Source organism: Meriones unguiculatus, chromosome 6, assembly GCF_030254825.1.
Source record: "Meriones unguiculatus strain TT.TT164.6M chromosome 6, Bangor_MerUng_6.1, whole genome shotgun sequence".
In the NCBI taxonomy this organism is placed as follows: Eukaryota; Metazoa; Chordata; class Mammalia; order Rodentia; family Muridae; genus Meriones; species Meriones unguiculatus.
In genome coordinates, this window is record NC_083354.1 from 18,247,337 (window position 1) to 18,499,840 (window position 252,504).

The 252,504-nt window shown below is 46.5% G+C and overlaps 1 protein-coding gene, 1 long non-coding RNA gene, 1 other non-coding gene and 1 pseudogene across 3 annotated transcripts; 3 read left to right on the plus strand and 1 right to left on the minus strand.

Annotated features, from left to right (window-relative positions):
• Positions 1–7,080: 7,080 nt before the first annotated feature.
• On the minus strand, positions 7,081–189,965 carry Myo1e (myosin IE). The gene is made up of 28 exons (XM_060384821.1): positions 189,610–189,965; positions 112,133–112,276; positions 103,556–103,645; positions 99,012–99,106; positions 82,562–82,649; positions 79,207–79,296; positions 76,909–77,040; positions 74,194–74,328; positions 71,568–71,700; positions 63,925–64,121; positions 59,271–59,351; positions 58,226–58,312; positions 56,212–56,298; positions 55,255–55,422; positions 54,311–54,396; positions 50,757–50,838; positions 44,903–45,009; positions 40,167–40,269; positions 36,687–36,827; positions 32,046–32,160; positions 31,407–31,576; positions 30,214–30,359; positions 23,335–23,481; positions 22,407–22,564; positions 21,810–21,902; positions 17,038–17,239; positions 10,185–10,354; positions 7,081–8,106 (listed from the first exon to the last, which is right to left on the minus strand). The coding sequence occupies exons 1-28, from the start codon at positions 189,610–189,612 to the stop codon at positions 8,030–8,032; spliced, it is 3,327 nt and encodes a 1,108-aa protein (XP_060240804.1). The 5' UTR covers positions 189,613–189,965; the 3' UTR covers positions 7,081–8,029.
• Positions 189,966–190,034: 69 nt separating this feature from the next.
• Positions 190,035–196,887, plus strand: LOC132654599 (uncharacterized). Its single transcript, XR_009592230.1, has 3 exons — positions 190,035–190,857; positions 194,565–194,728; positions 196,334–196,887. It is a non-coding gene; the product is annotated as an uncharacterized LOC132654599 (long non-coding RNA).
• A 21,893-nt stretch (positions 196,888–218,780) lies between these two features.
• On the plus strand, positions 218,781–219,667 carry LOC110547097 (small ribosomal subunit protein uS2-like; annotated as a pseudogene).
• Positions 219,668–246,884: 27,217 nt separating this feature from the next.
• On the plus strand, positions 246,885–247,016 carry LOC132654970 (small nucleolar RNA SNORA17). Its single transcript, XR_009592570.1, has one exon. It is a non-coding gene; the product is annotated as a small nucleolar RNA SNORA17 (small nucleolar RNA).
• The last annotated feature ends 5,488 nt before the right edge of the window (positions 247,017–252,504 follow it).

The window sequence follows — 252,504 nt, forward strand, 5'->3', positions numbered from 1 at the left end:
GACGGTAGATCCCCAACATGGAGAGTCTGCAGTCATCTCTGATATCAGGTGATCTGTTTAGGAAGGAAAGTTATCAGAGTCCCTACCTCCAAGGACACTTGTCAACTAGGATAATAGTATGCTCTGAGCTCAGAGGATGCCCTGGCCATAGGGACCAGGTGAGGGGCAGGCTGAGGGTCTCCAATCTGAGTTGGAAAACAACGGTATCCAGAGCCACAAAAAAAGTGGATATTTTTTAACTCTAGGAAGCGAGAGCCAGGTGATGGTGGCACACACCTTTAATCTCAGCATTCGGGAGGCAGAGGCAGTCAAAATTCCAATTCAAGGCCAGCCTGGTCTACAGATCCAGTTCCAGGATAGTCAGGGCTACACAGAGAAACCCTGTCTCAAAAAACAAACAACCCCACAAAAACAATAACACCAAAATAACAGGGGAATCCAGGACCTAGAATGAGAACCATCCCGGGTGCTCAGCAGGCAGCAGGCTGACCTGGAAGCCCCAGCTGATTAACTGCTTCTTGTTCTCCTGACCCTACAGCAGTGAGGGAGTTGGCACCTAATGTGGCCCCCTGTTGCCTCGGGGGTCTGCCCTGAAAGTGCTGCCTATACTGATGACACCTGGCAGAAACTGTGAAGCACTTAGGAAACACAGACTGCAGCGGCCTCTCAGGCTTCACCCAGCAAGGAACTGGTCCGTTTAACTCTTAGCCCATGCCAGGATCTGCTCACAAGCCTCTGAGACTTTGTGCCTCGTTGGTTTACTCACTAAGTAGTTACATACGCTGATAGGGACCATTTTCTTATCCTCCTGCTTATATTTAGGCCAGGCCCATGTGCAGAAAATACTGGATGTTCCTCCCCCTCCTTCATTAATTTATTTACTTTACATCCCGATTGCAGCTTTCACAACCTCCTCCCAGTCCCTTCCTCGCCCTTCCCCTCCCCTACTTCCCCTTCCCTTTACTCTCAGAAAAGGGTTAGGTCTCCCTTGGATACCAGCCTGCCTTGGCATATTGGGTCGAGGCTAGTCTAAGGCACCCAGTTTGGGGAAAGGGATCCAAAGGCAGGCAACAGAGTCAGAGACAGGCCGTGCTCCTGCTCTTAGGAGACCCCCATGAAAACCAATCCACACATCTGCTACATATGTGAAGGGGGCCTAGGTCGGTCCCAAGCATGCTCTTTGGTTGGTGGTTCAGTTTCTTTGAGGCCCCACGGGCCCAGGTTAGTTGATTTTGTAGGTTTCCAATGGTGTCCATAACCTCTCTGGCTTCTTCAATCCTTCATCCTCTTCCATAAGATTCCCTGAGCTCCACCTAATGTTTGGCTGTGGGTCTCTGCATCTGTTTCCATCAGCTGCTGGGGGAGCCTCTCAGATAACAATTATGCTAGGCTCCTGTCTGTAAGTACAGCAGAATACCATTAACAGTGTCAGGGGTTGGCTCTCTACCATGGGGTGGGTCTCAGGCTGGGTTTGTCAATGATTGGCCAATTCCTGCTCCATCTTTATCCCTGCACATCTTGTAGGCAGGGCAAATTTTGGGTCAAAGGTTTTGCAGATGAGTTATTATCTCGATCCCTCCACCGGAAGTCTCACCTCGTTATAAGGGGTGGCCATTTCAGGTTCTGTATCCCCTGTTACTAGGATGGAAGTAGCCCAATAGAAAATTAGCTTAAAAAAAAAATCAGTAGCCCTTCTGTATACAATCAATGGGCTAAGAAAGAAATTAGGGAAACAAAAACCTTCACAATAGCCACAAATAATATAAACTATCTTGGTGCATCTCTAACCAAGCAAGCAAATAAATACCTGCAGGACAAAATCTGCAAGTCTTTGAGGAAAGAGACTAAAGATTATCAGAAGATGGAGAGTAAAAATGGCCATCTTACCGAAAGTAATCTGCAGATTCAATGCAATCCCCATGAAAACTCCAGCACAATTATTTACAGACCTTGAGAGAACAATATTCAACGTCACATGCCAGTGGCGAAGGGCGCAGTCAAGGGGAGGCTTAACTGATGACTACCCATCTATAAGACAAAAGATAATGTTGGAGCATTCTCCAGATCATGTCTCCCTCTCTAGAGCATCTTCTGAAAACTTCACACACACACACACACACACACACACACACACACACACACACACACTACGGAAGGGGTGGAGCCTGTTTGCAATATCCTATTTGATTCTTCAATACCCTCTGACCTTAATGAACTCTTGATCTTATCCTGCGTGTGCAAGATCTACTTCAAAAATACCTCCTGGAGTAAACATTCCTTTTGCCCCCCCTTTCTCTAATTTATAATCAGTGAGCAATCATGGGAAGCACTCAGATCAGTGTGAGTAATCTACTTCCAATCTAAGTGATATGGAATGCCCTTCACCCGTCGGCTGTTAATGTCAAGACAACTGGAGAGTGAAAACAAAGTGGGGCTGCTGGTGCTATGGGGCAGAAACAAAAGCAGTCAGCAAAGAGAAAAAAGAGAGAGAGAGATGATGGGCAGGAAGAGAGGGCACTAAGAGCCGGCAGAACACAGCTTCCTCCCCAAGCAAGTTAGTCCCTTTTGCCCCTACCTGTTTCTGGCACCTGGGAAACTGATACTGAGGTGGACAGTTCTCTCTTTTTCTTCATGGATTGACTGTTGCAGTCCTGAGGGTGGAAGCCAGGCCCTGGTGAGTGTTTAGGCAACAACCTCCCAGCCAGCACTGACCCCGGCCCCCTCCAACCCAGAGAACTGCAGGTTCAGTTCTCTGTCTCCTGCAAGGCCGGGGGTACCTGGGTGGAGTAGTGTGTTTGGAGGGGGCACTTGTAGGGTCAGAGCTGTCCAGCTGTGAGGAGACCCTGTTCCCACCACCCGACCCTTCCCTTGAGTTCACATATGGCGATGGAGCTTTTTTGAGACAGAACATCACTGCCTCTCTTGAGAGTTCCAGGGAAGAGTAAGGACAAATTTCCAGCAGCCATGTAGGTTCCAGGTTCTGCAGATCCTAGACAAACAGCTAACGCCCTTCAGGGGCGCCAGCATGCTGACAGGACTTCCCTCTGAGCCAACCCCATTCAATTTCAGGCACTCCCCATCTCGAACTCACAGGAAGCTTGAGATATCAACTCACAGGTATCACTCCTTTCTGCACATCTGGGAACTGAAGATTACGGAATAGCTTAAGAAACAAAAAGTTGAGCAAACTTTTGGGTCCTCCCTTCCCCCAGACTACCAAATCCCAGGTGCCCGCTCTTAGCTATTTATGGCGCAAGAGCCAGGTGTAAAGACAGGAAACCATCAAGTAGAGGCATGAGCATCGCTGCCCACCCTTTCCAGGTGTTTTCAGTGTGGTGTGCCCTCTTCCTCCTTCCCCCACAGAAAAATGGTCAAGTCCTCAGGGACGGGGTCCCTGTCTCTTGGCTTAGGAGTGGTAGCCTGCCTCCACCCTGTACTCCACCTGTACTCCCTACTCCCAGTAGAGGTGGCGGCTAACAGGGATGTTCCTTCAGTCGGAAGGGGCCTTCGGAGTTCTAGTTGGGTCACAGCCACTTCCCAGTCCTTTGCTAAGATTTTCAATCAGGCCTATGACCTTGAGTGGAGATCTTCTCAAATCCTGGACAAGAGATTTGGGAATCTCTCGTTGTCGTTGCCTAGGGTTTGCTGGACTCATTTCCTGGCACGGACAGAAGACCTGAACGCTGGGAAAGCTAGACCAGGCAGCAGTGAAACAGGATGCAACGGCTTTACCCTTTCTTCCTTCCCGAGAGGTCTGGCAGTCCCTTAGCGGAAGCTGGCTTGGTATTTTATAGAGAATCTGTGTCTTCCCATCTCCCTCATTGGTCCTGTTTAGATATCCCGCCCCATGTCAACCACCAATGCCTTCCTGCAATTTCCTCTCACAAGGCAGTGTCTTTCGGGAACAAGAATGCTTCCCCTTGACCCCCCCAACCCCAATCAGGGAGTCTGCTTCCCTTTTGCTCTCCTTCCTACATCCCTTCAGCTCTCCTTCAGGCAAGCTGTTCCCACTAAGAGACCCTGACCCATCCACGAACACACACGTACAGGCAGTTTAAAACCAGCGGCTAATGATGAGTGGCCTCACCTGTTCCCTCACCCCTGCATAGAAACAGCTGGCTCCCTAGGGGGAGGCCCATCACAGGGAGCCTCATGATGGGCGAGACAAGGATGAGCAGCTGAGTTAGGGTGACCACTGAGTGCAAGCCAGCAGGGGCTGTTGGGCTTTTCCTGGTGTGCTGTATTGGCAACAAGCGGTTTACACGCTTCATCATGTCTCACACCTTCTTCATTGCTGAAGATGGAAGCTCAGGTGTGGAATATGTTCAGCGAGAGTGCGCTACCACTAACCTACACCCTGCTGTGTGTGGGGTGCGTGTGTGTGTGTGTGTGTGGAACGTCCTCAGTTTCCAAGCACCGATGTGAAATAAAAATTATAATGAGTGATTGCCTGCATGTGTGTATGTGCCCGCTGCTGCCCTTGAAGGCCAGGAGAGGGCATTGGATCCCCTGGAATTGGAGTTACAGACACCTGTGAGATGCTGTGAAGGTGCTGGGAACTGTTCCCTGAAGACCAGCCAGTGCTCTTAACCACTGAGCCACCTCTCCACCCTCAGCGCCTCTTAAGAGCAACTGCCTCCTAACACCTTAATGTGAGAAGACTGGTGTTTTGAGGAAAGGGGTCAAACCCATAAAACGCTGCCATTTTACAAATGCTCTGAGCCTCACATTAGTATTTAACTCTGTGTGGTAGTTTGAGTGAAAATGGTCCCCACCGGCTCACAGGGAATGGCACTATTTGAAAGGATTAGGAGGTGTGGCCTTGTTGAAGTAGCTGTGGCCTTATTGAAGGAAGTGTGTCACTGGGGGTGGGCTTTGAGGTTTCAGAAGCTCAAGCCAGGCCCAGAGGCTCCCTCTCTCTTCCTGCTGCCTGAAGATGGAGAGACCCAGCTGTGGAACTCCTGGCTCTTTCTCCAGCGCCATGCCTGCTTTTGTGCCACCATGCTTCACACATGCTGTAAGCCAGACCCAATTAAACGCTGTGGCTCACGGTGTCTCTTCACAGCAATAGAAACCCAAAGGAAGACACTCAACACTGCCTCCGTTGAGTACATGGTGAAAGCTGCCTTCTGCTCAATAGCAGATCCCGCTGTCTGGTCTCCTATGATCTGCTGTGCAGGCCCAAGAGGAAGAGCTGCTTCTAGTGATGGCTGGCTTCTCCCCTTCCTGGAGCAGGTCAGATGCCTGATGAGGATTTCTGCAACTCTCAAGCATTTTGTGGCATTAAACACCTTTATGGTCTGAAATCCCATTACAGAGTTTTATAAATAGCCCCTGCTAAGTTAGTTGAAGCTCGTTCCCATGGCAGCCTTGGACCAGCTTCCTTCGGAATGAATAGTGAGGAAGTGAAACCAGGGAACAGTTTTGCTAGCACCAAAAGTCTGCGACTTTTTAAGGATGCCTGAGCTCAGCCTCTCTCCAAGAGAGGACAGACTGTGTGTGCACACGCATGCGTGCTCATGTAGAAGCCAGAGGACAACCCTGGCTGTCACGAGAGGATGGATTGTGTGTGCACAGGCACATGTGTGCGTGTGGAAACCACAGGGCACCCTCTGATGTCGTAAGAGGAAAGATTTTTGTGGACATATTCCAAAGATGGTTTAAAATGTCCTTATGTGTTAGGATTCTCGAGAGGAACAGAATTGATAGTGTATATGTGTGTGTGTGTGTGTGTGTGTGTGTGTGTGTGTGTGTGTGTGTGATTTACAGACTTATGGGCTGTGATACCGCTAGTCCAACAATGGCTGTCTATGAACACAAAGTCTAAGAATCCAGCAGTTCAGTCCATGAGGCTGGATGTCTATGTCAGAATTTTGAGGTCGGCTTTGATGTTAGTGAGGGGTGGAGTTGCCAGTGAAGAGTGACAGCAAGCAGGCAGGAAGAGAAAGTTTCCTTCTTCCATGTCCTTTAGAAGATGTGGCCCAGATTAGAGATAGGTCTTCCCACTTCAAATGAATTAAAACAAAACAAAACAAAACAAAACAAAAAACAACAACAACAACAAAATAGACAAACAACTCACAGGTGTGCCAAGCACGTTGAGTTGTATTAATTCCAGATGTAGTCAAGTTGACAACCAAGAAGAATCAACACACCTTGCTACATTTTTCTTAAACATTAAATGCCCTGACTCAGAAACTTCTAGGGTGTTAAGAAAGCACTTTTAAGATGCTTATACTGAACAATCAATGGAGGATGGGATGGCTTTAGCACGTTATGAGGGAGCAATCGCTCACAGATGGTGACCTCCATTTGACGCTAGTTCGCTGACAGACTGCTGCATGCCGATGAGGACTGAGTTTTCCCTCATAGGGCTGGAGTAGACCAAGCCAGCATGAAGCCCAGTCCCTGGGATGAAGGGGGTAGCTTAGGAACTCATTCCGAAGCATTGGTTGGTTAGTTGGTAGGTTGGTAGATGGGATCTCAGGTGTCCCAGGCTGGCTATATAGCTGAGGATGAATTCAAACTCCTGACCCTCCAACTCATACTTCCCAAGTGCTGGGATGACAGGCCTCCATCACCCTGCTGAGTTTAGGTAGTTGCATGCTCCTTCTTAATCATTTACAAGTATTACTATTATGTGTGACGTGTGCTTTGTTTGCAGGTAGAGCTGCACATCATTTGGTATGCCTGGTTCCTGTGGAGGCCTGAAGAGGGTTTCGGACCCCTTGGCTCTGGAGTCACAGATGGCGGTGAGCCATCATGTGGGTTCTGAGTGTTGAACCAGGGTCTTCTGGGAGTGCTTTTAGCTGCTGAGCCATCACCTCTCTCTAATGATGTAATTCTCTAATGATCTCTCTTTAATGATGTAATTCTCCTGTTATATTTCAAGAGTAGGGAACAAGGACAGGGACTTCCTGAAGCATACACTGGTGTTAACCTTCCCTGCTCACAAGCTGCTCCCCCCCATATCTGTTACAGCCACAGAAAGTAGAGAAACAATAGTGGGTGTGACGGTATCATCCTCTTTAGGGGGAGAAGATTATAACCCGCCACAAATGTCATGAAAGAACAACATGATTCACCGACTCCTTTATGTTTATTTAGGAGGTAGGGGAGGGTGGAGGGGGGTCACGGGAGAATTACCTACAGGGCAAGGGTATGCGGGAATGCCGTGACTGTTTCTCGGGGCGATAGAGGAGAGGGCGCGTTTGTAAGTACCTGCTGCGGGTCCTGTAATCAAACCTACTTTCATGAATGGATACAGTAGAACACTACCTGCTGCATTCACACGTGCTTCTAGAGTTTTCTATATACAGTATATGATCACTTTATATAAATGTACAGCTTGGGAAAGAAAAAAAAAAGATCTTTCTTATTATAAGCACAGCATTAAACATAAAACCAACATGGGCCAGCCACATTACAACCGAAGACCAAGAGAAAGCGAGACCAACAGCCTGGTACGCAGCATCTTCCCCGACAGCAGTCTTAGTGGCCCTGGTTCCTGTGGGCTCTGAGGAAGGAATGGCTTGCCTTTGGCATTGACAGGTGAGGTCTGCTCCCACCTAGTCCAGCCTCCAGAGGGTGGGTCCTCCCTGAAGGGGGTTAGCAGAGAGGAATGTGTATGGAAGAAAGGAATGAATGAAATGTGCTCTTCAACTAAAGGCACTTGTCATAGAGTTGTCCCCTGCTGTTCCCTGGGCCTGGCGAGTGAGCACGCGGCTGTGGCATAGACCCCTAGCCGGCCCCCGCTGCTTTCACCAGATTTAAATACAATAAATAAATCTTAGTGGGTGGTTGTTTCTGAGCTCCTGGAAATTAGACTACTTTTTAGGATCACTGATAGAGTGACACTCCTCGTTCCTAACCCCAGCTTTTCTGGGTCTTCCTCGGGGGAAGGTACCAGAATGGCTTCGGGCCTTGGAGTAGCAGTTGCTCACTGCAGATCAGAAGGGGAGTCCCCAGGAAGCCCCCTCCCCAGTCCACGCCTGGAGCTCCTCTGCCTGCACGTCAGTCTCTGGGTGCCTCAGATCTTGGTGACGTAGTTGTTGGGGAACAGGCCCTGCTTGCCCCGTAGTCTGCCCGTCCACCAGCCAGAAGGATCTGTGGAGGCAAAAGTACAGGTGAGTATGGGCCACATGCCTGCGCTCATGGGCTCAAGTGACTTGGTTCCGTTCATGTTTTCTTCCTTCTGTGTTTTATTTTGTTGGGGAAAAGTTTCTTGTACAGATTGGCCAGGGCTTGGCTCCCTTGATAAGTGCTTGGCCTAGCATGCATGAAGCCTTGGGCCCATACCAGCACTGCATAAACCACTGTGCTGCCAAATGCTTGTAGTTCTAGCTCTCAGGAGACACAAGTAGGAGGAGCAAAAGTTTAAGGCCACTCTCAGCTACAAAACAGGTTTGAGGCCAGCCTGGGCTCCATGAAAAAGAAAGAAAAGAGGCTGGGTGGTGGTGGTACATGCCTTTAATCCCTGTACTAGGAGGCAGAGGCAGGCAGAACTCTTGAGTTTGAGGCCAGCCTGGTCTACAGATGACCTTGAATTTCTGCTTCTCCTTCCTCCATCCTGAGTTCTGGGATCTCAGGCATGTACCAACATATCTGGTTTGATGCAGTGCAGGAAATCAAACTCAGGGCCCTGAGCTGGACATGTACTCTAGAAGCTGAGCTATGTCCTTGTCCAACATCTATGATTTCCTGGATGCTCAGGTTTCTACAATTTTGGGAGATCCTTCTCACGATGACTGGGAACAAAATTCTGTCATATACTTCTATGACATTTAAAAAATACATGTAAATATATATTTGGGTTTTTATCTTGGTTTGGTGGAATGAAGAACAAATCTGAAGTGAGGAGTGAAGAATTACAATAATAGCTGCCAAATGTCTCCACCTATTTCCTCTGAAAGAAGAATCTTTCTGGGTTCTACAGAGGGGAGGGTACTTATTTCCCCAGCATGTGGATGTGAGCGTCTCCTCTCTCACCGCAGTGATAAACTCAGAAAGCTCTGAAAATTAAGCTTTTGGTTGCTCATTTGGAAGTGGGGGGGACCTGACCCGACCTTCTGTGGCTTTGTCTGGGAAGTTCCAACCAACAGGCGTGAACACTCAATGTACCACGTCACAGCTGCCTGTGTGTGTGCTCGCAGGATGTCTGTGGTATGCTGTATGACATCTGGGATGTCACAAGTACACCCTTGGACACAACCCCACCCCTTGCTTAAAAGGGCATTAAAAAACATGTCTTCGATGGGTCTGATAGACCAGGCCTGTATACTCAACTACTTGGGAGGCTGAAGCAGGAGGATCACAATTCTGAACTTGTGCCTGGGCAGTGGGGTGAATTCAAGACCAGCCTGGAAAGCTTAGTGAGACCCCACACTAAAACACAAAGGCAAAGGCTGAGAGCACAGCCTAGAGGCGGACTGCCTTGCCAGCACGCACTTAATCCCTGTGTGTTTAATCCCTGGCAGAGTGAAAGGTTTTGACCAAATAGCTTGGGGCTTACCTCACCTCTGTCTACACCTGTGGTTCTCCACCTTCCTAATGCTATGACCCTCTAATATAGTTCCTCTTTCTGTGGTGACCACCAACCACGAGATTACTTTCATTGCTACTTTACAACTATAATTTTGTTGTTGTTATGAATTGTAATGTAAATATCTGATATGCAAGCCCTGGGAAAGGGTTGTTTGACCCCCAAAGGGGTCATGTGGTGGTTTGAATAGGTATGACCCCATAGATGCTTGGCCCATAGGGAGTGCACTGTTGGAGTAGGTGTGGCCTTGTTGGAGGAAGCATGTCACTTTGGGGATGGGCTTTGAGGTCTCCTATGCTCTGTCTATGCCCAGTGCGGCACACAGTCTCTTTCGGCTGCCCTGCAGATCAAGAGGTAGAACTCTGGGCTCCTCCAGCACCATGTCTGCACCTCCATGCCACCATGCTTCCCCCCCAGTGATGATAATGGACCACACCTCTGAAACGGTAAGCCAGCCCCAGTTAAATGTTTTCCTTTATAAGAGCTGCCTCGGTCATGGTGTCTCCTCACAGCAGTGAAAGCCTAACTAAGACTGGTCGAGACCCACAGGTTGAGAACCACTGGTCTACACACTTATGAGAAGCGAGCCCGTGAACCCCCAGCATGCGCCTTGGCAGGCGAGTGCAGCCAGCCACGCACTCACCTTCTTTAATAATGTCAATAACATCGTTGGCGTTGAAGCTGAGTTCGTCCGTGTCCTGAGCATCATAGGCATACAGAGCCTTGCACTGTGGCACCTGAGGCTTGGGCTTAGGTTGTGGCTTCGGTCTGCCCCCTGCTGGGGGAGGCCTGCTGGTGGTTTGCCTTCGGACTCTGTGGAGAGAGAGACACACACATACACGTGAGAGACAGGGACACCAGGAGGATTGCTCAAACATCTGCCTCTATACTTGAATCCAGTGTTCAGCTCAGGAACAAGGAAGTCCCTGCAGATGAAGAGCTGACTGACACTTGGGTTTAGCAGACTGGGACCTGGAAGCAACACAGAGCAAGGCCGGTCACAGCTGCCATTCCCCGGGCTAGGTTAGAAGCCCGACAGCCTCCGAAACCCAGACAATCTCTTTTGTGTCACTAGGTGGCGATCCTGTGTAATAAATGTGGAGGAGTAATGGCTTTCAACACACTGCCAGAAATTGATTAATGAGGTCTCTTAGGTACCAGGAGCTGGCCACTCCCAGCCAGGGTGACTGCCAACTCAATGTAGAAGGGCCTCTGAGCAGAGCTGGCTCAGTCCTCATCAGAGCTAATGACTCCAACTTCCAGGAATTGTAACTACTTGTAAAACACGGTCATTAAAAATTAAACCTTCCAGACTTACAATTAAATTAGCAAGGAAAAGAAATACGCAGGCTTCGTCCCTTCAGAACAATTTCTTTCTGTCTGGAGGTTATGAGAGCTGTTATGACGTGAGGTGGGAACACTGTAACACACACACACCTCAGTGTAGCCATGCTGGCGGCCCAATGCCTGGCCACGGCGTGTGCATTTTCTACATGTCTTAGTTTGCTTCCTATTGCTGCCATAAAGCACCGACCCAAACCAGGGTGGGTTTATTTGGCTTACGTGCTCTGGTTCCAGTTCGAGGGAAGTCAGGGCAGGAACTCAAGGCAGAGACGGAAGCGAAGACCCCGGAAGAACATTGCTTACTAGCTTGCTTGCTTTCTCTTACAACCCGGGACCACCTGCCTAGGGGCAGCACTGCCAACATCAACCATTAAACAAGAAAATGCTCCATAGACCTGCCTGCTGGCAAATCCCATGGAAGCAATTAGTCAACTGAGGTCTGTCTTCCCAGATAACCCTAGCTTGTGTCAAGCTGACTAAAACTAAGCCATATACCCCCTGGAACTGGCAACGGTTGCAATTCCGGCATCCTAGCTTAGTTCCGTTGCTCACCCATAAGCCACTGACCGGGAGACCCTTCCAATAATAACCCAGACTTACCCTGATCTAAAATGGTTTCCTAGGGGCTGGAGATGGCTTAGCAGTTAAGAGCAGTTGCTGTTCTCCCAAAGAACCCTGGTTTGGCTCCTAGCACCCAAATGTCACAACTGTCTGTAACTCTAGTTACTGGGGATCGGATGCTCTCTTCTATGCACCCAAAAGGATACTAATTATTGTGTCTTTTGTTCTTTAACATAACAAACATATGAAGAAGCTCCTATCTCCTTCTCTCACTCTGGCTTTTTGAGACATGTTTCTGTGTAGCCCTGGCTGTCCTAGTCGTCACTCTGTGCTCTGTAGACTAGGCTGGCCTCAAACTCTGAGATCCACCTGCCTCCGCCTCCCTAGTGCTGGGATTAAACGTGTGTACCCTCACCACCCAGCTAACCTCTCTCTCTTGGGGTAGGGTATGATACTCAAGTATAAGCACACTATAACCCAGAATGCAATTCACTTTCCTGAGGAAACATGCCCAGCACATCTGGGTGGCATGATGAGAATGTTCCCTGCAAGGTGAACCTGGCATTATTGGCTGGAGACCACGGTGCAGACACCGAGCCTCATAGAGCATCGGGGGATTCTCCCAAGATACGAAAACCTAACTGGCATCAGACCTCTCCAAGCTGGAGATTGGTTGATGCCCCTGCTCTGGTCCGTAGGACGTGGGTGTGCTGCCGATCAGACGTGAGGCTGTTTCACGAGGCACAGAGTGAGAAGGGATTGACGACTTTAAGTTGTCTAGATGGAGCCCAGCGTCCAGCGACAGCGACAACGCCCCGGCACCGCTGTGCCCTGCCTCTGCTCTCTACCACGAAATGTACAGCTCCTCCTCGTGTGCGCTGCGCACTGTTCCCTTACCTGGCGCCCTAGGAACTGATGCAAAAGAGTTTTCCAGCCATGTATGCAGTTACGTGGTGGAAAATTTGCTCCAAATGTGTGAGATTCTAGGCTGGATTCCTAGAACCTCAGAAAAACAGCTCCCCCAACTCAAGTTGCACTGTGCTTTGTTATATATTCAGTCCTTCTGTAATCTGTATGGAAACCCAGAAAGGTGGGCTTTTCATCTATTTTCCATTTTGAAAGTTTAATTAATTAATTTTGCTGGGGCGTGTGTAATGCTTGCCAGAGGATACCTTTGTTGAGTGTGTGTGTGTCTTCTTTCCTACCTCATGGGTCCTTAAGGATCAAACACAGGTTGTCAGGTTTGGTAACGAACTCCCTGACCTGCTGAGTCATCTTGACAGCTCCCAGTCTATTCTCCCCGTTATACATAGGAAGGCGTCAAAGCGCACAAGTTTAAGTGACAGGCATGAGCTGTCCAGTAAGCATGGTGCGGTAGATGTTTGATGAGTGAAAGCAAAAGGAGCTAAGAGATGAGCCAGACTCGGCCCCAGTTCTTCCAACTGCTCTACACTGCCTTCTGTGAACTTTCTAAGCAGTTCCCATCGTTGCCAAGGTGGGTGCGCCAGGGAGAGCTGGGGAGTAAACTTTTGAATATCACTACTTTTGTTCTGGAGATGTGAAATTTGGGTCTTGAATTTCCAAGAAGGAAAAGAATGGAGTCTCATTGTATTGGCTTTTAAAATCATGTTCTGCTCCAAAGGCTGAAATCGTAGATATTACTGGAAATATGGAAGTGGGTGCCAGGAATTCCTAAGACCTGGAGTCGGCCTGGGCCAGGTTCTGGCTGCTCCCGTAGACTGTGGGTTGAGAATATTGCTATTGGACACTTGTTGGAAATTTAAAGCCTTTTGAAAATATGACTCCATTAGGAGAGTCCTGTCTGACCAGAGACACCCAGCCAGCCCTTAAAGCTTCCTAACTACTATCCCTCCTTTGCTGCATGTCTGCAAGTCTTGCTACCAGTACCTGCTCCTGTTTTTATGTTTCCCCAACTCCTAATTGGCTTAACCTTTGGAGAATCTTGAAAGCTCCTACAGCCATCCTCTCAACACAAGATTAAAAATGGCAACAGGCATGTCCAGTCTTGGCTTCAATTCTTTCACAACACACTACAGGTAAATCACATTGCAGTGACCAGAACACAGTCCAACATACTTGATGGCCATATGCCATATCAAGAGTTGCTATGAATCGGGGTGAAGATGGGAGAGTGGGTGCGTCTGTGATTATTGCAGCATCTGCCTTCTTCATTGAGAATCAGGGCAGATCTTTTGAGATAGGTTCTTACTATGTAGTTCTGGTGGCCTGGAACTCACTATGTAGACCAGGCTAGGCTAAATCTCAGAGACCACCTGCCTCTGCCTTCTGAGTGCTGGGATGAAGGGTGTGCACTGCCGTGACTGGAAAGAAAACCATGGCAGATCTTTACTACGAAAAGCCACTAAAGGACTAAGGCCGCAATTCCTTCTGCATGGCTTAGTGTCTTTTGGAGAATGATGATGGCAACAATGGTGGCAATCGCTTGCAGGAATGCTACAACACGAGCAGGGCCGAGGATGTAGCTCAGTGGTAAAGCACTTGCTTGGCATGTGTAAGGCCTGGCCTCCATTCCCACAATCACAGAAAAAGAAAAAGAGGAGGAGAGGGAGGGGAGCAGACAGGCACACAGGAATGGTAACTAATTTAGTGAACTTCCCGCTTTCTCCAAAACCAACTGGCTAAATGGAAACTACATGATACACCCATGAACAAACTTGAGGTGCTGATGACACCATTTGATATTAGCCATGGTACGAGATCCAAGAGAAACAGCGGCTGCGGGAAATGGGTCTGTCAGGAAAAGGACCTCTGACGGATGGGAGAGGAAAAGGCGAGAGAAAGGCCAGGATGTGAAGGACCAGCAAGGAGGCTGTGGTGGGCTGGTAGATTCAAGGTAAGCCTTTGGCACTGCGATCTCAATAGCAATCCTCGTGTTCATGGAGAAAGTACAAGTTTGGGGTTCTCTTTGAGCTCCAACACAGTTTGGTTTTTGGCAAAGAGAAACTGTTAAATTTAGGTAACCACGAGGCTCCTAGAAAATGCTACAGCCAAGTTCTCTGCCACATTAGAAACTGAATTTTCAAACTGTGTTGTCAGTTTCTATTTCCTTACCCCCCCATTTTTTAAAGAAAAACATTTATTTTTCTGTTATGCGAATGTGTGCTTTACGTACGTACACTACCTTGAGTGTAGTACTTCAGAAGCTGAGAGTGTCTAATCCCCTGTAGAACCAGAGTTAAGAGGGTTGTGAACCACCATGTGTGTGCTGGGAACAGAGCTCAGGTCCGCTGTGAGAGCAGCCAGGGCTCTTAACCACTGAACCATCTCTCCAGGTTCCCTTTTCCCACCTCCTGTGTTTTTCTTTCTTTAGACACGTGGGCCTGGGTGTGTAACGAGGAGACTGGCTGGAATTCTTGAGTCTTTTGGACTTAGAGTGCTAATGTCAGAGTTACACACAGAGCAGATAGGAACACCCTCTGCTCACTGGACAGTCCCTCCTCATGGCTAGTCTCCGAGACAGCAGCCTATGCACATGGATGGCAACAGGACCCGAAGGCAGAGAAGGGTGCCATAAGACTTAAACAAGGCTGGAAGGGAGCAGCCTTGGTGAAGACCCAAGACCAAGCCTTCCTACATTGCCTACTTTTGGCTCACAGATGCTCCCAGCTGGCCCACATGCAAGCCTGCGACTTGCAAGGCAGGCTGAAAAGATGGGGTTGCTTGCCAAAACCAAAGCAAATAGGAAGCCAGCAGACAGAATGAAGAGGCTTGGAGTGGTGATCGCTTACACTCCCCCAGCCTACTCTGGAACACAAAACGAGGCCCAGAGGCGAACTCGTGACTCTTTCAGACTATTTCAGTGATGCTCATGCATGTGATAGCATCTGAGTTGTCCAGTGAAAAGCCCACTCCCTTAACAGTACCTTCCCGACCCACTGTTCCATGAAGCTCACCAATCAGACACCAGTTGCCCTTTAGACTTCTGGTCACGCTGTGGTCTTTCCTTGGTAGAAGTATAGCTAGGAAGACAGCCGGGTTGGTACTTGGCTCGATATGCGAGCATGAGGACCTGAGCTCAGATAACCGGCGCCCACACTGAAAGCTGGATGTGGCAGCCTGTGCCTGTAAACCCAGAGCTTACAGGGCGAGGGGGGCGAGGGGAATTGCTGAGGCTGACTAGCCAGGTTGTTTAGCCAACCAGTGAGCTCTAAGGCTCAGTGAGAGACCGTGTCTCAAATAATAAGGTGGTAGGAAAAAAGATGGTACCCGAAACCCACAAGTGTGTGACATGCACACACACACACACACACACACACACACACACACACACCCCATGCATGCATTGCCACACTCAAATTTTGAAAGGGGGCGGGGAGATGGTCCAGCAAGCCTGCAGCAGGAGAACCCTAGCTGGAAGCTGAGCCAGTCAGCTCAAGTGGGCCATGGCAGCTAATGGGATGCAGCTATTTACATAAGAGAAGGTAGCATCCACCGACCAATGCAGCCCAGAGGAGAGGGTGGGTTAGGACTTGACAGGGAAAAGGAACTCTTGCAAAGAGCACAAAGTCCATGCGGACTTTAGGAAGAGGTGGTTGAGGCAGAAGAAACCCGAGACATAGGGCACGGAGGTGCCCGGGGGCTGCACCGGGAGAAGGAGCTGGGTTTTCCCTCCCAGCACAGGTCTCTTTTGCACACTCTTCTCCCAGTTCTGCTTTAAAATCTCTCCACCGTTTTTGAGACAACAGAAAGAAAGAAAACGGGAAATGGGCATGAGGAATGGAAGAGGGGGAGAGGGGGCCTGAAGCGGGTCCTTGGCTGGATTCAGCAGATAGAGCTACTCACTCCATGACTGAGAACCAGAGGGTTGGAAGACACCCTAAAAGTTACTAGGTGGTTGGGCCTGCGATATGGTTCAGTGGGTAAAGGTGCTTGCTGCCAAACCTGAGGACTCGAGTTCAATTCCTGGAACACATATTGTGGAAGGAGAGGAATGACTCCAGAAAATTGACCTCTGACTTCCACGTGTGTGCCACTGCATGATGTGGGCCCCCCAACTTCTCCACAAATGCACACTCTATAAATGAATGAATGAATGAGTGAATGAAGGAATGAATGTTAAAAGGTCACTAGAGCAACCATAATCTCATGATCATTTTCATTGCCATCACCATTATCACCACCACCACTACTGCACCGCCACTATAAAGGTCATTGTCATCATCATCATCATCATCATCATCATCATCATCATCATGGTGAAGCAACTGCTGAGCTGTCCTCTACATACCAAGTATAATGCTAAGCATATAATGTATAATTACTTCTCTTTTTCCCATCATGCCTCCCTTCCCTCTCCTCCCCCCTCCCCTTCTCCTCAGCAAAGGGGAGCTCCCTTTCCCATCCACCCCAGCTCATCAAATTGTATCAGGGCTGGGCATGTCCTCTTTCCCTGTGGCCTGGCAAGGCACTTCCACCAGAGGAAAGTGATTAACAAGCTGGCAAGTGAGTCTATGTCCGATGCAGCCCCCACTTCCCTTACTAGAGGACCCACATGAGGCCTAAGATGCCCATCTGCTAAATCTCTGTAGGGGGAACATGGGAAATCTTACCCAGCAGCACCCTGGTCCGGAACCTTGAGGAAATCCAGGCTCTCTGGTGTCTGTGACAACCGGTCTGAGCCTGTGGACTGCTGCCGTGGCAAGGGTGGGCGGGCCATAGAGGTATAGAGGCTTTTCTGATTGGACCTCTGGTTTCCAAGAGCATGGGGAGGAGGCGCAAACTGGTTTCGGATGACTCCATTTTGATGGCACCCTGGGGAGGAAGGAGAAGAAACGAGGTCGACTTCTGCTGCTCTGCCAAAAGCTCCTCCATACTTACTTCATTCACTAGCTGAAGGCAAGAGATTTGGCTCCTTTGGTCCTCAGTCTCCCCCTCTGAAAGGATTACTATCAGTAATATTTTGCAAGAACGTCAATACACCATTTTTCTCCCGACTTTACTGGGGTGTGACTGATGAATCAGATTGGATTTGGGAACTACAGCCTGATAGCACCAATGCCGCCTGCCTATGAAGTACGACAGGCAAGCTTGTTGATGTGGTAGTAGAACTTCGAGCTATCGCCGGGCGGTGGTGGCACACGCCTTTAATCCCAGTACTCGGGAGGCAGAGGCAGAGGCAGGCGGATCTCAGTGAGCTGGAGGCCAGCCTGGTCTACAGAGCGTGTTCCAGTACAGCCAGGGCTGTTAACACGGAGAAAACCCTTCTCAACAAACAAAACAAAACAAACAAACAAAAAACCCACCTACCCACACCCCCACAAACTTTTAGATATCTGGATTTCAAAGCTCAGAGTCAGAGCAAGCTGAGCTTGCAGCTGGCTGGCAGGCAGCTTTTGGATCTGTAATGTCATGACTCAGGAGGGCAGTGGGTAGTGAGTTAAAGAGTTGGACATTCATTTCCAAGGACCCCCAAGACCAGGTTCCCAGCACAAAGGAGATTTATTTGCCCCAGAGAGACAGAGGGCAGGGAACAAGAGACAAAGACAGAAGATAGAGGATGAGGGGAGTGGAGAAGGGAACCGAGGAGGAAGGGTAAGGGACAAAGGACTGCCTCTGGAGAGAGAGGAGACAGGTGTAACACAGGAAACCGTTAGTTTATAAAGGTACAGGGGGAAAGTCCATGTTAGGATGAGGTGTTTGATTTTATTTACTTATTTTTAATTTATTTAATTTTATGTGCATTAGTGCGAAGGTATCAGATCCCTTGGAACTGGCATTACAGACAGTTGTGAGCTGCCACGGGGGGTGCTGGGAATTGAACCTGGATCCTTTGGAAGAGCAGACAGTACTCTTAACCACTGAGCCATCTCCCCAGTCCAGGGTGTTTAATTTTAGTTGGACATAGTAATTAGGTGAGCGAAAGGGGGATTTGATCGCTGGACTTAGGACTTTGATGGCTAGACTTTGGTAGTCAGCCTCAGGAGGAGGAAGTGGCCGAATAAGGGAATGGCCCTTTAGGAATGTAATCACGGAGAAGGGCAAGGCCTGGCTGAGATGGCTAGAGTCCCTTCAGTCAGTCTCTGGTGTCCTTAGCGGAAGACTGCTGTGTGAAGTGGAAGAAACCCTCCACACAGGTGAGGAAAACGCTGCCATCCAGGCAGAATGGACAAAGAAAGTTCTGTGCACCAAACAGAGGTTTTGAGTTAAGATCTCAAAAAGTTGCATTAGTTATTGAGTCATGGGTGGACGGTGGGGTGGGCTCTCATTCAGGGGCCATCATCACCCCTGCCACATACGAAGTGGTCCCGTGTCTCCTCCTGCTCACACATCAGGCAGTGCTGGGGACAACAGTCTTCCTTCTGCTTCGGTCAGGCACACCAGAAAACTGCAGAATTCTCTTGTAGCATGGAGTGGCCAAGCATGGGGCTCAAGTTCTGGCTCTGGCTCAGACAGCCACATTGTAATCTGAGAAGGTCAGCATCTTCTTAAAGGACAAGGGGACTGGTCCAGCGTTTCCCTGCTCCCTTCCAGCTCTCAGATGCATTTCCTGTTACCCAGACACCCTTCTAGAGGTACAAGCGAGCTTTCGCCTCCCTGCAACAATGGAGCAAGCTCCTGTTCTGAATTGCAGTGTTCTAGGGCAGAGGGAGCATTTGGCTTTTCATTCAGCCGGTTCTCTTGCCATTTCCTCCCACACGCTCCAGGCTGGATGGAAACTAGACATTTGAGACAAATAAGACTCTCTCCTCATCTGACCCAGTGAATAACAATTTGAGGGGCTCCCCACAGCATCTGGGAGTGGGGAGGACACGAGGCCCCACCTCCTGCCAAGAGGGCTTAGGAAGGGAAAGGAGTGTGTTAGGGTGGGGCGTTTCTTAGGGCACAGAGAGTTGGGGAGTGTCCACATGTCACCAGAGACCCATTGGCCCACACCGAGTTCAGAGACTGAGAATAAGCGCTCAGCAGACATATTTTATGCCTGTTGAAATTAGTAATAAAAAATTGGCTTATATTTTAGGTGCTTTTCAAATTTCATTGTTCTACGAGTTCATTTTATTACATTTTACAAAAGTATGGTTTGCAATGAGCTGGGAAACTTTTTAAAATCCTAAGGAACTGAGGGCTGAGGATAATTCCTCAGTTGCCTTGCAAGCATGAGGACGTGAGTTCAAACCCCAGGATGCACACTAAGAGCCAGGGCTGGCGGTTCATGTTTACGCTATCGGCTCTGGAGAAGTAGAGACAGGAGGATCCTTGGCTGCCTAATTGGCAAAGCTCAGGTCCTAGTAAGAGACTTTGTATCAAAAAAAGCATGACATATCCAGGCGTGCTGGCCCATCCCTTTAATCCCAGCACTCAGAGGAGAGGCAGAGGCAGGCAGACCTCTGTGACTTTGAGGCCAGCCTGATCTTCAAAGTGGGTTCAGGACAGCCAAGGCTACACAGAGAAATCCTGCCTCAGGGAATACAGAACAAAACAAGGTGCAGGCCAGCGTGGTGGTGCACACCTTAAATCCCAGGCAGGACTCGGGGGGCAGAGACAGGCAGAGACAGGCAGATCTCTGTGAGGCCAGTCTGGTCTACACAGTGAATCCCGGGACAGCCAGGGCTGTTCTATTTAAAGAGATCCCGTCTCAAAACCAAACCAGAACAACCAAGGTATCTGCCTCCCAAGGGTCAACATTTGAAGCTGTCCTCTGACCCCTACATGGGTGTGTACAACACGAACCTACACCCCTTCTCCATTTTCATGTGCACACATACTGCCAACAAGCATATGGACCCGCACACACACTCACACCTCCCCCAATAAACAAACAAATGTGAGGAATTTAAAGTTCTGGTCTTCACTCAACTTTTATTAATCTTTTGAGAAGTGCTGCTTTAACGGTCTTGGTTTAATTCCTCATTTGACTGATGAGGAAACTGTAATTTAGAAGTCAGGGTCTAGGTTTAAGGTCAGGTGCAACGTGGGCTGATCTGGCTGGAGGATGCTCTGGCCAGAGCTGAGCCAAAGGGGCTTCCAGGCGGTCCTGGCACCCATCACTGTACAGTCATGCGATAGGTGCAAACCCTACTTCTTTTGGGTCCCTTTGAGTTTGGATGCTCCTCCTCGAGGATTCAAAAAGAAAAGGAGGAAAAAACTCTCGGCTAAGGGGCGATGGAGACTCCAAAAGAGAGGAGAGGGAGTTTCTCCCTTCCCATCAGTGTTCACACTTAGAATACAAGAGAGAGATCCCAGAACGGGGGACAAGAGGGTCCTCGGTAGTCCTTACCTTGGGCACTGGGACAAAGAGGATTCTCCTGTCTGCTCTGACTTGGCTCAAATATGGCCCCCAAATAGCCTGTTGGGTTCTATCCTAAAATGACTGATACCCTACTGTGGGGACATTTTCTTATGGCCTGAGTTTTGCAAGTGAAAAGAAAAACAAAAACAAAAGACAGGTGCTGGTGGCACACACCTTTAATCCCAGCGCTCGGGAGGCAGGGCAGGTGGATCTGACTTCGAGGCCAGCCTGGTCTACAGAGTGAGTTCCAGGACAGCCAGGGCTATAGAGAGAAACCCTGTCTCAAAAAGAAATAAAACAAAAGAGAAAACCCCAAAAGCTGAAAAATATGAAAGAAGGGCCAAACAGGCTTTTGGTAACATTTTCTAATTCTCTCAGATATTACTTTCCTTTAGGAATGTCTCCTGGGTTGCATTTCACTAAGAACAGATGTTTTTCTGTTAAATCGTCAGGCTGCTAACTACTTACGGACCATCGCTGCAGTGTGTGGATAGAGGCTGGCACTGGCCGGCTGATACCCAGCAAGCTCCGGGGGCCACCAGGGCAGCATTCGACATAGAAAACGATGCTCTGGTGGACAGGAACTCATTCCTCTCTCTGAACTAGGGAGTGACAGAACTGGGTAAGGAAACCCAGATTGTCTCCTCTGCTGCAGCGTGGGCTCACTGACTTGGTTTCCTGGATTTTACAGTTACACACATGGCTGCTGGGTATTCATTAGCTGACGGGTTTCTCCTCAAACACACTTTACTTCTTATTTCCTTGTGTGTGTGTGTGTGTGTGTGTGTGTGTGTACACGCATGTGTGCATTTGTGCATTTGTGCACAGGGAGGTCAGAGGTCAACCTCATGAGTTGTTCCTCAGGAGCACCTTAGTTTTTGACACAGAGTCTGTCACTAGTGCCGAAGTCTCGCTGACTAGGTAAGGCAGCAAACAGACATTTTCTTGTCGCCACCTCCTCAGCCCTGGGATTGCGAGTGCAGGCCACAGTGCCCAGCATTCTATGCGGGTGTTGGAACATGAGGCATACTGAAACAGCTCTCTAGTTCTCCACACATCCCCTGTAAGTTATGGGTCCAGTCTCAGTGGTCTTACCTGGGGGAGCGGGGGCAGCTCTCATTGGGTAGTTGGCATTCCTAGTTCCACCGGAATGCCCTCTGCTTTGGATGGTGTTTCTTCTGGTCGGGCCTGAAATAAAGAAGCAGCCAGGGGCTGAACTCAAGTCTTGGTGGGAAGCACCTATGCCCACTGAGCCATCTCATTAGCTCCAAATTCAGGTTCTTGTCTTTACACCAGCCAAACTAACAGTTTTAAACACAACTAGGACACATTTGGGGCTGGAGAGATGGCTCAGCGGTTCAGGGCACTGTCTGCCCTTCTAGAGGTCCTGAGTTCAATTCCCAGCAACCCCATGGTGGCTCCCAGCCATCTATAGTGAGACCTGATGCTCTCTTCTGGTGTGCATGCGTACATGGAGACAGAGCACTAATATACACAAAACAAAAAAATGAATAAATCCTATTAAAAAAAGAACACACCCGCTTAGCATGCCTAAGCCCGTCCATTCTTGATGTTGCAGTGTCCTGTCTCTTAAGAACCTGTCCACAGCCAGCAGCAGAACCACAAAGTCCTCGCCCCCAGATATGCACAGAAGAGTTGGGTCCGGCAGAGGCGAGGCGAGGGAGCACTTACGGGAGTTCCTGGGCAGCCCGGGTCCAATGCTGACCTGCAGCACCTTGTTGCTGGGCTTGAGGATGGCCAGGTCGCCGAAGCCTTGGTGGAACTGCACTTGCCGGGAGCCCCCTGCACTCCAGGGGCCCCAGTTCTCCTTCTTCAACTTCAGTTCAAGGCTGTGGCAAGCACATGGATTGAAATTACGAGCCAGAAGAAGCGTGTAAGGAGTCAGTGCTCGGAAGCAGTGCTCACGAACAAGCGGCTGCTGGGAAGCTGACAGCCACAGGACGGGATCAAGCCCAAACCATCTAACCCTCTCATCAGGGATGGTACAGGTCAGCACGGCACAGCTGCCAGGCAGTTGCCATGCCAGCAGCATGGGCATTTGGAGTTCAGCCTTGGTGAGAATCCTGTTGGTGAGCAGATTTCCTCATTTCTACCACAGGTTCACTCTCAGATGGTCAGGGATGAGATGAACAACTCTCACTCAGCGAATGTGAGAGGAGAAGCTCGGCAGTACACAATGTCCTGCCCATTAGAACATCTCACTAAAACAGGGGAAGGCGAGTCAAGTCATGAGACAGTGCCCCTGTACCCCAAGTCCTAGGGAGTCAGAACCCCTACTGCAGTCACTCTTCCCTGCTTCCAGCCTGACTGTACAGTTCACTCTGCTGACACCTGCTTTCCCTTGTCTTACTTGAGTGATCTTTGCATAAGTGATTTTAAAAATGTTCTTTTTTGATTGGATTATTTCACAGAAACACAAATGCGGCCCTAGCATGACCCTAGCATGACCCTAGCCCATGACCACCCAGGCTACCTTCAGCAGGGCCTGCTGTCCCTGGAAGTTCTGAGGCACCCAGGGTGGGGCTTGCGGAAGTGAGGGAACCATTGAGAACACACAGGTCTCCCCCACCTCCCAGTCCGGGCGCCAGCCTCCACTCACGTATTGCTGAATTTCAGAGGTAGCTGCTTCTGGGTTTTTTCCTCGTATCGCTTTGCCAAGAGGCTCAGGAACTCTGTTTTGAAGACGGATTCAAGCAAACTGTCATACTCTTGCTCATGGAGAATGAAGATGTCATCCTGCATGGTACTGAGAGAGGTGAGGCAGAGTTAGCCTGGGCTGCATTTCTACTCAGCCACGGTCATTGTCGTTTGGAGGCAGGAAGGGTATGCATGCTAAAGACATGTCATTGTACTGCTGTGCGTGTATACACTGAGCCTGTTCCGAACACGGCTGAGCTGTATACGAGGCCCTCCGTTATAACTTTTATTTCGTTAAAAACATCCTGTAACATTATTAAGCTCTTTTTCCTACCTTCTTTCCCTTGTTCCAGTTCTTTCCCTCCTTTTCTCCTCTTTCTCTCTCTCTCATAATATTTAAAACAGGAGCAGGAGCTGGCTCAGCAGGTAAAGGCCCCTGCTGACCAGCGCAATGACCTGAGTTTGCTTCCGGGGTACCCACAGCTCCAGCAAGCTATCCTCTGATGTCCAGAGACATGCTGTGTGATGTGTCTGCTGCTCTTCCCCCAATAAATAAAAGATAACAACAAGAAATAAGTAAACAGCTCCCAGACTAAGAACTACATAATCAAATTGATGAAATCTGTTTTCAAAGGGGAGTTGAGGGCTTGAGGAAATGGCTCAGTGGTTAGAGGCCTTGAGTTTAATTTCCAGCACCCATGTTGGGCCACTCACAACTGTCTGTAAATCTAGTTCCTCTGGCCCCCAAGGACACCTGCACACGGGCAACATATACACACATGATTTCAGACGAGTCTTTAAAAAATAAAAAAGGAAGTTGTTAGCTAACCACTAGGTAATTAAACACTTCCATGTGGTTTCAAAATCAAGAACAGATAGTCTATATTTTAAAATGTATTTTAAGGTCTAAAGAAATGTCCCAGGGTGTTTTTTAAGAGCACCAGTTGCTCTCCCAGAAGACCAGGGTTCAATTCCCAGCACTCACATGGTTATTCACAATCGTTTGTGACGTCAGTCTCAGGGGACATGACGCCTCCTAATGACCATTGTTTGTACTACACATGTACACTAGTACACAGACACACATTCAGGCAAACACTCACACCCCTAAAATAAACACAGAGGGAACAATTAACAATACACCTTAAATTTTACTTCTGCTCTTAAAATTGTAGATAGATTTATTTATTTATTAGATTTTTTTTTTAATTTGGGGATTATAGTTACAATGAACTTCATGGTGACCTCATGATAGCTAGGAGGGACTGTGCTAGGGAGCAGGAATTCTGGGAAGGAAGAGTATGGTGTCCTATTAAAGGAATAATTGTTTCCACTTATCTCTTCAATGGTTTAAGGGGGCCCGCCTTCCTAGGGGTGGCCCCTTGGTCAGGTGTTGGGCCTACCCAACTGGAATGTTAGGTTTCTACCCAGGGAAGAGATTCTAGACTCTTGACCAGTTTTCCCATACTGGGCCTTTACTGCGCTCTAGCTCTGATATTTCTGGACAAGCCTGCTTCCCTGGTAGTACTTTCTGGAAGACTATTCATTATTCAACAGGATGAAGGGAGCAAGACCTTGAGAAGTTTAATGTGCTTAGACTTGAGTGTCATTATCATTCATGTGTGTGTGTGTGTGTGTGTGTGTGTAAGGAGACTCAAAACTTATGCCAGTTAGCAGCATGGATCTAAACATGAGATACATTTGGACACTTCAGCTATGAACCATCAAACTCAAAAGCCCCTCCCTTAGGTGGAAATTAGTCAAACTTCCTTTATTCAGCCCAGAGTCCTGGGCTTAGATACAAAGCTTTTAGGTTTATTTACCCTTAAAAAAAAGAAAAGAAAAGAAAAAAGCCAGACCTGTTTTTAAAGGCTTTCCCTCTGTCTTTTTTATACACACAGGGACAGTTCCTTACGGCTGTCTGTGGCCTGCTGTGCTCAAAGGTCTTGCCGGCTCCGATTTGGCTCTGATTTGCTCTTCATTCCCCTCCACTATGGCTTACTGTATTACTGACAACACTTGAAAAAGACTTTTTTTTTTTTCACTCTCTTAACCAACAGGTCATCTTTATAAAAGTGTTACAAAATGGACTAAAGCCCTAAATTAGGTTTTATTTTTTAAGCTCAAAAGGTGATTTCCAAATACAGCATCTCTTTGTTTAAGTCTTTTTAACATTTTTTTTTTCCTGGCCATGAAATAAAGTCTCCTTTTAATAAACTGTAAGAGAAAGAGGCCGATGAATTCTTTAAAAGCTTTTCCAGAATTCTGTCCCCCCAAGAGGAGCGAGAACAGCGATTCTCAACCTGTGGGTCTCAACCCATTTGGTGTAGAATGCTCTCCTCACAGGGTCGCCTAAGATCATCAGAAAATACACAGTATTTACAGTGATTCACAACAGTAGCAAAATCACAGTTACGAAATAGCACTGAAGATAGTTTTGTGTTGTGGGAGGGGGTCAGCACAACATGAAGAACTGTATTAAAAGGTCGCAGGGTCGGGAAGGTTGAGAACCTCTGTAGAAGCATCAGACTGAGAGCCTCCCTACCCGGAGTGCTGGCCTATTTCCAGAAGATGCCCCTGACTGTCAAGGTAAGCGCGAGTCTCCCTCCTTCCCCAGCCTCCCGGAAGCTCCTGTGCAAGCTCCTGTTCATTGGAGTTCATTGGAGTGTCTGTTTCCTAGCCCATAAGGGGAGGGAGCCTAGAGGCAGGAACTGGAGCTCACCCATCTTGAATCACCGACAGCAAGTTCAGATTTCAATACCATTCATGTCAGTAAAATAGGCAGTAGGAGGGCTGTGTGTGTAAGCACTCGTGTACACACACACACACACACACACACACACACACACACACACACGTTAAAGGCTCACATCCAGTGCCTTTCTCAAAGACTCTCTACCTAACTTCACTGAGATAGGTCTCTCACTGAACCTGGACCTCAGTCCCAGGGGTCCTCCTGTCTCTGCCTCTTTAATCCTGGGCTTCCTCGGAAGCATGCCACTGCGCTTGGCTTGGCTTTTTTCCGTGGGTGCTCAGATCCTCATTACCAGCTGGGCCATCTCCCCATTCCTCTCCCTCCCAACTTTAAGATAGAGACTCATGTAGCCTAGGCTGGCTGCAAACTCATGTGGTTGAGGAAGACAGAGAACTTACCCTCTTGCCTTCAACTGGGACTACAAGCGTTAGATACTGAGCCCTGCTTACATGCTAGGGGAGCCAGGACCTCTGTCTAAGGCTCTCTCTTTAGAGATCATTTTCTAGTAACATCAAGTACGGGGAACTCTATTGACATAGACAGCCACCCCCACCACTGCCCCGTACCCCTTCCCATCCCCATCCCGGAGCTCACAGAACAGAGGGATTGAAAGCCTCGTCAGATAAGAGTCCACAGCATCTATTACAGTAAGGCCGCCCTGATAGTGCATTCCATTCTCCTAATAGGAGCTTAAAACGGGGTGCCTGTCCTGCATGGGTGGGCAGTGCCTGCTCCCAGAAGCAGTAAGTGCTAAAGGAAAATCTCAGTGTCCGACACAGGTAGCCTGTTTACAAGTTATTGGTCAGGGAGGTTCCAGAGGCACCCCAAAACAGCACAGGCTGCCCATGCTCTTGGTTGTCAGCTGTAACGAGCCAGAAGGCCCTAATGCTGAAGACGCCACACACTTTGGCTGAAGGACATAGAGAAATCGATCTCAAAATGACTAGGGAAGTTCTTTTCCAGCTTTCATGGTACGGGGAGGGGCTACACAGGCTGCTGGCAGAGAAAGGACATCAGTGGTCTTGCCTGCCACAGTCCCGACCTGTCAGGCAAATGTGCCCACCAGTGGAACAGTGACAGGACTGACTACTCATGAGTCACCGCCTGCTCTAGGCATTGGATTTGAGGCCTGTTCCACAGAAGGAAGTTCATCTCCTGGTACTGTAAACCTGGCCGAGAGCTATGGCTAGGATTATAGGCCCACGGCGGGGCAGGAGGAGAACTCACTACTGTGGTGGTGTTTCTGATGTCAGATTTTATTGTTTTGAAACGATGCCTTATGCCTGTGTATGTATGTGCACACAGGTGCCCGCTGAAGCACGGAGACTCGAGTTTGAGTCCTGGTCCTCCTGGCCGCTTTTCTGTGGTTTCTGGGTTGCTGGTGCTTGCTGCCAAACCTAATGACCCAAGTTCGATCCCTGGCACCCACACGGGTGGAAGGAAAGGACAGCTGTATTTATCCACACTACAGACCCTTCTTCTACACACAAACTAGGTTATTTTAAAGCAAAGACTACATCTTTCTTCTCAGGCTTATGGCTAAGAACCAGTATACAGCAAAGTATAAATATTATATTATTTTATGCTTAATATTTCAGTATGTGCCATTAAAAGGTAAAATTTCTTTATATATGAAAGGAACCACAAGGCCATTATCATACCTAAAGAAATGAGCATTAAACCCTCCGTATCAAATATTTACTACTGAGTATACTTCCCAGACTGCTTAATTGCTTTCGGATGGTTGGACTGTCTGAAGAGAGGGCTGGAAGCCACTTCCTCCTGACACTCAGGTCAGAAAAGTTAGTAGTGGCCTCAGAGATTAAGCTTGGGGGATACTTGATAGTTTAAACCAGAGAAACACACCCGGAGATAAGTCAGTTCAGCCAAAAACCAAGTAATAAGTCTCATAGATTCTTGAAAACACATACAGATGTTGTAACATTTTTTTTTCTCTCTGAAGCGCAAGGCAGCTATTCTCTGCTTTCTTTACACCACGTGGAGGTGTTCTGAGACACGCCCACACATACACCAAACCTACACCACCACTCAGGGATCAGGTACTATGATTAGTTTCAACCTGGGGCTCAGTTTTGCATAGCCTACCATCCTCCTAGTCCCATACTGTGGAGGGGGTGGAGGAAAAGCTGGTCTTGCTAGGACATATTCTAGCCCCAGAGGCTGTGGGAGGAGGGGTTGGTAAACCAGAAGGAAGTAAACAATCACAGTGGATAATCCTTAAAGATACAGCTACAGGACAGGAGGTGCTTGGTGAGAGGGTGGCTAGTTTCTTGAGGATGTAGTCAGATAGTAAAGTCGGATGGACCAAAGACAGGCCTGGGCAGTAAGGGCAGAAAAAAACAATCCCGGCTTCCATAAACCAGCCTCCAGGTGTGATTTCCCAGCTTTTAGCCACAGCTTCAGGTGTGTGCCAGACAGTTCAGTCGCCTGGTTATGACCTGGTCCAGTGTCTTCTCAGGAACGGAAAAAAGAAAACATCTTCCCGCTGGGTTCCTTTGAACTCCGAGGGTGGCCAGGAAGGGTGTGGCCAGCAGGGTGTAACACAGCCAGTGAACCAGAGCTTACAGATGACTTAGGCAGCAGCCAGAGCCTGTCCTGGGGACCCTGGGGCTCTTCTTGAGGTAGCATTGAGGAGGGACACTGTATGTCTATTTCTTGGCTTAGAAATGTTATTCCATCCTGAATTAGTGTTTTAAACATTTAATTTCATCATCCCACCTGGCCCTTTATTCAGGAAAACTGGGAATACATGAAGGAAAACCCACAGAGACCCAGGCAAGGATGGACATACTACAGGTGTGTTTTGGATTTCTCCACTGCTGATGCACATGTGAGGACCCTGCTTTCCCGTGAGCCCAGCAGTTTCATTTAGAGAGGGACATCCCATTTCCTCGTAGCTGTGGTCACCAGTGATCACTGTGTTCACTTTCTTCTTGAGTCAGGGTCTCATGCAGCCCAGGAAGGCCTGGTATTGGCTATGTAGGATGACTTTGAACTTACGACCCTCCTGCCTTTACTTTCCTTTACTGGGATTACCCGTGAGCCACCATGCCTGCTTCATTTGCTGCTGGGGAATGAGCCCAGGATGTCATGAATGCCAGGCAAGCGCTCTACCAACTGAGCTCTGTCCCCAGTCCTAGCCCTGCTTTAACAAGCCTCCTCCAACAGTGGCGGAACAGCTCTGCGTGGCCCATCCATCCCCTGTTCTTCCTCTGGTTAGGAAAGTTCCTTTTCATTGGAAGAAATCTAGCCCAGGTGCTTTGGTCCTAAAGGAGGTAAAGGGGTTTTCTCAGGCATAAAAATCCATTTCAAAAGCTAGAGTGCAATTACAAGAGAAAGGGCCCCTGCTGAGGACTTGCACAGACAATTACGGCTTCCAAATGCGACTCAACTTTTGCAGGTGATGGGAGCACAAGGTGGTGATGTTAGGGCTATAGATTATGTGAACCCGTCTATCAAAGGCACAAAGAGAATTTCCTTCTACATGGCTTTGGATGGTTAAATAGGCTAGTTTTTTTGTTGTCGTTGTTTTGTTTTTGTTTTTGTTTTTTTTTTTTTTTTTAACGAGTAGGGAAGCTGTGAACAGAGCCCTGAACCTCAGTTCCACTTCAGTATGAGCAATTACTCTGATTTGTCACATACATGAGTTTTATTACTGAAATGTTAAAAGGACACTGGCTCGGAGCGTTCCTTGATCGGGAGAGCTGACGAGAGGTGGCAACTTCTTTTTGGAACCTTATTCCTATCCTGTTAAGACCCCCTGAGACTATGATGTACAGAGCTTCAGGAGATATCATAAATATTTTATTCAAAAGTTTAGAATCGGGGCATGGCGGTGCACACTTGTCACCCCGACACTAGGGAGGCAGAGGCATCTAAGAGCATCCTGGTCTACACAGCGAGTGCAAGGCTGGCCAGGGCTCCATAGCAAGATCCTGTCTCAAAATTATCGTGTGCATGCGTGAATGCGTGTGTGTGTCCATTGTGGGCCCAGTGGAACAGCAGGTGGCAGGCGATGTGGAGGAGCGCCTGAAAAAAGCCCTGCCCCAGCCATTCCCCACTCACCTGAGGGACACCGACAGGATCCTTTCCATCTCGATCCTCCGCTTCAGGACTTCCTTCACGAGACCTTTGTCTGGGCCCTGCTTCACCTTTTCTCTTCCAATTAAGTATAAGCACTTTGGGGTTAGCAGCAGGTCTCGCTTGACACCCTGTGGAGAGAGGGACTTTCAGAAAGCAGCTAGGCAGGGTCGGAGTGACAACTGTGACAAGGGACCACTGTTCCTGGGCTAGAGGGCAGCTCTCCTGGGTGGTGTCTTCACTTTCCCCAGGATGCCTACTGTGTGACTACCGATTCAGGCCCCTTGACGGAGAAGAGGCTGACTTACATGATGATGACACTTGACTCTCTTCCACTTACAAGATGGCATGCGCATAGAGTTCTATAATAAGGTGGAAGGATGACAGGTGTAAAGGGGCAGTGTCAGGTCAACGCACAAACATGGTGACCTTACAAAGGGTTGTTAGGACATGGTTTTCAAACAGGCCTCCCTTCGGTCTCTGCAGGTACTTTCTTGGGAATCCATAAGATTATAAAGATAGTCATTACTAAACAAATAATACACCTTAGCATATATGGCTGACCACCTTATGACAGGACAGTGCAGGAGCCCTGAAAACATACCCTACAGGAGCTGGTCCATTTTCAGGGCACAAGGAATGACTACTAAAGTCTACTAAATAGAATCCTATACAGGTACATAAAATGAATTACACTAAGATAGTAGCATGGGAAGTTCTTCCTGACATAAACAAACAGAACATAGAAGAACATTTAATGCACATCTGATTTTGCAAAACTAAATATACAAATATGTCTGCATGAAAAGGTTCTGAAGGACACCCACAAAATGCCAATGGGCATGCAGTCATGCCTGTGTTTATCGTTGGCTTCTCTGGGTTTTTGCAATTTTCTTCGATGAACACAATCAGTAAAATCACAAGCTATTAGGTGGATCTCCAAGTTCGAGGCCAGCTTGAGCTACATAGTGAGATCAGGACAGCCACAGCCACACAAAGAAACAAAATAAAAATTTGAGCTGGAAATGTTGGTAACATCACACAAATAGAAATCTTTCTTTAGGATTACCATATAACACAAGCCAATAAAAAAAAAAGATTTAAAAAAAAATCACAAGCTATAATTCTTGTAAATGAGAACTCTGTTGTCACTCTGAGAGGTGGGTAGCCGCGCTCACCTTGAACCTCCTGTCATACTTGGTGACTGTGTCAGCAAAGTCAATCTTCTCCCTCTTGCCTACAAACTGCTGCAGTTCTGGGTGATCCTCCATCCCGATGTAGTCCCCGATGAAGTTCCGGTTGATGCTGTTTCTCCTTCTCTCCTTCTTATTCAACAACAGGTCTGAGGCTATGAAAGCCCAGGAGAGCAGAGAAGGAACACAGATGAGTGAGGCAGGAAGAGAAGGAGGATACTTACAGAGCGAAATACACAAAGATTCTAAATGATGCAAGGTTAGTCAACACATGCTTTAGGCAGAATAAGAAGCATTTTATCATTTTACTTAAGCTCAAACTACTTTAATTTTTGGGAGTGTTTCACTATGTTGGCTTCAAATTCACAGAGCTCTACCTGCCTCTGCAACTTGAGTGCTGGACTAAGGTGGGTGCTAGCACTCCTGGTCCCCACATTTACTCTTAAGCTTTATTTAGTGGGGGCCAGGGAGAAGGCTCTCCAGGAAAAGATGCTTGCTACTAAGCCTGATGACCCACAGGGTGGAATGAAAGATCTGACTCTTCAAGTATGCACACACACACACAAATATAGTTTAAAATTTTTTAAAAATGTTAAATGGATGAAATAAAAACCATGAAAATACCTTCTTCTCTCATTTGGACGTATTTCTTCCGGGCCACAAACTTTCTCCATGTTTTCTGTATCACTCGGGCATACCCATCATACTTTCTCTCTCTCATCTCTTCTAGAAGAAATAGCTGGAACAGCACAGAAACACACATTTGAGCCAATCCACAGGATCTGAACAAACTTTTATATTAATTAAAAAAATATTTATTTTACAAATTTTTATATTAATTAAGAAAAATAGGTATGAGTGTTTTGTCTGTGTGTGAGTCTGTGTTCCATGTGTATCCAGTGCCTTTGGAAGAGGGCACGACATCCTCCAAAAGTAGAGTTAAGGATGGTTGTGAGCCAGTGTGTGGGAACCCAGGTCCCCTGCAGGAACAGCAAGTGCTTTTCACTGCTGAGCCATCTCCCCAGGCCCCTGAGCATCAAGTTTTAGTCTTCCAAGGAGGCTCAGTGTACTGAAGAGACACATAAGAATCAGCTCCTATCGGGGACGATTGTAAAATGATTACTGTGGGATGTTGGTTAGGAGCCCTATCCACATTTAATGTATGTTCCTTCCCTCAGTGGGAGGGAAATGGAAATGGCTGAGTCTGTGTATGCTAGAGTAGTCTCTGCCCTCCACTGCACACAGTCTCTGGGACTTGTTCCTTTTCCTGGTCCAAGGACGAAGCAGGTAGCCAGATCAAATGAGCGGATGTAGCCTGCTGCAAACAGCCTCAGAATAGAACCTTCCAGTTTCTGCCAGAGCTGAGTCTGTGTTGCTGTGGGAAGAGGGCTGCCCTACTTTTGGTTGCATAGAAGTCTAGACTTTCTGCCTCATGCATCTCCAAGGAGTGACTAGGGCACGGGGCAGAACCCACAGTGGCCATAGCCAGGCTGCAGTAGTTACTCTTGGACGCTCTGGAGAGCTGGCCCAGCAAATGGCCCAAATCAGACTCTGGAGAGCCAAGCCATCAGAACAACTCATACCAATCAGTTTCACATGCAGCTATGCTTTGGGATCATGAAGTCTAATGGGGCTACAGCGGGCCGAGTGACGACCATAGTCAGGAATCCTTCCACTCCACACACACCTGTCCACTTCACAGCTGAGGAGGATGGACCTGGATTGGGCAGGGATGAACAGAGAACCCAAGTTTTCTAGGCATTGACAGGCTCCTCATCACCAGAACATACAAACCTTTCTCTAGGTCTGCACTTTACCAGCTTGTAAAACTGTAGGGAAAATCCTCATCCACTTCCAGGTAGTGCCTTACTAGCCACTGATGGCAAAACAAACATACACACAAACAAACAAACAAACAAACAAACAAAAAACAGACCAATACAAACTCAAAGTAAAGATGATGTATAGTCACTGCTAAAAATGTTCCAAAAAGGGGCCAGAAAGAAGGCTCAGCAGGTAAGAGAGCTTTTTGCTCTTACGGAAGACCTGACTATGGTTCCCAGCATCCATGTCAGGAAACTCGAAACCGCCTTTAGCTCCAGGGACTCTTTGACATACTCTTCTAGGTTCTGCAGGCACCTGTCCTCAGGTGCACATATGCCCACCCAGACATAAATATACACATACGTAAAAATTAACACAAATAGAGAATTTAAAAAATCTCCAGAGGTAAAAAGAGAACCTAAGGAAAGGGAATTTTGTTTGAAGGAAGCTGAGGCTGTTGCCTGTGTTTATCTGAGCACATACACACGGAGGAGCCACCTTCTTACCAGCCAATGTCTCCCAGTCACAACCCTGGTGGCCTAGAAACAGCCGGAAGAGCAAATTCCAGCAGGAGGTGTGTGTTCAACAATCACTGTAAGAGATGGGGCAAACCCCACCAGATAGCTTCGCTGCTGTGAAGACATTTTTATTTATGTGTATGTGTTGGTGTGGGTTCCGCGGGAGGGCAAAAGAGGACACCGGATCCTCCAGACTTGGGAGTTACAGGCAGCTGTGAGCTCCCAGTGCTGGTGCTGGGAACTGAACCTGGGTCCCTAGAACTGTAGGAAGCTCTCTCAACCACTGAGCATCTCTCCAGTTTTGTAAGGCAGGCTTTAAAAACTAAACTTTGAGAGAAGCACTTCCAAGTCCAGGCTAGATATGGACAGAAGGGAAGGTGATGGTGCTTCCGAGTTCGCCAAGTTCAGAAACAGAGGAAAGATAATTGAGAGATGGCTAACAGCTGTTGGGAGAAAGGCAAGCTAAAAGAAAGACCAAAATAAAAGCGGGTTTTGGATATAAATTCCAAAGCTCAATTAAATCAGAATAAAAAATCAGGGGAAACGATTGAGGCCATCTTAATTATACATGAAGATTTTCTAAGTTGGAAAGTGGGCCTTAGGATCTCTGTGTTGCATTGACTAATCACTCCAGACACTTTAGATAGAACAGGAGCCGTTCTGTGGGCTGCCTAATGGCGCTATGACACAACATTTTCATTTTATATTTGGAAATGAAATTGCTGTGAGACTACAAATAACTCAGTGTGGAAAAGTTGTACCACAACCTTATAGACGGGGTCTGCTGGCGGGTGCCATTTCGTTCTTTAATAATTCCCATGGTTTGCCACGCCATTCAGCTACTGTCTCCATCACTTTTGGGTGTAGGGCTCATCGCACAGATGGAAGAGGAATCAGGAAGAGGAAATTGCTGTGAGGCCAGAATTTGCCAATTTCTTTCTTTTTTTCTTTCTTTCTCTCTCTCTTTCTTTCCTTTTGGTTTTTCAAGACAGGGTCTCTCTGTGTAGCCCTGGCTGTCCTGGAACTAGCTTTGTAGATCAGGCTGCCCTTGAACTCACTGATATCTGTCTACCTCTGCCTCGTTAGTGCTGAGATTAAAAGTGTGCACCCCACCACCTGGCCAGAATTTGCCTATTTCTTGTAATACTGTTCATGCCCATGCTATTTCCTCTTGGGCTGATGAGTAAATCTGCCAACTTCATCATCAATGATTATATTCTTTTTAAAACAAAACAAAGCAAAACAAAAAAACCCAAGAGGGTCTCCTATAGCTCAGCCTAAGCTGCCCTCAAACTGGCTTAGCTGAGGCTGACCTTGAAGTTCTGATTTTCCTGCCTCTACCACTCAGTTATTAGGATTACACGCTTGTGCCCCAACACTCATTTTATGTGGTGCTGGGAATGGAACTCAGAACTTGTGCAGGCTAAACCAGGACTCTGTCAACTGAGCCACATCCCCCGGCTCTTTCAGCACTAACCCTTGAAACGGAGTTTGGTGATGGTTATGGGAACCTCAAGAAATGATGATGCCTATGATGGCTAGTTTTATCTGTCAACAGGACCCAGTCTGGAGTTGCCTGGGAAGGGAGTCTAGATCAGGTTGTCCTGTGAGCGTACCTGGGGCAGGCGTGCCTTGGTTATGCTAAATGAAGTGGGGAGACCTGCCTACTATGGTGTCGCCATTCCCTGGGCAGGAGCTCCTGCATTCTCTAAGAGTAGAAAAAGCAAGCTTACTACAGGCATGCACGCATTAATCCTCTGGCCTCTGCTGTTGCCTTTGTTTGTGCTGTGACCAGCAGCTGCTTTCAGCTCCTGCTGCCTTGGCTTCCTAGCAATGACGGACTGTGAGCTCAGTGAGCCCTTTCTCACTTCAGTCACTTTTGCTAGCATATTTTATCAGAGCAACGGGAAGGAAAACTACGGTGATGCCGAACTTCAGTTCCAGTCGCTTCTCCAACTTACAAAGCAATGTCCCTACTCTATAGCCCCGGAGCTTAACGGTAGAAATCCTCAGGGCTTTGTTGGGCTCCCACTCACATGAAAACGTTCTCTAGGACCCAGTGCCCACATCTCCGTCAGGCTAGATTCCCACCTGGGTGCAGCTCCACCCTGAGCCCATGTGTGACTGGCCCACTTGGTGTAACCTAGCTGAGGACACAGTTGCCCGAACTTCCCTTATAACACACAAACGAGTCCCTTCGCAGCGCGCACTCTTCCTAACTGAGATGATCATTAACCTTGTTGCCGTGATGGGATTCACAGTAGCCATGGAAACAAGTCTCAGTGGATTTGGGCCAGTCCCAGTGGGATTATCTAGAACAGGTTAATAGAGATGTCTCTACATGTGCGTGACGTCATTCGTCATTTCATGGGTTCAAGCGTCAGATGACATAAAAAAAAAAAAAAGCAAGCTATGCCCTAGCATGCATTTCTACCTGCCTTTTGACTGTGGACACAGTGGGCCTTGCTGTCTCAGGTTCCTGCCACATATGGTCCCTCCCACAGTGGACCATATCCCCAGGAACTCTGAGCCAAACTAACCCTTCCCTTCCTTAGGGTGCTGGCATCAGATATTTTGTTGCAGTGATGACACAAATAACTAATACAGTGACCTGCCCGCAGTTCCTGTCAGGGGCTTTTGTTACATAAAAGCAACCTAACCGCTCTGAGCCCTTGACCTTGACCTTCTTGAGGGGGAAAGCAGAGGAGGGGAAGCCATTCCACAGGGTGATGTTTTTATCAAATAACTGAATGCTGTGAAACAAGTGACTCTTGTTGGTGGAGAAGGCAGGGAGACATGGAGGGGTCGGGCTTCCTCAAGCTGTGAAAAGCGCGAGGCGGGAGCACCAGAATCCAGCTGTGTGGTGGGGCAGCCTGCGGAGGCGGGGCGGGAGGAAAGGGGTGGGGCTGCAGCTGGTACTCACAGACTCTGGGGCTTTGATGAACACTTTGCTCTTCCCTAGCTGGAACTGGTCGCTGTCCATGTTGACGGACTGCAGCAGATGGAGGACGCCTTGTTTCTCGTCCCCTCTCCACACAGGCCAGGTAGCTTTGGTCAGAATGGCGTACCTATGAAGGCGAGAGGAGAGAGAGGTCATGCTTAGGGTGGAGACTGGGCTCCTGGTGGGGGAAAGGGGGTCTTAAAGGCAAATGCTGTCACTGTGCGCCTGGGTCCCCTCCATGACAGGCAATAGATCTTGATGACTAGAAAGGCCTTCCACATCTGGGATAGCCGGCACAGTACTTCTGCGCCTCCCTTCCTATCCTGGTGTTTCTAGTGTAAACCCACTTTCCTGAAGGGGTAGATAGAAAGACTGGGAAGGGTCTTCCTTGTTCCATAAGGAGAGCAACAGGACCAAAATATCTGGGCCCAGTGATCTTTTCTGAAACTGATAATTCAGCTAAGGACCATGCATGGAGATAAGCTAGAACCCTGCACAGATGTAGCCCATGGCAGCTCAGTGACCAAGAGGGATCCCTGGTAATGGGAACAGGGACTGTTTCTGACATGAACTCAGTGGCGGGCTCTTTGATCATTTCCCCCTGAGGGGTGGTGCAGCCTTACCAGGCCACAGAGGAAGACAATGCAGACAGTCCTGATGAGACCCGATAGGCTAGGAGAGGAAGACCTCTCCTATGAGTGGACCTGGGGAAGGGGCATGGGAGGAGATGAGGGAGGAAGGGAGGGCAGGATTGGGAGGGGACAAGGGTGGGGACTACAGCTGGGATACAAAGTGAATGAATTGTAATAAATAAAAAATTATATTAAAAAAGGAAAAAAACCTCACAGCTTGGAAAGAAAGAAAGAAAGAAAGAAAGAAAGAAAGAAAGAAAGAAAGAAAGAAAGAAAAGAGAACCTACTTTTCTTTCCCCTTGCTGTCTAAAGGTTCCCATGACATACTTCAGGCAAAGTAAAATGTTATTGTTTTTCTCCTTAATCCTAATCTATTCAGATTTCAGTGCAATTAACAGCACAATAAATTTTACAAAGCTGGGTTAGGGAGATGGCTCAGTTGGTAAAATGCTTGTCACTCGAAGCCGTGAAAAAGCCAGGTGTGCTGTTGCAGGCTGATGATCCTAATGCAGGGAGGAGGGGGCCGGAGGGTCCTGGGAGTTGTTGGCTGGGGCAGCTTACTCGGGGAGCTGCAGGGCAGCCAGAGATCCCGCTTTATAAAGCAGCATGGTGGACAGGGTGGCTGGACAGATGACCAGCACCCACATCAGGACGCTTGCCTACATCCGAGTCCGAGTCCTCGGGGCTAAAGCCACAGCGTTTGTGAGCCGGGTTCTGGGATCTGAACTCTGGTCCTCTGGTAGAACAGTGAGTGCTGCGCTTAACCTCTGAGACATCTCCACAGCCCCAGCCTTTGCATACAGAGGTTTTTATTTCTTTTAAATTTTTTTTTTTTTTTTGTAGTGCTGGGGACTGAACCCAGGAAGGTCTTGGCACAGGCAGCCAGCTCTACTGAAACATATCCCTACTCGTGGTTTTGTTTTTATTTTGTCTTTCCTTTTCTTTCTTTGTAATCAATTATATGTTTAAAAAGATTTTATTATTGTTATTGTTTAACAGATTTTTAAAATATGCATAAGTAATTTTCTTGCACATATGTACGTATGCCACGTGTGTGCCTGGTATCCTAGAAGGCCAGAAAGGGGCACTGGATCCCCTAGAACAGGAGTTACAGTTAACTATGAGATGCTACTATGCATTCTGGGAGTTGAACCTGGGTCCTCTGCAAGAGCAGCAAGTGCTGTTCCTAACTGTTGAGCCATCTCGGGTCTTCACCGAGCCTGGAGACTGAACCCCAGGCTTCCTGTAGGCTAGGCTTCTGAGCTATTTGCCCAGCACTCCCAATACTATAGTTCTTAAAGGAAATAAAATAAACAGAACCACTCTTTAGAATGACTTCATACTTTAAGAACACTGAGTTTATCCTTCTCAGAACACACAACACAGAGTGAGACCACTTAAACATGGTTCTGTTAAACACACTTTCTTTTTCTGTTTTTTTTTTTTTTTTTTTGAGACAGGGTTTTTCTGTGTGGCTCTGGCTGTACTGGAGCTCACTCTGTAGACCAGGCTGGCGAAGATCTCCTCCCTGCCTCCGCCTCCCAAATGCTGGGATCAAAGGTGTGCGTTGCCACCACCCACCTGCTGTTCAAACACACTTTCAAGGGAATACAAAAATCAGTTTAAGTTTAAACGTGAGCTGGACACAGTGACGAATGCTTTTAAATCTAGCGCTCCCGAGGCAGAGGCAGGTGGGTCTCTGCATTTGAGGCCAGCCTGGTCTATGTACAAGTTGCAGGACAGCCAGGACAGCACGGAAAGCCTCTGAACATGGATTCTACAGAGTATTTGACATTAAATGCCCTAGATTTTTTTTTTCTTTAGGTAGGCTAAACATTTTCTTGCAATTCTTTTCAGACTACTAATCCACCCTGGTCAGGTCCAGCCCCACCCCTCCCATGTCATGATTATCATAAATTCTTGAACCTGGTGATTCAGTCCACAGATGGCTTACTAACTGTGATATATTCTATAACATATCTTTCATAAAAGACAAAAATACCTTAAAAGGGGGGGGAGGTTGCCAAGAACCTGAACATTTCTCTAAAGAGGAAGTACAAATGGCCAATAAGCTCAGGAAGGGTTTTGCATATCCTCTGCCATCTGGGAAATGCAAATCAGAACCAGAGTGAGCTGCCACTTCTCGCCCACTAGCAAGGCTAGTCAGATATTAGCGCATGCTGGCACAGGCTGGGATAAAATGGAAGCCTCGGGTCCCGTGGGCGCGGATGTGACACGGTGTGCCCACTTGGCGGTAACTCTGAGAGTTAAACAGATGACTCAGCGATCCCACCTCTAGGTTTACATCCGAGCCACCCGGAGCGCAAACCCTCCCCAAAGCCTGCGCAAGAACTGTCACGGCAGCGTCAGCCATAGCAGCTCCTAAATGGAAGCCACTGATATTCACCAGCTGGGCAGGTGAGATGTGGTAGGTTCATACAATAGAATAATATCTACCAATGAAGAGACATGAGGTGTAGACGCACTATACCGCTGAGGACTCTTGGAAACACCACAGTGTGAAAGCAGCCAGCCATGGAGGACATGTATGTGACACAGGCAAGTTGACAGTGACAGAAAGCAGATGGCCGACTGCCTCTCGGGGGTGGGGGATGACAGAGGAGAGATGGCCTTGTGGCAACAACCACAGGAGGCGGGGCTTTTCAGAGCAGTAAAAGAGTCTAAAAGTAGTTGTGGGAATGGATGCCTGACTCCGCTGTTGCGCCGAAAGCTGTTTGATATGTGCTTTAAATGGATAAATAAGCTCATTTGGACACACACACACACACACACACACACACACACACAGAGTCTGGCAGCAACCGGTTAGGTACCTCTGTAGAAACTTCTGGAAGACACGCCGATAGGCATAACCAGCTCTTCTCACTCGGATGTTTTCTTTGAGTCCTAGGTACTCTACTTGATGCTTTACTCTGAAAAAAGAAGACGGAACAGGGAGGTTACTCGATAATTCTGTTACCCTACCACCTAGTCAGCTTTCTCTTCTAACTACCCTCCCCTCCCCCTGCGCCCACCCCCACCACAGCTGCTACTAGCAAGCTGCAGGGGGCATCTTTACAAGACTGTAATAGTGTCCAAGATGAACTCTTGAACCTCATATGAACTGAAAAATATCATCTCCTGTAATCATACAAGAAGACATTACACATCTGTTTTACAGCACTACAGCAAAAGAAAAACCCGAAGTCAGGCATAAAGGCCTGTGCCTTTAATCTTAGCTACTTGAGAGGCAGAGGCAGGAGGATCCAATCCACTGTGTATAGACATTCAAGGCCATCCTGGACTTTTCAGTGAGATCCCATCTCAAATAAGAATCAGGGCTTGGCTGAAGAGAGAGCTCAGAGGTTAAGAGCACTGGCTGCTCTTCCACAGGTCCTGAGTTCAATTCCCAGGAAGCGCATGGTGCCTCAGAACCATCTATAATGAGATCTGGTACCTTCTGCTGGTGTGCAGAGAGAACACCGTATACATAAATAGACAAATAATTATTAAAAAAAAAAAAAAGGAATCAGGGCTCAGCGGGTAAAGACGTTTGCCCCCAAACTTGATAATCTGAGTTCCATCTCTGGAACCCACGAGTTAGAGAAAAAACACTCACAGGTTATCCTTTGCCCTCCATCCATGTAGTGTACCTCTCTTTGAATAAACAAGTAAACGTGGACACTAAAAACCTGTTGATAAAAATAAAGCTCCATACACTGGACCTTTGGATCACAGATAAAATTAACTGTTTTTTCCAACAAAATTAAGAACTTGCTGAATCAGGTGCTATTGGGGCCGTTTTTAATCATTCAACTCTAGTGTCAATCCTAGACTCAATGAGACCGTACTTCTAGGATTTTTCCAAATGACTAAGTTAAGAATGGCCTAAAATATGTATCAATTATACGTCTTTCTATATATCTGTCTCTGTCTCTTTGCTGCTACTAGTTTTTTGTTTCTCCAAATACAAACTCACTATTGCCCTTTTATCTAATAAGAAAAAAAAATGCACAAGTGCCCATTTATCTCTCTCTTTAAAAAAAAATTTAATTGAAAAATGTATGGCTGAGTATTTGCTAGTGTGTATGAGCATTTTGGGAGGGAGTGGGCATCGGAGCCCCTGTAACTGGGTATTGGTGATTGAACCTGGGTCCTCCGCAAGAGCAGCAAGAGCTCATAGCTGCGGAACCCTCCCCCAGCCTGGAGGTGCCTACTTCCGCCTACTTCTGGTGTCTGTGGCTTTCAATGCGCTATTCCCAAACAATGGCTTTTCTCCGAGCCTCAGGCAGGGAACACGTCACACGCCAGTTCTCTGCACATAGGCCACAAACCACACAGGAAAGAATATTCCCTCTGTGAAGACACAGCCTCACAGGATGGTGGATGGCCAACACCTGCTCCAGAGCCCAGTGACCTGAGGTCAGTTCCTGAGACCACACAACAGAAGGTAAAAACCGGACTCCCATACATTGTCTTTGGACCCTGACACACGTGATGCTGCATGTGAGTACCGCACACAATATACCTGTCCATATCGGTGATGAAGAGACCAGGGGTTAATAGTGGGATGTCTTCCTCAATCCCACTATTATCACCTTGGTTTTTGAGACAGGGTCTCTTGCTGAATCTGGAGCTTGCTATTTATCGGTCCCTCTGGAGCGGTTGTGAGCTGTGGCGTGGATGCTAGGAACTGAACTCTGGTCCTCCTGAAGAGCAGCGAGTGGCCCATCTCCCCAGCCCAGAGCTTGCCGTTCCAGTTAGGCTGGCTGGCCGGCGAGGCCCCAGAGGCTGTCTTTCTCGGCACTGTCATGCTAGGATTAGAGGCAGACACCAACAGGCCAGCCCTCGTGTGGATGTAGGGATCTAAAGTTAGATCCTAAAGTCAGGCCGCGCAAGCGGTCTACACTGAGCTCTCTCTCCAGCCTACATCAAGTGAGATTTTGTTGAAGTGGCATCAAGGTTCAGGAAATTTCTTACATAAGATTTTCTGCTGCATGACAGTCTAGCAAATCCTGGAATGTGTCAAAGAACTTCCAGGCAACAAAGGACCCACGTTGCTTTTTCTGGAGTATCGCTACTGGCAGGCCTCGCCTTGTCAAAGTCCAACTGTCCCCTAGGTCACCATTTCTACCCTGTGGAAGGAGTCACCCTCAGGACTGTCTTCACTCTCTCACTCACTCACACTCTCTCTCACTCTCTCACTCAGGCAAACCACAGCCTGAGAACAGTCATTCAGAATCCAAGGCCAGCCACTTTGCCAGAAGCCAAACAAAAACACATTTCGACAGGAAAAGGAAAAACCCCATACCTCATAAACTCCTGGAATGAGTAACCCTCTCCACCAAGAACTTCAATTGAGCGTGATAATTCCCACCAGCGACTCCAGCCCCTCACACTCACAAGGGAGGGGAAGCCTTCTGTGATTAAACCCGAGGGGGAGCCATCCGGCTGGAAATGTGCACTAGCGCTCGTCAGCTCTCACCCTGAGCTTTCTTAAAATACTGAGTGTGGCTGCTTACTGTGTTCTTGCTGGAATTCAGCTAAGAGTGGTCAAGAGGGGTGTATGTGGGGGGAAACAAGAGGGAGGAGTGGAGGGAGGGGAGGAAAAGGAGGAGGACACAGCAAGAAAAGCACCTCTGCAAAATCCTATCCAGATTACAGCATCTATTTTTATTTTCTGATATTCCAGTGCATTGTGTTGGGGAGAGTAGGGGAGGAGATGGGGAGGGAGTGGGCGGGATCCTGAAGCTCATGGATTATGCTAGATGGCTTGGCCAGCAAGCCCCAAGGATCTACCTGTCTGCCTCCTCCAGCTCTGGCATTACAAGCACAGGCCAACATACTCAGGATTTTTACATAGGAAAAATCAAACTCAGGTTTGGTTTACATGAGACCTTTACAGACAGAGCCATCACGTCAGTCCATGTCAGCATCAGCGTGGGGGAAGGTCCAAATAGAATCTACTGTGCCATTTCTTTACAAGAAAACCTTTTAGTGGGGCTCTTGGCTTGAGGCTGGGGAGTGGGACTTTATTTGTAAGACAAGTAGGTTTTATTTTTTCTTGATTTACTTTTATTATTTTTAATTTTGTGTACCTGTGTGTGTCTGTAAGTGGGCATGTGCAAGGGACTGCAGGTGCCTGACGAGGCCAAAGACATGATGTGGGTGCCGGGAACCAAACTTGGGTCCTGTGTGAGGGCAGTGCGTGCTCGTGACCGCTGAGCCACCTCTAGCCTCAAGAAAAATGCTTTCATTTAAGGTTATTTACTGGAGACAGGTGGAGAAGCAAGGTGGAAGGGCTTGAAATGGAGAAACAGTGGATGCAGGTACCTCGTGGTAGTACTTTTGTTGCCAGCTTTTTCTGAGGTCGCCCCTGACACCACCCTTCTGTGTGCAGGAGCGCATGTATTTGTACATGTGAGTGAAGAGGCTGTGCACACATGTTAGAGATAGAGCAGACCATGGAGAACAGATCTCACTGAGAGTCACGGTGTCCTAGGCCCTCATTCGGAAGACACTGTGTCCCACACAAATCAGTTACTCTGGGTAGCTGCAAGGCATAGTCCTAAATCCCAGTCTAGTTCCAGATTTGATGCCATTGTGGTACTTTGGGTCTAAAGAAATAGCTTATCTGGTAAAATGCTTGCCTTAAGAACATGAGAGCCGGAGTCTGATCCCCAAAAGCCTTGTTTAAAATAAGCTAGGCTGGGCATGGTTGCATGTCCTTTTAATCCCTGCACTCAGGAACTCAGTAGGCAGAGGCAGGTGAGTCTCCATGAGTTCGAGGCCAGCCTGGTTTACACAGTGAGTCCAGGCAATTCAGGGCTACAGAATAAGACCCTGTATCAAAGAAAGTAAAAGCAGCAGCCGCTACAAGCATGGTAGAACGCCTGCTCCACCATGCCAGGTGCTGGGGATCAAAACATTGCCAAGGCTTTATGCATTTTAGACAGCCATTTTACCAACTCAGCCACATCACTTCACCTTGCATGGATCACTTTCCAAATGCCGCCTGCAGGAGGAAGAATGCCACAGGCTTCTTCAGGCACCCAGATACCTGAGCACTCATGGTCCATCCACTTCCTTTGGCCTCATCCCTCCTTCACGCTGCTCTTCCATGGGTTGCTTGGGACCTCTAACCAGTCTGAGGATCTTCCCAGACTACACTCTCTCGAGCCAATCACTCTTGCCTGACCCCCCAGGTCTTCTCTGAGCTGAGCCTCCTACGCAGGCCAGACGCTGTACATCTAAACATGTACATCTAAACAGACCCTCAAAAGAATTTTAAAACCACAGTGACTCTAAGTACTCAGGTTTGTTTTAACACCTGCCTCCAGACTAGCCAAGAACAACACTGTGAATTAATTCTGGATGGCATGATACTGCTAAGCCGTTAAGGAAAGACAAGACAAGGTGAAATATCACACAGATGTGAAGAAAAAAACCAAAGAGACGTGTATGCCTCCTTCTATGACACAGGTTGGCATGACACCTGAGGCGGAGGTCAAGCGTGCCAGCCCACCTCAGCTGGCCTCACCCCTCCTCTTGCTCCCTGAAACATACCTGCTCTCCTCCCAGTCTTTGGGCTTCTTTGTTTCGTTTGGTTTTATGCAGCGGATGTAGTGGGGCGTACATTTCATTAGGGTGCTCACGAGGTCATTGGCTTGTTTCTAGTGGGAAGAACAAGAGCAGCTGAGATAAGGAACTCTCTATCTATGGCAGACACGTTTCCAAACACAACCTGCAGAACTCTAGCTTGGAGATCATGGCTAGTAACAAATCGTCTGTTATTGTGCCCGAGCCAGGTGTCCACAACAGCTTTAAAGTGCTGTTGACTTTTATGGTGATTTTTATCACACTTAGGAGCAAGAAATTTGAACACCGAAAGCAATTAGGCACTTTCAGTACAGTTAACAAATAAGAGTTAAATACAGAAAGAAAACCAAGCAAATCTTCACATGTGATTTTTTTTTCCATCGGGAATGATGCCATTGCCAACAAATTAAATTCAATTTGTACAGGCTTCGGTCACTATAAATAAATTTGCATTAATGTGCCTTTGTGTGTGTGTGTGTGTGTGTGTGTTTGAGACAGAGTCCTGGGCATCCTAGGCTATTCTCTAACCTAGCCAAGGGTGACCTTGAACTCTTGATTCTCCTGCCTCAGTATCCCAAGTGTTGGGTTTATAGCCACACATACCCATGCCTGGTTCTTGATAATTTTTTGTTTGTCTAAAATTATAAACAGGAACAAACTTTCAAATCCTTTTCCTGTTCATGTCATCGGTGAAGAATCTCTTAAGTAAAATGAGAAAGAGGTCGAAAAAAATGGCTTTGTAGTTAAGAGATCTTGCTGTTTTTCCAGAGGACCTTAATTCGGTTCCTAGCACCTAAGTAGGGTGGCTCGAAATTGCCTATAACTCCAGTTCCAAGGAATCTGTGGGTACCCACATACACATAGCATACACACACACACACACACACACACACACACACACAAAATAAATAATAAGAAAAAATGATGAAAACAAAGTGAAATTCATAAAAGACATCTCATTCAGGAATGTCCTACATGCCATTTTATCCAGCATCCCCCTTGATTTGTCCCTTTAAAAAATCTGCAATTTCACATCCTTGCCAGGCCACAGAGGAAGACAATGCAGCCAGTCCTGGTGGTGAGACCTAATAAGCTAGGGTCAGATGGAAGGGGAGGAGGACCTATCAGTGAACTTGGAGAGCATGGGAAGAGAAAAAGGAGGGAGGGTGGGATTAGGAGGGAATGTGGGAGGGGGCTACAGCTGGGATACAATGCGAATAAATTGTAATTAATATAAAAAGTCTGCAATCTCTCTGTAGTTTCCTTGTGGGATATAAGTTATATCTTTACAATTTTATATGGAGCAAAATGACTCCATATAAAATTCTCTATCCAGAACAGGGCTGAACTCAAGCAGAAAAAGCCACATAAAGAAGGCTGGGCTTGCTTAGGATTATTTCAGATCATGAAAATCGCACATGTGGAAGAAACGGAAGGAGAGCTCACATCAGCAGCCCCACCGCACAGCTGAGCACACCCCGGGGGGCCTCGATGCTCCACTTAGGCAAAGTCAGCAGGCAGAGAGAAAACCTCTCAAGGAAAACAGTGGGAAGGCCTTACAGGAAACCAGAGTGCTCCCAGTCAGCAGAAGGGCTCTGCTGTCAAGAGACAGCCAGCTCTCGACTAGGGCTCCTCTGTGGTCATGCACTTAGGGAATCTGAAACCCCTAGAAAGCTGATGGGCAGAGTCAAAGCAAAATGTTCCTCGGTGAATGGAGCGCTTGTGTAAACATGCACAAAACAGCTTTTTTTTTTTGCACTGCCTGAAATTGAGGCCAGAGGTATAGGGGTTACCCCACCACAGCCAGGACTCGGACCGCAAAGGGAACTGCCCCTTATCTTCTTTGCTGATGGGAAACAAACATGGTGATCTTTGCTCCATGTCAGGGGAGGTGAGAGAGGGGCTGACAAGTCCCAGCTGTCTCGGAACTTACCATGTAGACCAGGCTGCCCTCAGACATCACAGAGATCTACCTGCCTCTGCTTCCACTCCCAGCTCTCCATTCTGAAGACTCTGCATCTCTCACTCACTTCCAGCTTTGGCAGTGGTTTTTATTTCCCGCTGTTCAGTCCTAAGCAGGTGGCAGCGTGCCTCCTTTGCACTGCAGCATAACGGAAGCCCCCAGGGGCCGGGGGGCACTTCCTGTGGCCCCTAATATAGCTCTCCTTGTAATAGTCATGGGTAATCCTGGGTAATCCTAGGAAGTCCTGACAGTTACTGCTTTTGCTTTTTCAAATGACAACATCAAGCCTCGCAGGAAGAAGGATTTCTCGGGATGTTGGACAACACAATTTGTAAGCAACGAAGCTCAGGCTTGACACCAAGTCCACGTTTTTTTAACCACAGTGCTCTCATATGGGATAGTGGTATGGAATAGTTTAGTGTGGCAGGAAAGGCATTAACTGGGTAAACTTGGACAAGACAGAACTGCCAGGTTGTGGAATAGCTAAAACAAATAGGAATACACATTAGTTGCAGTATGGGTCACACTCCATGTCCCCTGAGGTGACTAGGAATCTAACTGGATTAGTTCGGACGGACTCCAGCCAAGAAAGCATTGGTTAAAGAGAAAGGGACCAGCATTATTCACCAGAAGTGGGAGTCAAAATGCAAAACCAAGAGGCTCATGATATGGCCTGGTTAACCCTTAGCCCCAGGGGTGCTCTTGGCTCCTCTATCTGAAAGATGCTCAGTGAGTCTGTTTCTGAGCTTTGGTTCTTCCAGCTTCGACCTCCACACGGGTGGATAAAACTAGAAAATCTCTGATGTCTTCCTGAGGCAGGAACAGACGCCCCAGTAAATGGAGCTGTATGTAGTTCACCATCCTCCATTCCTAGCTGCAGGTACTCTGGTAACGCCAGGTGTGCCCACCTTGGCTGACTCGGAGCTTGAGTCTGCTCTGTCTAGCATGAAACCATCACTGTAATCTCTGTGCTAGCCTCTTCCAATTACAATGCAAAAACTGAATGAAGCCTCAGAACCAAGCATTCTTAAACGTAATATACGTTTATTTACAGGTTTATTTTAATTTTATGCAAAAGAATGTTTTGCCTGCATGTAAGTGCTCTTGGTGGCCAGAAGAGGGAGTTGAATTCCCGTGGGACTGGAGTTATAGATGGTTGTGAGTCACCGTGTGGGTGCTGGGAACCAACCCTGCCCTGCTGAGACATCAGCAGTAAATGCAGAATATTTTTCACTGTAGTAAGTTGATGCAAGTGTCCATCAAATGACAAGTTCTAATCAAATCCAATAGATCAGTTTTATGTTTTAAAATAATTAAACCACTAAAATATGCAACATTAAAACTACCTTGAATGTAGAATTTTCTCTCCAGAAACCTGCAGTCCCTTTCAATATACTCTTTGGATATCTGCCAAATAGTAGATATGGGAGGGACGAGGGACTGGGCCATGGCTTTATATCCCTCAGAGATGTTTCAGGAGGGCATATAAAATAAGGAGACATTCACTGCTGTGGGGCCTCAGGCAGACTTAGGTCACAGGATTCATCAGGGAGGGAGGGATTTGGGTGAGAGTACAAGTAGACATTCCTTTAGATATTAAACTTCAGGTTGACCTCCTTAAGCAAAGGCCCCAAATGTGCTGTTCTAAACATTCTGTATACAGTCCAGAAAGGCAGTAACTTTATAAACTAGAAACAAATATGAAGGAAGGGAAGGAAACTGTCTCCAAAGGAGCATGAAGAGGCCCCCACCCCCACTCGTGAGGAATATTCCAGACCACTTGGAAATGACTCACTACAACCTTGGGGGATCTGAGCCCTTGGATCTGAACGTGACAGTCTCATGACTAGAGTTTCCAGCCCAGAGCTTGTCCTCATCCAGGTCCTTCAGGCTAAGGCGTGAGTCAGCCTCTCATGCAGATGTTAGTCTCTGAGCCTCCAGAAAATCACTTCTGTTCTCTGCCTTCAACACTCCGTCTTGGGGACCCGAACCCAGTTAATGTCTTGGAATGGCTCTTAAGGACATGATGTCCTTACCACCCAGAGGGCTCTGCCCACCAGCTCAAAACTCTGCTGCATCAGTGGACATGGGAGCATTGTTAGTGATGTCTTCTGTTGAGAAGGCTGATGCAGGAGGATGGCTGGCACCCGAGGGCTTGCTGAGCATGACAGGATTCCGTCTTTGTTTCTTTGAGATACTCTCATTTTGTAAGCCAGACTGGCCTGGAACTCAGGAGCCTCTTGCCTCAGCCTTCCCAGTGCTAGACTATAAGGCAAGTACCACAAACCTGGGAGGACCATACCACCCATCACTGCCTCCCACCTTCCTGTGACTCAGACTTGTAAAGCCCCGGTTCTACTCCCTCCGTGCTGGCATCTTGGCTGTGTGTTACCACACCTGGCCCGAAAGCATCTTAGAACTAGTTGGGTTTGGTTATGGTGCTGGGAACCAAATACCATTTATTGATCCATCTGGACATTCCAGACATTCTGACCTCAAAGCAACAGCAAATAAGCAAGCAAGCAAACGAACACAAACACTCCCACCTTATGCCTGACTTCATCCACAAAACCTAAAAGGTACTCTTCCGGAACCATGCCCTTTATAGGAGCCAGTGTTCCTTTCCCAGGGAAGGTTATTGGGCACCGGGGAGGCAGGCTTCGTTCATGAAAGTCGGACATGCAAGAGCAGAGGGCAGTAACCATGGTGACAACCATGGTGTCTGTGGTGCTGGTGCCAATCAGGAAGGCACAGACTGAATCAGGAAGGCACAGTCTAGGGCAAGGAATAAGCATGTGCAAAAGAAAAACAAAAAACAAAAAACAAAAAACAAAAACAAAAAAACAAACAAACAAAAAAACCCCAAACAAACAACAAACAAAAACCAAAAAACCGATAACTTAGATAGTGAAGCACCAGGCAACTGAAATGTGAAATATTAATCCCTTGATCTCTTTGATTATACAACTAGAGACATATTTAACTGGTACAATTTATGTACATATGTGTGTATATATATATATTTATTTTTAAGATAGGGTCATATATCCCAGACTTACCTTGAATTTACTATATAGCCAAGAGATGACCCTGAACTGCTGCTGATCCTGCCTCTACCTGTCCAGGGCTGGGATTACAGACAAGCACCACCACGCCCCGTTTTATGGATTGAATAGGGATAGAACCCAGGGATCTGTGCACTCCAGACAAGCCCTCTACCAATCATGACCAGCCCCAGCCCTAAAGAGTTCTTTGAATGGGTATTATCTTTAGCAAGTTCATCAAGTAGTCAAAGTTACAGGATAAAGTGTTCTTGATTCAAACTCCTCACCACCCACAGCACTTTTGATTTGCTAACATCCTTTGGCCAGATGTATTTGCACTTCACAGCAAGGAGGAGACTAAAAGGCCCAGGGAGGAGGGATGTGTCAGTCGCACCTAAGGGTGAATTGGGGTTTCTGGCATGCTTCATACTTGGCATGCCCTGAGGGCCTGGACTGGAAACATATCATCAATGTCCAGAACTTGACTCTGAACCACAAAATTCCTGATAGTTTAACATAAACCCCCCAGGTTCACTTTAATGCTATTTCCTCTTTAAAAGAACTGATTATTACGTGCTGGCCATTAAGCCATGAGGTACTTAATATCTGTCTGGGGGATCAGTGCAGCCAAGTCAAATTCAGCCACATCCTGCGACTTTTTTTTTTCTTTTCTTCAAGTAGCCTAACTTCTGGGCATTTCTGTGACCATACTCCTTATGACCAAGCTGACCTTCTGGCCCTGGGTCACAGTTCCTGACTGTTAGAGAACTCCAGCTCTTATAGAGATCTGAAAACTTCCCAGAATAGAACCAACCTTTATTTTGCTTCCTGCGGTCGTTGGGCGCCCTTTTTTGTCGGCTTGCAGGTTTTCAGGAAATAAAGACTTTATAAAAGGCCTGGAAAGGGAGAAAGAGGATGGATCAGCAATCTCTCAGTTCTGTGAGGGCTGGATGTGCTGTCCAGAAGCATCTAACACCGGCCACAGAAATGTCATGTGACTTATGGTACAAGCCCGCAGGATGTAATGTGGGCAAATGAACACCAGACAGAAGACAGAGAAGAAAAGAATTGTAAGATGCAATGCTTCAGGGCCTCAACCCAGGAAATAAGTTTGGGACACCCCAGCAGCTGGAACTGAAGGCTGGAGGACAGGACACTGCAGAGTGGGATGGAAGACAGGGTGGGTTTGTGAAGCCAAGCTAGCTAGGTTGGAGCCTTGAGTGGTGTGAGATGGGGCAGCGAAGTTTGCGTGCTCTGCTTCCGAGCACCTATTTCTAAGTCTGATCATCACTGATTGTTATACCTGGGTAATTCTTTGATGGGGCTTAAGGAAGAGTGTCCTACACATCTTAGGATCTTTGTTTTTGTTTGTTTGTTTGTTTGTTTGTTTGTTTTGAGGCATGGTCTACATATTCTAGGCTGATCTCAAACTTCCCATGTCGCCCATGATGACCCTGCATCCCTGATCCTCCTGTCTCCATTCCAAGTGCTGGGATTAGTCATTTGCCCCATGCCAGGTATTACGAGATACTAGGGAACAAACCCAGGGATTGTGTCTGCTAAGCACGCCCGAACCATAGCCTCAGTCCCACGTGGCGGGATATTTAGCAGCATGAATGGCCTCTGCTTGCTAGAGGCTAGTATGCAGTCCTGCCCCACAGCCCCTTGACAGAGTGCGACCAGCTCTAAGTACAGCAGGCCACAGTTGCTGAGACTTTGTTTGCGGAATATAGTCCCTCAGTAACTCAAACCGAGCACCCGAGTAGCACACAGGTGGAGGACATGTCTGGTTATGTTGCTGTCCCTGTGTGTGTCTGAACCATAGCATAAAAATCTAACTGACTCAGTGAATGAAGTGGCCCACGTAAGTTGACAACTGGATATGCCAAACTAAACTCCCTCCTCTCTGAGTGACTCTTTGGCGTTTAGAAATTTCCAGGAAGTTTCCCTATCTGTCTACTTCTAACCTGACCAGACATATCCATAGATTTTTTTTTTTTACAGCAATCATATTACCAAACAGTATGCTGAATCTAGACGACAGGAGTTTATGTGGGCCCATCAATCACTCTTGAACTTGGCAGGAGTTTTAATAATTAAAAACCATCTCTGAAAGTGAGTCTTTACCTGGCCGCCAAGAAACCCTGCAAGCCAGGACTCACAGCCTCCCTGACCTTCTTGGAGGAGAGCGAGCATTATGCATTTTGAATAGAAAGAAATCTGACATTTCAAAAGTGAGTGTGAAGAAGTTTGGGCAAAGGACAGTGGTGGAGTGTCAGCATGGAGGAGGGGAGGGTGGGGGGAGCACCTCCCATGGAAGAGAACGATCATAGAGCACCAGTATGGGGAGAATAGTGGTGGAGCAGAAGCAAGGGGGAGCATGAGAGGGGGCTTTGCGGGTAGCCATTAAATAAAGCAAGAATAGCTCTTCACCAGGGCTAGGAAAGGAAGGCCTGTCTTGCTTTCATTGCAGTTAGGATTTTATTGGAAAGTTGCTACAATTGTTGCTGGTCCTTAAGTACTTATCCCTGGCTGGGGATGCAGTTCAGTCAGTAGACTGCTTGCCTAGCATGTAGGAAACCCTGGAGTCAATCCCGGCATCACATACAGAAGTGTATAATCCCAGCGCTTGGGAGGTGAAGGCAGGAGGCCGGCCTGGGAGACACCACCTCAAAAATAAATAAACAACAATGAATGTTTGCATGCATCCTGCTACAGAGGCTCCTCCCAGGGTTGGCTTTCTGTTTCTTTTCTTTCTTAAGAAACTTTATTTTCTATCCACTTTTTCATTTTGCTCAAGTGTCTTGTAGACTAGCTTGTTACCCCTCAGTGGCTGAGCAATACAGACCAGTCCTCAGTGGTCCATAGGGGACTGCTGGACAGGCACAGACAGCACCTGTACACCCTCAGACTAGTGACTCGGGAGCTGGCAATGTCCGTTCAACCTGCAATTCCTCCCTGGTCAAATCCTTTTCAGCAAGCACCTTCTCCATCTCCTGGGGTCTCTGTAGAAGCAGAGCTTAGGTGTGACCTTCCACAGGCGCTCACGGGAGATGGAGCTATACACACTCAGACTCTTCCAGGTCAGTCTCTACATCAGACCCACTGGGTGAGCTCCCTGTTGCTGCACAGGATGGCAATGTTTCTGTAGTGCAGAGTAGAATGTGTTACACAGAGCGATGGCAGACAGGTTGACATAAGATGCCAGGTGGTGGTGGTGGTGCTGCTGCTGCTGCTGCTCCTGCTGCTGTTTCTTCTCCTTCTTTTCCTTCTCCTTCTTCTTCTTCTTCTCCTCCTCCTCCTCCTCTTTCTCGAGAGGGTTTGAGATAGGTTTTTTTTTTTTTTTGTGTGTGTGTGTGTGTGTAGCTCTGGCTGTCCTGGAATTTGATCTGTAGACCAAGCTGGCCTTGAACTCACAGAGATCTGCCTGCCTCTGCCTTCCAAGTGCTGGGATTAAAGTGTGCACCACCCCGCCTGCCCCTCTCCAGGTTCTTGATGCAGATGCTGTCACTGTTCCTCCTGTAGATGTGCTCTACCATCTGGAGGTCAAGGGAGGTGCCACTGAAGTGTGTCCCAGTGGCAAGGAACGTGAAGACACCCTTCTTCGTCTGCTTCAAGGGATCCAGACACTGTGTGAGATTTTCCTTTTATATTACAATAGGAATCAAGAACAGAGCCACAGGGATCCCTCTCTGAACAGCAGCGGAAAAATTCCTTCTAGATTTCTAGATGTCTCAGTCTCCAATTGCTTCAGCCATTTAGGCTAATTCAGGTCTTACAAAGCCATTAGCCACCTTCAAAAACGGAGTGACCATGGAAACTCCTTTTGGCTTTGTCCCAAGGGCAAAGTAGAGAGCTAGATTTTCTACTCTTGATGGTCAGAAATAGCTATTCTATGCCAGTGTCAATATGCTGATTCTCCCTCCTAACAGTATCGAAGATGATGGAAACAGGCACACAGATGGCTGTTGGGAGGAGGAAACATTGGGGACCAAAGGAGGAGACAAGTACTGGAAGGAGAGAAGCTCTTTTGAGAAAAGCAAAGAGTCAAATTATAAGCCAGACTCAGTAGTTCTAAAGGAGCCAGATGCTAATCACTCTGGTTTGTAGGTTGAAACAATATCATCACTGGTTTGTGATGACACAGGGCTGGAGAAGTTGAGAGCACTGGCTGCTCTTGTAGAGGACCTGGGTTCAATTCCTAGCACCCACATGATGGCTTACAATGATCTATAACTCCAGTTCTGAGGCTCTCTTCTGGCCTCTCTGAGTACTAGGCACACACACGGCACACAGACATACATGCAGGAAAAATATCCATACACATTAAAAAAAAAATCCAAAGCTGTACGGATAAAGGGCACTTACAGCTCACTGCTCTGCATGAGTTCAATCAGGTCCATGAAAAGCACATCCCGGTTCCTTTCACAGAAGCCATCCATGTCATAGGAAACCTGGCCAAGAATGAAAAGAAATCAAAGTTTATCCTATGTAGTTCTCCAGCTAAAAATATCCTAAGTGGGTAGTATGGCTATCCTCATCAGAAGATGGACATTTTTAGCTATACCCTTTGAGGTTTCACACTTTGTACTGTCTCACAAAGGCTATCAGACCATGATCTACAAATGGTCATGAAGCATGGACAATGAAGACCTTCCTCGCCTGATGATCTGTGAGAAGACTGCCGTCTGTGCATCCACAAGCATATCTGGGAAATACGTTAAAGTTTTAGCTCAGGGAAGAACAAGGGAGCCCTTGCACTCACTCATCAAGTACATCAACTGAGGCTTGGCGGTTGTTCTTAGAATGGCACCAGAGCTGGGCCCATCTGTCCTAAAACCCACGCTCAGGGATCTTGGTTGACTATGACCAGCTGGGAGGAAAGAGTATATCTGTGAATTTCCGTAGGACCAGGAAACGTCCGAGAGCCATGACCCCAAATTCCATGGTTGGGTACCATAGGCACCTAGTTGCCCAAACTCCTTTTAAGGGAAAAGTGTAAAGTGTGCACTTTCTCCTGCTTCATAGTCCCAGTGCCCATGGGAAAGTGAAGGAATGTAAGTTTGTGATTGCAGCTGTCAAGACGAGAATCTACTGCTTCAGTGTTTGCGAGATACACCAGGGAGATTCACACTTTAAAAATAAGCAGCCCTGTGGGCGGTACTTTAAGTCTTCAAATTCTTTAAAAGTCCTATTTGTTGGATGAACAAACAACATGGATGTCTATTGGTTCATGGGAAAACAAATCCCACCCCTAAAGGCTCAAAATGAGCCTCGATGCTGGCCTGCTGAACCTCGGCCTCGGGCCTCACCTTCCCAGCATAGTGGTGGATAATGAAGCCTTGGTTCCAGCTGTTGAAGTGCTCGTGGCTCCCGATCTGCATCTGGAGCTTCTGGAGTAGGGTCTGGTCGGCACCCTCTCCCACAGCATGCATGGTGGCACACACGTCATCCAGGATGCTCATAATTCCAGGAGGGTTCTAGTGGGACCGGGAAGGCAAGGCTCTGGTCACTGAGCCATCTAAATACACAACGGCTATAGGGTCACTTCTTCTTTTTCCTTTTTTTTTTTTTTTAAAGATATATTTATTTATTTTACATATGAGTGCTCTATCTGCATGCCAGAAGAAGGCATCAGATCCCAGGATAGATGGTTCTGGGCCACCCTTTGGTTGCTGGGATTTGAACTCAGGACCTCTGAAAGAGCAGACAGTGCTCTTAACTGCCGAGCCATGTCTCCAGCCCACAGGGTCACTTCTTAAGCCACGCTGCTCCAAGACTCAGATGCCATCTCGGTCATTAGTCGTTCCTCCAGGAAAAATGCACTTAACATTCCCAAAGGAGGTTTTATCATTCAGACCTAAAGATGGAGGAAACTCCATTTCCAAGAAGCTAGGTAGCTCCTTAGAGCGCTTTACTTTTATTTTTGGTGTGTATGTATTGTATACATGTTCCTGCTATGTGGGTGCGTGATAGGACTGGAAGCTGTGGCCCTCTTTATGAATGCTCATTTGCTTTGTCCTACAGCCAAGAGCTACCTTCTAGAATTCAGGAACAAACATTTGCAACTTGTACACATTCTTATGTGTAATAAAATTCTTATGTGGCAATAAAAGCCTACTATTTTATTTTCACACGTACCAACGTTACTGCTAAAATTCTGTGCAAGAGTTATTTCCTTATCAGTTGTAAAGCAATGACCCGGGGCACGGAGAATGAAAGTTCACTGAAGGGTAGACCAGTAAAGGGAACCGCAGGCTAGTACTTACGACTTTGCTCTCTATGAGGTCACACACGATTTTATTATTGAAATATTCAATGGGCGTCCATCTAATTCCCTCCTGAACATATTCTTCCTGGATAACAGAAATTAAAAGCTTGCATAAACCACCATGAAAGTGAAAACTTGAATCCCTTTCACATACACTAAGAGGTTGATAGGAAAGAAACATCTCATAACTTAATGGTTTTCATGTTTTGCTTGAGACATTAAAATTGATATCATATAATTGTTTGAGACAGTGTCTCATGTGTCCCAGGCTGGTCTTGAACTCATTATGTATCCAAGAATGACCTTGAACTCCTGATCCTTCTGAATCCATGTGTTTGTTTGAATGACAATGGCCCCCATAGACTCGTTTATTTGAATACTCAGTTGGTGGAACTGTTTGGGAAGGATTAGGAGATGTGACTTTGTTGGAAGAGGTGTGTCACTGGAGTTGAGCTTTGAGGTCTCAAAAGCCTCCTTCAGTCTCCCGTGTGCTCTCCTCCTTCTGATAGTGGCTTGAGATGTGAGCTCTCCGCTGTTCATGCTGCCATTCTTTCACTCTGCCATCATGGACTCTAAACCTCTGGAGCCATAAGCCCAATTAAACACTTTCTTTTATAAGTTGCTTTGGCCATGGTGTTTTATCACAGCAAGAGAAGAAGAAGGAGGAGAAGAAGGAGGAGAAGAAGAAGAAGAAGAAGGAGAAGGAGAAGGAGAAGGAGAAGGAGAAGGAGGAGAAGAAGAAGATCTTTCTAGGACTTTGTATGTGACAGGCAGCTTGGAGACTACTTCCGTCCTTCTTGTTCATTCAGCTCTCCTATTAGTGGTTTCAGTCGATCTCCACATGAGAATCTCCAAGTAGATGTACAGTGAGCCTCTCACACATACTACATGCACCAGTCTTAACCCTTCTAATTTTAGCTTTCAATAATCAATAACAACCTTGCCATTGCCCAATTCTTCAAGATATAGAGCCAGGTCTGGAGAGATGGCGCAGAGGTTAAAAACACCAGATGCTCTTGCAGAGGATCCAGGTTCAGTTCTAAGCTCTCATATGATAGCTCGCAAATACCTGCAACCCTAGTTCTTGAAGATCCGATGCCCTCTTCTGGCCTCCATGATTACCCAGAATGCCCGTGGTAGTCCCTAGACAGCATTTGATATGTGTAGCATGTGTACAGAACCTCAGGATTCGAGCTTTAGAAATAAGGTCTTTGTAGATAATTAGTTAAGGATCTCACGACTAAATCACTCTAGACATAGGGCAAGCCCTGAACTCAAAGACTAGTGTCTCAGTGAGAAAAAGGAGGAGGCTAGAGCATGGAGCAACAGAAGGTAAGGTAGGAAGGAGAGTTTAACCAGCACAGGCACAGAAGGCCAAGAGCCAGCAGGATTTGGCAGAGAAAGAATCCTAGGGAAAGAATCCTAGGATTTTTGGGAGTCTCCCTTCGGCTTCTGGAGGAGCTGCAAGGCTGGATTTTAGACTCTTGTCACCTGATGATAAGAGAAGAAATTTCTGCTACCTCAAACCCCCGGTTTTGATGTATGATGGTGACTCTGGAAATCTGAAACAACATAGCACCAGGAATCTCAGAGAACCTACAAGGCACTTTTAGAACAAAGTGTAAGCAAGCCATAACTCAAGAAAGAACTCAAATGCCAGTGTTGCTAAAAATATGAATACTTTAAGGGGAAGATTGGGGGTGTTTCCCTGACAATGGAGGTCAGAGTGAGGGCTCCCATTTCACCTTGGTCAATGGGACAGAGAGTTGCAGAAACAGCTCACTCTCAGTCCAGCCTCTTAGCTTCACTTGCTGACAGAGAAAGAAACACACAGCAGATGGCATTTGCATTTCAAAGACTAAAATACTGCAAAGGCATATGGCTTTCCTGCTGATTTTGGTGGGTACATTTCCTAATACAAGACAGAAACCCAAATCGATCATCAAAAGAGAAATCTATATTTTTGAAGCAAATCAGACAGAGAACAGGATGAAGGATGAGGGACTGCTTACCTGTTCTGCCTTTAGCGTCAGCTCAATAAAAATCTGCTGTAATTTTTCATTAACAAAATTGATGCAGAACTGTTCAAAGCCGTTTTTCTGGGGGGAAAAAAAGAAGGTCCTTTCCTGTAATCATTTCACAAAATCATTTAAAAAGTCACTTACTTCGTGGTGATGTACTGAAATGTCTGTGAAAGCTGTTTCAGAAACCCTGGCTACGTCAATAGAGGAAGCTTGGTTTATATTTAGGAGAAACTAATTTGGTAAAGGTACATGGAGAACTCACAAAGGCAAAGATGAGCTGGAGCCTGCTGCATCTTCATTGCCTAGAATTATTGCTTGTAGGCCAGAGGAAACATCACCTTCCCTTCCAAGCTCTGATGGTTCAACCTGGCCTTACCTGGAATCAATGGTTTTCCTTCCTTCCTTCCTTTCTTCCTTCTTTCCTTTCTCCCACCCATCATCCCTACTCCCCTTCCCTCCTTGCTTCCTTCCTATTTATTACTTTTATTTATGTAGTGTGTGTGTGTGTGTGTGCCACACAGCCCCACAGAGGACAGAAGAGGGCATCAGAGCCCCTGGAGCTGGAGTCACAGTGGTTGTAAACTGACTGATGTAGACATAAGGAGCTGACTCCAGGTTCTCTAGAAGGGCAGCAAAGGCTTTTAACCTCTGAGCCATCTCTTCAGCTCCCTCTCTTTCTCTCTTTCTGTTTGTATTTCTTAGCTTCTCACCTCCCTCCTCTCCTTTATTTTTTTTGTGTGTGTGTATTCATGAGTGTGTATGCAGGACCCCTCACTGTGAATGCTGAGATGAGAGAGGATATGGGGGTCATCACTCCTTGCCTTATTCCCCTAAGACAAAGTCTCCTACTAAACCTAGGGAGTGAGGCTAGTGGGCAGCAAACCCCAGTGAGCATTTGTCTCTATCTCCACAGCATTGGGATTACAGGTATACACAGCCATTTTATCTGAACTCAAGTCTTCATTCATGCCTGCATGGCAAGTACTCATACCCACTGAGCCATTCCCGGCCCCTCCCTCCACTGCTTCCTTACCTGAAATATTTCAAAGCCATAGATGTCCAGGACACCAATGTTGTATTCCTCGTGGTCCTTCTCCATGGCTTTATTGATGGACTAGGAGAAAACAAACAGAGTACAGATAACTCCTTTCATTCTTACTGGTCAGACATAGGGGAGGGTCAGGGTCAGGGAGCACTGCACAGCAACCACCCTGACCCCTGGAGACAGGACAGCTTCAAGACAGGGGTGTTATGCTTTAAAAAGGTCTCAGGATGCCTGGCAATGGCAGCACATGCCTTTAATCCCAGCACTTGGAAGGCAGAGGCAGGCTGAGTTCGATGACAGCCTGGTCTACAGAGCAAGTTCCAAGATAGGCGGGGCTACACAGAGAAACCCTGAATAAAACAAACAAACAAACAAACAAACAACCAAACCAAACAAACTAATAAAAAGGATCTCAGTACGATCCGAACAACAACTGTAGCATGTGTGTGGTATATGGGGTTGAGGGGATAAGAGGAGGTAGAGGCAGGGTGTGTGTTTGTACAGTGATGGCAGAGCTGGTACTCTTTAAGAAGTCCAGAGGCCTGGAAGAAGCTGTCATCTCAGGTGATGCAAGGGAGATCATGCCCTGAACCAGGGATGCTCCACTCTTGCAAAACCTGCAATTGCCAGTCACATGTCCCCAAGTCAGAAGCTGCTTAACCCTAAAGAACACAACATGTCGCTGATGCTGAAGATAAAGTGGTCCCAGTTCCCAGAAGCCCATGCAGAAAGAGAACAATCTACAGATAACATAAATTATTACGTGTGTGTGCATGCGCATGTGTGTAGGGGCATGTGGAGGTCAGCTGTCTTGTCAGGTGTCCTCTTCCTTTGCTCTCTGCTTTAGTGTTTGCAGGTTTCTCAGTGAGCCTGCAGCTCAGTGTTTCACCTACAGTGGCTGGCCAGCAAGCTCCTGGGATCTGCCTGTCTCTGCTTCCCAATCCTGGGGTTATGGGCATGAGCAGCCATGCCTGGCTTTTGTGGGGATAGCAGAGATTTGAACTCAGGTCTTCTTGCTTTCCTTCTTGTTTACCAAGGGCTCTTACCCACTGAGCCATCTCCTGGATGTCTGGCCAGCAAGCCCTAGTGTCCTCCTGTCCCTGGCTCCCTGGCACTGGGATGACAGGGATGAAGTACTAAGCCTGGCTTCTTACATGGGCACTGAACTCAGGTCTTCATGACTCTTCAGCATGAATTTTACCAGCTGGATCTTTTCCCAGCTACAAAAGCAATTGCTTATTTCAAAACATTTTTCATATTTATTTCCTTTATGGATTTCTGGCGCTGTGTATGTGAGTATGCATGTATGAGCCATAGCCTGTGGAGGAAAGAGGATCAGTTGTGGGAACTGGTTCTCCACGCGGGTCCTGGGGATGGGTGGAAAGGACCTTTACTGGCTGAGCCATCTTGCTAGGCCTTGCAATTATTTTTAGCTCAAGAGGGGAGCAGCGTTCCAATGGGGACGAGTTCTGCTTAGCACGGCTCTCACAGCGGCGGTCAGACCACCATGCCCCCACTTCCCAGACGGAGGCCTGAGATCATACAGGATAAGAGACAAGGCTCAGGTTCAAACCGAAGCCACACAATGCCCAAGACTGTGCTCTAGGCCGCATGATCCGACGGAAGAGACTCACACCCAGCAGGGCAGGGGCGGCATGTGGTGGGGACGCAAATAACAAAGGAAAACAAAACAGAAAAACATATTCCCGGAGTTGGTGAACGCTGTGTTTTGGTGGACATGGGGCATTTCCTGGGCAAGAAAATGACGGCTTCTTATGCGCTAGTGAGTAAAGACATATAGCACGGCATACAAAAATACAGATATACAGCATGTATACATACATATACACATACATGCAGGAAGCATGCACACATACTCCATATATACATACATACAGCATAGCACACAAACACACAGCTCATTATACATATATATACAGCATACATATATACATATAGCATACACACATGTATGCATACATGCATACAGCACACATACATACACACACATATATGCATACATACCTATGGTACAGCACACATACATACAGGGTGCATATATACATACATACATACATACAGTAGAACCTAGTTAATATCAGGTCAAAGTTATGTCAGTTACATGGCAACCACCACCATGGCAATCACCACATTGCCGCATACCCTGAACTGACACACAGCTGTGGGCCCCAGGCCCCCTTCCGCATAGTCTCCTGCCCCCAGCCTTGTTCATCTATCAGCATCGCCGCCTGAGATCCCTTTTAGTAAATGGGGGGTCTGGATAACACCTGGCCCTGAACTTCCCAAACAATCGAGGCCTTCCAACAATCACAAGCAGCGTGGGAAGCAGGGTCCTATCCTGTCCAGCTCCCCAGCCCTGCCCGAGATTTGTGGGTAGAGTGGCTACATTTGGGCACAGATTCCTGGGATCCAGTGGCTGCTGTTCCTGGCTAGGATATGCTTTGGGTTTCCTGTTTGAACACAGAGAAGCAAAAAAGCAGAACAGCCAGGAATCTAAGTCTCTCTAGCATAGCCAACAGGAGCCAGGAGAGCTCTGGCCATTTTCTTTCTTTCTTTGTTTCTTTCTTTGTTTCTTTCTTTGTTTCTTTGTTTGTTTGTTTGTTTGTTTCTTTCTTTCTTTCTTTCTTTCTTTCTTTCTTTCTTTCTTTCTTTCTTTCTTTCTCTATCGGCAGGGTTTCTCTAGCCACTTTCTTTCTTTTTATTTGTTTATTTATAGACAGGGTTTCTCTGTGTAGCCTTGTCTTTCCTGACTTGCTTTGTAGACCAGGCTGGCCTCAAGCTCATATAGATCCACCTGCCTCTGCCTCCCCACGTGGTGGAATTACAGGCGTGCACCACCATGCCTGGCTCCAGCCAGTTTCTTAAGCTCTCTGTGCCTTGTTCTGTTCATCATGTAAACCAACATAATATCTGAGCTTCAGGACTGTTGGAGAAATTAAACGATGACCCTTTCCTCTGAAACACTGAAGTAGTACGTGGAAGAGAGTGAAAACTAGCGTCTGTTAGTCTAACATCAATGGTGGCCCTGGTTAGCCCAGATTTACACTCTTGGCTTTCCCTATGGAATATAAATTATACCTCTCTACACCAGAGGCAGGGCCAGTAAGGGGGCTCAGCGGGCATAGGTGCTTGCCACCAAGCCTCATGACCCGAGTTCAATCCCTGTATACTACATAATGGAAGGCGAGAACCAATTCCTGCAAGCTATCTCCTAACCTCCTGCCACACACACACACACACACACACACACAACTAAAAATAAAATCTAAAAATTATAAGTATATTCACATATAAACATGTGTATGATTACACTGTGTCCAAAAGTATCAGTTGATTTAAAAGTACATCCAGCGTCAAGCTGGGTTTGTAGCCCAGCTGGTACAATGCTTGCCTAACATGCACAAAGCCCAGGTTCATATCCCAGCACTGCATAAAGTAGCCATGCTAGTACATGACTATAGCAACACCCAGGAGGTAGAAGCAAGAAGATCAAAGGCTGAAAGTCCTCCTCAAGCAGGGTGATGGTTGTGCATGCCGTTAATCCCAGCACTCGGGAGTTCGAGGCCAGCCTGCTCTATAGAGTGAGTTCCAGGACAGCCAAGGCTACACAGAGAAACCCTGTCTCAAAATAGATAGATAGATAGATAGATAGATAGATAGATAGATAGATGAGTAAGTAAGTAAGTAAGTAAATAAATAAATAAATAAATAAATGGGGGCATCTTTAGCTATAGATTGAGTTTGTGGCTAGCCTGGAGTACATAAGACACTATCTCAAAACAAAACAAAACAAAAATCCCAATGGAACAAAAAAACCTCTCAATAATAGAGAGCTATCTAAAACCTTCAATATTTCCCCCTTTGAAAGGTACAGCCCAGTTCCCATGCCATGTGAACTACTCTTGGTGGCTTGCTCAGAACAGACTGAGTGTGTCAAAGTGATAATAATTAAGTCCAAGATCAGGACATAAAAAACTAATGGCCCGTTGCTCACACGTCCTGTCTTAGATCACTGGCACAGGAAAATCAGCTGTGAGGACATCAGGCTGCCCTAAGAGGTGCACATAGCTATGAACAGAGACCTCACCCAACAGCACATAAAGCCTTCTATCCAACACCACAGCCGCAGCCCCAGGCCAGCCTGGAGAACTGCCCTCCTTCAGTATTGAACTTTAACTGTGTTGGAATCAGAACTGTTGAGCTGATCTTGAATCCCTGCCCCACAGAAACGCAAGGACAGACCTGTGCTTATCACATCATGTTTGAAATGACTTGCTACAAATTAACCGGGTTATTACCAAACACAACATTCCTGAGCCTTTCCACTCAGAAATCAAGGATGGCCCTGGTCTGCAGGCTTCCTCCAGTCCAGTCCTGGCTTTCACTGAATATCTTGTGCTACTGTAATGGTTTTAAGTACTCCGTCTTGCTGTGACTATCTAGGAGTTGGATTCAAGATTCACCAGAAGCAGAGAGAGAGGGAGGGAGGGGATACACAGGGCAGAGGGGGACAAGGTAATGATGCAAAGGAATGAGGCCAACATGAGAACAGACTCTTGGTCATTGTATTTCTCACGTCTAAAATTCGAAACTTTGCCCACGTCCACGCGTGCTTACTTACATCTACCAAGAAGTCGAAGACCCGAGCATGCAGGGCCTTGGCGAGAGCGTCCCTGGTGTAGCAGGCCTGCTCCACATTGAGGGTCACGTGGATGGACTCCGACTTTCCTCCCCATTTACTATCCATCTGCCGGCTCGTTAGCTTCTCTTTCAAACGGTCTTGGTTTATACCCAGCAGATAGGCAGGAAAAGCCAAAACTGTAGAACAGAAAACATGGTTGTCTTTCAGAATTGTAACTCACATCTCATAAGCACATGAAAGCCCTGTGCGGACGTGGGCAGATAACGAGCACCAAAGTTAACTTCTAAAACTTTCACTCTTCCGGAGATGACGTCCAGCCAGGCGGTGGTGCTGGTGCGCGCCTTTAATCCCAGCACTTGGTAGGCTGAGGCAGGCAGATCTCTGTGAGAAGACTGACCATCAGCGCCATGCACATCTCCATTTGCTGTTCCCGGTTGTTCTTTTATGTAAACCAACCCCTATGGTTACTGAGACTTCCAATCATTCAAATCAGTGGCTCGAGAATGATGAGGCCGGTCCTTTCCCTGAACCCCCACCACCATTGACACCACACAGAGACATTGAAAATGGACATTTCTCTGTGATTAAGGCAAAGACACCCACAGGAACTCAATCAACAAACCTTTCTTTGGCTTTGAATGTTTTTCTTCCTTTGGTGTAATGTCTCCTTGGCCTCATGTACAGAGAACTTGTAATACCCGTTATAGACCTACTAAACCCTGCAATCCCCTACTGATCGAACGTTTACACGGAGAGGGATTACAGAACATAGAGAATAAAGAGGAAAAGATTGTAAATATGTATTAAACCTTGAAGACAATCTAGGAATGTTATTAAATAAAGACCCCTCCTGAGAAGCATACTGTATCTGAATAGACTATAAAATTCCGAAAGAATTTAGGACAGGAAGCTCTTAATGCCTTTTGGTGTAATCAAGGAAGTGGCTGCACCCGGCCTAGGCAGACAAGGAAGGGTGGGATTTGTACAGATGTGGAGAGAGCAACGGTATGTGGTAATGGGAATGAGCTGGGAGGCAGAGGCATGGCTGGGATGTGGCCTGTGTCGAGCAGATAAGTATCCACGACAGCTGAAAGCTAAGATTAAAAGACTGGGATAGATTTTGATGCATTGGGGGAAGGGTGCCCTGGGATGGGGAGCAGAAGAAAAAGGGGCTCGGAAGTCAAGTATATATGTGTTTATGTGTTTATATGGGTGTGCACTCGTGCACAAGTCCAGAGGTCAATGGCACATGTCTTCCGTGGCCACTCTCCACCTCATTTTTTGAGACAAGAACTCTTACTGAACCTGGAGCTCACTGATTTGGCCATGCTGGTTGACCAGCAAACCCTAGGGATCCTCCTGTCTCTGACTCTCCAGGGCTGGGATGACATATCACTAAATCTGACTTCAGAAGATAGGTTCTGGGGATTGAACTCAGGTCCTCATGCTTGCATGGCGAGTACTTCCCAGCCCAGAAGGCTTTTAATAGACCCATCCCATGGCACTGGAGGTGGCTTGTGGATGGAGGGGATTATGCCATTGGTATCACAGTATACTTGTACTGTCTCACAACACATACTGAGGGAATTTGGGGTCTTCAAATAGAAAACCGAAGGCTCTTGAGGGTGTTGTTTCAGGCCACAGGACTTGCCAAGAGATGGGAGTCCCTTGATCTCTAGTCAGAATGTTCATATCTGGATAAAGGATACCATTCTTGGGCATGAAAGTGTGCTCAGATTGCCTCCTAATGCAAATGAAGGATTTTGTAGATACAAATAAAAAATCTGAACTTTGATAGTTGTGTCTCTCACATTACTGATAAAAGGAGTGTGTTAAGATCTGGTGGTTGGTGTCACCTTTGTGGCACACACCAATCACCCCAATACTTAAGAAGGTAGGTGGAGGCAGGAGGTTTACAAGTTCCAGGTCAACCTGAGCTAAACCAAACAAGATCCCCACAGGATCCTTTAACAGTGGGGATACACCATCAGCCTCCCCATCCAAGTGAGTCTACTTGGATCTCACAATGAGTGTTGGGATGTAACTGACTGACCCTTCTCAGCACTTAATTTTTTAAGAGTCAGTCTGTGTCTTTTGGGGGGGGGAGCCAGTACCACAACAAGGCTTTTCTCATGCTCATGAAGGTCTCACAAAGAGCCCGAGGCACTGTTTCCTTTAAACCAAAAACCTATCTCTCAGGCATTGATTTTTTTCCCCCCAGTGGTTAACTCCTAGAAGCTAATTCTTCCTCTATACAAAGTAAGGACAGAGGACATTCCCGAATCACACTGGACTTGTACAGTTGTGGGGACCAGGAAAGCATTCACCAAGTAGCAGACATCGAATAAGCCTTTCCAACAGGCATCCAGGAGGGCATGTCCCACTAGATGCCATGGGCCTTCTCATCAACACCTTAGAGAAGGGATGGGGAGAAGCTGAGGTGCTGAAGTTCTTGCTATGCAAACGTGGGGACCCCAGGAGAGTTTAGTCCCCAGAACTCACATAGAAAAGCCAGGGGTGGTGGTGCACATCCATAATCCCCTGAGACAAGCAGTTGTCTGGGGTTCTCTGCCCAGCCAGCCTAGCCTAAGTGGGGAGTCCCAGGTCCTAGCGAGAGCCCAACAAATCGATTGGTCCTGAGGAACAACACCTGAGGCTGACCTCTGGCCTCCACATGTGCGCTTGTGTCCATTCACATGCACACACAATTATAGGAGCTGAGCACGGTAGTGCGCTCCCGTGGTTCCAGTTACTCATGAGGCTGAGGTGGGGCCCTTCTGGGTCAAACCCATCCTGAGTTTCCTATTAAGATTCCATTTAAAAAAAAAAAAAAAAAGATCATATCCACTAGGGCTTTTCTCATCATTCATGGGAACTACACAGTGAGCGGCTTTATACAACCCAACGTGTTTGTTTTGTAAACATGCGATTCCCCCTAAGCCTTAACCATGACAAAAGTGGGGAAGAGTTGAGCTGTCTGATAAACAGTTCCAGCTGCTATCTTTACGGCCTTAGCTGAGGAAACTAAATAAGGCCGAGATGAGAACCTCTGAGACAAAACAGAAGGGAGTGACCGGACCTGTGTTCTCCTTCCATGTCTCTCCAGTAGAAGAGGGTGGATCTGAGGGCTGCAGGCTCTCCAGAAACAAGGCATGGAGCGTGGCTGAGAGCCAGAGCCACAAGCTTAGCGAGAGAGCTAAGTAGGCTAGAGAGGAAATACAGCACTTGGTTTGGACAAAATCCATGCCATGTTTTTTCAAACACAGGGTTTTACGGCCTCATATTTTCTTCTGCGGCTGCCTGGGTGCTGAAATGATAGTTTTGCTTAGCTTGACTTCCTCCAGGCTGTGAATTTCCATGAGGGTGTGTGAGTGGGGCGGGGGCCAGGGAGGAACTTCAACACAGAGGCCCACAGGCTTGGGGAAGGAGAGGCAAGGAGCAAGGATTAATCGTAGAAGGTTGGGGTAGGACCAGCGGAGTTCAGTCATAGACACCAGGAGGAACGTGGTAGGAGATTATTTCAACAGGTAAAGTCAATGAAGGAAGCTTAATGTGCAAAGTGAGGTTCAACCTAGGCATCCCACTTAAATCTGAACTACAAGGAGGACAGAAAAGTCAAAAGGATGTTGCAAAATAAAATTCCTTCTTCATACGGTTAAAGAGGTGTCAGGTTTGCGGATGTAACTCAGTTAGGAGAAAGCTTGCCTCAGCATGCACAAAGCCTGGGTTCCACCCCCAGGCTCCAGGAAACCAGGTGTGGCGGTTTAACGTCAAATAAAATTGACGTTATAAAGGGCTCACTAATATATTTGCTTAGGGGACGTGAAGTCACACAAATGGAACTTAGTTAAAGGAGCACTGCCTCCAAAAGCCCCTAAAGATAAGCAGTCTGCGAGGCAGGCCAGTTAGAGATAGGGGATTCTTAAGATGCTAAGGTGCAAATGTTTATTCACCGGGGTTGACCTGTGTTAGGCTCCATTCCCTTGACAAAGGGGACTGTCAACCAGCCATCAGGCCCTGATTCCCATTCCCCAAAGACCTACCACTCAAGGCGGGCAACAAGGTGACAATCATCATCAAGTCTTGGTCTGCCAGTAAATCCCCTGTGCTCTTATCAGGAAAAACGTAATTCTGCCAGGTGGGCAAGATGACCCTGGGTAACAACCATTCGAAATAGAACAACCCTGGTTTTACTGGAAATAATTCTGGCCATATGCAATTTCTTTGCTGGGTAATCTCCTATCTGTCTTAGTGGCCAAACGTGAAGTTTCCTGTCTGTGTTCAAACTGAAGTGTAACCTGGTCTGGACGGGAAAGAAATTTAAGGATGACAGCGTTTGTCAAATGCATAAGCCTAAGGTGTATACAAGTCAATAAAATCTTCTCTTCAAGGGTGACTGCTATTTGCACCATTAGCCTTAGTTGGCTAGGCACTAAAGAGCCTTCCTTCCTCTCAAATATGTGGAGTGATTGCTCACTGAGAAGCCATATTTTTTTTTTCTATCACAGTGGTGCACAATTGTAATCTTGCCACTTAGGACATAGACAAAGAAAGAGCAGAAGTTCAATGTCATCTTTGCAACATACCAAGTTTGAGGCAGCTTGGGCTACACGGGGAAGGCCAAGATAAAATAAACATGATTTCATCAGGTTTTGATGACGCTTTCTAATTTATTTATCAATGGGTGGGATGACAGATGTACTTGAACTCCTCAGTGGTTTCATATTTTTGGTTGTGAGCCTAGCCTTTAACAGCTGAACCATTTCTGCAGGCCTCCTCAGTGGTTTTAAAGCAGTATTTTTTTCTTCAACAAAAGTTCTTAAGTTAATTTGATATTCAATCAAATTCAAGTAATACTTGTTGATCCAAAGTACACAGTTTTACTATGATATGGAAAAGTACACAAGCGTCTCAGTTAAGGTTTGATTATTGGCTTCTCAGAAACATAAAGGAAATGCTGTGTCCCCATCAGTCCAAGGTCAAATAGATGGTTAGCTTGCTTTAGAGGGCCAATTTGAAAGGGATTTTAGCCCTTTCCTTCAAATAGCCTGGAAAAGCTGCTATCTTTAATTACAGAAGGCATGGATAGCTTTTATAAAGCTTCTTTCTCTCAATTTTTGAGACAGGGTTTCTCTGTATAGCCTTGGCTGTTCTGGACTCACTTTGTAGGCTAGGCTGACCTCAAACTCACAGAGATCTGTCTACCTCTGCCTCCCAGAGTGCTGGGATCACAGGAGTGCACTAGCCACGACATCCAGATCCTATAAAGCTTCTCTTGATATATTTATTTCAAAGTTATTCTCAGACATGAGAAAGATGGAAGGAACCAAGGTTATTCACTCTGCTGATGCCACCTGAATGCTAGAGTTACAGGGATGCTCCACCCTGCTCTGCTTAGATGGTGAAGGGGATCAATCCCAAGGCCTTATGAATGTCAGGTACCAGCTGAGCTACATGCCCCAGAAACAATCTTAATGCTTAGTAACAGATGGTGGACAAATAACCCAAAGACTAGCCAAGCAGCTGTTAAAAAAGAAATGGATACAGAGTAGTCTCCCAGATACCTGGAAAAGCAACTGTAGAGCATGGCCATAGAAACTCTCATTATAGCCTGAAAGGAGAAAGAATATACGTATGGCTAATCTGCAACTCCCATCATTTGGGAGTCCTGGTGACCACTGGGGAGGGGAGGCAGCTGTTGGCAAAGGCATCAATAGGCACCCAGTTGACCATGTTACTAGATGGCCAAATGAACAGCCCAGGACTGAGAGAAGACATGATGGCTGTGTACTCTCTCGGGCTGTGTACTTCTCTGCTAAACTGACTTGGTCATAGCTCAGCCTTCTCTGACTTCCACTGAACCATCACCGCTCCTCAGGGAATTTCACAAGCAGTTTCTGGTTTCACAAGCCTACCACATGTGCCAGGGGAGGCTGCTGACCTCAGAGGCCATCGCTGAGCAGCGGACTCCTTGTTGATTGGAGGACCCGGGGTCAAGCTTACTGGCTCAGGGTCTTGAATTGATACTCAAGTATAAGCAGGCAGGGAGGATTTTACTTCTCAGGGGGCCAGAGAAATACAGTTTCCTGATAATGCTAGATAGCATTATCATACCAGAACTACTGATGTGATGCAGCTAGGTACCCATGACCCTTCTGGGCACATTGGCTGCATTTGTTTTCCTGTCAAGAGTGAAGTCCAAGCAGTCTACAAGCAGAGGTATTGTTAGGACACCTTCCTAAGCTTCATGCACACTCTGCATTTTTTTTCTGGACCCTCCCTTGTTAAATATAATTTGTCTTTATCAGATAAAGATAGACATCAGACGTTCGCAGAACTTCCCTCTTTTATGAGAAAAGAAAAATGAAAACATAAAAAAGGATCCTTTTTTGGAATGGAAATCTCCCCACTGCACTGTCAGCAATGAGTGGGATACTATTTATTACCAAGCATCTAAATTTATCCCAAAAGAATGCTGAGAAGGAAGAAATGCCTTCCTGGGTGGCTAGAGTGGGTGTGAGTTCTGAGAACGGTCTGGAGTGCCACTGATGTCTGAAAGATTGGGGTCACATGCCATAGGGTTTGTGGTAGATCAGAGGCATAGGGGACCAGTGGAACTTTCCGTATGAAGGACCCTAGTTCTCTCTGAAAGAGTAAAAACAGGACCATTTGGGTCTCAAGGATGTGGCTGAGATAGATGTGATCACCAGAAATATCAGCCCAGTGGTCAAAGTTCATCTCTCTGTGTCCAGAAATCTAATCTAAATCAGATTCATGGGAGAAACTGCAAACCCTCTAGGTTTCACATCCTGTCACTCGCTGGTCAGGGCATTCATGTACCTATTTATCATAAGGGCCAGGTACAGGAAAGGTTTCTACCAAGCGACTCATCTGAGTCACTAATCAACTATCTCTGTCATCATTAGAGTGTGACATCATCTTTGACACTAGATGAAGAGCTAGCGTGATGACTTGTTAGGTTCTGATGCCCCGATTTCCATTCTCAGGACACACGTGGTAGGAGAGAAAGGATTCCCACAAGCTGTCCTCTGACCTCCATACACAATGCCACGGCACCTGTGCACACTCCCACACTAAATAATAACAATAAACTAGATGCTTATTATTCTCCCAGGTTTAATTCAAGGTTAAATTCTGCCAGGTTTCTCCAAGATTAGTAGTGAATAGAAATATTTTTTTTAAATCATCTACAGTCTAGGACATTGAGGTGAGGGAGGAAAGAGGCACATAGAGAAAAAAAGAGGAGGAGAGAGGGAGAGGAGGAGAGAGAAAACCACATAGGAGAGGAGAGGAAGAGGGAAAGGGGTGAAGAGAAAGGAAGAGGGAGAGGAGAAGAAATGAGACAGCACAGGAGAGGAAAGGGGAGGGGAGGGGAGGGGAGGGAAGAGGAAGAGAAGAAAGGAAAGGGGAGGGAAGGACAGGTGCATGAAAGAGATCTAGTCTGTCCTGAGGCCATTTTGTTCTTTAGGACACATGACTTCTCCTTTCTTACCAATGTACCTCACTAGTAATCTAGGCCAAGCCAAGGGGTAGGTAGGTCATGTACGATTGGAGGTGACCACTCACTCCCCTCACTCTCCACCCCAGGCAGAGCTACGTACATTCTTCACTCTCCACGGCGGCATAGTTGCCCACTTCTTTGAAGCTGATGTTTCCCAGGTGGAGAATTCCAGCCACAATCTGCAGCACCAGAGTCTGCTCCTCTGAGAAGATCCCAATAACGTTCATGGCGTGCTGGAAGAGAGCAAGACGTTAGCCCGGCAGGCTGGCTAGCCCGCAGTGATGACGGGAAGTCTTCATCAAACAACGTGATCAGTGAGCTGGGCACTCACTCTCCTTCCTTAGTGTGTGTGTGCACAAGGATGTGTCCTCGGTCAGACGTATGCAGGTGCACATGTGTGTGGAGGTCAGAGGGTAATGTTAGGTGTGTCTTCCTCATTTTATACATTTGAGACAGGATATCTCATTAAATGTGGAGCTCACTGATTTGTCTAGATTAGATGATCAAACAAAGCCCTAGGGATCTTCCTGGCTCTGCTTCCCTAGAGCTGGGATTACAGTGTATGCTGCCACCCTTTTCTTTCTTCCTTCCCTCCTTCCCTCCTTCCCTCCCTCCCTCCCTTCCTCCCTCCTTCCTTCCTTCCCTTCTTCTTCCTCCTCTCCTCCCTCTCTTCCTTCCTTCCTTCTTTCCTTCCTTTCTTCCCTTCTTCCTCCTCCTCTTCCTTCCTTTTTCCTCTTGACCCTCCCCTTCTTCCTCTCATGGGTTTCAGGACTCTAACTCAGGGCCTCAAGCTTATGTGGCAAGCAGTTTGCTGACCAAACCATCTCCCTAGCCTTCGCAGGCTCTTAGAAGTTCTGCTGGAAGGACAAGTCTGTTTTTAAACACAACATGCTCTCTAGGAACACCCTAGACCACAGAGGAGGGACACTCAGGGGACAGGAGTCTGGGCACAAGCTTCCATGTCTGTCCTGTCCCAAGTGTGTTCTGGTTGCCAGCCCTCTCCAAGAAACTACCATCCAATTCCCAGCCACCCGAAGAGGTCACAAGTGATCTCCTTTGTGGGGAGGTAGGGGGATAGCTTTCATCAGCAGAAACATCTTTCAAAATCTCCAGAAGGAGCTGGATAGATGATTCGGCGATTAAGAACACCGGCTGCTCTTCCAAAGGCCCCAGGTTGGATTGCTAGCACCCATATGACAGCTCACAACTGTCTGTAACTCCACTTCCAGGGGCTCCAACACCTCCATACAGACACACATGCAGGCAAAACACCAATGCACAGGAAATAAACGTAAATAAATCACTTTAAAAAAAATCTCCAGAACCTATAGACCACTAAGACACCAAGTTTCTGAGTCCATTAAATGAAAATGGCTGAGTCTTGGATTTCTGTAACTTAGAACTATTCCCTGGGTTAGTGTTGAGCCCTCATCCTTCCTTAAGGCTGTGGCTGGGTGGCCTCAAGACCTGGGACTCCTCTGTCTTAATGTCTTGTCACTGAGCTACACACCAGCTCCCCTCACAATGGCCCTCTCCTGCTCATTCTAGGTCCCTTTCAGTTGTCAATGAATGAACAGGCCTGAGCTTGTTGACTCGAAGGACAGTGTCAGTGTGGTTCTTGAAGGATAGATGGATGACAGGCCTCCCTCCAGGACAACCTAGACTGGATGATTTAGGTAATTTCATGCAGGTCACAAACTCTCAAAAATCTGGTGTGGTAACCTAGACTGTAACACGTGACATGTACAGTGTGAAACAGCTCACAGCGCGGCTGCTGTCCTTTGACCTCCAAACTCAGAAGCAGAGAAGAGGTTACAACCAACTGAACCTAAAAGCATTTTAAATTTTTTGTTTTGTTTTCAGGGTTTTATTTATTTGTTTGATTTTTTTTTTCTTTTCTTTTTTCTTTTTTGAGACAGGATTTCTCTGTGTAACATCCCCAGGCTGTCCTGGAGCTCACTCTGTAGACCAGGCTGGCCTGAGACTCATAGAGATCCCCTTGTCTCTGCGTCCTGAGCACTAGGATTAAAGGTGTGTGCCACCACTGCCTGGGGCTTTGTTGTTTGTTTGTTTGTTTGTTTTAAGGCAAGGTCTCACTGTGTAGCCCTGGCTGCCCTGGAAGGGATTAAAGGTATATGCGCCATTATGCCTGATCAAAAACTTTACATATATATTTTGAAATGTTTACCTTTGTGTGTCTGTGTGAGTGTATGTTACATGTGTGTAAGTGTCCACAAATGCACCTGAATGTATTAGATTCCTTGGAGGTGTGAGCTGCCAGATGTGGGTGCTGGAAACAGAAAGAGAATCCACTGCAAGAACAGCAAGTACTCTTAACTGCTGAGCCATCTCTCCAGCCCTGAGTACTTTCAACATTCAATTAAGACCATAGACGGGCTTACAGGAACAGTTCTCTAAGTATTGGCTGCTCAGCAAAGAAGCACGCTAAACTCATCCCCTCGCTTGTCTTAGTCTGTTTATCAGAACACTCTTGTGTGAGGATAATAATGAATTTGCTCTTTACTCATCTCGAACCACGATGCGGTCCTCGGGCAGTTGGGGGGTAAAAACAGCTCTCCAAGGTGCTGAACACGGGCTTTCAGAAGTGCTCCCAGGGGCTGAGGGGGCAGGTCCCACCCTTGTCTGCTCTTTGCTGTCCTCTACCTCAGCTGATGCTCAGGCAGGAGTGCTGAGACAGCCCAGCCCAGCCCGGTACCCACACTTACCAGGGTTTCCTGGAACTCTCGCTTGTCATCAATGTCATCAACCTTGTAGGACCCTGAGAGGCTCAGGTAGTAGTAGTAGTCCATGCTGGTGATGCCGAGGCTCTGCTTCTGCTCTGGAGAGGCACCCTCGATGAGCTGCCGTGAGAGCACACAGGATGTGTCGGGACATGGTCTACAAAGCGCCCACAGCTACCTTGCGGTTCTGGGGACCACCATCCCTGAGCCCAGGCGGGGAAAACTCTTCTAAGCTCATACTTAAAAATTCTTAGGGGGGTCCAGCCTCCAGAATCTGAGGCTCTGTAAGAATCACTCAGGGCTGTAGCTGTCTCAGCCCCGGTCTAGTCTGCAAGCTCTAGTTTTGGTTGTTTTGATGTGTATGGCTGTTGTCTGTATGTGTGTATATGTACCACGCGCACACCTAGTGCCCGTGGAGGCCAGAAGAGGGTGTCAGACCCCCTGGAAATGAATTGTAGATGGTTGTGAGTACCAGGGAAGGTTCTGGGAACTGAACCAGGTCTTCTGGAAGAGCAGTCTTAACCACCAAGCCATCTCCCCACCCCAACTTCCGGTTCTTAACTCTGATAAGGCCTAAGAGAGGGCAGGCTTTCTTAGATGTACTGATTGCTTCATGCTCCTGATTCAAGATGGCTGATCTTTGCTGCCTGTTCCTGTACCATGCCTGCCACCTGTTGCCACGCTGTCCCCACCATGGACCCTAACCCTCTGAACTGTAAACCCTGGAGAGTCTCATCAGGTCTATAACTTTAATCTTGACCTTCATATGAGACTCTTGAATCTTTGAGCCCAACAGTTTCTATCCCTTATTTGGTGTGTGAGTGTGTGTGTGTGTGTGTGTGTGTGTGTAGGGTGTTTTGTCTACATGCATGACTGTAGACCACATGTATGCCTGGTGCTTGCAGAGACCAGAAGAGACATTCTATTCCCTGGAATTGGAGTTAGAGATTTTTGTTAGCTAACCACATAGGTGTTAAGAATCGAATCCGGGTCTTCTGCAAGAGCACTGAGTACTCTCAACTGCTAAACCATTTTTCTAGACAGTACTCTGGTGGTTTCTGACCTCCACTTAGGGGATCTCGGGAGGGAAGTGGGACGTGTAATTAATCATCCATCGCTCTTTCTGTCTGGTGGGCGATCCTAACAGAGACCCGGGGTACACAGTCACAGTTCTCTCATCCCTCCCTGCAGCTTTGATGACTAGAGCTGTCACTAATCTCCCATAAGCTTTTTGTCATCTGTGAACTTTTTCAACAAATAGATACTAAAAGGAACTGGTCGCTATCCTGGAAGAGGCCTGGGCAGCTGACAAATCAACCGTGAGCTTCTTTCTAACCTAGGGATCTTAGGAAAAAAAACAAAAACAAAAAACAATCTAAAGAAACACCCTTTTTGGGTGTTTCTTATTGTGGATTCCTAATGTAGAAATAATTCTTAGGCTAGCTGGAATATTCCAGTTTTGAGTATGGCATGATTACATTTCTAGCTACATGAACATTTTTCTAAATAGCCAAATTGGCACTGTCTAGAGGAACATGCCTCTGATCTCAGCTACTTGAGCTTAGGCAGGGAGGACCACAAGTGTGAGGCCTGCCTGGGCTACCAGGTGAGTTCAAAATCAGCCTGGTAACTTAGAGAGACTCTGTCTCAAAATCAAAGGAGTAAAAAGAGGGTTGAGGAACTAGCTCTGGGGTGGAGTGCTTGCCTGGTATATGGAAGGTATGGGTTAACTCTCCAGCACTGAATAACACCACCACCACCAAACACAATAAAAAATAACAACTGACCACGGTGATCGCTAAAGTCTGAACCACAACTTAAAAGCATCTAGGGGCTGGAGAGATGACTTAGTGGTTAAGAGTACTTACTGCTCTTGCAGAACTCCTGGGATCAGATCCTAGCCCCTACATGGTGGTTCACAACCATCTAGGGGATCCGACCACTCTTATGAGATCCCCTGACATTAGGCATGCATGTGGTATACAGACATACATGCACATAAAACACTTACACACATAAAGTAAATGCATCTTAAAAAACACACACTTTTTTTTTTAAGCATCTTGCTGCAAGGGTCTGCGGGTCTGAGGAGGGGCTGTCTGGTCTTGCTCTGGAGATCGAGCCTACTGCATCACTCACTTCATAGTGTGGTAGCTGGAGGTACCTGCCCTGGACACTTTGTTCCCATCACCTGACTTTCTTGCTCAGCACCTCCATCCTTCTTTGCCTAGGGTGCTCCCTTCTCCGTCTTCCCTGACTTCCACACCTCCAACTCTTCCCACACAGATTCCTATCTGGCAAATGATCAAACAAACACTCCTACTTCTGTTTTGAAGTTTGTCAACAATTTAATGTTTTACCCTTGGGGGGAATTTGCCTCGTTACCCTAATTAGACCTCAACATTCCTTGGGGACGTGCCCCTTTGACACACTTGTACAAACCACAGGGGCATCTTTCTGAACTTGTTACACTACCGCCTAAACCTGAGGGTTGAGAGGGGGAAAATTATCCGTACACTTGGGGACCAGAAGGCAACCTGGGGGAGTTGGCTCTCTTTTCACCATGTGGTCCTAGGAATTGAACTCAGTGTTGGCTTCAGGTGTCTCTTTCCTCTGAACCATCCCACTGGCCTCCCCAGTTTTGTTTTTTGATATGGAAGAGGAATAGAAACATGGGAAAGAAAAGTTATGTAGGCAAACCTGGTAGAAAATGTGAAAGCTCCTCTCTCCAGGGTTCCTCATCACCACTCTGGACTTTTCCAGAAGGAAGTTGGAGATCTTGCCACCATCTGGTTCCCCACCTGGACTGAACTGGATTTCAAAGTATTTTCCCTACAAGAAAATTAGTAATTTCCTTTAATACTCGGTAAACAAAAACACAGTGCTCCAAAAGACTCTGAAAACAGGGTATAATTCAAGGAAATTCATTAATGGAAGACATTCTAGATTATCCCCAGCCATGACTAGACTTCCTTACTTTTTTTTTCATAGCAAACAATGCCCCTGAGCTTGCCAGTCACACAGTTCTGCATTCAGAGCATCAATCCCATGGCCAGACTAAATAAGGAGACTACATCCCTTGCTCACTTTCTTCTCCCCATCTGTGCTTGTCTGAAGAATGGGACGGAAAACCACATAACGCCAAGGTTGCCACATTGTTCTTCTAGAAGAAGGTATTAATCATCTTCAACCAATGGCATCTTGTTGATTATCACTCTCTACAATGCTTGCCTAAGATACAGAAAATGGCATATGGCTTTAAACTTACATTTCTTAATAATTACTGAGAGTAGCATCTGATACCATCAGGCATGACATGCAGACACAGAGAAACAGAGTTAGACAGACAAACATATACACACTCAGAGAGAGAGAGAGACTTTTCCCTTCTTTGATGTCATTAAGCATGACACAAAGAAAACTGACTTGATACTCCCTCCTCGCTCTATTAAGGTTACAAGGCTATAAAATGCTAGGCCCTTGCTGTTTCTAAAGATTGACTGAGTTAGCCTCTCAGAATAAAACAACAACAAAATAAAAACAGCTTATAACAGGAAAAGTCAAGGGAAGTCATAAGGATGTTTTTTCCTGCTCTTTAAGGAGAGAGGGTGTGGGTGGGCAGCTAAAGGGTTAACATTGACAGTATCTATTATTTTTTTTTTTGCAAGGCAGGTTATGAATGATAATTAGAGGCAGAAAGGTCATGTGGAAAATTCAATCACAGCGTCTTTCTTCTGTCATTACCTAGAAAGGTCAGAATAAAACATCCCAAGTATTGAGCTGAAAAAACACGAAAAGATGAACAAGCAGGAAAACAGACCAGACACCAGACAATGAGGAACATGAAGCAGAACTCCCAGATGCCCATCAGTGACAATGGCTGCCTGAGACCACAGGGGCACTTCTCTTAGAAATAAAACCTCCCTTTCTGAACAAAGGCTGAAGCCAACGTGGTGGAATATATCAGTAATCTTAGCACATGGGATGCAGAGACAGGCCATCCTAGGCTACATAGAGAATTTAAGTCTAGCCTGGGCTATAGGAGACTATCTCAAAAGAAAAAGGACTAAATGAAAAAAAAATAAGTAAATGCTTTTTCTGTTTTTGTCTGTTTGTTTAAGCAGTTTCTCCCTTTAGTGCTGGCTGTCCTGAACTCTCTCTGTAGTCCAGGCTGGCCTCCAGCTCACATAGAGCTGACTGCCTCTTCCAACCAAGTGCTGGAACTGAAGGTACATGCTACCACCACCTGGCATAAATGAATTTTTTTTCCCTAAGTGAAAAAGAAACTGGTTTTCTTTGAAAGTCCCACCCACTATTTATTGTGAAATATCCCACTAACGAGCCTCACAGACGGCTCTTGCCTGAGTGCTACACAGTTTGTATGGTTGAAATAGGATTCTGAATCTATGGGCATTTGTTTCTTTGTTTGTATTTTTGTTTGTTTGTAATACACCTTTGGCCTTTTGGAATGGTCACATTTCAATACTCCACCGCCAAGACTTCCAGTCAGAAACATTTAAGAAAGTCATTCATAGAAAGGCAAGGGTGACCCTGTCCTAACCCTGGGTACATGGAGTTAGGAGGTACCAGGACCTCTTCATTCTGTGAGCAGACAGCAAGCAAATTCAGCAGTCCAGAAGGGGAGGCAGGCAGAGGGGAGGAAGCTCTGTCCTAGTTGCTCCCTCAGCCCAAGTGTCTGCTCCCTTCAGACCCAGCTCGGAGGAGCAAGTCTAGTCCTGAGGCTTTCTCTAGTCTGATCATTTTTTTCCTCCAGACAGCCCTGCAAACTTCTCTAGGACCAGGGCTCTCCTGCTCATCAACTGTTAATTTCCTTACTAAAGCAACTCAAGGAGCGAGCCATTTCTAAAATGATCTTGTCTGTGTCCAAAAGCTCAAAAATACTTTCTCTCAAAGGGTACGTTGCTTAGAAGACAATAGAGCTAGAAAAGCTCTTCAGGACACGGGAAGTGCTCCCTCGACTGGAATCGGGACACTTACAAATCGGCTGGAGTTGTTGTTGCGCACTGTCTTGGCGTTTCCGAAGGCCTCCAGGAGCGGGTTGGACTGAAGGATGATGTCCTTGACATGCTGTTGCAGCAGACAAGAAGGGTCAGAAAAATAATGGTGCTCATCATACCATGTCAAAGTCAACGTTCCCCCAAGTTTCTGCTTTCTGAATATTATAAAGTAAGAGGCCCCAATCCACGTGTCCTATGGTATCTCTGGAGAATTCATTTTGATTTTGTCTTGTTTTGTAGAGTCGTGATTTTACTGTGTAGCCCTGGTTGGCTTGGATCTCCCTACGTAGATCAGGCTGGCCTTAAACTCAGAGATAGAGCTGCCTGTCTCCTGAGTGCTGGGATATATAGCTTAGGCTAGTGTCAAACCTGGTATGTAGTTGAAGGTAACCTTGAACTCCAGATTCTCCTGCCTCTACTTCCCAAGTGCTGACACTATAGGGACGTGCCAGTCCAAGAGGTTTACACAGTGCTGGGGATCAAACCCAGGGCTTTCTGCCTGCTAACTGAGTGCATACCAACTGAGCTACTCCTCCTGCATGGCTACAGACCCAAGCCTACTTGTACGACCAGGCTTCCCAACCCCCCTTGATTTGAAACCGGATCCCAAAACTGGGATGCCACCAGGAACCCAGAATCCACACAGTCTGGGACTGGTTTCCATTCTGCGTGCCGTGACTCCCTCCTGCACACCTGGGTATTTTGGTGATGACAATGGGGAGTAAAGAGAGGCATGAAGAAGTCTCCTCGCCATTGGCTCTTCCTCAGCTGTTCCACTTGCGGCACTAGAGGCTTATCTAGATGGTAACACGTCATTTCTCCTTCCCAAACGTCTACAGAAACATAATCTTGTGTGTCTCAAACTAACTGTGCACCAATCAGAGGAGGGAAGGGCAAAGTCTTGCTAAAATGCAGGGGTAAATTTAGTAGGTCTGGGGCAGGGCCCAGGACTCTGCATTTCAAAGTAACCTGGGCTCCCCGGGATCTTGCTGACAGGGCTGAGTCTGATCTTCAGGACCTACATGGTGGAAGAGGTGAACTGACTCCCTTAAAGCAGCCCGGGCATTACTGCTTCTTCTAGCATGGACTCACACCCAGGGCAGCCAGGAGCAACACGAGATCATGTGACACAGCTACTGGCCAAGAACGGGAGGAGAATTTAGTGTGGACACTGCAGTCCTATGCCAGAGTTAAAAGTGTGCAAAAAACACATCACAGACACGAGGCCTCTCAGCTGATAGAACCTGGTGCTGGAGAGGGCTTTTGACAGTGACTCACTCCTTGTACGTCTAATTATTCACATGCTATGGTTAAGTGTGTTCCAGAAATAACAAGCCTTCTGGCTTGTGCTCTTGAGCTACTGACTAATTTGAAGCCAAGAGTTCTGGATCAATGTCGTCAAAGGAAAACAGGAAGAGAAAAATCAACATTCACCGTCTGCAGCTTGGCCACTGGGTCATAAGACATAGCAAACTGGACTAGATGAGGATACTAACACTGACTATGAGACAAGCCAATATGCTTCTATGGTACCCTCAAACGCCCCAGAAGACAGAATGCCACAAGGCTGGAGGGGGCATTCCATTTCCCACAGGGGGTGATGGTCACTAGCACAGAGGCAAACTGCCGGTGGTTCCCCTCCCCGACTCCCTCCCAGTCAGACTTAGCTCCACACCTAAGCCGCCTCTCAGCTTTACAACGCAGGGCTGTATATAAACTTTATATTCCTTTGTAAAGTAAATTTGGAATTTGTGAAACTTCACTATTCCTTTTAATCTGTTGTTTGCAGGCTAGATGTGCTATACCACTTAATGATGCTTAGTTTCTCTCAGGGAGACACAGAAGGAAAAGATCTTGAAGCTTTTCCCTTAAAAAATAGCCTTAATGTTGTTGTTATCCGAAGTGCCGGGATTAAAGGAACTCAACAACTGATTCAGGCATGCTAAACATGCATTCTTCCTCTCCTTCGTTTTATTAAAAGACGGTCTCATCTCTCCCAGGCTGGCCTCAGCCACGCTACCCTGAACTCTCCGCTTGTCTGCCTGCATTTCCCCAGTGCTAGGATACACGTGTGAAGCCACCACACTTGGCTCATGATGGGGTTGAAACCTGGGGCTCTGTGTGTGCTAGGGAAGAGCCCTTGTCCAGCCACACGAGCTTCCTGACACTGAGCTGCATGCCCAGCTCAAGAGATCAGCTTAACCCGTTAGTGAGGCTCAGGCCATAGCTCAGCTGCTTACCTGCTTACCTCGTACGCTGTAGTTAGGATGGGTTCCATCCCAGCACCAAGTAACCTGAGCATGGTGACACATCCTTGTAACCCCAGAGGTAGACTCGGGAAGTTCAGATCCCATCTCAAGAAGAGGAGGAGGAGGAAGAGGAGGAGGAGGAGGAGGAGGAGGAGGAGGAGGAGGAGGAAGAGGAGGGGGAGGAGGAGGAGGAGGAGGGGAAGGGGGAGGAGGAGAAGGGGGAGGAGGGGAAGGGGAGGAGGGGAGGGGGAGGAGGAGGAGGAGGAGGGAGAGGAGGAGGAGGAGGAGGAGGAGGGGGAGGAGGAGGAGGAGGAGGAGGAGGGGGAGGAGGGGAAGGGGAGGAGGGGAGGAGGAGGGAGAGGAGGAGGAGGAGGAGGAGGAGGAGGAGGAGGAGGAGGAGGGCTGCTGTGTGAAGTAGTGCCCACATGTAATTTTACTGAGATAGCCTCTACAGACTTGTGCTCCTTCATGCCCCTATCAGTCACAGAAGCAACTGTGTCTCAACATTTTCCCAATTTTTAAAGAATTACAGGAGTTCTGACTGGGGGGGGGAGGAGAGAAAGGAAGAAAGGGAGAGAAAGCACTTGATGCCTGTAGCCCAGGCTAACCTCACTAGCCTTGAACTTGCCGTATATTCAAGAATGGCCTTGAACTTCTGAGCTCCCTGTCTCTCCCTCTGAGTGCTGGGATTACAGGCATGCACCTTCATGCCCGATGTTTGTGGTGCTGGGCATGGAACTTGGGCTTTGTTCATTCGGGTGAGCATTCCACCAGCTGAGCTAGGTTCCCCAGTCCCAGTTTTAATAAAAATTTTTTTTTCATGTTTGATGAATAACTTATATGTCCTTTCATCTGAGCTATCTTTCATGTTTTATTCTCCTTTTGAACCATGGCCCGTTTGATTGATTTGTGGAAGACATGTCAATACAAAAACATACAATTTCTTTGCACATTTCATGTTTCTCAGTTTCACAACCTTTTCTGTGCAAAATAAATTCTCTTCAAAGCTACAGACAGACCAAAGGCATGTGCCACCAGGCCCAGTGAAAGCTACAAATGGGGCTCCTGATGGCACCACAGACTCACCTGCACCTTGGGGCCTCCTCCAGACACTCTGGAGACATAGCTCATGATGTACTTGGCAGCTACTGTCTTTCCAGCACCGCTTTCACCACTGAGGAAAGAAAGACAAACACCCATCTGTGAAGGGGTCCCTGCCAGCTCCTTCATCCGCTGTCTCCAAATGAACAAATCTTGGAGAAACCAGGAAGAGCTTTCAACTCAGGAGGGGTGGAGATCAGCATGATGCTAGTTGAGAAAGGTGGACCAGAGTGGGGCCAGCTCATGCCTCCCTCTGACCCACGTAAGCATGGCATAGACTGAATATTTATCACTGCCATTGTGCAAAGGACAGACAGTTGAGTTTTCTAATTGTCCAACCACAGAAAGCAAGATTAGGATACTATAAATATCAGAAGGATGGGTTTATCCAGAAATTACAAGTGACAGCCACATATTTTTATAGATGGAAAAAAAAAAGGAGACTATGAAGTAATTTCACCTGACACATTCTGCTCTAATTATAGACAAAACATAGTTATAATTTGATTTTTATTGTTGAGATGGGGGTCTCATTACATAGTTAAGGCTGGCCTTGAGCTCAAAATCCCACTGCCTCAGTGCTGGGATTATAGGCATGCATGAGCCACCACCTTTAGCCAGTGTGGTTTTGAAGGACTTGGGGTATAGCTCAGAGATAAGGTGCTTCCTGAGATGCAGGAGGCCTGGAGGTCAATTCCAAGGACAGAAAGCTCCATTTTTCAAAATATTAGTAGAGATCTTGGTTAAGGTAAGGCAACAACTAGAGAGCTATTCATTTCAGATAATTATTTTCTATCCTTTTTGTCATAATGTGTTACTTTTTCTATATGTGTATATATACATATATAAATATACATATACATATATATATACACAAATATACATATGGAAAAATGCACTCTGAGGCTTTAGACTCTGCCTTGATGTGATGCAAGTTTTCTTATTTTAGAAATGCTAAAATTAAATGATGAGGCAATATTAATCACATCCTGAAAAACAAAGACTACCTTCCGCTGGGTAGCCTGACTGCACAGCAACAGCCTTTTGTTAACAGTCTGCTCTCCAAAATCCCCATTCCTCCCTCACCCCCCCCCCCCCAGTTCATAATGACCTCAATTCCAAACATGCCCGGTTCTATCTGAAGTCTCATCTTTCTGTGGATAGCCTTGGTGTCGGCAGAACAGAGGTTGGTGAAGAAACCCACATCTATAAGAGGATCTAGCGTGTAAATGGCAGGATGCCATGAGTTCGTAGCTGCACGCTTGTTCTCGGCAGTCAAGAAATTGGAGGTGCACACCTTATGCTCTATGACCCTCGGCCTAGTGGACATCAAAAAATGTTGTCAATTGCAGAATGCTATCCCCCTGGCATAAGAGCCACCATCATCAGAGCAGCTGTGGCTACATGCAAGTAGCCTTCAGGAGTCAGCCTGTTAAGTGTGGCTCCTTCCTGCACAGAAGGAGCGGGTGGGAGGGTGCTTAAACCCTCACGTGGATCCCAGGGCCCCCTCTAGCAACTATCTCCTTCCCAGCTGTATGTGATTTTGCCCCAGCCGCAGCTGGCCTCACAGACGCTATTTTATGACTTGCTTTATACGTTGTAACAATGTAAACACTGAAGAACTTTAGAAAAAGAAAGTGTAACGTTTACAACCAGCTAGTTTAACATCCCAGAAACAGTTCAAATAATTAGGAGACTGCACAAACCAGGCATCTAGGGCTCGGCAGCAACAATGTATCTACAAAAGATTGATAAGGATGTCAAAACAAGTACAAGAAAAAGGAAGAACAGGACTAGAAAAGATATTATTTGATCCTAGTTTGCTTATTTGGTCCTGTTGCTGTGATAAAACATCTCGACAAAAAGCAACTTAGGGAGGATAAAGTTTATTTGGTTGTTACAGCAAGTCGTTATCTAGAGATGCCAAAGCATGAGCCTTCAGGCAGGAGCTGAAGCAGAGACCACAGAGGAGTGCTGCTTATTGGCCTGTTCTCCACAGCTTGCTCAGTGTGCTTTCTTATATACCTCAGAACCAGCCGCCCAGGGGTGCAGCACTCTGTGAGCTGGAACCTTCCCAGACCAATCATCAATAGTCATATTAATATTAATAATTATATATACATATATTAATAATAATAAAATGCCCCATAGATATGTGCAGCCGGCATTTGCTACTTTGTGGGTTCTTTCTTACACCCCTTTAACTCTTTAACTCTAGATAGGAGAGGAAAAAAGGATATCAGGGGTCTGTACTGGGATGTTATCCTTAAACTACTTCCTGCTGATTAGGAGTGCTATACTTCTTAGAGCAAGTTTGATCTTGCAGACAGAATATCTGGTTTCTTTCTTTTCTTTTCTTTTCTTTCTTTCTTTCTTTCTTTCTTTCTTTCTTTCTTCCTTCCTTTCTTTCTAACTTCCTTCCTGCCACACAACTAGTTAACAAACCTCAACCAACTGCAACCAATAGCAACCAACAACTAACCAACAACCTACACCCCCTCTCGGGGACCTAGCATTTATATACGCCCAGAATTCCAAATGTCACACAATCTCAGGAACTCTCTGCAGTTGGCAAAATCACATCTCTGCCAGAGCACGAGGCAAATCATAGTCAGCTGCTGCAAAGTAGCCCCATATCCTCACACCTTGGGAGTAAAATGAAAACATATTCCCATAACAGTTCTGTGGTTTTTAAAAAGACACCAAAAATATAAAATTCTCACTATAGACATGCCTACAGACAATGTGAGGACGGCATCTCTAAGTTGAGGTTGCTCTTTGCAGATGATTCTGGCTTGTGCCAGTGGACAAAATAACTGCCGCAGACCTGCTAGGAGGCCGCTACATAAAGATTCTTTTCTCTCTTGCTGGGATTTCTCATTAAACTTTTTATGGTGCTAAGCCTTGAACCCTGAGTTTCACACATGCTAAAAATTGCTCTGCTGATGAGCTACAAACCCAGTGCTGGTCCTGATGGGATTTCCTTTTTTTTTAAAGAAATTTTTTACTTTTAATTATGTGTATGTGTGGTGTGGTTGTATGTGTGTATGTGCATGTGAGTGCAGTGTCAATGGTGGCCAGAAGAGGGCATTAGATTCTCCTAGAGCTGGAGTCAACAGGAAATTAAGAGTCACCCAATACAAGTGCTGGGAACTGAACATGGGTCTATGAGAACAGTACAGGCTCTTAAACATGGGGCTTTCTCTCGAGCTCCTATGATCTCTTGATGCTTAATTTTATTCAACGGTTCACATGCACATGTGTGTAGGAGCCAGAGGATGGCGCCAGAATGCTTTTCAATTACTTTCCACCTTATTTTTTTGAGACCGGGACTCTCACTGAACCCTACAAATGATTGTCTAGGCCGGCTGGCTACTGAGCTCCAGGGATCTGACTCTCCCCTGCCCAGTCTACAGAGCAGGTCTACAGATAGCTTACCACCATGCCTGGCCCTTACATTTTTGTTTTTGAGACAGGCAATTAACTATCATTTTATGCTTTTTAAAACATTACCCCCCCTTCCCAAAAGAGAAGGATCACATCACAATGATAATGAATATTCATCACTTTCATTACAATACTATTCAACTTTTTATGCATCACCATGACTAATCAGATTTCTGTAAGCTTATACTTTTGTGTTTGGAATTACTTAGAATAAGCTGCAAGAGAGAAAAACACAGCAAACCTAGCAGAACTCTAAAATAAAAGCCTAACGATGGTGCCCTTGTTTAACAGTGTGACCAGACACAAAATACTGTGTCTCCTAAAAGATTTTTTTTTTTTAATCTTGGGGGCTTTTATCTTGGTGTACATGTGGAACTCAGGAGTCAGAGGAGACAATTTGAGGAAAATGTTCTCTCTTTCAACCCTGTGGGTTCTGGGGATTGAACTCAGGTCACTGGGCAAGAAGCATCTTTGAGGACTGATCTGTCTCCCAGATCTGATCAAGCATTGTATCTCATTGTTTGAATCAAAAGAGCAGAATTATACTGGAGACTAAGGAGCTGTTTTTCATATATTAAAATAAGTATGTCAGATCCAAAAATAGGGCATCTACATTCTCAGTAGCTGTGATTTTTTTTTTCTTCTAGGCAATTTAAAATAATTAGTTTTGGCTAAACATTGATCTGAATGTTCGTTTCTTGGTTTCAGTTCATAGGCACTTAAAGGGATGTTTTATTGATCACAGCCGGTAATTTGCTCAAAATAATGGCACAATAATGGAATAGTCCATAATTATTGAAGCGGACAGTATTTATAACCATAATTACACTGTCCTGCTTGGGAGGGGAAAGCACTGTCTAAAGTGAGAAGAGTAGGAAGACACCAGACATTCTACAGCACATCCCAAACCACTCACTCTGCAGGCCCAGGGATTGACTTTGCCTGTGCTTATAATTCCATTGCTTTGCTTGACCTTTGGGGAGAGAGGGCAGAAAACAAAAGCTCAGCCAGCAATGGTGGTGCATGCCTGTAATCTCAGCCCTGAGCCAGCCGCAGGAGGATCAAATTCCGTCACAGTTTGGGATACATATGGAGACTTTGTCTCAAAGAAACAGGGGCTAGGAATGTAGTCAGGTAGGAAAGTGTTCACCTTACATTCTGTCCTAGTTGGGGTTGCTATTGCTAGAATGAAACACCAGGACCAAAAGCAACGTGGAGAGGAAAGGGTTTATTTGGCTTATGATTGCACATCATTGATCATCATTGAAGGAAGTCAGGACAGAAGCTGAAACTGGACAGGAACCTGGAGGCAGGAGCTGATACAGAGGCCATGGAGGGGGGCTGCTTACTGGCTTGCTCCCTATGACTTGCTCAGCCTGCTTTCTTATAGAGCCCAGGACCACTAGCCCAGGGATGGCACCACCCACAATGGGCTGGTCCCTCCCATCAATCATTAATCAAGAAAATGCCCTACAGGCTTACTTATAGCCTGATCTTATTATGGAGGCATTTTCTCAACTGAGGTTTCTTTTCCTCAGATGGCTCTAGCTTGTGTCAAATTGACATAAAACTAGCCAAAGGCCCTGAGTTGATTCCCAATGCTAAAACAAAAACAAACAAACAAACAAACAAAAAACCAAAACCAGAAACTCCTTAATAAATTAGGAACACGGAGGCTGGCAAGAAGGCTCAGCAGGTAAAAGCATTTGTTGCCAAGCTTGGTGACCTGAGTTCAGTGCATGGGATGCACAGCAGAAGGAGAAAGCTGAGCCATGCATACACATAGGCGCAGGATAGATGAATAAAAATGTAAAAAAAAAAAGAAAGAAAGAAAGAAAAAAAGAAAAGTAAGAAATAAAGAAAACCCATCCATGGTTCTCAGAGTATTGAGCTATCATGCTCCAGATTCTTCTCTGACCCTCAGGACTCTAGTCTCCAAGGGCAGTTCCTAGACTAGAACTCTTAATTGGTACCCCAGTTTGTTCCCAGCTCACTGGAGATCAGCCTGGCAATTCAAAATCAAAATCAAGACAGACATTACAGGAAATACCAATCCAAACAGGAAACAATAGACTGCTTGTGTGCTAGCTTTAAGAATGGAAACTGCAGCCGTTTATACCGCTGTGGTGATGATTGGATTCAAGGGGACCGTGGCTGCTTTTGTGAGTCAGGCTGTTCTTTGCTTAGGAGGCAGCCATGCTCCCAGTCCCCTCAAGTTACTCTAGCAAGCGTCAAAGCATTTCGGCCTTCATGCTGCTGACTCAGCCATCCTGACTGCTGGAAGACTCTCCCCATCTCCAAAATCTCTCCGTACTGTTTCTCCATGGCTGCTGCTCCCCGGCAGCTGACCGGATGAGTGTGTGTGAGATGTGTTTGTATCTGTTTGTGTTTTAGGAAAGATAAGGCGAGGTGGTGACCACACATGCGCCTTTGTTTCCAACACTCAGGGTCGAAGCCCCTCTTCTTGCTTATGTGATGAGAAGGGCTGTTTCTAGAGCTTAGCATGAGATTATGGCCTCCTGAGGAATCTTTTTTAAAAAATATAGATTAAGAAACATTTGTTTTTATTTTTATTTACTTGTGAATATATATATTACTTGTGTATAGGGGCTCTTGGAGGCCAGCAGGGGGCATCAGATCCCCTGAGCTGCAGTCACAGGTAGCTGTGAGCCTCTTGAAGTGGGTCCTGGGAACTGAAGCCAGGTCCTCTGCAGGAGCAGCAAGTGTTTTTGACAGGTGTTCTCTCCAGCCCCCACCTGAGGTATCAAAGCATGCAAGTTGTATTGACAATGGTGAGATGAGGGTATCAAGCGCTTTAGGGACTGTGGGTGTCACTGAACGGGGTATGTGTTAGAAAAAAAGATTCCAAAACCAAATAACAAATATTTAAGTCTCACTGCGACAGGAAAAGTTAGCCAGGAGTGTGGTGTGTACATGTGTGTATAGATGCGTATGTGTGTATATGTGGAAGGCAGAAGTTGGCATCAGTGTCTTCTTCTCTTGCTTCTTCCTTGTTTTCTGAATGTGGTGCTCACTGACTCACTAGTCTAATGACTCACTGGGCTCCGGGGTCTGCCTGTTCCCCATGCTCCACGCTAAGGTTATAGAGGCATGTGACGGTGCACATCTTTCTATGTGGTTGCTGGGGATCCCAGCTCAGGTCCCTGTTTGCGGCACAGGCACTTCACCAGCTAAGTCACCTCCTCACTTCCAGATGGTCAAATTTTTAACAGTCTTGAGTCTTTACTGATATGTACCCATTTAAACAGATCTGCCAGAAATATTATCTTACCCACAGTTGGAACAAACAAGGAGCAGCCTGCATTACTGTGATCAGAAGCCCAGATAGCTCTGCAAGAATGGAAACCCACATCAAAGAAGGTTCTGGACAGCCCTCTCCAATGGCTCTGTTCAGACTCCTTTCCTGAAGGCCCTGGGGCCGGAGACTGGCATTAGTCAGATGTGACATGCCTCTCTGTTGGCCACCTGGGAAGTTCTGGGACTGAGGCGAGAAGGATCCTCTCTGACACTAGATTATAACCCCCCAATATGTTCTACTGCATTAACGGGTTAAAACATAGCCCACTATCACCCTGAGCAGATGATGTGGAAAATGTGCCCAAGACAATAGCTGCTGCTTTCCCCCAGTCCCAAACACCCAGTGAACTAATGCCGTCAGACATACACCATTTTCAAGTCTGCCAAGAAAGGGGCTCCATGGCAAGGCTCACCTTGATCAGCCCAATAAACAGGAAGGGCCCGATGTTTAGTCTGAAGATCAAGTTCAAATCCAAAGTTGACTCCTTGCTATGTATAAAATTCCCTTTGGTGTTACGAAAGGATAGTTCACATCATTCTTGAACAGCTTAAAAAGGTATTTAATTCCTTATTAGCCTTTAGGAGTTCTAATTTATTAGTTCCTGCTTTTAAAATATATATATGTATGTATATGAGCATTTGCCTGCACTTATGTACCACATGTGTGCCTGCTGCTCTCATAGGCCGGAAGAGGTCATTAGATGCCCCAGAACTGGAGTTACAGATGGTGAGCTGTCATGTGAGTTCTGGGAATCGAACCCGGGTCCTCTAGAAGAGCAGCCACTGCTCTAGCTGCTGAGCTGCCTTTCTAGCTCCCAGAAGTCTCTGATTTTCAAATCCAAAACTAAGGCATGCATAAGGCATGCACCGGAGACAGAACAAAACAGTACGCTTTCACCATCATCCCAAAGATCTTTTCAAGCCACGCTTGGATGCGATAGTTATTTACCAACTAAACTAACGCAGTCTAGCTCAGAGCAGTAGAGAAACAGTGGACTTCTGGGGTCAGGCAGCGCTGGCTCGGATCACAGCGTGGCTATACTCCAAATGCAAGATGCTTCATCTGTTTCTTTATCTGACACCCAGTTTCTTGATTTGTCGAAGATATAGTTACTAGTCAGCCCCGTTGTTAAAAGGATTATGAATTCTATCATTAGGACTGGGAGGATGGCTCAAGCAGTAAAGTGTGTGCCTGGCAAGCCTAAGGACCATCTCCAGAACCCGCAGAAAAAAGCCAAAGCAAGACAAAATAAAAAGCTGGGCATGTGCTTATGGCCCCAGGACTGGGAAGATGGAAACAGGCTCACTGGCCAGACAGCCTAACTGACTTGTTGAGTTGCAGACCAGTGAGAGACCTTGTTTCAAAAGGACAAGGTGAATGGCACCTGAGGAATGATGCTTGGCCTCTGGCTTCCACGTTCACACCTACACATTCAGGTACGCTCACACACGTCAAAGGTGTTGGTGTGACCGAGATGAGGTTAAGTCACTGACCCTTCCTGACTAAAGGAGTCCTTCGGAAGCTGCCTAGATGGAGGTTTTGACTCTTCCTATCCACAGACGACGACCATTCTCAACCATCGCTCTTAGAGGAAGAAGCTGACAAGGCTCCACCAGAGAGACGGTGTACCTCAAATGTTGCTGGAATAAACAAACATAGCGTGGGCCCTCAGAGACCCAGGGGAGCCTTGAAAAGGGTCCAAGTATTAATACTAAAAGGATCTTGAAATACATCAAAGACGGGAAGGCAGCTTGAGAACCCAGGAGATGAGATATTTGCTGACATGGAAGCCAAGAGTGAAGAAGGCACAGCCATGGATTAGATGCACTCTCACTGTTTTCTTTTACTCTTTACCACTGCAAATGTTAGGGAAGCTCAAATACAAAACGTCTTTTCAAACAGGTAGTTCAGCAAACCCTGGTCCAGTATTGGAAGCTAGCTCCCACTCTGCTTCTCACGGTTAGCAAATCTCTTCAAAATATGCCTTTGTTTTTTTTTTTTTTTTTTATTTTTTTTAACAGTTACATTTTATTAACTCTGTATCCCAGCCGTGTCCTGATCCCTCATTCCCTCCCAGTCCCTCCCTCCCTCATCTCCACCGTGCCCCTTTCCAAGTCCACTGATGGGGGGGACCTCCTCCCCATTCATCTGATCCTGTTTTATCAGGTATCTTCAGGACTGGCTGCAAAGCCCTCCTCTGTGGCCTAACAGGACTGCTCCTCCCTTCGGGGGTGGGGAGACCAAAGAGCCAGTCATCGAGTTCCTGTTAGAAATAGTCCCTGTTCCCCTCACTTTGGGAAACCAATTGGTTACTGAGCTACCACAGGCTACATCTGAGTGGAGGTTCTAGGTTATATCCATACATGGTCCTTGGTTGAATGTCAGTCTCAGAAAAGACCCTGTGCCCAGATATATTTGGTCCTTGTGGAGCTCCTATCCTTTCCCCATCAGACTAACTCCCCTTCTTTCTTATGATTTCCTGTACTCTGCCAAAGGTTTGGTCATGAGTCTTTGCTTTGAAAACACTGCTAGTTAGAGTCTTTCAGATGCGCTCAGTAGACTCCTGTCATACGTTCAATGCACATCCCATCTGTCTTTCTAAACGAGGATTGATCATCTTACCCCATGTCCGCTCAATTGATTATCTTTTTTAGGTGTATAGATTTCATTATGTTTATCATATCTTATAGGTCTATATAAGTGAGTATATCCCATGTTTGTCTTTCTCCTTCTGGGATATTTCACTCAGAATGATCTTTTCTAGATCCCACCATTTGCCTGCAAATTTCATGATTTCCTCCTTTTTGATTGCTGAGTAGTATTCCATTGTATAAAAATACCACAATTTCTGTACCCAGTCTACCGTTGATGGACATCTGGGTTGTTTCCAGGTTCTGGCTATTACAAATAGAGCTGCTATAAACATGGTTGAGCAAGTGTCCTTTTTGTGTACTTGAACAAACTTTGGGTATATACCTAGCAGTGGTATAGCTGCAAAATATGCCTTTGTTAACTCCTCTTTTTTTGTTTTGGAAATAGTCTCATCCCACAGCCCAGCTTGACCTGATGCTAGCTACGCAGACCATGCTGGCCTCAGGCAGACAAAGATCTGACTGCCTCTGCCTCTGGAGGGTTGGAATTAAAGGCATGTGTAACCATGCCTGCCCTGTCTGTATTAATTATTTTTGAGGGGAGGGAGAAGTAGGGCTGGTGGCGTGGCTTAGTGGGATAAATACACTTGATGCCAATCCCGAAGACCAGAGTTTGTCCTTTACGGTGGAAGGACAGAACTGATTCCTGAAAATTTCCTCCGTACAAGGGCATGCAAACATGCCCCTTCTCCACTGACACGTACACAAAACAAATAAATTTAAAATGTGTGTGTGTGTGTGGGTGCTGGGAATATAACACAGGTGGTAAAAAAGCTCTCCCAGAATGTACAATGTCCTGGGTTTGTTGCCAGCACCACGTAAGTCAGGCAAGATGAAGGCACACGCTCGGAACCTAAGCACTTGGGTGGTGGAGGCAGAAGCCTGGAGTTCAAGGTCATCTTCGGCCAGACTGGGGTACATGAGACCTAATGTCAAACAAACGAACAAATGGATGGACAAATCAGGGCATACACAGATTACCACGTAAGAAAATTTTGCCAACTGTTATTGGATTGACTAAAGACAGACACTCGGCTTTTCAGAAAGCAAATACTTCAGGATATTCTTGAAACCTGAAACTATAACAACTGTGATGTACGCTCTCCAACTGCCATCTCAATTCTTAAATACGCTAAGGTTACACGGGCTCGTGAGGCCCGAAGGGACAGCAACCATGTTTGTTGTTGTCCATAGTAAATGTGTCACAGATATGTCCCCACAGAGGCCAGGGGGCAAAGCCTTCAGAACCTTATGTGGACACAGTGCTGAGACCATGTCTCGTGACGCAGAGATGACAGGGAATATGCCAGAAACTTCCTGGTTCTTCTTCCCCTTCTTAAAACCACACCACACACACACAAATGACTAAAAAGATTTTCATAACCATCTCTGACATCCGAAGATGTCTCAGATGAGGTTCTAATGCACAAATCCAGACACAGATTCTGAAGAACGGACAGTGACCGAACTAAGTAGTCATGGGCTGCTTGAGGATGACTCCTAGGCCTTCAGTTCTTGTGACTCTCAGTGACATGGAGCTGCCTGGAGCCCATACCCAGCTTCCTGGTTCCTGTGCTCCTTCTCAGGCTTATTGGATGTCATGCACCTGCCATCCCAGTTCACCTCTGCCCCTCATCCCAGTCCTAGATTTCTGGGTCCCTCAAGATCTCATCTTCTTTCTACCAATAAAGGGTTGTTATTTTAGGGAATGGCCTTTTGTGATTTCACAGCCCTGTGCAGACACTTGCAGGACATTACCCGAAGTCTTCCCAGCCTTTCACCTCCAGAGGGATCTACCATCTAATCAACCAATTTTACGCTCTTGGACAAAGGCCATGTGGTTAGAATGTAGAAACAGACCACAGGGAAATAAAAAGAGAACTGGACGGCAGAGCTCTGGGCTGCACACAAACCCAGGGACCACAAGGCAAAGAGGACACAGAATGGTCCAGATGCACTTCCCCTTTGGAAATCAAGATCAGAACTGGAGGTTTGGTCAGTGCAATTGGGAGGCTGCTAGCCTAGCATGCATGACTTGGAGTAAGGAATTTTAAAGTCAGGAAATCTTAGAACTTATTGGCTCCATCACTGTCAGGAGAAGAAACTGAAGCCCGGAGAGGTATCTGGTGAGCTGTTGAGGTTAAGGGAGTTGCTGAGCCTGCCAGGCTGAAGACCTGTCTCAAGGCAAAGGAACCTGTATCCTGAAGAATAAACTCAAGAGAGGTTGGGCATTTGGCCTCTGCAACTGGGGAATGAAGTAAAGGCTCCTGCAACAGCCTTAGGTCTGTCTTTGATTGCCTGGGGGCCAAGGCCACCAAACTGTCTAATGTTGTGATTTATGGCAGCCACTTGGAAACACACAGTAGGACCTCTGGCTTGCAGAGGAAGTAGAAGTTAAAAGCACCGACTGAGCCTCCACTAAGAGCCTGAAATCAAAAGTCAGCCTTGTAGCCATATGGGATGAAGGCTGGATTTAAAAGCCTAGACCTAAGAGACTCAAGCAAATATCCCCGATTGTTCATCAACAGCTGTCACACATCCCCTCTGGAGGGGATCTCACCATCCCTGCCCCTGGGAGGATGCCTCCCATGACCGGAAGCCTCACATCTGGATGCTCCCTGACCTCATTTGATATGATGACTCTCTCATGCAGTTGTGCTTTGTAGTCTGTCACTACAATAAAACTAATCACAGATACCAAGAGTGGTTCTCACAGACGTCCAAGCCTGACATCTAGGGAGGACTGACCGCAGCCAGATAGAAGGGAGGGCCACGTTGTCAGCCAACCAGATCGGTGACCTCAATTTTGCCTCCTTATTCTACCAGCCCCTAAATCAAAGGGTACCTCATCTGAATGGCTGCAAAGATGGATCTTAGAAGCGGTCCGTGGTTCTGCATCGGGGCATGTGAATCAAGATGGCGTGCAACCTGAGTGTGGAAGAGGCACGGGCTGGTGCAACCACAAGATCTTGAGTAACAAACCCAATCCCTTCCTTCCCAGGAAACACCCAGAAGAGGGGCAGACTGAGAAAGGAGAAGGAGCCCGGGGACCTGCCAGACAAGTCATACTGAACTCTCTCATTAAATGCAGTAAAGGAAGTCCCCCCCACCCCCTCTCCAGTGACCTCAGATAGGTGTCACACAAGCATTCCTGTTGTGAAAGCAAAATCATCATTCCCTATGCGCCCCACCGAAACAGTTCAACCTGCATCTAATCTACCATCTACATCTAACCTCCAGCCTCCAGAAGAATCAGTTGAAGGGATGAGAACAGTAAGAACATTAAGACAAACCTAGAAGACGAGCCCCCAGGAGAACTGGTGTGGTCTCTCAAAAGAACCTGTGGCTTGGGGGTCTGGAGGCAGAAGACGGGGAAAACGCATGCTTGGCATATGCAAAGCTCCGTGGCCAGCAGCCAGCAGGAGCAAAATGAACCAGAAAGTCAATGTCATGGAGGGAAAAAAAAAAAAGGAATAAAAGCTGGCCAGAGGGGAACTGTGGCAAGATAAAAATAAATTCGGGATTCATAACAAATACAGACATCCTCCCTCAATTTGCATAAACCACCAGGAAAGAGCAAGTTGGCAACCACTGAGAGATTGAACACAGACTGCTGGGCTCCAGAGACACTGGAGAATGGAAAAGGATTGCTAGCTCTCTGGCTGGGATAATGGTCCCAGAGACATGTAATACAAAGATTTTATTTTTCCTCCAGACACATAGTGTAAGATGCCATTGAAACCAGAGGGACCTGCATTTACCTCAAAATGCTTTTCTTATCTTACTTTACTGTTCTGTTTTTGTTTGTTTGTTTTTCGAGACAGGGTTTCTTAGTATAGATTTGGCTGTGCCGGACTCGCTTTGTAACCAGGCTGGACTCAAACTCACAGAGATCCACCTGCCTCTGCTTCCTCCAGTGCTGGGATTACAGGCGTGGGCCACTGTGCCTGGATGGCTTTACTGTTTTCTTTTCTTTTTTTAGTTTTTTGAGATAGGGTTTATCTGTATAGTCTTGGCCCTCCTGGACTCACTGTGTAGACCAGGCTGGCCTCGAACTCACAAAGATCCATCTGCCCCTCCCTCCCCAAGTGCTAGGATTATGGGCATGGACAACCACACCTGGATGCTTAATGTTTTCATTCTGCCACCATCTAAGTGTTCTAGAGGGTGGTATGAGAGAACCAAATTCTCAGATCTTAAGGCAGGTGGGATACATGCAACTGCAAGCTCAGCACTCAGGAGCAGAGGTGGCAGGACCCTGAGGTTGGAGCCAACATAGACTACACAGCAAGACCCTGTCTCAGAAAAACAAAGTAAGTCAATAATAAGTGCAATATTTACGATCTTAAACCCTAATGGTAGACCGCTATCACACATTAAGGGCACAAAAATATTAAATTAGATGATTTTTAAAATCCAATGTTTGGGGGCTAAGAAGATGACTTGGCAGTTAAGAGTGCTGGTTGCTCTTGCAGAGGACCCGACTTCTACTCCCAGCACCCATATGGCTTCTCACAACCATCTATAACTCCAGTCCCATGGGCTAATACTCTCTTCTGGCCCCCATGGGCACTAGACATACATACGGTACACAGACATGCATGTAGGCAAAACACACACACATAAAAATGAACAAATCTTTAAAAGCTAATATTTTTTGCTATAAAGATTGGATATAAAGACCAAAAATAACAGGAAGAAATTTTAAAATAAATTCACTATTGCTACCAATTGGCATTATTATTGTTGGTGTTATAATAATATTGATATTATTTTAAATACATATATAATACATGAAGTATAAAGTAAATAATTATGTCCGTGTCATCAGGAACCAATATTTTTTAGTACAAGAGAGACAAGTTATAAATATAAAAATCAAAGATATTTTAAAAGTTCTACAATTTGCACACATGGAGCATATATATATTTATATATATATTTCAAACAAAATACTCATATTCATATAATAATAATAATAAATTGAAAGAAACAATTCTCTATAAACAAAAACAAGCTAGAACTAGCAGAGTGAACTCATGCCTCATTGTTTTCTTTAAAAATTCAATTCCTCAGCTTTGTCCGCCACAGACTAGAAACACTGAGAACAGGTGTCTAGATCAGTGGTGTCTAAATATTGTGTTCTATTCCCTGGAACAAAGACTCCTTGGAGAAGGGGCCAGCTCCAGGTCTCAGGAGGACACAAGCAACACGGACTTTGGCCGTCTGCAACAAGGAAGCAATCCGAGAGGACTCGAGATGTGTCAGGGACATGAAGACCAAGACGAAGGGCCCTCGCTAGCAGAAGGGTGATCATCTAAGACAGTAAAGGGGTAAGTGCAATGTAAACAGGTAAGCTATTTTAAACCCACTAGTCAGAAGTGATACTGAAAATAAATACACGCTACCTTCGGAGGTTGCCAGGGTAACAACTCATTACTTTAAAAAGTGAGAAGAAATGACAATGAGTAGGCATTTTATCTAGCTTTCCCATAAAGGTTATATTTTAAGATGAAATTAAAAAAAAAATGTCCAACTACCACATGTAGAAGAAATAACAGAATGAGAAAATAACTTTAATTAACGAACGGCAGCGAGAACGGGAATCAAGAACGGATGGGTCTTTTGACATACTGAGCGCCACACAGAGGGACATCAACAGGAATGAAGTTCATTATTGCATAACAGATGTTTCTGCAAAAAACGGAATCTGCATCTGGCCATGATCCAAGACATACGCGTGGCCATTAACATCAACTTGGCAGAGTAGAATCACCTGGGAGGGAAGCTCTGGCCATGCCTTGAGGAGGCTCCTAGATTGAGTTAATCGAGGCAGGAAGACCCACCCTGCATGTGGGTGCACCATCCCGTGGGGCTGGGGTCTTGGACTGAATAAGGAGAAGGTAAGCTAGGTACCAACATTCGCCAAACTCCACTGGAGATGCAATGTGACCAGCTGCCTCACGTTCTTGAGTCCAGGAGGGACTGTAATCCTAAAACTGTGAGCCACAGTAGACCCTCAGATAAAAACAGACACGTGACCATCATGCTTACAATGTAAATGACCTCCAAATTACAACCTGTAAATTGCTATGGTCAGGTACTCTGTCACAGCAGGGAGACAAGTAACTATGACAACGGGAAATAAAGAGCGTGGTGGGAGGGGTCGGCACCAACACAGCACACGGTCAGCCTGAGCATGGAAAGGCCTACACTGTCCTCTTTAATTAATGAATGCCAAGGAAAACAGAATGAAGGAGATTGCTTAGCAACTTGGAGACTTGAGAGACACAGCAACCAGGGGTGATGTGTGGGCTTTGTTTGGATTCGAAATGCTAACAAACCAGCTGCAGAAAAGAATGTGTAACTCAGGCTTTGGCACTGGAATAAGAACAGACCAGATAATACAAGCATTCTTTTTTTTTTATTTGTGCAGCAGTTCTGGGAGCCAAACCTAGAGTCTTGGACATGCTAAGCACAGGCCCCCAAACCAGAAACGATTCACTTTTAAGGTGTGATAAGAATTCTCTTGAGCTGGGAAGAGGGCTCACTGAAGTACGTACAACAAGGGCCCGTGTCCCATCTCCAGAACCCTTATGAAGTTTGTCAAATTGATACAAACTAGCCAGCACACTTTTGATGATGTCACTTCTGTCCCCAAGAGTTTCCCTTCTGTTTTCATGTCATTTATTTGTTTGTTTGTTTTTAGTGACTGGGTGAGTTCTATTACTATTGTAGATTTGCAGGAACATTGGGCCACTTAGCAGCAGCTTCCCCATTGACGTGCCTCCCCTCCCCCAACAACCATTAACTGACTCAGGGAGGGGTGGGGCCTCATAAGCTCCTCCCCTATTATTTTTATTTATTATGATCTGGCATTAGAAAAGGGACAGTTATAAAGTAAACCAAACAACGCCCCATTGCTTTCTGGTTCCTCGGGCGTGCTGAGGGGCCTCGGACATCAGGGCTGCTTGGCCAGCTCGGGGTGGAGGCTTGCTGGCCCGGGGTCTTCTCCTACCTGATGATGACACACTGGTTCTCCCTGTCGATGATCATGTTTCGGTACATACTGTCAGCAAGGGCATAGATATGAGGCGGGTTCTCATACTGTGCCTAGAAAAGCAAAAACAGAAACCAAAACCACAGTAAGTTTCTTTGCGTGGACTGATCCATGACCCCGTGGCGCACAGCTCCGGTGTGTGTCTAGTGTTGACAGGCAAAGGTTTCATGATTCATAAAAACGCCCTTCATTATGGCCTGTTACACCCTCGGAAGCGAAGGTGGAGCTTGGAAGGACTTTTCCATAGGCATGCCTGTGACTCAGCCCTCAGACATGACCTGGGTACACCACCCTTCTGCCCAGGCGTGCCTCTGCAAGGACATCCTGCTTGCAAATTGGGTAGACATGTGGCAACTGTCAGAAAAGGGTCTCACTTGGACCAGAACTCTTAACTGTCCACAGGATTTTCCTTCTCTAAGAAGCAAAAGCTGCTGTCCTTGGATCTCACTGGGGACAGAGCGGTGTATTTATGGAGGAGGAGGAAAAGTTTTCCACAAGAAGATGGCAAGAAACTTGGTTGCTCCCAAGGACAAGCAGGTTTGGCTGGTTTCTTTCTCTCCTAAAAGGGGAGAGCTGGAGCTGACACACTGCAGTAAGAATCCCCTAGGTGTGTAAAAAAAAAAAAAAGTCTTCTGCTATGTACAGATTTAAACTAGGGACTGGAAAGACGGCTTGGTGGTTAAGAACACTGGTTACTCTTCTAGAGGACCCAGGTTCGATTCCCAGCATCCGCATGGCAGTTCACAACCGTCGGTAATGCTAGTTCCAGGGTCTCTGATGCCCTCCTCTGGCCTCTTCAGGCACTGCATGCACATGGGTGCCCAGACACACATGCAGGCAGATGCTCACACACACAAAACAACATTAAGCTGAAGAGAAAAAGTCCCGACCATGAAATCATGCCCCCATGCCTAACAGAGTCATTCTGCCGGCTGTCATCTATTCGGTTGCGAGGCACCCGCTTTCACCACTCCCCCAAAAATTAACAAGAGCCGGCAGAGTGGCACGCACATACCTGCAATCCCAGAATTTAGGTGGTAACGCAGGAAGATGGGGGCTCGCAGTCATTTTCCACTATAGAGTGGGTTTAAGGCCTAGGCTACGGGAGACTGGGTCTCAAAAACAAACAGCAGGGACAGTGAATGAAGGCGCTTGCCACCTAGCCGGCTGACCTGCGTCTGGATCCACGTGGAAGAGAGAGAGGACTGACTCCTGCGTGTTGTTCTCTGCCGTCCGCATGGTGTACACAAATAAACAGATAAAATATAAGAAAACAGTTCTTAAAAGAAACCAAAAAAAATTAAAAAATGCCTCATGTGGTGCTGGAGTGGGGAGAAAAAGGCTTGTTAGGCTTGAGGCCGTCAAACCGAGTACAGGGTGATGCACCGCCCTCACAAGGTAAGTGAAAACTTGGACAGGGCCGGCATTTTAAAGGATGAAGTATACAAAAATGTACAAAATAACTTGCGTAAGCCATCCTTAAGTTTTCTTACGCAGTGATGGACTGAAGAAAAGGGGGCTAGCTGAGAACTGGCTACTTACAGCCAAGCTTTACAGAGCAGACTTCAACGGTGAAAGGGAACGAAGGGGAGAGGGTGAGAGCAAAGTGTATATGCAAAGTGCTCATGAGTCCCAGACCCACTGTCCTCCACCGTGGGTGATCCCACATGGGTAGGGACCCTAGTAAGAGTGGGAGGGAAGGCAGAATTCCTCCAGGGGTCAAGGTATATGTTAGGCCTGCCTTCAGGGTGAGGCCTGCTGGGACCTCAGGATACAGTCTTAGATGGGCTTCTTTTACACAGGTCACTGGGTCAGGGCTATGTTTACTGCCCCTTTGAAAGCAGGGTAAGCAGAACATTGTAAGGAAGAAGAGAAGGCGAAGATTAAAAGGAGGTGGAATGGAGAGGAGGCTGAGTCGTGGAGGGGCATGAGTAGACAAACTGTGCTGGCTAGTTTTACATCACCTTGACACAGGCTAGAGTCATCGGAGAGGAGGGAACCGCAATTGAGAAAACGCCTCCGTAAGACTGGACTACAGGCAAACCTGTGGTGATGGATGGGGAGGGCCCAGCCCATGGCGAACGGGGTCATCCCTGGGCTGGTGGTTCCCAGGTTCCATAAGAGAGCAGGCTGAGCACATCAGGGGGAGCAAGCCAGTGAGCAGCATCCCTCCATGGCTTCTGCATCAGCTCCTGCCTCCAGGTTCTAAGCCTGCTTGAGTTCCTGTCCTGACTTACTTCAGTGACTACAAAGTGGAAGTGCAAGCCACATAAACCTCTTCCTCTCCAGCTTGCTTTGGTCATGGTGTTTAACAATAGAAACCCTGATTAGGACACATACCTCTCCCACTAGGGCTCCAAAACTGCCTAATGAAAGCTATACCTTTGGCCCTTGAGGGCTACTTAGACTTTTTATGCCCTCTCCCTCCAACCCCCAAGCAGGGTCTCACGAATCTCAGGCCTGGTGTATTTAGTGTTGGGTGTGAAATCCAGCACTTTGTGCCTAACAGGCAACTACTGACTTAGCGACAGCCCCGTCTTTGGAGTCCTGCATGTTCAGCTGTATTTCCCACCTGCCCTTTCTCCAAGCCTCTGAGCTGGGTGTCTATGAACTATTGAGTAGCTACCCCTTTGCTTCTCCTATGTCTCAATCAAGACCCCCAAGGTTATCAAGACAGGAGCTTTACTCCTCGCTCAGTGGATTCTGGCACTGCTGCCTGGGCAGCAGGTCCTCTCTGTAAAACAGGGAAGATGGTGTGACACCATGTTCATATGGCCTGTTTTAGTGCTGCTGCGAGCACACAGAGAACCTAATACTCAGTAAAAACCAATTGTGTAACAGTGTTACCATGAGCAATGAAAAGAAATTTTTTTGTTTGTTTTTGAGACAGAGTCTCTCTGTGTAGCCCTGGCTGTCCTGGAACTCACTCTGTAGGCCAGGCTGGCCTCGAACTCTCAGAGGTGGGCCTGCCTCTCCCTCCCAAGTGCTGGGATTAAAGGCGTGCACCACCACTTCCTGGCTGAAAGTAAGGCTGTTTAAAAACAAACAAACAAAACTATATTTCTATACAGAGAACTCTTAAAAAAGATAAACAGAACAAGGGGTGAAGGCACACAGTGATGCTTCAGAGAACTAGAAAGAAACACGGGTGTGTGCTCACGTGTGTGTGTGTGTGTGTGTGTGTGTGTGTGTGTGTGTGTGTGTGTATGTGTGTGTGTGTGAATGTGTGTCTGTGAGCTCTCAGGTGTGTCTCAGTTCTTCATACTGGAGCCTTGCTGGTACTGGGAGTGTCCAGCCAGCTCCATGCCAGCTGCCCCAGGACGGTGGCCTGGGGTACCAGGGCAGGGCCCAGAACTCTGCTGCCAGTGTGTCCTTGTGCCAGCCCCCAATAAAAGCAGCATTATCAAAGACCTCTCTCGTGGCAGCCTCCTCAGGCTCTGGCTACCAGCAGCATTCATTCGGCTACAATGGGGTGCACACTTGCTCTGGGTAAACTGCCTTCCATTTCAACTGATGGATTTGTATGAGCTTTTGTTTTGCTTCCAGGAGCTAGGATTAAAAAAAAGGTCCCTGTGCTATAAGGAGGGGAGGGGAAGAAGATGCAGAGGTCCAGGGCCAAGGGCTGTGATGAACTGTGGAATAAGACCCCTTAGGAAGGACTGCTGGTTTTGCTTCTGATCCACAGATTCAAGGACGCCTATGGAGCGTGTTTGAAAAGAGAGCAGTCACATTAGTAAATGAGGTAATGAAAGATTCATTTTCAAGGCACAGCCAAAGCTTACGGGGGGGTTCTAATTCTCAAAGTTTCTAGCATCTCACTTCTTTTTACCTATGACTGTTGTCTTTTTTTAAGTGTGTGTATGCACACGTGAATACAAGTGTGCTCATGCTTACTTTCACATGGAGGACAGAGGACTGTGCACCAGAATACAAGTGTGTATGCTCACGCTTGCTTTCCTGTGGAGGACAGAAGATAACTTTGGGCGTTACTCTCAGGAATGGAGTTCAAGTCCTTTGGGACAGGGGCTCTCATTGGCCTGGGGCTCACCACTAGGCTAGACTAGTGAATCAGGGACCCTCCTGTGTGCACCTCCTCAGTGCTGAGATTTCACACCGGTGGGTACTGCATTCTCACCTGGGTTCTGGAACATGAACTCCGGTCCTCATGCTTCTGACACATCTCCCCAGCTCCCATTGTGCTTCTCATGGTTACATGTGGGAGCCAGAAGACCACCCCAGACTCTGGGTTCTACAGGCCACTTAACTAATTCTGCATGTAGATTGACCCAAACATTAGGTAGCCTATACTCTTTTGAGCTACGTGTGAAAGGTCAGCATTCAGTTTAAACAAACAAACAAAAAATCAAACAATGTCACTTACTTGACCTTCCCCACAAAGCAATTCATAAGAAAATAGAAATGTGTTGCTAACTTCGAGAAGAACTGCTTACAAAGGACAAAACCCCTGAACGCCAGAGTAACTTACTGAGCGCATAACTTACCGCTCCTTGGTACATTTCAATCTCCTTCTCTCCAAAATACGGCATCTGCTTGAAAGGGTTGACGGAGATTAACACGGACCCGATATACGTCTGAATTTCAACCTGGTTAAGGTCCATCGCTCATCTTCATAGAAACATGTTTTTCAATGGCAGTAAACCGATGGTACAGAGCACATAACGAGCGGCCGGGTGAAAGGGGCCCGCACACACTTTGCAAACGCCACAAAAGTAAAAGGAGCCATTCAATTAGCTCAGGTCTCACTTCTCCCCAGGAACAGTAAAGAGGTTCATTATCAAGGTGCAAAAAAAAAGAATCATTATTCTATGTAAACTGACATACATTCTTTTCCAACCAGCAACACGGAGAGCTAGGATCCAATAATGCAGAGAATTGAACCTCTTATGGCACAACCCAGGCACGTAGCATCACTCTCCTGAAATGGGGTGTATTGTTTCCCTTGGATAGATGACCCACATGACCCATATGTGTCCCCATTTAACAAACAGAGGCACACTGAAGCTTAGGGGAAATGAGAGCAACCATAATTTTACCAAGGGTTCTAATTCTTAAAATTCTCATTATCTAATTTATTTGTATCCATTCACCTTCTGAGGCGAAAAATAACAATCCCATATAAGTGAGATGTAGAAGAGAAAGGTATTATTTGGGGACCCAGGAAAGCTTCTCTGAGAGAGGAAGTGTACACTGAATTTAAAGCTTTTCTTTATATTTAAAAAAAAATTTGTTAAAATTGTTTTCTGTGGAGTGGGATGGGTCCACAGTACTTGTGTGGAGCCAGAGGATAACTTTCTGGAGTTGGCCCCCCGCCCCCACCTTGTTGAGGCAGGGTCTCTCCTGTGGTCTCTGCTGTGCTGGCGTTTCGTATCTACATTCAGATGTTTTGTTTTTTCGAGATAGAGTTTCTTCGTGTAGCTCTGGCTGTCCTGGAACTAGCTTTGGGACCTCGAACTCACAGAGATCCTCCTAAACATCTGCCTCCTGAGTACCGGATTAAAGGTGTGCCCCATCACCGTCTGGACACATTTAGCTTTTTATGTAGGTTCCATGAACCAAACTCAGGTCACCAAACTTTGCAAATGCTTTTACCCACTGAGCCATCTGCTCAGCCTCCCTAAAAGTCTCACTTTGTATATGTGTGTTTGAAGTGGTTTTTAATAAAGAAAATTGTGTGTGTGTGTGTGTGTGTGTGTGTGTGTGTGTGTGTGTGTCTGGAAGGTGTTTGATGCATGTGTGTAATATTTGCATATGGCTGCATATGTGAGGGTATGTGTACCTGTTCCCTGTGCATGGGAGGAAGCCAGAAGACTATCTCATTATATTTGAACATCAGGGAAGCAATGAAAATGTTTAAACTATAAATATGCCTACAGTAACATTGGGACACACTTGTGCTAAAAGGTTACATGTTTGGCTGAGATTGATGTGTACCTGGGCTCTCCCTGTTTTGTTTACATATCAATCTTACATCAGTGGGACAAGGATTCATGCAGGGAGGGTTGGAATGCCCTGCAGCCTGTTCTGACTTACAACTACCAGGAGGCTTTGTCTATTCCAAAATCCACCTTAAGAGGCTGGAGAGATGACCTAGCACTGGCTGCTCTTCCAGAGGACCTGGGTTCAATTCCCAGTACTCACACTGCAGTTCACAACTACCTGTAACTCCAGTTCCTGGGATCCAAGCCCCTGCTCAGGCACCAGGCATGCAAGTGGTGCACATACATGCAGGTAAACTGCCCATACACATAAATTAAAATATAAACATTAGTAGTAGTTGTTGTTTTAAAATTTGCTATGGCTCTAATAATCAAAACTGAAGGGAAAAGCTTTGTCTCTCTTCTGGACTCTCCTGCTCAATGTCTATAACAACGCTATAAAATATAAGAGCGTTTTGAAGGCTGTAAGATGTCCACTCTGAGAAAAAACAAACCAGGGAACATGCACCTCATCCTTCCACAGAGGACAGTGCCTCTTCCCATCACAGTAAAGGAAATGCTGTCACCGCCACTTCCTCCTGGACAAAGTGGTCACTGCCACAGGAGAACAGAGGGGACCCACAGGCACCATCTCTCCCACCCCCCAGGCCCTCAGCTACCTAATAAATAGAACACAGGTGAGTATGGATGGAAAATGGAGTCACTGTTGTTTTAGTGTGTTCTACAAACAACCTCTTTTAGATTGTCCTAGGAACTGGCCTAGAACAGTGACTCAGGTAAGAATGAAGGGGACTCTGTAGCTTCTCCCCCAAATTGCCCAGCAGGGCATCCTTATTTGACAAGACTGAAATTGTCAGTGTGTCCTGATTCCACACTAAGAACCTACAAATTTACTGCATCAGAACGGACAGGAAATAGTTATTCCAAGGAAACAAATTCACTTAATTCCAACTGGAGTCTGACTTTATTGTGTTATCAAAACAATTTCCCCTTTTCTATCTGGCTAGGTCTTTAGAGACCTGAGCTTATATTCAGAGGGCTCAGGGACCTGGTGGAGTGGAGATCCAGAAGTCCCTCCTCCCTCCCTCCCACATCTAATACATAATTCAGGCGTGCCTCTCGGGACACTGTCAGGGCCATTATCTCTACACACACAATCTTCTACCATGAAGGTGTGGCTTAAGGATAATTTTCAAACTGCAGGTAGATATGAAACTATGATACCAAATAAAAGGAGGATGAGGGAGGGGTGTTTCATGTAAGGAGAGACAGTGAGAGGCAAGGGGAACCAGGCATTGGTTAACCCATTGGTTCTAAGGTGTTTGCCCAAACTTCTGTGAGTGCTCATTAACCTGCAGCACAAATGACAAGGGAGATTAAAAAAAACAACAACACCACATTGAATTTTTCATGAGGCTCAATTCGGGCTGGTGAGGTGACTCAGAGGGTCCAAATACTTGCCATCATGCCTAATGACCTGGCTTTCACCCCAGGAACCCACACAGGAGGGAACTCCTGAAAGTTGTCCTGAGACTTCCTGAACCTTTGCGCCCCTCTCCCAATAATAATAATGAATTTAACAAGCCAAGTTCAATTCATCTGGTATAAAGGACTATGCTTCAGAATTTAGTCCATTTCCTTTTGATAGCCTTTTCTGAAATGTAGAGGTAAAGCAGTTCTGCCTGTTTGTCTTATTTTTTAACTGTAAATATAATTTATTCCTTACTTTTAAAGATGTTTTCACTTATGTATATGTGTGCTTGTATGCATGTTAGGGCCAGGAAGGCCAGAGAGTATTAGATTCCCAGGAGCTGGAGTTTTGGGCTCTTGTGAGTGAGCCCCTAAAATGGGCTCTAGACACTGTGGTCTTCTGGAAGAGTAGCAAGCATTCTGAACTGCAGAGCCACCTCTCCGGCCCGTATTTAGTATTATCTGTGACAGGTTCTTCTATATCCCTGGCTGACCTAACAGCCAGGGATAGTTACAGTGTATCTGCGGATGACCTCGAAGGGCTGACCTTTCTGCTTCCGCCGTCTCTTGGGAGAACACTGTCTGGTTTATGTGGTGGTGGGGATCGAACCCAGGGCTTCACGCACACTAGGGACATGCCCAGCCCTCCATGTTTGTTTTGAATATTAGGCAAAGCTAAGAGCATTGTACCACTGAGCATGATGACAGCCTGCAGTGATAAGCCAACCTCACTGCCTACATTACTGGAAAGTGAAAAAAGGGGAGGGCCACTGTCCAAAGTCATATATTTAGAGAAGGTCCAAGCCAGAACCCGAGCCCTCGGCTCCACTCACAAAACTAATGTCTCACTCAGCATGCTGGCCCCTCTGTGTGAAGCATCTGCCAAGGGCCAAGCCGTCACTCTGAATGACTAAGGGTACACTGCCTCTTGCAATCCTTGATCTGGCGGGAGAGCCTGAGCTCCTCATGGAGGGATTAAAGATGCCAAGCACGTTTGAGCATGGCCTTTGAGGGGAAAAAAAAAAGTTTAGAGACAGTTGGAGCTGGTGAGTGTGAAATGCTTCACACGGGAATTCTCCTCAGCCAAGCGGCCGGAACGGACAGACAACCGAGTGCTGCTGTGACTCTTTTCTTTCTAAATTCCAGAACTTTCTTCCCTCACGCACTTTAGAAAATCATTGTAAGCAGTGGGGCAGCCGTCTCTATGAATGGATGGTAAACTCAGCCTTCCTTTCTTGGGGATAAACAGCTCAAAAATGCAGGGCTTTATTGGTCAGACAATGTCAGCGTGTGCTAAGTGGATTTTGTTTCCTAGTGGAGAACAAAGCAACTGCGCTGGGCCTGCATGCATTAGCCACGGATTATCCTTCATGCTGACCTACAAAACAGCGCTGGCATTATGGGCATGAGAGGTAAAAGATTTATATATATGTATGTATGTATGTATATATATATATACACATATATATACATATATATGTATATACAAATCGTTTAAATATAAGTAAATGAAGAAATTTTATATAGAAATAGAATATTAATTTTTATATATTAAAGATTATATATATATAAATATCTTTTGCTTTAACAAACAGGAGAAAGAAATCACCTTGAACTTACAGAAATGCTCTGCTGTGGGTTACCTCTGACGACTAAGTGGTAAAGGAGGCTGTGACTAGGGAGAAAGATGGGGAGGCAGATGCAGCGGCTCCACACATCCACCAGCCAGGCGTCCCCAGAGCTGGCAGGGACTCCCTCCCACCTGCCGAAAGAAAGCACATTTGTGTCGAGTGGGTAGAGATGTCTATATCATAAAGCCATGAGTGGTCACGTAGCTCGTTTCCTTGGGGGACACACCATTAGTCAGTTATTGACTCAAAGGCATTCACTACCCCCACTCTGTCCTGTTGAGTCATTAAAAAATTCTGCTGTCTGAATTTAAAGAGTCTTGAGAGTCAACACATTTTCAGCAAACACTTACTATGGTGCATCCCGTGCCAACAACTGTGCGGGAAAGCCAAAATACGAGATGGGCTGGTGCATTATTGTTAAAGAGCAAGCAGACTCCCGTGTGTGTGTGTGTGTGTGTGTGTGTGTGTGTGTGTGTGTGTGTGTGCTTGAGGGATAGTGCTACATGCTGAGAGGTGCACAGGAAGTCACCCTGGGGGCAGGTTTGAGTGTCTTTCCCTTTGCTAGGCTGTGCTGTAGAAGTCATGTTCAATGATACTGCTTAGAAAGGCTTCTACAACTTTCCGCCTGTATAAAGGTCATGGTGTCCATCCACAAGAAAGAAGCTTCTGGGGTCTTATAAGCAGCAATCCAGTGAGGAGCACACTGTCTGAAGTGAAGTTAGACTAATTTCAGGCAACCACCACTGCCATCATTAACTTTGTCTTTTCTTATCCAGTTTATCAAAAAAAAAAAAAACCACATTTTTCCTGGGTAGGTAAATGGCTCAGTGGATACTAATGCTTGTCATGAAAACAAGATGACCTGAGTTCAAATCCCCAGTCCACACACTAAAGCCAGGCATGGCTGCATATGCCTGTGGCCCCAGTGCAGGCAAAGTATTGACAGGGGCATGACCGGAGCTCCCTGGCTAACCAGCCTGGCCAAATAGGTGAGTTTCAGGTTCAGTGAGTTTCAGGTTCAGTGAGAGACACTGTCAAAAAAAAGAAAAAAAAGATGAAGAGCAACAGAGGAAGACACGACACGACACGACACCCAGGTCCTCCTCTGGCCTCCACACGCTCATGTATGGGTGTATGCATATAATATACATACAGCAAAGGGGCAAACAAAAAAGATCCCATTTCCCTGTCAATAATGTAAAAACAGAGCCTTCATTTTGATCTTCCACTTGGAAGCAGTTTGTTGAGCTGGGACGTAGCTCGGCGGGTAGAAGCCGGGCGGGCGTTCCCAATCCACAGTTCCACCTGCTTCTTCCCAATCTTCTCTGCGAGCCTCCGTGTGCCACGTGGTCTTGCACATCACACTGGCTGGTGGCACCACATCCAGGTGAAATAAAGAAATTCCAGCTTGTGTGACCAGAGGAGGAACGGGAAGTGCACACAACTGCTTCAGTACAGTTACAGTAAGGGAAACGGGGGCAGGAAGTACCTCAAGGGTCCCCAGGAAAACTGCAGCTTAAAGACGGTGGTGGGCGGGGTCTGTCTGTAAGCTGAGCCAGCGCTCACGGAGAGGATGCTGTTCGCCCTAACTTCACAACAATGCAATACTGTAGTGTGCGTTACATTGCCAAATTGCCATGCGCTGTTTGAGCTGAGAGGCCCCGCCCCACCCCCGACCCAGGCATGCTTTTGTCAAGCATGTTCTAACACAGCCTGTTTGGGGTCGGGTGGACGCTTGACTCTGTCAGGGGCTTGGTGGGACTTGGTGGGGGTGGGGGAGGGGGAGTCAGCAAGCAGCTAAGGGTATTAAAAACGCTGTACCCTTGAGAGTAGCTAGAAAGCAAACTATTTCCAACCCTATTATTGTTTATCCCATGATGTAAAAATATCTGCAGCAGAAACCCAGGCCGGGAGCTCAGCCGTGAGAAATCCAATCATGGAGAGAAAACTCAATCAGGAACTCCAGGCTGACGGCCTCAGCTTCCCTGGTTGGTTTCTGCTGGAGGTTTGTAAGCCCCACAATTTGACATTATCTACCTGTAACTATTGTTTTGTTTTGTTTTTAACTTGGGCGTCTCACCCTAGGGGACAACCTGTTCCACGTGCCTCTCTCAATCTGGAACTCCAGGAGACCGCCCCGATGTGAGCTCCCTAGTCAGTTTCTGCGGGATGTTGTTAACTCTGAGCTTGATGACGCTGCTTTTGCTCTCAGTCAGGTCACTCCAGTTGTCTCTGGTGGGCGGCACGAGAGCCTGACCTAATGACGCTTTGCTAATGATGCATCCGCTGCTACTCTTGCTTACTACGTGTTTAATAAACTAACTCGTTCAAACACCAAAAACAGAGCTAGCACAGATAGTTCTCTGAACTGTACAGAACAAATTGTCAAGATTGATCAGAGATTTTTAAAATGGTTATAACACATATCCGAGTATAGGAGGTGACAGACATGTCAATTAGCCTTATTTAATTGTTCTATTGTGTCCAAATGCATTAAACCATCATATCTTATCCCCAAGTTAGCATTGGTTAAAAGCTTGTACTACTCTTGAAGAGGACCAGAGTTCTGACACTCTTATGGTCCCTGTGGACAGTGCACTCATGTGCATGCACACATACACACACACACACACACACACCTGGCTTTAGCATGGTGGTGCACACCTTTAATGTCAGCACTTGGGAGGCAGAAGCATCCGATCTCTATATTCAAAGCCAGCCTGGGCTACATAGTGAGTTCCAGCCCATCCTGGGATAAAGAATGAAACCCTGAAAACCAAAACAAAAGCCTTTTAAAATATATGAACAACTGTTAAAAGTTTAAATTTAAAAGTTAAATTTAAAAGTTAAACTGTTAAAAATTTAAATAATGCTATTATAATGTTCAACAAATCCATATATATATCCTTAAAATAATATATAATATGCTACATATTATATATTATAATGTTCAACAAATCCATATATATATATACATATATATATATATATATATATCCTTAAAAGGAGAGCTTTAGGGATTTAACTGCACAAATACTTGGAAGAGATTCCTTTTGTGGTAAATAAAAAAACAGCACAGAACTGATTGTAATGGTTCAAACGCCTTGAAATAATGGACATTGCTCCCTGAGTATCTAGTAAGTTCAACACCTAAACGCACGAGTGATGAGCGGGCAGCCTGCAAAAGTGTGGCTGTCTAGGTTTTGGTGAAAAAGAAGCCCCCGGTGAGAAAACTTTCCCAGGCTCTCTGGGTGAAATCCAAGATGCACATCATATTGTAGAGCAGCCTGTTTCCTAGATGCTGCACCGTCAGAAGTGACCCCAGCATCAGCATGAAGCACCCTGGTGCCGCTGTCCGGGTAACACAAACCTTTGCTGTGACTAATTCAGGTGACAATTTCACCAATGTGCCAGTTGCCCCAAAGAGACAGTCCTGACTGCTGACGGAATAGCCCCCACTACCACAGTTCTCTTTCACCACGAAGTCGGCGCACATTTCCATGAGGTTTGCTTTCTATGTTTTCAGGCCCTATTATAAACCGCCATCTGGCAAGCGGAAACACACCAGGCATTTTCAATAGCCGATCACCCCTTCTCCTGTTTCCTCCAGTAAATAGAAAGGCTCGGGAAAACTGGGAGGTGCCTTCCTACCCATGAGGTGATCTTTTTCAACCTTTGCAGTCTGGACCGAAGAGTCTCCACCATGTCATCGGGATGACACCCACACAGAACACAGGGCAGGACTTTGCTCAGTACAGGCGGAGGTCTCAGACACTCAGAAGGCTGCTGTAACTCAAAGGAACACTAGGAGGGAGCTGCACTTTGATTCCATGGAACACAGGGTAAACACCTGAGTCTCATCTGTGCCCTTGGAAGCCCAGCCTTTGGCTCTGAAAGTGAGAATACTGAGAGCCAATGGCATCAGCTCTGATGGTCAGAAGGTATGGCTCACGGCCAGAGAGCCATAGGACTGTGGAACAGTCGGACTCTGGAGGTGTGCACAGGACAGGGCAAAGGATACAAAGATATAGTCGTCCATGTATCTCTTCTTCAGGTTCTCTACGATGGAGCCCTCCGTGATCTTGGATAGCAGCACCATGTCGTCCACACCGCTGTGCTTGACATTGTGACTCTGCCAGTGGTACCGGTAGGCGCCTTTGCTGCCCTGCAGACAAAAGCACACGATGGGTTAGGATGCTCATGTTCTCCTGCAGTTTCCTAACACACACACACACACACACACACACACACACACACACACACACACGTATATACATATATATTTCATATATGTATTTCACAAATAAACCGTGTCGTAAAGCACAGCTAAGATTCTGAGTCCCAGCCTTGCCACCTACAGATAAGTGGGGGGAAAGTCACCCTGCTCCAGTGTCCTGCTGACGCGGTACATTTTGTTTACTTGTTAATTGGAGTCGAGTCGGGGTCTCACATAGCCCAGGGTAATGTGAACTCGGTTTGTAGCCAAGGATGACTTTGAGCATCTGATCCTCCTGTCTCCACCTTGAGGGTGTTGAGACTATAGCCCCAGCATACCTGGCTTATGCATATGATGAGGATCAAACCCAGGGCTTTAGGCATGCTAGGCAAGTACTCTACCAACTGAGCCGCACCCTAGATCTCTTTTCTCATTTGTAAGCTCAGAGAACTGAGACCCACTTCACAGAGTGACTGTGAGAATTACACGAAACAGCACATTCCCACAAAGCATTGAAGAGATCAGGATTACAGTGCCCAACATGGAGGAACATCTGCGGAGCCCAACAGGAAGGACCAAGTCTTACACTACCTGAAATCTGTTTCTTCAGTTTGTCAGTAAAATCAAAATTAAACTTAAGGTTACAAAGTATAGAACTGAACCCCAAAGTGAGAAGAACGTGAATTACCTACAGTTAGGTCACGCGGCCACCTTCTCAAGTGATCCAAACTAGTTCTCCTTCAGAAACTTCTCGACGGCCTCTCACGCTGGCCATCCGCATGCATAAGATAGGCCAAGCTGGATGCCTGTCACCACTACACTAGCCAGGAAGTTCTACACCATCACAGAACATGCTGTGTCTGGTGGAGTCTCCTTCCTTGAACCAGTGAGGCCTTGGCCTTGGCCTACATTGAGGGCATTTAGCTTTGCAGTAGGGGAGGCCTCTGAAAGCTCTGGGCTGCAGGGCTACCTCTGATGCGGCATTCCCATAGTGGGATGCCCATGCAAGGTTGAGGGGAGGAAGCACCTTGGGTGGCTGCATTTGGGGGCTCACAGTCCATTGAAGGATACCCAGCAGTGATGGGCAGTGACTCTCATACAAGTTAACAGTCAACACACAAACATACATGAAGTTCAGCGTTGTGGTCCAAGAACCCAAGAGGCTGAGGGAGGAAGACTGTGAGGTCTAAGCATGTCTAGGATATATAGCAAGGCTCTGTGTCAAATAACAATAAAAAATAATAGACAGAATAAACATACAAAAACATTTGAAGGGTGGGGCATGGGCCCTTTACGCTATGGCATACTAAAGTGATGACTTCTGAGGTAGATCTCAAACATTTGAATTTTTCAGAGAAATTTGAAGAAAAACATTTGTTCTCATATATACTCATCAGGGCCAAAAAGAGCTACCAACAAACAGAAAAAATTAAATGAAAGAAAAGAAGCTTGAATACATGCCTAGTTCTGACAGGAGACACGATCCTGGAGTATTGTGGTTTGCTCTTAACACTTGCCATGTTCTCACAGAGGTGCCATGTTCTAGGCTAGTGCAACGGAGCAAGTATCACTCAGTCCTGTCCCCACTGTGTTAGCTCATGACTTGGGGAAGTTTCCACAAAGCAGGGAACGTTTACAGACCAGGGTATCCAGAAAGGCTGGCTGCTCAGACAGCAAAATTAGCATGAGAAAACAAAAGGAGCCGCTCTGTGAGAGACAGCAGAGGTGGAAAGAAACAAGACCGAAGCCGTATTAACTTTCACAGGGAAAATACATGAAGTTGCTTTGTTCTGTGTGAGGAGGACACAGACTCCCTTGCTAAAAGTCAAGTCCAAAAGCAATCCTCAAAACCCAGCCAAGAGGAGAGCCACCACCAGGAAAAGCGTATCACACGCCAGGGGTTCAAGCTGTGGAAAAAGGTTCTAGGAGGTTTACCACCCATGCTGCCTAGTGGAGGGAAACTGTCCATACGATATATTTGGCTTTCCCAGAACCACAGACAACAGCAATTCTGCACAATTACCTCAGACGTCACCACTCCCCCTTCCTCTGTGGCCAGCAGAGAAGAGAGGAAAGGCGCTGCCCGCAGCTTGACTCACAGGGCTCCCTTCTTATGCCCATGGCCTACTTCCAACCAGACAGGGCCCATGGTGTTCCTCCCCGGCTCTCTGGCTACCACCCCCCACACACAAAAGGCCAGAAATGTTATTTTCCTTTTGAAAAGATATAACTGAGGAAAACAGAAAGCCATCGATAACTGGTTATTTACTGCCTACAAAGAACAAGGGGCCGGGGAGGATGTCCCCTTACGAGGATCCTCACGGTAACCTATGTTCTATGGACAGTCACAGGGTCCACTGGCTCCTTTCCATCTCACGGTCCTGCCTGCTGTCTCAGAGGCTGATTTCTCCTCCTGATGTCAATCATTCTCCAGAGAAATAGTGCTTCCTGCTGAGGCTACTGCGCATTTTTGTTCCAGATATTAATATTAAAAGTTGTCATCCCAGCCTCAAACTCACTATGTAGCTGAGGATGACCTTGAACTTCTGACCCTCCTGCCTCCACCTCATGAGTGCTGGGATGGCAGGCAAAAGCCACCACGCCTTCTTTCTGCAGAGCTTGGGATGGAACCCAGAGGCCCCTGCATACTAAGCAAGCACCCCACCAACCAAGCTCCAAGCCCTTGTAGCTTGTGGCTCCCTTTTCTCACTTCCTAGGCTTTTGTCTGGAACACGAACCGAGAGTTGACTGAGTGGTTGCCACAAGCAAGCCTGGCTTACAGTGTTTGTTATATGACATTTGTTTTACTTCACAGTGGTACTGCAGTGATGCACATTCAGAAAAAAAAATAATTCTTCCAACTCCTGTCTTTTCCCAGATTTTGCCAGTAATATGCAAAGAGCCACAGCTCTGAGCATTCCCGTCCTCAGAAGGGCAAACATTCCACCTCACCTCTCCTTCCCCCGTGGCCCAGCAGAGCAACGCTGTGCCTTGAATGTATTCAAGCATTTCAATTTTTGAGATTTTTTTCAGCTTTTGGCTTTTCAGAATATCACGCCATCGTAGGTCATGTCCCTGTGGAGTCTCCTCACTCACAGTAACCAGTCTGTTTACCATTCCCAGCAGCCTCACAAGACAGGGGCTCACATTGCCATGCTCCCTCCAGTGAGCAAGCGGTGAAGCCAACAGTGCAGCCGGCTTCAGACCCACCCAAAGATGGCTTCTTCCCATCGCCTTCCCAGGGCCCCACCCAGCTTACTCCTGTCTATCAATACTGAAATGGCAACAGGAGACCAGAGTATATCTGGGCAGAATTCCTCATGAAAAAGAAACATCATCAGGCCTAAGATGGTAGCTCAGCAGTTAGGAGTACTTGCTGCTCTTGCAGGGATTCTGGGTTCCATTCCCAGCATCCACAGGGCAGAGAGCTCACAGTCATTTTTAATTCCAGTTCTAGGGAATCTGGCACCCTCCTTTAGTCTTCATAAATGTACATATATACTTTGGGCACATACATACAGACAGACAAAAGACTCATACACATAAAATACGATTTTAAAATCCTTTTAAAAGAAGACACACTATCTTTGCTAATGACTCAGCATCAAAGGCTGAAACACTGAGTTGCTTTTAATTACACAACTTTTCTATACCTAGTTGGTAATGAATCTGTGTGTGTGTGTGCGAGATCACATGTGTGTGCTCATGTGTGTGCACATGTGTGTAATGACTTCCTTTTTCTTTCCCTTACCTCCCAGGCAACAATGGCTGCATATATGAACTCTGTCTTTACAACCCACCCCCAACATTGTGAATTATCCTGTAAAATTTCAAGGTGCTTTCTCAGCTTCTCACCTTGCTCTTCCCCTCCTTCCCAACCCACCACAAAAAGACAACAATCGGGTATGTAGATGAGACAGAGAAAAAAAAAATGTTTTCAGGAGAGGAAATTTCAAAAGAATGATTAGAATACAATGTGTATGACAAAGCCACAAAGGAACCTGCTACTTTGTATGCTAACCTAAAAAAATTCATTTATAGAAATAAAAATTTTTATTTGCAATTTTAAAAAATCAGATGAGATAAAGCTGGAGAGGGGAGAAAGGAAGGATAAGAACCCTGAGGAGGGGGAGGCCACCCCAGCCAGACTGGAGGAGGAATCAGAACCCAGAAGGTAGAAGCAGGGCTGAGCAGGGAAGACAAACAGAGATGAAAACATGCCCAGGGAATCATGGAGCTCAGGGCTCTCAGCCAAGCACTCAGCGGAGTTAAAGGTGAGCAATGTATTATATAGGAGGCAACTGAGTTTAATGACAAAGGCCTTTAGAGTCAGGGAGCACACACACACACACACACACACACACACACACACACGCAGAGTTAAAATTTATAGCCTTCTAAGGAGGGCTCTCAGTTGCCCTAGGACACCAGCTACTTTCTCAGAAGCGTGAGGATGTGTCACAGTTCCAGGGAAATCCCCTTGACCATACACTCATGTTTCCGCTTTATTTGTTCTGCCTATTCCTGGCTGGGCGGAGCAGCCTGGCACGACTGGGTGGGATGCAGGGGCAAAACTTCTCCATGGTGTCACCCATCCTATCCTCTAAGAGCTGTTCCTTTTCACCTCTCTGCTTGCTCTTGAGTTTCTCCTTTTGTCCCCTTCTCCCTAAAAGCAGTAGGTTTTTACTCAGAAAGGATACAAGGTGGGGGGTGGGGGTGGGAGTGGACGAAGCACAGAGAACTCTTGGATCAAAAATGAAGACATACTTGTCTGTAGCCCTGAAAATCAGCAGTTACAAGGATTCAACTGTCCTCATACTGCACCCAGGTTAGTTTCTAATGACCATGTAGTTTAAGGAGAGGCTGTTAATTCATACATAGGTTCTGGAAAGCAGAGTATCTCTACACCCATCTCCTAGCCTAGTTTAGGAGTATGAACGCACCCAGACATGGGTCTTCTTCACCAGGAGGAAGGAAGGGCCACAGGGCAGGAGCTTCAGGATTGTGATGATTCTGCCTGGTTTTAAAAGGTGGAGATTCCCCCCACCCCATCTCTGTCTGTCTCTCTGTCTCTCCCCATACCCCACTCTGTGTGTGTGTGTGTGTGTGTGTGTGTGTGTGTGTTTACTAGGGTGGGACTAGGAGAGCAAAGGTGAGTCAGCAGGCACACACAGGCAGCATTGTGCTCTCTGGTGGCCCACGCCTCGTGGCTCTGCAAACTCTGGTTTACCCACTTCATCCAGAGGAGAAGGAGCCCTTCACGGGCAATGCCCTTCACTGGCCAGGAACAGGGAGACTGTTAAACGTACCAAGAAATACAACAGGCCCAGTGTTGGGAGAGATGGGAGGCTAAAAATACCCTTCAGACTCCTAAACAATATTTTTAGGGCACAAGCTAAAAATGGGCATCAAAATTTAGAAACTAGTCAACTAAATAAAAACAAAATCCACATCCTATTTGATCTGCCCATTTTATTTTGGGAAGTTTACTTTAAGATACATATCTGCAAGCTGGGAATGGTGGCACTCGCCTTGAATCCCAGCACTCCAGAGGCAGAGGCAGGAGCATCTCGTTGAGTTCAAGGCCAGGCTGGTCTATAGAGCAAGTTCCAGGACAGCCAGGGCTACACAGAGAAAAACAAACAAGAAAAAAAAAATGGAGCTAGAGAGATGGCTCAGCAGTTAGGAGCACTTGCTGCTCTTACAGAGGACCTGAGTTTAGTTCTCAGCTCTCATGTAGCAGCTCATAATCTTCTGCCATTGTAGCTCCAGGGAATCTGATGCCCTCTTCTGGTCTCTGGCCTACTGCACTTACTTACCATGCAGCCAAAACACATGTACACATAAAATAAAAGTAAACTTCTTTCAAAAAGCCTTATTTTGGTGATTCCCTTAATGCCTCACTATGTAAAAAGATCTTAAAACATTTTAAAAAATAAATAACTAAGCCAAGGTTTGAAAATATGCATGAAGGCTGGGGAGACAGCTCAGCGGTGAAAGCATTTGTCACAAGTATATGAGGATCTAAGTTTGGCTTCCCAGAAACCATTAAAAAGTCGGGTGTAGCAGCACAGATATGTCAGTAATCCTAGAATTCCTATGGAGAAAAAGGAGTCAGAAAAAGCAGGATTTCCAGAAGCTGGTGGGCCAGCGAGGCTGAGGTACAGAGAATGACACTGCCTCACACGAGGAGGGAGGCGAGTTGGACACCTACATACAGTGGCATGTGTGAAACACACACACACACACACACACACACACACACAGCCCACACCGTGCACATCCATCTTGCTCGCTGTAGTGTCCACACAGACACTTGCTGCAGTCCTCTATTGGGTCAGTCCCCACCTGTTTCTGACAGTTGTGGGGAGTGTTGGTGGCTTATACTCTATGTCCCACAAGTCTTTTCCTTTCTGTGGACTCTCAAGACCAGGGCAAGACCAGGCCCCCTTCAGTTGGTAAATAGGAGTTATTCTGGTCATCTCTCAATTCTCAGGGGTCCCAAGGCCATGCTCTAACCCTCTCACCTCAGAGAAGTCTCCAAGCCAGCCACACTAGGATGCCTTGCAGAGGCTCCGGAGTGGGCTGGACTTGAAGCTGAGGGGACAGTCTCTTTTAAGCAATGGTCTCTTCCTTTCTCCTGGGAAGAGCTTCCTTCAAGAATAGCCAGCATGGTTCTTTCTCAACGTCTAGAAAAAAGGATAGCTCCTGCCATTCTGGTCCTCATCAAAAGTCCCCTTTGCCCTCTTTGCTCCTTCTCTAGAACACTTTTAAACAAACCCACACACATCCTGGGTACTCAGGGCCACAGGTTCCCAGAAAGCAGCTCAGGAGGCCTGGGCTCCCAGAAGCCCCCAGCGTGTAAGCCCCAAGCTGAGAGGCTCTGCTAGAGGCCCCCTTAGGAGTGGGACAGGAGATCAGGGAACAGTCTATCCTTTCAGACCTAGTCTAGACCCAGGAAGTCACCCACGTGGTGGCTGGCCTCGCATCTAACGTGCAAGCCCCAGCAAGGCTCCCCTTTCTAATTGCTTTCCCCTCGCTCTGTCTCCATGCACGGATCTGTGCGTGTATGGTGGGAAAACTGAGTCACGCTGTCCCCTGCTTGGATGCAATATTCTCTGGCAGGCTCCTCCCTACTCTACCTCCTACGCCTACTACCCATAAAGCACTGTTCCATCAGCCCAGGCTGCCCTCTCTGGGAACCCCACCCCACCCCATGCAACAGCAGCCTGGCACCTGGCTCCCAGAGCTATGCCTCATTCAGCACCTGTCCAAGACCCAATACAATGGCCAGTGCATTTGTGGGTGCCTCACACTCACTTGCTGAATAAATGATACTGGATATAATTAGAATTTATTATAGACTAGCTAAATGTCATTCTATTTTAAACCCTAACATATAACATGTTTAATTCTAACAGTCTCACCAGGCAGGACACTGCTGCACAGAAAGGCTAAGTTGCTCAGCACCTCGAGCGCACATGCGCACACACACACACACACACACACACACACACACGCGCGCACGCACGCACGCGCGCACGCACGTGCGCACGCACACACACACCCCCCCTGTGCTTTAAACCCAGGCCTTCTGCTGTCAGGGGGGTCATACTTACTGCAGGTTCTGCCTGTCATAACGAAGTGAATGGCGCTGCAACTGTGATCTTTCTAAAGCTCACTACTTCGCTGCCTGTAAACTGTGTCCTTTCGTTCGTCTAAAAACGCCATGAGACATTTCTCCTTGGAGAGAAGCAGGTACAGTGTAGAGAGCATCGGTGGAAAGCCCCAAAGCTCAGAACTCACAGACCAGAACCTTCGACGTGGCCTCCGATGAGACCAAGCTCCATAAAATGGAGTCAGTCTCCAGGGGACACCTGCAGGACGCAGGCTGTGTTTGACATGTAGCAGTTAGTGTGAGCCAGTGCAAGCTGAGTGAATACACAATAGGACAATGAAATAGGATGTGTTGTTTCACACCTGCAATCCCGGGACTCAGGAAGATCACTGCACATTTGAGGCCAACCTGGGCTCCTTGTGAGACCTGCCTCTTTGGCTAACCTCAGGATATCTTAGCTACATAATTACCACAGTGTGGCAGCGACTGTCAGGATGAACGGGGACCCTGGGCCCAGAAGGTGCACTGAGAAATTTCTAAGTAGCTTTCTAGACCTACCTGTCTCCAACTTCAGGAAGTCAAAATGGAGGAATCAAATCCCCTTAAAGACATCCCTTCTCTCCGGCTTTTCCAAGCAGGGTCTCATGTAGCCAGGGCTGCCCTTGAACTCCTGATCTTTAGCTGTGTACCACTCCATCCAGCTTGGCGTCCTTCTCTTAACTCTACAGCCCAGCTAAGGGTAATACTCAGGCCTTAGCGAGGAAAGTGCATTTCCAGCTACAGAGCAATGTGAACTGAGGGGCTGAGATCTTCTCACTTGGCAAATGTCTTTTAATCAGGCGAGTGATGTACCAAACACCCAAAGGCAGGCTAAGGAACTAGCTGGGGCTCTAGTGTGGTGCTCCTCAGGGAGCCCTTTAAGAAAGTACCCCACCCTTCCTGCAGTCAAGTATAACGTTCTCAGGTGAGTGGCGCACAGCTGGGCCAGTCTGCAGGCCTGAGCGCAGGCTCTCGCTCTCTCATGCCTCAGGCAAGGCCAGTTTCACAGAATTTTATTCTTCACAATGAAGAAACTATGCATATTCAAACATGACTTGGGAACCTCCCTGACAAGACTGTCACTCATAAGGGTCAAAAAGCAGAGCCCCACTTCACCCTGTGACCTAATCTCTGGTTAGAAGTGGATCCTCTCTTGGGCGACCATGGCCGAGTAGTAAGTTTCTCTAACTGCCTGAAGAGACTGAAGTCACCAGGCCAGCAAGCTGACTAGGAGGACCAGCTTCCGTGGCTCTTGTTCACGCCACTGACTGAAACAGAAGCGAAGCTAGAAGGTAACTGAACAATTTCTAGGTGAACTCTGAACTCTTGCAGTTTCTACATTTAATGCTATTCTGAGAGAAAGGACCTCTCAGGAGAGTGCATTATCAGCCTGACCAAAAGTCTCTCTAGGCTGGGGCTTAGCTGGGAGAGTGCCTGTCTAGCATGCACACAGCCCTGGTTTCGACCCCAAGCGCCACATAAACCAGGTGTGGCATGTGTGGTACCTGGTATGGACTGCACGGGTACATCCCTGTACTAGGGAGATGAAGGCGGGAGGACCAGAAGCTCAAGGTCATTCTCAGCTACACAGCAAGTCTGAGGCTATCCTGGGTTATCTGAAATCCTGTAGCCTACTCTCTCTCTCTCTCTCTCTCTCCTCACTTTTTCTCCTCTCTGCTGACTGAAAAAAAAAAGCTTTACTTATGCAAAACAGGAGTAGAGATGTGACAACCAACTCCAACTGAAAAGAGCTTTTAGAAGTGTGGAGGGATTTTTGTTCTTGCCTGTGCTTTGAGTACACACACACACACACACACACACACACACACACACGGGGGAGGGGTTCAGATATATGTGTGTGTGGCGGTTGATGTCAGGTGACTTCTTGACTACTCTCCACCTTCTTCTCTGGGGCTTGCAGAATGGTTAGACTAGCTGACCAACAATCGTGGCTCAGGGACACCCCTCCCCCTTTATCTCCCCAGTGCTGGGCTCTCAGGGGGTACAGCATACTGACTTCACGTAGATGCTGGGGACCCGGACTGCGGTCCTTGTGTTTTCACAGCAAGCATTTTGCCTGCCGAACCATCTTTCCAACCCCACCCTATGGTTTTTACAAGCGAACATGGAACACTTAAAGAACACAAAACACAGGGTGCCTGGGCCCAACTACTACATCTACTACACACCCAATGCTCACAAAATACCTCCAAAGAGGGGGCGGGATACTGGTAAGATCCCGCAGATCAGGACGCCTGCCGAGGCACAGCAGGGGAATTGTGCCCATGAATCTCACCAGGAAGGTTTGCCTAAACAAGAACCCAGCGCTGCCAGAATTCAAGGCTACTGAGAGAGGGAGAATACGTTTTCTCCAAGGATGAGCACGCCTCCTGATGAGTTATCCAATCCCAAGAGGCCAGCCCTAAATACATATACACATAAGCAACACTAAATGGACTCAGTAGGTTTTTAATATATGGATATAAATGTGTGTGTGTGTGTGTGTGTCTTCGTACACACGTGGAAGAATAGTAATTAAAAAGGAAGTTTTTAATTTGCGGGGGAGTGGGTGAGGGTATGGGAGGAGTTGGGTTAAAGGGAGAGACGGGGTAGAAATGGTGTGAGTATGTATTCATGTAGGAAATGCTAACAAAAAGTAATAAAAGGAAAACAATTTAAATGGTGAGGTGTTGGCATATCACGGGCCGCTTGGGGGTGCTGTGTCAGGATGTGCCAGTTGAGCAAGGGTCTAACTGATCAACAGCCTCCGGGGGTGAAGGCAGCCTTTGCAGAGGCACACTGAGCTATGGGGCAGTGAGTCCAGGAGAAAGGCTGTGCTGAAGGGCAAGGCTATCTGGGCATCACTGAGTCACGCATGCTGAATCAAACCCAGGAGCGAGCAGTCCCTGTTTCTGACAGGAACATAGAGGTCTCCTCAGGCCTTTTTGAAGCCTGACCTATATTTAGAAAACACATTCCTTTAGAGAAATAAAACCATAAAGGCCTCATTCTCAGAGCACTTCAGGTACTTCGGGAAAGTGTTTACCAGATCAGGGATCCTGAACCATGGAGGTGAGGGCTGATGGGGCCACCGAAATGAAGAAAGCCACCAGAGTAGCCAGGAAGTCAACAGCACACATTAATGTCATAAGGAGTCTCTCCTTTCACTACCTGGTGGGAGAGTTCAGGACCTTTCCTGCCCTTTGCACTCATGACTCACACACCCTGGACATGAGGAGTGGAATAAAACCAGGGCTTGGGGCTCAAGGAATTCTGAAGAGGTATTGGGGGAAAGAGAAGCACAGAAATGCCAAAGATGAGCTTGCTGATGGAGTTAAAGGGTGGACCAGAAGGCAGATGGCTATCTTCTGATGCCTCTGTGAAGGGCTATCTCACAGAGGCCACACCCAAGCTGTCAGTCCAGTCTGCCAGCGGCAGCACGCAGCGGCCTGAGGGTGGAGAGGGTAGCCGGGCCTGTGGAGCAACAAGCAGAGACCTGTCCCTCCTTGATGGACTCTGAAGGGGTTCTTACTAAGCACACACACCCCAATCCAATGTCCAGAATGCTAACCACCACAGGGCAGAGCAACAGACACACTCCCAGTTGAGCAAGCAAGTTCTGGTGGTGGCTTTACAAGGACACCGACTGGGATGATCCGGCCCGGTGAGCTAATCCTGAGGGAGCTAATCACGGCGTGAGCCTGCGGTGGCCACATACAGGGACCAAGGTCTGAGTGTAGGCAAGTACACGTTTTCAAATCTGAACTGGAAAGGAAGGTATGAGCTGTTAGGCAGAGAGAAAAAAAAAAACACCCTCTCTGAGGAAAAAGGCTCAGACCGCAGAGAGGCTTGAGGAGCCCTACAACCAGACACCCAAGAAACTAAATGTTTCAAAATCTCAAGTAAACAAAACAAAACACCAGCCCCAGGCAGGTTACTTAACCTCTCCTGTCTGCACCTTACAGAGAGCTTGCCTGGTTTTTGTCATGCCTGGGATGGAATCCAGGGCTTCGAGCATGCTAACCGTGTTTTCTCAGAACCCAGCTGCACCACCAGCCTGGGGCAGAACACCCCGTGTGCACCTATTCGGGTCACATTTGGCCGGTGTGAGCAGGTGCTCACAAAGGCCATGGGTCAACCTCTTGTGCCATTCCTTGGGAGCTATTTGCCTCGGGTTTTTTTTTTTTCAGGGTCTATCTTGCTGTGGCCAGGGCCTCAATAGGTTAGAATGCCTGGCGAGCAAGCCCCAGGGTCCCTCTTGTCCTGCCTCATTATCGCTGAGATCACAGTTGGCTCCCACATACCTGGCTTTTCATGAGTGGGCTAAGGATCAAACTCAGGCTCTCCTGCTTGGTTGGCAATCAAGTCACCAATTAAGCCGTTTTCTAAAACCCCCAGAATATTTACGTATTCGTATTCAAAACCCTACAGTTTCCACTCCACTTAGAAAGTGCCTTCTCCATCCATCAGCCAACTAGTCCAAAGCTCTTCGCAGATGAGGAATCTGGAGCCTCGGAGATGACCCATCAGGTCCACAGAACCATTTTTGGAGGAAGCAGGATCAGAACTTGGGTCTTCTAACTCTCAACCGCTCCCTGGGTGGCTCTCTGTCCTTAAGTCTTCCCTAACAAACCTGGGGTATGGATGGCTCTTAATTAATTTTTTTTTTAAAGTTTTGATTTTATAATTATCCCAAAGGTCCCAGAGAAAAGTATTTACTACTTTGGCCATTTACCATAACCAACTAAGTCTGTGCATTTAGACATTTTTAGCCTCTCCTATAATAAACATCAGTATTTATTTGTGTGCATACGTATGCATGTGCCACACACATGTGTGGAGGCCAGAGGACAACTGTGAGACTCTGTTCTCCGTTTCCACCATGTGGGTCCTGAGATCCCAAGTCAGACTCTCAGGTTTGGCATAAGGATCTTTCTTTACCTGCTGAGTCATCTTACTAGCCCACTATTTGTGAATCTTTTCTTTTTTTTCTTTTAAGATTTATTTATTTATTTATACAGCATTCTGCCCACCAGAAGAGGGCACCAGATCTCATTATAGATGGTTGTGAGCCACCATGTGCTTGCTGGGAACTGAACTCAGGGCCTTTGGAAGAACAGCCAGTGTTCTTAACCTCTGAGCCATCTCTCCAGTCCTTATTTTTGAATCTTGACTCCGTGGCAGACTTGGAGAGATCTTCCTGTCTCTGCCTCCTGTTTAAAGGCAGGAATAAGCACAACCAGCCTCTTCTTAGGTTTTATTGTTGTTGTTTGTTTGTTTTTAAAAGTATCATAGAATGCCACAGACCTGTCAATCATATCTACCCAGCTCCTCCCACCTACATTCTTCCTACTCTCTTAATGTGAACACGGATAATGCATCCAGCTACATCCTTTCAGTGGGTGACCTCGCACACACAGCAGCACCACTTTGAGGAATGCCTTCTGTCTACCTTGAGACCTCTGGCTATGGAATTTCACAAGGATCCTTCTGCTATTTACTTTCTCCTGCTGGAATCACTAAAACTGAAAACGAAATGGGACCTGGCCGTGTCTGATGTGATTACAGGCATGGATGAGTCACACCAAGAAACTCTCCCGACTGGGTAGAAACCTCCATGCAGGCAAACCTGTTATTTCCTACTGTATTCTGTGACACATCAAGAAGGTGATCAGCGTCACCTCCAAGTGTGCAACTTCTCAAGAGCCCCGTCTTTGTACTAAGAACTAAGTTAGGGTGTCACACTGCTTTCGTTTTATTTATTAAAGATTAATTTGTGTGTGTGCATGTGTGTGTGTGTGTGAGAGAGAGAGAGAGAGAGAGAGAGAGAGCGAGAATACTTGCACTTAGGTCTCATATTGGTGGAAGAGAGGACAGGTTACCTTGGCTCTTGCCACTCTATAAGCAAAGGGATGTTTCCAGCCCACCCCAATGTCTAGCAATTACCAGTCACTGGGAATCCAGAGCTCTGGAGCCTCTCTTCTTGCAGCACCCTCCTTGGTGGAGACTGGCTGTGTGTGCAATCCTGAAGTAGCCACTTGCTTTGTACTGAGAAGGAAAATGCATTTCTTTTTTTTTTTTTTTTTTTTTTTTTTTTTTTTTGGAAAATGCATTTCAACATATCATTTTAAAAATCGTCTCAGGAAAGTCTCAGCCTTGTTTGTTTCTCTGGTTTTTAGGCTTCTTACCCAAACTTTGTGTGTGTGTCCGGGCTGGAGCACTAGATTTTGACTTTTTTTTTGAGGCAAAGGTGCATAAGTCCCACCAGAGGAGTTGAATATAACAACCCCAGAGAAATCTGCACTCAAACAAAATAGACAAACAAGAACTCTGTTGAAGGAAATAAGTGTGAGGGGTATGCAGACATGCTCAAATACGTGTGCACATGATGGGGAAGCCAGAGGCCCAGGAGGCCCAGAGACCCATCTATGCCTGCCTCCCCCAAGCTGGGATTCCAAGTGGTTGACAACACCAAGCTTTTTCCTTGAGTTCTGGGACTAGAGCACGGGCTCTCATGCTTGTAAGTATTTTACCCAATGAGCCATCTCTCCAGCCTCTCAAGTTTCCAGGCACCCCTCTGCTCTCTAAACCCAGCCTCCCTTGTTTGACCATGCATGATACCATGGAGCAGAACTTGATACCTGCTCTCTTCCAGTTAGATGGAAAAGAATGTGTCAACCCTTTCATGCAGACGACACTGCTCCATTCTGAGTGGGACAGTGAATTAAAAACAAAAAACAAAAAACAGAAGACACCATCATAACAAGTCTAAGTTGTGCTTAGAAATGCCCAGCCAGGCTGGGAGGTGGTGGCACATGCCTTTAAACCCAGCATTTGGGAGGCAGGGGCAGGTGGATCTCTGTGAGTTCAAGGCCAGCCTAGTCTATAGTCCAGACAGCCAGGGCTACACAGAGAAACCCTGTCTCAAAACAAATAACAAACAAAAACAAATATATAAACAAAAACAAAACAAAAGAAAGAAGAACAGAAATGACCAGTCAGACCACAAACACATTTGTATAGTTTCTGCCTTGCAAAAAAAAAAAAAAAAAAAAAAAGTGCTGGAAGTATTGATACTGTATATTCTGTCTCCACATGTACAAATGCCCCTTTCTGTCCCTATCCCAAAATACCAGAAAAGAAGCACCAGGTTTTCTAACCTTCTCCCTGGCCTATGACCCTTTCCCTTCCTGGGAGTTAGGCCAAAAGCACAGGATTACTTATTAATCCATATCCCACACCCCAAGATCACACGGGGGCCAAAAGGGAAGGTCTGCAGTCCTTTGTTTGGTGCAGGCTGGCTGTGTGTGCAAACCTGAAGTAGCCACTCACTTCCAACTTGGAAATAAAATGCATTTCAGCTTATTGTTTTTAAATTCCATGCAGCAAGAAGGAGAACAAAGGTTAGAAGAGAACAAAATAGCTGGAGATGCTGAGAAAGATAAAAGGCAAATGATTTAAATTAAACATGAGGAAAACATTAGGGAAGCGAGGAAATAAAACAACCCTGGAGATCTAAACACACAACAAAGAAAAGATGTTTGATCCCAGAGTGAGTCATGTGAAAAAATAAAATAAAATAAAATAAAATAAAATAAAATAAAATAAAATACCATACATGTTCTAAAGGAAAAAAGAAATGGGGGAAAAGTCTCCTTCCAGTCTCCATCGCGAGGCAATCACAGCCCATTTTGCTTGGTATAACTACAAGCGGTAAATTAGGCTTTCTCTAAGAGTGGGTGTGGTGCTTACATCTGTAACCCCGGAACTCAGAGACTGAGTCAGACGGCTGGAGAGTTCAAGCCCAGCTGGGCTTAGTAAGGGAAAGAGAGAAGGGAGGGGGTGGAGATAGAGACAGAGACGGCTGGCGGGGGGACTGTGTTGGAAGTATTCACGCAGGGCTGGAGAGGTGGCTCGTCAGTTAAGAGCACACCCAGCTTTTTACATAGGTGCTGGGGGTGGGACTCAGGTCCTCATGTTTACACGGCCAACACTACCAGCTATGCCATCTCCCCAGACTCTCATGTTTTACAGAAAAAAAAAATGTTGGTTTTTAAGAGTGACTTAAATATGCCTTTAAATACACCCAATTGAGGGGGCTGGAAAGGTGGCTCAGTGGTCAAGAGTTCTGGCTGTCTTGCAGAGGACTCATCTGCAGCACCCAGCACCCGCATGGATGTTCATAAATGTTTGTAAGAGTCCTGGAGGATCCCATGCCCTCCTCTGGCTTCCCAGGGCACCAGGCAATCACACACACACAATAAAAGTAATAATAAAAAAATACCCAGCTGATGTTTTCCTGCCTCCAAGTCAAAGCCTGTTTTGTTTTATTTCATGGTGAGGCATGGTTTGTTTTTAAGGCAGGGTCTCTTGATAGTAGCTGAGGATGACCTTCAACTTTTGATTCTCCTGTCTCCACCTCCTAAGTGCAGGAATTATGGGTACCACCATGCCCAGTTAAACCGAAGTTTAATCATCTTTTCTTTCTTTCTTTTTTTTAAAGATTTATTTATTTATACATGTGAGTGTTCTATTTGCATGTGTGCCTGTATGACAGAAGAGGGCACCAGATCTCATAGATGGTTGTGAGCCACCATGTGGTTGCTGGGAATTGAACTCAGAACCTCTGGAAGAGCAGCCAGTGCTCTTTACCTCTTAGCCATCTCTCCAGGCCCTAACCACCTTTTCTTGAGAGTGCTTCTGAGAACCTGCTGGCTGTGGGTTTGCACACCAATAGATCTTGTACTATTTAAGTGTCTGTGAAATGTTGTTACCAGGCAAGCAGGTATGCTGTGAAATGAAAAGTGAGCCACCAGAGAAACACAAGTAATGCTGGGCACGGGAATGCTACAGATGGCAGAGGGACAGAAAACAATGTGCAGTTCCTTTCTATTCTGTGTCGCCCCATTGTGTTTTGAATAGACTGAATCACTGCCAGCTCTGGGCCGGGCTCTCAAAGGCCCCATTGTAAGGGCTGAGCTTTCTCCGGGCACAGTGAGGGTCCTGTAGTAACCCTCCCATGAGCTTCCTGACTGGTATGATGAAAATCTTAACGGAATTGTAATATTGCTCCAGCAACTAAGCAAGACTGCAAAATGACCACAGCCTGGCCATTATGGGCATCAGGGTGGGGTTCCTTATCTGAACACCCCGCTCTCTGCTGCCTACATCATTCACACTGTCAAAGAAAGGGCAGACTTTCGAGGACTCTAGACACTGGAAAAGAGAACTTGGACAGAGTGTCTGGGTGGGAGGCAGTGGGTACAGAGGGTTGGCAGAGAGGGGGGCTCTCACGTAGCAGCTTGGAAATGGTGTTCGGGGGTCGAGTAGCAAGGGCCAAATGCCCCAGGTAAGGAATACGTCTATACTTGTTGGTGTTAAAGGGAGAAAAGAATTCAGGATTCAGCCCACATCCTTCTTTATTTTTCCATGAAAAAGAAAAAAGGCAGAGAGCATGCACTCCAGCCTACCAGACAGAAGGAGTACAGGGCTAGTGTGAATCACTGTCCACCCCAGTTCTCTTCATCGAGAACTCACCGTGAGGCCTTGGGAGAAGCTTCAGGTGATAAGGCACCTGCAGGCATAAGGACTTGAGCTCAAATCCCTAGAACCTTTCTAAAAAGTTAGATATGGTGTCATGCTCTGGTCATTCCAGCGATGTGAGATGGAAGATGCTACAGAGCAGCTAGCCTCACCTATGTGAAGAAGTTCCAGGCCAATGGGACACCCTGGCTGAGACAAAAAATAAAGGTACCCAAGGACCGACAGACATCTGAGGACATCCTCTGTCCTCCACATTAAGTACTGTGCATGTGCCATCATCCCCAGTCATATGACAGACACACACACACACACACACACACACACATACACACATACACATACATGAACTCATCATGGTAAGCACTGCTCTGAGCACTTTAGACATGGAGGCTCATTTAATTGTCTCAACAAGGCTGTAAGGCTGGCATTATTAATCTGCCTCTAAGATGCAAAGCCATGGCACACCATGTCTCACGTCAGCATGGTGGAAGCAAACTTTCTCTACTCCTCTCCAGCGTTTTCACAAGGTTAGGCATTGGGTGCTCGGAGCTACACCCCAGAAGTAAGAACACCTATTTGAGAGTTCTCTACGAACTTCAAAAAAATTTTTTCCATGGGCCTAGGAGTGTTTGTGTAGAACAGGAAGGAAATGGAAGACCAAAAGCCAAGAATGTGTGCTGGGGATGCAGCTCCAGGGATAGAGAGCTTGCTTAGCAAGTACAAAGTCCCAGCACTTGGCATAATGGTGCACTGAAATCTTAGCACTGGGGAAGCAGAGGCAGGACCATCAAAAGTTCAAAGTCATCCTTAGCTATACAGCAAGTTGGAAGCCAACCTGAGATAAACAAGACCCTGACTTAAGAAAGACTCAATCAAATAATATTAAAAAGTCAAGTCAAACTGATTCGCTCATTTATTCATTCCTGCATTCATTCATTCAGGCACCATAGCAGGAATTAAGCACTGTTCTAGGTACTGACTAATGGATACACTAAAAACTAAAACGTGTCATATTAGATACTGACAAATGCTATGGAGGAAAGATAGGATGGTGTGATGGAATCGGAAGTTAGGGATTCTTTGAAGAACTGATTTCATCAGGGACACAATTAAAAAAAAATGAGAAGGACTCCAGGGGGACAAAGAAAGCCACGAGGGGGCAGCAAGACGGGGCTTCTCCTGAGAGCTCAGCTGGGAAAGCTGGGCCAACTTTTGTGGGCGGAGGCAAAGCCGGTGTAGTCATTCTCTTAGCACGCCCGTCCCAGAGCTTTGTCAACACCCAGGTCACAGACTCTAGTGTCAAGTGCTTATCAAATCCTGAGCAGAGCAAAGTCAACACTATCATGTCCACTTAACCACAATGACCAAAATGGGCCACACCCACTCCACCCCCACAATGCCAGTCCAGGCCTTTAGAAGGACAAATGTCTAAGATCTGGCCAGTGAGCCCTCTCCATGCTCTAGACCTGCCAGGTAAAGTGCTTGGCTTATAACTTTTAGGACCAGAGATCAATGTCCAGAACCTACGTTTGGAAAAAAAAAAAAAAAAGCTGGGCACAGTAGTGTGTGCTTGTAATCCAAGCCCTGGGGAGGTAGGGACATGAGGATTGACAGGGTCTAACTGGCCACCTGTCTCACCACTCGAGCCCAGGGAGAGACTCTACCCCAAACAAGAAGGTGGAAGGCTGGTGAGATGGCTCACTGGGTAAAAGTGCTTCCTGCCAATTCTAATGACCTTAGTGCAACCCCCTGAACTTGCAAAGCAGAAAGAGAATTCTCCTCTGACCTCCACAAATTCACTTGTACATAGGCTAATAAATAAATGTAAATTTTCTTTCTTTTTGCCAGGAATGGTGGTACATGCCTGTAATCCCAACACTCTGGGAGGCAGAGGCAGAGGCAGGTGGACTGCTGTGAGTTTTAGACCAGCCTGGTCTACTAAGTTAGTCCAGGACAGCCAAGGTTACATAGAGAAACCCTGTCTCAAACAAAAACAAAAATAACAAAAATTTAATTTTTTCTAAGAGTTAAAAACCAGGTGCATGGCTCTTGAGGTTGACACCTGAGACTGACTCTGGCTTTCACATGCATTTACCCCACACACAAAGAAACTCATGCAGCTAGGTGGTGGGGGCTCACGCCTTTAATCCCACCACTTGGGAGACAGACGCAGGTGGGTTCCTGAGTCTGAGGCCAGCCTGGTCCACAGATTGAGTTCCAGAATAGCCAGGGCCACACAGAGAAACTCTGTCTCAAAAACAAAACAAAACAAAACAAAAAAACCAAAACAAACAAAACAAACAACAACCAAGTTGAATGAAAAAAAAAAAATACAAACAAACAATAACAAAGTAAGACTGAAAACCAGCAGGTGATAAAGGAGATGGGAAGCAGAGGTGAGTTAAAAGGCAGATATTGGACTTCCAGCAGAACCCTCTTCCTCCCTACACAGAGCACAGACTACAGCTCCTCACTGCTGAAACTGAAAGTCTGTAGTAACACACAAATGATTCAAACCTTCAAACCGTACAGCCTCTCATGCCATCTTTGGTCTATCAAAGAAGCAGAGGCAGACATAGGCAGAAGCAGGTGGATCTCTGAGTTTGAGGCCAGCCTAGTCTACAGAGTAAATTTCAGGACAGTCAAGGCTACACAGAGAAACCCTGTCTTGAAACACCCTTCACCACCACCACCACCACCACCACACACACACACACACACACACACACACACACACACACACACACACAAAGTAAGGAGGAGGAGGAAGCCTCATGGCTGGCTGCATCTGACATAGCAGGATGTGATGTGTCTACAGAGCCTCAGACCATCATTCCTTTTCACTGGTCAGTCATGCACCTGCTAATTATGTCCAGATTTTATAAATTACCCCTGATTATGTCAAACAACCGACAACCATAATGACGTTTGAGATGGTATAAATTCTATAGAATGACTGTGCCTCTTTGGGGATTACTTAGATGCTTGGATCTGCTGGATCAAATACAGGTACCTCTCCCTGCCTGCGTGGGATGGATCTGTATACAGAGTCCGTTAGATCTCCTCCTCTCCAGACTCTCCCTGCTTCTTGTTCTAGATATGAAAAGCATATGGACAGAGTGGCATTGCTTGCGCTACTGAAACACTTGCTAAGTGAACTTGGGAATTAATTCCTTTGGCTAGTGAAATGCTCCCATCCTGGGAATGCTAGCATGTTTTGCCCCTCCAACTTTTCAAGTTCAGAGAGGCACAAGGACTTTCTCAGGCCCCAGGTCCTGTCTTTCCTAGCACCATACAGTGGTACCTTGGGCCCTTTCATATTCACTGCGTCTTTCCTGCCTCTAAGAAAAGAAGTTCCTCATGATTAGGCAGTGACGTTCACTTTCAAAGCCCAGCTCCATTGCCAGCACTCCAGTTTCTTGCCACTGACCTTGCTGACACTCAGGACCCACTGGTCATACCAATACTGCCATCAGGACTGAGCGTTCTGGGTGTGGAAATCTCATCTGTGAGGACCTAATGCGAATGCTGCCTCTTCAAGAGACACAGACCCCAAGGAATCTTCTCCTTTTTATTTCCACCCTATAGTCAGTTTATTCAAACGTTTCCCTCTTCTCTCCTTCTACAACCAGAACTGGGCTGAATCTGCCTCAACCCTGTGCCTGGCTTGTTCTAACAAGGAGCTAAGCACATAAATAGCTTTGTAAATATGTGTCCAATGAATTCATAACATTGCTGAGAGGGGAAACAAAGAGAAGAAAGCACTAAAGGGAAAAGTTTGATTGAACTCATCTTCTGAGAACCCCCTAACCAGAACAGCTAGGCCAGGAGATGGGATTTGTGTGAAAGAAATCAGAGCCGGAGTTAAATAGGAAAAATAAGAGGCATCAAGGAGGGCCAGGAAGGCATGGCTGAGTGCTTGGCACAGGAGACAGGAAGCAGGCAGCCAAGATGGAATCTCCATCAGAGGGTGCAGCCCAGGTCACGCAGAAAAACCACCCTCCTTCCAAAGGGAAGAAAGGCTCAAGCTACTGCAGTCAGAGCCACACTCAGCGAGCAACCCCACCATGGTCCCCTGCGTGGTGTTATCACTGGCTTAGGGGGACGTACCTCTGTTTAGCTGCCTAGCCTGATAATAGCCATGTTGCTTAGTACGAGGTTATTATTAGGCTGGCTGTAAGTCTCTGTGTGAGCTCAGCCTCGCCTACTAGAAATCAAGAGAGGGCAGGAGCGAGGAACCCAAGCTAGCAGAGCTGCTAGGCTGTTTTTCATCTCAGAGGGGAGAAAACAAACAGCCTTGTAAGATCCCAATTTCTAAGCACACTTAAAGGTAGCAATTCCAGCCTAAAAGCCTCTGGGCTTGGTAACCCTCCACCCCAGTGAAAGGGCAGAATCATCAAGGCATAGAAAGACAAGAGGCATCCTGCTGTGGATGAAGGGTCCATGCCAGCTTCTAAGTAAAATGAGGGATTACTGTAATTCAGCCCAAAGCGATTTCCCGTTTTTAACTGCTGTTTCCTGTTTTCCACACCAGGCCTCACATGGATATTTAGAACCAAATGCAGGGTTCCCAGGCCATCCCTTCACTGGGAGACATTCTTCTCTGTTCACTCATCGCAGCGTGCAACATGGCAAATGGACTGTTTTCCTCCTGACCTCAATTTGCAGCTACCACTACTGCTGCAGAGAGAATTCTCGGCTGGTCTCGGGAACCATGCACTTCTTTCCCTGGACCCACTGTCCTCCAAATGGGTCAGCAACCACCACAGCTGGGTTGACGGGACTTGGGAGTAGGGGTGTGGGCAAAAGGGGGATAGGGTGTTGCGTGTGTGTGTGTATGCATGTGTTTCTACTTTCAGTTTGGTTGCTGGTGCATTTCAGGGCCTTGAAGATAATTGGCCAGTTCTCCCTCCCATCCTTCTTTTTCTCCCTTGTTTGTTTTTGTAGGAAGGCTAAAGAAGGTATAGGAGTTTTATAACCTTTGATTTTGATACATTTCCTAGCTACAAAAAGATAGGAAGATTTTTTTTTTTTAAACTCTACCAGTTTGCAGCACTTGTTTCCTTTTCCCCTTTGTCATCTCTCATCCTCCTCCAGGATTCCTCTAGAAACACTTAAAAAGAGGATCGGGGCTGGAGAGATGGCTCTGCTGTTAGAGGCTAGGCCTACACCCAAACATAGAAAAAGAGAATGGATACATAATGACACTTGTTCCTTAACTACAATATATATTTCCTAAAGAGGGAGTTTTCTCCTAACTGTAGGTCAGGAAGAAACACTGATGTAATTTCTTCTGTGTCTCTCCAATGACCCTAACGGTGTCTGTAGCAGCCATCTCCCGCCTGCCCACCTCAGGATTATTTATGTGTTACATTTGGTTGTCAGACCTCTTTCATCTCCTCTCATTTGTAACAGTTTTTCCTTTGTCTTTTATGATTGCTGACATTTTTTTAAAGAATTCAGGCCAGTTATAATAGAGAATTTCCCTCCCGGATTGGTTGGTCAGACGTTTGCTCATAATCAGATTCAGCTCTTGTGAATGGGGCTGGCATTCTAGACAAGCATGTGGGTGTCCTTCTTGGTGTCACGGGACATCCAGGGGGTCCTGATGGTGTTCCTTCTTAGGACCTGGTTATGCCCTAGCCAGTTTTCCTGAGGAATAATAATTTTGGCTTTTTTTTTTCTGTTGTAACTGCCAAGTGATGTGTGGGGAGATACTTGGAGGCTACATTAACTTCCTATACTTCCCTTACTGAATTTTGATAAAATTAAACCTTAGAGCCAGTTGGTTCCCATTCTTCCTGGCCCCAGAAAATTTTCCAGAAAGGCAAGGGCTAAATGACATCTATCCGGGCTACACAGAGACACAGCAGTTGATTTCCTCATAGACTGTTGGATCCCAGGGAGGGCAAAGATGCTGGACAGATAGGCCGCTCGTCTGCAAGGCTGTCTTCCACCTCCACAGGGTGGGGACAAGGCACTCTAGAAGCTGAAAACCAGAACTATGAGTCAAGCTGCATCTTAATGCCAGACAGCATTAAGTCAAAGAGAAGACTGAGAGGAAACCGGCTCAGACCATATGCAAAGCTATTACATGCATGAGAGTGGATGGTCTGGAGTTCCACCCTGCCCTCCACCTCCTTCCCCTCCACCAAGCCTTTCGACAGACCTGTTTAAAATGTGGAGGTGGGAGAAGCCATGTGGGGATCAGCGAATGTGAATAAAGCAGAGGTGGAGGAGTGGGTGAACAGGCCCCCTAAGCCGTACCAGAAAGTCCCCCCTCTGGGTATGAGCTCCAGCCATTCGTGTTCCATAGGGAACCGCTACCCCCAAACTCCTCAGGACTCACAAACACAAATACTAGAAATCCAGCGATGGCAGGGATTTAATGAAGGTTGTGCGTACTCTTTCCATCTTTTCCCATTAACCACAGCCTCTGTTTTTCTTACTCATTCACGAACTCAGTCCTTTAACCCAGGCATCAGACTTGTGCTGGTTACTCTAATACGCCCTGGGGATATAAGATTTTTTTTTTTTTAAGACACAGAGGTTCACAAATTAATTACTCAAATCCGCATTTACAGTCCCATTGTGGCTTGTTAACATGAGACTCAGTTCTTTCACAATATCAAAACACTGAAGGAGCTGTAGACTTAACCAGGGAGAAGAATACAGATGTAATTCACACCAAGCTGGGAAATATTACCCCAGGTCGCTAGGTAAGCGGAGAAGACACCAGTCTACACACATCACTGATCTTCCCAAGCAAGTAAACCCTAACCCGGTGACCCTGTTTAGAGAGTGTTCTCCTTAATTTTATCTAGAAATGTCCAGGAGTTCTCTGGCTCTTCTCTTCATTCATTCCATTTAAATTAAACTGATTAATTTTTTCCTAGCAAACTCTTTTTTTCTTACTCTAAGTTTTTTTTCCCCTCCCCAAACCTCAATGCCCAGCTGCAAAATGCAGACATTTGCTGTGAGAAAAAACATCTTTCTTTGACCCACAAGGGGTTTTAAATATCCTGCCTGGAACCTGGAAAGCTTTAATGTAATATAAGATCTTTGTATTGAACACTAGAACAGTAGTTTTCTAGTGACCAGTTAGCCAGTTGGTAAGGCAACATCGGGAGGGGAAGAGTGACCAGTGTTGAATATCCTGGCCTCTTGGGTCCTCCTGAATGCCTTCTAGGCAAATCAACCGGTGTGTCCGGCAAAACCAGTCCCTGGACAAAGGCTGTGGGTGGAGGGGGGGGGTCTGATCCCTAGGCACGGGCCTGCCTGGTGCTCACTGAAGGCCACAGCTGCCTATTCCAACAAGGATCCTAGCACAAGCATTCCACATTCATCACCAACTCCTCCAGCACCCAGTCTACCCACCCCCCAGCCTGCTCTCCCACTCTCAGGATTAGTCACAGGAGGAAGTGGCTCTGAAGTCCCCATGCTGTCACACTTTGAAATCTGGAAGTGGCCCAAATGCTAGAAGGAAGAGCAGTAGGAAGGCTGGAGACCACGAGCTGGTCTACTGAAACAACCCCAGCCCACCTTCCAGAGAGCAGTGTTCCGATGTTTTAATTTTAAAAGAAATCCCCAGGGGGCTCCGAGGTTAGGGGCACTTGCTACCCTTCCCAAAGGACCTCAGTGTGGTTCTTGGGTGGCTCACAACGATCTATAACTTCAGCTCCAGGGGATCTGACACCTTCTTCTGACCTCCAAGGGCACGTACAGTTATGTGGTACATGTACACATGCCTCCCCCACACAAACGTGCACACGCACACATATACACATACAATAAAAATAAATCCTTAAAAACAAAAACCCCAAAATTCCCAAACTGCCCCTCTCAAGCTGAAAAATGGATTTTGGGGAATTCTGGCAGACATTTCTAATGGGCTCCTGGGTGGTCTCTAAGAAGGTACCTCAGTAATGAAGTCAGCTTCATAAGGAGAGAGACTCCTCTTTTAGGAAAGGTGTTATCTACTTTTTTTTTCATATCAAATTTAAGCAAGAGCAGCTTGTCAATCCTCAGAATTTTATCTGAAATTCTCCCTTAGCTAACGCTGCAATTGAGCTCATGTTTGCTTAGCCTAGAAGTATCTATTCTCTTGGGTGTGTGGGATGGAGAGAGATTCAGACACTGGAATTTCTATCTACACCTAACACCTGTAAATAGATTGACTTTCCCAACTATGATACAGCAATTTATGGCCACCAGTTAACTTTCTCAGCTCTGCCTGCCCAGGGAAAGGTTGCCTGCCCCAACCTTCCGGGAACACGTAGCATCACCCTATTCCTGGCAATACTGAAAGCCAGCCGTCTCGGAGTGGACTTCTTTCCCTGGTTGGCTGAGCTTGTATCTTATCACTGGAAACTCTAGGTGAGAGCATGTAGCCCTCCCTCTCCTCCCCCAGCTGCGACTCCTGGACTGTGACAGGAAATTGAGATGGCTTCTCTTGGGTGCTTGGTTATCCAGTCAGTAACAGACACTTTGCTCAGTATTTGAAGCAGCTTTGTTTTGGCTAATCTCTCAATTCTTCCAAGACCTGGCAAAAAACAAGAGGCTTAAACTGGAGCCTGGATTTGAACTAGAATTTGCGCTTCCCAGCTGGGCAGCTAGAGGAGTTACTGGACTCCTCTGCTTTGGGCCATCTCTTTCCACCTCCCCACGACACTAGAGGGAAGGTAATGATGGGAATAACCAGGGCTGAACAATGCCTTGGTTCTAGCATTTCCCTTCAGAACTCTGCAGCCCAGTGGAACCTTTAGAGGGGCCGGTAAGGTAAACGGCTCTCTTCTATTTAGATGGCACAAAATCAACCAGCAGTGACACTTCCCTCCGTCTAGATGGAGGTGACCCTGGCTTTTAGAGCAACTTTCTTTTCAATGGGTTCTGTTGAGACTGCCCTCTGCCCTCTGTGGCTTCCTTAGCAGATATACCCAAGGATGAGCCTCTAGGCTCACAGCATTTTCCCTTAGGTAAGGGAGGATTAAGAAGGGGGTGCAGGGGTTGGCAAGAAGGCTCAGAGGGCAAGAACTTGCTCCATAGCCCAGGGATGCAAGCTCTATCCCCAGAACCAAACAAAGTCAGCCACAGTGGTACACATCTGTCATCCCGGTGCTCCCATGATAAAATGGGAGGAGAATGACCAGAAGCTGTGGGACAGCTAGGCTGGAGCCTGGAACAAGAGAGACCTGCCTCAACAAGGGGAAAGGAGAGACCCAGGGTCTTGAAAGTTGTCCTTAGCTCCACACACACACTGTGGGATACATGCCTGCATGTGTGCTCCTGCACACCTGCACACACACACACACACACACACACACATATACACTCACATACACTCTCACACACTCATATACATATAGTCATATGCAAAAATATCAATAATTCTTTTTCTTTTTCCTTTAAAAGAACAGATTGTTAGGCCCTCGACCCCACCCCCGGGGGAGGCAATTTTCATTCCTTTTGTTGTTCATTCTTTTTATGTTTGTTGAGATCATTATTCAATTTATGTCATTATTCAAGTATATCAATTCATAGGTCAGGAAATTGAACTTTTCAGAGGCAAAGAAACTGGCCCAAGCTGACAAGAAGGTCTCCAAATGAGTTCAAATTAGAGAATGTAGTCAATCCTCCTCTAGCACAAAGCTTCTTTCCAGCAAGGAGCACCAGGAACACACGCCCGACAGGGCTGAGGCTGCTCTGCACTGCATGGCTGAGACCTCAGCAAGCACTGGCAAACCTCCTCCCGCAGGATTTGGGTTGGAGGTGTCTGTGCAGGGGGTCTCAGGAGCTCGGGTTTGCTCTAGATCTGTGATGTCAAGAGAGCAAGGTGTTTCTATGACTACAGGGGCTAGCGGAGAGAAAAGAGAGCCAACCAATGGGAAGCATCCAGGCCTCTCCCATCTGACCCATGAGAACATTCCTGGTGTTCTGTGGCTTCTACAGGAAACATGGGTTTCATCCTTTGCCCAGACAAAATGATAAAATGGCCTTCCTCTGCGTTCTGCTGCCATGGCTTCCGGGTGACCTAGCCTGTGGGTGGTGCTCTGTGAATCGAGGCAAGTGTTCCGTGTTCAGGCCAGCTTGAGCAACACTGTAGGCTAGCCCCGTCATTGGCTCAGGACGACAGTGTTTATCTCCTCCTTCACCAGTGGCTTTGAGGAGAATCGTTTTGTAACAACTTAAATGAGACCCTCTGTTTAGTGAAACCCGAAAGGTCTAAACTGCCCTCAGACTTCCCAGCGCATGACACAGCCCTGAGTCACCCACCATCTTCTTGCTGGGACCAGCTCTTCCCCTGCTCAGCTGGCTCACGGGCACACAGAGGCAGACCTGTGCATTCACTGTGCTTCCTTTCTTTGAGTCATATGCTGTTTAGCTTGGCCATGGGAACCTGGCTGCCGGAATAATTTAAAAAAAAAAAAAATCCTTCTCAGACTCCCAAGCACTCAGGCGTGGTCAGGTGATATAACCGGGAGGGGTGTGTCCAGAATCACAGGGTGTCTCAATACAGGGAATGACATGGGCAGCCCCCCTGCCTCCTCCCTCGCTCAAAATTAGAGGGTGGTGACCAGAGTTCCGTCATGAGCCCATAAAGACAAGAGTCACACCCTAAGGTGGAAGAGCAGGAAACTGGAACCAGCCTGGACCTACAAGACTTCAGAGCTCCAGCCTGGGATTGAGGAGAATGTTAAGCGGGAGAGAGAGATAAACACCCTAGCCATCAACAGAGCTCCAAATCCTCAGGGTGGGACTTCCCAGCTCAATGTGGTAAACTTACATCGGACCCCCAACGTCCTTCTGCAGAGCCAGGCTCCCACAAATCTTTGCCTACTGGAATCCCAGCATTTTGATTGATCTGTGAACACATTTGATTCCAGTAAATGTGTTCTTTCAGAGCCTGAGTTTTGACACTCAGCCCAGGATGGCCTGGACTCCCAATCCTCCTACCTCCCTCAATTGGTTGTGGGATTACAGGCCTGCCTTAGCTTTTGCCATCTTATCTGATGCTTTCTTAAGTCCCCAGAGTTCACTGATAAGGCCCCAAAGAGACACTGAAAAACAAACCCCTCTGTTTTGAGGAGCATTTAAAGACTTAGCCAAGCTTGGTAGTGCAGACTTGCAATCCCAGCACTGAAGAAGTAAGGGAGGGATGGGATGGGGAGCAACCCCTTAGGCTTGACACCAGCCTAAGCTTCTTAGCAAGACCCCGCAATAACACCAAGAAGGGCTGGAGCCGTGGCTCAGTTGGCAAAGCGCTTGCCTTGTAACCACGAGGACCTGAGTTCAGTCCCCAGGGCCCCAGTGAGAAAAGGCCAGATGAAGTGTCTTGCCATTGTAATCTTGGTGCTGAGGAGGCAGAGACAGGTAGATATCCCTGAGACTTGTTTAAATGCATAAAGTGTTTGATTTGTAAAAGGTGGCTTTTTTTTTTGGCCATTGCTTCAGCATATGGCTTCTGTTTGCAAAGCCATTTGCTTATCACTGACTAGTCCTAGATATTAATAATTTACATGCAATAGACAACAGAGATGGGGAGTCATTTGTTCATGGTATTGTTCATCTAAAGCAGCAGCAGCAGCAACAACAACAAGCCTACGGAGGGCCCTTTGGGTTATTTCCCTGCTTTTCCTTTCATGAGTGAAGGTGGACCAAGCAGCCTTGTATCATCATTCTCTCCAGGGTGAGGTCTCCAAAGGCGGACTGCAGGTTTGCCGTTTGAGGGTGGGATGTACGCTGTACAAAGAGACAAAGGCAAAGAATGCCCTGGAATTGATGGACAAGATGTGGAATTGCTATAGATACACATGTAGTCCTGGGTGTGTCTGTGAGGGATTTTCCAGATTAGATGAACGGAGGTGAGAAGAGCCACCCCAAATTTGGGGCCCCGTTCCATGGGCTGAGGTCCAGGACTGAATAGGAGGAGAGAATGAGCCTTGCCAGTAGCCACCTCCCTCTGCTCTATGACTGCGGATGCAACAGGACCACTTGCCTTAAACTCCTGCCACCACGACTTCCTCACCACCGTGGACTGTCCCTCTGGTTACCAACCAAGAAGAAGCCTTTCCCACTCAAGGAGCTTCAGTCATGGACTTTCTCACAACAATGAGGAAAACAACTGATCCACAGAGACAAAAGAGGAGGAGGCAAGCCAACAGGACTGGTCAGCTGCCCTAGGTTTCACTCAGCCAGAAATGTAGGCCACTGTTTTCTAACTGCAGATTGAAACCCAAGTCACCAGGTAGCTTCCAGGACAGCTGGGCAGCGGCCAATCGCCAAGGCACTTCCAGAAACAGTGGAGTGGCAGGTTTTGGACCAGTCCCTCCAGCAGCTGTGAGAGTGCCTAAAGTCCAGGGAGGGTGAGGCTCTGAAGAGCTATTTTCTGTTAGAGAGAAGGGAGGAGGGGGAAGGGAGGAGGAGCGGCATGGTGGGGGGGGTGGCCAGTGACGGACAACAGCATTTGGGGGATCAGCCGGCATGAGAAAGGCAGGGTCACAGCCATTCTGCCTCACAAATCTGAGAATCTGAGTGCGTCAGTCTGTTGACTCTGAAGTTCCCTTGGCGCCTTCAGCCTTGGGTTCTGCTTCCTCTTCCCAGGGGCCTTCACCCAGCCCATCAAGTCAGTAGTGGAGAGGCATGCTTCCAAACAGATGGAAGGTGGATGCTGATGCTGGGGTTGTCCTCTACGCTAGCTACGTTTCCTGTTCCTGTAAGAGATTACAGGACCAAAAGCAATCTAGGGAGGAAAGGGGAAGCCAACGCTGGAGCCCAGAAATGAAGCAGAGACCAGGAAGGAATGCTGCTTCCTGGCTTGCTCTCAGACTCATGTCCAGCTAACTGTGTTATATCACCCTGGTCTACCTGCCTAGGGATGGGACCATCTCAGTGAGCTAGATGGTTGAAATGACTAAAATGATTAGCCACCACATACTCTGGCTTCTATATATGAGCCATGACACATGCACACTGGCATTAATACACAGTAGTTTTACACACATATACACAGAGAGAAAGTCTTCTAATAAAATTTTTGGAACTTGGCAAACTTCCTTTGGTAGTTTGTATGGATTCCATTCTATTCAAAGCCGGGTCTCCAGACTGTATTTCAACAAAACAATCCTGATTGTCACTCATTAACACCCTCCCACGCAGAGTCCCAACCCCTCCTACATCACCCAAGGCCTTCACAGGCCCAGCCAGTCAGACTTCTCCCATGCTGCTCTCCTTGCACATTGACCTTGAAGTCCAGAGAGCAATTCTCATGCATAGCAAACAACAGGCACAGGGTCAGAACCTGAGAGTGGATCTGAGCGTCTGTCACTAAAGTCATGAGTGGACTGAAGGCTCCAACAGCTTTGGTTCAGGAAACCCCAAAATTTATCACAGTAGAAGAGATGTGATGTGAGAGGGCTCCAGGCCCCCCACATCGGCCAAGAGTTGCTGATGAGACAAAAGCAGCGACTCCGCTTCTCTCTGAACCTTCAACCACTCAGTTCCTGGGTTATCTGCAGCTCGCTTCACCTTGAGCCAGGTTCAGAGAGAATATACACGCAGCAGACCACATTTGTTCCTTAGGGCCATAGGAGGTTGGCTTCAGAACCTGGAGGATGCTAAAGTTGTAGATGCCCAGATCCTTTATACAAAAGATGTACTTCAAGTAACCTGCACATAGCCTGCCGAATAATTTAAGTCATCTCCGGGTCACCTGTACTACTCATCCCAGCATAAGCGCTGTGCAGAGCAGCTGTCCCACATAGTCTAGGAAACAGGACAAGGAGGATGTCTGTACATGTTCAGCACAGATGCATTCTTTTTCCTGAACATTTTCGGCTCATTGTGTTTTGCCTGATAAGGCAGGCTCATTGTTTCGCCATCAAGTCAGTGCACATAGTTAGGGAAAGGACCAACGTATGTCACTCCACACACAACACAAGGCAACAGATTAAATTCTAGGGGTCTAGCTGAAAAAATGGAAAGCGCTCAGAGGAGGGAGGGGAGCACTGTTGACAGACCAGGAAAGGTTCTGTGAGGGATGGGAACTTGGTGTGGGCCTGGAAGATGCAGATGACTTAGTCAGCCAAATGGAGGAGAAGGGGTTTTCCAACAACGGGGGGGGGGGGGGGTCGCCCATCAGTGCTGGAAAACAGCCCTGGCAGCCCAGCTCTTCTTTAGCTCTTTTGTTTCTGCAGTGCTGGGGATTGAACCCAGGGTCAGACAGAGGCCCTGCCACTGAACTATACACCCTCAGTAACCAAGCACCGACCTTGATTATCCTAGCGCACTACACAAGGCATCTGCAATCTTGCTAGAGCTGTTGAGCCGTGTGTTGGGCTGAGCAGCCTGGCCGATTCACCCACGGGGCTCGGGTGCAAAGGGAAGTGTGGGAGCACGTTCTGCTCTACTGTGAAAACATTCCATACAATGTACATACATATGATATTCGTTTTCTGTGAATGTTTTCTACGGATGCACTGCACACCCAGGTGCCGGGAATCAAACCTGGCCCAACTGCAAGAACAACAAACGCTCTGAATCGCTGAACTACCTCTTATTTTTGTTGTTGTTGTTTGTTTTTCAAGATAGGGTTTCTCTGTGTCTCCCTGGCTGTCCTTGACTTGCTTTGCAGACCAGGCTGGCCTAGAACTTACAATGATCTGCCTACCTCTGCCTCCTGAGTGCTGGGATTAAAGGTGTGCCCCACCATGCCCAGCCTTCCAGCCTTTTTTTTTTTTAATTCATTTTTTATTGATGTGTGTGTACAGGTGTCCAGAGGCCATAAGAGGATGTCAGATCCTCTGGAGCTGGAGTTACAGGCAGACGTGACTCACCTAACATGGCTGCTGGGAACTAAACGTCCGTCTTCTGCATGAGCGGTATGTGCTCCTGACTGCTAAGCTACCTCTCTAGTCCCCTGGATAGAGGACATATCATAAATAAGCAGGTAGCATTAATTTATACCAAGAGAATGTTGGAACATTCTCTAGCTAGAATCTGCTTCACCCAGAGCTTGGTGTGAAGTTAAATGGTAGGAGGCAGAGACAGAGACACAATAGCATCATCTGACTGCAAGGAAGGAGTTATTCACTGACATCTACGAGAGAGAAAGAAAAGGCTCTAGTCTAAGGAAGCAGTAGAGGGGCTGGGCTGTGGCTGGTAAACGTTTGGCCGGCATGTGCAAAGCTCTGAGTTCAATCCCCAGCACTGCATAAAACCGGACATTTTAGCACACAACTGTAATCCCAGCACTTGAGAATCCGAGGAAGGAGGATCAGAAGTATGTGGACATCCTTGGCTACACAGAAAATCTGAGGCCAGCCTAGATGACATGAGACCCTGTGTCAAAACGACAGCAAAATAGGATGTAAGCGTGCCCTATGGGGCAAGAAATACTATATCCTAAAGATAAGTGACTCAATTGTTGTTACCTAGGATACAGAAATAGGAATAGGAATGTAGGCACCAAAAGTTGCCTGGTCACCCTGTCACTCTTCAGGGACCACTACGGAGATGGAGCATGTATTTCTACAGACCAGGGGTCTGTGTGCTCCTTTGTGCTCCTAGTCTCTGTGTGCGATTGCCTTCCTCCCTTTTCCCACTCTTGCCAAACAAAGGTTGGATGTTCTCTCACGTGAGTCGGCCCCGAAGCCCTCCTTAAGTAAGCCTCGTCCAGCCCATGCACCCAGAAAGAGAAAATAGAAGGACTTGAACCAGCAGGAGGAAGGGAGCAGGAAGTTCCTTGGAAGTTTAAAAGTAGGAACTGGGCATGGTATTTGTGGTTTGGGACTTTCTGCACCACATGAAATTACGAAGATGACTTAATTACTCCTGTGCGTGTGGAACCCGAGAGACCCCAAAGCGGCTTGGTCACGCCCAGACGGACCCGAGCAAGAATCCGACAGGGAGGCCAATCCAACCTGCTCTGCAGCCCTCACTAAATATGACCATGCTCTCTGTGGCCTTTGCTCCTCAGTCTCCCTGGAGCAGACAGAGCCTGCTGCCGGGGTCAGTTGTGTAGAAGTAACCAGCACTTAGGCTGCAGAGGCCCTGGCTATGATCCTCTCTCACCTAGTCCCTGTGGGTACCCAGCCAGCCTGCATTGTCAGTCTCTCTCTGTACTCTGGTTTCCTCTTCCACTGAATTAGAGAAGTGACTGTCAAAGGGCTGGGGGTGTGACTCAGTGTGTCGAGGGCTTACCTACCACACATAAAACCCCAGCTTCCACTCTCATAGGCTGCATAGGCTGGGCACATTGGCAAGTGCCTGAAATCACAATACTTGGTGGGTGGAGGAACAATGGTTAGGAGTTTATGGTCATCCTTGGCTACACAGAGTTTCAGAACAGCCTGGGCTACATGAGACCTTGTGTGAAAACACAAAACAAAAACCAAAAGAAGGTTTTTATGAGCCTTAACTATTTTAAAGAATGGTAGCGAAGGACAATGAGAAAACAGAAGGCAAAGGAAAGAATATTAGACCCCTGAGATAATTTTACATAGTATCTTTGGACACAGGGGGACCTCTCCACAGGCTAGGCAAGCAACCTGCCACTGAGCCCTCAGTGTTTCTGTAGTATGTGTGTGTGAGTGCATGTAATCAAGCATGCCGCAGTGCATGTGAGGAGGTCAGAGGACACTTTTTCAGGCAGATTCTCTCCTTCTACTCTGATTTCAAGGCAGGGTCTTTTGTTTTGTTTTGTTCTTGCTTGGTTTTGGTTTTTAGGCTGCTGCTGTAATTTGTGGAACTCAAACATTCTAGTGACAAAATAGAACCCAGGGGTTACGCAGACACCTTTAGGGGCCATTTGTAAACACCAAGAAATAGGTTTTACACCGAGGCATCTGAGGCCCAAGGAGTGCTGGTGGGATTGGTTTGTGGTGATTCTGAGACGAGGAAATGAATAACAATGGGAGAGAGAGCGAGATGAAGAGGACAGACTCCAAAGAGTGGGGAGGATCTTGGACCAGAGGACAGCAGTTTCTCACCATCATAGGCATTTAGTGTGTCCAGGTTTGTGACTAATAAAACCTGTCACAGGGCAGCTGCAGCATTCTCTGCTGGGGCCAAGTCACAAGTCACTCTGGGCTGACGTTAGGCCAAGGCTACTTGACCCTCATAAAAGTCCTTGAGAGCAGAGTGGGTGCCATTTTTCCAGTACTTTCGTAAGCTTCCTGACATCGCTCACTACAAAGAAAATAGGCTCTGCTCTCCAGACTGAGGCCAAGATGCGAATGAACTCATCCCCAAGTCTGCCAAAACCAAAAAACAACAACAAAAAGTAGGCAGTGATCTCTCTCTCTCTCTCTCTCTGTCACACTCTCTCTTTCTTTCCCTCTCCCTCTCTCTCTTTTCAAAAGTATATACAGAAAGATGAGAAAAAGAAAAAAGTTTCATAGCATTCTTCTGGGATGCCGGATCACCTGACTGCATGCACAGCTTCCCATCTGCCCACCCCCCTTCTCTTCTGATCACTTTCTGCCAGTACAGCTAGACTGTTAATTAAAACACTTATTTAGTAGTGCAGCTTGGCCTGTGCTCTGAATTCCCTGAGTTCCACAGCACGCTTCTCAGAGGATTTATGCAAAGTCCTCCAGGCTGCCGAGAAAACCTCTTTCCACGTTTCTATGAAAACTCCGTGCTTCCTAGGGAAGATGTCACACAGAGCAAGCAACACACACTAGAAGTTGGAACTGGAAGCGGGGAATAGACTGGGAGTGGAAATAAACCAGGGGTTGGGGTAGGGTCTATGAAAGGCAGAATTACTAAAACATAGCTCATAACTAATGCCCATGACCTTGTCAGCTGCAGAGGCAAATGAACATCCCCAGTAATCCCACAGTATTTCAGGGTGTTGAGCTGTATTCTAGATAGGCCTGCTCTCACGAGGACAGAAGAAAGTTTACCTGAAAGTTTGGTCTAAGAGAAACATTACACACTCCAGCCTTGGGTCTCCATACACATACCTATTTAATAAGGGTTAGATGAGACCTCAGTCAGAGGGCGAGAAGAGAGGCTTCCAGCTTGAGGGCCGGGCTCAGTGGCGGAATGCTTACCTAGCCCGTGGGTGGCCCTGTTTCCAATGGGCGTGAAGAAAACAAAAGACACAGGCTGGAGGGATGGCTCAGTGGTTAAGAGCACTGGCTCCTCTTCCAGAGGACCTCCTTTTGGTTCCCTGTACCCACATGGTGGCTCCCTACTGTCTGTACAGTTTCAGGGAAATCTAATGTCGCCTTCTGGCTTCCGGGGGGCACCAGGCACACACATGGTACATAGACAAAGCATCCATATACATTAAGAAATAATTATTTTCAAGTATTTAAAAAGCAAAACATCAAAAGAAATAATTATTTTCAAGTATTTAAAAAGCAAAACATCAAAAGACTAGTGAGTGGGATGTGCAAGGTGACGCCGTAGGACCGTTTCTTATCTCTGCAGAGAACACACTCAGCCAAAGGACTGCAGGCTGCTCTTGGGGGGGCAGTGCTAGCTCGGGTTTGGTGCCGTGCCACCATGGTGTGGAGCGCTAGCACAGGTGGAGTCCCTGACTGCTGCTGCCATAAACTCTGTGTCGGAGCGAGAACTGGGGTTTCAGACTTGGGAAAGCAAACTGTCTGACTCATCAGGAGCCTAGGAGAGACTCAGACAGGAAGGAATCCTGGTGTGACAGTGGAAAGGGTGTGACCTACCATCAGCAACTTTCCTAGGTCCATCTTGTGGGCTAATTCAGTCTCTATGGCTGACCTTCTGACCTCTTATTCGTACAGCTGTGCCACAGATGAGGAAATGTATGAACTTGGATATGTATCAAGGTCGAGGCTAGTCTTAGATAGGCCAGACTTTGTCTCAACAAACAAAAAACAAACAAACAAACAAACAAATCCCACTTTACTTGAAGAAAACAAAACAAAACAAACAAATAAACAAAAAAACCCTAAACCATTCTTAGCTACAAAAGTACAAACTTCTTTAAAAATATGTATTTAGGGGCTGGAGAGATGGTTCTGATGCTATGAGCACTTGCTATTCTTCTAGAAGACTTGACTTCCCAGTACCCCCATGGTGGCTCATAAGAGTCAGCAACTCTAGGTCCAGGGGACGCAAGGCCCTCCATTGGCCCCTGAAGGCCCTACATTCGTGTGCACACAACAAACAAGCAGGCAAAACACACAAACACATTTTTTTCAGTCTCAAAAAATTTTTAAAATTTAAAAAATTTTTATTTTATGTATAAGACTTCCTGCATACATACATGCCATGTTCATATCTAGTGGTGGAAGAGCTCAGAGGAGGACTTTGGACCCCCAGGAACTGGAGTTATTATTGTGACTTGGGTGTTGGGAAGCAAACCACGTCCTCCGAAAAAAACAGCCAGTGCTCTTAACCACAGAACCATCTCACCAGACCCGAGCCCAAACCTTCTGGGTGCGTAGGTGTTTCTGAAGTCCAAACTGCCTGCCTGGCACCAGTGAGGTGGACGTTGAACAGGCAGGGCTGAGGGAGCAGGGCGCCTGCTACCCTGGCTGCTCTGAAAACACTCATCTGCCTATGGGGAAGTGAAATCCAGCCGCGTCATGACCCAGATTTTGTTGCTTCCAAGAAGCTCACTGGGTTTCTTCATCTTTGATGCTTTCCTTTCTTGGTGGTGCCTTAAAATTGGTGCTTTTGTATTTTGTTTTCTTTTTAACTTCACATTGGAGAAACCAATCTGGGCTGGTAAGATAGCGCAGTGGGTGAAGACATTGGCCACTATGACTGACCACCTAAGTCTGATCCTCAGCAAGGAGAAAACTGACTCCCAAAAGTTGTCCTCTGACTACTACTCCTGTATGGTGACATCTGTGCTCATACACACACACACACACACACACACACATCCTGAAATGTAATTTTAAAACCTTTTTCTGGCGTGCTAACTCAGCCTTTTTATGTTAGTGAACAGCGCATCTATTAGCCCATTGGTGTCGGGGTTAGCAGAAAATAGATAAATGTGCTTAAAAAAAATCAGTAGACATTTTACCCTTATCCTTCCCTCTCTCTCTCTGCTCTTCTCTCCCCCCAGTCCCCTCTCCTCTGCTCTCCTCTCTCTCTCTGCTTATCTCTCTGTCTTTTTCTGTGTCTCTCCCCTCTTTCTCTCTGAGTAGGCTTTTCCTCTCTCCCTTCCCCTCCCCCACCCATGCTTCTCCCAATAAATTTGCATTTATAAAAAAAAAATTAGTAGAAATAACAATGAGAATAGGAATTGTTTTTTCAACAGGAAAAAATTATAAATTCCTAAAACCAAAAAAAAAAAAAATTGTGGTTTCTTAACATAATAAAACAAACAAAAAGATGCAGTTTGGGGGCTAGAGAGATGGCTCAGTGGTTAAGAGCATTTGTTGCTCTTGCAGAGGACTAGGGTTCAGTTCCAAGCACCCACATGTTGGCTCACAGCCAACTGTAACTTCAGTTCCAAGAAACCTAACACCCTCTCTGACCATCCCCCGCCTCAGCACCAGGTACATATATGGTGTACTTACATGTCAGCAGACAAAATACCCATACACATAAAATTTGTTAAAAAAAAAAAAAAAGGACACACATTTAACATGAAAATTAATATTCAGGCATAAGGTGGAAAATGGTGTGAGCATGCATCTAAGGTTATCGTGTGGTCTGGACTGCCATCATGGGTGGGGGAGGGTCTGGGAGTCATGGGTAAGCAGGGCGCTTAGGCAAGGGATGCAGCCAGAGGGATGGGGGCCTGGCTCTAAGAGCTCTGGTGTCTCTGAGCCTGGAACAGCAAATCCCCTTCCATGACCCACTCCGACTTCTGCAGCCCCAGAAACCCAGGGGCTGCCTGAAGATGGAGGAAAGCAAGCCTAAAGCAGGATGGTAGCAGAGTCACAAATGAGTGGGGTGTGGTGTGGAAGGAGCTTTTCCATGCAGGACTGGCTTTAGCTACAAGTCATACATAGGAAGAGTAGGCTCGGGCAACAGCGGGAGGGCCGGCCGAAGATCGTGGCAGGAAGTGGAAGGGAGACAAGTGCCACTGTGCATCGCATCGGGGGTGGCAAATAACATTTGTTAGATCACCCACAGGGGGCTCTGCCATACAGAGTCCCATGTCCTATACAAAGAAGGGGGATGGCTGTTAAGTGAGGAACTACTTCCTTTCAGTAGTTTAACAACTTAAACGAACTCAAGTTTTTCCTTCGGTTAAAAGAGAAAGATCTCTTGGGAGCTGGAGAGTTGGCTCAGTGGTTAGGAGCACTGGCTGCTCTTCCAGAGGACCCGGGTTCAAACCCCAGCACCCACATGGCAGCTCACTACTGTGTGTAACTCCAGTTCCAAGGAATCTGAGACCCTCACACAGACGTACATACAGTTGAATGACCAACGTTCATTAGGAAAATAAATTATTTTTTAAAAAAGAGAAAGATCTCTGAGTAACAGAAGCAGGAATTCTTGTGGGATGAGTGACGGCTTAAGTTCCAGCGATGTCTTAGGAGTTGCGAGATGAGCTGGCCCATCACACGCCATCCATGAGCTGTGAGTTCAGGCGGCTTACATAATGCTTATCATAATGAGCAGGATGGTGCGACTAACACCCACTTTTAGACACTTTTATTTTCTACGCATGGGTGTTTTTTCTGAATGAATGTCTGTGCGCCACATCCGTGGCTGGTACTCCCCAGGGTCCAGAAGAGAACACTGGATCCCCCGGAACTGGAGTTAGAGATGGTTGTGAGAATCGAACCTCCCACTCATCTCTCCAGCCCCCGAATTACGTATCTTGAGACAAGACATAGGTGGGGGTGTAGCTCAGTGGGTGGCTCATTTGCCTGGCATGCTTCAGGTCAAGCCTTCAGACCCCAGCACCACAAAATACGTTCATTAAGATGCTGGCACACACACTTGGGAGGCAGAGGCAGGCAGCGCTCTAAATTCAAGGCCAATCTGGTGTACAGAGTGAGTCTCAGGACAGCCAGGACTACACGGAGAAACCCTGTCTCAAAAGAACAAAACAAAACAAAAAACTCAACAACAACAACAAAACCAACCAACCAACCAAACAAACAAACAAAACAATTCTCCCTCCCAAAGATTATAAACAACAAAAAGTAAGTACTGATGGAGGTTGAGGCTGATGGTAGAGCTCAGTGGTTGAGTATGGTTCAGCATTTAGGAGGTCCTAGACTTGATCCTCAGAATTAGGCGTAAAAACATGCACATCCAATCACTGTGTTCTTTCTGAGAACGTACTGTTACTTTTTAGAAATGAATCTAATTTTCCTCCTTATCTTTTCTCCCTTAAAATAGCTCAGGCTGACAGAAACCTGCTCTATGTTCTGAGTACAGAGGCCTGCCCACGTCATGATGCGTGAGCTGACCCTACCACAGCTCGGGCAAGGCCTGACTTTACATCTGCCTGACATCTCCTCACCTGCCAAGCAGGGGCCATGACTGCTGCCCACAGCTCATTCCAGCTCACGTAGCCCACGGCTGCCTTCAAGCCCACTATGTAGGCCAGGATAGCCTTCAATGCCTCATCCTCCTGCCTCTACCTCCCCAGTGCTTGGATGACAGATGTGTCCCGCCAAAACATGTTTATGCAGTGCTGGGGACCCTTTCTAGAAGCAGGTGTATGTGCTGGGAGTGCCAATCAGTGGTAGAATGTGCAACCCAAGACACCCCATCCCTCCCTCCCCCAAAAGTAGCTTAGACAGGCATTGGTTCTTACTGTGACCTTCCGCTCCACTAGCACTGAGGACTTGAGAACTAGATGCTCAACTTGGGTTGCTACGGGTGGGTGGTCGGACTTGAGGCTCCTGTATGGGGTTCTGCGTTCAGTGAGCGTGGGGGCTTCGGGCTTAGAGAGCCTACTGTGCTGCACCCTTCTGCTATCAGGTTCCTCTTCATTTGATTTTATTCACATAACTGTTGTACCTGTAGGCATATCATCATACCACTAGCCTGCCTGGTCCCCACAGAGCCTCAGATCTCCTGGGACTGAAGTAACGGACAGTTGTAAGCCATGAACGCTGGCAATGGGCTCCGGGTGCTGTGCCAGAGCAGCCAGCTCCCTTCATGGCTGCACTGTCTCTCCAGCCCCTGTTCTTAGGTTCCTCAGACTTTAAACTTTGATCAAACTTAAAGTTTGATCTGGTCTAGCTGGGTACATGCTCATCATCAGGTGCTCAGATGAAAAAGGAAGAAGGAAGGAAGGAAAAGAAAGAGAAAAAAGAAAATCCCCGGAGAGAACTGTGTATTTCCTTTAATACGCAAATAATTCTCACTTCCTCTGGAAAACTGCACAGTAGAATAAGTCATGAGGTTAACCTAAATCCAACTACGTTCCAACTCAAAAATCATGAAATCTTGGCCGGGAAGATGGCTGAGCCTGATAACCAGAGTTCAGTCCCTAGAGCCTACATAAATGGTGGAAGGAGAAACCCAATTGTACAAACTTCTCCTCTGACCTCCATTCATTTGCCTCAGTACAATCCACACCCCCTGCTCATCGCATGCACACCAGAGAACAAGAAACTAAATTAAATATTCTTTTAAATCCCACGATCCTTTTCAGTGTTACAGGACGTCACTGTTGACAGGTGACTATTCGATTTTTTAAATGATGTGTGTGTGAGCGTCTGAGGAGGAGAGGCGAGAACTGGACCCCCTGGAACTGGAGTTACAGGTTGTTCTGAGTCACCCCGCCTGGGTGCTAGGAACCGGACTTATGTCCTCTAGAAGAACAACACATGTTCTTGCCTACTGAGATGCCTCGCCAGCCCCAGCTTTGTGTTATTAGATAACGGCCTGAGCCTGTGTGACTCCCACAAATGGGTTTACATTTTGAGGGCTCCAAGCTCTGTTTTTTGTCTATAGAGTGCCTGTTAAAGCAGCCAACTGGTTCTCATGCCTCTCATGGTGAGGCTCTAACGGAAGGTGGCAAATTCTCTCTGTATCCTTCCCTGTCAGTAAAACAGAGAGAAAGAGGAGAGGAACCAATAAACATCCAGGTGAACCTATCTCAATGGCCAAAGTCCCATCCACCTCCCGAATGTATATAAAAAGTTTATGTAAAACTGCCTACTGGGAAACAGAGGGAAGACACTCCTGAAAGCAGGTTTTGAGTGGACAGCTACCGTCCCTCTTAGGAAATGGCTGCTGGGTACATCTTACTGAGTAGAGTTTCAGTAGAAAAGAGAATTAAAGTGAAACTGGCCCTCTTGCAGGAAGGCATCTGTCCTCGACTCTCACTGAGTGCAAACCACACACCTGAGTCTGGCCATCCACCCACAGCGTTGGCCAGATGACTGCCTCCCACTCTCCAGCTCCCACTACCAGTGTAGTTCAAGGTCACAGGAAAGACTTCATACCTGTTTAGCCTCCTATCAGAGGACATCAGGAATGAGGTGCCAGGGATTGAATCCAGAATAGCTCTCCCATCAAGCTACACCTCCAGGTCATACACTTATTTTTAAAAAGACATTTTATAAAACTTTTATAAAGAAATCTAGCCCTAAATATCCCCTTCTGGGCTGACACAGAATGAACATTATATAAATATTTGCATTTGTTTACTGTAAACGCTGATCTGCTGTGTAGAGAATTCTGGAGGCCAAGAAGGGACAGGAGAGACAACAAGGCATATTCGACATTGTTCTGGGAGAGATCTCCACACTAGGGACAGAGCAATGCTGAGCTGTATCTTTATAAGCAGAAATGGTGAGACAAGGTGATGTTTGTGACATCAAGGAAACACTAGGCCAGCTCTCATCTCTACACACATCTCTGGCAAAGCTGAGACTCCCTATCAAATAGAGGGGCAAGGCTCCATCTCTCTGAGGAGACAAGCTAGGTGACGGGGGCTGGCTTGTGCTACAGGTACAGAATTCTCAAGTCCATAACCCCACAGCACTGCTCAGAGCCTGGCGACTCAGGTGTCCGGCATCCAGCTGAGAGAGCCTATGGCCCCGAGTGTCACCTGGCAGTCAGAGGCCTTGCAGAATATGGCCTCTGCTCAATCAATGGTAGCAGGTGAGAGCCTAAGAGTGCACTGTCCTGCTCTGGGACAGGGAGTGGCCATCTGCTTAGGTCTGTGCACAGAGTAGCCCAGTTCTGCAAGGTTTGAGCACTAGCCTGTGAAAACTGAGGCAAGAGAAGGGACCAGGGTTATCTATAAGCGTACGTTAAAAACAAAAAGCAGAACTAAGGCAGGGCTGGTTTATCATTTCAACTCTGAGAGGATGTCACCATCCCACAGTGGAGCTTGGGTTCAACCCTCCAGCAAAACCAAAGCCCTGCCATCCAGACAGGCATTCAACACAGAACTTGAGTCAAAGGGTTACATATGTAGCACATGTATGGAAATGTTAGCAAGAAGTCATAGCTAACATTTCCCAAGTGCCCAGTCTGGCTGTCTCTGAGTTCTTCGCTCTATGGGAAGCACCTTGCGGATACAACCTCTCCCTGAAGCTTGCACTCCAGCGGATGAGAGTCCGCGCTAGGTCTGACATGGCTCCTCCGCCTTGCTTAGCCAGCACTAGGATGAGGTCTCTTCCTTCCTTTCTATCTAGAGTAGGGACCAGAAAGGTTGAGGTACCTCAGCTAGACCACGGCACGCAGCTGAGACCAGAGGGCCCTAGAATCTTCCAGACACCCACGTAGCAGCCTGACCTGTGCGCAGTTGGAGGAAAAATGGACCTGAGACTCAGAGTATAAGCACTTGGGGTCACTCCAAACCCAAAGAGACTTTGACATCTATTCAAAGGAGCCGCAGGAACTTGGTAAAGGGCACTCAAGGGCCTCTGTGAGTCAAAGCAAAGAGGAAAAAAGCCCACCCAAACGTTCCCAGAGCACGCTAGTGTTCCTTCCAAGCGGAGGGGCATCATATGACTGGAACATGGTGACTGCCAGCTGTCGAGCACTGAGCAGGCCACTTCCTGCGAAACCACTGCTTTTTTTAAATTCCCTCTTAAGGTCTCTAAGAGCAAACCACAGCTATTCTCACTTCCCAGAAGCCTCTGCTGCTTACAGTGTAAGCGCAGTTCCCCACGGAGAGGGCGGATTGGTATTTCAAACATGAAACATCAAAACGTGGGTTAATAACTTACCAATGACTCTAAACAAACACTGTCCACAGTGGGAAAAAATGACCCCCACTTTGAAACAAGAAGTCAGTCCAATTACCTCCAGACTTTAGGAAGTAAACTGCAAAATACCTTCTCATAACTCAATATTATTAATGCTGATGGTTCGAGGTTTGTTTTTTTTTTCTTTTTTTCCGAGAATTAATCATTCCCAGCCCCAGCCGTCTGCTTCAGCAGAGTTCATGGCATTCTGCACGTGGAGTTCTGTACTCTCTGCCCAGATAAATTAATACATATTCCAAAGTCTGGGGCCACGATCCACGGAAACCACAGCGGATTCCTAAGCAGTAATAGATATTCCACGTGGCTTGAAATGCTCGGAGGAGAATTTTCTTAAGGGTAAGAGTCAAAGTGCTGTAATTGAAGATCTTAAAAGTCAAAGCAGGCAGGCTTTCTGGGGTACCTAATGTTCAAGTCAAGGATCATTTAAGGTAAATGGCTCCGATTCCTCCCTTGCTGTCGCTCTAATCCAGATTCTAGGTCTAGCAAAAGGCTTGATGTTAGGTGAGTGCTGTCAAGTTAAACAGACGGCACAGTGCAAAAAGTGGCGGAGGGGCACATAGAAAAATTACTTATGAATGTAAACACTCTTATATGGTCCTGAGGTCTGCAGCCAGCCCTCTGTCTGAATCAACCCACAGACACATGGTGCAGGGAAGAAATGAAAATATGTCTGGCCTCAAACTTGCAGTCTTCCCACCATGGGCTCCCCAGCCCTGGGAGGTAGCTGTATGGAGACTGCCCTTTCAGTCACAACTACCTTTCTTCTCAAACTTCTGACCAAGGTGAAAGAATGGACATCCCTGGGCTCAGGGAAAAGAACTCTTAGGAGGTATTTGAGGCTGGAGGACGGGTGCTTGGGAACCACAGAACTGCACAGCATTTGGGTACGAGCGGTGAAGTGGTGCATACAAGAAAAGGGACAGTCATGGTTGCATGACTGTCATGTGTCCATTTCATTGTTAAAATTGGCCCCCCAAGTGCTTCTTTTAACTGTTTGTCTGAGGCACTTGAACTGAAAGCTTTATAGCTCTAATATCAAGTTATCTTTTTTATACCTAGCTATCTTTTTATATTAAAAAATGATTTTACTTGTGTATGCACACCTGTCCATGCAATGGTGTGACTACCCTCAGAGGCAAGAAGGTGGCGTTGGATCCCCCACAGCTGGAGTTACAGGTGGTTGTGAGCCACCCGGCATGAGTGCTAGAATCAGAATTCAGGTCTCAACTGCTAAGCCGTTTGTACAGCCCCTTCTATTTACCCTTTATCTTGAGACAGGGTCTCAGAACTTATAAAAGTTGTTCTCGAACCTGTGATCCTCCTGCCGCAGTATCTCTAAGTGTGCCATCATGTCCAGCTCCAAACTGTGTCTTAAAATGCAAAACTCATATAGATGTGCCATTTTCCTACCTCAGAAGCAGTGAGCTCAAGAGAAACGAGCCCGAATTATCAATAAACTTCATATCCTTCCCACAATCTAAAGAACTCAGGTCAGTTACTGGCACATTTTACAAGGTGCTGGTAGCAGCTCTGGAAACAAAGCTACACCCGCAAGCCTGTTTCCCTCACACAAGATGCCTGAGATTGCTTTTTTCCCCGTCTAAGAGGTCTCACTCTGCAATCCTATAATTTCTCGGTTTGATCTTACTGCTTGCAGCTCTCTTTTATTATTGCAGGGCAGGGATGGTGTTCTAAAGACATGAAAGGAAACAGAAAGGCTCATTTCAAAATAACGGTGGGCTAATTCGAGCAGAATGCAGCCCAAACCTCCCCTTTGTTAGCCGGAATGTAGACACGAGACAAGGACTGGCACAGAAGTAGACATTAGGCAAAAAGCAAAAGTTACCCTGCAATTTTTCGGAGTATCTGTTCTCACCCTTTTATCTTTGGGGCCTTCAAACTCTACGGTAGAGTGCTTGCCTAGCATACACAAAGCTCTGAGTTCAATCCCCAAACACCATATTTAAATTGATATGTGGTTCATGACTGTAGTCCCAGGACCTTGGAGGTTGGAGGCAGAAGAATCAAACATTCACAGTCTTCCTTGGCTATTTAGAAAGACTCAGGCTAGAGAGACCACCTGAGACTCTTTGAAAACAAAACAAAAACTGAAAGTAGAAACAGATCAAGTAGACAGACAGCATATCTGATTGGCCCGGGAGGAACTGTGTTCTCAGAGAGGTTAGATCAGCTTGCAAAGACTGAGGCAAGGGAGAATTCCAAGTCTTCTAGTTGCCGACATACCCCTTGTGAGATAAAAGTGTACGACCAGATTAATATGTCCAACAATGCAACCAATTTAGTGGAAATGAGTTCTAGGCCTTCTGTACCACTTACAAAGACGTTTGTGGCCCCAAATCACAACTTGCAATTAGAGAAGAGAGTCCCAAGAGACCAGGATTCCACTACGGGGTGGCCACGGGAGGGCACACGCATGCGGATGTAACACAGATTAACCCCAACAGCAGCAGCAGCCTTATGACAAACTGCAGCGCCCTCCTGTAAATCCACAGAAGGGCCGTCTTCCAGCCCAGTGCCAAATCCACTCACATCAATTGTCCCCATTACTTTACGCCGAACCTTTGTGTTGCCACACAACGGGAGAGAACCCAGGAAGTAATTCATCTAGCTTTCCATTAGAGGGGCTAATTTCACTGCCATCACTAGCTCCACAGTGTTTTGTTCTTTTTGAAGTCCTAGGGATCTAACCCTAGGGTCTTTCACATGCTAGCAAGCTCTCTATCAGCAAGCTGCACCCCATTTTATTTTGTGTGCAGGTGCAGTGGTGCGCCTGTGCATGTGGAGGTCAAAGGGCAATCTCAGGTGTCATTTCACCTTGTTTTCTGAGACAGGGCCTCGCACTGGCCTGGAGATCATCCTTGAGCCTCAGGGATCTGCCTGCCTCTGCCTCCCCAGTGCTGGGGTTATAAGCATGAGCCACCACGTCAGGCTTTTTTTCATGGGCTCCAAGGACTTCATGTCTGCAAGGCAAGCACTATTGACAACTCTATCCCAGGCTTATGTTGGGTCCTAAGTGGGTGTCTGATTTGCATAGAGAAGCCCCACCGTTTCTCATCTTCCCATAATACTCAGAACGAAGTGTGGAGGAGGTAAACGTGGCAGGAATATGAGTTGTGACCTTGACTTTCCTTTCTCCCAGGCCTTGAAGGGTCTGCTGTCGGTGATGGCCTTACCAGGAACCCTCAGGAGCACAACCTAAGGACAAGCCACCAGGAAGTGCCGCTTTTTAACAGATTCTGAAATCTTGTGCCCTGATCCCACATGCTGCTTTTCTGGCTATCCTACGTCACTGCTACCACTTTCTACATAATCCATGAAGTTGCCAGTCCCCTACACCACTGTGAAAACGCCTAAACCCCCACCCCACCCCCCACGGTCTCGGCCCTTGTCCCAGTGGAGGGTTACCTTTCCTCCGACTTTCGTTCTCCTCTAGTCCTCTCCTCCTCCCTAGCTTTCAGCGGCTGGCTTTTCTTCCCACCCCGCCCCCATTCCAATGTTTACACTGGAAAAAGCAAGTTCAGTAAATTCTTCTTACATTTCTACAGCTAGGTAAACACGTTGGCAGCAGTGAGCCCTCCGAGACATGTGCCCCAGAGTGAGGGAAGTGTGCGACAAGTCATCGACTTCCTGACCGAACAGACCAATTACCCTCATCAGGAAACTCTGTGGAGGATATATTAAAAAAAAAAAAAAAAAAAAAAGCACACTGCAGGAGGGAAGGCTGGAGAGTGGGGAAGATAGCTCAGCACTTAGGTGCGTGCTGCTCTTGCACAGGATCTGAATTCACTTTCCAGCATCCAACCACCTGGGACAGCCAGATCCTCAATGCCTCTTCCGTATGGCACCCAGACATACACAAGTACGCATGCACGCGCACGCGCACACACACACACACAAACACACACACACACACACACACACCTCTCAAATTATTTTCAGTTATTTGGGATCGTCTTCAATAGTTCCAAAATATGCCTTATTTCCATAATCCTTTACCCTTTCCTGCCCTTGGCAAACATGTGACTAGGCAGGACTTTTCTGGAAGCAAATCACACAGTTCACTGTCAAGTCGGGCGCACACACCTTAAGAGCCAGCAACTCTGCATGCGTGAGTTCACATGACAGGAACAGAAGCCCAGGTGTTCGGTGGTAGCGGGCAACATCCAAGAGACAGCAGAAGGACGGCGCCACATGGTAAATGACGACAGAAGACCGACATCTGCCATGATTCTGGATTGCCACTAATATCCTTACATTTCAAAATGTAACCACACGGCCAAACGAAAGCTGTCCTGTACACGAAGCAACTGGCGCTGAGGCTTTCTGTGTGTGTGTGGTGTATGCATGTAAGCATGTGGGTGTACACACGTGAACGAGCCAGAGTAGTGTCCTCCTGTGTTGCTCTCCCACTTCGTTGATTTGAGAAAGGGCCTCTCACTGAACTCACTGTGTAAGCCAGCCTAGCTGGCCAGCAGGCTCTCAGGATCTGCCTGCCTCTGTGCCCCCATTTGTAGGACTAACAGGTACCTGGGCCTGACTTCTTATGTGGCTGCCTGGGATTTGAACTCAGGTCTTCATGCTCACAGAACAAGTTCTCTTATCCACTGAGCCATCTCCCCAGCCTTGGGGGCCTCATTTTACACTTGAGGCTTTTTCCTTAATTTGAATACCTAAAAAAATTTATTAACTCAACAAACTGAGTGACTGGATCAGTATGCCAAGTCCTAGGGTATGGAGGTAAAGATGATAAGGAGGTGGAGCTTCTGCCTCCCTACAGACCACAGGAGCAGGCATGCAGAGCTCAGCAGAGACCCGACTTATTCCTATGGCATGCTTCCTATTGGCTCATCTTTTTATGACGACAAAATTATTACGTTACTATGACTGACAATATAATCTCGGATTAGAGGAATATGTAGTGAAAGGCTCCCATCAACAGGATCTTGCCCTTCAAAGCCTCAGCAATTCAGATGCCTCCTGGGGTGCAAAGAGGAAAATGCTACTGAATGGCTCACACCTCCCAGCCCACCATGGTAACAAGATTTCTCCTACTAGTGACAATGTGGTAGAAACGTCCATTGGCTCAAAGTGGAATCTGATGGCAGTAATAAAACTGTCACCGCTGTCATCCTAACACTCTCCACAGTTTAGCTTGCTGGGAAGGTCACTTGGCCAAAGCTTCAGCAGCCTCCTCCAGTCACAAAAGCAGGAGTTTGGTTCAAAACTCCTGAGGTCTAGGGGACGCAGCTTCCTGGTAGAATGATTGCCTGGCAGACTTGAAATCCTGGGTTTGAGCCCCAGGACCACATGCAGTGGCTGTGGCGGCTCATGCCTGTAATTTCTTCACTGAAGAGGCAAAGGGATCAGTAACTCAAAGTCCTTCTCAGGTACATGGAGAGATCAAGGCTAGCCTTGTCTACGCGACACCTGCCTCAAAGAAAAATTAAAAGAGCATCTGAGATGCCCTCCCCGCCCCCAAAACCTTTCCATTTTAAACTTATCAATGAGGGCACAGGGAGAGAAGGGGGGAGGGAAAGAGCGCGTGAGTGTGGCGTAATGTGTGTGTGAGGATGGGGGCATGTGTGCGGCACCTTGCGGGTGGAGGTCAGAGGACAACGTTGTGGAGTTGGTTCTCTTCCATTTTTCACATGGGTTCTGGGGATTTGTAGCAGAATAGGTATTTCCAGCTTACTTTCTGTTGCTCGGATAAAGCACCCTGATCACAGCAACGAGGAGAGGAAAGGGTTTATTTGGCTTCCAACCTCAGGTTACAGTTCCTCGTTTTGAGGAAATCGAGGCAGGCACTCAAGAAGCTGGTCACATGACATCCACAGTGCAGATCAGAGAGAAACAACTCATCCACTGCGCCGGCTTGCTTGCTTCCGGCTTCCCCCTGCCCTCTACAGTTCAGGACCCTCTGTCTAGGCGGTGGTGCCACCCACAGTGGGCTGGGTCTGACCGCATCAACTAATAATCAAGCCAGTCCCCCACAGACCAACCTAATCCAGGCAATCTCATTCGGGCTCTCTTTCCAGCAGAGAAGAGAAGTTGTAGCATAGCAAGTTGGCAGTTAAAACTACTCACACCCATTCAAACTATAAATGAGAAAAACAAAAACATTCTGATGGAAGTTAAGACTACTAGAAAAACATTTTTTTTCTCATCTCTCATGTAGTCCACAACTTTTTTTTTTTTGATGAATAAACAAAGTATAAATTAGATGCTAAACTTAAAAAGAATAGGCTTTGACACGGGTTGGTAGATAGATATGTGGGTTTTCCCCTCCAGTAAACGATGGACTATCATCAAAGAATTTGTTCAAATTACTTGAAGCCACACTCAGACACTTCACTGGCAAGCACACATAGGGGCCTGCCAGACGCTGTCAGAATCTGAGATTTGAGGGATTTTGAAAACAGCTGGTGACCAGGTCAGGACAGCATGGTTTTTACATCAATAAATCTATGTCGAATATGATGAACAATAAAAACCGGACTTGGTCCTACATCAAGGGCGGCTTTGCACCTTCGTCTCCTGCATCTGCCACATGATGCTTATGGCTGGAAAATCAAAAGGGGCCTGGCTGGGCTATCCTGGGTTCTCTTTGAAGTCCAACACCCGCTTTTTCAAGTTACTCAGATACTAAGATGGACCCACTTTTAAAGCTCATTGGACCGTGTGCCCCCCCCACCAAGCCTGGCCACTATTAGACAGCTGGACTAATTAGCTGTTTTCACCAATTAGCTTTGGAAGGAAGGGTGAGGTGTGCACATATCTGCACAGAGGCCAGTCCTCCTGAGGATGGTGGGAAAGGGCCGACCATATGTGGAGGAAGGTTAGTGTGGAACAGTTTAGTTACCATGCTGGCTTTAATGCAGGGTTCTCTGCTCCGATGACACAAAAGAGAAGACAAGAAAGCGGATGCAGAATTTATCAGGAATCAGGACACTTGGGTTGGGTATGATCAACCTACATTGCATACATGTTTGAAAGTGTGAAAGAATAGAAGAGGAGATTCTCCAGAGGTCCCTAATGGTCACCCTTTATACCTGCTATACCCAGTAAATACAAAGGCTTAAAACAAACAAAACAAATCAAGGGACCACCAAGATGGATCAGCAAGTAAAAGGACTTACCATCAAGCCTGGTGACCTGAGTTTGACCCTTGGGACTCACACAGGGGAAGGAAAGGAATGACTCCTACAAGTTGTCCTCTGACCTCCACAGTGCACTGTGGCACACACACACCCATCCACCCATTTAAACAAACAAACAACCATGGAGCAGAAAAGGTAGTCTACACCTATAAACTCAGCACTCAAGAGAACCAAATATTCAAAGCCAGCCTGGACTACATTGTAAGACCCTATAAACAAAAACAAAACAAATGCCACCAAACTCAACCTGTTTAATGTCCATTTGTGCCCGTTATGCCTTAAGACCTTAAGAATACCATGGTGTCTTCTATTTTCGAAATTTACAGCTTTCTGTAAGTAGGGCTCGAGTTTTAGATGTGTGGCCATGTTAGAACTCTCTGGTGATTCAGCAGCATGACTCTACGAATCTACACTTATGTAACTTCTTACATGTCTTAAATTGCTCATGGTTCTTTTGTTTGTTTCTGAGACAGGTCTTGCTCTGTAGCTCAGGCTGACTTTTAACTCAAGGTCTCCCCTTCTCAGCCTCCCAAGAGCTGGGATTATAGGCTTACATCACCCTAACCAGTTGAAACTGTTCATCTTACAAAACTCTAGATGTAATGACACCTTATTCCTCTGCTCCTTAAAACAGTCATAGTCCTCTGAAGTGCTTTGTTGTTATAAATACATGGTTTTTGTTGTTGTTTTGAGGCAGGGTCTCACTCTGAAGACCGGGCTGACCTGGAACTCACAGAGATCTGCCTGCTTCTGCCTCCCGAGAGCTGGGATTAAAGGCACGTGCCATTATGCTCAATTCGAATACTATAAATACTCCCACTTCACAGATATGAAAACAGAGGGGACTGCCCAGCACACAAGCAGGAGTCAAGCCTGCAGCTGATTCAAGCCTCTGGAGTGGAGTCCTTTCCTCCAGCCAAGTCAAGTTCACTACAGGTCTGAAAACAATGTAGCTGGGGATTAAGATGAACCGGGCTTTGCTCAGCAAAGGAGGCCATTATCCAGACCCACCAATAACGGACCAGATCATGACTTTTCTAAGGATGAACACTTGTAACTTTTTTAATCATGTAATACCCATGCTCTGGTATTTCATGTTTGGCAGAGAACAGACCCACCAGAGCTAGAGAATGTCTGAACCATGTACCTTGCTCTAAGTACCTTATTTATAAAGCTGTTACACGACTATATAAAACCCAAGCGTAGAAGAAACGCCCCTGGGTAATATTGCGAATGGCTTAAATATTCTCCCTGCCTCTCTTCCTTCATGACGTGGCTGGCATGGTTAGACGAAGCTTTTTTTTTTTTCCTCCTTCTCCTTGGATAAATGTCACCCAAGAGTGTAAATGAATCAAACTAAATCCTTCTGCAGGAAGTAAGCTTGGTGGTACAGGCAGATCCGGCTACTGGGTGTAACTACATCAGATCCCTGGCAAGAGCTGCCTGTGTAGTGAAGAAAGAAGAATCGCTGGCACTTTAGAGGATGGGGAGCGAGTTCGGGAATCTGGTAGTTGCTTCCATTTAGCATCGTCCTCCACTTTCATTAGTAGGGGTGTTTTATAATAGCCACATAAACTAGGTCAGTGTTGAAGTTTTCCTTTTGCTTCAAAGAGGCGATGGAATGGATTACACAGAGCACAGTACATTCCTGACTCCCAGATCCATGCTGGGCAGAGCAAGCCCTGTGAGTTTTCCAATCAGCTGCCCAAGTTGGCAACTGTACTTACTGGAAGTCTCCAAACTGCCCATTGTCTGCAGTTATGAAGGGGGAAACAGAGCCTACTGGGGCCTAGGGAGGGGGTGTCCAAGGTCTGGAACCTGCCAGAAGCCAGAGCAGCAAGGTCCCTGGCCCCTTTGCATAAAAGCTATGATGCAATGGGTAAGATGTGCAAGAGTTTGTGGGTGAAACCACAAGATCTATCTCATCAATATTTAAAGACAGACTTTTAAACCCTGAGGTAGGCAGGCCATAAGCAAAATATTCAGGATGTCTTATTCATCGTGAATTAGTCCCATCAGGTACTAATCAGCTCCCATTTCATCTCCCTCCATCGCAGAGACCCTGTCCAGGTCTCTCTGGCTGTCCTGATCGCACTTTGGAATGATAGCATCTATGGGCAGATTTTCTGTATAACATAACAGTGTCCCACTGAGCCTGTGCCTCCAACTATATGTTTAGCTGACCCCTTGATTTCCAAGCACAGAGAGAAAGACAAGATAACGCAAGATAACTAGACGATTTAAGGTAGAATTTCCTTCAGGTAACTCCTCCACATCAGAGTGGTCCAGCTGCCTGCCAATCACCCTCTTCCAGGTCAGCTTCCTCCCAGGAGCCACAAAAGAGCGGTCCCAGGACTCCAAACTTTCCCTTCCCACACCCTCTCTCTATTCTTATTTCCTGTCACCTATTTGTCTCGTCTCATCAGTATTTTCCTTTTCTTTCCTAGAGTCGACTTTCAGTTTCTTCTTTCTTAAAGATCCCCAACTAGAGAAAACTGAGAAATTTATGGCAACCAGAACCAAATTTAAATATGTATGATAAAATGTAATGGTGTACGAGGGGGCTGTAGCTGTAGGTCAGGAAACTCAGTCCTTGCCTAACATCTACAAAGCCCTAGACTTGATTCCCCAGTACCTCATAAATCAGCTGTGGTTGTGTGTGCCCGAACCCCAGCATTTAGGAGGTACAGACGGGGATTGGAGGTTTCAAGGTCATCTTTGGCTACATAAAAAAAAAAATTTGAGGCCACCTTAGGATACAAGAGGCCCTACTTCAGAAGGAAGAAAGGAAAGGAAAGCAAAGGAAAGGCAATTATATCTAAAAGCGGCACTAGAGCTGGTGAAATGGCACTGTCCACAGAAGCCTGGTGACCCAAATTCCATCCCAGATCTGCATGAAAGTAGATGGAGAGAACGAAAAGTAGATGGAGGTCCTCTGGCCTCCACACTCATGCTCACAGATCTCTCTTGCTCTCTCCCTCCCCCTCTCCTTCTCTCTCTTACACACACACACACACACACACACACACATACATACTCACACACACACACAATTATAGTAATAAAAAAAAGAAAAAAACTTAAAACCTATTACAATACAACTGATTGAGAATAAATCAAATTTCTTCAAAGAAAAAAAATGATATAACTTTCAAGTTCTTCAACCCAAAGCGGGCCTCTGTCAAAATCTTTCTGGGGCGAGCACACAAGCCGGACATGTACTGTGGAAACGCAGGGTGGGTGGGACAGGTGGAGTGTAAAGGCTAAAAGGGAAGAAGGGTTTTCCCTGCTTTAAATTTTACCTTTTCAAAAACCTTCTCTACAAGAAGTTGAAAATCCAGCCAGACATTTAAATTAAGTGAAACAAACTGTTCACAAAGACTTGTTTTATATCCGGTATGGTGGCCTATGCTTGTAATCACAGCACTCAGGAGGCAGAGGCAGGAGGATCACTGTAAGTTTGAGGCTTTTAGGCTAGCCTGATCTATACAGTGAATTCCAGGTCAGCCAGGGCTACATACATGTCTAAAAAATATCAGCTCATATGATCCCAGCACTTAGGAAGCAGAGACAGAAAGATCCTGAGTTGAGGTCAGCCTGGATTACACACAGAGATTTTGACTCAAAAGTGAACAAATGAATAAGTAATTAGTTAAAATTCAACTCTATTTTCATGTTGATAGTACAGGATCATAGCATGTGAAATAATTTATCTAGAAAGTTTCTAAAATACATAATTTTTTTTTAATTTTTGAGACAGGGTTTCTCTGTGTAGCCTTGGCTGTCTTGGATTTGCTTTGTAAACCAGCTGGCCTCAAACTTACAGAGGTCTGCCTGCCTCTGCCTCCCTGAGTGCTGAGATCACAGCTGTGTGCCACTGTGCCCAGCTAAGATACATAACTTTTTATGAAGGAGAAGGTCCTCAAGGAAAAAAGAGGTTACCCAGATTCCAGGAAGCCAAGGAGCCACTTCTCCTTAAGAGTGGACTTTAGAAGCCACAGGGTCAGCTGAACACTGCCTCCTCCAAACAGCCAGGCATTTGGCATGAGTGGCCTGAGGAAAGGCTGACTGATCATAAAGGCAGCAGAAGAATGTAAATCTGAAAAGAAATCTGAAGCAAAATATGTAAATCTGAAGCGAAGTGTGGAATGTTGTAAAAGAGTAAGATTATTTTTAAAAAGTAGACGGCAGCCAGGCATGATGGCACATGCCTTTGATCCCAACACTCAGGGAGGCAGAGGCAGGCAGACTGACGTGAGTTTGAGGCCAGCCTGGTCTACAAAGTGAGTCTAGGACAGCCAAGGCTACACAGGGAAACCCTGTCTCAAAAAAACAAAACAAAACAAAACAAAAAATGCAGAGGACAAAGGTTAGGGGTGCAGGTGTAGCTCTGAGATAGACAGCTTGTCCAGTGAATACGAAGCCCTGGACTCTACCTCCAGCCCCGGGTATATAAAAAAAAAAAAAAAAAAAAAAATTGTATATACATAATTTGGCAGATAAGAAAAATACTTCGGAAAACTCTGAAACACAGCCCACTGCTTAGGATACAAATCCCACATAGCACTGAGTTCTACAGAACAGTAAAGCAACGGGTGGTCAGCTTTCCCACCTCAATTACTTGGAACCTCTGTGAAAAAACAGGTCTGTGTCACATCCCCAAATTGCTCAGGGGCTTCTGAGCTATGCCAAGGTTCAGTGGCATCCAGTTTAAGGCACAGCTCCAAAGTGGAGAGGAGGCCAGAGGAAGAGGTGGCCCCTGATTCATCACTTTAGGTGCCCAAGGCTATCCAAAGGCTTACCTTGCATCCCCTCAGAATGAGGCTACTTTTTCCAGAAGTCAGTGGATTAAACAAGCAGTTTCCAAAAACAAAACACACAACGCAAACCCCCAAAAGCCTTCTGCTATTGTGTTTACTGCAGCTGGTAAATATATGCCATGATCAGTTTGCACTGGTGTTCAACCAAATCACAGCACAGTCAGTAACAGACAGACAGATGGTCTCATGTATTCCAGGCTAGCCCTAAATTAAAAGGGAGAATGACCTTGAACTCTCGCCCTAAACCTTCAGAATGCTGGAATTACAGGTATGTGCCACCACACTTAGTTTATCTGGTGCCGGGGAAGACAAACTCCAGACTTCACCTATGATAGGCAAGGACTCCAGCTCCATGCCCAGCTCAGTAATTATAATTCTTAAATACCCACCAGCTGTGGCTCTCAACCTTAGCTGCTCTTAGGAAGCGTCCAAGAAGCGTCTGAAAGTCACACGGCCACATCTGCACTCCACCCTGGGTCTGAGATGACGCAAGAGCTTCACAGGTGAATCTAAGCTTTACAGAGACTCTCTGGCTCTCAGCTTCCCAAGACATAAAACTGTGAGGTTGTAGCCTAAGGTTAACTAAGATACATGAAACAGGACCAGCTCAAGTGAGGGAGGTCCCGTGAATGTGTAGGTGAGGAAGATAAACCAATTGATTAGGAAGGTCCCTGTCTGGGAAGGCTTTCCGATTTGAGGAACTGGTTGGAGAGTTACCTAAGATGTGGGAATGTGGACACCTCAGGCAGAAGGCAGGGTGTGTGTGTGTGTGTGTGTGTGTGTGTGTGTGTGAATGATTTAAACCCTTATTAGTATTCATACCTACTTGGAAATATTTGAGTTTCCCCTTATAACTTTGAGTCTAAATATCTAAGGATATGTAAATGTTCTAGTATTATCTCTTTGTAACTTTTCAATGTTTTTTAATTTTTGGTTTTGTTAAGCCATTATCTTACACTGTAGCCCTAGGCTGTGCTGGATTCATTTTGTCACCTCAAACTGTCCTTTCCTTCTTCCCTGGTCCTGGGATTACAGATGTGCACCACCACACCTGGCTTTTGCTTACACGTGTAATTTTCTAATCAACAAGAGATGCTTGTCTCCAGTGTGGCCGACGTGGATCTAAACATCAGGCAAGCACGCTTCCAGCCAAGGCGGGGTGTGTGTGCTTCCTCTAATCACTGGCTTAGGCAGAAAGCAAACGCTTCTTCCACACCAGCACTGAAACTTCTATTTACGCAAGGGTAAAGAAAGCCCTTCTTGTCACAGCATTCATCTTGCCCCAAACCAACCAAATTGTGTGACCGGGCAGAAGGAGCAAGGAGGGTCCACTGTCTTGAATTTTTTCTAAGCTGACTCCACTGGCCTCCAATTTTGAAGTATTTCCTTAACGGGGATACCTGAAACTCTTTCAGAAACAATCCGTAAAAAACTAGAGAGAAATGGCAAAGTTCCCCTGAAGTTCAATAAGTTAGTTAGAAAAATGCTAATGAGGTGATTAGAGTGGCAAGTCCCACCTCCCATTCTTGCAGGGAGGTGATGAAGTCAAGAGAGAGAGAAGGGAGATGGGGAGGGGGCGAGACCAGTGCTCCCATCACACCGGGAGCTTGACGCGCTCTGAGAAGATCTGATCATTTATAATCGTTTTATTAACATTGCTAGGCTTCCTGTATTTTTAATTATCATTTTATTTATGGGTTGTTTTTTTTGTTCTGTTTGCTTTGTTTTGTTTTTGCTGAAGCAGGTTCTCACATATTCCTAAACATCTTAGAGCTCAACTATGTAGACCAGGCTAGCCTCCAACTCACAAGAGATCTGACTGCTTCTGTCCCTTGAGTGCTGGGATTAAAGGTATGCACAACCACACCTGGCTTCCTTTATTTAAAAAAAAAAAAAAAAGAAATTGAAGTTAAATCATATAGGAAACAACGGGGGTGGAGGGAGCCTTCCTCCCTAGCTACCAGGCTCCCGCCTCGCTCTGTGTCTCTGCCTCAGGGTGGAGGAGTCAATCCCACAGCGCTGTGTGCCTCACACTCACACCCTGGCTGGAGGACACACTGAGTCATGGTTTCGTTAACTTTTATCCAGCGTGATCTTACTCCCAGAAGTCCAGACTTGGGAGTTCCAAGAGGAGGGTGAAAAGGATCCAGATAAGATTTAAAAGTTCAGACTTTATAACAGTTACTGTTCAGTGAAGCATGGGGGGGGATGGGAGGGAAGGGTGAGGGGGTTGGGGTTGGGAAGGGTGGGGGGGGTGGGGAGGGTTGGGGGTGGGGAGGAGGAGCGCTGAGAGTGTAGCTCAGTGGTGGAATGTCTGTTAGCCCTGGGTCAAACTCCCAGACACTCCAAAACATCGACCACCACCCCGGGGGACCACCTGTCTCAGAGAAGGATCATAATAATCACAACTAAACTTCAGTGCTGAGACATAAGTTGGAAACGTGTAACCCCAGCACTTGGGAAGTAGAGAAAGAAGAATTGGGGGTTCAAGGCCAGCCTCAGTGACTTAGTGAGTTCCAGGACAGACTGAGCTACCTGAGGCTCAACCTCAAACAAACAAACAAACAAACAAGCAAAAAACATTAAGGCCCAACCTTAATCTCCATCACAAGCCCCGTGGGAGGCCAGGGAGGGGTGATGGAGGGCAAGGATGTGGGAAGCCAAAGAAAAAGATGGTGAGGTCTGCAACACACACAGGAGTGGAAGCCACTTCTTTCCTCAGGAGATGAAAGATCAGAGATGTTTCAGTTTTCTTGAAGTGTTTCTAACCTGACTCAGCTACTTCCAATGTTGAAGTTATTTCCTGAATGGGCAACGTGAAAGTCTTTGGAAGAGAATTTGTTAATGGCTGGAGAAAGCAGGTGACAAGGCTCAGCAAGTAAAGGCGCTTGTCACCCGACTCTGGGTGACCTGAATTCCATCTGAGGACCACACGTGCTAGAAGAAAAACATCAATTCCTCAGAGTTGCCCTCTGACCTCCAAATGCAGGCTGTAACATACTTGCCCTCATACAAACATCATTTATATGCACACAATTAAGAAAAAGACTTTGTTAGGATGGTGGTGGTGCACGCTTTTAATCCCAGCACTCCGAGCAGACGAAGGGGGATCTCTAAATTCGAGGACAGCCTGGTCTACAGAATGAGTTCTAGGACAGGCGGGGCTGCACACACACACCCAAACGGAGCCTATAGTCAGGCTTCTTCTGGGGATTCAGATAAATGGCAAGAAAGGGAAAGTCCATGGAAAATGACCTAAGGGCTGTGTTCTATCCGAACTACAAAGAACAGACATGAAAATCAGTCCATTCATTCACCCAGGATTTCAGAGTATTTCGGAGAGCCTGTTTGTGCAAGCTATTGGCAGCACACAGAATTCAGGATTCCCTCTGTAGCTTCCGTAAGACAGAATTACTGGACAGTACTCTGCTCCCCCATGCAGGGCCTCACCTATGAAGCTTGTGGTCTGCCCCTCAGCTACAGCCTCAGCCCCATTAATAACACACAGTGTGTGTGTCTGCTAGTGCACTCGATTCGGGAGGGGCTGCATACACGAGCACGGGTGTGCATGCTTATGTGTATGTGTGTGTGTGTGTGTGTGTAAGACGGAGGCCAACCTTAGGGGTCATTCCTCAGGCACTAACTGCTTTTGATTTGTTTTGTTTTTTGTTTTGTTTTGGTTTGTTTTGGTTTTTTTGAAGACATTTGTCTTTCTCTGGCCTGGAACTCTCAAAGTAGGCTAGGCTGGCTGGCAAGCTAGCCCACCTGTCTCTGCCTCTCAGCTGAGGTTACAAGGATTTACACCACCACTGGCCGTGTCTGTTTGTGGCTTTGTTTTGTTTTGAGACAGAGTCTCACAATATAGTACTGGCTAGCCTAGAACTCTCTGAGATCCTCCGGTCTCCAATTCCCACAACCATCTAGAACCCAAGTCCCATGAGAATCAATCCCTTTTTCTCCTTCCTCAGGCACCCAGCACACATGCAGGCTAACACTCATACACATAAATTATAAATTAAAAAACATCTTTAAAAGATTAAAACAGGCCTTTTTTAATAGTTCCAAGTAGTTGGCATGTGCGGGGAGGTGGGAAGGCTGAAGAAAAAGTTGTTAAGTTCTCCAATACAGAGTGGAAAGTTCTCTAGACTGTGGGTTCTGGGAACCAAATTCTGATTGGCAGGCTTGGCTGCTGACCTGCTGGCCATTTACTGGTTCTACAAGTTTTAACAGGCTAGTTCAGAGCCATTGGTCATGGTACTGTGGTTGCAGTCAGCTACAGCCACAGAAGGGAGATTCTGAGCTGAAGAGTCTCCTTTCGTGCTATGGGCAACCCACTCTGCACATCTGATAAGAACAAGCTGACTCCACAATTGTCCAGGAGAAGAATATTCCCTCAATAACACTCCTAAGAATGGATAGATGTTAACTGAACAGGATAACTGGGCTGTTGGTTAGTGGGCCTCTCAAAGTTTGAGCTATCCCCACATCCTGCCCTCAGAGGATGACATTCTAAACAGCAAAACCTGGACTTCCTCTGGAGACAGGATCAGACCCACATCCACTTGCCAGGTACTCAAGTACAAAGCAAATCTGCAAGAGGTCTGGGTTGAAGCCGGAGGGAGGTTCTGAGTGTATAATGTTCTCTGTGTCCCATCCCTCGGCCCAAAGCTTGCATATGCACGCTTCTGGGAAAAGATGGCACCTTTCCAGCTAACCCTCCCATGCCACTTCATTGTTGGTGATGCTGAGCAGGGTGCTTGACTCCTTTGCCTTCTCTTATGTAAATGGAGGGAACTTAACCATCATATCAAGGATGCACAGATGTCAGACAGCACAGGCGGGCTCCCGGTAACTGTTAGCACCAAGGACAGTCTCTTGCACACAAACTTCAGAGGTTCCGGTGTTCAGCTCCCATTCCACACAACTTCCTGTGGGGCGTTCAGAATTTGAGCTTAGGTCCCCAGCGCTTGTACCAAGCCATCTTCCCAGCCCGGTCTCTTTTCTGTAGCACACACAGCTGCCTGGAAGGTTCTGAAGTCTCCAGTGGAAATGACTGTGAACAGAAAACTCTGGACAAGGCGAGCAGCCACAAAGCTGTAGCTCCCTAAGCTTGCCTAGTGGCAAAAACTTCCAAAAATAGCCTTATCCTGTGTTTGTTCCAGTGATTTATAACATTAAGACCCACCCCATGATTTCCTAGCTAGAGAATTCTCAAAGTCCAGAGTTCAGGAAGAGGAAGCCTTTCTTCCCTAAGGAGGCCAGCACACCTAGACTGAAGAACCATCAATGAATTTAACCCTGGTTGGCCTCCCTTCCCCTTCCCACAGGCCAAGCTTCAGCCTGATGAAGAACTGCTTCTCAGTATATTATAAAGTCCTTTTGATCGAAAATGCTTAATTTATCCAGAAGTTATAAAAATGCACTTAAAACATGGAATCATCTTAAATGTGGATTAAAATTTATTTTATTATTATTAATAATAATTTTGTTTGTTTGTTTGTTTTGTTTTTTGAGAGAGGGTTTCTTTGGGCAGCCTTGGCTGTCCTGGACTCCCTTCATAAACCAGGCTGGCCTCAGACTCATGGAGATCTGCCTGTCTCTGCCTCCTGAGTGGTATTACAAATATGTATTATCATAGGTAAGTAGGAAACTCTCACTACATGTATTATAATCACATTTACCAGGATTCTGTTCTCTTTGCCTGGCTAAATAGTCCCATTCCTTTGTACACATTAATGTTTTAACCGCCCAGGGTTAAAGCTTGTGAAGCCAAGTGTCAGGTTCCAAGATAATATAGATGGAGTATATATTGTTTTTCTTTCTTTTTTTTTTAATTGAATCATTTTCTGCATTATGCAGCAACATCTCTCTCCTGTTTTTTGTTGTTTTGTTTTTTGTTGTTCTGTTTTTTGAGGTAGGGTTTCTCTGTGTAGTCCCGGCTGTCCTGGAACTCTGTAGACCAGGCTGGCCTCAAACTCTGAGATCCACCTGCCCCAGCCTCCAGGAATGCTATGATTAAAGATGTGCCACCAGAGCGTCTGAAACATCTCTGTTGCGAGAAAGTCAAACCTAATACATTCAGAGCCCTTTGAAGCCAAAGAAAATGCCAGGAAACAAGGAAAAGTTGCTGTGCTGCGGGTGAACCTACTGGAATTTGCACCCAGCCCAATAAACAAAACAATTAAGCTATCAGCAGGCCTCCAAGGAGACTCAAAAGCCCTAGGAACCAGATCCCAAGAGGCACCTGTTAGCCGCAGGCTAACCAAAAGCAGTAAACCCTCCCTCCCCCAAACTTAAGCCAGAGCAATCAGCACAGCTGTAAACCTCACATTCTAATTGTCTCTACTAAGGCCCGTCTTCCCATGCCATTAACCTGCAGCAGGAGCCTCCCTCCTCCAGTTCAGGATTCAAGACGAGAGTGAGCTCAGCTGCCCTTAGCTGCCAGCGGTGGCAGCTGATCAGCAGGGATGAGACCCGAGTGGAAAGAGCCTTGGTAGAATTTTGTTTTTAATTTCTCCCAGCGAAGAGCAGCACCACCCCTGAAGTGACGAGTCAGGACTGGTTGTGCAGCCTCAGGCAAGGCTTAAAGTCTCCCGATGGAAGGATTGGAAGAGAAGTGGCAAGAATTAGATGCAGAAACCTTTTTGGCCCTCCTGGCTTCCTTCAGCAGCCACATTGGCTAATATCCTGTTCTATTAAAAGAAAGCAGACTGGAGAGGAAGCCCAAGTGCGGTTTTATATGGGCGGGGGGCCGGACTATTTTTAATCTTTGAAGACATTTCCAGTTTACAATCACTTGTCTACTTCAGCCCGCCGACTGTCACCAGTCATTCACTGCAGGGCGGGGTTCGTGCAAGTGAGCTGAACTGGATGGGTCTCCTGCGCGCTGGGGAAACAGCAGGGCTCAGTGCAGCTAAGCTGGTTGCCCCATTCCGCTAAGGCCAAAGCTTTTTCTGAGTGATGGGGTGAAAAGAAGAAGAGGAAGAGGAGGGAGAGGAGGAGGAAAACAAATCCAGCCGTAAGCTGGGCAGTGTCCTCTTTGGGAGTTTACTGCCCGACTAGTACAGAACAATAAACAAGTATTTAATGAACCAATGTCATCTGAAAACCTCCCGCTGACAGGAGGCTCCCCAACTGCCCTCGCCTGTCTCTACCTCTCCATTTCTGTATGTCTACAATTCAGAGGTCTTCGCTACAAACTGTGTGACCAGGGATCGGACATCTTTATGGCCTCCACAGGTGGCCTGGACTCCTCCCCAGTTCGCTCCTAACATTCACACTGGGAACCCGTTCTTTGACATTTTTATGGAACCTTAGAATTCATGCATAGAAAAACATAAAAAGCCCCAACTTGGTGCAAACTTGCCCATTTTGATACTTGATGGACTTGGCCAGTGTTTGGATTATCTAGAAAATGTAAGGAGCCAAGCTGTCCCCCAAATCCAAACAGTAAAACATCACGTTGTTTGGCTACTGACACAAAAAGCCAGTCAATCCCCTCAGTTCCCTCTTCCACCTAATGGGTCTGCTGCTCACTTTTTGGTGTTTCCTTTTTTCGTTGGCTTGTTCTGTTTTTGTTTTTTTGAGACATGGTCTCTGTAGTTCTGGCCTCCTGGAACTCACTATGTAAACCAGGCTGGCCTCGAACTCACAAAGTTCTGCCTGCTTCTCCCTCCCGAGTGCTGGGATTAAAAGTGTGAGTCACACTACCCTGGCCTTGGTTTTTTTGTTAGTTAGTTAGTTAGTTAGTTAGTTAGTTTGTTTGTTTGTTTGTTTTTCTCTTTAGTTCTATCGATGGAAGCCAGGACCTGGTATATGCCAGATAACTGCTCTACTGACTGACATTCCCAGCCCTTATGTGTGGGGTATGTGCAGGTATTCGTGTCCACGTGGAGGTCGGATGTGGGGTGTCTTTCTCTTTTGCCCGACCTAACTTTTTTGAGACAGGCTCTCTCATCCAAACTGAAGCTCACTGTTTGGTCTAAGCTGGCTGGTCAGAGGTCTGCTTGTCTCTATCCTCCAACACTGTGATGATGAGCACATATGGCCATGCCCAGCTTTCATGGAGGTACTGGGGATTTGAACTCCAGTCCTCTCGATTTCACAGCAAGCACTCTCAACCATGGAGCCATCTCTCCAGCTTGGCTTCTCTGTTTGTTTCGTTTTTTATAAACAAGTTCTCACTGTACTATATTAGCTCAGACAATTGCAGCATTCCCACCAAAAAGAAAGGTTCAGGACACTTGAATCACAGGGCCCTTTCTCTCCTCTTCTGTTCCCTCAGCTAAGGACCCTTAGCAGTGGTTTCCTGCAGTGGGTTTTAGAAGCACTTCACTGTCGTGACAGTTCTACACTCTACTTTCATCTATTGAGATAAAGATGCAGGGTGCAGTTTTAAAGAATGTCTTATACTTCCACATGGCATAGAGAAATACAAATATTTTCTCCACTGAGTTTCTTGTTTTAATGTGTGTGTGTGTGTGTGTGTGTGTGTGTGTGTAAGAGGGGTGTCACTGTTGGATGATCCATGGGTGTTGTCCACTTTAGTTTTTGAGACAAGGTCTCTCGTAGACCCAAGGTTAATCAGCAGCCTTTTCGGCCAGCAAGTCCCAGTGATCCAGTCCTCTCTGCCTCCCTATCTGTGAGATTCCTAAAGCATGCCACCAGACACGGCTTTTTTACCCACTGAATTCTGTAAACAGAACGCAGATCCTCATGGTTTTAAGTCTATTGCCTAAGCTAACTTCCAAAGCCTTACCAAGTTTTTAAATTTTTTTATTTTATGTGCATTGGTGTTTTGCCTGCATTTGTATCTGTGGGATGGTGTCAGATCCCTGGAACAGGAGTTGTGAGCTGCCACGTGGGTGCAGGGAATTGAACTCGGGTCCTCCAGAAGAGCAGCCAGTGCTCTTAACCACTAAGCCATCTCTCCAGGCCCCTTCCCATTAAACTTTTAAATAGGTTCTCTCTCTCCATACCTAGTTGTCAGGCTTGGTGACAAGTGCCTTACTTGCCTAAAGCATGTCACCAAATGTCACACAGGCAAAATGGACCGGCGATGAGAGGAGGGATGCAAAACTAACTGAGAAAGAAGTCAACCCTGAAAAGTAATTAATCAGAAGAAAAGCTTAAAATGTGCGGAGCTGTATGATCTCTGCGGATGGAGTAAAATAGGATTTTGAAGTCAATAACTTGCAACCGGGAAGTTCCAAATGGTGGACTAGGGCTGGTTCCAAAGGAGAACTAGACTGCTGTCTGCAGAGGGAGAGAGGGTCGAGCCCAGCCAGAGACAAAGTGATTGTAGACAACACCCAACCCGGAAGTGCCACGTCATACGTTTCAACCAGGCCGGACCATCTGCAGGTAGCAAGGCCATGGGCAAACTGAGGAATCGAACCCTGAGCAGGAGAGCTGTGGGGCCAGGATCTTGAAGGTCATGCCAACTTGCACCTGCAGTACCCAGAGCCACCTTTGCTCAACTGATCCTTAAATACTGCTGTCACAGAGAGCTGACGGTTGGCTCTACAGCCTCAGATGAGGAGGACAGTGCCTCATTGTCTCAGAAAAACAGACAGTGCTTGATCCTTTGCTCTCTTAGAGAAGTGCTAAGCAGGGCTGGGCAGCGGAGGATGAAAGTTGCAGAGGTGGGAGGAGAGCTCCTCTTGTTTTGACGGCCTCTGTTTTGTTTTCTCACTCTGAGCAGGTGCACTGTGGATAATTCCCAGCTGTTCCAGGCTCCTCCGTACCCTGGGAGGATCGGTACACTGGCAAGGTCATTGGGGAAGAAGGAACTTCATTTGAGAAAATACCTCCATCAGACTGTAGGCAAGACTGTGGGGATATTTTCTTGATTAATAATTAATGTGCAGGGACCCGGCCCACAGTGGGTGCTGCCACCCTTGGGCAGGTGGACCTTAGCTATATAAGAAAGCAGGCTGAGGAAGCCAGTGTTCCTCATGGCCCCTGGTTCAGTCATTGTTTTTGATTTCTGCTTGGACTTAACTGGGTGAGCTAGCTGTGAGATTAAAATCTTTCCGAAGTCCCTTCAGGTCAGTGTTTTGTTAGAATAGTCGAAAGCAAACTAAGACAAGGGGCTTTTTGGGGGCAAGAAGGGACACTACTGGGAGGATGTGGTTGGTGTGACAGAGAGGGGATGGGTGACAGAAAGAACTGGAAGGAAGAGGCTAGCCTAGCTTTTCCGTACCACTGCCTCCGCTTCTCAGTAAACACAAAAGTGCAGAAACCTGACTCAGAGCCCAGTAGCTCGAGCCCACCAACTGCCTTTTCAGGTGTCCTCAATTAGTAAACATTGATTTTACAATTAACACCCATGAATCCTCCGCCAGTTTAATGATATGAATTCTGTTATTTACATCAAGTCCGAACTTCATGCCCCTAATTAGTATTTGATGTATTTCTATTTGCGATCACAGGAGAATGTTAAACCTGAATGTGGGATGAGGGCTGTGACTCTCAGTGTTTCGGCTTAGTCAGGAAACAAACAGCACCTTCTGCTGCCATGCCTCCACTTACCCCACTAGCTAGATCTTTGTGTTGAAAGCCAGCCTGGTCTATACAGCAAGTTCCAGGACAGCCAGGGCGACACAGAGAAACCTTGTCTTGAAATTATTACTTTTATTTATTGTATGTGGTGTGTGTATGCCACAGTTGGTGTGTGGAGGTCAGAGGACTCTTTCAAGACTTGGTTCTCTTCCTCCATATGGATCCCAGAGATCAAACTCAGTTTGTCAGGCTTGGTGACAAGTGCCTTAATTTCCTGAGCCTTAAATGCAGTTCCTGGTAGAGCTCAGACTAGAGGGTTAGAAAGACACCTTGTCCTGTAAGTCACAATAGTAAATGCCAAGGTCTTACTGCCAGAGTCCCTGTGAATGAATGACACTGGGTCACACTTTGGGAAGTCTCCTTAGTGACCACAGATGTCTGCACAATTCCATAAAACAAGGGCTCTCCTGTTACAAGTTAAAAGGGAAGCGACCAGCTCTGGTTGTCTGGGACACACCCCTTCTTCCTGCCCAAGAAGCACCCTGAGTGCCAAGTCTTGCTTTGTTTAAAACCCAATAGGATGAGTATTTGTGGATGAAATGCTACGGTAGCTACGATTCGGCCTCAGAATTAGCAGGGGGAGGTGAGGGCAGAGAAAGATGGGTCACGAGTTATCCTGAGCTAGGTTTCTTTCCACTAAATAAGAGCTGGGTATGGTAGGGCACGTGCCTGCATTATTAGCAATCCTGGCACTGGGGCATGGAGGCAGGAACTTGGAGGTAGAGGCCAGCCTGGGCTACAAAGTAAGTCTCTGTCTCAAAAAAATTAAAAGAGATAAAAGGAAGGGAGAGAGAGGAGAGGAGGGAGGGAGGGAGCAGGGAAGATATTTGTAGAGTAATGGTTCTTTGAAGTCCTGTGAACAAAAATAAATTAACCGTATATACGGCTTGCATTGTACAGGGGCCTGCAGATGGCATCATTGGTGGCTCACGTGATATGGAAGTGACACAGGTTACTCTGAGAATCATCTTATAGTCCCAAAACACACTTTTCAACCAGGGGGAAAAATGTACTTTTGTCTGTGTGAGGAATGTTTTTCTCTACGTGGACAGCTCAGTGCTGGCTAGAAAGGCAGCAAGAAGTCTTGTCCCCACCTTGGAAGGCAATGAGTTCCATTCTTTAGTCCAAAAGGACAGTTGGCCTGTCTGGCTTGGCATGACTCAGGGTACTCTAAGTTTGGGCTCCAGTTACATGCTTGTTATTTTCACAGCGTTCTCTTTAGTGGATATAAAATAATTTTTCTTTTTTTCTCGTTAATTATCACTTTGACCTTTTCTTTTCAACAACAAAAAAGCAGTTTTGGAGGTCTCTAATATATTAGTTTTGCCTTGGAAAGAGCAGCGGAGGACGGGTCAGAAGCAATGCTGCACCTGTCTCATACAGAAGCTCAAAAAGCACAGATTTGGGGTTTATTCCTGCCCCGATTTAGCCAGTCGGTTAAGGGGGTTGGGAGAGACTGCATCTCAGCCCTCAATCCATCCTCCCGTTGATTCTTGCCACAGACAAGTAACTTGCTTTGGCCAATGAGGACAATGGTAAATATGATGCAAACAAAGCTTAGAGGAAATTTTGTGTATTGCCACTTATGCTTCCTGTTGGCTTTGGCGACACTGAGGTGTGACCACCACTACGTAAACAAGCCGAGACCGGTTTGCAATGACATCTTTATTGCTAAGATTGGAAGTGGTCCAACCACCAGGCAGGTGAGTAAGGCTATCCTGAATCATGCATTCCTGGCCAAGCCACCAGCTGACCACTGAAATCAGAAGAGCCAGCCTGGATAGGAACTGGCCAGCTAGTATACAAAATCCTGAGACATAATCCAGGTTTGTTATTTAAATCACAGCGTCAGGAATAGTTGTTATGGTAAGAACATATACACACACTCTGGAGCATGGCAAGATGATTAAGAGATGGTAAGTACTGTGCAACATGGTATGCGTGCCCTGGGTCACTCTTTATACAGCACGCAGTGGGCTTGCTCTTGATGTTACCCTATATCAAGTAATTAAAATAACCTAATGGAAATCCAAAACCGACCATCCACCTTAATATCCATCTCAAAAATGATGTTTGCTTCAACCCTAGGAATGATTTTTTTTTGTGGGTTTCACAGCTTTCTGAGACTCCTGAAATTATATAAAGAATTGTATGTATGTGTTTATATGCATTTTTTCTTAATTGGAAAAAAAATGTTTAAGCGCACAGAATAAAAAAGAAATACCTATGTCCATGCTGCCTAAAATTAATGCTATTTAATCACATTTGCATTATATTTTTTAAGTATAAAGCCAATAAAATATTACAGTGATATGAGCCCTATAAGTCTTCCTAGGGCACAGTACATAAGGAAGACACATAATACATATTTGGTGAGTCAGAAAAGGAGCAGGGCACAATGACTATCAACCATGCCTGTTACGACAATTTTAATCCTGCTGCTCATTTCTCAAGGGGGCTGCCTTTATGTCTCCCATTCAGATGCTCCCCAACCCCCCTGCCTCAACCTTCATGCTCCAGAAACTTTCTTTTATATTTCCAAGGCTGCAACTAGGGAGGAAAGTCAAAACACAGGCCACAGAACTTATAACAGGTGAGCTAGGTTGTAACCAATGAAGGTTAGTCCTATGTTGACTGATGATTAAAGCCTGAAGGAAGTGATGTTACCAGAAATACTGCCAGAAAAAAAAAAAAAAACTGAATCAATACCAAGCAGCAAGCAGCTCTCTGGGGCTGTAGACATGAATAGGAGGTGAAGAAAATGAAAGGAAGAAATTTTAAACAAGTACTTGTTCTTAGACCCGACTCCTGAAGGTTTCCAAGCCCGGGCTATTGAAAGATGGGACAGTACCTGATGGAGTTGATGATCCCCTTCAACAAGAGGCATAAGGCAGGCAGAAAGCCCATCCGTCAGGGAAGAAGCTTAGGATCCTCAGGGATGGGGCACAGGACGGACAGACCACCTAGCGCACCTGCTCCCCGGCAGAGATTACCTTCTAGACCCTGAAGAACCAGACTATTACCAGGGAGCCACGATGAACTTGCAAGCCAGCTCCTGGAGTGGAGGGTTCAGAGAGCGAGGAAGAGGGCGTGAAGAACCACATGAGTGTGCTGGAGAACTGGACTAAGGATCCCAGGCAGGCTGTGGAAGAACGTGAAGAAACTCAAGAGAGCTGCTGTGGTGGCTGCGGCTACGTGGCCTGTCTTTAGAGCCATCGCAGAAACAGGAGCAGGAGGAAAGGGAGGGAACCGCTTAGAAAACATGAGCCTGCTGGAGAACCCAGACCCAAAGGCAATGCTGCTGCCACCCTGCCCTGGCTGGGCCTCCTGCCTGACCCTTGGCTACCATAGAGGAAGCTCCAGAGGCCAAGAGGAAGGTGAAGGGCTCTGAGAAACTCCAGCAACAGCTACCAGCTGTCAGGTACCGTCATGGTAAAGGAGACAGACCTGGACCCCTCAGTAAGGCAGGACTACCTGGGAGGCCACAAAACGGAGAGGGAAGCTGGCTCTGCTCTCCTGATACCTGTCCCTGCATCCCTGAACGAACTAGGTGTATGTTCAGACAGTGAAGGAGCGGCAGCAACTCAGCCCTCAACTGAGCTCCTGACCAAGACCTTCCTAAGTCAAGGGTCAGGGGTCACAAGTTTTGTGTCAGCTATGGGGAAGGCCATAGGACCTGGTAGTTGGGTTAAGAGACCTGGACACCAGTGACAGCCATGACTAGGTATCACTGTCATCCCCCATTGCTTGTGGGGGCTGCAGGACCAGTGAAAGTTTCAACTGAGGGACTCAGTTTCTCTCTGTTCTCTTCCCAAGTCTTACATCACCTCTGGCTATCAGCCCTTTATATTATGTTGAAGGCACCTCTCAGCTGAGACTTGCATAAGAAAGTCTTGTCTTGTACCATCCTTTAGATGGTAGCAGGACTGGGGTCCACAGAGCTGAGCCTTTCCACCACCAACACACATTTGGAGATCAGAACCCAGCTAGGGATATGAGAGTACACAAGCCTGTTCCAACCTCACACCAAAGGGGCGGGGGGCGGGGGGCGGGGGGCGGGGGGGGAGTCCCTGTCACCAGAGGCACAGAAAGATGAACAGCCCATTACCATGGCAGTTGTAGTGAGTCCCAGAGGAACGTTTTCTTGTACAGCCTTGTGGTGGAGATTTTTCTACAGTTACAACTTGGCTCTCAGCCTACATGAAGTGTTATTCCACCAGCAAAGACCATGAATATGTCTACCAGGGTGAAGGATTTATAAAATAAATGGAAAAAAAAATACAGAGCACAGGGGGTGATATGGTTGCCTCTTAACTACAATGACATAACAACAGTATGTGTTGGGATAGACTGGAAGGAAACCCAAAAACATACACTGATGACTGTGTTGCAGGGCAATGGTATTATGGGTGAGCGCTGCAGACTTTATTTCTTATAATCTTTTCCACTTTAAGCGGCAATGAATCAAAAATAACAAGCTTTCATCTCCAAGCGGGCCTTCTCAAAAGGGCTCAGAAACAAAACTATCTTGGTCGTGTCTAGACTGTTGAGAAAATAAGATTCTAATCCATCCTCTTCTTAGGCTGAGAACAGAAAATTTGTACTCTGCCACTAGCTCAGCCAAAAGCTAGCTACGAGCCCTCAGAAGTCATTAAACTGCATGACCTCCTCTCCTCCCCCAACCCTGCTCCTCGCTCTTTGAAACAGGCTTTCGTGTCCTCCAGATTGGCCTCAAACACCCTGCATAGCCAAAGAGGAGCCCTGGACTCCTACCGCTCTATCTCTCTCTCTCCATCCACCACCTGAGTTCTGGGATGACAGGCGTGAACCACCACACCAGGTATACATGATACTGGGGGTCAAAAGCAGGGCTCCGTGCATGCCAGGCAAGCATTGTGCTGACGGAGCTGCCTTCTCAGCCCTAGACTATACTCTATGAAGGCCTGGGGTCCTTTGTCTTCTTTTCCACATGTGTGTATGGTATAAGCGTGTGGGCACATGGACAGGCCAGAAATGGATGCAAAGATATCTTCTTCTGTCACTTCTCCACCTTGGTTTTGGAGACATTGTCTTTCGCTCAACATGGAGGCTTCATGCTTCAGCTAGACTTCAGCCAGGGAGCCCTTAGGACCTGCTCCCCACCGCAGTGTGCCATAGCTGGTTTTCACATGGGTGTTGGGGGGGGGGAAGGGCTGTACCCAAGACATCATGGATTGACTTCAGAGCACTCTGACAGCCTGAGTTTGACCCCCCGAGACCCACAAGAGAGACCTGGTTCCTGCAGTTGCCTTTCAGCCTCCACAGCGGTGTGTGCACACACAAAAATAAACAAGCAAATGTTTAGCAAGGGGAAAAATAAAACTGAAAAGGCTCTGAATAATGACAATATCTGTTCCCAAGGCAGGAACTTAGAAGTGAAGACCAAGTCTGTGTGCTATATAGTAAAATCTATGGCTTGTCAAAGTCAGTGCCATTATTTTAGGAAAGGATCTTGAATTCTGCTCTTCTTGATATAACTGTCAAAAAATATGTTAAAAAAAATTCTTACAGGATGACCAAAAAAGCTGTTGGCTGTGCCAAAATAAATTCAGAAGTACAAAATTCAGAACATGATTTGCTTGCTATTATTACAGAATGCGCTTACAGGGCCAAGATGTTTATTTTTAATACGATTGGCATTTAACCTTTAACCTCTTATTTGCTCTGTAAATGCCAAGTCCAAGCAAAGTGGGAAATAAAAATATCAGGGTCTAGGGATTTGGTTCGGTGCCACAACACTTGTCCCATATACACAAGGCCTGGGCAGATCCTCAGTACTACAAACATAACCAACTGAAAATAAGATAAGCCAGGTGTGGCACACACCTTTAATCCCAGCACTTGGGAGGTAGAGACAGGTGGACTCCTGAGTTTTAGGGCAGTCTAGTCAGTAGAGTGGGTTCTAGGACAGCTATGGTTACACAGAGAAACCCTGTCTCAAAAACCAAAAGGGGGGGGGAAACAAAGAAAAGAAAAAGAAAAAAAACAAAACAATAAAACAGAAAAGAAGAATTTAATCACAAAATGATAAAAATACAAGTTGCTGCATCTTTCTTAAATATACACACATACACATATACATATATGCAAATAATGGGGCTGGAAAAATAGCTGTTCTTGCAGAGAATCCAGGTTTGATTTTCAGCTTTCACATAATAAGGATCACAGCTTCTGTAACTCCAGTTTCAAGGAATCAGATGCCTTCTGCTTGCCTCCTCGGCACCAGGCATGCACATAGTCATGTACACAGTACACAGACACAAATGCAGGCAAAAGACCTCTTAAGATTAGATACATAGAGAAATAGATAGATAGATCGATAGATAGGTAGATAGATGGACATAGATATATATTTGAGTAATTTGCTTTTAATATATATAGATATGCCTACATATTCAACAAAGATGCAGAAACTTGTGGTTTTACCATTATGTGGTTAAATTTCTATACATAACTTAATATAAATTTTATATAACTATACTAATATATATATGTATATATATATATATGTATATATATATATATTACAAATTCAGATTTGGAAAAGCCTGACTGTACATAACTACATATCCTACTGTGAGGTTCAGAATGTCTTACACTTGTCTATGAGCCCCGTGCCTGTGACACCAGTGGTTTGGGAGGCTGAGGCAGGAGGACTGTAAGTTGGAGGCCAGCCTGGGCTACACAGTGACACTCTGCCCTGTGCATGCTGATGAGAAGCTGCCGTGTGTTCTTCCCAAGCACTGGGACTCTAGTCCTCTTTCACCAGCAGATGAGAAGCTCTTCTCGGTCTTCCGCACAGTCTCACGTGACTTCACAACACACCAGAAGCACAGAGTCAAATCTGTGGCCACGAGAGTGCTCACGGATGCTTGCTCTCTAGCCTCAAAGATAACGCTTGAAATGACCTCAAGTTCCTGCACTGTGAAAGGAGCAGGGGTTGTCCTGCAACATTACCAGCTGGGGCAGTTCACTGAAGCAGAGGGGTGAAGGGTAAAGGAGAAGCTGAAGGTGCAGCCTCGCCACTCACAAGCCGTCACTCTTGTTCTGACAGTTCCAATTAGCTCCTACACGGGTACTTCCCTTGTTTAAGCTGCCAGATTCCACAGGTACAAAATATCTGGCAACCGCCTTCTCCAGCAAGGCCCAGGGGAACCGTGTGGAGATAGCTGTGAACACTGACATCATTATTGAGGAAGCAGCTGCCATTTAGACCTTGCGGCTCGCAAGTAGATGGAGGAAGCTTTGTGGTTCATGGGACACCACACCGAGCTCGTAGTGGCTGCAAGCAGGTGACCCACAGATGAGCGTGCTTGGCCTTTCAGTGACACCAGGCTACTTGAAAATGAGCAGCGCAAGAGCTAGCTTGCCTGGCCGTCTACAAAGGAGATAACCTGGTAATGTCAGGGTAACCACGGCCAACGGAATCATGGTGTCTCTTTGAATGGGACGTGTATTTCTTGTTAACTCTCCAGAGCCAGGTTGTCTCCTGGCCTTCACAGTCACTGGAATTCCCACCACTGGAGTCCTCAGCAGGATGGAGTTGGGACAGCCTTTACCTTCCCATGCCTCATCTCTGTCCATCCAGTGCCCAACTTCTCTTCCAAGAGAGGAAGCCGTGGGCTAGCCCACCAAGGTAGTAGTATCCTGAACTAACTTTCCTTAACCTTCCCCCTATCATCAAGCTTACCCCCTCCTCTCCCATTCAGTTGAATTGTGTAGTTTTGGCCAGTGGACTCCTAGAATCTGATAATCAATGGAAACGAACCAGGATGACTTCCCAGAAGACATTCCAAATGGATTCCAGACTTACTAAACACATACCAGCCTCCACCCCAAGGAACTTAACTTACCCTTGATCAGCTATCTACCAGATCCCTAAGTTGTAAATCAGTTCTGCAACCAGCTGTGGTGGCACGTGTCTTTGACCCCAGGCAGAGGCAGGGGAATCTCTGAGTTGGAGGCCAGCCTGACCTACAAAGTGAGTTCCAGGACAGCCAGGGCTATACAGAGAAACCCTGTCTCCAATCAATCAATAATCGATCATCAATCAATGCTGAATTTATGCATGCTGTGCCTGCTAGCAACTCAGGAATAATATGCAGCAAAGAAAAGGGTATATAGCTTAGACACTTCCAAAGATAATGGCCAAGTGACATTTATTCAATCGTCTCTGCATATTTTGTTCAACAGAAACCCTATGAATCATACTCTGGGGGCCAAGACAGAAAGCAGACTCACATCCATAGGTTTTCATCCATCACACAACCAAGAGACCATGGCCACCCACGGGGCTATCCCATCACGTATGATAAAGCCAGAGGGCACGAAGGAAGCCTTAGCCATACACTGCTATTTATTAGAGCCACGGGGCATTTCTATATTCCTCTAAATGACATTTACTCATTTATGATAATGTATGGAAGTTTTTGTTTTTCACCTCTTCGAGCCTAATGAAAAGGGTACAATAACTATGACCTGGTGAAATAGTCTGTGTTGTCCAAGATGAACTAGTGTCCCATAGTTAATGAATATGAGGGAGAAGTGTACAATACATCGTGTTCGAGTCTGGAGTGGCAATTTACATCATGAGTCACAAGTGAGTATGTCATAAGGCATTAGGTATAGATGGAGAGTCTAATCATATGCTCCCCGACCTTCCTAAAAAACTCTCTCTCTCTCTGCACACACATACACACAATTAATTACTTTTCTTATTTCCTGACTAAAGAAACTCACAAAAGGGCATGTTTGAGCTGACTGTTAGAGGAGAGGGGGTACGGTTCAATCAAAGTGGAAGAGATATGGCTGCCAGCACCAGAGGCAGCTGTCACGTTGTCCCAGCAGGCAGGAAGTGGGGAGCGATTGCTGCCGGCGCACAGCTCCCATTTTCCTTTTTATCTGGCCTGGGACCTCCAGCCCACGGAATGGGTCTTCCCGCCTCTACCAAACTCAGCTAGAAACTCTCAGCTATGCCCAAAGGTCCCATTCTGTGATGATTCTAAATCCCACCAGCTCGCCAATCAATAGTAACCATCTCGCAAGCACAAGGAAGAGTTCGCAGTACAGGTGTTCTTCCGGAGGCCTGGCCCAGGGCCTGGGCTCTGTGTTAATTCTTGGCCACACCCACCAAGGGTAATGGCCCATCCCTTCCTGTCCTAAACAGCTGAGGGATTCAACTGGGCAGGCCCAGACAGAGGCAGAACACAGAAGTTCCATTCAGCCTAAGCCTTCTTACATAAACGCCGAGCGTTCTCCTGGGGCTCCTACCGACCGAGAGGTGGGTACCTGCTCTGAGGTGACTTCACCCAGCTGACAAGCCCGCTCACACTTTCAGGTCACAGAAGAAGCAATCCCTTTAATGTTGTCCCAATGACTCGAGACACCAGGGTTCTGCCCATGGCACGTCTATTTCAGGACTGCCAGCTGTTTCAGCTTTTCCGGGCACCCATATCTGATGCACACAGATAGCCTCTCAGTGGCCTCACAACATGCCCATCTGTGCTGTTGGCAGGGAAGCCCAGAGGAGGTGACTCCACCCCGTCTATCCTATCAGAGAGATCAGCCGTGAAAGGGGCTCTCAGACACACCCCCTCCACCTCGCGTGGGTCAAGCTGCCCCAACTGCAAGGAGCCAGATCCAGTGAGTTTTCCCACGGCTCTGGAAAACACACCACAGGCTAAATTTGGGTCTACCCAGACAAAAAGTGAGTTAAGCAAAAGAGGAAAGTTCATTTTCTCAAGGTACCACTTAAGGAGTTAAATTCAGTAAAATTCAAGTCCTTGACATAAACACATTGATTTTTTTCTTTTTTTTTCTTTCTTTTTCTTTTTTTTTTAGAAATATTGAACCATGGAAAGTAATTACAGCAATTCTTGGGGACTATCACACTGCTCAAGTTCAAGCGGTCAGAGGCCCGAGAAACTCCACCCAACCACAGCTCAGGGCACTCTAGAAGAGTGGACTGACTTCTGAAACCTCAAAACTGGCCGAGGAAGCTTATTTATAAATGAAGTATTCTCCCTCGGGGGCAAAGGTGACATCATTGTAAACTATGAGAAAAGTAAACGCTTGATGCCAGGGTGCCTTCTAAAGGTTTCATTTGTTTTTTGAAAAAAGAAAAAAAAAATTTTTTTTTTCTGTTTTTGAATAAACAGAGCCAGGGTAAGGGCTGCTTGTGGAGTGAAAGTGGGCTCCCCCCCCCCCCCCCCGCCTGCGCGGCTGATGCTTGGCGCTGGGGACGCGGATTTCTCCAGCCAGCGCTCCGCTCTAGGCATCTTTCTCGGTAAGCTTCACCCTCACCGGCAGTAAACAAGGACAAAGCCGGGAGGACAAGTTCCTCCACCGAGAAGCAAGCGTGGAAACTTTGAAGCCTTCTAAAACTTTTGTTAAGTTTTTTTTTTTTCTTTTGGTTTGGGTGGACTGGCAATCTCCCCCAAATTCAGCCTTTGCTTTTGTCCTTCGAAAGGAAAGGAGAACCCGGGGGATGTGGCTAAGGTTACTGGGACTGAGAGAGGAGAAGGTAGCTGGGCTGGGGCCTCCTCCCGGTGGCGTGGCGACAAAAGTCTCAGACGAGTTAGAGAGAGTCCACGCCAAAGTGCCAAGAGGGAAACAAAACCCGGGGGCACTCCCGGAGCCTTGCGGCGCATGGAGCAGGGTGGCGGTCCTCTGGAGCCGGGGGCCGGGTGCGGCCCTAGGCAGGAGGTGTTTGCCCACACGAGGACCCTACAGGCCTGGGCTCCCCGCCAGTGCGGCTGCTGCTGCACGCTGTCGCCGTAGGGTCGCGGCAGCCCCGGCTGCCTCCAGGTGCTCCGCGGTACCTGGCGCCCCCGCCTGCCTTTGTGCAGCGCTCAGCCCATCACCAGTGCAGGAGGGGCTAGGCGCCTGGGTGCCCTTCAGAGCCAAGGGGACAGCTGCCGGATCAGCTTGCCAGGGAGCTCACACCAGTGCCCGCCCGGGGGAGAGGACCTGAGGGACACAGGGGTAGCCCCCACCTTCTCTGAAGGAGAAGAGGATCCCCGGCCCCAAGGCTGTGCGGTAAAAACAGATGTGCCCATGCTCTGGCTTCCGACAGCTGGCAGCCACAGCAGCACTGCCACCAAAACTTTTCTCTGCGCAGAGAGCCACTTTCAGAGAGTTTTTCTTGCCCCCCTCGGTCCCTCTTCCCGGACAAGACCCGGTTTGCAGCAAACAGCAGGAAATCAGCGCTCCAGAAGTGCATTATTCCCGCGTCCACCTTCTCCACCCCCTGGCCTGGGCAGCATGCCCAAGGTAGGTGCCCGCTCCGGGGCTTCCTGCCCCATCCCAGGGTCAGGAGTCCTGGGACTCGGCGCAGCCAACTCACCATGGTGACTCCTGCCGCGGTCGCGCCTCCGCTGGGTCCGGCTGCCTAGGCGCTCTGGCTGGAACGCGGTCTCCGGGGCGAACTTCAAAAGTTGGGTCCTTTCGCCAAAAAACAAGCTCCCGACACCCAAGCACTCACAGGAGCCAATGGAAACCCAGAGGGGACTCCATCCAGGCGGGATCAGAGTCGCTAGGTGAAAGCGAGGGCCGGTGCACACTCGGACCTGCCGATCCCCAAACGTCTAGAGATGCGCCCTGGTGCGTTCTGCGGGACTGCTCATCCAACTGACTGCCTGGACCCTCTTTCTCTCAACACTTAATCCGAACTCTTCTCAGGCTCAGGCTGGGCTCGGGCCGGGCAATCTGTCCATAAATGGAGAATTCAGCACAGGCCTGACCAATCAGAGTTTGTTTTCACAGCGTCACTCCTCAGGGAAGCCGAGGTAGCCAACAGGCGTGGAACTACAAGAGTTTCCAAAGGCCTCTGGATCCTGTAGTTCTGCCGCCTCCTTAGCCTGCAGAGCACGCTGCTGTCCCGGCTGTCCCCAGGGAGACGGGATGAAAACACTTCGGGGACACCAGGAAACTGCTCTCGCGTCTCTTTAAGTAGAAACCTAGCGTCGATTTAGCTCCCACGCACAAGTCTCATGATTTTCCCAGAAGTTTTTTTTTTTCCTTTTTTCTTTTTTTAAAGAAATGTTTTATCTGCATAAAACATCACAATCACAGAATCGTGGCCCAAAGGAAATCCTTTTTATTTTCTTTCCGGATTGTGAGGAAATTTGAAAATATTTCCTCCACCCGTCCTTTAAACCTGGATTCATTTCCTTGGGAAAGCAAGAATAGAGAGAGCTTGGAACTCTGCAGTGTCCGGTTTCAGGAAACCAGGTAGCCTCGGAGAGGAGAGAAAGGAACACAGATTCCTAAGCAGCATTAGGAAGTCTGATGCCTGGTGAAGTAAACTCGCTGAGGAAGTGAACTCCACCTGCCTGAGGTCCCAGTGTCCGAGGAAGAAGGGTCCAGGAAGAAAAGTTCCAGGGTACGGAAAATCGTGAGACTCAGACGTCATCCTTCACGTGAACCTAGGATGCTAGAGATGCGAAGGATAGTAAAAAAGTCATCAGCTTGGCTAGGAAGGGTTTTGTTGCTTGTTTTAATGTGGTACCCACCTATAGAACACTGTGGCCAAGCCAGGAAAAGGAGTGAATGCTGATAGACTCTGCAAGAGAGAAGGACCTAGGAAAACTAGGTATGTGAAAGGGGTCAGTGCCAAAGTTCACAAAGCACGATTCCATGTGTGTGGCAGGGGGAGGTAGAGAACGAGGCAGAGGGAGAATAGAAGATCTTGGCTTCTTTGGGTGTGGAGTGACTGCTCAGGGACCAAAGGAGCTTGTCTTGGAGTGGGGGTAGGAGTGTCCAAGGACATCCCGGAAGTACTGATGATGGTAGTAAAACTGACTAGATCCAAAACTACTGAGTTGTACATTTAAAAGCAAGAATCTTACGGTATGTGAATTACATCAATTCTTAAAAAAAAAAAATAAGGGGTGCACACATACCTTTGTACACGTGTGGAGTTCAGAGGACAACTTGTGGGAGTTGGTTCTCTTCCCACGCTATGTTGGTGGCAGGGATTGAACTCCAGCGGTTAGGTTTGGCAGCAAGAGCCTTTATCCTCTGAGCCATCTCATGGCAATCTGAAAGGAAGTCATCTTTGAATTTTGGTAACCGTTCCCACTGTTAGAGCAGTAAAGAACAGAATTCCTTCCACAGGAGATAGGCCGGGCACAAGAGGCACAACCACACCAGACCTTGCTGGCTCTATGGTCAGGCATACTGATGACAGGTAATCTCTAGGGTGGCTCACCTGGAGGACCTACCTGCTTTGCCAGTGTGGGCAACACAGTTAGAGCTCCAAAACCAATTCGGAAAAAGGGAGTTGTCATGGGACGTTGGGAATGCAGAGACAGGCAGAAAAGCTTAGGGCTCAGTGGCCAGCCTAGACCATGAGTTTCGGGCTAGTGAGACATCTTAACTAGGAAAAAAAAAAGGGGGTGGGGGGGCCAGAGGCCTGAAGCGATGGCTCAGTGGTTAAGATCGCTGGCTATTCTTCCAGAGGATCAGGATTTGATTCTCAGCACCTACATGGCAGCTCACAAGCATTTTTTTTTTTTTAACCAGGACAAAGTTTCTCTATGTAGCCTTGGCTGTTGGCTGTTGGCTGCCCTGAACTCGCTTCGATGACCAGACTGGCCTCAAACTCACAGCACCAGATTTACAAACGTTTTTAACTTCAGTCCCAGGACATAGGCCAACCCCTTCTGACTTTTCAGGGCACTGTGTGCATGTGATACACATAGATACACTCAGGTAAAACAGTCCTATATATAAAATAATCAAATAAAATAATTTAAGTCTTAAGAAGGAAGATCTACATACTTCTACATACATGTACACATATGTATGTACATGTATGTATCTACATGGCTTCTACATACATGTTCACACCCACCCACACACCCACAAAACAACAGCAGTGAATGGTGGTGCACACCTGTATTCCTAAGTATTCCGGAAGCTGAGTCAAGAGGAATGCTTCATCCCAGGAGGGCAGGCCAGTCTGGGTAAGAGTGAGACCCGATTAGCAAAAACAAACAACATAGAATTAGAAGCGAAAAGAAAGAGGAGGAGAAGGAGGAGGAGGAGGAGGAGGAGGAGGAGGAGGAGGAGGAGGAGGAGGAGGAGGGGTGACAGAAGGTTTGCACAAGCACAGAGTAGACAGGAAACAGCTCAGAACCTTCCAAGCCTTTGACACACCAGGCGTGACCTCTGTGTGCACAGACACGGCTCCTTATGTCACACAGGTGTGCCACCTTCAGAGTTCTGAAAGGCATTTTTAAGAACTCAGGGGCAGACAGTAGCAAGGGGGAAAGCCAAGCTTACAAACAGGTTTAACAACTAGGTTTTAGGTCAAAAGTAATGACACACGCCTAAGCCATCATCATGTCCATGGGCAGCCTCATTAGGAGCTGAGTACCTCGAAATGTGGGAAGTCTCAGTCTCTCTCTCAATAAGATCCCTCTATTGCTCAGGCTGGTCTTGAACTAAAAAATCTCCTGTATCTCCTTTTCTCACACTTTATCTCTCTCAACAAGGCAATGAGATGCTTGCTGAAAATCTCTCTCTCTTAACAAAATCTATCTAACTCTGGCTGATCTCAAACCCCCAGATTTTTCTGTGTTGATACTGGAGCATAACCAGTAGTATAGTAATTTGAGATATATTGAAAACTGCCTTGAGAATAATTGTTGATTTTATTGTTATTTAAGGGTTTTGGTTTGGTTTCTCTGTGCATCTCTGGATGCCTTTGAACTTGCTCATAGACCAAACAGGCTGGGCTCAAATTCATTGATCCACATTAAAAAAATAAAAATAAAAATAGGGGTTAGTGATGGGGCTCAGTTGGTGGAGAACTTACCCAGCATGTACTGAGCCCTGGGTTTGATTCTCAGCACAGCATAAACCTGGTGAAGTGGTCCATGTCTATTGTCCCAGCATTTGGGTTGAAGAGGCTGAAGATTCAGAAGCTTAGGTTCACCCTCAGCTACATAGTGATTTTAAAGCCATCCTGGACTATGTGTATGTGGGGGGGGGGAGATGAGGTACTGGCAACCTAAGCAGTCAGAACTTGGATGAGAATGTACCCCCACCAGCTCATTTATTCGTGATTTTATAACATAATTCCTTTCTACATTTTGTTTTGTTTTCTTGACACAAGGTTTCATGAAGCCCAGGTTGGCCTCAACCTTGCCTATATAACCCAGGATGATCTTGAACTTATGATCTTCCTACCTCTACCTTCCAACAGGTGGATTGCAGGTGTGCACCACCACACCCAGTGTGGCGCTGTGGAGGCTAGCAAGCGCTCTATCACCTGAGCTAACCCTCCAGCCTGTAATATATATATGTTTTATGTTTAAGCAGATTTATTAGATTTATTAGCATATGAAATTGACTATACAATATTAATTTTTCTGATTTTTAATTCCTTTGTTTATAAAATATTCTGACATGAGTGAGAAATTAAACACATGTGAAAACGGTTCACAGAGGTGACTCCCTCATCCCTCCACCCATCCCTGTGTTCTAGGTCAGGGATTCAGAGGTGAGATTCTGGGTGAAACCAGGTAGCCCAGCCCCTGAATTGCACGTAGAGTCGTCAGTACTTTTATATGAGTGTTTTTGAAATTCCCAGGAGTGCTTGATAGCCCACCATTATTAAGGTTCCTTCTGTCTCCCTCTTCATGGTCTGGGCCTTTGTCTCTGTTTGAGTATATAACTGACCATATCTGGTCATGTGATCTGCTACTTTCACCAAGAATCTCCTTGGGACCTTTCCACTCAGGGCGTGCAGTATAAGTTTGGGCTACTGTGATCACAAGTTCTAATTTACTTGGGGGAGCCCTGGTGCTTTTTTTTTTTTCTTTTAGTTTTTCTGTGTAGGAGAAGGGTCTTATGTCCCCAGGACTGGCCTTGACCTCCTGATTTCTGACAGTACCCCAGCCTCCCAAGAGATGAAACTACAAGCTTTGGATAAATTTATTGATTGTCTTACTCTTAGTTTATTTTGAATGAGAGATTATGTTCTCTAGATTTTTCACTAAATTGTGGGTGTTTTTTTCTTTTTACTAATTTAACAAATATTTTTTAGTTGTAATATAATAACTTTCTTTTGAAATTCACACATGCAAGTGTGTGCGTGTGCATGTATGTGTGTGTGTGTATCAAAGGACAGATTTCCGGAACCCTGTTCTCTCCTGCCACCATATGGGTCTCACTGATGAAACCAACTTGATGGTCTCAAGTTGTCCAGCTTGACAACAAATGCCTTTATCCACTGAGCTGTAATATCTGTCTGGCCCCAAAATATTTTTTTTTAAATTTTTTTATCTTTAGGGCTGGAGAGATGGCTCGGCAGTTAAGAAGGCTTCCTGCATTCCCAGAAGACCAAAGATCATTTCCCAGCACCCATGTCAGGCACTAACAGCTGCCGGTAACTCCATTTCCAGGGCATCCAGTGACCTCTTCTGGCCTCTGTGAGAACTGCACACGAATGGCAGGTAACACAGACATAGGCACCTATACCTTAAAAATTAGAATAAATCTTAAAGATTTAAGAAATCCTTACCTGGTGGGGGGGGTGTTATTTCAGCTTACAGTTAAAGTCTATCATGAAGCAGGTCAGTCAGGAACTTAAGGCGGGAATCTGGAAGCAAGGACCAGTCAGTAGTGCAACGTACTGGCTTTTCTCAGCCTGCTTTCTCATACAACCCTGGACCACCAAGGGAAGGCACCCCCCACGGTGGGCGGAGCCCTCCTGAACCAATCATGAATCAAGAAAGTGCCCCCACAGACTTGCTTAGGAGCCAACCTTAGGAAAACATTTTCTCAAGGGTGGTTCCCTCAGTCAAAGCCGTGGTCACTGTGAAGAAACCTCTTTCCTAACTGGGAAACTTACCCTAGCTTAGACACATGGAAGCGCTGTGTAGGTGAGCCCCACGCCCCCACACACGATGGCTCCATTCAGGTGAACTCACCGCCCCCCTCCGCCACAGACATGCGATGGCACTGTGCGGGTAAGAGCCCCAAGCATACCTTAGCATAATTAACTGCGCTGGAGCCGGGCCTCACTGCAAAGAAAGGGAGGAAGCTAGATACAAAAACAAATTTTTATAAAAGTGTATTATATGAATAAATACTGATTTTTAAAACAATCCTCACTAATACATTGGGGGGGGGTAAATTCCCAACCAGAAAAGTAAGATCAGGCAAGAAAATTAGTTTCCATGGCAATAGCATGAAAGAACTCTCCACGGGCATTCACAACAAAGTTTAAGAATTGTCAACAGGGGAACGCTTTCAGTAGGTGCTCAGGAAACAGGCTTGTCATACCATATCCTGCTTAATTCCCCCAGCCTGCATCTATCTTCACAGGTGTCTGTGTTTACCTTTTCTAGGTATGGGGGGGGTGGGGGAGGGGGTCATGCTTTGTCTTCCCCACGACCTTCTTAGCTCCTTAGAAGTCAAGAAAACTAAACTGAGCCATTCTAAGTCAAGAATACTAAAATGGTCTGGCTTTTAATCCTGGCAGTGTGTAGGCAGAGGCAGATGGATCTGTGAGTTCTAGGCCAACCTGGCCTACAGAGTGAGACCAGACCAGGGTTATATAGAGGGGCACTGCCTTGTTTATTTATTTATTTATTTATCACAGGTTATTTACTTTATGTCCCAGACATAGCCCCCTCCTTCATTCCCTCCCAATCCCACCCTCCCTCCCTTATCTTCTCCCCTTCCAAGTTCACTAACAGGGGAGGACCTCCGCCCCCTCCATCTGACCCTAGCTTATCAAGTCTCTTCAGGACTGGCTGTAATGTCCTCTTCTGTGGCCTAGCAAGGCTGCTCCTCCCTCGGGCGGGGGGTAGGGGTGGAAGAGCTTGCCGTTGAGTTCATGTCAGAAATAGTCCCTGTTCCCCTTATTAGAGAACCCATTTGGACACTAAGCTACCATGGGCTATATCCAAGCAGGAGTTCTAGATTATATCCATACACGGTCCTTGGTTGGAGAAACAGTCTCATGAAAGACCCCTGGAGGGGCACTGTCTTGAAAACTAAATGGAGAAAGATTGAAGTGACTTGTCCAAGCTAATACTGCATCAAATCTCCAGCTCCACCAGAGCCTGCAGCCCTGTTCTTCTCCTGTGGGTGGTGCTTCTTCAGCGGAAGCATCCATCAGAGGAAGGCTTCTAGAACAGAGGCCCACTGTGAACAGAAGCTTGCTTGGGAAAACTCTTGGACCCTATCTAAAGCTAGGCTCTTCGGAAATTTTACTTCTTTTTCTGGAACAAGGATTGCAGGGCTGGAACTCAGGAGAGGTGGCACTCACCTGGCGCCACCATGTTGGTGGTACTCCCAGCACTAGGGAGGCAGAGATAGGAAGATCACAAGTTCAAGCTCATCCTCAGTTACACAGCAAGTTCAAGGCCAGCCTGAGCCACAGGAGACCTTTTCTTGAATACAAAGATGGATTTAGGGTACGGCTGAACAGAGGAGTGTGTGCTTGGAATGGGTACGGAATGGGCCACCAGCACCACAGAGAACTAAAGGAGAGAAGAATTACCTCTGCAGAGAACATTTAACTCAACTTTACAAGGTTCTCCCCGGAATATTTGGACAATGATTTGAAATTGTGATGTTGAAGACAAGTTCAGCAGGACAACGTAATATGTAGCAATTATTGAAATAAGTATATAAAATGTATAAATGTGTTGAAAGTAATGTACCCGGGTGCATTTGTACACATCTGAGTGTGTGTGTGTGTGTGTGTGTGTGTGTGTGTGTGTGTGCGCGCGCGCATGCTCATGAATGAGTGTGGGCATTCACATACCGCAGCATGTGTGTGTGTGGAAGTCTGGGAACAACTTGAGTGAGTCAGCTCTCCTCTTCCATCCCACGAATCCTCAGGGGATCAAACCCAGGTCATCAGGCTTGACAGCAGAGCTCCTTTAGCCACTGAGCCATTTTGCCATCCTAAGTATATTGCTTTCTGATGTAAACCAATACATTCTTTTTTCTCCCAGTTTTAATTTGATTTTTATATATGGAATTTAAACCCGACCTTTCGCCAGATGTTTCTTTCTTGTTGTTATGACAGTGATCACCATTATTCTCGTTCTTCTCAGTATTTCCTAATGCTGGGGGTCAAACACACAGTATGAGAGTCAAGCATTCTACTGCCCACCTACTCACCCACCCCTCTCCAGCTTTTAGAAAAAGAAAATAGTAATAATAAATAATAATGGTGTCATTCCATCTCCTAGTACATAAGCTTTGCAAACGGTCAGGTCTCTTGGATCCACTCTGTTTAGAGAATGTGCCAGGGAGGCCAGAAGAGGGAGCTAGATGCCCTGGAGCTGGCAGTTGTGAGCCACCTGCCGTGGGGGCTGGAACTGACCCCAGGTCCCCTGGAAGAGCAGCAAGTCCCTTTAACCGCTGAGCATCCCCCCAGCTGCTCTGTGTCTCGCCTTTCTTCTTCGACTTCACTATCAGTTTTACTTTTTTTTTTTTTTTAAGAAAATATTTCAGACTTTATTCTATGAGTGTGTTGCCAAATGTATGAATGAATGCTTACCCCTGCACTCCTGTTGCTTGCAGAGGTTGGAAGAGGGTGTAGGAGCCCCTGGAGCTGGAATTACAGACGGTTGTGAGCCACCATCCGGGTGCTGAGGCCTGAGTGCGTGTGCCCTAGAGCAGCAAGCGCTCTTAACCACTGAGCTATCTCCCCAGCGCCCCAAGTTTTGTTTCCTGAAATTTTAAGAGTCTTTACTCTCCCCCCACCACCCCCAGACAGGGTTTTTATGTGTAGTCTGGCTGTCCTAGAACTTGATCTGTAAACCAGGCTGGCTTCGAACTCAGAGATCTGCCTGCTTCCGCCTGCTAAGTGCTGTAGCTGCAGCCACCGCTCTGCTGCCTGCACCACCACCGCCACCACCACCGTGACCCATTCTGCTAAGATTCTTCTTATTTATTTTCCTGTGAGTATGTGGGGGAGGGGAGAGCACATGCTGGTGGTCGGAAGACAGCTTTCAGGTTAGAGTCTTCCACCATCCACCATGTGGGTACTGGAGACCAAACTTACATTGTCAGGTTGGCAGCAAGCGTCTTTACCCTCTGCAACTTGGAAGCTGGATTGCTTTAAGACTGGGCCTCATTGTATCCCAGGCTGGCCCTGAATTTCTTATCCTCCTGCCTTCAGTGCTGGGGTTTACAGCTAAGCCACACCCCCAACCCTGGAATCACTTTAAAAAACAAAAATAACAAAATCATCGAATGAACCTTGTCTTTTTAAAAGCACCAAGGGCTTTATTTCTTTTTCTTAAATGGAAGCTGCTCCTGAAACTGCTTCGCCACCTCCTTTAACTTGCAGAATGTCAGGCCGTCTCTACTTGAAGACACCAAGGTCAGCTCTGTCTATACTGCTTTATTGCATGCTGCGCACAACGGAGGTCCCTTGGGACTCTCAAGTGACATGACTCTGCTGCTCTGCATTTGGGCCCCAGGTGACCATCCTTACGTAATTCTCTTTTGATTTAAGGGCTAGCCCCCTTTTATTGAGCGCGCGCACGCGCGCGCACACACACGCACACGCGCACACACACACACACACACACACACACACACACACACGAGTAGATGGATGTTCTTTCCATGGATTTAAACATCTCCCGTTTAGCTCAGAAGTGCTCCTTCTTCCCTAATTTCAGCTTGCAAAATGGCAGGACCCTGTCTATCATGATCCTGACTCAGGCCCCAGAATGACAGGTCAGAAGCTCACTGGAGCTCACTGGAAGCTTTGCTCTTGGCCCCTTGATTGAAGTTCCAGGGAGGAAGGGGGGCGGGGAGAGGGAGAGGGAGGGAATCTGGAGAGGGGAGTGAGCTCCAGAGACAGACTCACTGGCTCAGCCTTTCCTATCACACGCCACACAGGTCATAGGTCATGACAGGCCCCAGAAGGTTGTGCTTAAACCAGGTGTCTGTCCAGCTGCATTCCCTGCAGATGTCAGGGATGTGCCCTGCAGCCAAACATCCTGTTTAAAAGAGGTGGGGAGCCACCTGTGGTCCCAGCTACTTGGGAGGCTGAGGCACAGGATATTGAATTTGAAGCCAATGTCCCCAACTCAGCAAGCTCCTGTAGTAATAGACCCTATAAGGCTGGGAAGATGGCTTAGTCAGTGAAGTGTTTCCCGGCAAGCATGATGGGTAAGTCCCATCCCAGATCCCACATTTTAAAAACAAACAAAAGCTGGGCGTGGTGGCACAAATTTATAATCCCGGCTCTGACAAGGCACAGGCAGGTGGACCCTGGACCTTGCCAAGCAGCCAGGCTAGCCTATCTGGCAAGCTCCAGGTCAATGAGAGACCCCTGGCTCAAAAATGAAACAAGGGAAAGGCTCTTGAGAAAAGACACCTCAGATTCACATAGACATACGTTTGTACCCCCCACATGAACACACACACATACACAAAGAAAAGCTATGAACTCATTGGTGGAATGCCTGTGTAACACATATGAGACTCTGGGTTCAAATTCCAGTACATCAAAAAGTAACTGAAAATAGGACCAGAGAGTTGGACTCATCGGTAGGTAAAGATGCTTGTTGCCAAGCCTGAAAACCTGAGTTCAATCCCTGGGACCCACAGGGTGAGAGGAAAGAACAGACTCCCTCCTCTGACTTCTACACACACACAGAGAGAGAGAGAGAGAGAAACGTGAGAAATTTTAAACAGAGATTAGCCATGAGGTCATGGTTTCTGGGAAGGGATGAGGATGGGTAGGGACTCTAAATTTAGGCCATTCTGCCAGCGGCATCCGTCTACTGCCTTAGCTTATGTGCTATCTTGGTAAAGCTTCAAAGTTAATTCTATCCATCCCTTCAGAAGGGGGAAAGTCTATGATGTCATCATCTCACGTTCATTGTCATGCCCCATAAATACGTCAGCAGACGTAAGTTCTGACTTACATTGCTGTGTGCTTATACACATCTGTGTCATATGCAGATATGCCCATAAACATTTGCATATATTAGAATAGGTGGATGGTCACTCACGTGTACTTAGGATGACATATCTTACAGGCTATTGTACTCAGAGGAATTTGCTTTTTCAGGCCTGGGTGTGTATGTGCGCCCGAAAAAACCAGAGCTGTCATTTGCAAAAACACCATTTACCTTCTTGGAGATCTCCACGGTCCGGAGCTCACAGTTAGTCCAGACTGTGGCCAGCAAGTCCCAGAGCTTCCCCTGTGACTGTCTCCCTAGCACGGGTTACAAGTGCATGCCCCATACTTTACCTCAACTGTTTTACGTTTCTGAGAGCACACTTCTTTCACTCATTACCTCCCTCCAACCGTGCCACACCACACACAACCCGCTAAAGCTGCTAAAACACCAAGCTAAGTGTCACTCCTAATGAACAGACTGAAGTAATGCCGTGGGCTGATAAAAATGGTGGCACGGGTGGACCTTGGCTAGGCAGGGGGATGAATGTCCCTTCCTTGCCTGGCTGCTTGTCCTGAGGCTATTCAGGAAAGAGTCTTTCTTGGGTGATATCCTTCCATGTAAATGCAAGAGGCCAAGGCTGCCACCAACAGGAGATGGCCTCTTCTATCATGATGAAGGCAATCTGAAAATAAAGTCAAACAGCACAGAGTTATTGGTTGATGCTTCACCAAAGGCTAAAAAAATGAACTAAGAGTTGACAATGGATTCTAAAAGCAGCTGGTGGGTTTGAATGTGAAATGACCCCCACGGGCTCAAGTATTTGAACACTTGGTGCCCAGCAGGTGGCGCTGTGTACGGTTGTGGAGCTTCATTGGAGGAAGTGGGTCACTGGGGGAGGGCACAGCCCCCCCCCAGCTTCCTGAGTGCAGAGGGTAAACAGTTGTGTTGTGCTCTTGCTGCCATGCCCTCCTGGCCATCATGGACTATATTCTTTCTTACACAGTGAGCCAAATAAACCCTTCTTGCCTTCAGTTGTTGTTCTCTGCGTAACCCTGGCTGTCTTAGAACTCACACTGTGGACCAAGCTTGGCTCAAACTCACGGAGATCTTCCTGCTTCTGCCTCCTGAGTGCTGGCATTAAAGGCATTAGCCACCAAGGCCTGGTTTCAAATAACATTATTAAAAGCACATCTTGGGTCTGGAGAGATGACTCAGTGATTAAGAGCACTTTCTGCTCTTGCTAAGGACCCAAGTTCAGTTCCCAGTACTTACATCAGGCGGCTTACAAGTACCTGTAACTCTAGCTCCAGAGAGCCCGACTTTTTCTTCTGGATTCTGAGGGTACCTGTGCCCATACATGAACCCATATATAGGCACACATTCACATGATTAAAAATACACCTTTGAAAAAAATAACTGCATGGCTTTAAAAAGGGGGGGGGGAGGTAATGTGTACTGATAACTAAAAGATACCATGGAGGTGTTTCAGCAAATCGAAGGGCTTGCCATGCACGCCTGGCAACCTGAGTTTGATCCCTGGATCCCACAGGAAGGAGAGAACTAACTGACTCCTGAAAGTTGCCCTCTGACCTCGTGAGAGCTAATCTTGGCTAGCAACTTGACATACGTGGGAAAAGGAATCCTAACTGAGGAGCTCCTTCATCAGATTGGCCGATGGGTACTCTGTGGGGGATTTTCATAATTGCTACTTGATGTGGGCAGTGCCATCTCCTGGGCAGGCGGGGCTGGATGTGTAAGAAAGCTCGCAGAGAGTCTGAGAGAAAGCAAGCCAGTAAGCAGCATCCCTCCACCACCTCTGCTTCATTTCCTGCCCGGGCTGATGATGGATGGAAACCTGGAAGTATAAGTCAAATAAACCCTTTCCTCCTCAAGTCGGTCTTGGTGTCAGTGACAGTGAAAGAAAAGCAAACTAGAACAGGCCTCCACACACATGCAGTGGTACACACGTGGCCTTGTGTCATACATACGTGCAACAGTAAATAAAATGTAAACAAAATGCAATGCTAATAAAGCTTTAAAAGCAGAAAGAGGAGTTTCTCTCAGATATGGGATATATTCTTAAGCTTCTTGTTGTATTTTATTTCTATTTATGTGTGTGTCACTCGCCATGGCACAGGAGTGGAGGTCAGAGGACAACTTTCAGGAGCTGGTTCTCTCCCTCTACCATGGGGCTCAGGTCATCAGCCTTGGCGGCAGGTATCTTTCCCTGCAGAGCCCACTCACTGGCCTGAATAGTTTTTTTAAAGGGCACATACGCTCTGTACCATTGTGTGTCGACAGGATATAACTTGTTTTCTGTTTTTGTTGGGTATTCATAGCTATGAGCTCATCTCAGATGTCAGGGAGACCTTGGACTTAAACTTCCAAGTGATGCTGGGTACTCTTGAAATGGATGATGTGCATTTGTCATTGTTAGACGGTCATCAGCTTTTAGAGGTCAGGGGTGGAATACTCCACTTGGAATTCAAGATGTCCCCCACAGGCTCGCGTGTGGAAGGCTTGATGTCAGGTGGTGGAGCTATCTAGGGAGGTGGTGAAAAGTAGGACACAGAGCAAAGCACCCTGAGCCAAGAGGAATCATTCTCCCTTTTAGGCTGTTTCTGTGAGGTGTTTTGTCACAGTGATGAAAGTCTGGCCAACACAGCCTCCTTCTCAGTGCTACTAGGGTACACAATCTCTGAGCCGTCCATCTGTATTTTCTTGGAATTTCTCCAAAGATACACATGCATAATGCAAATTGGCATATGTACAGAGCATCACTGGCAGAGCAAATGGTGGCCAACACCCCAAATGTCCATCACAAGCAAAACTGGCCGAGTACATTAGGAGGCAGCATTTAATAGAGTTCTTTAAATTTTAAAAAGCTTTAAGAGCAGAATGATTTCCAATGTGGAATGATTCCCAAGATGTACCAATAAGGTCAAACAAAAGGAGTAAAGTGCAGAATAATACTATGTGAGGTTTTGTATACAAAAAGAGGTGGAGCCTGGAGTGGGGCTCAGAGGCAGAACACTGACCTGACATGCATGTGGCCCTGGGTTTAAACACCAACAAAGGGTGGGCAGAGCCAGAGTTGAAACATCAATGGGTGTGTGTTCATGTTTCCATGACAAAACTCTGGAAGAGATAAGAAACTCAGAGGACTGTTTGTGGATAGGTCAGAGGGATGGGAGCAATTCAGCATATTAGGTACCTACCTTTTCCTAATTTTTCAAACAATTATTTACTCAGAGACAGGGTCTCATGAAGCCTGGACTGGCCTCAGACTCATGCTCTAGCTTAGGATGACCTTGAACTTCTGATCCTCTTGCCTCTGCCTCCCAAGTGCTGGGATTGTAAGTGTGTACCGCCATGTCTGGAATCACAACCGCAGCTTTTCGGATGCCAGGCAAGCACTCTATCAACTGAGCTGTATCCACAGCCCTTCCATCTTATGTCTTAAGACAAGACTCATTGGATCTGGAGCTCACCAATTTGGCTAGTGCTACCTGCCCAAATGAACCCCCTGGGAACTCCCCAGTCTCTATACCTCCTCAGCCCTGGGGGTTCAGACAAGTGCTGCTGTGCCCAGTGTTTACATAGGTGCTAGGAATCCAAACTCAGGTCCTCATGCTTACATGGTAGGCACTTTACTGACTAGTTTCAAATTTTAAAAATACCGTTATCAAGCCTAATAGATTGCTACATGGACAGAATAAAACAAAGGCTACGCTGGGATCAGACAGTATGTAGAAAGCCACTTAGTATGGTGCCCTTGAGCTGGTCAGCTGTAAAGGGTCGTTTAGAAAGGTAAAAAATTGGGGCCCAAAGAGATGGCTCAGCAAGCAAGAGGAACCAATTGATCCCAGCACTCAAATAAAAAAGCTGGGCACAGCCTCATCTCCTGCCCATAAATCCCCTGCTGTGGAGGTGGAGACAGGAAGACCCTTGGGGCTTTCTGGCCATCACCCTAGTTCCAGTTTCAGTGAGACTATGCCTCAAAGAACGAAGGCAGAGAGTGATAGGGCAAGGCACAGGACGTCTCTCTCAGGTTTCCATGTGTAGACACATGCATTTGCACATACATGTACATACTCCATACATACATACATACATACATACATACATACATACATACATATATACATGCACATATAAGAGAAAGGTGAAAAGTTATGGGGTGGGACTTGTTAGGGAGACCGATGGTGCCTTCAAGGTTTTAGGAAATACTTACCAAAAGCCCAAAGATTGGAAAGCTCACAGTTGTGACTCTAAATGATTCCCCATAGAATATTTTCCCAAACGCATTGAGAAAATGAGCTGAGTCCCCCTTTCTCTCTGTGGCTGCAGCAGAATGAAGCTTGTTTCTGTCTTTGCTCAATAGAGATAGGTAATTTAAAATACTCCTTGTTCCCTGTTGATAGTCCTGGCTCAGATCTCACCCATTATTAATCTTTGAGGAAAGTTGTTAATAAATACAAAGGTGTATAAACTCTGAATCCATACAGCCATTATGGCTACCAGCAACATACTCTACCAGCTATATTAGAGAAGAGAATTTATTAGGAAATTTAAATGATTAAGCCTGTTTTGTTTTTTTAAACTTCTTTTTAGCTTTAATAAGAAGTAGTTTTCTATTTGACTAAGAAATACAAGCTTAATAATTCATTTCTTTAAAAAAAAATAGGGTCCTGCTATATAGCCCAGTGTGTCCTTAGGTTCATGATTTTCCTGTCCCAGCCTTCTATATGCTGGGATAACAGCCATGAACCATGACTCCCAGTTTAATAATTTGTTTAAGTGTTACAGTTCTATTAGCAGATTTTTAGTGAACATATTTTTATATGCTTCTTTGTTTTGAGACAGAATCTTGTTATATAGCCAAAGCTGTCCTGGAACTCACCATTCTCCTGCTTCAGCATTATAAGCATGATATCACCGTGCTCATATCTTTATATAGCTTTTTTTTTCTTTTTTCTTTTTGAGACAGGGTTTCTCTGTGTAGCCTTGGCTGTCCTGGACTCACTTTGTAGACCAGGCTGGCCTTGAACTCACAGAGTTCTCTCCCTCCTCTGCCTCCCTAAGGGCTGGGATTACAGGTGTGAGCCACAGTGCCCAGCTTCAGCTTGTGTGTGTGTGTGTATTTTAACGCATGCATGTGAGTGAGTGTGTGTGTGTGTGCCTGTGTGTGTCTGTGTATGTGAGAGAGAGAGAGAGAAGGGGTTGGGGGAGAGATAGAGAGCGCCTGGGTATTGGGGTGGGGACTTATCTGTGTGTCACAGTGTGCATGTGGAAGTCAAGGGACAGTTTTCAGGTGCAGGTCCTATGGGTGAACTCGGGTCTACAGGCTTGGCAGCCAGCATCTTTCCTTGCTAACCATCTCTCCCGCATGCCCTTTATGTGTCTTGCTTTGTGCTTTACTCTCCTTCTCCCTAGGCCATGAAAAGAGCAGCTGTGGGCTAGAGGAGGTGATTCCTAATGACAGGATAAAGAAAGTCAACTTTGTTTTTAACCAAAATTGTGAAATTGCTCAATAATTCTTAGATGACTCATCTTAGCATTTTAAAATCACATTAACCCCAATGCCTTGAAAACTGTGCTTCAGGGAAGTGCATCCAATTATGTTAAAATCTCCTTTCTTACCCCCTTCTCTCCTCTAACAAATCCACTTTGAAGGAAATACGTTTAGAGCAGACGGTAAGACCACAGAGGAATTTTCTTGGCTTCTTTTAATGTTTACTGCATTTTCCAAATACTCTTCAGTGAACACAAAAACATTTTCATCATAAAACAGAAAAGGAAACCAGCCAAAACACATTATTTAAAAGGAGTTTGGTAGGCCCAGAGAACCCAGCATCAGCCCATCTCTTTTAATTCACCTTCCAGCCAGCCCTTGAGGAAGCCTGGTGTAGCTGCAGGAGCCTGTGTCATTTGCAGAGACCTGGGAACCAACTGCCATGTCCTCAGAGTCTTCCAACATGAGTTCTGCGGCAGAGAGAGGCAGGTTGCCACATTCAATAGAATTAGTTAACCCAACTGCACCTGGACTCTCTGTAGCTGCTGCAGCAAAAATCACCTTCAAGTGGGGCTCATTATTTGAGCCTTGATCATCTTCCTCCAAATCAGCAAAGAAATCTGACTTTCTAAGATTCCCCAAGAAGATCAAGTTTACTGACTTTCTTTTGTGAAATTAGACACAGTCTACAAAACGTGCATGTAACACAGTTGGTAACATGCTTGTCTGTCATGCATGAAGCTCTGGATTCCATCCTTCCTCACATAAAGGAGGCCAGTACCCATTATCTGTAATCTCATCACTCAGGAGGTGAAGGCAAAAAGGTCAGAAGGTCAAGGGCATATTCAGCTACAGAGCAAGTTTAATGCTCTGGGCTACATAAGAACCCACCTTTAAAAACAAAAAACAAACAAACAAAAAACCAACCAAACAAACAAACGAAAAACAGACAGAGATGGAGGCTGGCTCAATGCTTGACTCCCAGCACCCACATGGTGGCTAAAAACCATCTCTAAGTCTAGTTCCAGTGGCTCTGAAACCCTTTTCAGGCTGCTATGGGTACCAGGCACACACGTGGTTCACAGACACACCTGCAGGCAAAACAATCATACACAGAAGCTAAAAATAAATTAAACAAACAAAAACGCAGTAAATCGTCTCTGAAAATGCCTGCATACTTTGGATGTGGTGGCACACCCCTATAATCCCAGCAGTTGGGAGGCTGAAGCAGGAGGATTCCAAGTTCTGGACCAGCTTGGGTTACAAAGTAAGATCCCTATCTCAAAGGAGTGAATTGAAAGTCTGCATACACTTTGCTCTTTCCTTCAAGTCCCTCTCCTAGCAGCTGCTCAAAGCCCTTTCTCCTTCACCCAGATGGCTCCAGGGCCTTTTGGACCTTACCTTCCCCCAACCCTGACCCAACACACACCACCTGGTACAAATATCCAGTGGCCACCCAGGTTGCAATCTGTCTTAGCTATGTTTCTATTGCTGTGATAAAATACTATGACCAAAAGCAACTCAAAGAGAAAAGGATAAACAAACAAACAAAACCCTTAGGAAACCTGAGCTTAGAGTTTGTAGTTCATCATCCAGGGAAGTTTGAGCATGGAGTTGGAGGCAGAAACTGATGCTGAGGCCATGGAGAAGTGATGTTTACTGGCTTGTTCTCCACAGCTTGTTTGGTGTGCTTTCTTATATAATCAGGGGTTGTATAAGAAAGGGGTTGTCCAGGAGTGGCATGGCCCACATCATTCATTATTCAGAAAATCACCCACACACATTTACCTCTTGCAGAGACAGGAAGACCAACTACAAGGTCAAGGTCAGCCTGGGCTATATAGCTTCTCTCTCCCTCCCTCTCTCTTTCTCTCAAGCTAAAAAAATCAATGTGAAACATGTTCTGTCCTCCTACCTCAACAAAAATACCTTAGAACAACCTGGAAGCCCAGGTGGAATTTATAATTCTTGGATTCCTTAGAGTTCTTTGCCGGAACATGGGGGTGAGAAATGACAGTAACAAAAAGCCTTGCATAGGAGAGGAAGTAAAAGGGCAGTCAAGGGCCTGGAGAAGGCCACACCGGTGGCTTGTGTGCAGCCAGGCTTGTTGGAAGGAGGGAATACAGTGGTCAGCAGTTGGTTTCTCTTGGTAGGATGGTTGACCAGAAGGCCTAACTTCTCAGTGGTAGAATTCAGAGCAGAAAAGGCTTTGATTACTGTGTCCTGGGGATAGAGCACGGGAGAGAAGCAATCCCCGAAATCAGGGCAGATGTCAAGGCTTCTCTCCTCCTCTATCTTGGCTTCCAGGATCCGAAAGCCTTCTGTGAGGCTAGCACCGAGTGGTTTCAGCCAGTGAAAATTAAAGTGTGTGACAAGCACAGATGTACACACTTACATACCAGCAGCCTTATGTCGGGCCTAGTCTTCAAAGAAAATGTGTTGGAGTGGAACCATTGGTGAGAGGTCATGGAGAAGCTGAAGCCTGCATTTTCCCGGGGGTCAGTGTCTCTTCTTACTAAAGGAAGTAGCGGGTATTAATACGCCAGCCTCAGTTTTCGTTAAAAGTCATGAACTTGATATCTGCTCTGATTTCTGTGTTTTTCAGCTCAGAAGAAAGGTAAGTAGGAATGTGACGGAGTTTGAGACCAGAAGCAACCTAACTCTGCATCCTAGCTAGCTTTCTGTTGCTGTGATAAAACACTGACCAGAAGCAACACGTGCAGGAAAGGGTTCGTTTTGCTTTACAACTCTCAGGTCACAGGTCATCACTGCTGAAGTCAGGATAAGAGCTCAAGGCAGGAACCTAGAGGCAGGAACTGAAGCAGAGGCCACAAAGGAAAACAACTGCTTGCTGGCTTGTTCCTTATTGCTTGGATACAACTCAAGACCACCTGTCCGGTTGGGGTATCACCCACAGTGGATCAGGCCCTCTCCTATCAACCATTAATCAAGAAAATGCCCTAGAGTGTTTGTCTACAGTCCAGTCTGGTGGGGGTGTTTGCTCAGTTGAGGTTCCCTCTTCGCTAGCTTGTGTCAAGTTGACAAAAACAAGTAACCAGGCCACTCTCTAATCCCGGGATGACTAAAACAAAGCCCAAGAGGCCAGGCTTGCCCAGGTTCTCATTAAGTCATCCTTAGCCTGCAGATAGCCTGCAGTTCTTGGGTCTTTGGAAGACGAGAACTGGAAGGTTAAGGAAAGGGCAACAGGTGTTGAGGCAGAGGATTACGGGAGTGCTCTCCTGATGGTTACAGGAAATACTGATGGACAGAAACAAGACACTTTGAGGCAGGCTGGGAAGCAGTTCTGTGGCTAAAGCATGCGTGCCACCCAAGTGTGAGGACTGGATTTTGAATCCCCAGAACTCCCATATGGGCTGTGTGGGCATGGTACATCGCTGCCCTGAGTCCCTGGCCCCCTCCGGACCAACTCCGTGTCATGACATCTTGTCCCAGTCCCTCCCTCTCACCCCGCACAGTGTCCCCGCCCACTCCATTTCCACCCCCGACACCCAGCCTCAGAAGGTGAAGAGAGGGCGTTCTCCTGAGCAACCTGGCTAGAGACTGGCTACATCAGTGTGCTTTGAATTTCACTGGAAGACCCTGGCTCAGCAAATAAGATGGAAGAGATCAAGGATAGTTCCTGACACATTCGGAAACATACATATACACAGACATACACAGAACATGGGGAAAGGGGGAGGAATGGGAGGAGGAAGAAAGAGAGATATGGGAAGGAAGGAAGGAAGGAAGGAAGGAAGGAAGGAAGGAAGGAAGGAAGAAAGGAAGGAAGGAAGATAATAACCTGGTTTTCTTACTATAGTCTGGCCTCCAGGATTCGTTTTGCTTTATCTCCCTCCTGACGTGACTTAAGGAAAAGATCCCACCCGGAGCCTCCTAGCCTGAGACTCTAACCCAAGCTTGTATGTCCTTTCTCTCCCTCTCCTGCTTTCTCTCTTAAACTTGTATTCTAGAACATCCCACAAAGTCACAGAACTTTCCGCACTCTAGCTCGATGGCTGTTTGTTTTGTTTGCTGTTTTGCTTGGTCTCATTGTGTGTCCCAAGCTGGCCTTGAATTCACTAAGTGCCCAGGGCTGTTCCTTAACTTTCCATCCTTCTGCCTCAGCATCCTGGGATTGCAGAGATAAACGGACATCCATGCAGTAGAGTAGGTTACGATATGTATAACACCTATATTTTTATCTGCTAGGTCTGTGACACTGTGGCCTCAAGTCTTCAATTCCCTCTGGTTTGTTCAGAGACAAAGTTCTAAATATGTGCAAGAGTAAAACTTGGGGCCGTTGGAAAGATGTTGGGTCAAGCATACAGAAAATGAAGGGGAAAATGTCATACTGAAACCTACAATGCCCCGAATAGGCCAAGGTCAGGATCAGTTGGTGGAGTGCCTTGCCTAAGTATGCATGAAGCCCTGGATTTGATTGAGGGACCAAGTAAACTGTGTTCCCAGCACTGAGAGGTCAAAGCAGGAGGCGGCAGCTTAGTGCTGGCTGCTCTTCTAGAGGACCTGTGTTCAGTTTTTAGCATCTACATAGTGGTTCATAGTGACTATCTGATACGTCAGTTTCAGGGGATCTGATGCCCTCTCCTGGCCTCCTCAGACACCAGACATGCATGAGGTGCAGACTACAGACAGACTAAACATCCATACACATTAACGTTTTATCTTATTTTTAGAAGCAGGAGAATCAGAGTTCAAGGCTAGCCTTATCACACAGTGAACTTGAGGCCAGCCTGTCAGACCCCTCTATACAACCTTCCCTGAAAGCAGTAGATAGTAGAATAGTGGTTTACAGAAGCCGGGGTGGGGGTGGGGGTCAGGCAGAGAAAGGGTGGACAGAAGATGGTTGATGGAAAGTCTGACGTCCTATATAAAGAAAACACTAGCAGATGCCAGGATACAGCTGAATACAGAGGAAGAGTAATTTCTATGCTAACTTCCATGGTTAGCAACCCATAACAGTATACTTCCAGCTAGTAGGAAGAGGCTGGAGAGATGGCTCAGCGGTTAAGAGTGCTTACTGCCCTTGCAGATGACCTGAGTTCTACTCCCAGCTCTCCTATTGGGGGTCTTATAGCCATCTGTAACTCCAGCTCTAGAGGCTCTTACACCCCCTGTGGGAACCCACACCCACACAGAGGCATACACACAGAGACACACATACACATAAATAGAAATTATATACAGCGAGGCTTGAGAGATGGCACAGTGGTTAAGAGCTGAGGACCCCGGTTTTGTATCCCAGCACCCACATGGTGGCTCACAGCTGTCCCTAACTCCAGTTCCGGGGGATCTGATTTCCTCTTCTGGCCTCTGTAGATACGACCATACATATATATATAGGCAGAACACTCACACGTATGAAATTAAAAAAAAATACATCATAAAAGAAATAGCTAGTAGTGATAATATATCTTTTTTTTTTTGAGAATATATCTTGAAACACTCCCATAAACATTTTTTTTTCACGTAGCCCAGGCTACTCTTGAACTTACTTTGTATCTGAGGCTGACTTTGAACTCCAATTCTCTCTCATCCATCTCCCAAGTTCTGAGATTTCAGGCATGCAGCAACATGCACAATTTTCAAGACTATATTTTGTTGTTTTTTTTAAAATTTTTATTCATGTGTGTTTCTCTGTCTGTGCATGCCATGTGCTTGATGAAGCCAGAGAAGGTGTCAGATCTCCTGGAGCTAGAGTTACAGACAGGTCATAGATGCCTGATATGGGTGCTGGGAACCGAACTTAGGTCCTTTGGGAGAGCAGTAGTCATTCTCAACTGCTGAGCCATCTCTCTAGTCCCCTACATACGCAATTTTTATGTTTCATTTAAACGTTAGAAAAAAGAACAGAAATGGAGCAGGAGCACCTGTCTCAGAACATCAGGCTGCTTCCATTCGGGGGACTTGGGCGGTTTCCCTTCAGTCATTCCTATGCCATATCAGAATACCTATTTTTGACGACCCATCAAGAAGGCAATAATAACGGCCACTTACGGAACCTCTCCTAGTCGCTAAGCATCGTGCGAGTTGTTTTATGTGCGTCATCTCCCTCCTTTCTCACTGTAGCCTTGATAACTATTTCTCCAGTTTACGCAAACCTGAGGAATAGAAGCCTTATAAATGTTAGGTAGTGTCCCCACACTCATAAACCTGGTGAGCTGGAAGAGCTGGGATGATGGTGATGAAGGTGAAGGTCACGGCAGTGATGATGAAGACTGCTGAGATTTGTCAGGTATGTGTTATGTACCAGCTAGTCTCCTGGGCATGCCATGTTCGCTAACTATTTTGTCTCAAAACTCCTATTAACACCATTTTAAGGTGATGCGGCTGGACAGAAAAACAAGTGTTTAGTATGTGAAAGTGCCTGGTTCCAATCCCCGGCATTAAACAAACACGAACAAATGAATAATAAGGGCTGGGTAGATGGCTCAGTTTGTAAAGCCCTTATCTTCCATGAGGATCTGAATTCAGCTCTCAGAACTCACAAGAAAATTCAGGTATGGGCTGGGCACAGTGGCACACACCTTCAATGCCAGCACTCAAAAGGCAGAGACAGGACGATCTCTGTAAGTTCAAGGCCAGCCTTGTTTATGTAGTAAATTCCAAGACAGTAGGGCTGTATAGTGAGACTCTGTCTATAAATAAATAAATAAATAAACACATAAAAAATCATCTAATTTTTTTTCACAAAGTCTTGCATGATAACACACACTTGAAATCTCAGTGATGGCAAGATGAGAGGTAGAGACAAGGGTTCCCTGGATATCACTGGGAATCTGAAGAATGACACCTAAGGTTGTCCTCAGATCACTACACATGTATCCGTACAAGTGTGTGTACCTGAACATGCACAATACACAAAATAACAGACAAATGAGAGATGATACAGAGATAGCTGATAGATAGGTAGGTAGGTAAGTAGGTAGATAGATAGACAGATAGATAGGAGAAACGTTCACTTTTGCTTTGAGACTCTAAGTGTTGACTCTCCTGTTATCAGTATTGTGTTTGTCCTTGCTTCGTCCTGATTCCCAGCACCCCACTCTCTTCCTTCTATTGTGAGCTACTGAACCGTTTGTAGACTGTCTGGTTCCTGAAACATTAATGTTACAAATAACTTGCTGGTTCTTGGAGTTAGCGCTTCACATAGCGTTGGACTGCCAGTTTCAGGTCAACGACAGTCCTTACTTTAAAGCCAGCAGATTTAATATTTTCAACTTTGAGAAAATGTTTTCATAGCTTTTTGGACAGCAGTTCCCTCTATCATCCAGGTTGGCCCTGAGATCCTCAAGTGTGTGTCACCATACCAAGGATGGAAAGACATTTTTTCGGGTTAGAGTGTGGACGCGGAGCCAGGAACACAGCCTCAGCAAAAGCATCTCGATTCTATCTCCAGGAAGCACTTGGCTTTCACTGAGCACAATCTTTGAGAAACTCCTGGCCAGTCAAAGGCAAACCTCACCTGATCCAATATGGCAGAACTGGCTGCTGTCATGTGATGCAAACACCTGAGATTCTCTTTAGGAGATGGGGTTACCCACATTGCTGCAACACAAATTCAAGATAAGAGAGAGACATGGTGAATTAAGACAAATCTTCGCCCTCACCCTTTCTCCTTATAGCTTCTGCAATATTATTTTTCCCAAATCCCCATGAAATGGACTGAAACTCTACACCTCTCCAAAAGCTGCCATCAACTCTTGATGTCTCCCAGAAAAACATTTCTCTTACCTTGAGTTAATCAATTCCTATCATTGTGAGAAAAAAGATGATGAAGAAGTTGTTGAGCCACTCAACTTTTAAAAGAGGAAAAGGACTGGGGCTTAAGCCCTGTGCTAGAGGATTTGCTTAGAAGGGGAAACAGAATGCTGGATCCCCAGTAAGGAAGAAAAATCAAACAAAAAGGAGAAAATGTTTTTTTTTTGCTTGTGGGTTCTAGGGTTGCAGGCCATGGTTGTCAGCCCTCCTTGCTTCAGGCCATGGCTGCATGGTTCATCATGTTAAGAACATACGGTGCATGCTGAGAACATAGCTCAAATGGGAGAGTGCTTGCCTAGCATATACGAGGTTCTCAGTTTTATCCCCAGCACTGTATAAACAGACATTGTGGCACAAACCTGTAATCCCAGTACCCAGGAGATGGGAGGCAGAAGGACCAGAAGTTCAAGGTCATCCTTGTCAACATAGCAAGTTTGAGGGCCAGCCTGGACTGTGTGAGACTATCTCATAAAACAAAAATAAAGCAAGTAGTGATCACCTCATGGTGGCCAGGAGGTGAAAGAGCGAGATACAGAGGAGGGGCGGGGGTCTCAGTGTCCTCTTCCAAGGCAAACTCCGTCAGGCCCTCCTACACCACCACCACAGGCAAAGCAGCAAGACTTCAGTGTCTGGACCTTCAGAACTATTCCAGACCCAAACCGTAGCATGCCTCACTCTTTTCATTGTCATCCTGGGAGGGCCCCATGGCTTCATGCCCACCGTGTATCTCTCTCTGCTCCTACAGTGGCCATATCAGGGGACAGGGGCAAGAGGATAGAGCGTGTTCGCTCAAGAGTGTTTACTCAGAGTTGTGGGTGTGGCACAGTTGGTAGATTATTTGAAACAGCTATGCACACCAAACAAACAAAATCAACAGTCCTATCCATTTTAATACAAAAATCCAGCACAATTGAGGTTTCAACTCTAAAGACAATCAGATTTATGCAGACATTTGCTGATGTTTGATTATCAGTTATTTCTGATACCCAGGACACTGTTTAGGTCCTGTGTATCTCTCTTTACGGTTGTCACTCTTGCACACACTGCTTTTGAGCTGTCATTAGTCTCAGATATGCCAATTAAAGCAGAAACTGTGTCGCAAGGCTGTGGAACACCATCTCACAGAATCTGACCCCTGGTAGGCTCTAGGGGAAGAAGTGAACTAATTAGGTCTGACTCACTGCTGGTTTCTGTGGAGAGGCACATCATTGAAACTCGTTAAGGCTGCTTCCAGTGAAGGGACCCACCGGATAGACTCACTCCTCTGAGCCTGAGGAAACCCAGGCTGACAATCTGTCTCAGGCAGCTAATGATGGAGACGCACATTCTGGTATCTTGGGCTTCTCCAGATTGCTTTCGGTGCTGTAAATGCCAAACCATCAGAATTTAAGCAAAAAAAAAAGTTTTTTTGATCATCCAGATACAGCAACATAAGGATGGAGGTATAGACTGAAGATGACAGTTAGATGTGTGCTTCTTTGTCTTGCTGTTAGCTGTGGGCTTGTTGACTGGTGTTAACCGACTCTTCAGCCAGAGACAAATTGCGCCAGAGGGCAAGTGGGTGCAATTTAACTAACTGTGGCATTGCCAGACACTGTAAACCCTGGCTAGGGATGGGCATCTGAAATGGCTCCACAGTGTTGCTTGTAGCTAACGAGGCTGGCTTTCTGGTTCCTTCCTGAGTTCTTGTAGGAGTTGCTGGTGTGGCAGGGACATCTCTGAAGCCACCTGCCTCAAGAGAAAATCTCAAACTCTGGCAGAGCAGATTTTGTGTCACGTGCATAGGTGACTGACAATTCAGGGTGTGTTTTGTGGAAATAAACTCGTGGCAGGGCTTTGGGTGTGGCTCTGCTGGTAGAGTGCCTGTCTAGCATGCACAGGACCTGGGGCCTGATGTTCAGCATCACATAAGCCACAGGTAACAGCACACACCTGAAATCTCAGCACCTGGGAGATAGAGGCAGGAGGAGAAGTCCAGGGTCTGCGATGCTATGCTACATGGTTCAGCAGGTAAAGGCACTGGCTCTAGGCCTGATGACCTGAGTTTGATCTTTGTAACCCAGATGATGGAAAGAGAGAACTTACTACTGCAAGCTGCCCCCCGCCCCCAACCTTTACACAGATGCCACAGCATACACATGCTCATATACACATACATATAAATAAGCAAGTATAATTTTTAAAATTTCAAGGTCACCTTTACCTACATGGTAAGTTCAAGGCTAATGTGGGCTACATGAGGTCCTAAGAGCAAAGGTTAAATAAATGTGCCCAGTGATAGTTCTCTTCTTAAGAGTCTTCCCCCATGCCTTCTCTCCACGCCACTGTATGCATGCCAGCAGCCACAGTTACACATATCACTGGTGGAGGTCTGATGAGCTCATCAACCTTGACTTCTCTCCCACCCGAGCATGCTGCAGCCAGAGTCATCATTTCACCATAGAGTACCAACCACGACCCCATCTCCCAACAATTGAGACCCATGGCTGTTTTCTCCCAGAGGCACGCATGGACTAAGTGCTCAGGTTCGCTTCTCATCGCTCTCCCTTTCTCTCCCATTCTCCTTCCACCCCACCACCTCCACTGGCTTTCCGTCCATGCTCTGCCCTCCCTTCTACCTGAAGGCTTTCCCACAAGCCATGCGATCTCCTCCCTTCCGGTGACTCTGAGGCATCTTCTGATCTCAGCTGCTCTCAGCTGTTTCAGAGGTCTTCCGTAAACTCCCAATCATGCTTGCTGTGAATCCTCCTTGCCGTGTGTGTGTGTTCCTTTAATGCCTGTGTTGACTTATGGTTTTACAGGTTCTTTGATTGAGACCTGTTTTAGCTGGAAAAGAAACTAAGACAACACCTCTATTGCTTCAAGCCAAAGAAGTACAGTTTTATGTAAGAACAGAAACTCTTTGCATATTTAGAGGGAAAGTAACGTTTTCTGATGTGTATAGATAAGAGGAGTATTTTAAGTTAGGATCCTAAAATATTAATTTTTTTTAATCAGGTTCTTTGTTTGTTTGTTTGGTTGGTTTGGTTTGGTTTTGGGGCATTCTTTTTTTTTTTTTTTTTTTTTTTTGAGAAAATGTTTTTGTGTCTGTCTTGGACTCACTTTGTAGACCAGCAAACTCACAGAGATCTGCTGCCTCCCTGAGTGCTGGAATTAAAGGCATGTGCTATCACCACCTGGCTTTTTCCGGGTGTTTTAAGTCCCCAGGAATCTCTGGGATCAGTGCTGGAAGGTGTTCAATTCCCAGTTGTCTTATCTGGTAAGAGACAGGAGTGTGGATATTCTGAGATTAAAATGGAAGAGATCAGTGCCAGATGTGACTCGAATAAGAGGTAACACACGAAAGGACCTTTGAGAGGCTGGAAAGATAGCTCAGTGACTAAGAGCACTGCCTGTTCTTCCAGTGCTCATGGAAAGAACAGCATGGTTCAGTTCCCAGCATCCATATGACAACTCACAACCAACCATCTCTACCTCCAGTTCCTGTAGGATCCAATGCCCTCTTCTGGCCTCTTTGGGCACCATGAACACGTATGGTTCAGGCAAAATATCCTTACACATAAAAAAAGATGAGTTTTTCAAAAGGTCCTTCGAATCACCTGACTTGTCATCTCACCCATTCCTCTTCGCCACCATGAGAAAATGGAGTGTTCGGTGCTAAGTAGAAGCAGTGACGCCATCAGTTAAAGGAGGTGTGAATACACTTGAGTTCTCGCTCAAGGGCTGAGCTGAACCCCCCCACTCTACCCTCTCCATGATTCACCTTCTCAAGAGATCCATAAGTTATTTGCAGGACACATCTTTGAGGTCTATTCAGGTCACTGCTGTGTCACAGGCCCCTACCCATGACACTCACCAGAGATTACAAACTAGTGTTTTACAGGCCAAATTAGTCCTTTAGATGTGTTTTATTTGGCTGGAAGTATATTACTTTTATTTACTTTCATGGGTCTTGGGATTGAACCTATGTGCTCTGCTGCTGAGCCATGGCCCCAGTCCCTACAATCTTACTTGTATCTTCTGTGCTGGATAGTTTTATTTATTTTTAAAGATTTTTCCCCCCATGTGGTGGTGGTGCACACTTTTAATCCCAGTACTTGCGAGGTAGAGGCATGTTAATCTCTGTAAATTCAAGGCCAGCCTGGTCTACAGATTGAGTTTCAGGAGCTAGGGCTACACAGAGAAACTCTGTCTCAAAAAGATATATATATATATATATATATATATATATATATATATGTATGTATATATGTATATATATATTATGTATAATAAATAATATGTATATATATAATGTGTGTGTGTGTGACTACAGATACACATGGAGGTCAGAAAAGGATATCAGATAAGATGCTGGGGTTAGACTTAGAGGTTGTGAGCTGTCTAATAGGGCTTCTGGGAACTGAATTCCAGCCCTCTGCAAGAGTAATATGTACTGTGGATTACTGAGCCACCTCTCCAGCTCTGCAGGTTAGGTTTTTTTTTCTTTATTCAGGTTAGTTTTAATAGACCATTTAATATAACAGAGTTATCTCGGAAGAGAGTCTTTTCTTTCTTTCTTTCTTTCTTTCTTTCTTTCTTTCTTTCTTTCTTTCTTTCTTTCTTTCTTTCTTTCTTTTTTTCCAAGACAGGGTTTCTCTGTTTTAGCCCTGGCTGTCCTGGAACTCACCCTGCAGTCCAGGCCTGGAACTCAGTGATCTGCCTGCCTCTGCCTCTCAAGTGTGGAAGTTAAAGGCATGCGCTGAGCCATCAAATTTGGCTTGAAAAATAGAGTTTTAATGAAGAATTATGTAGATCAGTTGACCTACTGGCACCTCTACAAAGGCTTTTCTTCACTGTTAATTGATGTAGAAAAGCCCTGCCCACTGCGTCCTTGGGCGGGGCCCAGAACTATCTAAGAGTAAAGAAAGCTGGCTGAATATTAGCAAGCAGACAGAGTGGGTGCACTTGTTTCTCTCTGCTCTCCGCTGTGGGTGTGCTGTAAGCAGCTGTCTCTCAAGCTCCTGCCCCTGTAACTTCCCTGCAGGGATGAAGTACAATCTGGAATTGTGAGCCAAATCAACCCTTTTCTTCCCAGCGCTGCTTTCGTGAGGTGGTTTTACCACAGCAACAGAAATGAAACCCGAGCACCTCCTAATTACATAGTCCTGAATTCTCTGCCACAAACAGCGCGGCTGTAAACACTGTCCTCTCCGGACAAGAGGAGATTCTTCTAGGAGAATGCCGTTAAAAGTTAAAAGGCAGCTTTTCCACGCTGCCCAGGGACTGGTCCACATGGCATTGTTCTTGATTCCCGATGTGACTTAAAGGGAAACTTACACAATGTCGAGAGCCTTTAATGTCCTGCAGATGAAGGAGGAAGATGTCCTCAAATTCCTTGCCGCACGAACCCACTTAGGTGGCACCAATCTTGACTTTCAGATGGAGCAATACATCTACAAAAGGAAGAGTGATGGTATCTACATCATAAATCTGAAGAGAACCTGGGAGAAGCTGTTGCTTGCTGCTCGGGCTATTGTTGCCATTGAGATCCCTGTTGATGTCAGCATCACCTCCTCCAGGAACACTGGCCAGCGAGCTGGGCTGAAGTTTGCCGCTGCCACTGGAGCCACTCCAATTGCCAGCTGCTTCACACCTGGGACCTTCACTAACCAGATCCAAGCAGCCTTCAGGGAGCCATGGCTTCCAGTGGTGACTGATCCCAGGGCTGACCACCAGCCCCTCACAGAGGCCTCCTGCATCAACCTGTCCATCATTGTATCATGCAACACCAATTCTCCTCTGTGCTATGTGGACCTTGCGATCTCATGCAATAACAAGGGCGCTCACTCCGTGGGTCTGATGGGTGGATGCTGGCCCGGGGAATACTCCACATGCATGGCACTATCTCCTGTGAGCACTGGTGGCAGGTTATGCCTGCTCTTGACTTCTACAGAGACCCAGGGGAGATTGAGAGGGAAGAGCAGCCTGCTGCTGAGAAGGCCGTGACCAAGAGGAATTCCAGGGTGAAGAGAATGTGCCAGCTCCTGAGTTCACTGCTGCTCAGCTCGAGGTGGCAGACTGGTCTGAGGGTGTGCGGGTGCCCTCTGTGCCCATCCAGCGGTTCCCTACTGAAGACTGGAGTGCCCAGCCGGCCACTGAGGACCGGTCAGCCGCTCCCACAGTGCAGGACCCACGAGTGGGTTAGAGCCACCACTGAACGGTCCTGAGCTCTGCAAATACCTGAGCAAAGGGGGAAAAGGTGCAAGGAAAATAAACCCGAAAACAAAACAAAACAAAACAGAGAGAGAGTAAAAAAGCAGCAGAATCACAACTCAGATAATCCTTGGTATTGTTCAAGGCATAACATTTGCCCAACACTGGGGTAGGAAGTTTTACTTTTTGGTATTTATAGACATCTTATTATTTTATTTTAAAATTACTAATGGTGCTGAGGATGCTTTCACAGGATTGTTATTCTGAAAATGGTCTCATGGAAGTGTTCCATTATGTAGCCCAAAGGGCATTCAGCTAGCCATTCTCCTGCCTCAGCCCCCCAACCCCCGGTGCTGAGATTATACATGTATACCACTGTGCCCAGGTATGTCCAGTTTATGGGTGGGGGGTGTCTCCTGGTTGTTGTTGTTGTTAGAGATGTTATTTTATTTTTAATTACATGTATTTGTGTATGTGTGTGTGGGTGTGGTGTGTGCCTGCACAAGTGTAGGCACCTGAGGAACCAGAAAAAAGAGTATTGGATCCCCCTGGACCCGGAGTTACAGGTGGCTCCATAAGCTGCCTGGTATGGATACTGAGGACCGAACTGGGGTCCTCTCCAAGAGCACTGCCTGCTCTTAACCAGCTAGCCATCTCTCCAGCCCCCTTTTGTTGGTCTCTGGTTACTGGTAATTGGTAGATGTTCCTTGCACATTCTGGATACAAAGCCATCGCTGCTTGTAGATGTTGCAAATGACTATTAGTCCATCACTTGTCTGTTAACTTCATGAGGTCATGAACAATAAAATCAGCATTATTTTCAAAGTTTATACGCTCCGAGCCCACGGCCTCCTGTGGCTTCAGCTCCGGGGAGTCACACCTTCTTCTGACTACCTCAGCCACTGGTACTGGTGTGCCCTAACCACACACAGATTTTGTTTAGGAAAGCTTTCTACAATTGAAGTCACAGAAATAGCCCATTTTCTTCTGTTAGTTTTTACTTTATCTTTTATATAAAGTCTTTTGATCATTTAACCATTCAAGAGAAAAGACCAGGCTGGGCTTGAACTCTCTTTGTCTCTGCCTCCAAAGAGTTAGGATCAAAGGCCTGTACGCCATGCCTGGCAATTCTTTTGTTTTTCATTTTTAAACCAAAGAACCTAGGCTAGGCCCCTCAAACTAGACATATAACTGAAAATGGCTTTGAACTCTTCATGATCCTCCTGCCTCCACCTCCCCTCAGTACCTTTGTTTCTCAGTTTTAAATGTTTGAACAGAGCCCCAGTGTCTCAGTAGAGCCCTCGAAGATCAACACACTTCAACGTTCCCTGTCACGTGTACAAATACTCTAAAACAAAACAAAACAGCCCAGGAGAGCCTCTCGCTTGGCAGTTCTCAACCTTCCTCATGGGTGTGACCCCCAACTATAAAATTACTTTTGTTGCTACTCCATACCTGTCATTTTGCTACTGTTATGAATCATAATGTAAATATCTGTGCTCTCTGATGGTCTTAGGTGATGCCCATGAAAGGATCATTTAACCCCCCCAGTGGGGTCCCGACCCACAGGTTGAGAACCTGTGCTCTAGGACAAACCCAAAGCAAAACCCAACCTTTTGGAAAATTTTTCCTCAGTCAGATTTTCATGAGCGTCAGAGAAACAAAGTCCAAATACCTGTTTCCCTGCCTTGCCAAGCAGAGGTAAAAGGCCACTGATGTCGGCGGAAGTGGGAAGACATGAGAAGTCCCTCAAGCAGATTCCCTCCAGCAGTTTCCGGAGCCATGCAATCTTTCCTCTCCTTCCAGCATAGACTCGGCGTAAGTCACTAACCCCTGTAACGTATCTTTTCTCTCAGTCAGGCTCACTGACATTGTTAGTGGCTGTTAAGGTCAAAGACTGGGTCAGGGCATCCCCAACAAGCCTTGCTCCAGGTCCTCAACATGCCAGCTAAAAAGACAGTGTGGTCACACTGGGAGGAAGAGGTCTGGACACCCCCTGATCCCTGACTCTCTCTTCAGCTTCCTGCACAAGGCTTAAAGAGAGGGTAGGAGGTGTGGGTAGCTAAGCCATCTTCAGTCAAGGAAGGTGTGGTCTCCCCAACATCAGCCCATCACTGTCTTGGTTTCAGTGTCTCCTGTATGATAGTCTGACAATATGTATAAACTTCATGTAGATCCTTCCTGCTGGATGAGTATCTCCTCTGGCTAGAAGCAGGCTCCAGCCCTTGCCTCCTCCTATCGTGAGATACCCGGGGCTTTAATTTCTTGGGGACCATTCAATAATCTGATAGCTAAAGGAAGCGGCACAAGTGTATCTATTTAGAATATCTTCACTCTAGCCCAGTGTTTCTTCTCCTTCGTCTCTTTTAGAAGTTCTCCTAGCTTTTCAAAGATGTATAGCTCTCCAGTTCAATTGTAGAATCAACTTGCACAAGCATTTTGCTGGCACATGCACTATGGTACCCATAATTCCAGTACTTGGAAGGTAGAGGCAGGAGGATCAGGAGTCCCAACACTATCTCTGGCTACACGTAATGAGTTCTAGGCCAGCCTGTGTTTACATGGAAACCACATCTTCAAAAACTAAAACAAACCCCTCCCCCAAAATAAAAACCCAGCAAACCAACAGCAAACAAAACAAAACAAAAAACCCCAAAGAACTTTGAAATTTCACTTATATATAATTTCAGGAGAAAGTATATCTTTACCAAATGTTAAAATTCAAACAGGGCTAAGGCCACACCCACCAGCATGGCCTGTTTCTTCCATAAAGGGCTACTGCTCCCAGGCTAGACTCCCCAGGTGCTGGGATTCCTGGAGAAGGGCAGGTGCCATTCTCACTTCCCCTAGGAAGTCTGCATCTATTCTGTTTCCCTACTTTCTCAGAGTCCCACACTCCTTCCTCTGCTGCCTCCATGGTATGAGAGACCCCTCCCCCTCCTCTGAAACAGATCAAAAGGGACCTCCACTCAGCTTCATAGGCCCAAACTCTCCACAGGGATCCCACCATGTTGCTGTCTGTCTGTCCATGGCGTTAAAAGTCTTTTCATAAATCTCTTAACCCAAAGGGCAATGTGCTTCAGTGTTTTCCCTTGAACTCCAAACGATTCTGTTAATGAAATCCTCTAAGGCCCCAGTTTGGCTGCTATTTCTAAATGTTTTTCACAATGCACTCTTGGTTAGGTAAAACTTGAGCTATTGTGGCTGTTGCTAGGACGGGAGTTGGATTTTAATTTCTGCTCGTGTGCAGGACCCCTTCTGATTTATGATGGTTCTAGCTCATTTGGTTTATGAGCCTGTAATTCCTCTGTGTGAACCACTTCATCTTTGTCTCACGCTCCCCAAGAGGGCTCTGAGAGAGCCACGGTTTCCGGATGATTCTATTTGCTTGCCCACGTCTTTCCGTTATGAGTTGTGCTCCTTCCCAGCACTCGCTATGTTCAAGCCCTCGTGTCCCTTACCTGCACCAGGGCTGGGTGCTCTCCCCTGGAGAAATCAAAAGGAGAATTAGACAGGCAAAGGGTGCTATGTCAGAAGCAAACTCGTTCGTGTCTTTCCGTGATGTCAGAATCACTAAGTAACAATAAACTCACAAGGCATATTGCTTCTTCTCCTCGCTGTTTGTCAAGAAGCCCTGATACCATAAATAGATGGCCGAGGCAGCAGGTTCTGTTCTTCTGTTCCAGTCTTAACTCCTAATAATAACTGTCAGAGCACACATTACAATTCACACAGGAAACTATATCTGTGGGTTACCGAAAGGCTACAAAGGCTGAAAGCGGCCACAGCAGAGCTCAAGGAGTTTCAAAGAAACCAACTGAGAGGCAGAGAGGGCCAGCAGGGATGTCAACGAGTCTCTACAGGGGATCAGAAAAATGAATCCAAGGCTGAGGCCCCTGATTCAGCGGCTGCTGCTTCAAGTTGCCTGATCAGAGCTAAGTGGGGCCTCAGAAGTGTGAGGTGTGGGCCTGCAGAGGGCAGGATCCTGACCACTGTGCAGAGGAAGGCATTTCAGGGAAGAAGAGTCATCAGCAGGGAACCAAGCTGAAAACTTTGGGACAGGCAGACACACCAGGGCCTGAGCCACCCCAGCTCCTAGCCCTTCCCTCTGAATCTTCCTTTTTCCCCTTTGACTTTTAACATTCTCTTCTGTGTTTTCAAAACTTATCTGTGAGAATTGATGGGGGTGTTTCTGGAGTTAAACTTCCATAAACAGACAGGCAGGCAGCCCCTTAACTGGGAGGGTCAGGTATGGGAGAGGCGTCTGAGAGCAGGGCCAAAACAGAAAAGAGGCTCTGTCTGAAGGGAAGGCCTCCTCATACCAGCAGGAGGGCCCGCCCTGACTTCCCGCACCTCAGAGGAGACCTGAGGGTATCTCAGGTAGAAGATGCTATGCATCCAGAAATCTCTTCTCCACGATGGCTGGAATAATCTACACGTCAGGCCACTAGCTTCTCCACTTATCACTCTACTAACGCTCTCACCAGTGGTACCTAGGATGACGTCAGTGTGTTCCCCACCGCCAATAACAGAGTCAGGCTACCGAAGCGGCCATCACCTGCCACCTTTGCACTCTGCCCCAGAGAGGCTGGCTTCCTTTGCTCTTTGCACACAGAGCTGACACCTGGCCCATTTCCTCTCTGCCAAGAACTCCTCCCTCCAAATCTTTACTCCTTTTTCATTTTTATGCTTTCATTATATTAAATACATATTAATGGCTCATATGATATATAAATAGATTAAGGTGTTATATATATGAATACATACTAATGAGTTATATACAATATATAAAACATATGCTAATAGGTTATATATACATATGTATATAAATAGCTATTGATGAGTTTTATGTACATACACATACATATAAACATATCCAAATGGATTATATACAATATATATTAATGGGTTGTACATAAATATATACTAATGGGTTACATATGTACATACAAATATATACTGATGGGTTTACATATGTGTAAATATAGACTAGTGAGTTAATATATAAGATATAACTAAATATATACTAGTAAGTTATATCATATATAAACACATACTAATGGGTCAGATGGGTATATACTAATGGGTTTCATTATGGCATTTTCATTTATGTATATGATGTATTTTGGCCATAATCAGCCCTGTTACCTCCTCTTGTGCCCCTCTGTGGTGGTCTGAATAAGAAATGCCCCTCCCAGGGTCACCTGCATGAGTACGTGGTCCTGCGTTGGTGGTACTGTTCCAGGAGGTTCTGGAGCCCTGCTGGAGGAAGTTCACCACTGGGGGCTGAGCCCCGAGGGTTTACAGCGTTACCTCTCTTCCAGCTCACATGCTCTGCTTCCTGGGTGTGGACAGAAATGTGATCGCTCAGCTCTCTGAGACAGCTGACCTCTTGCCATGCCTCTCCTGCTGTTCCCGTTGCTCCCTCTGGAACTGTGAGCACAAATAACTCTTCCTTTTAGGACTTGCTTCTGGTCATGGCATTTTACCACAGCAGCAGAAAAGTGGCTAATACAGCCCCTCACTCCTGTGGATCCTATTCTCTTCCCAACTAGTCCCTCATGCTGGGATTCTTCTGTGTCTGTGAGCCAGTGAGTTCCATTAGGGTTGTTTACAGGGGGATGGCTGAGGGCAACTCTGCTCCTTTTTCTCCTCAAGGCTCTGCTAAGATGTCATTTCCTCTGGAAGATCTGTACATACATCTAGATAGGTCATATGAAGTTAGCTGCTTCTCCTCCCCTGTCAGCATTTAAGCTACAGGGTACTTTGTATCTTCCTCTAGACTAGGAAGTCTGTGAGGGCCAGGTCAGAGTAGCCTGGTCACACAGCAGCAGTTTGGTGGGTATACATAGCATAAATGAATATTCAGCCTGGCCAGTCAAAGACAGTGGGAGCAAGGCTCAGAGACAGCTCTGGTCCTCTTCCCTTCAGGATTCCTGCTGCATCTCTTGTCCATCCTTGCTTGCTAGGAGCTCCAGAACTTGATGTTCCCACAGGCCCTGGAGCCAGGCTTCCTCTTGTTGCTGCTTCCTAGCTGTGATGGATAATCTCGGTCATCAACTTGACTGCATCTGGAATCAACTGAAACCAAAGCTCACCTGTGAGGGATCTTCTTGACTGGGTCATTTGAGATGGGGAGACCCACGTTAAATCTGGGCCGCATCTTCTGGTGGCCACCAATGTGAAAGGACATGGAAGCAGAAAGCTTTTGCTTTTCACTGCTTCACTCTGGATGGCTAGCCTATCTACCTTGCTGCTGAGGCATTCCTTTGCTGGTCTTAGAACCTGCTTCTTTAGAATCCCAACACAGACTGAAGACCAGAAGCTCTCTAGGAACCCTCTGGGACTCCAGAACCAGACTGGGACTGCTGGGATGAACAACTTCAAGATTCTTGGCCTTTTTTTCTCAGGAGATACCATTGATTTACTGCCTGTACCACAGCTGTGAGGCATGTTAATAAAGCCCATACACACACACACACACACACACACACACACACACACACACACACACGGGTAGGATGTAAAGCAACTTTTTTTCTAATTCACTTCGCAAGAAGTAATGTTAGAATTATAATGTAAATAGTGATCCATATTTGGCATACTGATTTAATTTATAATTTACTTACTCGCACTAACTTAGAAAAAAAACAACCCAGCCTTTCTATAGCAAAAGTCACCCATTGTACACACACAATTGAACGGTTTCAGTAAACTTAACGGAGTGGTAAAGCTATCACCACGAATCCAGTTTTAGAGCGTCTCCACTACCTCAAAATGTTCCCTCATACCCATTTTTGGTTAGTCTCACTCCTACCCCAGCCCCAGGCAAGCGCTGATCTATTTTCTGTCACTGTAAATTAGCTTTTCCAGACACTTTACGTAAATGAAACCATGCTGGATCATCTTTCACTTTACTACAGAAATTCCTTTTGTTTTCCGAAGCCTGCGTGGTTCGATTCTCAACGTGCCACTCAGAGGTGCGGCACTGGAAGCAGGGAACGCGGTCCACCTCCTCCACAGAACCCTCAGGGGCTCCTGAGGACACCATCCCAGGCTCTGCGCAGTAGTGGAGAATCAGGGTGCGGCAGGGTAGGGGAGTCGTCGCACCTCACGGGTTTTTCTGTTCATTTATTTCACGAACCATATGGAACAGTCTATCTTAATCCAGGGCCTTCTCCTCCAAATGGTTCCAGAACAGCTCCTTTCCTGGCTGCAGTGGGGCGCGCTTGTGATCCAATCAGAGGTTGGAGGCCTGGGGATAATGGAATTTGACGTCAGCCTGGGCTGCACAGGGAGACCACCCTTCATACCCACGTTATATAAAATTCAAACCGCAAAGTGAAGCCCTACAAATCTATTAAAAAAAGAAAAACAAAAAACAATACAAAGGGCTGAAGTGAAATGAGTCAGCCTGCCGTAAGCCAGTAAGAAGGCACCTTCCTGAAGGAGGAAGTGAGGGCATGACAATATGGGGCCACGCCCATCGCCTCCCTGCCCCAGCAATGTTCATGTATGGCTTCACAAAGCTTCAATACTCATAGCTTCAACACTCATGGCGAAACCCCACCTCCACCCTCACCCAACTCTGGCCTCTGGATTCCCGTTACACCCTAAATTTTCTCTCCCCGGAGGAGCAATGGAGCTCCTCCCTCTCTTCTGGCCATCCCACCTGTTCCTGATTGATCCACACACTCTGCAGACAGAACCCAGCCCCTGCTGCGTGACCACGTGGTGCGGCCCCACCCTCACACCCACTTCTCCACCTGCCAGGAAGGAATCCTTTTAAAAGATGGGAAGGAAGCAACGCTATCCTTGAAGAAGTCCTGGGGGGGAAATGATGATGTCTTTGCCCACAGATCACTTGCAAGCAAATTGGTTTTAAAGTTTACTCTCGGGCATTTCCAGGCACAGATAATGTTGAAGCAAGATGGACTAGAAGACTAACAACATCGACAGCAATAATAGTCACAGTTTTTAAGAATGTCCTGTGTGCCGCAATTCCTCCATTTTACCACTTCCCCTGCCCCTTAATGCTTAGAATACTTCTCTAAGGCTAGCAGTATTTCTAGCTTCATTTTCTAAAGCATTGTTGGTGTTATGGAAGAGGACCTGAGGCAAAAAGTTGCACAGAGTATCATTTGGGGGTTATTGCTTGTAGAGATGTCCGAGTATATCTGTATTTCGAGTATGGAAAGTATTATTAAGTACAGAAATTATTAGTTCACACAGAAGTATACGGGCTGGTGTGTAGCTTAATGCTGAAAAGCTTAACTAGTAATAATCCAACATCAGGAGAGAGAGAGAGGACGTAATATCAGAACTGTTATAGCACAGACAATATTAGTACAGAAATCACTGTGGTAGTGGTACGCACCTTTAGTTGAAGCATTTGGGAGACAAAGGCAGGTGGAGCTCCGAGTTCAAGGCCAGCCTTGTCTACAGAATGAGTTCCAGGACAGCCAGGGCTGCACAAGAGAAAACTTGTTTTGAAAACACACTGACTAAATTCGGCATATATGCCATTACTATAGCATATATATTATCAACCCACTGATGACATCAATACTATTATAGTATAAAACTTGGTACATAAAAATTATATTTGGGACTGGCAAGATGGCTCAGCAGGTAAGGGTGCTTATTGCTAAGCCTGAAAACCTGAGTTTGATTTCCAGGACTAATATGTTCTTTAAAAAAAAAAAAAAAGAACTGACTCCCAGGAACTGTCTTGATGTATACCATGGCACTTAGCTCACAGGTGCTGGGTGTGCATACAGACACACAATCGTATAAATGAATAGATATATAAATAAATATAATTAAAGTTGTATTTTAAAGAAAGAAAATTAGTATAGGTAATTCTGCTGCCTTTATTCCCTCCCCCTCCATTCTTTTCTTTTCATGGGAACCCCTCTATCCAGAAGCCCTTCAGTTGGCTTCTGCCCTTGGAATCCATGGCAGTTCTTGCTTAAGTGGCTGTTGAGAAGTTGGGAGAGACAAGACCAGAAAAGAACCTCAAGAACCTGGCATGTGTGTAAGGAGCAGGGTGGAGCTGGGCCAGGAGGGGAGGGTCTCTGCTTTCCCTGGGTGGGGATCATGCTGGGAAGTGGGCATTCTTGGCACCTCAGGAGGTGGAGAAGCCATGTAGGGACAGAGAACACCATGGGAACCCCTGAACCCTGTTTCTTCCATTCAGAATTTATGTTCCATCTGGAGGCTGCCTTATAGACAGTTCCCAAGAGATAGTGCCACAGCCAGAACTCTTCCGGTTCCTGCTCCATTGCTTGGAGAGGCACTTGGTACAGGGAGCTGGGCCATGCAGACAGGACCCCAGGCCTCCCTGGACTTGCTTCTGTTGGCCTTAAAGATTTATTTGTGTATTTATTCATATGGCTATTTGTTTATGCGTGCGTGTGTGCCTGTGTGTGTGTGTGTGTGTGTGCTATATGAATGCAGATAGCCATGGAGGCCAGACGAGGGTGTCAGATCCCCTAGAGCTGGAGTTACAGGCAGTTTGGAGCCTCCCCGTGTGGGTGCTGGGAATGAAACTCCAGTCCTCCGAAAAAGCAGCAAGCACTCTTAATAGCTGAGCCATTTCCCTGGCCTTAAATAGAGAACTTACATATCCTTAAAACTAGCCCTGAGCCAGTGAAGAAAAATCCTTCCGAAACCACTTAGCAGAGGAAAACCAACCAAATATTAAAAAAAAAAAGAAAAAAAGAAAAAAAAAACGCCATAGAAATACACACACCCCATATCTTAAACGTAGTGCCTCAGTGGGGTGTGGCTAGGCCAGGTGGGGATCAAGAGAACAGGAAGGAGTTTCCTGTCTTGGCATCCACAGCCCTATGCAAGGCTACTCAAGCAACACACCCAGGTGTGGCACAAGGCCAGTGGTCTGGTGGGAGGCAGTGGCTGAGGCAAGATGGGAAGGCTCATCACTTGCTCATATGAATAGCCCCTGGGCTCTGGGTCACAGGAGCTGTCCCAGATTGCCTGGTAGTTAGTTGACTCTGGGGCAATTAGGATGGATTCATAGTGTCTTAGTGTTCCTTTTTTTTTTTTAATTTTATTTATTTTTTATATTAACTGCAGTTTATTCACTTTGTATCCCAGCTGTAGCCCCCTCTCCCTTCCCCTCCTAATCCCACCCTCCCTCTCTCATCTCCACCCATGCCCCTTTCCAAGTCTACTGATAGGGGAGATCCTCCTCTCCTTCCCTCTGACTTTAGCCTATCAGGTCTCATCAGGAGTGGCTGCATTGTCTTCCTCTGTGAACTGGAAAGGCTGCTCCTCCCTCAGGGAGAGGTGATCAAAGGGCCATCCACTGAGTTCATGTCAGAGACAGCCCCATTCCCATTACTAGGGAACCTACTTGGATACTGAGCTACCATGGGCTACATCTATGCAGGGGTTTTAGGCTATGTCCATGAATGGTCCTTGGTTGGAGTATCAGTCTCAGAAAAGACCCCTGGGCCCAGATTTTTTTGTTCTGTTGCTCTCCTTGTGGAGCTCCTGTCCCTCCAGGTCTTTCTATCTCCCCCTTCTTTAATAAGATTCCCTGCACTCTGCCCAAAGTTTGGCTATATGTCTCAGCATCTGTTTTGATATCCTACTGGGTAGAGTCTTTCAGAGATCCTCTGTAGTAGGCTCCTGTCCTGTTCCCTGTTTTCTCCTTCTTCTGATGTCTATCCCATTTGCTTTTTTGAGTAAGGATTGATCATCTTACCCAGGGTCCTTCTTGCTCAGCTTCTTTAGGTGTACAGATTTTAGTATGTTTATCCTATATTGTATGTCTAATATCCACTTATAAGTAAGTATATACCATGTGTGTCTTTCTGCTTCTGGGATACCTTACTCAGGATGAATGAAAAGTAGGCAAGAGCCTTGAATTCATTGGCACAGGAGACAACTTCCTGAACAGAACACCAACAGCACAGACTCTAAGATCAACAATCAATAAATGGGACCTCATGAAACTGAAAAGCTTCTGTAAAACAAAGGACACTGTCATCAGAACAAAACAACAGAATACAGACTGGAAAAGGATCTTCACCTACCCTATATCTGACAAAGGGCTAATATCCAGAATATATAAAGAACTTAAGAAGTTAAAAAGCAACAAATCAAGTAATCCAATTTAAAAATGGGGGACAGAGCTAAACAGAGAATTCTCAACAGAGGGATATCAAATGGCAGAGAAACACTTAAAGAAATGCTCAACATCCTTAGTTATCAGGGAAAGGCAAATCAAAACAACCCTGAGATTTCACCTTACACCCCTCAGAATGGCTAAGATCAAAAACTCAAGTGACAACACATGCTGGAGAGGATGTGGAGAAAGGGGAACCCTCCTCCACTGCTGGTGGGAATGTAAACTTGTACAACCACTTTGGAAATCAATCTGGCATTTTTCTCAGACAATTAGGAATAGTGCTACCTCAAGATCCAGCCATACCACTCCTAGGCATATACCCAAAAGATGCTCAAGTACACAACAAGGATATGTTCGTGGCAGCTTTATTCATAATAGCCAGAATCTGGAAACAACCCAGATGTCCCTCAGTGGAGGAATGGATACAGAAAGTGTGGTACGTTTATACAATGGAATACTACTCAACAATTAAAAACAAGGACATCATGAAATTTGCAGGCAAATGGTGGGAACCAGAAAGGTGTCTTAGTGTTTCTATTGCTGTGATACACCCCTATCGCCAAAAGCAACTTGGGGAGGAAAGGATTTATTTCATCTTACAGTTCTCAGGTCACACTTCATCACTGAGGAAAGTCAGAACAGGGACTTAAGGCAGGAACCTGGAGGCAGGAGCTGAAGCAGAGGCCATGCAGGAAAGCTGCTTACTGGCTTGGGCCTCATAGCTTGCTCAGCCTGCTTTTTTTATTCATGACCCCAACACTGCCTGTTCAGGGATTTAGTATCACCCACAGTGGGTTGGGCTCTCCCATATTGATCTTTAATGAAGAAAATGATCCACAGAAATGCCTACATGCCAATGTCATGGAAGCATTTTCTCAATTGTGGTTCCATCTTCCCAGACGACCCTAGTTTATGTCAAGTTAGCACAGAAACTGGCCAGCACACATAGTGAGCCAATGGACACGTGAGAGTGAGCTCATTAAAAGGAATGATTAGGAGTGGACTTAACTGATTGTTCATGAAAAGAAAACAGCCACCTTTTTCCGAGCCTCAAAACTAAATCAAAACACCATTTAAAAAAAAAATCACATCTACAACACAGTTTCTATGCTGAAAAGGAGGTAGAAAGATGTAAGAGCCAGGGGACCAGAAAGATTGCTGTGAGATTTTTATCTTCTCTATATGAGGGGAAAGCTGCACCCTGGAAATCTCAACAATATGGCTGCCTAAACAAGATCGGAACAACGATAACAGTTAACACACCATGCCGAAGGAGGGGATCTCACGGGGTCCCACCCCGAGACAGTGAGCAACAGGCGGTTACTAACTGTGGAGAGAAATGGTTTTCTCCTGAAGGGATGGGCTCTCTAATTGGTTATCTAACACTAACCAGTCAGCCCTAAAACACACATAAAAACCACACTAAGCTGACTCATCAGGTTGTGTTTATATATTTATTTGAAACAATAATAATTAAAGAAAAAGAGGGGATTGAAGGGAGGAGATGAGAGAATGGTACAATTACATTTAAATAAAAATAAAGTAAATTTAAATTTTTTTGTCAGATGTTGTGACATACACCTGTGATCCCAGCACTCCAGGAGGCTGAGGCTAGGGAATAAGGAGAGTCCAAGGTCACTTTGGGCAATGTAGCAGGACTCTGTTTCTTTTACTTCTTTATTTATTTAGTTATTATGATTTATTCATTTTATAGCTCAGTTGTAGTCTCCTCCTGGTCCTACCCTCCCTTCCTCTTTCCCCCTATGCCTCTTCCCTAGACCACAGAAAGGGGGAGTCCTCCTTCCCTGCCATCTGACCCCAGCCTATCAAGCCTCATCAGGACTGCCTGGATCCTCTCCCTCTGTGGCCTGGCAAGGCCTTCCTGCCAGGGGGAGGTGATCAAAGAGCATGTAACAGAGTCCATGTCAGAGACAGCCCCTGTTCCCCCTACTGGAGAACTCATATGAAGACTGAGCTGCCTACAGGCTACATCTGAACAGGGGGTCTAGGTCCTCTCCATGCAGGGTGCATCAGTCTCTGCAGGCCCTCCTGGGCCCAGATTTGTTGGCTCTGTTGGTATCCTTGTGGAGCTCCTGTCCTCTCTGGGTCCTTCTATCTCTCCACTCTTTCATAAGAATCCCTGTGTTCTGCCCCAGGACTCTATTTCAAAACAAGATACCATATTCTATGAACAGAAATTAATAGCACACTACTTTCTTTTAAGTGATCTAAATGAGCAAATGTACAGAAGTGTCCCTGCTTCCTCCTAAAGTTGCAGACCCCCAAGTTATCCCCTTCGGTATCTTTAACAGGAAGAGCTCTTTGTGAGCCCCTGAGCGCTGGACATCCCCATAACCATCAGAAGCTCTTTGCAAGTTTTGGTAGTTCAGATGTTCTTGAGAATGACAGAGGGTTCATCCATCTAAAAGAGACTTTCTAGAAACATCTGGAGTTCTCAAGATCAGCTTTTCTTTTTTAGTATGTGTGTGTGTGCATGCACGTGCATGTATGTGGCTGAATGATTTCATACATGCACATGCAGAGAGCAGGCCGTTAGGTGTTTTCCTGCTGCTTTCTACCTTATTTCCCTAAGACAGAGTCTCACTGAACAGAAAGCTCACCACTTCAGTAAGGCTGGCTAGTTCCACAAGTTTTGGGGGATCTGCCTATCTCCACCCCTCAATTCTGTGGCTACAGACACATGAGGTCATGCCTGGCTTCTTTTGAGTGCTGGGAGTTTGAACTCCCGTCTTCATGCATGCAGCCCTCTACACACCAAACCAGCCCCCCAGTTGCCTTGCTCATTCTTTTCTTTCATTATGTTTAAAAAAAACTTTGTGTGTATATATTTGTTCCTGAGTATATGTTTATACAACATATGTGTGCATGCTGAAGGAAGTAAGAAGAGGCATTGGATGGCCAGGAACTAGACTTCCAGATGTGAGCTTCCGTTTGGATGCTCAGAACTGAATCCAGGTCCTCTGAGAGGGTAACGAGATGCTCTTGGCTCCAGAGCCATCCCTGCAGCCCTCGATGTCTCCTTTGTATCAGTTCTGGGCCTCGGCCCTTGGAATGGTGTCACCCACAGTGAGGATAGCCTTCCCACCCCAGTTAACGCAACTGGAGGCTCCCTCACAGGCATGCCCAGAGGTGTGTCCCCCAGCTACTCTCAAGCTGACAATCAATACGAAGCATCAAAGAAAGAGGTCTCAGAAAGTATAAGTGGGGGCATGCAGGCAGAACATGGGACAGAAAAAGAGCAAAGATCTGTATCGTGTCACCACTGTGGGCTACGAGGACTCAGTTCTTGGGGGGGGCTATTGAGTGGGGTACTGAGAAGCCTTTGTGCTACACTCTTTGCCATTCATTATCTTGCTCAGAGGGAGAGAAGACCAGGACCTTTCAGCCATGACCTTTTGTCTGACTTGGCTTGAGAGATGACCTGTAGGAGTCAATCCCGACAGTTTTGACACTGTGGCTAAGCACACAGTCTCCTGTGTGCTGGAATAAGCTCTCTGATGGAGAAGGAGTGGGATCCACTGACTATAGCCTGAATGTGGCTATAGAAACAGACAACGGGGGAGAGGGGACACAGACATGGGCTTCAGGCATGAAGGTGAGTAACATCACTGGCTTCAATCCCGCCTAAGAACCAGTGACAACATCTTGTCCCTTCCAGTTCTCTCTAGACATCCTTCTCCTCACTAAGCTGATAAATAGTACTTTCTATGTACCAGGCACTGGGCACCTAGTAAGCTTTAGAATCTGCATTCCAAAGCCAGTATATATTAGCCGTGACCCTTAGAGGACTCAGGGTCATTCTAAAGAGTGCTTCAGCCAGGTCTAGGGATGTAGCTAAGTTGGTACACCACTTGCATAAAACCCTGAATTTTATCCCCTGCACTTCACCCAACCTGGTATGGGGTGTATACCATCAAGCACTTGGGAAGTGGAAGGAGAAAAAAATAAAATAAAATAAAAGAATCAAAGTTCAAGGTTGTCCTTGGTTGCATAGTAAATTTGAGGCTAGCCTGGGCAACATAGGACTCTGCTAAAAATAAAGGAATGCTGGAACTGGGCTGTTTTAAAATATCATTATGCCAGAAATTACATCTTTTGCAACTATTTGAGCCTATGGTGAACATTTTTAGATGCCAACTTAAAAATATACGAAGGGGAACACAGCACTTTAAAATTCATCCCTCCCATAACGCAGCCAACGATTTTATAAGCCAGCATCCTAGACTTCTGCTCATCTTCACTGAGGATATGCCCTGGGTGGATAACAAGGTTGAGAGGAGCTGAGCAGGGCCGTCGTGAGAACAGTCATAGCACTTCCGTGGTTTCCCTGCAAGGATCTTGGGAAATAAATTTTAAAAAGGAAAATCAAACCGAGGGGTGCTATAGATAGAAAGTGAATTCGGCTTCGGGAGAATCCAGATGGATGTGCAGCATTCAGGCTGCTCTGCCAGCACTGGTGCTCTGATTCAGGCCCGCTCAAGTCCCGAATCCCAGTCAGCCCGAGACTTCCCACCCCATCGTCCCCTAGCGTATTTGCTTGAGTTTCTTAATGCTGTATCTTCAAATTCTTAAGGATCAAATTCCTCTGTGGTCATTTTTAGCTCCCCAACCCCCACCCCCACCCCAAAGACTCACTCTACTTTACCTTAAAGCTATTTGGCAGGCTGACTGTGTTTTCTCTTCTTGTACAGCATGCATAAATGTCACTGTGTGAGTGGACTGAGGCCTCAAGGTCCGTCATGAGTCCCTCTAAGCCTGTGCTGATGGACATGCCAACCATAAACAATGATAATTGAAAATCAACCTCGAGGGGCTGGGAATGCAGCTCAGTTGGTAGAGCATTTACATGGTATGCACAAAACCTTGAGTTAGAACCCTAGCATTATGTAAGCTGGGCTGGCGGTTTGTGTGTGTGCGTGTGTGTGTGTTTATGGGAGGGGGCTGTCTGTGCATGTGTGTGTGGAGGTCAGAGGCCAATCTCAGACGTCAGGCGTCATTACTCAGTCGCTATCCACCTTATTGTTTTGAGGCAGGGTCTCTCCCTGAGACCCAGGGCTTATAGACTAGACTAGGCTGGCTAGCCAGGAAGCCTTGAACATCTTCTTGTTTCCATGTCCTCAGTGCTGAGGTTACAAGCATTCACCAGCTTTTTACCTGGGTGCTAGGGTCTGAAGTCAGGTTCTTGCTGTTAAGTGGCGGGCACTTTACCAATTGATCTATTCCCACCCTCTCCTCCTCTTTCTATGTGAGGGACACACTCCTTCCTTCCTCATCTTTTTCAGATCTCAGATTTACTGCTTTATTGTTCTTCCATTGGTATCCAAAGGTTTCTTGTTTGTGTGTCTATTCAAACCAAAAGGGGGTGGGGCTGGCTCAGGGCTCACTAGCACTGACTACTCCTCCAGAGGATAGAAGGCCAATTCCCAGCACCCACCTGGAATGGCTTACAACTACCTGCAACTCTAGCTCCAGGGGGTCTGATGCCCTCCTTTAGGCTTCCTGGGAAGCTGAATGCACATGTACATACATATGCACCTAACTAAGACATAAAACTAAACCTTAAAAACAACAGATAACAAACAAACAAATCTCTGCCCATTGAAATAAGAATCTGCTCAAAGGTAGGGACCACACCACTTACATAGAGTCTGAGTGTCGTTATTTTATCCCTCCCCTTCTCTGAGCCAGGTTCGGAGAAAGTGCTTTCCGGTTGCTTGATTGATTCGTAGCCTACCTGGAGTGAGGAATCCATTGCATGATAAAAATGGAGACTGGTCCCTTAGGGACAGCCTACTAAGAGCGTGTTCCTGCTGGGAAATTGATATGCAAAAGGCACTACAAGCAGGAAAGCATTGCTTACCGGCAGATTTTGTGCTGATTGGTGATTCCTATGATGCCCTTATAAGTGTGTGTGACAAGGGCAACATTGCAGCTGAAGCGGCCTTGGTGACCTTACGTAGGTGGAAGACAACCTTCTGCGGGCTCATTACGCTCTGTCCGCCCTGCTGCAGTCGTGCTAATTAACTTCATTGTCTATAAAATTAAGCAACTCTTAACTCTTTTGGCTGAAGCGAGCTAAATAGCAAGCGATTATTCCAGGGGCTCTCTTAAATGAGGACAGGTGGGTTTAACACAAAAGCCAAACAAACACAGTTCTTGCAATAAGAGCAATTGCTTATTGTTGCACACAGAATAAGAACCTAGACAGAATAGTTTAGTTTTTTTTTTTTTTTTACTTTCTAGATTTTTAAATTTTATTTTTGTGTATGTGTATGTATAAGTGGGTGTCCCCAGAGGTCACAAGATGGCATCAGATTCCCCCAGAGCTGAAGTTACAGACGGTTGTGAGCCATCAACCATGGGTGCTGGGAACCAAACCCAAGTGTTCAGCAAGACCGACGGGCTTTCCTAACCACTGAGCCATCTCTTCAGCCCTGAGTCTTCCCTTTGCTTCTACGATTTTATCCCATGTCTTTCCAGGGCTTTACACAGTTTATTGTACGGTAAGATTGCTAATTTCTTATCAATTCCAAAAAGGTGTGGTAAATTGACTTTCCTCTATGACACAAAATTCTAAATACTTTCCCATGAGTCTAAGAACCAATGTTTCCCATGAAGAGGCAGGCTCTTGCTATGCTGCCTAGCCTGCTCTGCAAGGCCTGGGCTCAAGCCTTCCTCCTGCCTCTCAAGCAGCTGAAATTGCAGGTATGCGGCACCAGGCTCTCCAAAACAAGGTCTTGAAGCCCAACCTCTGCCTCCTTCCAGTGCCCTTAATTCTCCAGGCCAGCGCTTATTAGATATTAATGTGCAGAGGAATGGGCATTTACATTACAATTCTGTAGACCAGATGGGGTCGGGAAGGTGTTTATAAGCCTTAGATGGCCAAGCTTTCAAGGCAGGGAAAACTAGGGAGGAGCAGATGAGAGAGGGCAGTCCCTCCATACTGAGTAGGAAGGCTGGCTGGGAGGGAGCCCTGTGGTGCTGCTTTAGGCTGCTCCGGGCCTACTTCCTCTCTAGAGCCCCTCCTGAGCTGTTGCCACCTTTTCTAAATTCTGCCGAAGCTGTTTTGGTCTGTCAAGACATAGTCTTAACTGTGTAGCCCAGGCTGGCCTAGAACTCTAATTCCTCCTATTCATGCTTCTGAATGCTGGGATTACAGACATATATCACTTATGAGTCAACTGTGATGAGATCATTAAACTATTATTCTTGAAGACAGACTTTCCTAAACCATGAAATCTGTCTATCTGTCTATCTATCTATCTATCTATCTATCTATCTATCTATCTATCTATCATCTATCCATCTATTGTGTATCTATTTATCTTGATGCTACTAACCAGAAAGGAAAAAGAAAGTTCAATGTGACCAAATTTCATAAGGAAAATATGCTTGATGCACACACCTATGCCTGGCACATAAAAACTACTCAATGCATTGTTATTATCATGGCTTTTACTGAATGAAATTCACATGGCATCAGTTTCATGGCATTTAATATGTGGTTACATATTAATATGTGGTTACAAAATAAAGCATATATTTTAAAAATATTGCCTCTTATTTATATCTATTTAGAGACACGGAGAACTTACAGTTCAGGCCTGCCTAGAACTCAGTGTGTACTTGAACTTGCGACCTCCTTGTCTCAGCCTCTAGAATGCTGGGATCACAGGTAAGTACCACCTAGTCTGGTTTCATCACTACACAATTTATGGTGTTCTTTCAGCTATATACCCAGGATGGCTGTGATTTTATCCCATGTCTTCCCAGCTTGATTCTTCCTTTCAATTTTTTTTCCTGGTTTTCAATTATATCTTTTCTTCTTTTCTTTTCCTAATTAATGCTAGAGATTGAACCCAGGTCCGCAAGCATGTGGAATATCCATTCTATCACTGAGCTATACCCTAATCTGTATCTCATGGTTCTTGACCTGACTGGTTTCCCTTTCTTTGCCTAGGGAGATGGTATGGATCCCATCCATACCTACGTGACCACATCCAATCTCCTGACTCCAAGGTTCTCATCTGCTAGTGCCACTCAAAGGATATCTTCTGCTCATCTCTCTTCCAAGCCTGAAAGTCATCATTGCAGCTGCCTTCTCCATGTTTCTTCTTGTCTGCTTAGGAAGGGTTGTGGTTAGTCTTGTCACCTTAGTGGGATTTAGAACTCTCGTATGTGTAGGAGGGTGTTTTTGAAAGGTTTGACTGAAGAGAGAGCTCACCCTGCATGTGGATTCCATCTCATGGACTGCTGTCCCAGACTAAATAGATGCTGAAAATGAATGGAGTGACAACTTTCCTCTCTCTCTCGCCCTCTCTGTCTCTCTCTCTCTCTCTCTCTCTGCATGTTGCCCGTAGATGCAATGTGACCAACTGCTTCTTGTCACCATGTCTTCCTAGCCATCATGGGTCTCCTCAAAGTGTGAGTTAAAATAAACCCTTCCTTCCTGTCCTAGCTACCTTTGTCTGCTGGATACAGCCTACAGTCGTCTGGGAGGAGAAGCCTCAGTTGAGGAATCTCATACATCAGGTTGGCCTATGGGTGTGTCTCTGGGGGATTGTCTTGATTCTTAATTAATGGACAAAGGCCTTTCCCACTGGGAATGGTATCATCCCTGGAAATGTGGTCCTAGGCTGTATGAGAAAGGTAGCTAAGCAGGACCCTGTTAGTGAACCAGCAAGCAGTATTCCTCCATGGTTTTGGCTTCAAGCTCCTTCCTGCTTGAGTTCCTGTCCTGACTGCCCTCGTTGAGGGACTGTAAATTGGAAGTCATAAGCCAGGCAAGTCCTTTTCCTCCCTTAGGTTGCTTTTGTCATGGTAGCAACAAATTAAAGCCTTCTTCATGAAGTATTTCTGTGATAGTTAATGTTGTCAACTTAACAGGATCTGCAACACCAGAGAGATGAGTCTCCAGGCACATCTGTGAGGAGACTATTTATCCTCTGGGCATGTTGGTGAGTAGTTATGTTGATTAGGTTAACTGAGGTGGGAGGATACATCCTAAAAGTGAGCGGCACCATTTCCTGGGCTTGGCTCTTGGATGGAATAAAGAGTAGGAAGCAAGCTGAGCAAAAATATCTCTCATTCTCTGCTCCCTGACTGTTTCAGGCCCCTACTGCCTTGCCTTCCCTGGCATGATGGGTTATACTCTTGAACTGGGAGCCAAAAGAAACCCTTTCTTCCTTAAGTTGCTTTGCCAGAACAAGAAACTAAGACACTCATATAGACTACATGTCCAAAGACAGCTCTTGGTTTCTGCCCCAAAGCTGCTCTTCTCACAGTCCTCCACTCCACAAGTAACACCGTGGCTTACCCAGTTGTTCTTGCTAAAAATAAGACACCTCTTTTCTTCCTAGTACATCATCACTTCTTCTACATTATCTCCAGTCTCCTCCTACCTGCCCCCATCCTGGCAAATATAAACCAAGTCATCACCCCACCTCAACCAGTCGCTTGAGATTCATTCACCTGCTCCAGGAGGTCATCCTCAAAACAACCACCAGAGTAAACCAAGCTACTCCATAGACAGTGAGGGAAGGAGACAGGATACCACATACACCATAGTGAGGAGATTCAGTTCTGTCAGAAAGTTCATAGATGAATTAGTGATAGCTACATAAAGGACTAAGCTGAAAGGGGTGGGGTGGGAAAAGAGGGAGATGGAGAGGTGAGGAGAGAGAAAAAACTATGGATATTGTCAAATGTGTGTGGGTACAGGTGTAGATGCGGGCCTACGCTTGTATGGCATGTCTGGCATGTACGTGGAAGTCAGGAGACAACTTCACATATCTGTCCTCAGGAACCTTCTATCTTTTGTTTCAGACAGGGTCCTGTGTTGGCCTGGAACTTAGCTTTTGGGATCTCACCCCCAACCCGCCAAGGGTCTCCACCTCCCATCTTGCCATCATTGGATGGCGAACACATACCACTATGCCCAGCTTTCCATGTGGGCTCTAGAGATACAAGCTTGGGTCTTTATGCTTTGGAAACAAGTGATTTACTGACTGAGCCATCTGTCTACCCCAGAGCAATTTTTAATGCCAAGGGTTTGAGAAAAAAAAAACAAAAAAACAAAAGACCAAAAAGATAGGCAATCATAGTCGATTCAGCTGTGAACAATAGTCATGATAAAAGATAAAAACAAAAAACAAAAAACAATGCTGATGATTGGCTTAATCAAAAGTCATTTGTCACTAGATGGAAAAAGCTAAGGGAAGAGGTATGTATTCTGCAAAAGGCAGGTCAAGCCTTGCAGACAGTGAAACCCTCATCCCCTCCTCTCTAGCAGGAGGCCCACAGGGATGTGTAATCATGAGAGATCAAGAAACACCAGTACCAGCACTTCTGGCTTTATAATTGAGTACCTGTATTTCTTTGATGCAAGAAAAATGAAAAGAAACATCATCTAGAGTAAAGGTAGGGGGTGATCATGGAGCATCTTAGAAGAACATGCACTTGGTATTTGAAATTCCTGTTATTAATGTAAGAGCCTGTCACTGTCTTTCTTCTTAGGTCACAGTTCCTGCATCTCTGTCTCCTGCTTACTCCGAATGCGCAGGCCATCGACCCCTCTCCCACTTGACAATGACGCTAGGAAATATTTGTTAAAGAGGACTTAAGACACTAATTTTAAAGCTTTTTTTGGTTCAAAAGTACATAAGCTCATCAACTATGAAGCAAATTGTTCCAAATATGTTTTAACAACTTCCTGACAAAAAGAATGAGGATGTAGCTTTAACATCAGCTTTAGCTAATTAAAAATAGAAGAGTCAAGATAAAACCTATTTTATTAATACAAAAATAATTTCCCAAATACAAAGAGCATTCCCTCAGGGTCTTATTCTTTTCTCTTTGTCTGTGAACAGTCACATTTTATAGCACAGAGAAAGACAAATAATTTCACTCTAGTTAGCTATTTACAATCATTGAAAATACTAAAGACAGTTTTTCTTTTTTCGTAATTTCAGATAATTAAAATAATTATCCACTGAAGTGCATTGCATGACTTATATTATAATGGATTCCAAAATTCCCAGCTGGAGGTTCAAACCCTCACTGATGCGGTGGTCTCAGGCAGATCTTCTAGTCTGTTTGAGACTTGTCTCCTCTTTAGGTAGCAGGGGTACAGTAGTCTGTAGCCTTTCTTGTGGAGATGACATTTTGGGGTGAGGGAGGGAGTGAGAGAAGGGTAGGGTATGGGAACTGAAGCAGACCAAAGAATTTAAAAAAAAAAGACTTATTATGATGTCATTTTAAAATGATATGTGTGGGGAAGGTGGGATTGGGAGGGAATGAGGGAATGGGATACAGCTGGGAAACAGTTAATAAAATGTAACTGATAAGAAAAAAATAAAAAAAATGATATGTGTGCACGTGTGTCTGGTGGGCAGAGCAGATATGTGCACATGAGTGCAGCTGCCTAAGGAGGCCAGAAGGAGGCATGTTTTCTCCAGTGTTCGAGGTGGTTGGGAGCCTCCCTCTGTGAGTGTGGATAACCAAACTCTGGTCTTCTGCAAGAGCAGTAAGTGTTCTTAACTACTGAGCCATTTCTCTAGCCTTGATCACATTTTTATTTGTGTTTTGTATGTGTGTATGTGTGTGTGTGGGAGAGAGACAGACAGACAGACAGACAGACAGAGAGATCTCATGCCGCAACGCACTTGCAGGACCAACTTCTCTCATTCTACTATGTAGGGTCTAGGACTTGAACTCAGGACATCAGACTTGGTGGTAAATGTCTGTGAGCCATCTTGCCAACCATTCCCTTTCACCCACCTACCCACCCTTTGTTTTTTTTGAGACAGGGTCTCTTGTAGCCCAGGGCCTCAAATTTGCTGTGTAGCCAATTTGAATTTCTGCTTCTCCCCCGCCCCCATCTCCTGAGTGCTGGATTACAGGCATGCTCCGCCATGCTGGGCTGGAGAGTACTTCCACAGGGGAGAGACACGTGCAGCATGCAAGACAGTTTCAGACAGTGACCAAGCTGCATGGTGGCAATTGGTGCGGGTCACGGTGAGAGTTTAGAAAGGCTGGATGGGGTGGATGTACCCACAAGGCGTCTGGTTTCCAACTAACGCCCAGATGATATAAAATGACCCAAATTTGAGGCAGAATGGACCGTCAGGAAAAAGAAAAGTCTTGATGTATTTGAGTAGAGAGGAGTTAGTATGGCAAGAGTTTAGAAAGAGTGAAGCAAGGGGTACTGGAATCAAACAAACAAATAAGTGAATAAATTTATCTAGTAGCCCTTGCTTTAAATTTATTTGTTTGATGTAACTCAGGCCGACTTTAAACACCTTGTGTAAGATTACTGATAAGGATGGCCTCAAGCTCCTGAGCCTCCTGCCTCTAATTCCCACTGCTGGGATTGCAGGAGTGTCCCACCAGGAATGGCTTACTAGGTGGATTTAGAGAGCAGAGAATGTAAGATTTTTCAAGCTGGGCGTGGTGGCGAACACCTGTAATCCCAGCACTTACACGGTTGTGGCAGGAGGCTATTGAAAGTTGCAGGGCAGCCCGGGTTTCGGAGCAGGAGCCTGTCTCGAAAAAATTTGGTTAAAAAAAAAAAAAGAAAAATTGTTGACTTTGTTGGAGGTAAGAAACTGCAAGGTAGTTTAAGCTGAGGTTTGGATTCCAAATTTACAGTGAATTAGCAATGATTTTGTACGTGTCACTGAGACCTTCACACAGGAGTGCCTTGACTTTAAGGCTGAGAATCATCAGATCCCGTCTTCTGAATACACTAAAGCAGTTGACTCAGGCTTAATTAGGCTTTCACCCTTCTGGTTGGATCTGAGGGAGAAAATAAGTCAGCAAAAGCTAAGCGCCCGGTGGATTTGGGCGGAGGTTTAATCAGGAGCAGGCCCTGCTGATGCCGGGAAGAAGGTAGGAAGGACCTCAAAGGACAGAGCCTGTGCGGGGTTGGAGCCCTGGGGAGCTGGGTATTTTGTTCTGGTGATCACAAGAACAAGCCGAACACCTGGAAGCAGAGAGTAACTGATAACAATGGAGTCTCTGCTGGTCACACGCATCCTCGGAGATACCCACTGCGAGAAGGATGCTGCTAGCTGGCAGTGGGAGCAGGGAGGGTGAGAGAGTGATGCCAACCCATTCACCTTCTCATCAGCACCAAATGCACAAGCAGCATGAACTCCCGCCTTTTGCAGTGCTGGGGAATGAACTCAGGGACTTACGAATCCTAGACCTATTTCCACTCCCACACCCCCACATTTTTTGAGTCGGGATCTCAGAGTCTCATATATCCTAAGTGAGCTCGTAGTGTCTCAGGCCTTCAGAGCCCCCTGCCTCCACCTTCTAAGCGGGGCTGTAGGAACGAACCAACAGTTTATGCCCTGCTGAGGATGAACACAAGGCTGGGTGCACGCTGTGTAAGCCGTCTGTCAACTGAGCGCTAACCCCACCATCCTCTGCTCCCCGTTGGTGGGGTGTGGTCTTGCTGTGTAGCCTAGGCTACCCTTAAGTTTGCAACAAAGCAGCAGTATTCCCTCCTAACCTCTCTGCTGGGGTCACAGGCATGTGCCAGTGTGTCCAGCTCCTCTCTTCCTTTTAAGCGCCTTGTTAGGCACTTAATTCAACTGAATCCTATGGATGTGGCGGGAAGGACTGGGACAAAAAGCAGGGCTTGTTCTTGGGACGAACAGCTTTGGAAGTCAAAAGTGACCCAGGGTATGAAGAGCAGCACCTGTGCCCAACACGGACATTGACAGCCGTCCACACACAAGGAGAGGGGAGACTTTAGGGTGTGGCTGACAGTAGGTAAGTAGGCAAGTGTCTCAGTAATGATAAGGCGAGTCAGGCAGACTCAGGGCAGGATTCTGTCTCCATACGATGGACAAAATTGTTGAGTATTGCAGCGGTTATCACATAGTCACGGAGCTGACAAGGGCTTGGGAGAAAAATGATTGTAATAAAATTCTTACATTGGACACGATCAACAATACCATAAATAACAACGGAAAAGCATTCCAGAGTCTCTTCGAGAATCGCTGCCTCTGACCTCCAGGGCCCTGTGTGGCAGGCACCACATTACCCTCTGTTTGAAGATGAGGGGTCAGAGGCAGAGGGACGCTAAACAACTTGCTGAGGCATGGACAGATGGCTTGTGACACCCTCCCAGAATGGGTTCCCTCAGGGCAAGGAAGAAAACGTCATCTGAGCATGTTTCCAAGGAGAAACATAGTCCAGCATGACCACTGCTTGCTGTACAGACCGTGTGGGGTCCAGGGCCTCATGGAAAATACTACAGCCCATTGCAGAGCCCAGGACACCTTAGGGCTCCTGAAGACAAGTTCAGTGTATTCAAGTGTTGGAGGGGAAACAAAGGCAATTATAACTGAAAGTTATGTTTGTCTTTTTCTTTCTTTCTTTCTTTCTTTTTAAATTTTCAAGACTGGCTTTCTCTGCGTAGTCTTGGACTCACTTTGTAGACTAGGCTGGCCTTGAACTCACAGGGTTTCACCTGGCTCTACCTCCCTGAGTGCTGGGATTAAAGGTGAACACCACCGCACTTGGCTTGAAAGTTATGTTTTCAAGAGCAATTGTGCACTATCAATTTTATTGTAAGCGCAAGATCTGTGTTGCCTTTTTTCTTTTGAGAGAAAAAGTCTCAGTGAGAGCCAGGCTGGTCTTGAACTCAACACAGATTTGAAGCTTACCTTGAGTGCCTCATCTTCCTGCCTTCACCCCCTAAGCGCTAGGAGAGCAGGCTTGTGTCACCATAACCAACTTGTGTTGTCTACTATGAGATTATCTCATCTAATCTAGTTTAATCTATTTATTTACCTGTGTGCTTTAGCTAGGGTTTCTACTGCCATAATGAAACATCATAACCAGAAGCAGTTTGGGGAGGAAATGCTTCGTCAAACCCTTCCACATCACAGTTCTTTATCGAAGGAAGTCAGAGCAAAAACTCAAGCAAGGGAAGAACCTGAAGGCGAGAGCAGAGGCCAGGCAGAGTGCTGTTTATTGGCTTGTTCACCCTATTTTCTTATAGCACTTAGGACCACTAGCTCAGGGTGGCCCCACCTGAAATGGGTTAGGCCCTCCCACATCAATCACTAATTAAGAAAATGCCTTTCCTACAGCCCAGTCTTATGAAGGTATGGTTGTGTCAAGTGGACATAAAAGTAGCCGGGGCACATCTATCTTTTGATCATCCATCCATCCATCTCTCTCTGTGTATTTATTGCTGGAGATTCTACCCATGGCTTTTCATACATTAGGCAAACGTTTTACGGTTGAGTTCTACCCTATTAAGATTTCTGATCCCGGAGCCTCTATTTCCCAGGTGATGGGATGACAGGTGTGAGCCACTAAGCTCCACTTAGACCATGCTAAAGATGGCTTCCCGGGCTTCATGCAAGACCTCACTGTCTATCTATTGTGGTACCACGAGCTGTCTGGGAACAACCTCAACACTGGGCTGGAATAAGCGAACCTAGCCCCATACTGCTAGGAGTGGGGGTGGGGGATGCCCATCAGATGCTGCTGTTGTTGTGTTCCTTTTTCTGCTAGACAGGGTTTCTCTGTGGAGCCCTGGATGTCCTGGATTTGCTTAGGAGGCCAGATTAGCCTCAAATTCCGAGATTGTCCAGTCTCTGTTTCCCGATTGCTGGGCCTAAAGGTGTGTGCCACTGAACCAGGCTCAAGATGCTTATTTTCTGAAAGCTGTTGGAAAGAGGAAGAAAAGAATTTCCAGAGTCAGTATGCCATAGAATTTTCTGTCATGTTTCCTTGCTGGGAAATTGAATTTAGGATGAATGCATTTCGTTATGAACTTATTTTAGAATTTCTAGCCACAAACTCTTGGGAAAAAAAAAATCTTTATCTCTGTAGCAAGTCATATTATGCTATCTTAAGTCTCCGTTGTGAGTTATTTAAACACATCCGAGGTTGAATTTTCCCTCTTTATACCAGCAATTATATAAGTTAAGACATAAATATCCAATGAAGAATCTTCTCAACATTTTATGCCTTTTTTTTTCTGGCTCTACTTAGTTTGCTTAAATCACACACACACACAGACCTTTTCTGCTCCTAGACACGTTGCAGGTGTGGCTGTTGTGTCACTTGTGTGTCAGTAGGTGGCAGAGGGGAGAGAGACTGTGTCTACACTCAGTGTTCTAATCTGTGAAGATCTGAATGATTAGCAGCCTAGCATTTTCTGAAAACAGCAAGCCTGAGATGACCACCAGAGCAGCACCATGGGGCCCGGACGGGGAAGTAGCCTGAAATGACACCAGCCTCACACTGTGTGGGCCTGGGAGTGCAGAGCATGCCCAAGACAACCCCTGCCCTGTGCCGTAATGGATAGGCCGGGGGTGAGGTGTGTGTGTATGTGTGTGTGTGTAGGGGATGCCATCAAACACTCCCAAGATGAGCCCAGACACTCAGAAACCCTGGGCTGCGCCAAGAGGAGCAAGTAAGTGATGGAGAAAGAGAAACAAAAGGATGTGGGCACAATGAAAAGAAGCAGAACTGGAGGAGATTCGAGGGTAATGAAGAACCTGATGTGAGTAGCTGGTAATGCCGCCTGGGACCGTGGTGGGGTCCTAGCCTGTGCTGCCACCGGGGGCCATGACTGGGTCTGTGACCCTACAGCAGCAGGGATCTCTTACCACCACAGGCCAGGCAGATGTCACCGGTCTGGTTTGTTACCAGGCAACATGCTGATGTTTGAGGGCTGTGTAAAACTGGCCCCAACCCTTGCCTGGGTATGGGAGAGAGCTGGCCCTGGGGTAGGAGAGCGGGCCCTGTCCGTCACCGGCTGCAACATTCAGGAGAGCAGGCTCTGCACCTTGCCTGAGCAGCACAGTAGAGCTGGCTCTGGACATGGGAGTCGCAGTGAGCTAGCTCCTAGGGTGAGAGTGCAGGAGTCATTCCTGCCCCTCGTCTGCTGTGCTGTGGCATGGAAAGCTCCACCCATGACAGGCAGGAAGGCTGGCTCCAGGGGTGTCAGGAGAGTGGGAGAACCGACCCTGTCCCCCACTGGCTCCAACACTTAGGAGAGTGGGCCCTGCACCTCACTTGGACAGCAGGGTAGAGCCGGCTCTGATTGTTGGGGTTGCCTCATACCAGGCCAACGGGTCATTGCAATGAACATTTGCAAGCAAAGAAGTGTGGAAAAAAGGGTCTACTGTGGGACACTGTGGGACACACTACAGCTTCCACAATGAGGTTGTGGGGACCATCGTTTGAGAGGTTGCAAGGGTTGGGGTCAGGTATGAGGAAAAGGAGAGATGAGTGGGATTAGTATATGTGATGTGAAATTCACAAAGAACCAATAAAAAGTTTATAAATATTTTTGATATGGCTAGATAGCAATAAACACTATCTTATGTATACATAAAACATAATTCTGAGGGAATTAGCTTATACATGAAGGATAATTATTAGCAAAACAACTAGTCAGTTACAGTGTATTCAGATATATAAATATCTATTATGTTTACATGTAAAAAGGAAAAATGAATGTTCTTTGAGTTGTAATTATTATAAACAAGAAAGAAAATCCATAACATGAAGAATAACATATGTTGTGCTAATTAGTTAAGCCAAGTTTTTGAGAGCATAATGCCCCAAAGTTTGAACTTCCGCGTTGCTGCGGGGAGGGGAGTAGTGTGTAAATGTCATATAACTGCTGGAGCATTTCATTTTTTAAATTTAATTTAAATTTTTACATTTTGTTTGTTTATTTTGTGTGTGTGTGTGTGTGTGTGTGTGTGCGCGCGCGTGCGCGCGCGCTCAAGGGTATATGGAGGTCACAGAACAACCCGAAGAAATCTGCCTTCACCTACTGAGCCATCTCCTCTGCCATGATGAATTATTTTTAAAAGGGAACCGTGCTGATGGAATTAAGAGCAGAGTTCCGCTTGTCAGCCAGCATGAATGATGGACTGTGCTTTCTCTTCCTTCATTATGATGATACATTCACAGTGAAGCAATTGGAAATTTGTGCTAGGCTTTAGCGAGTGCCCCCTGAAGTTATTTTTCCTTTCCTTATGCTGTGGAGACTCTTTAAACAGTGACCGGCAGGCCCAGGGAACACTGCAGAAGAAAGGCACAAAGAATATTAAGAGCTGTACAGCGGGGAGGAGTGCAGCGAAAGGCTGTCTTCTGGACGTGACATGGGTGGGAACACCCATAAACCCCCAGTAGCTAAGGCTACTTGTACAAGATGACGTCAGTGTTTGTGGGTCCAGTTAATGCAGCAGAACCCAGAGGGTTTAGAAACTAAACATGGGACTGGAGAGATGGCTCAGCAGTTAGGAGCAGTGGCCAATCTTCTAGAGACCCAGGTTTGAGTTCCAGTGCCCACGTGGTAGTTCACAACCATCTGTAACTCCAGTTCAAGGCGACCTGACTCCTTTTACTGGCGTCTTAGGGCACCAGGTGGGAGAGGACGTGAAGGTTGGAAGGGCACATGTTGGGACTGGAGTCTGGAGTGTGTGTGAGCTGGGGTGGGGAGGGGGGTGACGGGGATGGGGGGTTTCATGGGTGGACAGGATAAGAGACATTGAACGCATTGGTGAAACCGTTCAAGAATAAGTAAAAGACTCAAAAGAAAACGCAGTCACCATTGGCCAGGCGTGTAATCTCAGTAATCAAAAGGTTGAGGAGGAAGATCAGGAATTGCAGATGTTTGTTTTCTGCGGCTGTGATCACCACCATGGCCAAGAGCAACCCGAGGAAGAAAGGATTTCGTGCAGTCTGTGGTTACCGTGAAGCGAAGCCAAGCCAGGATTTCGAGGCAGGAGCTGATGCAGAGACCATGGATCATGCTGCTTACTGGCTTGCTCACCTACCTATCTTACACAATTCAGGACTACCTGCTTAGGGGTGACACTGACCACGATGGTCTGGGCTCTCCCGTATCAATCAATAATCAGAAAACACCCACAGATTTGCCTACAGGCCAGCCTAATGGAGACAAGCCTGGAACTGTCATTCCATCTTTCTCGGTGATGCTAGCTTTTGTCAAGTTGGCACAAACCCAGCCAGCACGCTTGGTTTACATAGTGAGACACTGTCTCAAAAGACACAGGAAACAGTGACCACTGTCTTCCTTGCATTTCTCCACCACCCAGTCTTTCTGCAGGAAAGCTTTTATTCTTTGTTCCCACCTGTGACTGTTCCTAACAGGACAATTGTTTGGCTCCTTGTTATTAGGGATTAGCGGCTTGTGACTCAACCACAAGATCTGGATGCCTGCGGGGTTACACTGTTGCCACAGCCCAGCAGAAGACTAGTAACAATGATATATATCCATTCTGAACTCATCCTGTTGTTCGGCTAGTCTGCTTTCCATTCTCACAAAAAAAAAAAAAAAAAAAAAAAAAAACACCACATTTTTTTCAAATATTTTTGAATATTTTTATGTTATTTTTATGTGTATGGATGTTTTATCTGCATGTATGTCTGTGCACCACATGCATGTATGCCCACAGAAGCCAGAAGAGAGCATCAGATCCCCTGGGACTGGAGTTACAGATGCTTGTGAGCTGCTTTGTGGATGCTGACAATTGAATTTGGAAGAGCAGCCAGTGTTCTTAACCATATCTTGAGCCATTATCTCCAGCCCTAGAAAATACCACTTTTAACCAACCTGGGCCCTTGACTTTATTTTATTCATGCGTGTGTGTGATGTGAATGCATATATGTGTGTTCTCATATGTGTGGACATGTGGAGGTTAAAGATTGACACCGTGTGACTTCCTTGACCACTCTATTTTTTGAGGCAGGGTCTCTCACTGATCCCAGAGCCCACCACTCTGGCTAGTCTAGCTAGGGGGCTTGTTTCTGGGATCACCTATCTCTGCCTCCCGAATGCTGGCGTTACAGGCAACCACCATGCCCTCCTAGCTTTATAAACAGGCTCTAGGGGTCTGAATTCTGGTCCTCATGCTTTCATGGCAAGCACTTATACACTGAGCCATCTGCCCAGCCAGATCTTCATGTTTTCTAGTTGAGTCTGCTTACGGGCCAGTTTTATAGCTGTCCACCATATCATCTACATCAGTGCCAAGACAGGACGTTAACTCAGCAGCACAATCAATGTTACTTTAAGAGCACGCTCCCTGAAGTGTCTGGCCTTGAAGAATGTCAGATAATTTCTGTCCCATGACTGGCTTGTAACTAATATTATAACACCAAGTTTATGAGACTGCTTTCCTTTTTATTAATGTTCAAAAATCACACTGATCCAGCCATTCGTGCGCTGGGGAGGGGAGAGCGCACGTGCCGCGGTGCAAGCGTCAAGTTCAGAGAGCACCTTGCCGGAGTCACTTCTGCCCTCCACCATGTGGGTCCCGGATCCAGCTCCAGCCTCAGGCTTGCATGCAAATGCCCTTACCAGCCGAACTTTCGAGCTTTCATTGGTAGAGCCATTTTTAGCTTTACAGTTGTAGTCCATCGCGAAGAGAAGCCGCATCAGGTTTCCTTCCCCTGATAAAACCGCTTTTGGTAGCAAACTCTGCTAGCATACAGTGCTTTGTGATAACTCACGGCTCGGTAATTAAAGTGACACTAGAGAAAATAATCCATTTCCAATAACGATTTACAATAAAAGCAATTCTGGAAAACTGAGTACTTGTTGGCGATTTACCCTGCAGGTGTGTAAAAGGGTAGGAAGAAAGTAGAGCAAGCTTAAACTGTTGTGTCCTAAATTTTGACCCTTTAGGATTTTTAAAACAAATGACTAAAAAGAAAGAAAGAAAAAAAGTATATATAAGTGGGAAGCCACAGGCCTGACTTGAAATATTAAGACTGGTGTTGCAGCATCATAGTTAAAAAAAAAAAAAAAAGTGAATCTTTCTTACTTTTTGTTTTCTTTGAGACAGAATCACTCTGTAACCCAGGCTAACCTGGAAATCACAATGTAGTCCTCTCTGGCCTTGAATATGTGGCTGTCCTCCTGCCTGCTAGATTTGCTGCAGGCCTGGGTCACCTTGCCTTGCAAATTAATCTTTAAAAATTTGGTGTCTTGTGTTAATCAGCACGACTGTTTAAGAAGGACATTAAACAAGGGTGTGTGTACGCCTATGGCAAAATCGCTCACCTCCCAAGGATTCCCCTTTCCTTACCCCACAGGGTGAGGAGGTTTTGTAAAACATGAAAGTTCTGCTTTGAAGGCCGCCAGAAGTGACACTTGTCTTCCATCCTGCAGGTATTTCGCTCTCTCACCTTCTTAGGACCTTGAATTCTTGACTTCTAGGAGTCTGGGAGGATGAGCAGGATAAGGAGGGAGCGGAACGGGAAGGAGGGAAAATTAAACAAAATGGACAGGACTAGACTGTCTTGTGTGTGTCTGAGAGGCACGCCCCACACTGGAAGGCAGCCTGTGTGAACAGGTTACGAAGCAATCGAACCATCTCTGGCCTCACGGTGGTGAGTGCTGGCAGCGTTTCTCCAAACACTGTAGCAAGTCATATGTTTCATTCATGTGTGTGTGTGTGTGTGTGTGTGTGTGTGTTATGGTGTGGGTATGTGAAGGGAAGAGGACAACCTCAAATGCCATTCTTCAGGCAACCGTTTTGAGGCAGGCTTAGCACTCATCAAGAAGGCAAGGCTGAATGACCAGTGAGTCCTGAGCTCACAGCCTGTCTCTGCTTCCCCAGCTCTGGAGTTACAGGTGAACACCAACCCCCACCC

Coding starts and splice junctions, on each gene's coding strand:
- Myo1e (XM_060384821.1), bottom strand. Junction 59,352..63,924: donor TCTTCGACTTCTTGGTAGAT/GTAAGTAAGCAC, acceptor GTTTTCTCCTAG/TCCATCAATAAAGCCATGGA. Junction 55,423..56,211: donor ACCTCATAGAGAGCAAAGTC/GTAAGTACTAGC, acceptor CGGTCCCACTAG/AACCCTCCTGGAATTATGAG.